Genomic DNA, 288358 nt, shown 5'->3' with positions numbered 1-288358 from the left:
TGACTTCACAGGTGAATTCTACCAAACATTTAGAGAAGAGCTAACACCCATCCTTCTCAAACTCTTCCAAAAAATTACAGAGGAAGGGACACTGCCAAACTCATTCTACGAGGCCACCATCACCCTGATACCAAAACTAGACAAAGATACTACAAAAAAGAAAGTTACAGACCAATATCACTGATGAATATAGATGCAAAAATCCTCAACAAAATACTAGCAAACAGAATCCAACAACACATTAAAAGGATCATACACTGAGATCAAGTGAGATTTATTCCAGGGATGCAAGGATTCTTCAATATACACAAATCAATCAATGTGATACACCATATTAACAAACTGAGGGATAAAACCATACGATCATCTCAATAGATGCAGAAAAAGCTTTTGACAAAATTCAACACCTATTCATGATAAAAAACTCTCCAGAAAGTGGGCACAAAGGGAACCTACCTCAACATAATAAATGCCATATATGACAAACCCACAGCCAACATCATTCTCAATGGTGAAAAACTGAAACCATTTCCTCTAAGATCAGGAACAAGACAAGGATGTCCACTCTCACGACTATTATTCAACATGGTTTTGGAAGTCCTAGCCATGGCAATCAGAGAAGAAAAAGAAATAAAAGGAATACAAATTGGAAAAGAAGAAGTAAAACTGTCACTGTTTGCAGATGACATGATACTCTACCTAGAGAATCTTAAAGATGCCACCAGAAAACTACTAGAGCTAATCAATGAATTTGGGAAAGATGCAGGATACAAAATTAATGCACAGAAATCTCTTGCATTCCTATACACTAACAATGAAAGACCAGAAAGAGAAATTAAGGAAACAATCCCATTCACCATTGAGACAAAAAGAATAAAATACCTATGAATAAACCTACCTAAGAATGTAAAGGACCTGTTTGCAGAAAACTCTGAGACACTGATGAAAGAAATGAAAGATGACACAAACAGATGGAGAGATATAACATGTTCTTAGACTGGAAGAATCAATATTGTGATAATGACCATACTGCCCAAAACAATCTACAGATTCAATGCAATCCTTATCAAATTACAAATGGCATTTTTCACAGAATTAGAACAAACAATTTTACAATTTGTATGGAAACACAAAAGGTCATGAATAGCCAAAGCAATCTTGAGAAAGAAAAACAGAGCTGGAAGAATCAGGTTCCCTGACTTCAGACTATAATACAAAGCTACAGCCATCAAGACAGTATGCTACTGGTGCAAAAACAGAAATATGGAACAGGATAAAAGCCCAGACATAAACCCATGCACATATGGTCATCTTATCTTTGACAAAGGAGGCAACAAGCATATACAATGGAGAACAGACAGTCTCTTCAATAAGTGGTGCTGGGAAAACTGGACAGCTTCATGTAAAAGAATGAAATTAGAACACTCCCTAACACCATACACAAAAATAAACTCAAAATGGATTAAAGACCTAAATATAAGGCCAGACAATATAAAACTCTTAGAGGAAAACATAGGAAGAACACTCTTTGACATAAATCACAGCAAGATCTTTTATAACCCACCTCCTAGAGTAATGGAAATAAAAACGAAAATAAACAAATGGGACCTAATGAAACTTAAAAGCTTTTGCAAAGCAAAGGAAACCATAAACAAGACAAAAAGACAACCCTCAGAATGGGAGAAAATCTTTGCAAACAAATCAATGGACAAAAGATTAATCTCCAAAATATATAAATAGCTCATGCAACTCAATATTAAAAAAAAAAATCAACAAATGGGCAGAGACCTAAATAGACATTTCTCCAAAGAAGACATACAGATGGCCAAGAAGTACATGAAAAGCTGCTTAACATCACTAATCATTAGAGAGATGCAAATCAGAACTACAATGAGGTATCACCTCACACTGGTTAGAATGGGCATCATCAGAAAGTGATCAGCATCATCTACAAACAACAACTGAAGGAGAGGTTGTGAATAGGGGACCCTCTTGCCCTGTTGGTGGGAATGTAAATTGATACAGCCTCTACAGAGAACAGTATGGAGGTTCCTTGCAAAACTAAAAATAGAATTACCATATGACCCAGCAATCCCACTAGTGGGCAAGTACCCAGAGAAAACCATAATTCCAAAAGACACATGCACCCCAATGTTCCTTGCAGCTTTATTTACAATAGCTAGGTCATGGAAGCAACCTAAATGCCCATCAACAGACAAATGGATAAAGAAGATATGGTACATATATACAATGGAATATTACTCAGCTATAAAAAGGAATGATATTGGATCATTTGTAGAGACGTGAGTGGACCTAGAGACTGTCATACAGAGTGAGGTAAGTCAGAAAGAGAAAAACAAATACCATATATTAATGCTTATATGTGGAATCTAGAAAAATGGTACAGATGAACCAGTTTGCAGGGCAGAAATTGAGACACAGATGTAGAGAACAAACGCATGGACACCAAGGGGGGAAGCGGGGGTAGTGCGATGAGTTGGGAGATTGGGATTGACATATATACACTAATATGAATAAAATAGATAATTAATAAGAACCTGCTGTATAAAAATTAATTAATTAATTAATTAAAATTTTAAAAAAGAAAATTAAAAAATAAGAAAAAAACAAAGACTGAATTGAGATCATCTCATTATCCATAGGATACCAAAAATGCAAAGAGCTTCAAATTTCTATCACTATGAATAATAACCATATTTTAAATGGTTAAATCTGCTAGAGATTGAAATAATTGTTCTCTGTTGATACTATTTTGGAGATATTTTTACAAATCAAAAATAAAGTCTTGCATTACTTTACCATAAGATATATGTATAAGTTTCACATTTATCAGATTATAAAATGCACGTGTTTTTCTGTGGAATTTGGGATGCGATGCCTTTGACTCTAGATCTTATATTCCAGCTGGGACTCTCTAATCCCTGGTTCGTACTTTAAAGAGTAACGTGAAAGAGAAGAGCAGTGAGTTTATAAAAACCTAAGTCAGAAACAACATTCTGTTTCAAAAGATACCTTTTTTCAGTCTCTTCCCCAATATTGGTTTTATGAATATCTGTTTGCAAGACAGCTTGCCTTTAAAGTGAATTAGAAAGATGGGATTTATAAAGTGGATCTGAAATAATAAAATTAGATGTTAAATGCTAATTTTTAACTTTAGTACATGCATAAATGTCTACTGCAGGCTTTAGAGACTGAATAATAACTTTAACAAGGCATAACTGTAGCCAAGCATTTCCCAAAAATGTAACTGTAAAAAAAAGTTCTGAAAAATAGCCCAGACAAATGTACCCCTTTAACATAAATTATCCAAAAATGCTTTTTTAATCTTAAGAAAGTATAGATAGTATCATTAAAGTGTGAAATAAAATCAGGGTGAAAGAAACTATTTTCCAGAACTTTGCTCTACCCGGCTTTTCACGCAGGATCATTTTAATTGCATTAGACCGAGGAACTGCGGTCATAACATCATCTTTAAGCACTGTTGCCTCTCCCTTCTGTTTACTGAGAATTGCTGTCCATGTGCCCAGCGAGCATTAATTACACCACTAGGTCTCGAAGCCAGAGAAAAAGAGAGGACCAAACAGAGCCTCCACCCTCCAGAAGCTCACCTTCCAGTGGTAGAAAGGAGCCCAGCTTTCCATAAACCAGCTATGACATCGGAGGTGAGAAGACACCTGTAAAGCTCTGAGCAGCCCCGTGTGCAGTGAGCTCTGAGGACTTGGACTCCACAGAAGTCTTAAAACAGTGCCTCTGGACCCTCCTGCACTGGTGGTGGGACTGTAAATTGGTGCAGCCACTATGGAGAACAGTAAAAGAAAATAGAGCTGCCATATGATCCAGCAATCACACTCCTGGGCATATATCCAGAGAAAACTCTAATTTGAAAAGATACGTGCACCCCAATGTTCATTGCAGCACCATTGACAATAGCCAGGTCATGGAAGCAACCTAAATGTCCATCGACAGAAGAACGGATAAAGAAGATGTGGTACATATGTATATATGTATAATGGAATATTATGCAGTGATAAAAAAGAATGAAATAATGCCATTTGCAGCAACATAGCTGGACCTAGAGATTATTGTACTAAGGGAAGTAAGTCAGACAGAGAAAGACAAATATCATATGATATCCCTTATAAGTGGAATCTAAAATATGACCCAAATGAACTTATCTACAAAGCAGAAACAGACTCACAGACATAGAGAACAGACTTGTGGTTGCCAAGGGGGAGGGGCAGTGGGGGAGGGAGGGAGTGGGAGTTTGGGGTCAGAAGATGCCAAATATTACTTAGAGAATGGATAAACAACAAGGTCCTACTGTAGAGCACAGGGAACTACATTCAATATCCTGTGATAAACAATAATGGAAAAGAACATGAAGAATATTAAAAAAGTTTTCAAATTTTATACTTCATAGTCACTGGGAAAAAGATGTTTTCCTGTAATCTTGAAAAGTGGTAAAAAGTCATCTTCAGAAAGAATCTTCTTTTTCTCTGAGTCAGTTTGCCAGGGCTACCTTCACATAGGACCAAAAACTTGGGCTTAAATAACAGAAGCTTATCGTCACCTTTCTGGAGAACAGGAATCCCAGATCAAGGTGTGGGGAGGGTGATTCCTTCTGAGGCTGTGAGGGGAAGTCTGCTCCCAGCCTCTGCTCCAGCTTCTGGGGCTTTGCTGGCCCTCCTGGGGTCCTTGGCTGGTGTACCCCTGTCTTCATCTTCAGGCAGCACCCTCCGTGTAGGTACATCTGTGTCCGCACTTCTGCTCTTCATAAGGATGGAGCCATAGCAGATTGGGGACCACCTGCCCCAGTATGACCTCACCCTCACTAAATGCATCTCCGATGACCCTATTTCCTAACAAGGTCATATTCCAAGGTACTGGGCATTAGTCCTTCAACGTGTGAATTTGGGGGGCATGGAATTCATCCCACAACAACATTCAAAGTACAGTAAGTGTTCACAGAAATTAAATCTAATATAAACAGATCTGCCTAAAATTTAGCGCCGTGCTATACCCGGCACTCATCATGGCCCTTCTCTCAGTTTAATTCAGTGAACCACGGGCTGCAAACTCAAGGACATGAAGGCGGGTGGAGACAGGCATGGAGCAGGGGCTATAAGTGGATGATACAGGTTGTGTGAGCGGTGTGGACATGGCAGGCAGGGGAGTACACGCCGCAACCTCTAACCAGCTGAGGCCACAGAGAATTCTTCAAGACTGTGTGGACATAGCATGTTTAGGTGTCATCACCCATACTAATTATAGGTTTATACTGGACACACACACACACACACACACACACAATGTGTGAGTACCCGTCGGCAGAGTCCAGCCCACAGCTCTGAAATTCCAGGCCATGAACCCATCTCCACCCCAGAGCTTCCCCTCAGTCCCCTGGGCTGAGATGCCCCAGGATCCCTCCCCTCTGCACACTCTCTCTTGGCAATCTCACAGTTTCAATAGCAACTCTTGAAAATTCACTTTTTAAAAAAAGTTTTATATTGGAGTGTAGTTGATTTACAAAGTTCTGTTAGTTTCAGGTGTACAGCAAAGAGATTCAGTTACACATATACCTGTACCTATTCTTTTTCAAATTATTTTCCCATTTAGGTTATTACAGAATATTGAGCAGAGTTCCTGTGCTATACAGTAGGCCTTTATTGGTTATCTGTTTTATACATAGTAGTGTATATGTGTTAATCCCAAACTCCCAAGTTATCCCTCCCCCCGTTTCCCCCATGGTAACCATAAATTCATTCTCTAAGTCTGAGAGTCTGTTTCTGTTTTGTAAATAAGTTCATTTGTATCATTTTTTCAAGATTCCGCATATGTGTTATCACATGACATATGTCTTTCTCTGTCTGATCTACTTCACTTAGTATGATCATCTCTAAGTCCATCCATGTTGCTACAAATGGCATTACTTCGTTCTTTTTTATGGCTGAGTAATATTCCATTGTATATATGCGCCACATCTTCTTTACCCATTCATCTGTCGACGGACACTTAGGTTGCTTCCATGTCCTGGCTGTTGTAAACAGCGCTGCAGTGAGCACTGGGGTGCAGGTATCCTTTTGGACCATGGTTTTCCCCAGATATGTTTGAATCTTCCTCTCTTACCCTGGCTTTTGGCCTGTGCTTCCATCCTTCGTTTCCAGCCCCTACTGGTTGGAATTTCAGACTCAGTGGCCCCCTTGACCTCCCCTCCACTCCCTCAGCATTTCCTGTCCCTATTAGAGACGTCACTACTCCCCACCTCACTCAGGTTGGAAAATTACGGGAATGCTCTGACTCTTGTCTTGTAAAACTTCTACGTCCAACAATTGGATCAATTTGCACCACTGCCCTTTTAAAGAGTCAGGAAGTATAATAATGCTCCCCCGGGTAATCCTTTATGGACCTGCCAAGGAGTGTAAATTCATCCTCATCTCCCAAACAGCCAGCCACCTGGAGAGAAAATTAAAATGCCAACCAATCTTCACCTAGTGTTTTTGCAACATGCATCTGCTACTGTCCCTGGCAGCCAAGGGACACTCTGGAATCCAATAACCCATTCGCTAGGGTCCCAGAAGCTGGTGCTTTAAATGTTTAATCTCAACTTTAAAACCTTTACAATGCTTCCGAGAAGTTGGCTTGAAAATAGCACACGTGTGCACAAAAATACCAACCAACTGATAAACAAACAAACTGAAGGACACACAGAAATAGGAAACGTTTGGGGAAAAAAAAAGAGTGATATCGTGAAGCCCGCCTTCTCCAGTAGGAATGGATCGATGGCTATGTATTCACGCCTACAGTTTCTCTGAATGGAAAATTGGTTCCTTCCCAATTCCACTAAATATTGAGTAAATATGCAGTGTTTGAATCGGAATCAAAGGATTCCCATTTCAGAGAGGGGAGGACTCTCCCCTCAATCACCCGGCACCATCTCCCCACCCTGCTGTCATCGCTTTCATCATTGCCTCTTATCCTGAAATGGTCACGCTGCCCTTTAAGCCATCAACAGGAGCATTTTTGGTGCTTTTAGGATAACCTTTTGTATATAGCACTGATAGGCAGAAATTATTTTGTACTCCTAATCAATATTTAATTTATGAAAATTACAAAGTCAAGAGTGAAGTTCCCCTGGAAGTTGAAAGTTCAGCTTGTAAATATTGTCACATTTTATAGGACTGTTAACCTTTTATCAATTAAAACCTCTGAGTTACTTCAACATGTATTTATAAAATTACTATATTCCATTTCCTTACAAATATTGCACTTGTCTGCCATAATCAACGAAAACTTTCCACGCACTTAAAAAGATCTTAAATATCTAGTAAATGAATGTATAAATGTGGTAATTCTTAAGTTCTCTTAAATGTTTTGCTATTAGTTGTAATTTATTTTTAACTTGAATGTAAATTAACTTCTCAATTACGTATTTTAAAGCTTCATAAAGGATACCCAAACATGAATCACAGTACTTATAATATTCAAAATATTGCTAAACAACACAAAATATAAATATCACAGTGTTGCTTCGTTGTGTTTCAATACCGAATCCCAAATCTCTCCTGGTTAAAAGTATTTAATTACTGTCTTCACACACTAGGTTGTCCCCCAATGTTGGGGTCACTTGCTCAGCATGCAGAAATGGCAGCAGCCCAAAAGCCCTGCCTTTCAGACACCCGAGAATTTCTGCTGACTGCCTAGGGCAGACCTGTACTGCTTTCAAAACAAACTTGTTAACTGTTCTTGTAGCTTTCTTTTCCTTATAAATAAGAAAAATCAAGTGACTTTCTAATGGGCCATTTGGTCAAAATTATATTGAAAACAGGGAGGGAAGGGCTTTGGGGTTTCCTCTGAGCATTTGAATACAGAGCAGGATAAGTGGTCACCTGGCAGCTGCCACCCAGGAAATAGATGGATATGGGCAGGTGGGTTTGTTAGGAGGAAGGACCTTGACCATCCCAAGAAAATGTTCACATCTAGTCTGTGGACAGCAGGGAAACATAAACGGTCAAATAGTTGTTAAAGGAGAGCCATCATTTCCGATGAATTTGTTAAAAGTGCTTTCAGGCCAACATTTATTGAAAAATATCATAGTTTATTCAATTAACATTTTTAAAGTCCTGCAATACACTTACGTCAGAAAGTAAAGATTAAAATGCCATTTCTTCATACTCCCAGTTGTGTAAAATTCTGAGTGTGTTTGATTAATAAAGTAGAAATGTTCAGTGTCTTTCTTTCAAGATTTTTATGAAAGTAAAGTTTGCTTCGAAAACATGTAAAATTTAAAAAAGAAAAAATATTCAAAGAGAATTTTGTTAAGATAAATTTCAAAGAAGTTATGGGTGGCCAGAATAAGATATTCCATAGTTTCAGACTTTTTTTCTTTTTAAAAACAATTTCCTAATTTATAGAGATCCTATGCTTATCATATATGCCACTTTGAACTTTCATATATTATTTACATTTATTTATAAAATTTTAAAAAATGAAATTAGCATAAAAAGTCAAATGTTAAATCAATCATCGGAATTTTGCCTATTCTTTCCAGAGAAATTTCTAAACAAAGTTACCGTATGAGTGTTGTCCAGCTGTCTTTCACAATATGTTCACATGCCCTAATGGAACTCTTTTGGAATCAGACAACAATAGGGGAAAAAAAAAAGGAAATCAATTGCTTTACAGACTACTGGTCGTTTTCTTGGTTCACAGTTTCAGAATCGAGATGGAGCCAGAAGTTATGTGGCCGGAGCCATTTGTCAGGCCCTAAGTATTATTTATCTAATGGCATATAACTACGAATTGTCCGGCAATAAAGGAGACCGCGAATTAATAGAGTCATTAAGTGTTTGGAAAGCAGGAAAGTACCATACGAGTGGGCTCCGTCAATCACCCTGGTATGTGGAGTATTCACGTCTTAACTTCCATTAAAACCTCAGACTAAAAGGCCTGGGAGTGTGCAAAATTTCAAAAATGCATTCCCTCTAGCTTTTCAGACAGCACTTTTCAAGATCTATGTATATGCTTATATATATATATATATATATATATATATATATATATATATTACATGTTCATTATACCACATTTAAATCAAATGTAAATAAGGGACAAGAAGAGATACAATTTAAACATTTAAAAGCCTATATGTATATTTATAACTGATTCACTTTGCTCCACACCTGAAGTGAACACAACGTTGTAAATCAGCAATACTCCAATAAAAATTTTTTAAATAAAATAAAAATTTTAAATCCTATATAGATAAAATTTCCACTAGAGATGGAACATTAATACCAGAATGCACACAGTAAATTAAAAGTACCAAATACACACACTCACACGCACGCACACACACACACACACACACACACACACAGAACTGACATATTTCTCCCAAAGGGGACCCCCGTGGTTATGACTGATCCACTGGGGCATAATTTCAGGAGAAAGAATAAGAAGAGCGGCTCAGCTCCCAACCGACGGCAGCTTGAACCCTGCATCGTGTTTATGAACACTGGCAACAGATATCACATGCCCTTTCATTCGAAACATCCTGCTAAATGTGTAAAATTATTACAGTGTGGCCCCATGCTCTGTCCCACCCTGCTGACACCTTTGATCTGGGTCCACAGGGAGCATTTATTCATGGGGGCACAGCAACAGCTATAAGCACGGCGCTAATGCTATCAGGGTATTGAATTTCCCTTTCTTTTCCAACTGAAATCAGGGTTTCTCTGCACTCCATTTCCCACTGGTTATTCTTCTAAGTTTCTGAAGTTTCAAGATAATCTACCAAAGGTAGTTGCTTAAAAACTGTGACCATCAGTTTCCATTAGGACAACAACAGAAACAATATTCTTTCTCTTTGGTAAAGAGAACCGACTGCTGCTGATAAATCCCAACCCTCATATTTCTGGTCTTCTGTCCCTGCCCCAGTAGCTGTCGTTCCTAGCTGTTTATTGTTCACAATTAATGAGGCATGAAGTGGGGGAAAAGGTGAGCCTGGCCCCAAGCATGCCACATCCATACCCACTGGACCATAAAATAGAGATAAAGAGAATGGACATACAGAGATAAAGAGAAATGACCATAAAACAGAAAATGGATGAATGTGCCCACATACAGTAGGAGGACCTTTTCCATAAGACCAGTGTCCGTGGTTCTACACTGTACTTTCTATTAAATTCCCTTTCACACCCTAATTGTTCTTTCCCCTCTGCCATCTTCCACTTTCAAAGTCAAACTTCATCAACTTCATCCCGTACCTTCCACCGGCCACCCCCTCTGCTCTGCACTTAGAGCCTCCAAACTGATTGTATGAGTGGCAGGTTACCTGCCTTCCTTCTTTCCTTCCTGCCGTCCAACCATCATGTGATTGAAGATGGATTTTTGTGCCATTCTACTGTTCAAAACGTTTCATTGAATGAGTACCACTTCCCTCGAAACACAGATCAAACAGCTTAAAATTGACTTTACGACCGACCTGGGGAAAGCAAAGAAGGATTTTAAGGTCCTGATTTGAATTTCCATCCAATAATCCCAGAAGGAAACTATACTTCTTGCCCTCGTCCATCTAGAGAGACCTCCTCAGCCTTTGGACAGCCTTGATCTCAAACAGCCTTCATGACCAGCAGTTGCAGGTTACCTGGGAGCTTCTCAGATGAGAAGGCTCTTGGGGCTGAATCAGGATCTCCATCTTTGACACGATCCACCTATGCACCGGAGAGTTTGAGAAGCCCAGTGTTAGGGAAAAGATTCCTCATTTCCTGGCTAATCTTGGGCCACTGCTCTGCTGGCTCCTGGACTGCTTTGCCGTCCTCTGGCCTGATGGTCTGCATTTTGTGAATCGGTCTTCCAGAATCACCCACTTGGTGACTTTCACCAAATTTACTTTTCACCTCCATCCTTGGCCAGAAACCACCAATTTCACATCTCGCATGTGGCTGATGCGAGTGAAAACTGTTTATGTGAGGTACTTAATAGCATAAGAATAGGAGGGATTGTTTTCAAATAAAAGTAAACGAAATTTGTTTAAGACAGAAAGAGAGCGAGAAGAGCCTTGTGGAGAGGGTTTGCGCAAACAGAAAGAGAGCGAGAAGAGCCTTGTGGAGAGGGTTTGCGCAAACGAACCCTCCTCAGTGGGACAGAGAAAAGGATGGATGGGTGTCCCTAATCTCGCTAAGGCAACATTGAGCCCTGTCCTCCACAGGACTCTAGTACCACTGTTTCTGCTCTTACTTTTTTCCTTGACAGACATGCCTGGAGGAAGGGGCTTATTTCCATCTTCCTGCACCCAGTAGTGTTCCAAGCCTTCCTGACATGTTACCTAAGGCAACCTGCCAGCACGGACTCCCAACCCCTAGAGCTGATACAGTCCCAACTTGTTGCGACACCCAAAAGGCACTAAAATCAGGCTCCATCCTCTACTCTTGGCCACGAATACCACGAGCTTCCCAATTCCAGACTCCTTGGATGTGACTGAAATTCCATTTCTGAGCTTTTTATCTAAGTCCCTCACATTGTTTAAAGCCCAAAGCCAGAAACACTCTATAATCAACTGTCAGAGAAAAATCTTTCAATTTTAGTCCTGGAGTACTACTTGTATATGATTTGGGATGTTTATCACATTTGCCTTGAATAGTAGACAAGTCCATTCTAGACCCTAGTTTTTTTGTTTGTGTGTATCTATTAGCTTTTGTTTGTTTGTTTTTTGCCTAGAGACCATGTCTTATACCAATTTTGAATCCCTCAAACAGATGGTACTGAGTCTTGACTTCAATTATGTTCAAAAACTAATAGTTATATGAGCCAATAATCTGAACTCTAATTCCTAAATCCCTAACGTATTCTTCCCTTTTCCAATTGAACCAAAGCATTGTGTTGGAAAGACCGTGCCCTCTATTGCAGGAACATCATTCATTATATTTCTGAAAATATCCTCTAGGAATTGTATATTCCTTGTGGAGAAAATATACACACGAACTTCCTTTTCATAAAAATTCTGACTTTAAATTTCCTAGCTTTACAATTGTGAGATGAGCAATATCCTAGTAACTTGGAGTTTAGAATTTTTTTGTCATTTAACAAGTTCTACAAGACAATTTTATATCCTGCCCCAACTATCTTTATGACCAGAGTAATTCTCAGCCTTAGTGGACAACCAGGAAGTAGGTCAAGGGCTCGGGGGTGTTATTCACCCAGCAGAGAAACATATTCTTCCTCTTCTCCCACCAAGATCACTGGCTTCTTCTGCAGCCTCAGAAATCACCAAGCTGTGCTGATATTAGTGATGTCAAATGTGCACTTCAAAGTTAGTGAAGACACACCAAGGACTGATTTTCATATAACAATTTTAGACATTGTAATATGCTAGCAAGAATTATACTAACAGTCTTTATAGACTTTTCTATTAACAAGAAATCTTAAAAAAGAAAACAGAAATCAACCGCATCAATAAAATCTTAAAAGGGAGCATTTGGTGCATTAATTGTTTCTACCCCCCAAAAAATGTGTGCATGAATTTAAAAGCCAAATACCTCAAGGCACACGAAAAGATCTCAGGTCCTATTATGAGAGAAATAAAATAAGAGGAAGATGAATATACCCTCATTTCATGAAAATTATATAATGTAGAAACTGCAAAACATGAATTATGAGGCGAGCTTCCTTCATTCTATTTCTACAGATAATTAATGTTGAACCACAAAGAAAGGGGGCGGCGACTTCCCCCTATTCTCTCCCTCAACCCTAAATCCCTTTCATATTTCCATGTTCACTGGCGTAATTATCCTTTAATATCATGAAATTAATTTTTTCTATTTCAGATAATTTACTCACAATAAATTTTCTGAATGATACTATTTTGAGAAAGAAACTGTCCTTACTGACTTGTTGACATGATCAAACTCTCATTTGCCAACAGACTTGTAAAAATTATCATTTAACTTCTAAGGAAAAAGGAGAATCTCATAGTAGACAACCCACAGAAAATGTCCTAAAGGTAGTGCTTAAATACAGTACTGGAAATCAAAGTGGAATCCTCCAAGTAATCTTACGTATCATAAAATGAGAGTCTTTCTGAATGAGACTTCATTATAGATGCTAGATTTTTGTAGGAGCAAAAATGAAGGTAAATTTTATCCAATTCATCCTCTTTTTAGGGAAAACGCTCCCTCATCCTCACTAAGAAAAGAACACCAAGGCACTAACACAACATTACAAATCAACTATACTTCAATAAAAAATTAACTAATTAATTAAAAAACTAGAACACCCAGGCAAAGGTAGAAATATCTTGTGAGCCCAAAGAATGGTCCCTCTTCTGCAACAAATTAAGAAGAAATGGCACATTTACGTCTTCAGTTTTTTCTAAAACTTTTGATTAAGTTTTCATTTTCTTCCAAACAATCCATTATGTAAAATTTAGAAAACAGGAAATGAATACATTTACCACCTCAATTTTCTCTGCTTCAAGAAGTGATGAGTTTCCAGATATGAGAGAATGGATGTTAAATAATCTGAAAAGTTGAGTTACCACCTCCCCAACCTCTACACCCTCCTGCAAAGCTTAGCTCTTTATTTTTATAATTTTCTCATTGTTGCTGATGGGGAAGGTATGTCTTTGTCTTTTATGAACTAAACAACTTAGACAAGTAGTTCGACAAGAGGCCCTCAGGATCATTCTCTACTCATCAAATAAGGAAATTATGAAATAGGGAAGTGAAATGATTTTGTTTAGATTGCTGAGCTCAATGGTAGAGAGTGGCAACTAAACTTTTAAATTTGTTCTCAAAAAAATTCCTAGAAGGAAGAAATTCTTGCAGTGAGAATGTCAGTATGAATATGAGGGTGTAACTGATTTAAAGTTGACCTACATGACAAGAGACACCATTTGTGAATGCACTGGGTCACAGAATTAGGTGTTGGTGATATTTTCACTATTGTAAAAAACTGTTATAGAGACATAGTCTGGGAAACCCCAAATATTGTACCAAATTGTTCATCGGGCATTTCATTTTGACAAAAGTGAACAATATCCTAATATGGATCATCTCAGAACATTGGTTTGATCACCAAAGTAATTTTTAATACAGATAGATAGATAGATAACAGTATTTACATTACCAGAAATGGACATTAAATTCCTCATGTACAATTTGTATATAAAAAATTAACAGCTAGTTTATGTCATCTAACTCTGTTTTTATTTCATTTGTGCCTAAAATTGGTGTTACCTTAGAATCACCCAGAGTTTGGGGAAAAAATCCATATACCCAAGCCTCACCTCAACCCAACTGGGTCAGGATCTCCAGAACATAAAAATCAAATGATTCTGAATCTATCCAAAGTTGAGGAACTACAGCAGTTGTGCAAATTATTGACTAATATGGTATAACTTGTGTGTGTTGAGGGAGTTGGAAAAGAAATGTGCATTTTAGGTTTTTTGTTTTTTGTTTTAGAAAATAAGCAAAACTTCCTTTCACTTTTTTTCCAGTATCATTTTAATATACAGTGTTTTGGAAGTTGGATGTCAAACATCTTGGTGTTTTAAAATGTAGAAAGTGGTAGTCAATGTAAAAGAATGCCTTTTATTTCAATTTGAGTAGGGCATACTCAGAATTTAAACCTAAAACTTCCCATTCACCATTAAAGTAAAAAAAAAAAAAATGAACAGTAAGACATAAAGTCGATTTAGTCAGACAAAACAGGAACTCTAGCTGTTATGTGAGTAGCTAAGAGGATGTGGGCCTCACATACCAGTTCGGGATCCCCATGCAAAAGCACGTTTATAGCACATAATTATCATTGCAGCACTGTATTACTTGGTGACACATATGACATTACCAGAAAGAATTTACTAAAATTCTGAGTCAGAAATTTAAGCCACAGATATGTACTTGACAATAATATTTTGGTTTTGTATGGGGGGCTATTAAAAGCATGGATTACACTCTAAATTTTGGAGAAGTTGAATTACATGAATTTGTGTCAAAAAAAAGTTTTGAAATTTGGATTGAATACAAAAAAATATTCCCTAGTGGAGAAAGAAAATTCATGCTTTAATTTTATGAAAACTGAGTTGATGACAGAAAATGATTTTACATGCTAAATAACACGGTATGCCCACCTCTAAGAGCACAGGAGTGGGGAAAGTAGTCTTTGAAATTGCTAATATAGAAGCTATTTTTTAATCACATTAATTCACTTTAAGATAATAGTCAGATCATGCCTTGTACGAATTATCCACAGAGTTGTTAATGGATAGGTAGGAGAGGACTCTCTTGCCACTCTTTAAAATATGTGGGTCTTAATTTAATGCTGAAAACATTCCCCAAGTTACTCTGGTTTATAAATGACCTGAATGTTATCTCTACCTGTCTCAGATTGCGTTCCATGGAAATGGTCTGTGAGATCCAGAGGGGCGTGCGGAAATTTACTAGGGAAGCTTTCAGAAAAAGGGAGGAGGGCAGGCTTGGCAGAAGGAGACACTGAGGACACCGTGGCTTTCATTGACACCTTGGACAATCCTTCCAGGAGCTGTGTAGCTTCAGTGGTCCTTCTGAGTGTCCCAAATTGAGGTAAGGGGGTCTGGCTTTGTATGCCCACCACTCACCAGTAGTGCCCCCAACCTGTCACAAGGAGAGAGTGTAACTGGAGGTGAGGCAGCTCCTTGGGGCTGAGCGGAGAGACTGGGTTGTGAGAAACCAGCAGCTGATACACCAAGGAGCACATTAGCCCTAAAGATGGGTCTGAGCCAATGATATCTCAATAACACTGAAGAAAGAAATAGGGAAGGAAAGAAAGTGTGAGAGAGAGAAAGAAAGAAAGGAAGGAAGGAGGGAAGGAAGGATGGGAAAGAGAAGAAGGGAAGGAAGGAGGGAGGGAGGGAGGGAGGGAGGGAAGGAAGGAGGGATGGAAGGAAGGAAGGAAGGAGGGATAGATGGAGGGAAGGAAGGAAGGAGGGATGGAAGGAAGGAAGGAGGGATGGAGGGAGGGAAGGAAGGAAGGAAGGAAGGAAGGAAGGAAGGAAGGAAGGAAGGAAGGAAGGAAGGAAGGAAGGAAGGAGGGAAGGAGGGAAGGAAGGAAGGAGGGAAGGAAGGGAGGGATCTGGGCAGAGCACGACTGTACAGCTGGACTCCCTGCAACCCACCCTGGCACTACTTCTTCTTGGAGGGAGTCAGAGTATGTCTGCCTCCCGGGAAAAGCCCCTGGGCACTTAGATGAAGGGGTCCAGCCCAGGCACAGCAGCTGATTTCCGGGTCTACCCCTCAGCACCCTCCTCCACCACTCGCTCTGAACGTTCCTCATGCTGGGCTGGCAATGCAGGTTGTCTTGTATCAGTGAATCTGAGCCCCTCCTCAGGCCATGGAGGCTCTGTTGTCCATTTACTCCTAAAGTGGACATGAAACACCACTGGAGGCCCCAGGCAGCAAGCATCCTCCACACACCGCTGTGTCACGGTGGCCCAACTTTCTCCTGATAACCTAGTTCGGTAGCCGACACCAGTAGGATCATCCATTTCCTTGCCTGCTGGTCCTTTGGCACAAGGAGCCTAGAGATCAGGCAACATATTTTGCTTAAAGTTGAATGAGACTCTTCCTGTGTAGGCAGGATCTGTATACACACAGAGCCTCAGGAGTACAGGAAGCGGATAATGGGTCACGAAAAGTAATGATACCATTCGCGCTTCCACTCTTGTTTCCTGGATCCACGTGCTCTACTTCTGGGGGCACAGCATCGTGTAAATGTCCATCTTCTCCGAGTCTCACCTCACACCTGGTGACAGGTGCCCCCTCAACAGACTGTCCTGTTTCTCCACCAGGACAGTAACTTACGGGCAGTGAAGGATGTGGTAGGTTTCTGTTTCTGCTGTACGTCCTTTGCCCTAAAGTCGGTTCCTTGGTATAATGCGATGTTTTGGGGGATCTTCTGTTGGCAGATCAAAGATTCTACAAGCCCTCCAATACTTCCATTGGCTGAGCCCCTGTGTGCAAAACAAGCAAACTCATACTCAGGAGAGGTGCCAATCCAATCAAGATGCTTACGGCCTCTCCAGGTGGGACGGTCCAGTGCTGTTTGCACCAGTGGCTGGTTGGTCTCAGGAGGTTCTGTCCAGGGGCTAAGTGCTGGTCCCTACAGCTGGCAGCTTGAATGCTGAGCAGCATCAATGGACAGATTAGACTCGGCGAGTGGAGTCCAGGCTCTCAGGCTCCATTTCCACCTCCCTGACGCCTCTCCAGCCCTATGCCAGCACTGGAGTGGTCACTGACACAGGCTAACTGGCCAGGTCATTCAGTCTACTTGTGCGTTTAATGTCTTTTCAATGGTGGGCGCTTTCCAGTGGGCGTTTAGTCTGATCCCAGCACAGGCGTCAGGACAAGAACTTCTGGCTGCCTAAGCATCCCTAAAGATCCATCCCCATGCCTCTTCCCCAGACCTCCTGGACCAGGTCTTCCAATCTTCCCCATTCAGGCCCCTGTCTGATCAGCACCAACACCCATGAGTCTGTGCATATTCTTACGTTGTTCAGCTTGTCTGTTCACATGCAGTCGAAGGCTAAGGGGCGCCTCTCAGAACCCCACCCAGTGGGAGGGTTTCCCCTCACCATGCTTTTAAGGGCCATCCCGGATGAGACTGCGGTAAGCGGCAGTTCCTGCTGGGCTGTCACCGACACGCTGAGCACATTGATGAATGAAACGAGCCAGCCTCTCCCTCTGCATCACACGGTCATAAGGGACCTCGGTTGCCACAGGAAGCCAGAGGGGAGAGGTGGCTGATGGGACGGGAAGAGGGTTGTACCACCTGCTTGCACAGCTCACTTGCACCATCTGGTCCCACCTGTGCCTGGGGCTTGTGACATCACTTCCTTCTTACACTGGATCCCTGCTGGGCTTGCCCGATCCTGGGGGTTCAGCATAATCTTGCTCAAGATGAAGGTCTTTTTTTAATTTTCTTTTATTGTTTTTGCGGTACGCGGGCCTCTCACTGCCGCGGCCTCTCCCGTTGCGGAGCGCAGGCGCCGGACGCGCAGGCCCAGCGGCCATGGCTCATGGGCCCAGCCGCTCCGCGGCATGTGGGATCTTCCCGGACTGGGGCACGAACCCGCGTCCCCTGCATCGGCAGGCAGACTCCCAACCACTGCGCCACCAGGGAAGCCCCAAGATGAAGGTCTTTGAGCACACGAGGCTGGTCACTTGATGTTCCGTGGTCAGGTCTCTACAAAGGACCAATGACATTCCAGTTGCCGCTTTCTGAATGACGTATCGTTTGTCGCTGCTGCCTAGGTCTGCTGCAGACCCCTTTCCTGCCTGGGGCCCTGAGGAGAGCTGGCAGCTTTTCACATAACCGGTAGAGCTGTTAGAAGACGATTTCCAAAAGTAGACTATGTCGTATCCAGAACCTGAAAGAAATTGGCCTAGAGTTGTATTTCTTCGTGGTGGGAGGTGAGCTATGCCGGAGTTTGTCTTTCACTTTGGAAAGGATGTCCTGAACTCCCCGGGCCACTAAGCTCCCTACACACTCGGTTGATGTGGTATAGCCCCTGAACCTTCATGGGGTTTGTCTCCCACCCGGTGGGGTTCATGCGTCTCAACACAATGCACACACTTTGTGCTCATCTGGTCCTGTTAGCTTGTGGTCTTTCATACAGCAGACCAATGTGACACCACAGTATGCCAAGCCCAGGTCCCCTTTGACTGCACTGGCGCAGACAGTAGAAGATGTAACATAGACCTAGCACAATGCACACACTTTGTGCTCATCTGGTCCTGTTAGCTTGTGGTCTTTCATACAGCAGACCAATGTGACACCACAGTACGCCAAGCCCAGGTCCCAAGCAACACAGTAAACGTCTGTCCTAAGTAAGGTGCAAACAATTCCTATCCTCTTTTGCAATATGGATGGAAAGGAAGGCATTCATCAGATCAACGGCAGCCTAGCAGAGGGCAGAATGTTTGTTAATCTGTACCAGCAAAGGTACCACATCCAGCATAACAACTGCAATGAAGGCTCCTATTTGATTCCGTTTGTGGAATTCCACTGTCATCCATCATATTTCTGTAAAGACAAGACTGGTTAACTTCATGGGAATATAATGGAGACCCCCTTGCATTCTGTGAGCAGGACACTTATCCCTGCTGTTCACTCCTAAGACACAGGATGAATTTGCTGTCTTGGGAAGAAGGGGGCTGTTTCAGGGCTTCTACTTCCCACTACGGTAGCCCTTACATCAAAGATCAAGAACCAGCTGAGGCTTCTGTCAACTACCAAGGTCACCCATTGTGAGTACAACCTGGGCCAAGATTCCGCTTATTCCCTGGCCTCCACCTGCCTCAATGCTCCCAGGGTGGTCTCGCTGGCACTGGAGATCTCTAGCTAATGACATTAATCTAGACCCTTGGGGAAGGGTCTCTGAACGTCTGAGCATTTCTGTCTTCCCAGTGCACCCTTACGTGAGTTAATGTTCATAGTTGACTTCAGGGAAGGACTGGAGAATTACCACCGAATACCCTGGGTGCAGCGATGCAGGGTCCGTCCTCCTGGGAATCTGGCTTCTCCTTCAGAGAGTGGCTCCAGATGTGAGGACTGGCTCAGGTCCAGGAACTTGGGGAGGAATCATGACTTTCTACTGGGGCACCACCTTCAGTCTCCTGCTGTTCCATCCTTTATTTGGCGAAGAAATAGAGTTTATTACATTTTCAGAAAAGACAACCATTTGACAAAAATTAGTAACCCATTATTTGTTTAGACATCAAATTGTACCAGTTTGCAAGACTTAATCTTTCAATCTCACATTTTTCATTAAGAATAAGAACAATTTTTTTCATCAAGTAGAGTTCCCTGTACCTATACAGTAGGCTCTCATTTGTTATCTATTTTATACATAGTAGCGTATCCATCCTCGATTTTTTTCATTGTATAAAATCAGAAGTACCCTTGTTGACTGTCTTTCCCTCTCGCTTCTAGAAGTACCATCCCTATGGCCGGCTGAAGTTTGAGCGCCCTTGACTGCTCCTGCAACTTCGCCACTATTGTGACCAGTGCACACACCTCGCACCATCGTCTGGTCTTTACAATAGTTTGGAATCGTATTATCAGCATCGCTGGAAAGGAGCACGGCTCTGTGACAGCACATCCTGCTATTGGCCCAGCCGAGGACAGACGTCACTGAACTTCCCAGTGATGTTGATGTCACTCTGCCGCAGATGTATTTGTTAAAAAATGTGTCCAAGGATGCCTGGTCCCAGTGATATTTCTAGTTTGAAGCAGAATAATACCCTTTGGAGAAAAAACATATTGCTCAATATCTGAGAGCTCACAGCCAACCTCAATTATGTGAAACGCAGGTATGTTTCCACTGCTGAGGCTGCTACGTAATTTCAGGGGGAATCATTTCCTCCCACTGAAAGTATTTTTTTTTTTTTTTGATGCGGACCATCTCTAAAGCTTTTATTGAATTTGCTACAACGTTGCTTCTGTTTTTTTTTGGGGGGGGGTTGTTTGTTTTTTGGCTGCAAGGCATGTGAGATCTTAGCTCCCTGACCAGTGGTCGAACCGCATCCCCTGCATTGGAAGGTGAAGTCTTAACCACTGGGCCGCCAGGGAAGTCCCACCACCAAATTTTTTTAAGTTCTCAGGTGCACTGGAAAGTTAGTAAAACCTGGTGGAATCTGCATTAAGGCAAGAAATGAGATTTTATGATGAAAGCTGAGATAGTCCTGAAATGAATACACATATGCAAAGGACAATAATGATATCAAGCATCACAGGTTGTGGATGAAATCAAACATGGCATTTTTCTTGGGCAATGCAATTAGGGCATCACGGAAAGTAGAAACTTATGAGGTCATTTAGGTCATTTTTTTTTTTACCATGGAAACCACTATTAGATGATTCCAGGTGGGCTATAATCCCTAGTGTTTTCCCGAATTTCAAGCGCACACCCAGCACTATAGTGGATTGTATGATGAAGGCCACAGAACTCTGAAGTTTCATCTTGGAATGCAGCGGCCTGAAATTAATCAGGTAGCAACAAGCTAAGCCGCTTCTATTACAGAGTTGCTTTATATTAATTCCAAATTACTCTGGTGGAAATATGGGTAGAAAAAAATACTAGAAGCCTCTTTGATAAATATTTTCTTTCAGAATCATATTTGCTTATTTTTCACTCAGAATTTTTAGGAAAGTGAAGAATATTAGAGCTAGGCAGATAATCTAATAAACTTCATCTTACATGTGAAAAATCTGGGGCCCTAAGGTCTGCCTTAAATCAGATGTGTCTCATGCAAAAGATTCATTATTCCCAATGAGATATGCAATTTCAAGCTTTCTTTCTCAAAAAGATGTGAAATTGACATTCTGACAAGTAAGACGGTAAATGACTTTATTACACTATACCACGTTTTAAATGATTTCTCAGACACCCCAAGAAACCATGTCACAATTTTCTTAAAATTTCAGAATTTAATTCAATGTCAGCCTAATTAAGGAGCACTTACGCCTAAGTCAAGAGTGAGGAAAATGGGGTCCTATGTTTTAGGAACTATATTTTTAGAAAATAATGGTTCCCTGATAAAAACATAAGATCAAATATTGAAGGACAAAATATTAGAATTTTACTAAATATATAGCCTCATTACATTTCAGTCTTCTATTCTATTCCCTTATAACTGTGAATAACTTTCAATTATCAAAGAATATAAAGTAAGGTAACTCCTTTCAGTTTTAGAAAAAATAATGTGTTATATTAGCCAATGTTCTGAAATTTGCTTTTAACATATACTTGGTATCAATTTACCTCAAAATTTACTTGTCTGGAATATTTCAGAATACATAGTCCTTGAACTGGTTTTTAAAGTTTCTCAATAACAAAAGAGTATAAGAGCCCACTAACCTAATTTCATGTACTCTGTACTACAGATTTGGAATTCTCCTGTAAATTACACGACAAAAATTCACAATAATACTTTCAAATGAAAGAATATAAACTCTACCAAACAAAAGAAGAGAAAGTAAATCTCCAGTTGTCATCTTCAAGGGATTTAAAACGAGACTGATTTTCTTAATTTTACAGTTCGACCCCACTTTAGATTCACATTTGATCAGAATTCTTTTGATAACTCAGTAGCTACAGAATCCTAGGGCGAGAAACACAAGCTACTCATAGCCCCTGTTTTAGTCAGAAGCATTAGGAACCCAAGCAAGACCATCCTCTTAAAAACATCTGTCAGAGTGTGTGTTTTTGCTGGCTTCTCTAATAAAAGTGATTCCGAAACCAGAGGCCTTAAGTGGTGACATGTTGATAAACAGAAACAATTATCCAAGTACTGATAACTCATTTTTAAATGTGAAAGTAAATACTCACTACATGCTAACAAATTCACGCAGGAATCTAAATCCTAAAGACAAAATCTGGTTCCAAAAACACTCAAACAGGGCTTCCCTGGTGGCGCAGTGGTTAAGAATCCGCCTGCCGATGCAGGGGACACAGGTTCAAGCCCTGGTCCAGGAAGATCCCACATACCATGGAGCAACTAAGCCCATGAGCCACAACAACTGAGCCTGCGCTTTAGAGCCTACGAGCCACAACTACTGAGCCCACATGCCACAACTACTGAAGCCCACACACATAGAGCCCGTGCTATGCAACAAGAGAAGCCACTGCAATGAGAAGCCCGTGCACCGCAAGGAAGAGTAGCCCCCGCTCGCCACAACTACGCAGCAACGAAGACCCAACACAACCAAAAATAAATAAATAAATTTATAAGAAACAAAAACAAACAAACAAACCCCTAAAACTAGTAGATCAGAAAATGGACTCATGGCTTCAAGCATTAGCATCAAACTCATTCTTTGGAAGCGATGATCTGTGAAATGGGAGGCTGAGAACAGGGTGAAAGATAGAAACCACAGCTCCATGTACCATGACAGCTGAAACGGACGTGAGGGAAACATGATTCTCAGGACTGAAAGCTGCATTAACTTCTTTCTTCAACACTCACTTTGCCTCTTTAATAACACTAATTTAAAATTTTCTATCTTATATTGAAATATAATTGATTTACAATGTTGTGTTAGTTTCAGGTGTACAGCACAGTGAATCAGTTATATATACATGTATCTATGTTCCTTTTTAGATTATTTTCCCATATAGGTTATTATAGAGTATTGAGTAGCGTTCCCTGAGCCTTAAGTAGGATAGAGTAGGTGCTTGTTGTTTTTCTGCTTTATATACAGTAGTGTGTATAGGTCAATCCCAATCTCCTAATTTATCCCTCCTCTAATAATATTAATTTTTTAAAGGTGATCTCCTGGGAATCGTTATTCATGAGATAATTGCTCCTGTGCTATTTGCAAAGTCTCCTTTCCCATAAAAAGCCAAGAACGTAAGCAAGGTAGAGAAGAGATTGGCGAGACTGGAGTGTGTCCTGGGACAGTGAGGCCGAGCTCACAGGAAATGATCCCAGGAAGAGCCCGGGCCTCAACTGAGATGCTCCACACCCCAGAGGTCGCAGGGCAAGGGCCAAGGCCACTGTCAGTGACCGCCTTCCTCTGTCACCAACATGAAGACGAGGCAGAGAGGTCACAGGGGATAACTCCAGCGAGCGCTCCTACGGGCTTAGGCTGGCACGTGAGCTTTTCTGTTAAACACATTAATATGTTTGATTTTCTCAACAACCCTCATGAGAGTCAGGGGTGAGGAAACTGCATTGCAGAAAGGTTAAACAATGCATCCAAGTGGCCCAGGTAGTGTGTAGCAGGGTCAGGATTTAAACTCCAGGAGTCTGGCCCCAGGTCTGCACTTTTATCCACTATGGCAATACGTCTCAGGAAAGTGTGGTGTCCTAGAAACAAAGGAACAGGTAGACAAAGAAATAATTGGTGCATCAGTCTGGCAAGGGGTGTGTCTACGTGTGTGTGTGTGAGCGTTCATACACACGCACACATACATACACACATGTACGTATAACGAATACATGTCCACTAGGACGTTGGTTAATTCTCTGTTATATTTCAGTGGGCAGGTACTGGTTGAAGAGAGCGTACAAGTTTCGATTTCATAGTTTCTAACTCTAGTTTGAGAGAATCCTAAATTTAGATCCAATTTAATATCTTCTCTAAATCTGCATTCTTTCTGTTGCATGAAACATTGTTTAATCACCCCTCAGGTAGCTCGGTGAAAGTAGAAAATACTCCACAACTCCAGGTGATAAGTCAGTTAGCTCTGAATTTAAATCTAGAACGGGTTACATAGCACATTGTCCAAGTGGAGCCATCATTGTGTCTGGTCTGTAGACAAGCCTTTTCAGTAGCCCCTGGGTCTGCTGAAAGCATGGCTTCCTCGTGGCTGGTAGGACCCTTTCAACCCTCTCAGCCCCTCTTGTTTGTGATGGGAAACTGTTGAGTTCCTCTTGTGTGATCTCGGGGACCCCAGAGCCCCCCAAGGAGCTCCCCCAGGTCCCCTGCCTTAGACCATCCAGGCTACCATGCTCTGCTCTCTCTGGGAAGAGGGCTGGTAGGGACTTCTTTGGGAGACCAGTACCCCCATCTGCATCCTAGTAGTGAGACCTTGGGTGCCCACCACAATATCTGGGAGAGAATCTCCTCTCCTTTACCACCCGGCAGAGCTGACCAGAGTAGCGCTGTTTTTTCTGAGGCCACACCAACATCTGCCCCTGCAGTGGTTACATTTTCTCTTATCACTCCTCCTCTCCCAAACAGTAAAATTTTATCTCCTTTTGGGAAAAATTTCCCTCTTATATTATGATTTGAATTCTACTCAAATTTGTAGGCTATAGATAAACCATATGTTTTGAGTCCTTCATGCTTTTAATCTTTGAAAACACAAAAATTTGTTTTTCTCTCAAAAGACGGTCTCTTTCCGGGAGAGCAAAACTGCTTTGGCAAATTTAACTCTGAAGCGAGACTGTCTGTCCCTCTCTAGCTGTGAAGTCTTAGGTCAGTTACTTAAATGCTCTGGAACTCAGTTTCCTCATCTTAAAAAGATAATAATTACCTAACTAATAATATTACCTAACTCATAGTCACGTGACAAGGATTCAGTGACTCAGACATGTAAAGCATTTGGAACACAGTAGGTACATAAAAGTATTAACTAATATTATTATTATTACTATTATTTTATCATTATTGTTATTTTTATTAAGCAAAGGGGCAGAATCTCAGACCCAGAAAAATGCAGGGAAGAAAAGGCTGACTCAGTTCTATCCTGACTCTATTAGCTGACTCTAATAATTCTATCCTGGCACAAATTTTTCTCACTTACTCAGAGTAGCTTTGTAAAGAAGAAGAAAGCTTGTTTATTCTCCAGGAAAAAAAGAAGTAGACAAATTTTAAGAGATTTACTGATGTTGTCCATGTCACTAATCTGGAGAAAGACAAATATTCGTTCAATTCCTTGATTTCAAGTCCACTCTTACTGTCAGCTCATCTATGAGTGGGCAAGGGAAAAACTTTCTAGACTCAACTGGATAAAAGGAAGTAGATTTTATAATGCTATACAAACTAAGCCTAGTGAAATATTCGATTTTTGACAAATATTTCCTGAGAGTCTTACTGTGTAGAGCTCTATGCTAGACATGCTGGGACATGTCTAGCATAAAGCTAAACATGGTACATGCTAAAATTAAGATGCATTACACTTTATCCTCTAGGAGTTTACAACATAAAGAGATAAACAGATATATGCACAACTAACTACTCTTTAGCATAAAAAGCACTTCGAAGAGTCCCAGCTTGCTATGGGAAACAGAGGATGCATTTCGTACTGATTTAGGCAAGATCCAAAAAGACTTCATGAAGGATGTAGCATTTGACTGGGGACTTAAAAGAAAGGTATATGCAAAAGAGTGCTGGTAAATTTTTAACAACTAGTTCTCTAGAAAAAAAGAATAAATATACATGTGTGTGTCTGTACATAATTTTATTATAAAAATAAATGATATAGTATAACTGAATCACTTTGCTGTACACCTGAAACTAACACAATGTTGTAAATCAACTACACTCCAATAAAATTTTTTTTAAATGAATGATATAGATATACATAGCCCACAGTTAGCAAAGAATGAATTGAGTAATCCTCTTTATTGTAATTTCCATATAGAATGTTCTCATTTCCATTGATTTTTGCTATACTCCTGTGTCCGTAGACAGCCAATGTTTGCAGTTAATGAATGAGGGTAATTGCAAATGTCCTATGTGGGAACTTCCATAGTTTGTCAATGATGTGAGCAACTTTGTAGGATTAGTAATAGTTTTTATATTTCTTCAATCTTTCATGCTATTCATTATGCAAGAACATGACACACTTTTAAGCTTAATCCACATTCTTGACATTCTCTTCAAACTTTTCTTAAGTCTAGAGACAACCAACAAAATGATCAATCAGACTCTGATTTTTCGTGCCTGCTGATTTCCATGGTATGAACACTTCACCATGTCTGATCTGAAGCTACCGAACTACATGAAGTCAGTGAAAACAGAGAAGATACTTGTGTTTGCACAACGTTACGCTATAGAGTTAAGGGGCAGAGAAACCAGAAAATGTAGTAAAATAATCAGGAAGCGATAAGTTCTGAGTATTGCTTGCCTTTGTTTTTCTATATAATATGATTCTTTTAACAGCTGTGTTAAGAACTGTCCCATAAGACTCTTGCAAATTTGGACTCCACCACCCCAGTTCCACAGGGGCTCCAGCACCCACTGGATGTCTTGTTTAGAGAATACGTATATGCCTGGATCTTAACCCTAATTTATAGATGAAAAAAGAGGGCATCAGTTAAGTAATGTGTCAGGGTCATTCAAGAACTAAGTGGTGGTGCTTAGATTTCATCCAGATCTGTCTGATTTCCCAGGAGTTTTGGTGGTCCAGGAATTCACGGGGTTGTGCCCAAAAGAGTTCTTACTTTGTTTTAGAGTCCTGGCCCCTGCAGGATCACCCCAAGGATATGCTTTTCCCACATCATGCCATGAGCCAGATTGTTTTGATGTCTGTAGTTTACAGAGAATGACATAAAAATGGGGACTTTGGCTGCTCTAGGCAAAACCCCACCTTCCAGGACTGTTCAGCCAGCACTGTGCCAGGAAGGGCAGACTCACAGTCGGCCACCACAAATGCTCCATCATTGCCGTCTTAATCAATACTACACATTTTGCTAAGTACAGTAGTGAATATCAGGAAAGGGTTTGCATCTGGGAAAGCAGTAGTGTATCAGCATATGGATGGAAGGTGTGTGATGTCGTAGCTGGGATGGTGTGGGTTAGCTACCTGTGGGCCCTCCCTGCTCTTGGGTGAACCACGTGTAAGGCCACCACGGTGCCCACGGTGGCTCCTCTACTGTCCTCTGGTCCGATGGATTTCTGGAGCCTTCCTGCTACTCTACACAGAGCAGAGCCTGTGCTGGGACACAGCTGTCCTTGCCTTGAGGGAACTTTTCTTGCAAGATGGCGGTTGGAGCACTGCCCTAGAGACGGAATATGCATGTACTGTTTCATAACTCCTTGCTAGCCAGTGTGTGTGTGTGTGTGTGTGTGTGTGTGTGTGTGTGTGTGTGTGCATGTGTGTTAAGTGTATGTGAGGGACAGCATTTGGTCTGAGACTTGTGTTCTTTAAAGTCTGGACGTGGTGTGGGTGGGTGACATCTGACCGTCTTTCACCTCAAAATTCCCTATGGCTTGTGCTAGCTCTGAAAAAGAACACACAAGTTGGCTTAAATTGGTTCTCAACCATGAGCTTCAGAATTGTGATCAGCAGGGAAAGGAGGAGAATTTCACAAAGAAGAAATCAATTCTGCCAGAGTCCAGAGGTGCCCAGGGGCAGCAAGGAACAAGCCAGCATGCCTCGGAGAGTCTGTGCCCTCCTTGGGCAATCTTTCTTTTGGGAGAACTTTCAGTTTGGTAAATAATGTTGAAATAAATGTATTCTAGTTTTGTGAAGTCTTTGAGGCATCACATATTAATAATGGGGAGAAGTAAAAAGCCAATGACCATGAAAAAATGACTGACAATAAATAGTGATTATTTATTATCAATAGTAGTTGATAATAATTAATTAGTTAATTAGTCAGTTTTGTTTTTTTTTTTTGCTTCAAATGTTGTTTTCTAACAAACCATTAAAAAGTTTATAATTCTGAGTGATAAAGTCGCCAGCCCGCTTGGCAACACCAATTAAACCCCCTACCTGTAGACTCCAGTTTCTTCTTGGACAGGCTACTCTCATCAAAGAAGAGTTTTATTACCAGAAACAGAGGGAAGAATGATTTTTAAGTTAATAAGAAAATACAAAGTTCCTAATGTTGACGTCAATTGTTATTGCTGTGGAGTTTGATTTTCCATGGTTGGAAGAAAAGAAACAAACTCTACCTCCCTCTAAGTGGACTCTATTAAAATTCTCTCACATAATTTTCACCCCATGATTGTTCTCATTTCTTAGAACAAGGAAACAGAGGCTTCAAGATGTTACTGTCCAAGATCAGACAGCTGCTAAGTAGTAAAACTTGTTTTGAACCCTGTTTTAATCCTTAAAAATCTACCTTCAAAGTCCATGTTATTTATTTCCAAACAACTTTACTTCCAAAAACTACTTTGAAAAAAAGAAGCTAGTGGAAGGTGGAGAGAGAATGCAGCTAAAATAATGTCTCCCTGAAGGGTAGGATTTCTGATAACCCCAACATTATAATTTAAGTGATTTCCAGTCATTTATACATTTTTTACACAAACTTTACTAAGTTCATTTTTCTAAGGTGATGATGGAGTCGAGGATCCATTCGGCTGCACATTTTTTAAAGACACTAACTCTTTGTGGGGGGGTACCATCCCACCCCAAGCTGAAGCCAGGTTCCACCCCGTGGCCTCTCCAGAAACTGCCCTCTGCTGAAATGGGCAGGATTACTTCCTGGGGGCGGTCACACCTAATGGCTGTTGGTTCAGTGCAGAAGGATATGAGCCTGGTGCCTACAGGTCTTAATGTAAGTCTGCTCTGAAGAGCCATCTCCCCTCCAGAGCTTCCCGCAAAGTGGGCTGGGGTCTGTGTTGAGCCTGCCCAGCATGCAGCACCCTCTGCCCAGTCCTGCCTCCTTCCCTTTCCCTTAGGTGTTGAGCCCAAGAATTCTCCCCAGTAAACTTCCTGCATGTCTATCTCTCTGGGAATCGGCACTCCAGGAACCAGACCTCCAATATAAGTCAATCTAAAATACCCAATAAATGAATACTTTTGCTGGTAACATTACTCTAGCAAGAAGAGTTAATATCAGTTTCAAAACCATTCACCGAAAAAGAAGTTTAATGAGAAAATTTAGGCTTATTTATCTTAAATTATGTAATAAATAGGGAGATATGTTTGGCAAGTTTAAGAAACTCTGGATCAGAGAGATAGTTAAGACAAGAGTCAAAATTTCAAATGTTCTTTTCCATTATGGCTTCTACCAGGATAGTGAATATAGCTCCCTGCACTACACAGTAGGACTTTTCTGTTTAATCATTCTATATGTAATAGTTTGCATTTTTGCCAACACCAAACCATATATATGCGTATTACTGAGTCCCTTTGCTGTACAGCAGAAAATAACGCAACTATCGTAAATCAGCTATACTTCAATAAAAAAGAATTAAATTCAAATGCACACAAAAGTATCTTAACTTTTATAGTGACCATTATTTTTAGACCAGAATAAATCGGTTGATTATTTTTAAAACAAAACCTGAATATTAAAGTATTCTTTGAAAACAGGATTGTATAAGAGGGAGATGCCAAATCATTCAAAACAAAACAAACAAAACTACACTTTTTGGAGAAGCAAGATGTGAAGAATTGCCACACAAAATGCCAACCTTGTCTCTGTTGGTAACTAACCTGTTATCACCGAGGAATAAAACATGTGCCAGGTTTCAGTTGAAACCTGTTGCATTTGCAGATCGAGAACAGACTTACAGACTTAGAGGACAAACTTATGGTTACCGGGGGGGAAGTGGTGGGAGGGATAGACTGGGAGTTTGGGAACGACATGTACACACTGCTATGTCTAAAATGGATAACCAGCAAGGACCTACTGTATAGCACAGGGAACTCTGTTCAACATTATATAACAACCTAAATGGGAAAAGAATTTGAAAAAGAATAGATACATGTATGTGTATCACTGAATCACTTTGCTGTACACCTGAAACTAACACAACATTGTTAGTCAACTGTACTCCAATATAAAATAAAAATGTCTTAAGACAGAGCAGTCCTGATGGGGGAGCATAGCTGTGGACATGAGCTCACCCATCCCGTCCAGGACATGGTCACGACGTGGATCTTGGCAGTAACTGAGCCAAATCCTTTCTGTTCTCTTCTGTCTCAGCTGCAAACACCGCCCTACGATGCAGAGAAGTCAATTAATTTGTTTCCATGCAACATAATACTTCACAGAATTTCCCATTTCCTAAATTTAACTCCAAAACAAAGAAATTAACCACAAAGATATGCAATTCTATTTCTCAATTCTGATTCAATATTCATCAAACTCTTTACTACGTTCATTGAGATTTCCGAATAATTGTCCTCAGCGAACATGCTATAAGCAGTGACATAAGCAAACTAAGTTATTTGGGTCTCAGAAGAGCCCAACTTTCACTTTATTTTATTTTATTTTTTAAATCCAGTCCAAAATCTTTATTTGATATAACAGAAACACACTTGGAAGTCCCAAAGTATAAAATGGATGCCCTCTGGTATTTGCCATTTTAGCAAAAATACATACATGATTAAAATGTAAATATATATTTATGCCAATGAATTAATGCTGGAAAAAGAACTTAGGCTCAAAACATATTTACCGATTTCTGCAAATGTTTCCTTCTCACAAATAATCTTTGGTGTTGATTTATGCTAATTCAGGACTGAGAAAGTACCAAGTAAATTTATGTCATTTTCTGATTTAATCTTCCACCATGGCCTAGATGCACCCACAGGTCCAGGCTTCTGAAAGCACACTCTTCCTGAGACAGAAACCTGGGTGACAAGGGAAGTGACAGGGGCTCTGCCAGGTGGCCCAACCTTCCAGGAGTTATTTCTCAAACTATAATGACCTTAAGAGAATTTAGAAATGACTTAAAGCTAAACATTATTTTAACTAGTTTAGACTAACTAGAAAGTGTTTCAAAAATACTATTACAAACGTGGTACAGAACACGATCGATTTACACAAAGGCAGGCAGAAGTGTCCATTAACTGGTTGTTATTTGAGGAGGAGAAAAGCTCCTTCTCTCTCCTGTCCTCTCCCCCGAGATTTGAAGGGCCTTATTAAAATGCAAATATTCTCTGGGTAGATCATCTTTCTCAGAAAAGCCTTGAGGCCAAAGGAAAACAAGTGGCTGAAAAAGCTAAACTGTCTACCTTCTATTTCAAGCAGGGAATTTCATGAGCCCATTTCCATCCCAAAAGGAAATATCTGAAAAAACTACAACAGCAATAATATCATTTACGTACAGATTGCAGTGTGCCAGAGATCGTGCTAGTGCTTTATGTAATTTATCTCATTTATTCCTAACAGTACCCCACCCGTATAGGTATATAGCTGCAGGTCTGGGAAGCTCTGAAATGTAGAAAGGTGAGTATTTTGCCCCCAGTCACAGAAGTAGCAGGAAAGACAGTGAATGAACTCCACTTCTGTGACATCGACCGTGACACAAGCTGCCTGTCAAGACATGTCTTCATCTTCTCTTTGTTCTCTCCTGACTCAGAGGGAAAGGTGCCAACATGTTTCCTCTCCAATGGCCATCGCCACTTCCCATCCCATCCTCTGACCTACAGTGGGATAACCATCCTGTATCTCTTGAATTTCCCCTCCTCACTCCATCGTACTAATTCAGTACCTTCAACTGATCCTGTGAACACCTCCCTCCTCTGCTTTATGGACCAGCAAACATACACACTCACCTCCACTGTCTCTCTCCTTTTTTGTGAATTTTATTGAAGTATAGTTGACTTAAAACGTTGTGTTAATTTCTGCTGTACAACCAAGTGATTCAGTTGCACATATATATATTCTTTTTCGTATTTTTTTCATTATGGTTTATAACAGGATATTGAATAGAGTTCCCTGTGCTATACAGTAGGACCTTGTTTATCCATCCTGTATATAATAGTTTGCATCTGCTAATCCCAAACTCCTTTTTTTAATTAATTTTTATTGGAGTACAGTTGCTTTACAATGCTGTGTTAGTTTCTGCTGTACAGCAAAGTGAATCAGAGCTATAGGTATACATATATCCCCTCTTTTTTGGATTTCCTTCCTATTTAGGTCACCAAGCTAATCCCAAACTCCTAATTTATCCCTTCCCCACCCCTCCCCCTTTGGCAACCACCAGTCTGTTCTCTATGTCTGTGAGTCTGTTTTTGTTTCCTAGATAAGTTACTTTGTGTCATATTTTAGATTCCACATATAAGTGATATCATATGGTATTTATCTTTCTCTGTCTGACTTACTTCACTCTGTATGACAATCTCTAGGTCCATCCATGTTGCTGCAAATGGCCTTACTTCGTTCTTTTTTGTGGCTGAGTAATATTCCATTGTGTATATGTACCACATCTTCTTTATCCATTCATCTGTTGATGGACACTTAGGTTGCTTCCATGTCCTGGCTGTTGTCTTTTACAACCACCTTCCTATTTCTGTACTTATTTCCTTTGACGATTTCTCAGATAAGTATTCTAAAAATGTAATCTCCATTTCTCATGGAAGTTTAAATGGTTTACAGAGTGATTTCCAGTGACGGCAGAAAGCGAGGCTGAGCCCTTGCTGATGATTCCTAACTCCTAGTGAGCAGGCTGCAGACGATCGGGAACCATGGTCTCTGTCATTTCCTTCATAAGCACCACTTCCCTTTATTTCCGCTGTGGTTCCTGGCCTTAATGTGTTGCAGCTGAGTTTCCATCTCAGCCTTTAATGGTGCTTCTGCATCTTGTCTTTTCCTCTTCCAACACATATATATATAACACCTCTGCAGAATGTGACCCCCTAGAATAGCACTTTGCTCACCTATCTGCCTTGTATCTGAACTTGCCATGTGCTCGTGTGGCCTCAGGACAACGTAGAAGCTCTTCCACCAAACCCCCAAAGCTGTCAAAGTGTGAAATCCGGCTCCAAGTTGCTTTTCCTTTCCTTCCTCCCTTCTACTAAGCTCCTCTTCTCAAAGTGTTCCTTCTCTCCTGGTTTCTTCCACCCAGCAGGACACCTCCACCCTTCCTGGTCTCGTGCTCAGACCCCTGCGTGCTCCACACGGTGTCACTTCCTCAGCATTGTTCACGTCCCTTCTGCCACCTCACCTCCCCTCTGCCACCTCACCTCCCATGCAACTTGGTTTCCTCTGAGGAGTGTTGCCTCAGTATTTCATCCAGTAGGCTTTCCAACATCAGGCTTTCACAATTCATTCAACATTTTTTAAGTTTCCTGTTATCACGTGGTCATGAGTGTATATCTTGCCTCTTGAACCAGACTTAGCATTTTCTTGAGAGCACTGTAGGATGTGGGCCATTTCCTTTATGTCTCTGTCTCTACCCCATAGTGTAGAATACAATGTTTTGCCCAAAACTATGTATTTGGTGAACAAATGGTAGGCAATATTTAGTCAGGATTTTATACTAACTCACTAAAGAAATGGCAACCATCTATCAATGGAATTCTGTAACAAGAAAAATCAACTTCTTATTAAAATACTTTTCAGGTTACAAATGGTTGGATTTGCTCCACCTTCCTCACCCCCACCAAATATGGTGTGTTTCTTTCTTTTCCCACATGTGCACTTTATCAGGAGACCTTCTGAGAGCTTGGTCTCTGGTAAACAGCTTACTGCAATATTAATAAAAGGAAACAGATTCAGATTGCTAGAAAATTAAAAGTCTCAGTTACCTCAAAGATGACTCCACTTTGGTAGTAAAAATAAAATAAAATGCAAACCTATAAACTTGTTCCGTGAAGGCTTATATGAATACAAGAAACAATGGTCTAAAAGTGAAGCATGAAGCCAATTTCTCCAAAGATAGGTTAATACTATTACAAATGTTTCCACTTGTTCCTTAAATAGTTCTCTATTTCATGAACTGAGGTGTCCAAGTGCTAACATCATGCCATCCTAACAGTGCCAACTTACTCTTGGCATGGTTAGAGCTTAATTTTTGAAAGACTGCATTTTATATGCTCCCTTTGTAAGGAGAATTTAGACAAAATTAGGACATGAAAATTAGCACAATGAAGAAGAATATGAAGAATAAGAGATCCGTGCGTTCAAAGAGCTGCAATAGATCCACAGGTATTACTTCTCAAAATGAGTTAAACTGGACCAAAGAGTAGAATTCTGGATGGAACTCTGGATGAAAAGTTAGGGGCTATTTTCTAGATTTTCAGCTCACCGTGAGCTCACGAGGAGATTTACTCCTTGTAAATCACTCTTAGGAGAGTGTTAGAGAACTTGAAATAGAATCAAACATTACCACAAATAGGGGTGTGTCCAACGAGACCATCAATTCTTTTCAGGCAAAAGTACATTAAAATTAAGTCTTACAGAGTAGTGGGGACCACCGGCTCCTTTGACTGAACGATCTACATTGATTCTGCGAATTATAACAAATATATTAGATAACTATTCAAACTTTACTAGTAACTGGCATAAAATAGAAAGAAATATTAAAGTACTCATGATTAAATTATTAAGATCATCATTTTTATTGAAGAAGTTTTTTCTGACTTCTACTTCTGGAAAGATGGAGTACATATAATTTCTCAATTCCTCCCAGTAAGTACAAGTAATAATCCTGGATATTGTATATAAACAAATATAAGAGTACTCTGAAAGGTGGAGAGAAGAAAGCAAAGTAGATCAGGACCTCGGAGTCTGAAGAATGACACAGTGGTGAGTGCCCTGGATTCTCTTTTTGCCTAGAATCCCTTAGACGGGGTCTATGAGGTACTGGAGAAGCAGACAACATGGAAATGCCAACAGGGACAGATCAGAAAAGCCCAAGCGAAGCCTGCTCTCTCAGCAAAGGAGTAGTAAAGGGACATCCCAGAAAGATGGAGATCTTCTATAACATAACCACTCTGCTCCAGGCAAAACCAGAGAAAAAACTGTGGCCCTTCCCCATCCCTGTCATCACAGTCCACATGGAGAGGGTAGACTTCACCCTCACCAGGCTCTAACAAGACTCCTTCCCCCCAACCCCCAGTGTGGTGTCAGAGAAGCAGGGAGCCTGGAATCCCACCCACCAGTACTAATGAGTTGCCCCCTCATCCTCACCAGGTGAGTACAGGAGGCCCAGTGGAGAGTCAGGACCTCAACCACAACCCAGTGGTGAGGTGATGGAACCTCCCTCCACAGTGTAGGGGACCATGTGAAAAGGGTCATGAGGTGGCCCCTCCTTCCCAGCCAGGGTGTTACAAATGGAAGTCCCTGGAAAATGTGATTGCCCACCTCCTTCCAGCAGTAGAAGGAGCCCCCTTATCCAGGTGTCAGTGGAAGCAAGTGGAGGACCTAGATGTCCACTCCAACCTGGCAGTCATGAAGCAGCACCCTCTTCCTTGCTGAAGAGGAGTCCGGAGAGGTCTGCTAAAACACATGATTTAAATAAGACCCAGACACTCATTACATTATACCAAAATTGTCCAGATTCTAATCGAATGACTCATCTTACCAGGAACCAGGAAGATCTCCACTTGAATGAGGTAAAGTAATCAATAGATACTAACACTCAAGTGACACAGGTGTTAGAATCATTTGTCAAGGATTCCCAACAGCCATCATAAAAACACTTCCAGAACTACTTATGAACATGCTTGAAACAAATTTAAAAAACAGAGAGTTTTAACAAAGAATTAGAGGATATAAGGAAGAACAAAATTGAAATTTTAGAATTGAAAAATACAAAACTAAAATAAAAAACTCTCAAAAGAACAATGGAAATTACCCAATCTGAGAAACAAACATCAAATCAACTGAAAAAAAAAATGAACAGGGGCATGGGAGACTATAACAAAAATTCTAACTTTTATGTCATCTGCATCCCTGAAGTAAAGAATATAGAGGATAGGGTTGAAAAAGTATTCAAGTAAAAAGTGGCTGAAAACTTCCCAGGTTTGGCAAAAGACATAAGACTACAGATTCAAGAAGCTAAACAAACACTAAAGAAGATAAACCCAAAGAAACCCACACCAAGATGTATCATAGGCAAACTTCCAAAAACTAAAGACAAAGAAAAAATCTTAAAAATAGAAAGAAATTACTCATTAACCCATAAGGCAAAAACAATCTGAAGGATATCAGATTTCTCTTGTGAAAGCATGAAACCAGAGGAAATAGTATAGCCTTTTCCAAGAACTGAAAGAAAAGAACTGTCCACAGGAATTCTACATCCTGTGAGGAAGTCCTTCAGAAATGAAGGATAAATCAAGACAGTCTTAGATGAAAGAAAACTAGGAACTAAAACTAAAACCATCAACAGCAGACCTACCCTAAAAGAATGCCTAAAGGAAACTCTCTAACCAGGAATAAAATGATAAAGGAGGAATCTTGGAAAACCAAGAAGAAAAACAGAACAACAGAAGGAGTGAAAATATTTCATTCTCATGAGTTTTCTAAATTGTATTTGATGGTTGAAGCAAAACGTATAACACTGTCTATTGTCTCAATGTATGTGGAAGGAATACTTAAGACAATTATATTATAAATGGGGGAAGTAAAGGGATGTAAAGACAAGTAGATTTCTACCCTTCTCTTGAACTGAAAAATGTTGACACCAATAAGCCATGATAAGGTATATATATATATATATATATATATATATATATATATAATAACGTACAGTAACCTAGAGCAAAAAATAAATGCTTAGAGCAACAGCTATATAGAGAAATACTATAGATTTTCTATAGTAGAAATACTCGAAAACACTATAGATCTCCAAATGTCAAAATCATATGGATGGAGAACAGATTAGTTGTTGCCAGGAGCAGGGAGCTGATGGAGAGGGGTGGTGGGGTGACCATGAAAGGGGAGCAGGAGAGAGGGCTCAAGGTCATGGAGTAGTTCTCTACCTTGACTGCAGTAGTGTTCGTGTGGATCACCACGTGTAATACAGTGATATCAAACTAAGCGCACACATTGTGTCAATGCGTTTTCTGGGTTTATACCGAACTCTAATTATGAAAGGTGTAGCCATTGGGAGACCCTGGGACAGTGTATATGGGACCTCTCTCTAATTTTGCTACTTCCTGTGTGTGTATAATTATTTCAAAATAAAAAGGGTTTTGTAAAGTGCAAAGTTATACAAGACAAGCTAAATCAGAACTAACTGGCTACAAAAAATAATAATAATAATAATAAAAGAGGTTAAAGCCAAAAAAATGAACAAAAATTTGTGGCAACTGTTTAATTCGTACGGCAGCACACATGTGTAAAACTTCATAATAATAGCTTGAATGTTAATGACACTGGCAAATGTACCTAGAAAACCATAATTTTTTATTCTGTAAGACCACCATTAATTAGAAAGTGCCTTTGCGAATAAGCTTTTGATTCCTGTTCCTCTGTAATACCTTGTATCTGTCAAGATAGGCTAGGTTATGTTGCTGTTATAAGCAGACCCCAAATTTCACAGCCCCAAAGCTACAAATATTTCTCCTCTTTCATGTTACCATAGACGCTGGGTTGCCTGGCGTCATCCTCCCGACACATCTTGCTGATGGAGAAGAAAGGTTCTCTAGTGCTGCTGGTCATTGTGACAGAGGGAACCAGAGGGGAAGGTCACCAGTGTCTGAGGCCCAGGCAAAGCTTTGGCTTGAAGCCGTTTGTAAGCACTATCACCAATGCCCATCACTAAGCCCTGTGTTAATTTCATCCTCTGTTTGTTTCTATGCCGACTACTGTCGCTGGGGAAATAGAATAATCAGGGCCCATCCTTGGAGATGTGATTGATATCACTTCCAACCAAACCCTAAAATGTAGATGAGGAAGGCCCGTCCCCCAGCATAAATCCAAGGTACTCTTGCCATAAAGAAGGGGGGATTAATTCTAGAGAGTAAGTAACAGACGTTCACTGCATTGAAGAACTATGGTGAATATTACATGCAGAGGGATATGTCTTCCAATAGAATAGGAGGCCCTCTACACCTGTAACAGTGAGGTGTTTACTTACGTTTCCCAGGATAGATCTCAAGTCTGTACATAGTAGGTAACCAAGAAGTCTTTGTTGAATGGTTGACTGAGTGAAGTAAGGAATGGAAGAAGGGAAGGAAGGGAGGGAGGGAGGAAGGAAGGAAGGAAGGAGGGAAGGAGGGAAGGAAGGAGGGAAGGAGGGAAGGAACGAATGCAGGGAGGGGACTTCCCTGGTGGCGCAGTGGTTAAGAATCCTCCTGCCAGTGCAGGGGACATGGGTTCGAGCCCTGGTCCAAGAAGATCCCACATGCTGTGGAGGAGCTAAGCCCGTGCGCCACAACTACTGAGCCTGCGTGCCGCAACTACTGAGCCCACGCTTTAGAGCCCGTGCTCCACAACAAGAAAAGCCACCACAACGAGAAGGCCGCATGCCGCAATGGAGACCAACACAGCCCAAAATAAATAAATAAATAAACCTATTTTTTAAAAAAAAGGATGGTGGGGAGAAGAAGTATAAAAGGGGGGGGAAACTTATAATAATTCACAACTGAATTAGAATTGCATTTTTATTTTTCTATTTTTTCATCTTTTATGTCTAATTTTATAAAACAAAAAATATTAAAACAATGTTAGTAGAAAACAGAAAACGTAACAAGAAATACATGTTAAAAATTAATTGCATTTGAAATTAATCCACTAAAACATATAATTTGTGTGTTACATCATATGTTTAAGGTAATAATTATCAGGATACTATTCATTTAAAAGATGAGGCTTAAATAAGCAAATAAATAAAGCATCACGTTTGCAGGACGGAATACTTGGAATCCTTTAACCCTTGGATTTTGCATGCAACAATGCTCTAATATCACAAATACAATTAAAATAAGTATGAAAGTTAATAACTCAAATACACTTTTTTTAAAAAAATTGGTACCACCCAGTAGAGGCTACCTGCAGAGGAAAATGTAAGAGTGAGACAAGCAGAGAAGAAAAGAACATGAATCTTTGGCCCTTGAAGAGGGTTCGTGAACAACCTAATATCCTTTGATTCGATCCTTTTCTGCCTACACCAGTCAAAAAGGATTCTGTGGTTTGTAAGGAAGAATCTTGTGGGACACAGAGCCTCCGTGAGCTCTGAGAACACCGTGGCCAGGCCACTCCCAGTGCGCCTGGACCACCTTGGTCGTGCACATGGTTGTGGTAGTGTTTTACATCCTTGCTTCTCTTTTTTCCCTCCTGAGAAGGAGAATGAAGGAGTCAAATACATGGAAAGTATACCTTCCAGGCATCATCTGTAAACCCTTCTGTGTTTACAATCATTTAAACCTCAGCTACCACACTGAAGACAGTTTCCAAGCTCCGGCCCCATGATGGAGTGTTGTTTTTATAGCTGTGACATGTCAATGCTGGTGCCACGGAGCAAAATATTTATGCAGTGAGTCTTGTTCGTGGCTTTTGTGTGGAAGGAACGCTGCCCTTACTTCTTTAAGGGCCATCTCAAAATGCCCGGGAAGGGAATTATGCCGTACTTTAAACAAACATCGTGCTTTACATTTTCAGAGGGGGCAAACATGCATTCGTATGTTTTAAAGGGCAAGCACCAAAGGGACTGTTTTAAATTAAAGAGCCTTTTTATCTCAGATCAGTAAAGCATGCTTTGACTTATGTGGATTTAACTCAAGTGTGCGATTATAGGGTGATTAGTGTAGAAGCCGACTTTGCACCTCTTTCCATGCCCTAAATGTGCAGAACTCCAGGCAGGTCTCACTCTGTTGTATACATATAATGACTCCCAAAGCGTCTTGCAACAATTATTTGTCCTTCCTAAACTATTTTCTGACTTTCCATCAGACCTCTCAAGAACCTTATTGGCCACCGTTTCTTTCCTTCCCCACCTGGAGAGATCTCGAGAGACTGGTCTTCCAAGAGACCTCTCCAGTCTCCCTGCTCAGGGACTGAGATGTGTAACCCCCTGAGTGCCGACAGGCAGAGGTCCCGGGTCCGCCCCGTGCAGGTTGGGCCACCGGCGGGGCATCTGGTCTGGACCTGCGTCGGTGGGCGCTGTGGTGAAGCACCACATCCACAGCCTCAGGACTGAGGCTCGGCTGGGTCCTCACCCTGTGCTTGTTGGGAGCTAGAGAGCCATCCCCAAGAGCACCCCTCCCTGCCCTGCACCCCTGAGATATGGGGCGTGAAGGCTCAGGCCCCTGGTCCCAACTCAGAACAGCTGGGAGGGCACCCCAGGTCTAGGGCTCCCGGAAGGGTGGCTGAGGCTTTGACCGTGACCGTCTCACAGCCTGACCCTCCCCTCTGCCCAGCGCTCCTGCCTCTTGACCCTCAGAGCTGTTGATCCACCTGCCAATGAGCCACTTTTTATGAATCTCTGTCTCCCAGTTTGCTTCCTGGAACATGATTGAATGAATCGCTGACTTGGGTGGTCTGATTTCACACAGAATCTAACCTTATTGGGATGTTTGTGTCTTGGGAATTTAAAACAAGAAACAAAGCAGGAAATAAGGAATCTGTGATGGACCAGAGAGTTTATGAATATAGAAAGAGGCATGGGGACAGCTGCATTGAACCACGTTTTAGAAAAATAAGCTGAAGAAGTCATCTGAGAAAAAAGAAAAAGGATGAACTGGATCCACCAAGAGAGACAGTGACGGGAGAAGTCACGTGTCCCCGAGACATAGAAAGTATCTTCCCCTTTACGTCCCTGGGATTCCAGGATAATATTACATATTTTTTCAACAAATACCTATGAGATCCTATAACTACATAATTCCTTCTGTTCACTTGAGCTAGCTTGAATCCTTTTTTTTAAGAAACTTTCAACCAAAGTAACTTTGAGTAAAATACTATCCATACGTAAATATTGAGTTTAAAATTTTTGCAAAGCTCAGGGCAAAGAAAAGATTCCATGCTCTCTTCTGGGGTCAAAAATTAACTGAAACAATGATTCTGGTGCAGGTAATTTATGAAGGACCATCTCTCAGGAGAACCAGTCCAGGAGGGAAGGAAGAGGATGCAGAAGAGGAAAAAGCCACGTAAAGGGGCGATTTTAGATGAAGCCCTGGCTGTAGCCTGAGCTCAAAGGGTAGAAATAGACCCTAAAGTTTATTTTGCCACTGGCCACAGATTGCATGTGTGTGTGTGCGTGTTGGTGTGCGTGTGTGCTTGTCACATGGAGGGACTTCCCCTGGCACCCTGGCTTTCTGTATGTGTGAGTTCAGTGACCAAACATGGCAAGTGCAAGCCTTCAGCAGCAAAATGGGAGATGGGAATGAGGCACAAAGCTAGGAAAAGGGTCTGAGGGGTTCTGGGTGGAGCTTCAAGAGTGGAGCTGTTTTGCTAGTGAAACAAGACACCAGACACAATTCTCAGAACTGGAGGGACCTCTCTGTCGGTTTTTTAAAAATATGTCCACAGTTGTTGCTATTCCTTCCTTCAAGAAGTGAAGTCTGGTGTTGCCATGTATATGGAGAAAGGGACATTCTGTTCCACAAACATCTTCATAGTCAAGCCAGAAAGTATTGGTTTGGCCAAACAGTTCATTCAGGTTAAAGAAAATAAAATACACATTTTTCATTTTTACCAAGAACTTCATACGTAGTCATGAACCGAAAGAACTTTTTGGCCGACACAATATATTCTCCAAAGCCACCCGGTCCTGGTCTGACCTAACCAGACACCAATCTGGGTGAAGTCACCAAGATGGCAGCCATGTTTCACCTCGTAAACCAGCTGTAATTCATTGGTATGGGTGTCTGAGCCATTCTGGGAAGCTGTGCTGAGGAGGATCTTGAGGCCAGATTTGGTGGGGTGGGAGGAGTGTTGTGATCTCTTAGCAGTGCTTCCAAGGGGATTGAGCATGGCAGGTGTGCCCAGTTACTTGCACTCCCTGGGGACAATGGGAGGGATGCTGTGGAGGAAGTGTTGTCCCTGAGTAAGGAAAGAAGGGCAGACACAGAAGCCTGGGAAAGGGTCGAGTTCAGATGACCTGTCTTCAAACCACCCACGTGTTCTTCGGTGGCTCCCAATATGACACCCAGTCTTATTCTTTCTGCTATTGGCTTCTCTATAAAAGCTCTCTTTCCCTTCTGAACTTTCTCCTAACCAAGGCATTCGTTCGCATGCAAATCATCTTGTTATCGTTACCATTAAACCTGGCAGTCTTAAAATTCAAAAAAAAAAAAAAAAAGGGAAGCTTCATTCTCTTTTCTGAGTCTGAGTATGGCTGGAACTGGCCACTCTGTTCTAGAAAATACAACAAGGCAGGAGAGATGGTCTGTGATTTGGGGTTGAGGCCACAAAAGGCAAAAATGACTTCCTGTGGTCATTCTCTCTCTCTCCCTGTCTCCCTCTCTCTCTCTCGGATTATTTGCTCTGGGGAAGCCAGCTATCATGGCACCGTCAAGAGAGGCTCCGTGGTGAGGTGCTGATGACTCCATGAGGATGAGCTGGGAAGTGAACTCTCCGGGCCCTTCACACTCAGACCCGGCCTGTGTCCTGACCGAAAACTTGCAGACACCGGAAGTCAGAGCCTCCCAGCTAAGACACTCCGGAATTCCTGAGCCCCAGAGACTTTTTGAAACCACAAATGTTCATTGTTTTCAGATGCTACGTTTTGGGGGAATTTCTTCTACAGGAAGAGCTAATACAACCTCTTAGCATCTTCTTGGTAGGTCTGGTTTTCTTTAGGTCAAGGCAATGGCTAGGTCATTTATTTTCAAATAAAATGCAGCAGAGCTGTAAGAATAGGCTGAATATTCAAAAATGCAAATAACTCCAGCTCTTCTCATACCTGACAGTCAAGAACTACCTCCTGCACCTAAACATCCCGAGTAGCTAACGTCAGGCATTAAGCGCTGTCAGGAAGAGGAGAGAAAGGGCAAGGCCACAGAGTTACCTCCAGGCACATGGAAATGAGAGAGAAGAAGTAAGATTCGACACCTGTCAGTGTCGCCTCTCTGGTGACAAGACAGCTGGACTTGAGGTTGAAAGGTCTGTGTTGGGAGGAGTCCTGCCTGCCGTGCGGCTCAGTAGCATCTTTTGATAACTTTCTCTGTTCCTCAGTTATCTCCCATGCCAAATGGGACTCAGAAGACCAGGCTGCTAGGCAGCTGTGAGGGTTAGAAGGGTCGATGGTTCGCACGGGAATCTGAGGGCATTCGGCCAAGGTGTGGTGGCGGTTTTTGTCGACAACACGACTAGGGGAGCCCTGCCGACTTTTAGTGGAAAGAGCCACGGGTGGTGGCCCTTCAGCAGGGGCAGGAGAGGGCCCTGCAGGGCAGGTGGCAGGCTTGGTCAAGGTCCACAGGGATCCAGCCTCCTGCTGCCCATTCACGTGGAGAGAAAGTCACCGTATAATTATCTGACCTTAGAACAACTTCCACTTTACATACACTTGCAAAGTCTTAACAGATTCATGAAATACTAAATTGGTCAGGAAAACAGCTATTATAAAAATTATACATAAAAATACTTTTTAAAGGAATTTTACCAAGGGTTGTTTGGTATTTTGGAAATCGTGCCCCCTTGGGAACGTCGTTCTAGGTGTGTCTATAGCCAATAAAACATCTTTTTTCTGTCTACAGTTGCAGCTGGCACAAACACAGTGATTCTAACCATTTGGGCAGGTATCGGGTTGCTCACTGCATTTTGTGGTGGGTAGAGTCTAAACATTTACACGTTGTTACATATATTCGTCTATTATGCATTTATTTCCTTTTATTTCTGCCTTATACGTTTGGCCATTGCATTGATTTTTAAAAAATATTCCTGCAGAGAGATGTATTACCCATGCTTTATTTCAGGCGTGTAAGGAGAATATTATAAAGTAATCATATTAGAAAAGAGTCACTATCTACTAAAACTGAGACACAGTGCTTCTGGGGGGAAAAAGATTTTAAAACAAGAAAAAGCTATGCGAAGAACCTATTATAAGAAAAAAATCTGAAACCCAGAGGACTTTTTAAATTCATTAAATTCCCAAAACCTGACTTGAACATAGCTTAATGGGTAGACACACATAACCTGAGCTGACATTTGGTTATTTAGAGAATTTATTTATTTATTATGTACTTTTTCATACATTTTGCTGCAGAAATTTCAGCACAGGCTCCGGACGCGCAGGCTCAGCGGCCATGGCTCACGGGCCCAGCCGCTCCGCGGCATGTGGGATCTTCCCGGACCGGGGCACGAACCCGTGTCCCCTGCATCGGCAGGTGGACTCTCAAACACTGCGCCACCAGGGAAGCCCTGCTACAGAAATTTTAAAGTACTTGAGTCTGATCCGGAATATGTCTCACCAATTTGCCTTCCAAAAACCTAAAATATTCTGAATTTCAAAACATGATGGGCTCCTCGTATTTCAGAAAAGAGATTGTACAAGTTGCTAAGGTGCTGCCCGGCTTTCTTGTGTAGGTTTTTACCGACAAGATGTAATGCTGAATTTAATTCTAACTTGATGATGTAATTAGAGAATATCTAGAGTACCTGACATCTTGAACAAAGCTCCTCAACAGCTTGCAGGAATGGAACATATTCAAAAGATAATAATAGATGTAGCTAAACTGTTGGTATCTTAAGATCGTAAATCAGAAAGGTACATTTTCCGTAATTTAATGAGTAAATAAAGCACACAGTGTGATTTCAGAGTTTTTCTTTCTGTTTTGTTTTCCCAACCAACTCTCTGTTATGTGTCAGGCCCTGGGGACAAGGCCCTGAGAATAAGACCTAGAAATCATTTCGAGAAGCTTTTAATCTAATAAGGGATGCACCACGAAAACAAATGCCTGCCCTTGGATATGCTCAATGAAAACACAGGTCAGGTAGGTCACGAGCTGGTGCATCCTGGAAAAACGAAGGGCCAGGTAACTTAAAACACGATTCCCATCCAGAAAAAAATGTAGACTGCTTTTCTTCAGTTTGAATCCTTAATTTTGGAAATAAGCCTTTTTGACATTTTAATACATCCTAAAGATTTCTTTTATGCATCCTAGTTAAAGAAATTCCCTGTTCCAGAAACCATCTATAGTTCAATATTAGAAAAGTAATAAGATGTAAGGTTAAAAGTGGGGATTTTTCAAACTGGCTTTGAGAACGTAAAGGTTCTCAGGGAAACCTACCGTGGTGTGCTTGGTAACGCGACCGACCCCTGTGCTTTGTACATCTCCGCCTGGCTTTCTCGGAGGCCACAGCCAGATCCCTCCTCATGCAGTGGTCCTGAAACAATTCCCCAGGGCTCTCGAGGACGCGACTGCCCTTGGCCTTCCTTTTCCCTCCCAACAGATGTGCTTGTACCCGTATCTTGTGAGCATCAGGCCTCATTCCTCCATTCAAATTACCCCATGGCTTGTCTCCCTCCAACATGACTTAGAGCTCTATGGCCACTTGGAACAGAGTTGACTATAAACCAAGATTAGAGGAAGGCGTCTAAAACCCTAGAATGAAGGCTCAGGTGTGTTGAACTTTCACCTTCCTATCGACCATAGAGAGCTGAGATGTGGGTACACAGGTCATCATCCGTGGTCAGAAGAAGCCCCTCCAGGGATGCGTGGACAGGAAAGCACCTGCATTATACGCGTCAGACCCCCAGGGTTGAAGGAGGAGATCTGCGGTTGACCGGGAGGAGAGCAATTATGAGAACCTGCAAACCTATAATCGTATAATTGTTGTAGTAAATACATGCATTTGCATAATTATATGCTAATTATGAGAAGAATAATCGCTCGTGTTTACTGTCTGCGTAATAGCGCTCCAGGCACTAAGTGTTTCTCATGAGTGCTCTCATTTAACCCTTAACTGAATTGGAAAGGTAGGTATCGTTGCTGTTCCTCTCCTCTTCTTAGTTGAGGACTCCGAGATGAAAGAGGTGAGGTGAGCTTCCCGAGGTAACCTGGCTGGTAAGTGGTGTAGCTCGCTCTAAACCAATTCTCTTTGGTCCTTGAGCCCTAACTATAAGCTTCTATGCCTGTGGCCTTTCACGATAAGTCGCTGGAAATAGCTGCTTGGGATGCAGAAATGACCACAGGAAACATATTTTCAGAAACACAACAACGAGATAGTCGTGCGTAGACAGATGCCAGAAGTCACTGCACAGAAATCAGACAGAAGTGAGGAAGACGGTGAATGCAATTCCACCCTGAAAGTGCCTTAAGAAGGTAACTTCGTATATGAAACGCAGATTTCAGAGCTCAAAACTGTTTTAACAGAGGCTCTTTCTTGCTTCCAGACTTTTCTTAAGGGAAATGAAGCAATCCTATTTCTCATTTAGGTACAAAGGAGCAAAGGAAATTCTCTTAGAAATACAATATTAGCAGTGTGACTCCCTATGGTAATATGTAGTAATGAACTGCTATAATGGAAAAAATGTATCCATTTTTTTCTAGTTAGAAAGAGTCCCTCCCCAAACTAGAGCACTGAGAATCGGGAGTAAAAGGAGTTAAGTGGGTCCAAAACTTGAAAAATGTCTCTCTTAGGTCTTAGAATGCGCCAGCAGGATTTAAGATAGGATATAAACACATTACAGGAAAGAATGTGAGATCTAGTGGGAGACGACAATATGAAAAATGCAAAAGAGATAAATCTTGGATGCAAAGTGAATCTCAAACACTTGATCTAATCTGTGCGTTTGATCCAGGGCAAAATTTAGTTACTTAAGATAAAACACAGATTCTAGAGGGTTTTGTCAAGGAAACATAAAATATGAATGTTTTACAGCATTAAATTTATTTACTTTGGGTATTTGCATTGTTTTATTTTGTTAACAGTTTTTCGAGGTGTAATTGATGTACGAGAAAATTGCACAGGGTTAATATATACAATCTGATGGGATTGAACAGATGTATAGGTGGAGGAAACCATCACCACGATTAAAGTGATAAACATATACATGAGCTCCAGAGGTTTACTCCTGCCTTCCCGTTTTTTTTAAAGGTGAATACTTTAGAGCATTAAACTTATTTACCTTGGGTATTTAAATATTTAAACTTTTATAATATTCTTGGTTTACGTTCATATTTTAATTTACTTCTTCGATTATTTATTCAATGACACATACTCATTAAGTGTCAGACACAGTTCCAAGATGTATTCAGCACTTTTAGAAAACAATGTTCCATATTGAATCCCTTCTTTCTAAACTTCACAGTATGTACCTTTTGCTATCGTGTACACGTATATGCAGTGTGTATATGTGAGCATGTATGCGCACACGTGTGTGTCTGGTCAGGTTCTATGCATGGAATGTTAATAAATTCACAAGGTCATGATGCCGTTCTTATTCCTCACTGCTGCTTCTTCAAAATACTGAGATTTCCTTGGCATGAAAAACATAACAATGTGTGAGTGCAAAGTTGCCAAGAATTTTGAAGGGAGTTTTTCACAGCCAGTGCCTGTTTCTCATTGTGGTTGAAACCCTCTTTCCCCTCACTCTCTTTGAGGTTTTACAGTTCTCTGTTAAGCTATGATAGACCTTTTAAGTGTAAGTTGTGGGTCTTTAGTATAACTGGCTAGATTAGGTCTATCCATTGCTACAAAAGCTACACAAATACAGAATTAATTCCTTGCATGACACAGAAGGCGAAGAAAGCATCTTCAATAAACTAGGGAGAATACAGGTAGTTTTACTCCTGTATTAATGGAACAATGTCATGAAAAGGTCATATTGCCAGATAATTTAATTTACCCAATTTTATTAAAATAAGAGTAAAACGACATAAAGGAACACACAACAGAAATAGACCCACAGACATAGAGAACAAACTTATGGTTACCAAAGGGGAAAGGAGGGGAGGGATAAATTAAGACTTTGAGATTAACATACACACTATATAAAATAGATAACTAACAAGGACCTACTGTATGGCACAGGGAACTATACTCAGTATTTTGTAATAACCTGTAAGGGAAAGGAATCTGAAAAGAATATACATGTGTGTGTGTGTGTGTGTGTGTGTGTGTCTGTGTGTGTGTGTGTGTGTGTCTGTATATATATACACACATATATATATATATAACTGAATACTGTACCGTACACCTGAAGCCAACACGTTGTAAATCAACTATACTTCAATTTTAAAAGAAGAATGAAGATGTGAACCCTAAAAAATTATTTTCACCCTAAAAAATGTAATAATAAAAATCGTCGAGCTGAACAGACAGCAAAATCAACCTAAAGCTCATTTTCTAAGAGATAATAAGAGGAAATCATGTATCTGGGTTAACACTCTGCATACAAGAAACATGCAGATTATTAAAAATTTAAAATTATAATAATAATAATAATTTTTAATAATCTTATTAAAATGTATTTTAAAAATTAACTTCCAATATAGAGGGAATCTTTGTGCAAAAAAGATCCTCAAAAGAGATCAGACAGGGCTTCCCTGGTGGCGCAGTGGTTGAGAGTCCACCTGCCGATGCAGGGGACGCGGGTTCGTGCCCCGGTCGGGGAGGATCCCACGTGCCGCCGAGCGGCTGGGCCCGTGAGCCATGGCCGCTGAGCCTGCGCGTCCGGAGCCTGTGCTCCGCAGCGGGAGAGGCCAGAGCGGTGGGAGGCCCGCGTACAGCAAAAGAAAAAAGAAGAGATTAGACATATATACACTAATAAGTATAAAATGGATGACTAATAAGAACCTGCTGTATAAAAAAATAAATAAAATTAAATTCAAAAATTAAAAAAAAGAGGTCAGACAACTTAATTTTGTTGCCTCCTTGATAGTGTGCTGACACTGCACAGTTCAGGCTGTAGAAAAAGGGGCTCTGCCCATGAGTAGCTTGACTCGCACAGCAGTCAGTAAAAGGTACCCTCCGCTCCAAAAGCTACCTGGATTATCGTTTCATTATTGCTACCAATAGATCACACACGTAAGTTTTGCTATAATTTATCTATAATGGATTTAAAAGCCAACCACTGTCATATTTTTCATAGGAATAAATTCACCAGCAGACTCAAAGATGCTTACCTAACAACAAAAAGTTATAAATAAAATTTTAACGGAGGAGAAGATATACCTAAATTTTGGTACATCCCTGCACTGGAATAGGATGAAACCATTCCCTTAAATTATGAAACTTTGATGACACGGGGAAAACGTTCATCATACAATATTACCAGCGAAAAGTAGGGGGGATGTGTATCAACATTATGAGACTGAATTTATAAGACGTGAAAAGAATTACGCCCAAAGATACCATTAGGAAAAATAGTTTGTTAATAAAATCTAGCCAACACTTCTGAAATTTTATCAAGGGAAATGCTTCTTGCCGTTGTCGTGTTCGCTTCACATGTTGCGAAATGAAATATCACCTGTAAATTTTATGATTGAATGGTTTTGAAGGACGTGTGTGTAATTCTTGAAACAAATATGGAACCAAATTCTAACTGGGAAAACATCACATCAAGGACGCAGCTTACTTAGGAGTGAGAACCCTGCTGGGGTCATGCTCCAGGCAGGAATTCTTTTCCTATATTACCCTATTGTAAATCAGGGCTATGTTGCTTGGGCCGTATGCTTTTGCTCTGAGCACCTGGTGAGGGTTACTTTCTCAGGGTTTTGGAGGCTGGGAGGGGAGGGTCTCGACATCTGAACATGTGCGCGTTAGGTGGTCGCAGTGCTGGAGGTGAGTCCAAAATCGACCAGAGGTTAATGTGCTTAAGCTTTTGGTGTCCCCTGTGTCATCTTTCCCATAATTTCCCCCAAGAAGGTTCTGTTTCCTTTCTGAGTAATTATCACTGACATACATCTGGCAACTTAATCCATGAGAGTCTTTCTGTAGTTGTGTAAGTCAAATTCACCTTGCATTGAAGCATCCTTGAACTTTAAATGTTAGACGTAGTCAGGCTGTGAGCCTGGTTCCCACGGGCTCTGATTTGTAGGACAGCTTTCACGGGTGCTAAATACAAGTTAACAACTGCAGTGCTGATAAAAGAGACAATCTCTAAGTAAAACATCCCACCTCCCCCTGTGTGGCCTTTTCCAACAGATCAAGTTTACCGCATGCTTTACCCACAGATTCCGGCTTAGTCCTGCCAGCCACTCTTCTGCAGAAACTTAGCAGTGTAAAAATCATCACCACATTGTCTTCCAGCTCCCTCGGTGATGTCACTGATTCTTAACCTTTTCTGGATCAAGTCCTCTGACAGAGTACGTGTGTTTACAAACTGTCCACATACAGCTCCATGAAGTTCACAGGGAATTTTAAGTGCATTCATGGACCTCAGTCTAAGAGCTTTCGCTCTAAGCGCTAAAATATATAACCAGATTTCTGTAGTAGACACTTGGAATAGGGACTCTTTCCAGTGGAGAACTCTGTTGATTTTCTGAGAAAATTCTATTACTGAATTCTATTTTCCCACTGATTTACACTGTTATTTCAGAGATGCATATCTAAATATATATATATATACGGAAATATATAATAAAGTGAACTCAGACACAAGCATCCCTGAGAAACAGGGGCTTTCCAATATCACGTGATTAATAAACAGCAAATTCTGAAATTAAAAATAACCGTTGAGATGCAGGATGAGGAAATGTATCTTAATGGAGAAATTCTCCATGGATTCTTTTTCACAAAAATCAAATTTGTTCACTCTTCGCCTTCATACTTCCTAGAAGATCCACCTCAAAACACATCTGGATATACACCTCTCACAAGGACTGGAAGGAACTCTGGCCGGTGATGTGGCCACACCGTTAGAATAGCTTGCAGCCTGAGACAGCGGCAGATTGAATAGAATCCTTTGACAAGTTCCGGTAAAGGGACACGTATGCCTTAGAGGGAATGTCAGTGGAGCAAGTGCCGGGGAACAGAGGTCAGAGTATCTTTTTGACTGAAATACCTGTACATGAATACAGAGAATATGGCCAATAGGCAAAATGAGGATTGAAATCATAAAGGACTGGGAAGCACAGCCTTATGACTATGACAAAGCTGAGCACGGTGATGTGGATGAAAGGCACGTGCAAAGGCCAGGGTATACTTTGTTTAAAGGAGCAAAAAGGAGAGTACTTGGGTGAAAAAAAAAGAATGTCAAAAGGAGCGCGTTGCTGGACTATGTTAAGGATGGCTGTGCCGTCTATGGTCTGAGAACGTTCCCTCCTGTAGAGCGGTCAGGGGGCACTGAGGCAAAGTGTAACGTGGAGGGGCTCTCAGTTCAACAAACATTTGCGGACTGTGTCTTCTATGGTGAGATCAGTACAAGCTGCAAATGCTGTCCACTGAGTGATACCAGTGCCTCCCTGAGGTTGGCCCCCGACCTGCTAAGGGAGAGAAACTCAGCTATGATGGTCGCTGGTGCCCAGAAGGGACAAACGACTACTCCACACCTATCGTGTACCAGCCACGTGGCATCACACCTTACTTACCTAATCTAGTTCCCAGCAGTGGTCCTCTGATCTCTGCATCACACAGGAGCAAAGGGGGAAATCAAAAATATTAATAAATGGTCTAAGGTCATGTAGGTAGAGGTGGATTGACCCCAAAGCCCTGGCGGAACAACCCAACCTCCTGCTGGATAAAGCAAGGGGTGAAGCACACATTTTTGGAAGCAGTAAAAATCTGTGAAGGCATTGCAGGGCAAGTGGCATTTGAGCTAGGTCTGGAAGGATGGATAGGATTTTGCAATAAGCGAGAAGGGGAAAGGAGCTGAAAGCAGAACAAAGGCACCTATGAAGGTAAGGAGCTGAGGCAATGCGCGGTGAGAGAAGCAATGGAAGAGCTGGTAGAGTGGACCGTCTGGACCAGGGTCACGAGAAAGCCGTGGGAACTTTATCGCACCAGGTGACAGAGAAGATTTTTGAGGAGGGGATGGACCTGTGTTTTATTTAGTTGCCTCTTTACAGAAATACAACGTTCTTTGTGTTTGGTGGGAGCGGGGGGCTGGAAAAAGAACAGAGGTAGTGCAGAGAGAGAAATCATATTCAAGAGGAAAACTAAATTAAGAAATTGACAGTAAAGCTTGAAAGACAATGGGAATCTAGGCTGGAGCAGTGGGGGTGGGTCCAGAATTAGCTGGTTCAGTGGTGAAACAAGGCTGGGTGGTTGATAAGATGCTGAACGGAGAGGGATACATTCAGCATGCCTCCCAAGGTAAGAACTTGGTAGGTACCACTCACTAATTAACAGAAACAAAAAAAGAGGAGGATTGGGTGAAGTGAATTCCTTCTAAGTGGTACCCACAGAACATTCAGGTAGACGGTTTAGGTGACCAAAGCTCGAACTCAGAAAGAAGAGTGGGGTTGGAGGTGGGGTGGGTGTGAGATGACCAGTCCGTGGGGAACTGAAGTCAGGGAAGTGCAGGGGTTGAATCAGGAAAAGCAGGTAAAGAACCAAGATGAGTGAAGAGAATTCAGCACAGGAGGCTGAAGGAGGTCCTGGAAGAGAACTAAGAGCAAAGGCGTCCTGGGAAACAAGTACAGAAAGAGTGTCAAGAAAGCGAGTGGTTGGTGGCATCACATCCGTTTACTGACGGCTACAGGCATTATAATGATGTACTTTCTTTTGGCACAATATAATAGTATAATATATATTTTTCTTTTTCAGACGTTGGTTCCGTCTGTTGACCACAGCTCAGGGTACACCAACACCTAGAGACCTCTACCATGTCAGTGCTTCTGAAACTTTATGTGGATGTGAATCACTGAGGAGCTCATTAAAATACAGATCCCAACCCAGTAGGTCTTCTGTGGAGACCCATGTCTGCATTTCTACAAACTCCAAGTGATGCTACTCGCGCACGAACCCCACTTGTATTTCAAGGTGCTAGACCAGCTGTTGCAAGCCTAGGCTACTTTAACAAGAATGCCACATCCAGGCCAAAGAAAGTTCTGGTCTCAACAGGCTTTGGGAATCAGGATGCAACTTTAAGACACGTGGTCTACACACAGAACAGAATATGAAGCCGTGACATCTGAGGTTTGGTATGGGCACTGGCAAGCTTCACTTGCAAAAGGCAACTCAGAGAAAAAACTGGCAAGTTGTCTTCCAATATGTGAAGGAGAGAGCCTCAGTTTTTACAAAGGTCAAAACCTGGACTGATGGGTGGAATTTGCTGGCAAATAGATTTGTTTTTTGAACTGTCTGAAGAAATCCTGACCCAGTAAGTACTGTCTACCCTCGCTGAATGTTTTCAAATGAAGTTTTTTCTTTTAAAAATTTTTATTGACGTATAGTTGATTTATACTATTGTGTTAGTTTCAGGTATACAGAAAAGTGAATCAGTTATACATACATATGTATCGATTCTTTTTCAGATTCTTTTCCTTATAGGTTATTACAGAGTATTGAGAAGAGTTATTACAGAGTTGTGAGAAGGTCCTTGTTGGTTATCTATTTTACATATACTAGTGTGTATGTTAATCCCAAACTCCTAGTTTATCCCTCTCCCCAACCTTTCCCCTTTGGTAACCATAAATTTGATTTCTATGTTTGTGAGTCTATTTCTGTTTGGTAAATAAATTCATTTGCATCATTTTTTTATTAGATTCCACATATAAGTGATATCAAATGAAGTTTTCAATGTAAGAGCAGGGAGAAATCTCAGAAGGCATGTAGTTTAAACTATTCACAGATTTAACATATGAGGAAAAGTGGTAGAAGTTTATATGTAACACTCAGGTTATGTTCGAACACTGGTTATTGTATTGAAGCCTTGACTTCAAAGGCCATTTTTAACTGAATGATCGTTTACATTCATAAGCTTGAGCAATTAGGTACAGATCTTCATTCTAGGAACCAATTTTACAGTCAACTTGTTAAGCAAACAAAAAGGAAATTTAGTGGATTTTGTGGGGGGGGGGCGGTTCTGAGAAATATCAGGAATTTGCATCTATAATAAAATCAGGACACTACCTAGGTACTTAACCATGGGTTACACGTGATTAAATGGCTGTGAATCATCTCATGGACCAACTGGAACCATGAGAGGTGATAAGAAGGTAATTTGGATGTTGACTGTTAAATTTATTGCTTCGAAATTCATTGAACAAGTGTCGTATGTGAGATCTTAGGGTGGTCATTGAGGCTACTGATGGATTTACTTCTATGGCAGGACTGTGGGACAGAGGGCTGCCTGTGAAACCTGAGGAGGAGAGGGCTGGGCCGTGCCCTGTCAAAGCGTCTCAGAATCTTTGAGCCCAGAGTGTATCCGCTGTAACTGCAGGGTGACAAGTGGGCACATTAAGGGCTTTAGGCACCATGATCATGTCTGATAGAAATAGCGGTAGTCTACAACAAGGTATCAGCTCACACCAGTCAGAATGGCCATCATCACAAAGTCTACAAACAATAAATGCTGGAGCGGGTGTGGAGAAAAGGGAACCCTCCTACACTGTTGGTGGGAATGTAAATTGGTGCAGCCACTATGGAGAACAGTATGGAGGTTCCTTAAAAACCTAAAAGTAGAGTTACCATACGATCCAATAATCCCACTCCTGGGCATATCTCTGGAGAAAACTCTAATTCGAAAAGATGCATGCACCCCAGTGTTCATTGAGGCACTATTTACAATGGCCAAGACATGGAAGCAACCTAAATGTCCATCGACAGATGAATGGATAAAGAAGATGTGGTACAAATACACAATGGAATATCAGCCATAAAAAGAACAAAACAATGCTATTTGCAGTGACATGGATGGACCTAGAGATTGTCATACTGACTGAATTAAGTCAGACAGAAAATGACAAATATCATATGGTATCGCTTATATATAGAATCTTAAAAACTGGTACAAATAAACTTACTTACAAAACAGAGATACAGTCAAAGACGTAGAAAACATGGGATTGACATATATATACTAATATGTAAATGGATAACTAATAAGAATCTGCTGTATAAAAAAATAAGATAAAATTCAAAAGAAAAAGAAAACAAACTTACGGTCACCAAGGGATAAGGGGTGGGAGGGATAAACTAGGAATTGGGGAATAACAGATACACACTACCATATGTAAAATAGATAAACAACAAGGACCTACTGTGTGGCACAGGGCACTCTACTCAATACCTTCTGATAGCCTTTAATGGAAAAGAATCTAAAAAGAATACGTATACATATGAATCACTTTGCTGTCACCTGAAACTAAGGCAACATTGTAATCAGCTCTACTTCAATAAAAAAAGTGATTCTATAAGAACAGAAATAGCAGCAGTCTGGCGATGGAGGCAAAGGGCTTCATGACCTGTTTTGATTCCAGGATTTTGCTGAGCACCCACGGTCTACGTTTTCCTAAACAGACATCGGGCAACATCTTTGATCAAGTTCAAGAGTAAAAATGAAGCTTGTTTTACAGAGAGAAGAACACAGGTTTTGTTTATTCACAGGCTAATTTTAAAAGCAGACGCAAGTGCAGGCACAACAGTTGCCTTCTCCCAGGAAGAGAAACCAAATATGGACCTCATAATTGTCTTCAAACGTTTTTACATGTCTGTGTGTGATGCCAAGTAATTATTCTGTCATGGCACATTCTCACTTCCTGACTCAGTCTCCAGCTGCAGACATCAAGATGAAAAACTTTCCACAAAGGTAATCATTGCAAAGTAGTGAAGTAGTTTTGGATAAAAGGCAGTTTAGAAACAAATCACTCTGATTTATTACCATGCCAGTTGACGGCGGCAAGACGTACGTCTTGTTAACAACTATTTGTTTGCCTTAATTCCACGATGATGACACAATATATTGTCAAAGCAGATATGCCTTATGCAATACAGGAAAAAGTTGATTTAGCAAATCCCGTACGTTAAGCCATCCAAATATACGATGGCAGTCAAAAATTCATCGGTTGAATTATCACGTCTTCCAGAAGACTTCTAAAGATATTCACCATAGGATTGGTCAATATGAGCCTCTTCGTCTTCTGCTTTTTGCTTCTGGTCAGTTTCTTCTCAAGGTAGTCAAGTCCAGTAGCCCCTCAGGCTCCAGGGTTTCCAGGAGCTAAGCTGGAAGTGATCCCAGCTCCCTCCCTCCTGCTTCTGCTCAAATGCTGGCAAATCATGTTTTCAGATCACAGCTTTAGGACTGAAAACAAGGCACATCAAATCTGGTCAATGAATTATTCATGTATTTCCTGCTCTCCTTTTAATAGATTTTGCTCCGGATACATATGACACATAGTTGCTGATCTCTGAACACTCTGAAATTAAGACTGCCAGTCTGGAAATTTGGAAGATAAGCCCTACCACACATACTATCTTGAAGAAAATAGCACCTGCATTAGGAGATATTAACTTTATTCCTTGTGCAGGTTACTTGGAATGCGTCTTATTTTCTGGATTTTGGAGGGAATTGCTCCTTAAAATTTGTCTATTGCTTATTTTTATTAAATATATACACATTTTAGTTACACCAGAAACTAGGTTATTTCATATAAATGATATTTTATTTACATCTCTCTATCTGGGATGTCATTGAAGCTAGTTGTCTATTGGTAAGTCCATCAGGTACTTCTTTAAATAACTGTACTAAAATTGATAATTTTTTCCCCTAGGATTTCTTTTAACAGGAAACTCATATAGTGTTTAGTGGGTTGTCATGGGTTTGACTTATATTGGAGGTGTCACTTAAGGAGGTAATACTAAGCTCTTTAAACGGAGTTAAATTTTGTGCTTCTTAGTATTTACTGATTAAATGGATTGAAGACCATTACAAAATTTAAAATACTTTGTTTTTTGCCTAAACAGGAGATTAAAAAACACTTGTACGGAATTTCAATTTAGCTTAGAAAATAATTGCATTTTTTTTCTACCTGACTTCTGTGGAAGACCTTGAAATTAGACTAGTGTAATATCTCAGTCTTTCTGAACAGATGGGCAAAACATCCACCACCCACCTAGTACTGAGTAGCATTAATAATTTTAAAAATTAAACCTGCAGCAAGATTTAAAGACAGAGTTCATATTTCATAGAGTCAGATAATATTTAGTTTATACGTATAAAATGGAAATAGCTTATTTCAGTAGCAAAAAATTTTTAAGCAAAAATTAAATGATCATTAGAGTCACAATAATTTATAATATTAAAAGAGTTTCTAACACCAGGATAATAACAGTCAAGGGGAGCTTAATCTCAGAAACAAAATTCCAACAAAAAGTTCAGTTGCTAGTAGCATCCAAGAAAGGGACATATTCCTGCTACATGAATGAGAATTTAAGAGTGAAAGAGGAGTTTATGGTGAGGCTTAGGATAATCTCCATTCCAACCCCTCTTTCCAGATACAGGACTGAGGTAAAATTCTAAGCATCCTCACAAATATGGCTAACTTTAAAGAGAAACAGTCAGAGGAGGTAGCATTATATTTCTCTCTGTTGTGAGTAGAAGGGCAAGGAGCAATGGTTTCTGGGGAGGCAGTTGAAACATGGAAATCGGAGAGTGGGGGCTGATGTCCTCAGGCAAGAGGAGAGACTCAAGGTCTTTGCACAAGGCTTGAATATGATCTGAAACCTTCCTCTCTCCTTTCCCCACTCCATGAAGAGTGGATGCTTCTCCCAGAGTGAATCCCAGCATGAGATATTTTACAAGGGGGCTGAGCAGAATTCTTTCATCAATACCACACTGTTTTGATTACTGTAGCTTTGTAGTATTGTCTGAAGTCTGGGAGCATTATTCCTCCTGCTTTGTTCTTTTCCCTCAGGATTGCTTTGGCAATTCTGGATCTTTTATGGTTCCATATAAATTTTGGGATTATTTATTCTAGTTCTGTGAAAAATGTCATGGGTAATTTGATAGGGATTGCATTAAATCTGTAGATTGCTTTGGGTAGTATGGCCATTTTAACAACATTAATTCTTCCAATCAAAAAGCATGGGAAATCTTTCCATTTCTTTGAATCGTCTTTAATTTCCTTTTTTAATGTTATGTAGTTCTCAGCATAAACATCTTTCACCTCCTTGGTGAGCTTTATTCCTAAGTATTTTATTTTACATTTTGATGCGATTTTAAAAGGGATTGTTTATTTACATCACTTTCTGATGCCATCAAAAAGAATGAAATAATGCCATTTGCAGCAACATGGATGGACCTAGAGGTTATCATCCTAAGCGAAGTAAGTCAGAAAGAGAAATACAAATAACATATGATGTCACTTAAATGTGGAATCGAAAATATGATACAAATCAACATATCTATGAAACAAAAACAAGACTCACAAATATAGAGAACAGATTTGTGGTCACCAAGGGGGAAGGGTGTAGGCGAGGGGTGGACTGGGAGTTTGGGATTAGCATATGCGAACTGTTATATATAGAATTGATAAACACAATGTCCTACTGTATAGCACAGGGAATAATATTCAATATCCTGTGATAAACCATCATGGAAAAGAATGTATATCTGTGTAGAACTGAATCACTTTGCTGTACAGCAGAAATTAACGCACTGTAAATCAACTATACTTACTTAAAAAAAAAAAATCTGCACATTTCTCCAAATGCTCTTGACCTCCTTCCTCCACAAGAAACAGAAAATTAAATAGAATATAGTATCTAATCCTCAAACTGTAGTTCTGGTTGGCAAACAAGTTGTAGAAAAGTAAAAAAGGAGTCAAGAATTTACCCTTCCCACACAGAGTAAACAGTATTCTGGACGTAAACTATACATATGTAACTAATCAGAAAAGAATTAAAGGCATGGAGATTATATAAATAACCTAATGTTTTATAAAGAAAGAGGAAGGAAGGAAGGAAGGAAGGATGGAGAGTGAGAGAGAGAGAAAGTTTGGAGAGAAAAATAACCTAAAGAACAGAAGAAAATTTCCCAAGATGCTTTAAGTTATAAAAGAGCTTATTAAAAATATAAACATTAAACATTATTATTAAATGTTTCAACGTTTTGTATTAGTTAAACGTTTATTAAAACATAACATAGGGCTTCCCTGGTGGCGCAGTGGTTGAGAGTCCGCCTGCCAATGCAGGGGACACGGGTTCGTGCCCCGGTCCGGGAGGATCCCACATGCCGCGGAGCGGCTGGGCCCGTGAGCCATGGCCGCTGAGCCTGCGCGTCCAGAGCCTGTGCTCCGCAACGGGAGAGGCCGCACGGTGAGAGGCCCGCGTACCGCAAAAAACAAACACAAACAAACAAACAAAAAACATAAATAATATACTACAGTGAGAATGGTTACTGAAGAGGTGGACCACACTGTCCAAGAGCTTACTTCCTTTTCTTAACAGCAAAATGACAGATGCTGACTGAACTAGAAGCAAGTGCTTTGCAAGTGGTTTTATGTTTTTAACATTTTCAAGAACATTTTTTCACAATTTTAGTGGGATCGTTTAAGCAGATTATATCTTGTGTTGATGAAACATTTTCCAAAGTACGTATTTTTCTGTCCCATTTCAATTTTCTGTCCGTAAGTTTCAAGTGAAGGTATTCAGGAAAGTTTCACTAAAAAACAGCAAGTATGATATGACCTCCTTTTAAATGAAATACCTATTAGTCACTCTCGCCAAATAATGTTGTGTAACAAACACCCTCAAGACCCCAGCAGCTTACAGCAAGAATTGATCGTTTCTCACCCAAGTGCATGTGGGTTGCCTGGGCTCAGCAGGACTTGACCCCATGGCAGGGACTGGGTTCAGAAAAGCAGCAGGAGTTCTGGTCCAGGGTGCTCTCTGGAGCACACTCTTCTGGTGATGGCAGCAAAGACAGCAAACCATCTGCGCCAGCACATGGCACCTGTCACAGGTACTTTCCTCCTGTAGGTTAGAGCAAGACATGGCAAAGACCAAATTCAAATGGGAACATATAGCCATGGCAAAGGTATAGACATCAGGCACTACTACTGGGGACACAACTGAGTCCAGTAATCCCCTAATACCACCCATTCACTTATCTATACAATGACAGGCATAGATAGAAATGGTGTGGGCTAGGGTGATAGAATTTTAGATTTTTTTTTTACTTTATTCCTTGTTTTTTTTGTTGTTGTTGTTTGTTTTTTTGAAGGGAGCTTTATTTCTTAAATGCTGCAGTATATAATTTAAAAAAATACTGCACTTGTAATTAAAAAAATAATATTGAGATATAATTTGAGCACAAAAATTTCACCCTTTTGAAGTGTGTAACTCAGTGGTTTTTAGTATATTCAAATAACTATCGCCACTATCAAATTTCAGAATATTTTCATCACTCCAAAGAGAAAACCTGTACTCACCAATAGCACCCCCTTCCACTAGCCACTGGCAAAACACTAGTCCCCTTTCTTTCTGTATAGATCTGTCAATACTGAACATTGCATATAGATGGAATCATACATTCTATGGCCTTTTGTGAAGGGCTTCTTCTCCCTAGCATAATGTTTTCAGGGTTCATCCAAGCTGTAGCCTGTATCAGTACTTCTTTGCTTTTTATTGCCTAATAATATTCCATTGCATGGATATACAACATTTGGTTTATCCGTTTATTAGTTGATGGACATTTGGGTGGTTTCTATTTTTTGACTATCATGAAAGATGTTGTTATGAACTGTCACGTGCAAGACTTTCAATTTTCTTGAGTATATACCCAGGAGTGGAGTTACTGAGTCATATATTAGGTTTGGGTTTAAGGTTTTGAAGAATTGCGTCACTGTTTTCCAAACTGGCCACACAATTTTACAACTTTTTTTTTTTTTTTTTTTTTTTGAGGTACGCAGGTCTCTCACTGCTGTGGCCTCTCCCGTTGCGGAGCACAGGCTCCGGATGCGCAGGCTCAGCGGCCATGGCTCACGGGCCCAGCCGCTCCGTGGCATCTGGGATCCTCCCAGACCGGGGCACGAACCCGTGTCCCCTGCATCGGCAGGCGGACTCTCAACCACTGCGCCACCAGGGAAGCCCCCAATTTTACAATTTGACCAGCAATGTATAAAGCTCCAATTTCTCCACATCCTCCCCAACACTTATTACTGTCTGTCTTTTGGATTCTCGCCTTTCCAGGGGGTGTAAAGTGGTTATCTCACGATTTTAATTTGCATTTCCCTAATGACAAATAACGTTAGCTATCTTTCTATGTGCTTCTTGGCCATTTGTGTATATACATATATTTTTTGAGAAATGTGCATTCAGGCCCTTTGCTCATTTTTCTATTGAATTATCTTTTTATTGTTGAGTTGTGAGAGTTCTTTATACATTTTAAATGTAAGACCCTAATCAGATATATGAATTGCAAAAATTTTTTCACATTATGTGGTTTTTCTTTTCATATTCTTTACGATGTCCTTTGAAGAACAAAAGTTTTTAATTTAATAATGCCCAGTTTATTTTTTTGTCACGTGTGTTTTTGGCATCATATCTGAGACATGATCACCTAAATCTAAGGCCCTCAGAATTTTCTCCTATATGTCTTTCTTAAGAGTGTCATATTTCACCTCTTACATTTAGGTCTTTGATTCATTTTGAGTTAATTTCTGTATATGGTGTTAGGTAAGGGTCCAAATTTATTCTTTTGCATGTGGATACCCAGTGGTCCTAGCACCATTTGCTGAAAAAAGAATACCTTTTCACCATTGTATTGTCTTGGCAGCCTGGCTAAAATCAATTGACCGTAAATGTAAGGGTTTACTTCTGGACTCTCAATTTGCTGCACGTCTAAATTTATTAGACTTAACCACACTATTTCTATAGCTTTGTAGTAAGTTTCAAAGTTGGGAAGTGTGAGTGCTCTAAATTTGTAGTTCTTTTTCAAGATTTCTTAGCTATTTGGGTCCCTTGCATCTTCACATGCATTTTAGGACCAGCTTTCCTACTTGTTAAAAAAAAAAAGCTAGCTGGGATTGCATTTATAATCTTTTAAAATAATGAAGTTATTAATGTTAAAAGCTATATTTCCTGCCAAAATACTAAATTTCTTCCTAAAATTTTATATAGATTTAAACTGAATAAAAATTACTATAATGCCTTAGGAGTTACTAAAGAAATTGGATTTGGTGTAGGTGGCTGTTCAAATGCTTTCTGAAGCAGAGTGCAAAAGTATATAATGAACATTTTAATACACATAGGAGGAAATTATTGAAATAGGGCTTCCCTGGTGGTGCAGTGGTTGAGAGTCCGCCTGCCGATGCAGGGGACGCGGGTTCGTGCCCCGGTCCGGGAAGATCCCACATGCCGCGGAGTGGCTGGGCCCGTGAGCCATGGCCGTTGAGCCTGCGTGTCCGGAGCCTGTGCTCCTCAACGGGAGAGGCCACAACAGTGAGAGGCCCGCGTACCGCAAAAAAAAAAAAAAAAAAAAAAAATTATTGAAATAGATGAGTCCGGAACCATTGGTCCATAGAGAGTGCTAGCACACGAAACAGGAAGACTCACAGACATAGAGAACAGACTTGCGGTTGCCCGGGGTGGGGGGGTAGGGGAGGGATGGATCGGGAGTGTGGGGTCAGCAGATGCAAACTATTATATATAAGATGGATAAACAACAAGGTCATACTGTATAGCACAGGGAACTATGTTCAGTATCCTGGGATAAACCATAATGGAAAATAATACGAAAAAGAATGTACTGATACACGTATGTGTAACTGAATCACTCTGCAGTACAGCAGAAACCAACACACCATTGTAAATCAACTATACTTCAATAAAATAAATTAAAAACAAACAGTTGGAAACGCTGGATTGAACACAGTTCCACCGATCACTGCTCTTAGATTTCAGAGCCTCTTGACTGTGCTAAAGAGCGTTGTCAACTGCCCAGAGGCAGAGGCAGCATAGAGCTTCCAGGGGAGCAGCTGGGCTGTATCTAAACAGCCTCCAGGGGGCTGCAACAAAACTATGAAAATAAGTCAATAAGACACAGCACGGATTTTCACTTTTTCTTTGTCTTCCACATGGTTGGGCGCAGGGTAGGACTGCCAGGTGGAAAAGTGCCGGAAAGGGTATTGCCTTGGAAGAAGAGTCTGGGACCTAGATGGCTCCCAGGCAAGTTCAAAGGCAGGGATCAGGTGTTGAAGATACCAGCCTGCATAGAGATCTACCTCTGAAACTGAGGCCGCCACCTGGAGGAGTGCCGTGTAAACTGTGTGGATCCACATGCCACATGGACCTGGGCTCAGCCCCTCTAGTACCAGCCGTTGGAAATGAAGACAAGAGTGGAAAGTTACCGGATCCCCGCCCACTGTCAGTTTCATACTACCATACAAGCTATCATCAAGCATTTCATTAACCACACGCAACTCCAAGCCATCTGCAATTTAATTTACCAGCAATTACTATCAAGATGACTGGGAAAAAGAAAACTACTGCACAAAAGCACTGGAGTCCAGGGGCAGGAAAGTCTCACCAGAAATGGTCACTTTTCTGCCTGTCTTTTGAATTGATACCAGCTTTTGCATAATAAAAATCATGGTAACACAAAATTCTGTCGCTTTTATTTTCTTGGCATTTAAGGGACAAATCTTGCAGACACACACTCAGTTTCTCCCCGAAACAGCTGCATTTTTTTATTTGGTGATTCAACACATTTTTAATTCAAATAGTCACCACTTAACCTAGGCACAATATTAAACATTTTACAAGCAAAGGATCTGACTGATTTTCTTTTTAATTGCCAGAGAGTATAATAAGTGAATCGGTTAAAGGATATACTTCTGTACATAAAAATATTCATGTATTTATACAAGTGCATGGAACAGAGTTTAAAGACAATCCAACCAGAACATCACAATAAATAGGATGTGGTCCTACAGGACAGCCAAGCATGCTTTGTCAGGAGGCTGTCAGGTCTCTTTCTTCAGGGTGCTTTATGTCCTACTGAGCTAGGCTCACATTTCCCAAAATAAGGGTTAGGGGTTAGTAATTCCAGGATGCCTACGGGAATATGCTGCTTCTTGCTGGCGTCTCCAGTGAGGGGAGTGGAAGATGACATATTTACTTATTTTCCAAGAGTCTTTGCCACTTATCAAATTCTATCCATTTCCCATGTCAGTATTTTAAAATGCAGACTGATCTAAGCTCTAGCACCATACAAGAAGGAAATACATGTGTTTTTGTCAGAGCAACAATATTTTATATCATCTTCGTCCCTCTGGCTATAACCATTCTGTTTAGAAAAATTTACCAAGCTAAAAATAGTTGATCTAGGTTGTCATAAAAAAGAATATTAAATACCTTTGGTAAAAATAGATATATTTAACAAGATTAGAAAAGCAAACAGTTATAATGTCAAAAGGAGACTATAAAAATGTACACAATAACACAAATAAACCAACTTATAAAGTGAAGATAAGGCCACTCTTCTTCTCAGGTTTGTCTGTTCCAAACCGTGGATGGAGGTCTGTTCTTCTAAGTGGTAGAAATCTGAGTAAGAAATAGGGAAAATCCAGTCTTTCCTATCAGCGTGACACAAGTTTAATTCACGGCAACACAGTTCTTTTTTTAAACCCACGTTGGTAGAACTTAGAACCCTCTGGCTTATGCATGTGAATGAGAAACAATCCCAGATTTCTGTGACTGTAGGCCCAGAGCAGGGGGCTTTAGAGTTAAGCAAGGCGACAGAACCAGGGGCTTAGGGGCAGTGTTTCCTGTGCTGACATGAACCTAGGCCACATCCAGACAAGAGACACAGATGCAGCCAAGGGCGCACGTGGGGACTTTGCCACTAACTAGGAATCTACAAGGTTCATCCTTTCCCCGGCAAGGACTTTTCTCCTGTCGTGAGGCCTTTTCTCCTGTCCAAAGGGCCGTTGCACAACCCCTACTTCTGCGTGGCATCTCCTCTCTCAGAACACGCTGTAAATCCTGAAGATGAAAGGGCCCTGGAACCAACAGCCAGCCGGGATTGTGGATGGAGATAAGGCACGAGCTCTGTCGCAGTGGCAGCCCTGAGCCACCGCGAGGCGTTATCCCCCGGGGTTCCCCCTGCACACGCAGTCACACTCTTCGTGGTGCTCCAGGGCCACGTCCGTGAGCGACTTATGCAGCCCCCGGACGCCCGTCTTGGGTCGCAACTGAAGGACCTGAAAGGGAACGATGGAAACCACCTTTAAAATCAGGCCACGTCTGCAACTTCTGGTTTCATGGACGAGGTCAATTTCAGACCAGAATCTCGGGGTCCAACAGCGACCTACACGTTTTAATTTTTAACTACTGAAGGCAGGATGAACATACTCCCCCGCTCCTCAGAGGAATCACAAATGATCATCATCACTGTATGAAAGGAAGGACCTTTTAATACCAACGATTTGGAAGGAGGCTGCTCAGAATAAAGGACAATCCTTACACAGAGAACGGACTCGTGGTTGCCAAGGGGGAGGGGGTGGGGGAGGGAGGGAGTGGGAGTCTGGGGTTAGCAGAGGCCAACTATTACATATAGAACGCATAAACACCAAGGTCCTACTGCAGAGCGCAGGGGACTATATTCAGTATCCTGGGATAAACCATCACGGAAAAGAATACGAAAAAGAACGTACATATGTGTATAACTGAATCAATTTGCTGTACAGCAGAAATCAACACAATGTTGTGAATCAACTATACTTTAATAAACTAAACTAAAAAAAAAAAAAACCGTCCTTAAATGGAAAGACCCACCATGCCATGCCCGCTTTCCTTTACACACCTAACTGTATTAGAAAGAATTTCACCTTGGTTAGGTGTCTTGGAACCACTAATGCGCATTTCTGTTTGTTGGCTTCTTTCACTCACTCATTTACTCACACACTTAGCAAATATTTATCCTTGAAGCAAGGCAGGCAAGTACTGCGATGCTGCGAAAAGAAACATGGTCTGCAGGTGAGTCTCAGTCAGTTATTGCCACTCATTAATGCCCTTGGCCAAAGGTCAAGTCCTCCATCAACTTGATGACACGGATTACACGTACTTCGTAGACATCAGCCTCGGTCACAGCTAACTTTCTGCAGCTGGGTCCTAGTGCACTGTAGACGGTTTGGCAATAATGACAAGAATGCCTCTATTAAATGAAGTTATTTGCAGTTTGGATGGTTGAGATTCTTAACCAGAAATATAGCACAACGGACACGGATACCAAACACACCCTTTTCACACTGTGACGGAAGGGCACGGCTATGTACTCTAAGAGACTATCTGACGTGTCTGATAAGAACTCACTACTCAGTGTGTATTATTACGTTTTAGGTCTTATGACAGAAATGGTGAAGTTTTAGAAATTATGTGGCTTCGGCTTACGAACAAAGCCTAGAGCACAGAACAATATGAAGTTGTCCAGTTTCTCTGCTCTCTGGGTCTGACACGGATAACCTCATAGAGCAACTTCTAAAAGATAGCGTTGCTGGAAATATTCATTAATCCAAAAAGGCAAAGGTCAGGTTTTATGACTGTCTTACTTGAAGATTTAAAAAAGCAAAACAGAGAACGGTCCCTCATTTGGAGTATGTGGTCATATCGAAGGTTTTGAATGCTTATGGGTTGCCAGGCGCTCTAATAATGTTTTTACATACTTTAACTCACAAGAATTCTACGAAGTAATTTGCAGTTATTACCCCTATTTTACATGTGAGTGAACAGAAGCTTAGAGAGAATGAGTGGCACAGCCAGTGTCTGTACTTCTGCCAAACAGAAATGATTAGTATCCATAATCTAATGTCATACTAATGTCATCTAATGTCATCAAGACTCAGAATATTACTAGGCATACACTCTATTTATTTAGTAACTTTCTTCCTAGAGAGATAAACTGCAAAATCTTATGACAACGATGAGAAACAGTAAACTTTTAAAGATTCTCTATTACATTTACAATTCCAGAATAAAAATTACTAAGACTATTATGTTAATGAGAAACTGAACCCAATGAGTATTGAATATAGATCACGGGTTGGTACTGATTTCTTGTTTTTGACCAACAGAAGGCGGTGTCAAAGCCAACTTCTCTTAAGATGCTGGCACTATACCTTAGCAGCACACTCGCGCTACAGATGGCTTCTGGAATGAGGTTGGGTGGAGGTACACTGCGATATTGGCATAGACAATGTCTTTAAATCCTATGTCCACTTGTATACATTTTCCCAGTTGGCAGGGGAAAAATAACTATGAAGGCTAATGGTTAGAGAGGCCGCCATATACAGTCCTGACAGTCGATGACACCAGGCTGCAATCCTACAGTCTTTCCTTCCTCCGCGGTGCTTACGCAACACGCGTTCGCCAGATAAACGTCCCCCCCACATGCCCAGTCTTCATCCACTGATACCTGTGGACATTTACAAATAGCAGAAGAATCTCATAATGTTCCAGTGACGTTAAGGTCTTGTGCGTGGTGTGGAGGGGTGGGTGATAATCAGTGTTTTCCCTCTCAATTCCCTTTGAAAGTTTGGACTTTGGGAGACAAAGAGAGACTTGGAAGATGACCAGCTGGTCCCAGATAATGTTAAAGAAGAGAATTTGGTTTTTAGGACACAGCTTATGACACAGAAAAGAAACAAGGTAGAAGCACATCTCACAAAAATGTTGAGGAAGAGGTTCAAACTAAAATTACGAGGCCATGAAAAAATAATCCAGGGAAAAGCTAAAACCAGAGACTGCGGACAGAACAGATCAGGCACAGAAAGACCCATCAAGGAATGATGCCCAAAATTCTGGGCGGCATAGAACCTTGAGTGATGGGGCTCACTTAGAATAAGGCAATTGGGTGGTATATTTATTTCCCCCAAACAAACAGATCTAAGCAAGAAAACACTACGTGTTAAGGAAAGAAGTGACACTAAATATGCGAGGACATAAACAAGGTGAAACTCATCATGCTGATTAAGAAAGGAAGGAAGGAGCGAATCTGTTTCTTCCCTCAGAGTCTCCTATAGGTCTTTTTGCCGGAAAGAGAATACCGTCCTACCTCTGGGCAAATTCATTAAATCTTTACTGATCATTTGCCATACTTTAATGAGGCTAGGAACAGGGAGGAAGTGAAGGTGAGTGAGACAATCGCTGGCATATACTGAGGGCTTGAAATGTGCCAGACCTCGTTCTAAGCCTTATTCATAATAAGGCACGAGGGGTGACAGCTCACTTCACAGATGGAGAAATCGAGGCCCAGGGGACGAAGTAATTTGCTCCAAGTCACACAGCTAACAAATGTCAGATTCAAACCCTGGATGCCCAGCCTTGGAGTCCCCGCTCTTGAGTGCTACACTGTGACGGGATCTTTACTCTGAGTTCTCAATTTGGGAGAAACAAATACAAATAAATAATAATTATGAAATAAAAAAAGTTAGCTTATAGAGATATCTTTAAAGTCCTACACATGCACAGAGGAGGAATGAGTTACGCTGGGATTGGCGGGAAACTCAAAAGTGTTTCAAGGAAGAGGCAACATCTAAGTTTATACGTATGTAAAGCTCCCGTCTTGCTTTTTTGAGAATTCCTATTCGGGAGACGGGGAAATTAAGAAAAAACATTTTTTGTTTTTGGCTAAAATGGCTTGATACAAAGAATCAATCTTAATGATACTATTATGCTATAATATTATACCAAAACACTACTACAGTAATATCATTATATTTTATGAGACTTTTAAGTCTGTAAACTTAGTTTTGATACAGTGGTTGAATGAAACTCAAGGAAAATGCTAAAGGAAAGCAAAAGAGGGAATAACTCAGTTATATTTGTAGTGATACAAACGGACACACATCAGCTTAATATGCAGGGAAGCTGGTATAATAGAACTGGATGGAAGAGAGAAAAATTAAAACGCCTAAGCTCTGTCTTTGCTTTTGCCTTGTCCATGAAGTGGGATAATCTTTAAACTGAAAATTGGAGCAATGATCATCAAAAAGAATTAAAGCCCAAGATGGGCTTAACTTTGAATGAGTTAAATCTCTAGATCCAGATGAATGGTTTTCGATGACTTAAGAACTATTTTGAATTACGTTTTCAAAAAATTTCACTTATTTAGGAGTAGTACTAGTACTAGACTCAGAACTTGCAAAATATAAGACTGAGAAAAATCTAGGCCTCAGAAATCATGAATTACACCAAACAAGTAATCCTTTTTTCATAGGGTAATTTGATGGTTAACGAAATAACTATCACAGAAAAATTTGTAATTCCCACAGAAGAGAACTGAGATGATTGGATTGGAGATATCTATGAGAAATGTGGAATAGGTAACCATGTATATTTCTGCACACACACATTAGAGATATTTGTGGGAAACTTGCACTACAGGGTCGTACAATTAGATAAGCATCCGAAGTTGTAAGTGTGGACATGCAGAGAATACATATAATCAACCCCACCTGAAGACTGGAGAGGCTAAATCAATACCGTTCTGGAAGAAGGTCAGTGAGTGTCCAAGCACTGACCATGGCCTTTCCCTACACAAGAACTTTATCTCAGACTTTAAAACAGATACTGCACGTTCTGGGGCAACTTTCTGGAGAAACCTAAAACTAACGGTATTTGAAAAGAAATTTACAAGTATAGGATGGGGGAGGATACACTTGATCTGAGGACTGATTCAGCTGCCCCAGAAGCATGATACCAACTCAGCATCTGATAAACTTGTTTAGAAAAGCTCTGGGTTTTACAGGTCATAGCAAGGTTGAGTCATAAACCCAAGACTTGTTGGCTAAATCAGGTCCCCAGATACACTTTGCTTAGTAAGTCCCTGCTTTAGAAAGTTCAAAATGAAATGATTTTAGGTGGGGAAGGATCACCCCAGCTTAATTCCTACTCTCACCCTATTCTTTTACATTATGCCAACAAACTCTAAGATCTGCCGACCCTTTAAGGCCTTTTAACTTTCATGTGCTTTAGGGCTGTCACTGAGCAGGACCCTGGGAGGCCTTCCCAGAGCAGACCTCCTCGCCCGCCCGGCCACATGTCCTCTGCCTGTCTTTTGTCTGTGGAAAAACTCTAGTCATTTAATCAGAGAAACGAGAAAACGCAGAAAGAAAGGAAAACAGTACGGCAAGACGAAATAATACCAGTTTAGCCATTAAGCAAAGTCAAGGACCTTTAGTTCCTCCTCACGGGCTACAGATATTCTGAGTCAGGTCCCTTGAGCTGTTCTGCAGATACTGGAACCGCCACCAGATGGGAGAAGTTCACTGCATGCTGCCCACAAGCATGTAGATCCCAGACCGGTTGGAACCAGAAGGTTGATGATGTGGACTCCCGATGACCTCACCACCAACCAGTCGGAAGAGTGTCCACCAGCTGATCACGCACCTCACCCTGTCTTTAAAAACCTGTCCCTGAAAGCCTTTGAGGAGTTGGGCCTTTTAAGCCCTGGCTGCCTGGTCTCCTTGCTTGGCGCCTGCAATGAATGCTGCACTTTCCTCCCCACGACCTGGTTCAGCAGCTTTACTGCCCCAGCAAGCAGACCCGAGTCTGGCTCGGTAACAAAACTACCACGTTAAGGGTTTTTTCTTGACTAGACTTCCAGTTCTTAGAGTAGCAACAAGCCGTCCTCTAGGCAGAGTGGAGCTGGGGCTCCCGCAAGCTCCCGAGGACCTCCTCCTGAACAGGAGTGCACGCCGTTCCCAGCACAAGGATCTTTAGACGTGTGTGGTGTAGAAACGAAAGTGGAATATGAGGACGGCAGTCAACAGTCCTACTTTTATCCCAGACTGCCAGGTTTGGATGTCATCTTCTAAAACTTGCCATCTAACAATTGTCAGAGGATAACGCCTTTAGGAAAAACCTGAGAGATTATCATAGTTTGCACATATTTTACAGAGGTTAAGTGTCCTGTGGATGGTTACAAGTTAATGGTAGATCTAGGAGGGAAACAGGCACCTTGTCTGGAATCCACTGCTTTTCTCCCACTTAATCACCTGCCAACACAATATTGGGGAAGAGCTGGGCAACCACGTCACATGAGCGCAGCTACCTGTTCAGATTACCCAACAGATGAGGGTTTCACCGACGTCTCCACTCACAGGTAAAATCATTTCATTTATTAAGTGGGTATTTAGTTCGTGTTATTCTTTTATTTAGCAGAAAAAAGTGAAAATGAATGAAGCCATATCCAAATGAAGTCAGGAGGCAGATTTTGGTTTGGTTTTGTGAAAATTAAAGTTTGTAAAAGACATTTTGTAAAAATTGAAGGTGAGCCATCAGGAAGGGATTGCTTCCGGATGTACGAAAGCTAGGTGCTTCTGGGGAGGACTGGAGGGGGTTGGGTATCACCGGGGATAATGAAAATTTGAAATGTATAAACTCTAAGGTCCCCAAGGCTCTGAAAAACAATGAATAATTACTGACATTTAATATTGTATTTTCCTTAATTCCATGGAATAAAGGGAAGGATGAAGAATCTATAAAAAGCTTAACATACTATTTGGGGCACCATGAATAAGAGGAAGATATAAATGATGAAATAACAGGAAGTATAATTATGAATATGTCCCTTGGAATTTATGTGCCCAAATGGCCCCAAATGGAAAGATAAATATTAAAGATCTTTATTTTCTCCAAAATAGACCATAATTTACCTCCAAGTCTGTCTTTAAAATATTGTCCCTTCATATTTTGAAGAGGTGAAAAGTTTCACCCATTTTCCTCCCTGGAAAAACAGTTTCTTTTTTGTATGAGACAGAAAACCTCCACTGAGTACCCATGATGTGCTATCAGAGGACAAGCTTTCTAAATCCTTGATGTCTGGTTTCCTGAGTTCAAGGTCCTAATTAAAAAACAGGGATTTCCCTGGTGGCGCAGTGGTTAAGAATCTGCCTGCCAATGCAGGGGACGGGTTTGAGCCCTGGTCCTCGAAGATCCCACATGCCACGGAGCAACGAAGCCCGTGCGCCACAACTACTGAGGCTGCACTCTAGAGCCCGTGAGCCACAACTACTGAGCCTGCGCTCTGGAGCGCACGAGCCACAACTACTGAGCCTGCGCTCTAGAGTCCATGAGCCACAACTACTGAGCCTCCGCTCTAGAGCCCACGAGCCACAACTACTGAGCCCGTGCGCTACAACTACTGAAGCCCACGTGCCTAAAGCCCGTGCTCCACAACAAGAGAAGCCACCGCAATGAGAAGCCCGCGCACCGCAACGAAGAGTAGCCCCCACTCACCGCAACTAGAGAAAGCCCGCACGCAGCAACGAGGACCCAACGCAGCCAAAAAACAATAATAATAAATTTAAAATAATAATAATAATAATAATAAATGAAAACTTGAGCTCTTTGGTAAACCTTGGTTTTGTCTGGTCTGGTTTTCGGGAAGACGACATCTCCCTTCTAAACCAAAATCCACTTCAGAGAGGCTGGTCTGTCATCTTTCGGGAAGGGAAAGGCTGTCCGTACCTCGTGATACTTCTTGGTGACTTTGCTGGGGACACACTGACACTCGCTGCAGGTGTGCAGGCAGCACGCGCAGTTCCCGCCGCAGCGCTTCACCAGGAGACAGCCCGGCCAGAAGACGGTGTCGGTCCTCTTGAGCTCCTCCCGGATGGACACGGAGAAGTTGCGAGGCGTGCAGCTATAGAGCCGCACCTCTTCCTTGAGCAGGTTCAGGCCCAGCACTGCACGGCACACAGGGGAGCAGAGGAAGAGGCGGTCATGCTCTGAGCCTTGCGATTTCACCAAGCGCCCTCGCGCTCTCTCTCTCATACAGAAATCTAGACATCTCCCGAACAATCGCCCCAATAAGAACCCCGATTATTTAACTAGGTCTTAGGGCGATGCAGCTCGCAGGCTGGGCTTTCCGTTTTATGGCAAACAGAGCTTCCTTGTGACCCAGGGACGGATGAAGGGACGGCATTGTGCAGTGTTGAGGATGGAGACTACAGAGGAGTTACCAGCTATAAACAGGAAACTTTCTAGAGAAAAAGGGGGCTACACCTTTTAACCTTTGGAAAAAAGTAAACAAGGGGGGCGTGGGAGGGAAGAATAGAATGTAAAAGGAAAACTTTGATGAAAAAACAGATGCGATTTTTAGAAGGATGACAAGCTCCCGCAATGAATGGAGCACAACGTACAGACACTTGTTGACAGAACCTTCTATAATCTTCCTGGCAACAAGAATCATAGAGCGTGAAAAGGAAATGAAGCAAATGAATTTCTGAAGGCGGCTGAGTGGACCAGGAGTGGGGAAAAGGACACGTTTTAAAGGAGCAGAAGTTGCTGGAAAGCACTGCTTCTGGCGCGTTGAGAAATTTTTGGACTTGGAAATTGAGCTTAACTAGACTCCTTTTCCGATTTCTATTCTCCTGAAGGGCAGAAGAAATGGCTAATTTATAACCACTGTCTCTATTCTTTTAGTAACTTGGTTAACTATGCTGTGTTTTATTCTTTAAGAGAGTGCCTCCATGTGAAGACCAAGCCAAACGTCCTTTCATCAGATTGTTGCAGTATGTTCTAAAGAACCATTGTTATTAACTATAAAATGACACTGCCTCAGTTAAATCATATCAAAATAACACATCATGTTTAACATGAGCTTACATATAACATATGAAGTAGCTGATAATTATTAGGATAAGCAATTCTAATATGATTTTAATTTCTGCTTTATAGCTTTGCCTTTTTTCCCCTAGAAATATTCAAATCAAAGCAATTCCAATAAAATTGAAGTTTTGAATAACATATAATTCATCAGAGCTTTTTTCCTTCAAAAACAAAGTTTTTATTAAAATTTAGGAATACTATCTAAAATATACTAAATCTGGTTAAATACCTTTTCAGTAATATTGGCAACATTATAAATAATATTTTCTGGTTAAAGATAGCTTCAGGTAATAACAATCACTACATAACCCAGTCTTAAAAATTAAATGCCAACATTTTAAAATACTTTTAAAGTGACAAGGTAATTAAGAATCAAATGCTTGTTTTCTTAGCTAGGTTATTCTTGGGTATGTGGTCAAGTTTTTCTAAAATGTCAAAGGAAGCCAATGTAAGTATTTTCAAGAAATATATTACAGCTTATGCAAATGCAATTGTCAATTATAAGCACACGTAAACCATATGGTTGACTAAAACCTTGGTCAAGTAAGGGAAACACGGAGCAAATGCTAATTCAGTAAGTTCATTTCAACATCTTATTCAGCTAGAAATTATTTTTTCCAACTCAAGAGAAAATCACTGTTTTATTTGAGTATCTAAAGATTTCCCTTTCATCTGGAAAATGACCCTGTGACAGTAAAGCTTTTAAATATTTAAGAGGAAAAGAGTTCATTCTTTCGAGGGCCATTAAAGAGAAGCTTATCTCTAATAAAATTAATGAGATAATTAGGTTAAATGATGTCACGTATTTTACCTCATTTCATTTTGCCGAACCCTAACCTATGTCTGTACACGTACTGCTCTTTCACTGTCAAAGCTGTATATGAGCTTCTTTGAATCTTTTCGCTAGAAGTTAACATCTAGGCAAGGAGAGAGAAAACCTAAGACAGGCACACACATACAAAAGCCAGTTGCCAGAGTTTTTAATGCTTCTTTAAGATTTATCCTTCTTTAGAATGTGAATGAAGCTCTCAGCTTTCAAAGGATACTCATCTACCTTAAAGAGTTTTAAACATACTATTTCATGAAACTAGAAAATGAGTCTGTATATGTTAGCTTTAAAATGTTTACTTAACCACAATAAAAGGTTAGATGGATTTCCCAAGTGAACCAAGTTATGATACCTGCTACAATGTGAAAATTTAAACAGGCTTTCAACTTAGCTTCCACTCATCTATCATGTTTGACACAAAAGTCAAAAGCCCTTTTTAAGTACTAGTTAAGCCTGACTTAAAAAATATGGGTTTTTCTTTTCTGTAGTAGTAAGGTATGAATGAACACGCTGAACCAGAGGAAGAAAGGGACAATAAAGAAAAGGAAAGACGTTAACACAGTCCCCTCTGGGCTAAAAATACAAGTAAGGACTTTACATTTAGCACACGTTATTTGAAATTTATGCTTCCTACTTCTAGGGCTTCAAACACATCTAAGCATCGTTAGAATAAGTCACGTGACTACGATCGGTGTCACAAATTCTCCAAACATTGGGTAGAACATCTAGTCAAAAAACAAAGAGAGAGATCATGCACCAACACATGCATTTTAATAGCTTAACTGTAATAATGTGGAAGTCTCCCTCTGCAAAATATCTGTAAAGTAAACGTAGCCTTCAGATGCTTTATTTCCTTTTCGTAACAACCTCCTAAGACAATACATGCATTAGCTTGTCTTTCTAAAGAATGAAGATTTGAAGCCTGTCGCCAATAAAAACTGTTTTTCTAATGCCTGTTTTCTTGTTCAGATTCATAAATATTGCAAGTTTTCCTGAACAGGATAATAGTGATTGAAAAGAATTACGATCACAGTTTACTTTGTCAGTGTTCATTTTTTTCAGACACTCAGCCCAAGGATATTCTATTAACGTAACGCAATCTGAGGGTGGTCTTTCTAAGATGAATGTGGTAACGCTGTGATATGTTTATTCTGTGGAAAATCTATCTCAATCTCTAATTAGAAGCTTTTAAATGTTTTACTCCTCCTTCCTTTGTAGAAAGACTCCCGTGGGGGGGAGTTGGTTTTGTCTATAGAGATGTTATCCCACACCTGCATTTTAGTTTATGTAGAGTTCCAAAAATATACACTGCTTTGCTCACACTTACTGTACACCTAAAAAGTTAACAGCTTTGGCAAACTGCAAAGGGCTTCAATTTGGAAAGTGTTAAATGAATATTTGAGAGATCTGGTTCAGCGCTGGGCCTTTTAAATACACCCTAGCCTCCGGCCAAATCTTCACTGAGCACCACGTGAGAGGTACAGGCATAAAGGCAGGGTTAGAGGGGAGATTTTCAGGCTCGTATCCCAAGATCGGCTGTCAAAAAACTAGATCTGAGCTCAGTCCGGTTGACTCCCTCTGCTTCTTACGGATCCACAGGATAATCTACCTCGAATTTGCTAACAAAGGCTCTATTCAGGGGCGTTTCAGCCAGCCTTGCAAATCTTCATCTTCCCGTTCCTAAGTGGGAGGGAAGGGAAGTGTTGTTGGTGGTGAGTTATTTATCACGATCATGTCCTATAAATATGTAACCGTTTTCAACATCTGGACAAGATGCAGCTGCCTCTGGACGTGAACAGCGATTTCCAATATCGCTGAGAGGAAACCAGGGCTGCTGGTCCAGCAGAACACCGTGCTGGGCAAGTCCGAACATGATCTGCTGAGATGTAAGTCCTGATCAGAAGGGCTGCGACTCTTAGCAGGAGAGGGCAGGAATCGGGTTTCTTTCTGACCAGTCTGATGCAATCTGCCCCTGTGAGTCGCTCAAATTAACTAAACACTGTGCTTTCTACAGACTTTCTGCAGACTGTCCTCCGTTCTCTAAAGGGACCCTGGGTAGATTTCAAAGTTTCTGACAGACTGAAACAGATTGTCTGAGGGCTTTATAACTACCCAGTTACGTTTTCATTTGTGTTTGAGAGGGATGCTTTCCAAGTTTAGGGTGACGAGGAAAGTTACCTGACCTGAGAACAGATTCGGCTAACATTATCTCCAATCTCTTGACCATGTGAAATTAAGTTTAATTATCAACACTTTCACTCTTGAAGGGAGATGTGCTCATAGAATCAAAAGTGATCATTTCAGAAGCATATTCACATAGAAAAAATTATCATGGTGTGAGTTCCTTTAGAGCATTATTTTCTTACAGTGACTTCTATCTTGGAAACTACAGTTCTGTCTTCTGGGGAACCATTGTTATTTTTCGTATTATTTAGAAAAGTTTCTAGGCTTAGGAAATGGAAATTGATATAATCCTGACTCATGGGGTCATGGTGAATACAGATTTTAATAGAGCTTTCCCCTTTTCTAGCCCTAAACCTGGTTTAGCAGCTACGATAATCTCTCTTGAATCTCTGAATCAATATACCCCAAATATTAAGTTTGAATAAGCAATGTTTCTTGTGAAATGTAGCACAGGACTTCATCAAAATGATATTTTTGAATTAAAGAAATAACAGGAATTTTCAGCAAAAGCATCTCTTTTAATCTTCCAAACCCTCCTTTTATATGTATTCTTATTTAATATGTAAATATGCTCAAATGTTAAGAAGGTTGATTATTTAAACTTATCGGGGAAGAATTTTAAACTCTCCTCATTTGAAGGTATGGCAGAAGAATCTGAAACATTAGCTGCTAAGAAACTTAAATGAGGTTCTAACCTGAAGAGAGAGCTTACCTCTGGATTTTCTTCCAAACACAAAAGCCTTGCCCAGCAGTTGCCAAGTGGGCCTGTATAGATCTTCTAAGTCCAGCTGCCATCTATCTGGTTCAAGATACCGAATAAGATCTTCCAAGGTGCTAAAGGCAGTGACAGCATTGTTAAGCAGGTCCAGTGGCAAAGCTGCAGCGGGTAGCACGGAAGGACTCACAGTTTCTGTCAACTGCTGAAAGTAAAACGAATCCAGTGTCAGACGGCAACCGTTTTTAAAAAAACGACGTGTTCCTTCTGGACCCACGCACGAGGTTAGATAGGCAGACTGAGGCCGAAAACACCTGGAAGTGAAATTGTATTCAACCCCAGTGAGCAGTAAACTACTTTGCCAAGACTTCATGCAGATGAACTTGGACGGAGTTTCTGTGGGAAAAGATTTTCAATGGGCAAGACACTCACTTTCGTTACCACAAACCACGGTAGGTGTGGGTATCTGTTGTTTACACAAAACAGAAGATGCCTCCGTGGTTCAGTTATGGACTTAACAACGGAAGCCTTAATAGAGCTTTTACCAAAGTTTTCTTTTGTTTTCAACTTTTTATCCTCCTCATTCTGGAAAATCACCTGGGAACTCCCAGGTGTGTCAGAAGAATTAAAAATGTAATGTAAAGTAATTAACCCATAAAGAATAAGAAAAAAAATATATAAGTGAAAAGCTAAAGCCTTTGACGTTGGAGAAGGAGTTGTTAATCAAGATAGAAAACACCCAAACCATAAAAGAGAACTTTGATAAATTTGCCTAAATTTTTTGTAATAAACAGTTAAAATACAGACGGTGGGAGAACACCTTGGCAAACCATATACCTGTCACAGGACAGAGTACACGGAAAAAAACAAACTCAATACAAAATGGACAAATTCCAGACAAGAATCTTGAATGGCCACTAGACATATGAAAACATGCTTAAAATTCATTAGTTATCAGAGAAATGCAAACCAAAATGAGATATTTCACATACAAAAAAAAGAGATACTATTTCACTTACAGGAGATCGGCGAGCATTGAAAGGAAAGGATTGCCAAGGATGTGGGTAAATTGGAATTTTTCTGGTCTGCCTGCAGAACTGAGTATATATTGGTATCACTGTAGTTGATGTAACTGATGTACACAGGATACTAAAGTTGAAGATGGATATGTCCCATATCCCTGTAGTTCACTTTTGAGGCTATAGCCTTTTATTTGTGCACATGGAAATATGTGCACATGAATATATCAGTTCATCACAGTGTTGAAAGGAGAAAAGCTGAAAACCACCTAAATGCTCATGTATAGAGCAATGGATTAAAGTACACCATTTTAAAAGGCAAGCACCAAAAGGAGGTAATAATTTCAGGAAAAGTCCGTTAAGAAACACCCTCCTCCCTTCCCCAATTTTTAAAGTGGACTAAAAGTGGGGAGTGGTAGCTTAGAACTGAAATCAAAGCAGGCAAAATAAATACAGGAACAAATGTTCCACTTAATTTTTTAAATTTATCTATTTGTTTATCTGCCAAAGAAGAAAAGGGAATAGCATGGAATAAAGCATTTATGTTGACTGATGTGTATTACAGTAATGTTTATAATAACAAAAAGTCGGTCACAATCTAAATTTACAATAGTGGAATAGTTAATGACCCTGCAGTCATAACTGAAATAGTGGGACAGGCATTAAAAACGAGGCCCTCTAGCAAGATGTGGAGCAACCTAAATGTCCATCGAGAGATGAACGAATAGAGAAGACGTGGTACGTATATACGATGGAGTATTACTCAGCCATAAACAAGAAGGAAATAATGCCATTTGCGGCAACATGGATGGACCTAGAGATTGTCATAGTGAGTGAAGTCAGTCAGAAAGAGAAGGACGAATACCATATGACATCACTTATATGTGGAATCTAAAATATGACACAAATGAACTTATCTACAAAAGAGAAAGAGACTCACAGACATAGAGAACAAACGTATGATTACCAAAGTGGAAAGCGGGCTGGAGGGGGAGGATAAATTAGGAGTTCGGGATTAACAGATACAGGATATTAGATATAAAATAGATTAACCAACAAGGACCTGCTGTATAGCACAGGGAATTCTATTCGATACCCTGTATTAAACTATAATAGAAAATAATCTGAAAAAAGAAGATGTACATATATGTATTACTGAATCACTTTGCTGTACAGCAGAAATTAACACAACACTGTAAATCAACTATACTGCAATAAAAAAAAATGAGGTCTTGGGCTTCCCTGGTGGCGTAGTGGTTGAGAGTCTGCCTGCCGATGCAGGGGACGCGGGTTCGTGCCCCGGTCCGGGAAGATCCCACATGCCGCGGAGCGGCTGGGCCCGTGAGCCATGGCCGCTGAGTCTGCGCGTCCAGAGCCTGTGCTCCGCAACGGGAGAGGCCACAACAGTGAGGGGCCCGCGTACCGCAAAAAAGAATAAAAAAAAAAAAAAAAAAATTAGGTCTTCTAGGATTTTTTTATTAAAAAAGAAATGCCTAATATGTAGTAAATGACAAGAAATCCAAGCTATGTAAACATAGCATTATTATACCATGATTTCAACATACATACATTGAAACAAAACAAAGAAAAATCAAAAGCACCTAAAATGTGGAGTGTTCATCTATGGTTTTAATGAGAATGGGTGATTTCCATTTTCTTCCTTATACCTATCCATATTTTCAGCATTTTCTATAATAAGTATGGATTCTTTCTAGAGATCAGGTAAAAATGATAACATTTGCTATAATTAAAAAAACTATCATATCAGCTCTTCCTTTTCATCGTCATTACTCAGATACAGGGCAGACCCTGAAAACAATGGACTATATTTAGCAGTCTCTAACCTTGTCTCCCTGCCTTTACTCTCTTATTCCTTTTATTCTATGCTGCATAACCCTGGGTTAATCTACCTAAAATAAGTTATCGCTGATCATGGGATGGATTTGGACAAATGCCCAGAGTGATTTCTCATCTGGAAGATAAAATCCGAATTCCTTTCCCTGCACTCAGAATCCTCACCACCTGACCTTCACTCACCTTTCGCATCTAACCCTCCACTCATCAAAGACAGGCACATTTTGTCCCAATCAATCTACTCCTCACTGGCTGCAGCGCGTGGCATATTCCTCTGACCTTGACCTTGCGCTTCTACCCATGCTTACGTTGCTGCCCCCCCTCCCCGGGCAAAACTCTCCATCTTGTGATCCACATAATAAATCTTTACCATTTCTAACAGCCTTTCTTGAAACCCAATCCATCCATGAAACCTTCCCGAGTAACAGGGCCATTGCTTCCCCAAACACCTCAATTGAGTCAATTAGGAAAAGACCCTCTCCAGGCTATCCTGTGGACACATGGCTTGAAAAGCAGAGGGTACTTGCTTTTCAGAAAAAAAGGACATCCGTTCTCTGGGGCAGGCACAGCCCCTGCTGGGACTCATGGCTTTGTGGGTCCCGAGCCCCACTTGCCCATGGTGGTTGTGGGGTTTATAGAGGATAATCCGCAGAAATGAATGTGGCAGCTTTGGTCAACACTGATTTCATTCTTATTTTAAAGATCTACTTTCAATAATGTCAAGATTCTGGCTAAAATATTAGCACTAAGATGTTTTTCCATTATTCTATCCAACTTTTAAGAGGAGAAGGCACATTTAATACATTCCTCTTTACTACCAGAATGTTTTTAATTGTCCAAGAAATGCAATATTGCTTTGACAGAGAGTACTATTACGACCAATAAGTACAGTATGGATATAAATAAGCAATTCTCTAATAAAAGTGTTCATTACTAATTTAGCCAATTTGGTTCACATTGATTAAATTTATAATGTGAAAAACTTGATGCAACGGTTTTGCAAATTTTTAAACTATACGCCAAAATGTGTATGTTTATGTAAAGTGAAAAGAGTCAGTATTACTCAAAGGATAACTGAGTTATGACTGTGATGATACAAAACAAATCAAATGTGTCAATCTGCACACAGAGGGTAAGTGTATAGAAAGCCTATACAAAAAGTATACAGTATTCATGAAAGTGTCAGAGTGCAAATGTATATTGTAGGCATGATATAAAATTGTTATTTATGCTCTGGGGTTGGCTTATTTTGCTTCCACGTCTGTTGGAAACGTATAGAGCATTCCTTCAAGAACAATGAAAAGTTCCAACTGAAATGAGGACCCCTGAGATAAAGTTTAAAGTAGAGTTACACAGAAAAAGAAAACACAATAAGTCTGTAATGTTGGACAAACAGAATATGCCCATCTTGGGTTCAGTGAAGTTATCAGAGTATCAGTCCCCTCAAATGACAAAGGGAAAAAAACAACTTGGCAAATGTTACTGCATGCAGTTAACTGGTTGATGTTATAAATCTCCACACTTTTAAATATTTAAAGTAAAATAAGACAATGCTTTAAAAAGATAACCCCATACACACATACACACAGGCGCACACACAGCAGTCCCCACCCAAAAGAAACAGGAGGGGAGAATTAACTCATTTCCTCTGCATTCAAAGATTCAATCCCGGGATAGAACAGAGGAAGCAGCGCTTTTCTTTTTTAAGGGCTTCCTCATGACTGTCACCCACCCACTGGTTCAAGGAACAATCAAGTTGTTCACTTTTGAAGTTCTGCTTTTCTAAGTTGTCTAAAGGGAGTTTTCAGAGAAAAGGGGGACATTGGAAAAAAAAAAAGTTAGAGGGAAAAATACCTTCTACTTTTTTTAAGTTTTAATTTCTCCTCTAAGAACTCCTCTTTCTGGTACAAGCCTAGAGGCTTTGCTCTCATATTTAGTGTCTAGAAAATTCCACCAATATCTTTGCTGTGTAAAAGTACTTACGATTGGGCTAAGTGCCTCGAATTGAATTGGATTTGCCTATTCCCCTCTCCCCAGCTCTCTCAGATGCCATGAAAATAGATGCTTATCACTAAGCTATGGGTTGTGCTATTTAGTGGAAGCCAATGTTCAGAAACAAAAAGCAGTGTTTCTTGGCTTCTGTAATGTACACAGCTAACTAAATCAATACCCCTACTTCAGTAAGCCAGAGAAAAGCTTTTCTGCTATCCTCTTCAGTGCAGCAGCAGTAACCTGGGTGGATAACCTAATCCTAGTCTAGACCCTTTTGGCTATATGACTTTGTAAGGACAGATCCTGAAAGACGAGAAAAGAGCTGTGAAATCTCTATGCCATGAGTTGTCCTGTCAAACCATTTCTAGAATGTCAGGACCGTGTGTAATGATCCTATACAAGATGAGGTCTTTTTAATTCATTTCTAGAATGTCAGAACCGTGTGTAATGATCCTATACAAGATGAGGTCTTTTTAATTCCTTGGTGAGGGTCATTCCGAGTGGCAGCATGACACGAGAGAAGAGCCCTGATCAGGAGTCGGGGAGCCTGCACTTACCCCTGAAGCTACTACATCAGGAGAGGGAATTTCAGCAAATACTGTAACCCATATGAGCCTCAGTTTTCCCCTCTGTGAAGCATGGCTGCTTAAACCCAGTGACCTTTAAGATTCTTTCCAGCTTTTACGTTTAAGAATTCCATGTAACTGTGGGATACAAGAGGGTCCGTTTTCTCCACACCCTCGCCAGCACCTGCTATCTCTTGTCTTCTTGATGACGGCCATCCTAACAGGTGTGAGGAGATACCTCACTGTGGTTTTGAGCTGCATTTCCCTGGTGATGAGTGATGTTGAGCATCTTTTCATGTACTGTTGGCCATTTGTACACCTTCTTTGGAAAAATGTCTGTTAAGTTCCTCTGCCCATTTTATAATTGGATTTTTGTTTTGTTTGGTTGGTTATTGAGTTGTATGAGTTCTTTATACATTTTGGATATCAACCCTTGTCCAGTACTTGGTTTGCATACATTTTGTCCCATTTCACAGGTTGCCTTTTCATGTTGCTGAGTGATTCTTTTGATGTGCAGAAGCTGTTTTAGTTTGATGAAGTCCTACTTGTTTGATTTTTGCTTTGGTCGCTGTGCTTTTGGTGTCGTTTCCAAAAAATCCTTATGAACCGTTAGTGGGAGTGTAACTTTGTTTAGCCACTATGGAAAACAGTATGGAAGGTCAGCAAAAAATGAAAAATAGAGCTACCATCTGATCCAGCAATCCCAGTTCTGGGCTTGTAAGAAGAAGAAATTTGTAAGAAGAGGTCCTTGAAAAAAGAGGAAATTTGGACACAGATACGCACAGAGGAAAGACCACATGAAGACACAGGGAGAAGGTGTTTGCCTACAAGCCAAGGAGAGAGGCCTCAGAAGAAATTAATCCTGCTGACACCTTGCTCTCCAACTTGCAGCCTCCAGAGCTGTGAGAAAATGAATTTTGTTGTGCAAGCCACCCAGCCTGTGGTACTTTGTAACAGCAGCCCTGGCAGACTAAAGCATGCTGTCATGGAATTCCCAACTTCATATCGACCAGAGCAGCAAACGAAGGTTAATATTATACCATGTCCATTAAGTCATTTAACAAACATTTATTAAAAAGTCCATCATGTGGGTGCTGTGAGAAAACCGACAAAAACTCTTGCCCTTGGGAAGCTTAACCTTTACAAACCAAGTATTTTGTTTCACAGAAGAGACCTTTTTCCCTTTGCCAAAACAAAGCCAAACTGAGAATTTGCTATTACGAATCACATAAGCAACTCAGCAAGGATCAAACAAATCCTGGTGAGTGTGGACCATAAAAAGGGAACTTAATGTGAAAGAATAACTGAAAAACAAACATATTTCTACTTTTATTATTGAAACATAATGGGCAGCCCATGTGTTTGGACAAAGTAAGGGCCAGGATGAATCAGTGTTACAAGCTGAAGACAGCAAGTGAGTTCCTCTGTTGGCCTCTCCAGGTTCATTTAAAAGATCAACATCTTAGTGGTTTTGTATCTTCTTATGGCTACTTAGATACCTTATGCATTAATTATCATCTTCTTTTTTAGAAGAAGAATAGCTGACTTCCTATTTGGAATAGTACTATCCGAACTGCTTATAATTCCACGATAAATACCCAGCTTGAGAAAACCGCAGCTTGTCTTTCTATTAGTATTTCTGCGGTGAGTGCAAATTTAAAAATATAACATTGACAATGAACCTTCCCTGGACAAATACACACACACCAATGTTTACCTTGAGTAGCATAGCAACTGCTGCAAAATGTTTAGGGCCTACGGAGATTTATGCTGCAGCTTTCCTAGCCAAGGCATAAAGGACATTTCAAACTGATAAGGGGGCTTCACTTCATTCATACCTAACAGAAGGGTTAGGAATGCGGATTAGGTTTTACTGTTGTAGTTATTAAAAACAAAAGAACAACAAAGTAATCATCCAGGTGTGGGGAGAGAAGAAAAAAGAAAAGTTCAGCCTTGCAGCCTTGCTTTCCATCACTTTGAAAGGTGTCTCCAGTCTCCGTTACACCATGTCAAGCTGATATATTGAACATAGGGCTGCCTTTTAAAGAGCTTAAGAAGCAGACGGGGCCTGCAGACAAACATTTCTGCCAGGAACGACTGACGGGCAGTGCCGTAAAGACACAAGAATGCTCTGGAACAATTCATTTAAACACGCTTCTTCCTCCTTTCCCCCTGCTCTTATCTGAATCTGTCCCAAAAGTTATCTGGGTTATGTTTTTAAATGATTTTAAAGCCAGCAAAGAAAATCAGATGCTTGCATTACTACCAGAACAGATGTTTTAATACTGTGTGGGTGAGGCAGATTATGTATTTAAGCGAGAAATCCTAGGGAAAGTGGCCAAGTGTATTCATGTCGTGTCTTAACACCGAGCGGCGCTTACTCAGAGAGCATGGCAGTGGAATAAACCTTGATTTGTCTACACAGCTGATCCCAGCGACCGTCCAGGCTGAAAAGGGAACTATGTTTACCCTCCAGCACTTAAAAGCTGTCACGTCAAGGCTCAAACCTGAAGCTGACCTTCCCGGAGTTTCAGGGTTTCAGGCAAACCCTGAGTAGCAGCTGTGTTCTGTCTGGGCCCAAATATGGGAAAAGAGATGGCTAGCTTTGTTAAAAATTCCAAAAAAAAAAAAGAAGAATGGTTATGTTATAAGCACAGTTTCTTACTAAATTAGTGGATGAGACTGTTACCGGCCCAGTGTTCCTTTCAGTGCGAAACTTGAGAACCACTGCCGTCTGACTAGACTCACAAATTACAACACCATTACCCCAACTCCTCTCCACCTAAAATTCCTGGTCTGAGGTCACCCCAGTTAAAGGGTGGGAGGCCTCCTGGAAACCAGCGCTTTCCCGGGACAGCTGGCTGCGGGCTGGTGGATCAGAGTCAACACACACAGTTTTCCACTTCCTAGGTAAAACTGTGAATTAGCAGTCATGACCCAGACTGAAAGCTAGGATTCCATGAGACAACTAAATAACACGGCACCAAGGACTCCTTCCCCAATGGCATCTGCGGGCGAAGCCAAAATGAAGGGTTCTTTCCTACTGAGATTGTTAAAAGGATTCCTCTGAATCAAAAAATGTGACAGGCCCTAAAAAGCTGAGACAACATCTACAGCTACTAGCGTTTGACGGCAAAGCACCACACGCCTTTTCCCCTTATCTCGTTATATCGAATGCTTGCGGATTTGCTTTGTTTCAGTGCTCAAGAAGGGACCCACAGGAAGGCACTTCACAGGAAAGAGAAGGTGAGCTAAGAACTGTTAGAAGAAAAACACGTCTTCCCCGAAACACTAGAATTAGTGTGCACCTCAAGCCATTTCTTACAGAAATTTCTCTTGCGGCTCCATATTTATTCAATGCATCATTTAACAGCCATTAAGGGAAATTTTCGGAATGCTTTGTGGGGATCTAGCTGAGAAATGGCGCCTGTATCGGTTGATATTTTCAATTATCTGTTCAGTAGGCTTAAGAGTCAGATAAGACCCTCAACCTCATTCAGATTTTATATGGGTGGAAGACTTTATTTGGGGCAAGAAACAATGGTGTAAGTTATTTATTTTAAAATGGCTCGTGAACATAAAGAGTGTGACCAGGTAGCTGAAACTGGGAGTAATAAAAAAATCCCTCAAAAAGTTACTTTGAGGGGAATAATGAGATAATCTAATGGAAATAATTAGCGTGTACGTAAGGCACGAAGGTCCCCGATGACGCCCCACCCCTCAGGGCTGAATCTCACAGTCCATTTTCTGTCTCCAAGCCGACACCAGGCTCTGCAGACTTGCTTCCCACTTTGACAGATGCTTCTCCTTAGCTGTGCTTGCTGGGTCCACCCCACCTCCAGGCTGTCCACGCTTGGACCTCATCTATCTTCTGTCCGCGTTCCTTCCTTTAGTGACCTCCCTCCAACTTACACGCTACCACCATCCCCCTCTCTGTAACCTTACCCTGTGCTTCCTCAGTAAATGGACCCCGTCGTGTGGGGCTGTTCTTTGCTTCTCTCCTGTGTCTTCACCCCGCATCCCCCCTTATCTCGGCTCTGCCATCAGACTAGGGTTAGAGCCTGTGATCATCTGATTTATGGTAAGGAATATGGATTTGGTCTCCATCCTGTTTCTTCAGAGCTCCTAAAACCCTTGGAATTGCCGAAGGGATGAGAGCAATAAGGGTGTCTTTTGCGGTGTTAAGGAGATGACTCTTGGCCGCACCTAAGGATGGGGGCTGGTTGCCAGGAGAACCAATCAGGTGAGAGGGGTTTGAACTTTCAAGTCTCTGGTCACCCCTCCTGCCCCCATATTCCCCCCCTATGCCCCATCAAGGAGGCAAGAGGACCAGGTGGGTGAATCTAATGCCAATGGCCAATGATTTGACCAGTCAAGCCTATGTAATGAAGCCTCCATGAAAACCCAAAAGGATGGGTTCAGAGAGCTTCTGGGTTGGTGAACACGTGAAGATTTGGGGAGAGTCATGCCTGGATGGGGCACAGAAGCCTGGAGTCCTTTCCCCATATCCCGCCCTGTGCATCCATCTGCCTGCTCTGAGCGATATCCTTTTATAATAAACTGATAATCTAGTAAGTAAAATACTTCTCTGAGTTCTCTGAGCCATTCCAGCAAATTAATGAAATCTGAGGAGGGGGCCGTGGGTCAGAGCACCGGTAGCAACCTGTATTCATGACTGCCAGCCAGAATCGGAGGGGACTGTTGGAACATCCCATGTGTAGCTGGTGGGTCAGAAGCCCAGGTAACAACCGGGGCTTATGCCTGGTCTCTGAGGCCAGGAGGGAAGCAGTCTTGTAGGACTGAGCTCTTAACCTGAGGGCTCTGAGTTGAGCAGAAGGTGGTTCCCCCAGCTGGTGCTGGGACATTGCTGCCAACACTGAACTTGGTCTCGGGACACCCCGAAGGGGATCTGGGCGCTTTTCACCACTTCCACTGCTACCATCCTATCATCCAAGCCACCACCTGCAACAGCCTTCTAGCTGGCCTCCCTGTTTTCTTTTGCCTTTCCCTTTGTTGACTGAATTTACATAATTCTATGCCAGATGGTCCGTAGGGTACAGTAAAAACACTAATTTTTAAGTTTTACTTTCCCAGAAATATATATCAGCTTTTAAACATTATACTTTTACAAAACAGCCTTGTTTGAAAGATGCTATAGATTACTCACAGTGGAGCCCAACGGGAGAGGTCTGTACAGATTCCATAAACCTCTGTACACTCCTTACCCCTCCTGAAATCTGCCCCTCCCTTCCCCTCCCCTGGCATCCTTCCTTCCATCGGGTGGAAGGCACTCCCCAGGCCTCCTGCAGAGAGCAGGTGATGGAAAAGATGGTCTCTTCTTCAAAGTAGGGGAGCCATACCCACCGGCCAAAGAAAATGGAGCATTTGCCTAAGTTACAAATGAACACTTCATTTATGTGTTTCTCTAGGGATCAATGTTTCAAGCAGGGATGATACTACCTACCTCAGAAAAGTTTTAAGAATTAAGTAAAACAGTATCACTAAACATTTTAATAAACAGTTAAGCCTTGTACAGACTTAGGAATTATCATACACATTTTTAACTGTACATTTCATCGTCCCCACTATGTCAGTTTTACTCAAGATAAACAATTATCTTTAAAAGTTTAGTTCCTGGGGACTTCCCTGGTGGCTCAGTGGTTAAGAATCCACCTGCCAATGCAGGGGACACGGGTTCGAGCCCTGGTCCGGGGAGATCTCACATGCCGCAGAACAAAGGCCGTGCGCCACAACTACTGAGCCCACGTGCCACAACTACTGAAGCCCGCACACCTAGAGCCCATGCTCCGCAACAAGAGAAGCCACCGCAGTAAGAAGCCCACGCACCGCAATGAAGAGCAGCCCCCGCTCACCGCAACTAGAGAAAGCCCGCGCGCAGCAACAAAGACCCAGCGCAGCCAAAAATCAATCAATCAGTCAACCAATCAATAAATCAATAAGTAAATTATAAAATTTAGTTCCTTATTTATGTTGTTTTGTGTGTATGGAGTGACATTAGCTATTTAGTTCATGTTCATTGATACCTCGCCCAACATTCTTATAACACTGACACGGCTTGCCCTGCACCACAGGGAAAACCCTTGTTCAAACTTCTTTCTCTCCTAGAACAGATTTATATTCAGTGGCTATTCTGGGGAGTGAAACGGGCATTTTAGAACAACAGGTTCAGTAAAGGCACGTCTAGGTATGTTCGTGGCCATGAAAAACTCTGTGCTGAGAAACTTAAAAAAAAAACAAACGCATAATAATGTTCGTAACTAACATCTCTAGCTTTCAGTTTTCTGAATTCATATTTCTTGCCTAAAAAGTCTTTATATGAAACGAAACAAAGAGAAACCCCACCAAAAGTGCAGGATTTCACTAGTCAGGCACACTGTGTAACTGTATCTTAACTACAGTGTATGGCATTGTATTAACACAAACTTCTATAAAGTAACTAGTCAGCACGCAGTGTGAAGAACGATTATTTTATCGAGTGTGAAGTCATTGTCTTTCACAACTGTAATCGCTCCGTGACATTCCTATTATGCTACGAAGTCTTCAGTGACTGTCCACACATCCCAACATCTCCAAAAAATAAAAGTATAAGCAGTTATATGTTCTTTCATCAAGTTCTTTAGCGCTTGTCACTGCACTAAAATGAAATTGTGTCACGTGGTCAGCATTCTGGGCAGGTCAAAAAAAAAAATCACACAACGTGAAAAAAAGAAAAAAATTGTGAAATGTCGCTACCATCATCCCCAAATACACCTGAGATGTCTTTTCCTTCTGTTGATAGAAGCAAGACATGGCTTTGAAAATAGGGACACATGAAAGTAACATCATTCTGCAAACTGGACTGTACGACTCAGGTGCTTGCAGGAAGTGATGAAGACGAACAGCCACTGAGCTTCTGACGGGCAAACCTACGTCCGTGTGTAAGGACTGCAACAGCGTTTAAAAACTAAGTGCCAGGAGAGCAATTGACTCTGCCCGAAAAAATCAGAGGAGACTACAAAGAAGAGATGAAAGTTAACCTAGAGCTCAGAGAACAAGAAAGCACTTAGATGAGGAGGAGGACACTTTGGATATTTACAAAGAACTTGAACTGGGAAACAGAAAGGTGATGGGTTAAAAGGAAGAGGAAGGGCAGCAGAGGCACTGCCATCGGGTGGGAGAGCAGGTGGTGGTGGGTGGAGAGACAGACCGAGGTCTGATCAGGACGCCTCTGTGTGTGCCAAGCTCCACAAGCAGCAGGAGAGTGAGAGAGATTGTAAGAAAGGTAGGATATGATCACGGTTTTTTTCTTGGTCTTTCTACGTGAGGAGGTGTCCTAGATTGGGGGAAAGGGCGTGTAGACTCTGGCAGAGCCATAAACAAGGCTTCGGGCTTGAAGCCCTGCCCATGCTGCTTCCCCGCGATGGGAATTGCCTTGTTCCCTTCTGCACCTGGCTCCCCACTGCTCATCCATGAAGACTCAGCTCATCCAGGAGGCTGTCACCAGCCAGACTTCTCTCTCCATCCACTATTGCTGGGCTACCTGCCCTTCTCTGATCCCATGTCTCTAGCACCACACTGACTTGAACTTGAAACTTGCACATCTCCTTCAGGGCAGAGGATAAGCCTCATGTCTCCTGGATAATGTTTTGGTTTTATTTTCATTAATTAATTCATTTATTTATTTATTTTTGGCTGCATTGGGTCTTTGTTGCTGCGTGCGGGCTTTCTCTAGTTGCGGCGAACGGGGGCTACTCTTCGTTGCGTTGTGCTGGCTTATCATGGCTTCTCTTGTTGTGGAGCACAGGCTCTAGGCATGCGGGCTTCAGTAGTTGTGGCACACAGGCTCAGTAGTTGTGGCTCGTGGGCTCTAGAGTGCAGGCTCAGTAGTTGTGGCTCGTTGACTCAGTAGTTGTGGTGCACGGGCTTCAGTAGTTGTGGCTCACAGCTTCAGTAGTTGTGGCTCGCGGGCTCTAGAGAGTAGGCTCAGTAGTTGTGGTAAACGGGCTTAGTTGCTCCGTGGCATGTGGAATCTTCCTAGACCAGGGCTCAAACCCATGTCCCCTGCATTGGCAGGCAGATTCTTAACCACTGTGCCCCCAGAGAAGTCCCTCTCCTGGATAATGTTGATCCCTAATGGCTTTTAGGGTCTGGCAGAAATACATCAACGGAATGCTGAAGAAAGAGTATATGCTATGAACTGATACCCACCGTGAGGAAGGGAAAGAAGGGTGTCAAAGCACTTGACTGTGGTTGCATCAACGGGATCTGGTAGCTGATGGAGTAGAGGGAAAGGGGGGAAGGGTCCTGCATGACCTCAAGTACTTCCAGCTTCAGAGAGTGGGCTGCCCATGACATACCTATCCAGGGTACACAAAACAAGTAAGGATGGAAGAAAGAAAACGTTCAGCTTGGGGCATTTGACAGAGAGGAGTGGTGGCCACCCCTCCCTGACATCACATATGCAGGACTGGCCATCGATAGAAACTGAGTCATTCACAGGTATATGTTGGTTACAGCCATGGAGTAAGAGTGCAAGAAAAATGAGACTATCAAGGGGAGGAAATCGGGATTTCCCAGCACGTAGCTGCGATGCTGAGGCAGGGGGGCTGGTATTGGTTCCCAGAACACAGGAGTCAAAGGGGCTGAAGGGGGCCTGAGGCACCAGTGGTCCTGTAGCCAGAGAAGAGAGATCTGACAAGTGAGATGGGCAACATTAAGGTGATGGAAGGCCAAGGAGAGGGATGCTAACAGGCCACTGTAGTCACTAAATAGGTGGCCTTCTGTGTCCTTGGACTTACTGACCTTTCACTGAAGGAGGTGAGGAAGAAAGAGGGCCTTCCCGGGAAAGGAGCATCAGTGCAGGAGTGAGAACTGGGTTCAGTTGGACAGTGAGAAAGAAGAAGAAAGCAGTGGATTTATGGGCAGGTTGACTAGAAGAAGGCCTAATAGAATAAGGGGAGAAATCTGTGTGTATTTCCAATCAGAATACAAGAGGCCTAATGACGAAGGGCAACTTGAAGACAGAAGAATTCATATCCACTGCAGGTAGAGAGAGGGCAAGAATATCCTTCCCATAAACCACAGGGAAACAGAGTAAAATGTCACAACATCTCTGAAGGACAACTTGATGGTATTTTCTAAGATCTTATAAGTTTATATTCAGAAATTTTTCCTAAGGAAATAATCAGAGGTATAATCCAAGGACATTTTTTGTAGCAATATGATGAGGGAAGAGTAAAATTAAAATGAAATAAAAAACTTAAATGTTCACCAAAGGAAGATTGTTAAAAATGGGATTATACTGTATGTATGAACAACGGTCCGTCATACTGCCAATACTTTTCAGTGTACATACAACACTGTAGAAATGAGCTCTAACAGCGTACAGATAAGATTGCCCCTGTGAGCTAAACTATAAAGCAAACAACAATTGACATCACACATAAGCTGAGAGAGAACAGGCAGCCTGAGATCTCCTTCATTGTTCCCTAATTTAAGATTAATAAATATCTAAAAGTAGACTCTCTGGGGACTTCCCGGTGATCCAGTGGTTAAGAATCCACCTTCCAATGCAGGAGGTGCGGGTTCGATCCCTGATCAGGGAACTAAGATCCCACATGCCGCGGGGCAACGAAGCCCGTGTGCTGCAACTACTGAGCTCGCACATTCTGCAGTCCGCACGCCGCAATGAAGAGGCCCGCGCTGCAGTGAAAGATCCCCCATGCCGGAACTACGATCCGACACAGCCAAAGAAAGAAAGAAAGAAAGAAAAAGAATCCTTAAGATAAGCAGGGCACCTCCTGGATGCATGTATCTTCCTGAACGGAAGCAGGAGCACTGAAGGAAGGGGGTTACTGGACAGCTTTGTCTGTAAGTGAGAGGGGTTGACAGTGTGATTCTAAAGAGTGCAACAGTCACAGGTATACAGAAGGTAAAACTCTTCCAACCAGAGTCAACTAACGGGGTTACTAAAACAACCAGCAGATTTCTGCACTAGAATTTCTAGACTACTCAGGAGAAGCTGAGTCACAGCTGGGTTTATTGAAGTTCAAGGTAAATGTACAGATATCCTCCCACATTTTTTTCTTTGCCTTGTCCTTTCCCTGCACCTCTGCTCTGCGGACCTTTGCCCTAAGCATTCTGTGCTCTGGAACCTTCTTTACACCCCTCACCCCTACGCTGCTCCCTAAAAATCCTCATTGTTTCAGCTGACTTCAGAGAGGGGACTGAGGGCCTAAAACATGTAGAAGTGTTAGTAAAAGCTAACACTTTTACTCCATAAAAAGTAGATACAACCACAATTAATAGCATCTTAATTATGCAATCAGGATAATACATACACTCATTCAATTATTTTGATTCGCTAATTTGGGCAGCCCTAGTTGGAGAGTTTCAAGCAAAGGCGTGTTATTATTTGACTATGTTTGAAAAGGGTCATACCGCTGCTGTGCTGAAAGCAGACTTCAGGAAGGCACTTAGCAGGTAATGCCAGTAAAATCCAAATGGAAACATTGAGGAGGCATGTGGATGTTCAAAAAAGGGTTTTAGCTGAGACACAGGGGCTGGATGTATAAATTTCAGAGCCAGTGGCTTCTGGATTGTATGAAAAGGCATGCGATGGGCTGAGCTTGCCGAATGAGTGAGTTTTGGTGAGGAAGAGGCAAGTATCATGGCTTCCAAGCCTGGCTAGAGAGGTCCTGATTAAAAAAGGGCCGTGACCCTAGGGATACTCCCATAATTCCATGTCCAAGGAGGAAGGGGGAAGCAGTACAGGGAACTGAGTTAGGAGGAAACTGGAACGGGTGTAACGATCTAGAAAGCAGGAGAAAAAGTGTTCAGCGGGAAAGGATAAAGGATCAGCTGCGTCCAACACCGAGGACAGGTCTGATCAGAGAATCGGACACTCGATTTAGCAATGCGTGTACGACAGCATTGCACATGGGGCACTCCAGCATCCTCAGATTTTGGTCCCCGAGGGGGTCCTGGAAGAAATCGCCCTGGACCCTGAGGGACGACTGCGTGCACTCTTTGGAGACGTTTCAGGTGTGATTTTGGTAGAGGGAGGGGGTGAAAAGCTTGAGGAGGGTGAGTTGAGGAGAGAATAAAAACAGAGACAGCAAACACAAAGGACAGTTGAGAGGCGCTGCTGACCGCAGAGCCGACGACAGGATTGGTAGTGGGATGGGGACATGGGATCCGGAGCACTTCTTCTTAATATAGGAGAAATAACAGCCTACTCGTATGCTGAGGGACGTGGGCCAATAAAAGGTCAAAAACATTAAGATGGGGCTTCCCTGGTGGCGCAGTGGTTGAGAGTCCGCCTGCCGATGCAGGGGACGCGGGTTCGTGCCCCGGTCCGGGAAGATCCCACATGCCGCGGAGCGGCTGGGCCCGTGAGCCACGGCCACTGAGCCTGCGCGTCCGGAGCCCATGCTCCGCAATGGGAGAGGCCACAACAGTGAGAGGCCCGCGTACCGCAAAAAAAAAATTAAGATGGTGCAAGAGAGAGAGGGGGGTGCTGGAGCCCCCCGAGTAGATGCAGATAAGAGGGAGGGGTCAGGCAGGCAAGGGCTCCCCAAGGTTCCCCCAAGGCTGCAGGAAGGAGGGCCAGGTGGGTGAAGAGCAGGCTGAGAGCTCGTGATCGCTGGTGTTCTCCTTGTGAAGCAGGAAGCAGAAGCATCTTCTGAGAGCGAGGAAAGAGGAAAAGATGCTCAAGGTTTTAAAAGAAGATATTGTCCAGTGGAGTCGTGGAGAGTGGGACGGAGGGCGGGCAGAGAAGGTGTAGAATGACTGCCCAGCAACACAGGAGAATGTGTGAATCTAACCTAAATGCAGAGATTATCATACTGAGCGAAGTCACTCAGAAAGAGAAAGACAAATACCGCATGACATCACTCACACGTGGAAGCTAAAATATGACACAAATGAACCGATCTGCCAAACAGAAACAGACTCACAGACACAGAGAACAGACTCGTGGTTGCCAAGGGGCAGGAGGGTGGGGGAGGCAAGGATTGGAGTTCGGGATTCGCAGATGCAAACTAGCGTGTATAGGATCGATAAACAACAAGGTCCTACTGTACAGCACAGGAAACTATATTCAGTATTCGGTGACAAACCGTCATGGAAAAGAATATGAAAAAGAATATATATGTATAACTGAGTCACTTTGCTGCACAGCAGAAATTAGCACAGCACTGTAAATCAACTCTACTTCAATAGAATATTAAAATAAAATAAAATAAAAGCACCATCAGTCAGAATGACAACAGGGTTTCCCTTCCTGGACTCCATGAAGCGTGTGGGGCATGATCTTGCGGTTGGGTGTTTCCAGAGCTTTCTTACATCAGGTGCATTTGCCGAAAGTCACCAGTAAGGGGTCAAAAGTAGGCACACACTGGGCTGATACGGGTGGAGGCCAGCCCGGAGCCAACGCTGAGCAGAGAGGACACAAAGAAATGGTTAACTCGGGGAAGAACGTCGCGGGTCCAGAATCACTGCACCCTCCCAGGCGCCCTGAACTTCAGCATGCTGTCGCTGCGGCCCTTTAAGAACTCGACCAAGATTCACCAAGAGTCGAAGCTTATCTCTTTTAGAGATTTTTAACGACAAACCGATACAAGAAGTTTTTATGAAAACACTCATTTCAGCATCAGAAACTCAGCCAGGCCCAGCCTCCTTCACTGAACTGAGCACCTGCCTAGTTTAGTCATCACTGTGAATTCAACGCTACCTCTTATTCAACGTGAAAAGACGCTGAAATTCAATTTCTAACTTTCATCATTTTCTAACCAACTCACTTCAAAGAAGGGAATCTGGTTAAAAGTATTAACTTCATGGCGAACTTGAAACTTTGCACATAAGCAGCATAATTTGAGATAAATCCGCTTTAAAGACTTTCACTCAAGTCTGGTCACATGAATATTCATGCCGTGAACACGATGCCACTGGTTTTTTTTCCTGTGTTTCACAAGTGGTTACTTTCAAACGGTTTCTCTTTCTAAATGTCTTTCCTAGTCACTGACGTGGAAATACTTTCCTGCTTCTGATGAGAAGAATATATGGAAATAATTATATAGTGGTCCCAGCAAAACTGTGGTTTAGATGCTCTGATCAGCTGTCATTTCAGCTTTGCTACTGCGACTCACAGTCTAGGAAGTGGTTAGTTTTGTTCTGGGGTTGAAAGTATAGAATTATATATTTGTTGATGCTGGGCTAACCTCTTTCTTTGATATTCAGAGCATGGCATAATCCTGTATCCACTGAGTAAAGCAGTTTCTTAGAGAACTTTGGAAATACTTGGGAGTGCACTACTGCCACCTGAAAGCACTGATTTCCTGTGCTAGCCAGGCTGGATGAAGTTGGTCAGATGTGAGGTTTTCCCTCTAACCCAACACAGAGTGCAGACAGAAAAATGTAGGAATCTTAAACAGCGGTCCAGAAAAGAAGTTTTTCTGATTTCGCTAAAGAGTAACGTACAAAATAAGGGTAAGGCCCATACTTCTTCACTTGAAAACTATGTACTCTGAAATGGTCAATGATGTACACATTGGCTTTTTAAAATATTTATATAAAATTTTACATAAGACAGGAGACTCAGAGAAACCAAAAGTATCTACGTGGGATGGGGGTAAAAAGGTTGGTTATGAGTACGAAATACATTACAACCACCAGAAGGCTGTGGGCTTTTTGCAAGCTCTTCATGGACATAAGTACACACACATGCACACCATCTAGAACCACTGACATTTCTCTCACTGAAAATTAGGTCACTTGAGGCATGGCTAACAAACAGAGAAACTGAAGAAGCTGAGGGTTTATAGCATCTGGAGCAGTGAGTATAGGAGACATCACTTAAGACTGGAAAAGATATTTTGAGGCAACGCAGCATCATGGAAAGAACATGGAATGTTGAATCCAAAAATCTAGGCTTGGACCTGGATCCACCCTGTATTATTTGTGGGTGTGACCATTAGCAAATCATTTATTTTCTCTGTGTTTTAGAGTATTTGTCTATGTGCCGGGGATAATAATAATACATAAGCTACCTAATTTACTGGGTTGTTTTGAAGCTCAAATCAGATAATGTGCATAAACATATTTCATAAGCTAACAGCTGACCATGCATTACTAGTGATGGAGAAAGTCATAAAATTATTGCAGGCAAGGAGAAATTAGGACCAGTAAGAGGGAGTTAAGAGAACAAAGATTTTTGCTTAATATGAAAAAGAAATTTCTAAAAACAATACTGTTTAAAAGCAGAGTGGCCTCAACAGCTTAAAAGACAATGAATTCATAAGTTTTGCATCAAAGTCACAAAGTCATTTTGTTTGGGAAACAAAAGATTTTTGAACCAGATGGAAGTTATGCAAAATTAATAGATAGGGGTCTTCCACGTTTGAAACTCTATGAACTTGGTTAGACTAAAAATATTCAAATATTAATAATACAAAGAATCTTTGCCCTAAGTCGGCCACCAGGAGCCATTGCTTTGTGTCCTGCAAATCCTACCCACCCCAAACTTTCTAAATAAAAATACTAAGTTCAAGAAGTAAGCACAGGAATTTGCACCAATTATTTATTGAGATTTTAAAAATCACAGTTACCTGTGTTAAAATAAACATGTTAATGCATGTAAAAGTATTATGTGACTGGAAACTTGCATGATATTAACCTAGGTATAGATACTATGGTGCTTTACTAAGAAATGAACAATTCAGCTAATAAACAGGGTAGGAACTTGGACATTTTTATATTACTTCATATAGCCTGAATCTCTTTTCCTGTCTCACTTTTAAATTTTAGTTCCTAAGTAAGCATCACTCTCACACCTTGAAAGTGACAGTGATTTCTTGGGCAAACCACCAAGGTTTTTCCCAGGATCATCATTCTGAATGGGCCCAGGGCTATGCCTCCCTGGCTTCATGCTCCAGGACTTGATTTATTTACAACAGAATACAGAGGCTGGCATCTTTCCAGCCAGTGCTACTAATGACGGTGCTACTGGCTATCATGGGAACACCTGCCTGCCACCAGAACACCCATGAAAGATGTTATTTATCACTCGTTCATCTGCTTAAAATTTTGGAGTGCTTTCTATGAGCCAGGTACCCTGCCAGGAAGTGAGACTACAATAGCAACTAAGACAGCTGTGCAGGGCAAGGCATTTAGATGAACTGTAGTGACCTCTGCAAAAAAAAAAAAAGTATAATTATTATGGTTTACATTCAACTTGTGATACCGTAAAAATTAATAAACAGAAACCTCAATTAAAATAGAGTCACAAGGCCAGAAGAAGGAAGTCTCATGCCCTATAACTAGCCTAGCCCAGCAAAAAGAAGAGGACTCCCCTGCTCGCCTGGCAAGAGCTCAGCCAACGAAAAGCCAAGACACTTTGGAACTCTCGGCTCGTCCCGTGGTCTCTGGGCTTACGACAGCCCTCGCAGCTTCCTGTCCCCTCTTTAAAAGAGGTCTACTCTCCTTGCTGTGCAGGGACCTGCGTGTGCCTTGCCAAGGCTGCAGAACCCCAGCTGCAATTCTTTGGTGATCCCAAATACATCCATTTTTGCTGCAGAACTAAGGAAGTCTCATGCTCTACAACTAGCCTAGCCCCACAGGAAGAAAAAGTCTATTTGCTTTAGATCAACAAAACATTTATAAGGAACTCTGAAATTTAAAAATGACCACATTGAGTGTGATGTGCCTTTAAAACATCCAAGCCAAGGGGCCTCGAAAATGAATTTTCTTTTTTATCAAGAGTATAGTGACAACAGCTTTAGCAAAGCAAAAAGCAAAACAGGAAATAATGTGAAAAATGAAACAAAATGACCTAACAAGTAAGGGTTATTTAAAATAAGGCTTGAGTTCTAAAGAATTGACTCACATGTTGACTGGGGGAAAATCTACTAAATACAAAGCAGTGCCAACAAGATTTTATAGCAGTTAAATAAACCTTAAAAACAAAGGTTTACGTATTAATTATTTAGTTTAATTATTAACTATTACATAATGCCCAACAGAATTGTTCTAAAGGTAGTAAAATATGTTAGTAGCAGTAACTTTACGCAGATGCAATACAAAGGCAAGTCTTAAAACAAATTAAAAATGTGCATTCACTACATGGTACATATAGCTACGGTAGCAACAATGTAATACCCTGTCTTGGGCCTGAAAGCCTAATCTCCATTTGGCCATCAACCTTCAAATCTATTCTAGGAAGGCCTGGAAACTTTGTACGCCTAATGAAACCCTCCCGTTTATTATTCATAGAGATCAAAAGGGGTATGTGAAAAGCAGTTTCACCATGGTTAACATCTGTAAATATTTCCTCTCAATCCCAAGGGTCAAAAAAAAGTCTAGCATCTTTGCCCATACTTAAAACAAATGTGACAAGAGACTGAAATTCTTCATGTTCTCAAAAGTAGAGCATTGATAGGAAAATGATTCAGTAAGTATTAATATCTGTATGATTTAGATATGGATAAAAGATTGAAAAAATACAGATTTCATTGGAGCAATAATCCAAATATATGAAGAAAAATACAATTGTTATGAATACAACTTACTCAGAGTAAGAATAAAATGGCAATGCTGTGGGATGCTTGAGACAATTTGGAAATGAATTAAGACCTAAAAGTCACAGTCCATACAAAATATTTTGCTTTAATTATTTACCATTACATAGGACATTGTTCTAAAAGTAATAAAAGATGTTAGTAGCAGTCACCTTACACAGATGCAAGACAAAGGTAAAAACCACAGAGCAGAAGATTTAAAAACAAAAACCAACACTTCAAAATTAGAGAAACTCAGATGAGCAGGGGAACAGGAGAGCACACATGAGCAGAGAAATATTTTGAAACTAAAGCATCTTCCAAGCAAAATGTCTCAACGGAGTGACAAGTTATTTTTACCGAAAGTGCTTTATCTTCAAGCAGAAGTGTCATTAATACACAGAGAGTAAATACCATGAAAGGCCCCATTTCATGTCATGTGCACAGCTCAGGAAGCCCAGAGACCTGTCTAAACCATGAAAAATGGTGCTTTCCAAAACCTTTCATCTGTGTTTCCAGTTGGACCGTGGACGGCACAGAGAACTAATTCAAGCCCCATCTTCATGAGTTGGCCCTGAGACGGCTTCCCATCCCAGCTCCAGCCTCTGCTCTGGTGTCACTGAAAACTCACAGAGAACTGCAGCGTGTGCAAGAAGCCATGTCCTCCCCCCGTGCTGATGGCCGTCGGCACCAAACAGTCATGGGGGACAGGTGGGCCCTGGACTGCTGATTCAGAAACTGCTAAGTGAACCCTAAATTCCTGCACTAGAAGATGGATGAGCTCTTCAAAAGCCAAGCGCGGAAGCAAACTAAGCCAATAGTGCATCGTCGCAAACCAGCTGTGAATTTAAATACCGTAGGCTACGGGGAGGCATTCAATCCATAGTTCCTATCGTCATTCAGGTGTCAGTACAATTCTGAGAAGTCACCATCAAGCACAATCTCCCAAAGGAGTAACTTTTCAACGGGTCAACACTGATGAAAGACCTTAAGTCTCCATTTCCCAAAATCCATGGGACATTTTGCAGGGGATCATGGAAAGCGTTCTTTAACATCAATTTTGGGGATTTTAAGAATGAATTCTTACGTATTTTAGCATAATATGGTACTTTCCCAGGAAGGTGAGTAAAATGGTCCAAAGCCCTACTCTTCCACATACAAATGATGCATCTTTTACAACTGAGGTCAGATTTCTCCAACTCAAGTTGTGATGTGTTTAGTGGGTTGTGAAACTGATCTAGTACATTTAACTAGCATTCTTTAAAAAAAAGAAACGGAAGGCCAAAAAGTCAGGTTAACTTACAGAAGAGTTGAAAAACAAAACAACAACAACAAAATGGCATTTTCCCAAGTGAGGAAAGGGTGAGAAAGTATAGACAAAATTCTGAAATACTAACTTTGAAAATAACAAAAGTCAAGCCGTTGTTTAGGATAAGGAGCATTTAGGAAGAGGAAAGAAAGAGAGAAAGAGAGAGAGAGAGAAAGAGAGAGAGAGAAAGAGAGAGAGAAAGAGAAAGAGAAGGAAAGAAAGAAGGAAAGAAGGAAGGAAAGAAGGAAGGAAAGAAAGAAAGAAAGAAAGAAAAAGGAAGGAAGGAGGGAGGGAGGAAAAGGAAAGCCTGCTCCACCATTACTTTGGTAAATATCTAATATTTTTCATAAGCTATTTTACGTTTTCAGTAAGATAAAAACACCTCTTCCTAAATCTTCGTCGGGAGTTCTTTATAAAGGATATTATAGGAGAACTCTATAAAGTTCTCTATAAAGGATATTCTGAGTGAGTCGGAAACTCACTCCTTCAAACTAAGTAACTTCCAGATGCCATGCTCTTCTCTGCAGCTTGAAAAACAGCAAAGCCAAATCACAGGAAAATTTACGGAAGAGAATAAAAGTGCGTTAAATGTCTAATTTGTGCCAGGCGTGTTGTTCCCACTCTGACAGCCATACGAAGGCACAGTTACCACTACATTTCTACTGGCCACACTCATTTAATTTACAATTTCCCAATGACACACTATCAGGCAGTGTCAATACCAAAACTGAACAACGGATGAGAGTCCTTATCTTAACTGACCTTCACTCGACTGGCCTCCTGGTTTAGGTAGCTTTCCTATCACGCAAAGCACACTGACCGATGACGCCCACAACTAACTGAACGCTATTGGCATCCTTTCTGCTCTTTCCAGTTGGATTCTACACCTACCAAGAGACAGTTGCATTGTTCCCCAAACTACTTCTATCAGTAGTACCTGTTACTGTAATGCTCCTTATTTAAATATTATGTAACCCAATCAAACAGAGCAGTTGTCTCTTTGAAAACTTAGGTAATTGGGAAGGATTCCATCCAAAATGAGTTACTATACAGAGTTGCTATTCAAGCAGGTATGAGAGAAAAAACGAACATTTAGGAGGGAAAACCTCACAACAGCTTAGTGGAATTCTGCACTTCGATTGCATTGAAAGCTACCTTTGACTTCTCATTTTTTACTTAAAGACATACAAACTGAAAGTCAATATTAAGGCATTATAGCTATGATTGTTGAAAGAAATACACAAGTTTCCAAGTAGCATATCCCTACCTAAATAAAAGGTCTTGGCTTAAATAAAAAGTAGTGAAGTTAAAATTAAATGCTTATAGAATAAACAGCAAGGTCCTACTGTATAGCACAGGGAACTATATTCAATGTCCTGTGATAAACCATCATGGAAAAGAATATGAAGAAGTTATACATCTATATCTACATATCTATATGTATAACTGAATTACTTTGCTGTACACCAGAAACTAACAGAACATTGTAAATCCACTATACTTCAATAAAATAAATTTTTCAAAATTTAAAAATTTAGAAAATTAAATGCTTACAGAATATGTGTATCATTGTTAGGACTCTCCTTCTGAGCTCTCTACCAACTAATGGACGAGCTACCAGCCCCCAAGGCATGCAGGAGCTGCATTCCACAGAATTCTAAAACTTAAAAATACCTGGAAAATATCACATGTTACTATATTTTGCTTTTGTAATAGTTTAACTTTTACATATTGTACAGTTACATTTACTATGTAAATACTCCCACATACCATACCTGTTGGAACCGCAATATACAGATTTCGCATGAGAAGAGACCTAGTAGCACTGAAGTCATCAATCTCTTCTGGAGAGATGAAGGGCTTTTAAAGCAATCAGTTCTGAATCTTGACATCAGTTTAAAGCTATAGATTATATCTTGAGCTCTCAGCATCCTAAAACTTCATTAATCTCTGTCTCAGAGGCAGCAGACCCTTATTCATGGATTTATTTATAGTGACTATTTACGTTTCATAGTGCACTCTGAATCCCACATCCAGAGGGGTGATTTGTGATATTACTTTTGATTTTATAAGCTTTAATCTATGATAGATGTTCCACTCTAAAATGCCGCAAAAACGGTTCTGCACCACACAACAGAATTTCAGATGAACATTATAAGATCACCTAGTTCAGGACAGAAATTCTTCTCATGACCGAGGCTGATGTTCTGAAGCCATTTCGTGATACAAAAATATGTGCTCTTTCTTGACTGAGCCATTTTAGAAACTGTCTATTAATCAAATGTCCTTTTAGCTTTTATTTGTAAAAGTCTTTTCATATAGCACTTTCATGTAATACCTACTACGGTGCTGTGTATTTTCAGTCAAAAATTTCTTCTTGAGGTCGGTGGGCTGTAACAGTGTCACTTGCTAAGTTGTGATATTGTTCTATGTACGATCATGCACGAAGCTAACCCTTGAGGAAAACCAGGTGAAGGGTGTACAGGACCTTTCTTACAGATGAATGTCAATTTACCATTATCTCAAAATAAAATGTTAAAAAAGTTCTTATTGAGCAAAAGTTGATTAGGGGATATCATGTACTATGGTTGAAATTCATGGTTTGACTATCATTTTTTCCTGTTTATTTGCTCTGAACCTTAGGCAAGCTGCATTCCTTCTGGGCATGCTTCCTCACAGGTAAAATGGGAATCATTTCCCATAGTTATTATAAAGAATAAATGAGGGAATTCCCTGGTGGTCCAGTGGTTAGGACTCGGTGCTTTCACTGCCGGGGCCTGGCTTCCACCCCTGGTTGGGGAACTAAGACCCCTCAAGCTATGGTGCGCAGCCAAAAAAAAAGAAACGAGATGACATATATCAAGAATCCAATACAGTAGCAGATGTTACAGAAATGGTTTGTACTACGATTATTCATGTTGGTAGACTGGAGTTTTTAAAATCAGCTTGATACGAAATTACAGTTAAACTACAAAATTCCATCTACCTTCAAGTCAAATGACTGAACCCTTTTACTTAAGCTAAATTGCCGCACCTCACAATATAAAGAAGTGAAAACCAGATGCATGAGGGCCCCAACGGAAGGTCCAAGGTGGTGCTTTCAAAGAGTTAAATTTCCTTAAATTGCTCAAGTGTGGAATGATGCCACGCCATTTGTGCCACTTATGGCAAGCCAGGGGCAACAGTGAAGGCTTTTTATGTAACAAGGAATTCTATCGGAAGAGAAAACATCCCCTGAGGATAAACGGAAAGCATGGCCCCAAGATTTGGGGAGACCAATTTAAATACGCAGTATGAACGTACAATTCTCCATCAGTGTCATCACCATTACAGGCTTCAGTCAGACGTACCCTTCTTGACATCGAGTCACAAAATAGGAAACTTATTTGGAGTTCCACGACGTGACTGCGCAACAAGCAAACATTAAACTCAGGGCAAAGTCAGTTCCCTGCAGAAAACCAAGTCTGAAAGGGATCCCCCGACTTTAAACAAAACACTGCAGGCCTGGGTGGATTCGGGAGTTCTTTTTATTACCTTTACCAGTAATGGGATTAGAATACCACAAAGCATCACTCATCATATTCCAAAAAGAAAGGAAAATATTTCTGTCAGAATGTTTGAGATGACTTCTAAAGAATCTCGTCCAAAAGATGTGTCATATATTTTCGCATTGCCTCACTCAAGCACTGGAAGTCAAGCTTTGGCATGCAGCGTCTTTCTGTTTCTGGAACAATTCTGTGTATTTCACATGTCTTCTCCTAAAACGACTAATTATACTTAATGCTATTTCATTAACTTATACCCGGCGGGAAAATGCCTTTTTTTTTTCAAGCTGTATCAGAATGTTATTCTTCTGGAAAAAGGCATTTCCTCTTTAGCGACCGTGTGAAATTTAAAAGCACAATTTCAGAGACAGTATTAAGACACTCGCACAGGCTGACCTGGAGCTATCCACGCTTACTTCCTATTCCTATCTCAGAGTTTATTTTAGAGTCTTAAGATAAGTGCCATTTCAATGCCTTTTCTATTATTCTTCCAAAGGAAAAAAATAAAAGTTTTTAATAGACACCTTAGCTTTCTTAAGCAAACCTGCTTTGGGAGTACCTAAAATCATTCACATAGTATTTTAAGGCAGATGACAGCCTTAATCCAGCTTCTGAGTAACTACCTGCAGTGGGGAAACACAGGCAAAGGTACGAGGCAGGCATTTCCGAAATAGTGGAAGTTTTACTTCCACTAGTAAAGTAAATAGTGTTAGTTTTACTCACAGTAAAACAAAAGCTGACTTACTTTTTTAAAAACTTTTTATGTTATATTGGAGTATAGTTGATTAAAAATGTTGTGTTAGTTTCAGGTGTACAGCAAAGCGATTCAGTCATACATATATATGTATGTATTCTTTTTCAAGTTATTTTCTCATTTAGCTTATCACAGAATATTGAGCAGAGGTCCCCGTGCTTATAGAGTAGGTCCCATTTTAAATGTAGCAGTGTGTACTTCAATTTATCTTATTGAAGTGTAGCTGATTTACAATGCTGTGCTAATTCCTGTCGTACAGCAAAGTGATTCAGTTATGCACATATATTCATTCTTCTTCATATTCTTTTCCATTATCATTTAAAAACGGACTCAGTTCTCTAAAGAGGAAACACCTAGGCAGATGCAGGACCTCTGTTCTGGGGCCAAGACACCAAGACATTTAGGTGCCTGAATTTCCTCTCTGTTCACCGGACCTTTGGTGGCCTCCAAGTAGCCACCCGGCAGACAGCTGCGAAATGGCATGCCCTGTGCATATTCGTGCTTACATGAGCGTTTCCTCTTCCATTCATTTCAAATCTTACCAAATGTCTGCCATATTTCAGACACTGTGCACAAATTGCAAACTTTCAAACTAAAAATGCTCTGGGTCTTTTTTATTTCAGTGGGACTCACTGAGTAGGTGCTTCATAGGAGACTTTCAGTGGAGTCTCGTTCACCCTGTTATGCTTGTTTTCCAACTTTATTTTCCTATTTCTTTGTATCAATTTTAGCCTTCAAAGTTTCCTTCATGATGAAATTCTGAAAAATTCTTTGGAGCTGAAAAGAGTGCTAGGGTACTTACAGGGAACTGTAATTTTTCAATAGCAATTGAATTTGATGGATAAGTGAAATTATTAACTCCATCGGCATTTTTACCTTTTTTTTTTTTTTGTAACATCGCCTTTACTTTGAAAGTGACTTTTAAAGGAGCTTATATGTCTTGTTTGCATTTTAAAGGTAAGCGTGTGGAGAAAGTACAATAACCCTCAATATTGATTACCACTATCATTTTTACAACATTGGCAAATTCTAATTTAGTTCACCAGCTTCTCAAAGTTCCTAAACAAGCCATGACATCGTAATCGGCCGAAATAAAACTTAGGTGTTTTAACAGGAAAACATTTGCTCTTCTGTCCTCAGTGATCTTCCTAATATATTTCTCAAAACAGCGCAGAAGCAGCCTGGCTTTAACTAGAGTGAGCAAAACCCTAATGAACATCCTCATTTCTCCGAGTCATAACCTGTAAAATGGTGGTAATGCCGCAGTATGGGGATTCAATGACCTAAAAGCGCCCATCAAGCCGTCAGCATGTGTTCATTCTCTTCTCTCTTCTGCCTGATTCAACTCCTTCCAAGATGACATCCTTGAGCACCTCCTTTCCAAAATATGTTTAAAATAATACTTGACTTTCAAAAATTAACTTCTGCACAGGGAACTACACTTGATATTTTCTAAGAATAAGGGAAAAGAATCTGAAAAAGGATACACACACACACGTATAACTGAATCACTGCTCTGTACACCTGAAACTAGCACGACACTGTAAATCAACTAGACTTCAATTAAAAAAAAAATCGACCTCTTCAGAAGTACATAACACTAATCACACTGACCCTTTAGTTTTGTTCTAAGACTGTCAGAGGATGTAAAAATTGAAGGTTATATGGTATATAAAATCAGGTTCATGTGGTTTTAAAGTAACCTTCAATAAATAACAATACAAGTATGTCATCTTAGTTAAAGGAATAGGTAAAAATTTTAAAGTTCTGGGTTTAATGTTTGAAACATTCAAATACTTTAATAGCATAACTCAAACAAGTGAATATTTGAAGACTTCTTAACGATAGCATTTTCTCAAATGTATGGATCCTATGAGCTGTTCGGTTAAAACTGACACGTATAAAGAATGAATCACGTCTTCTTATCCATTCGTCTCTCGTTGGACATTTAGGTTGCTTCCATGTCCTGGCTATTGTAAATAGAGCTGCAATGAACATTTTGGTGCATGACTCTTTTTGAATTATGGTTTTCTCAGGGTATATGTCCAGTAGTAGGATTGCTGGGTCGTATGGTAGTTCTATTTTTAGTTTTTTAAGGAACCTCCATACTGTTCTCCATACTGACTGTATCAATTTACATTCCCACCAACTGTACAGGAGGGTTCCCTTTTTTCCACACCCTCTCCAGCATTTATGGTTTGTAGGTTTTTTGATGATGGCCATTCTGACTGGTGTGAGGTGATACCTCATTTCTCTAATGATTAGTGACGTTGAGCATCTTTTCATGCGCCTCTTGGCCATCTGTATGTGTTCTTTGGAGACATGTCTGTTTAGGATGAATTGGGCAATTAGGATGGACGTATATACACTACCATGGGTGAAACAGACAGCTAGTGGGAACCTGCTGTATAGCACAGGAGGCTCAGCTTGGTGCCTACATGGGTGGGATGGTGGGGGGACGGAGGTCCAAGAGGGAGGGGATGTGTATATACATACAGCTGATTCACTTCATTGTACAGCAGAAACTAACACAACATTGTAAAGCAACTATATTCCAATTAAAAAAAGAAAAAGAATGAATCACGGTTGGTGTCCTATGGTTACTACTAGACAGGACACTAATACTGAAACATAGTTCAGGAAAAGTGAAATAGCTGAACAAGTCCTCTCTGCTTGTCCAGCTTTAAAAGGATAAACATAATATTAGCATAACCATGCAAAGTGACTTCTATATGGGCTTATTTTATCTGGCCTGGGAGGATAACCGAGAGTCATTCTGTAATAGGGAAGAAGATATCTGACTCCATATTGGATCTGTTTCTTTTACTTTAATCTTTGTATTTTGTTGCTTTTGCTACAAGTTAAGAATGCCTACAGCCTGAAATATACAGGACAGCCCATTCTCAAGGCTCTGACCTTTAAGGGTATAACACTTTTCATTCATCTGAGACAAAACGTTGCAGAACAGAGAATAACATTCATCTTGTTGGAGGTTTATAGAAACATCATGACCTGACCTACATGGACAGCTGCAAGAACAAAGGATGCTGCTACCAAGAAGTCTGCAACAACCAACCACGCCCCTCCCTGACCTGGCCTTTAAAATGCTTTGCTGAAACCCTTGCGGGAGTTCGGGGACTTTTGGGCACCAGCCACCGTCTCCTTGCATGGCCCTGCAATAAACTTTTCTCTGCTCCAAACACCAATGTTTTGGTTTGTTTTGTCTCACTGTGCATTGGGCCCAAACACTCGTGTTTGGTAACAATTCCTGAAAGCCAATTACAGAGCATGGCACCTGGCACACAGTGTGTCCATAGTGTGCAGAGTTTCTGAATATTTTCTTAAACAAATAACAACTTAGTCTTTAATAAGGACGTTGCTATATAAATAAAAGAAAAAAATGAAAAGATGGTGATTTTAGCTCTGATCTAAAGGTATTTTTTAAATGCATAATCGTTAAGGCCAAAGAAAATTGGAAAGGAGCCTACTGCGGTAACATTCTGAAACCAACACGCAGGTGGATGCGTAATCCTTGCATCGGTGGACCTGCAGGAGACAAAGCCAAGAAGCAACCTGACTGACACAGAACCACGCAAAAGCTCTGGCGGCGGGGCGTCAGGTACCTATGAGCGTGGTAACGACAGGGAGGCTGCATATAGGGGGATGGGATGGAGATCGCAAAGCCGTCAGACACCCCAGAAAGACTTCCCCACTGGGGCAGAGAGGGACATATTCCCTGCCCGGACTTGTACCCTGAACAGGATAAAACTGAGCATTTATGGCCTGGGGAACTCAAGCATAGAAGGGAGCAGTGATGTTATTCTGAATGTGGGGTGAAGAAGCTGAATAAAAACCTTTATACTTAACGCTGTCGACTCTCAGCTCTGAGTCCGTAGAGCTGGTAGCCAGGATTACACCCTCAGCTAAGAGGCGAGGAGAATCTGGGGGTTTTCAAGGAATTGAGCCGCCTTTACTCACAGGACAGTAAACACCTTCATCAGCAAGCCCATCACATGCACAGAATGTCCAGTCAGCTTCAAAGGGGTCAACTCACATTCTAGACTGAGCTAAGAATTCAAGTCTGAGGGTTAAATCAAGGCGTTTTCAGTCATGCGAGGTCACAAAATCTTTCTCTGTGATACTCCTTTTTCTCAGTAAATTCATGGGGGTTTTACTCCCTTCCCAAATAAGGAAGTAAACTAAGAGAGAGGAAGACAAAAGATGGTACAAACAAGGGATCTAATTCAAGACAACCGCAAAGGGGATGCTCAGGGCAGGGGTGGAAGGAGGCCCCAAGGATGATGGCTGTGCAGCAGGTAAAGGGCAACCAGCCCAGAGGGAAGCAGACAGACTGCTTCTGCAGGGATTTCTTCCCAAAGACGAAATGATTAGGAAACCTAATGCATCTGACTGTACTGAGAGGAGATTCACACAATCTGAGGAATGACTGGGGGATGAATCGATGATAAATATACAGAAAGCTCAGCAAACCGCAAAATGACACAACTCTAGGGAGAATAAAACAAAACAGAGGGCAGGAAAGGAAATGTAGTCACAGCATACTTCATGGCTCAGCTGTGAGAAATGGCTGCGTGGCCACCAGGACGCACGGGGTGCATTTGGATCTTGATATAATTAGGATCTAACGGAGGATGGGGGGATGGATGGGAAGGGGTCTGTGAAGGCAGGAGGGTGAAAAAGAGTGAAGGTCTCACCTCCCAGAGCGTGACGTCAACGACGTCCACAGACAATTCTTAAAACCAAAGACGCCAGAAGTAGCGACAAAAGCCTTTTTGACCTGAAGGTCAATTCTAAGAGCATCAGTTAAAAGAACCAGAAGTACCTGCCGCCGAAGGACAACAGTCGGGGCAGGGGAAGTGGGCAGCAGGGGGCAACTGCTATGTCTGTAACTAGCCTAAGAAAAAGAGTCGCCTTTCAAAGCTATGTGCAAGTGTAACTCAGACAAAAATTAAAATTACATGTTAAAAAAACAGAGTGAGGAGAATGAAAGAACACTTCTTGATGGCTGGAAGTGTCTTGTTTTACTGACAGTGGCTCATCACACCCATCACAACCAACAACAAAAGAATACGTTGTCCAGAATGGTGCCTCACTGCTGGACCTTGGCCACCTGTGAATTACCAGATAAGCTAGTGTTGACCAAGAAAAGATGGCGGGTGGTCATGTATCCTAGTTCCACGGGGAACAAACACTGACAATTGACAGAATTGATAGGTTTTAGTCTACAGCTTAGAAAAGTCGGTACAATAAATGCAAGTACTACAAACTGAAATCATAAAAATGTAAAATAAAATTCTCACTGGAATAATTTGAAAAAATATCTGAAATCTATCCATCTGAAAGTAAGTCCCACTCTTTTCTGCAGTCCTGAAAAATAGAGAATGCATGGGCACGTTAGCTATAAAATACACGAGCAGAGTCTCCAATCTGTTCCATAAAATATTCATGCTAGTTTGAATATAAAAAATATTTCCCCAACATCTTCAGTAAAACTCTCTGTATCCTGCTCAGTTTATAGTTTAGAGAAATTTCTTCCCCCTAATTCAATGTGAGAACGTCTTGGAGCATAATATATAAGCACATTTGATGAAAATGCAGATAACTGGGCACCACTCCAGAACTAGAGAATCATAATCTCTGACATCTGAAAACATACATTTTAATAAGCTCTTGAGAGGTATTTATCATGCAGTTGTTATCGAATTTATACTAGGTAACTCCCAGGGTTTTTGTTTGCTTGTTTAGTTTTTTTCTCTTTAATCTAAGAGTTATGACATCCTCTGCTCTCAACAATCGCCTCTCTTCCTTCTCAAAATCTTTCCAAACCACTTATAGGACACACTGACACACTGTATTTGTATAGGTATACAGTACGTATCTCTTGTCCAGAATAAGCGAGGTTCTTAGAAACACAGGGCAATACCATATACACCTCTGAATTTTCCCATATCAAAATACCTCATCACGTATTCAACAAATGTTGAAAGAATTAACAGGAACATGGATGGGGATATTGAAGAAAAAGTATTTCTTTTATCGTTTTAAATTGTAACAAACTTATTTCTAGAGAGCAGTTCTCTCCATTGGGTTTAGGTTGCTGTATTAACCCTAAACTTCCAAAACTTTGTGGCTTTCGATGTACAATATGAATCAAACTTCAAACTTTTAATTCACCTAACTTCTAATTTACAGCCCACTTGCACATCGACTTAAAATGATCTGCGCGCCTTTTACCATTCCCGCAGTTGTAACAACTGCCTATTTCTTTCCAACTACAAATCATTCTATCTGTGAAATTCCTTCTTAGATAGCTAGGAATTAAATGGAACAAAAAGAATCAGCAGAAATGGAAGACAGCCCATGCCCTTCACGTGAAAGGGAGCTCTGTGTCCATGGAGTAGAGGGTGGGTAGAAAAATATATTTAACAGCTCTTAGGCAAGTAAGAGTTTAGTCTCTGCAGCAATTGTATAATTTCTTTGATGCAAGAAAATACTGTCACCTCAAGACTCCTTGCATAAATATACAAGTACATTGTATATTTTAATAAAATTCAAATCATTTCAACGTGTTTCAGACTCCAGCATAGACATACAACACTTGAAATACTTCTTCTATTCTCTGCTACAGAAAAAATTCTAAGAACACATTTTTCTCTTAATTCTCTCTTAAGGTAAATAGAATTTTATTCTGAAAGGTTTAAACCTAATTTTCCCCTTGTTCAAATCGGTTTAATACAATAACAAAGGAATGCAATGCAGTTTGTTATGAAGATTTACGATTTTTAAAAATCCTGAATACATTCTGACATTTTTTTTCCTAAGGCATTTGTGTTAGGGTATTATTCTAAGTATTTTTATTCCAGCCCCGCTGCTGGAATAAAGTGAACCAATGAATTTGATGCCTTGTTTGAGAGTTAGCTGGAATTTTTCCTAACCTGAACATAAAAGCAAATCTGGCCTTCTGGTAAGACATTCCTTGACAAGATAGTAACAGTGATAAACCTACTGGCATATCCAGAAGGGAAGGAAACCCCCAGTCCTTTCTGCCCCGGAGCCAATGTTCACTAAGCTGCTTTGTTCTCTGCATCCTGCATAATTAATAACTCTTTGGCGATCAGTCATGCATTCCTCAATGGCACCTCGGGCTTCCAGTGTCCTCTGAGCCTGCCCCATGGAAGGCCCTGCTGCTGCACGGCCGCCCCTTCACTCCCCACGCGTCCTTCACAAGAAGGCCTTTCAGGAGAACACACGGTGGGGTCACAAAGTGGCTGCCATACTTACCCTCTCTCTCTCTCTCTCTCTCTCATACTTTGCTCTCTGGGTATGATTTTACTAATAAGAATAAAAAAATATGTGATATCCAACAGGTGCCATTGATTATACATATTGAAAAGGCAACACAGGGAACTAGATTCAATATTCCGTGATAAACCATAATGGAAAAGAATATATTAAAATAATATATATATGTGTGTGTAACTGAATCACTTTGCTGTAGAGCAGTGATTAACACAACATTGTAAATCAACTGTATGTCAATTAAAAATGTAAAAATATTGAAAAAAATAATTTTGGATATTTAAAAAAAGAAACATTAAAATCATACAAATAATAGAACAAATGCGGAAGTAGCTTAAGATGAGCGGCACGGGATTGTTGGGTACTAAAGGAGCCTTCAGTTCATTCAGCCCCGCACTCTCCCCTTTTCAGGCAATAAAGTAAAGAAGATCAAAATACACGGCGTCAAGTGGTATGGTAGCGCTAACATCTATTTCTTTTCATCTAAACTGATCCAGTCATTAAACTGAAAATGAGAGCAAATAAACTGTTGAAAATATTGTTACTACTTCTGATCAGAAAGCTTAGATTAAAGCTCTTTAAAAATATTCAATAAAACCATCCTGAAAGAAAGCGGCAGTAGTTTAATCACCCTTCAAAATGTTAACCAGTTTGGAGAAAAAGAAAATCCTCACATCTTATAACCATTTTAAAAAGTATGGATTACAAGTAATATTATACTCAAGAAGAAGAGTTCTCTATATAAAGAAGAAAACCACCAAAAATATCAGATCTGGATTTGTGCAGTTTATTTCAAAAATAGGTATGGTTTTGTGAAGTAACTGACAAAAATACGCGGTATATTTTACATTAAGGCTGAGATTTTTTAAAAAATAAAACACTTTTAACAACGTTTTTTGATATGAGAAAAGATGTTATTTTTCAGCCTTTGTAGGTTTCTTAACGTTTTAAAATAATGGTGCTTATGCTACAGTACCCAGAGTGAAACACACATACTCTATTATAAATTACTCCAAAATTAAACAAGAAATTTTCTTTTCTTTCTAGAGATCTGAAATGTGCGCTGGCGCTCACTGTGTGTGGCCTCCAAACAGAAACAGGCTTGCACTGTTTTATTTCAGTTTTGCTTCATTTCTTCCCAAACAATCTCTCACTGCTAATCTACCAGGCCTTTTTCTTTCCTCTTCTAGCATAAAGGAAACAAAAATCAAAGACATTATTAACTCCTTATGCCCCTTCAGAAAGCTGGATATATATTGTTTGGCATCCATTTGCCTGCATTTCTTTTCCATTATGTATTAATGGAGCATGATTGGGGAATATACATTTCCATAAATAATTCTTGAAAACAGCATGAAAATTCTATAAGTTTTAATTAATGTAGTCAATCTGGTACTATTTTTTTAAAAGCTACAAAGAGCTAGCTCTAATTTCAGGTAAACATCCTACGTCACGTTTTTGTTTCTAAACTAACAGTCTATAATATCAACTTAAAAGAGCAAAATGGAAAGATAAATGTTATTCATGTCTTAGTCTAAGGTACCTGGGAATCAAGAAAATGGTACTGAAAACATAATATTACAAAGGAAAGCATATCTCTATATAAAACACATATGAACTATATTAGATCAGCATCACTTTGTCCGAAATAGTAAGGGATCCCTTGTTTAACTATACGCTGTCTCATTCACTGGTGGAGGGAAAAAGAGTGGGTCAATCATCTTTCAAAGGCGATCCCCATTTTTAATGGCAACACACGTAGCAAAAACTATTTCTGAGAACTTTAACTAATGCATTAAAACCCTCCTGCTAAGATGTATGGTAATCAGAACCACAGAGTCTTAAAGGTTGACTGGAATAAATATTCATTCAAGCTCCCAAAGAGGGCTGCGGAGTTCACTCTCTTATTTGTAAAATATAAAGGATGTTAAAATAAACTTTCTCTATAATCGTCCCAGAAAAAAATGTGATTAAACTCAACATTTTTTTTTCTATGTGTCGACAGATGCAAACTATTCGTTCTGATCATTATAAAAAAGCAGGTAAGGGTGATTAGACCCATCAATGCGTATGACATCATACGTAGGTACTAATTTCTTTACCCCGGGAGTGTGCTCCAGTCCCCAACAACAACAACAACAAAAAGAAAAAGAAGGAAAGAAAAGAAAAGATTCCAGTTCCATTCTTTCCTTAAGGAGGACAAGAATGTATCCTTGGCAATACAGTCTAATGCACCAGGACCAGGAGAGTATGTCGTGTCATTACTGCGATTCTTCAGTTTTCTGGTTTATGAATCATCACTACTCTGTCACATAGAGTAAGTGAGATAGCTCCATGGGGGGTTCACACCCCCCCCCAGGGGTGATGGCAGATGAGGGAACACTGAACAGCTGCACAGCGACAGCTCAAGGCAGGAAGTTCACAGTGCACTCAGGGCCTGTGCTGAATAGCATTGTATCATTACAAAATTAAGAAGCCATCGGGCCGGTGGCCCCTAGTCCTCCTGTGCAGCAGGAAGTTTGCAGTCAGGGAGACCATGGCCTCTGGGGAGCTGGGTGTGTTAATTATGAAGTTCATCTCTGGGAAAAAAGAAAAAAAAGAAAAGTGTGAGCGAGGATCCAGGGGCTTGGAGGGGCACCTGCCCCTGAGCAAATGCCACAGAACTTTAAAGCCTCCTCTCCAAAAGGCAAACTTTCTTCCCTGAGGCTTTCCTTCGCTGGTGCACAGATAAGACTGATGGATGATGCCCTGCTGGCAGGGATGCTGGGGGAGAGGGTCAGGCAGGGAGGGGTGCCCTTGAGCAACGTACACTGATAATTCACAACACTCTGGGAGGCTAGAGTGCAAAATCACTCACCAATTTTCACTCACCAACTTGGGGCAGTTGTTGAGAGCAGAATGAGTGTGGGCTTCATGGAGAGAGCCACGGCTGCATGGGATCAGGGCAAAGGGTAAGTGAGGGAATGGCAGGTAAACCGTCAAAGTAAACTCACACCCTGAAGAGTCAAAGCTTGTGAGACGGTACAATTCATGTATCAGTGATCATTCCAGAAAGCCGTCTGGCAAGATTAAAATCACCAGGTCACACATGTTAAGCAAGGCAGGAACCTACTGTCCTCTTCTCTTGCTTCCTCTGGCCCCAGCCTGATGGTTTCCTAAACATAATGCAAAGTGTTTGCCCAGACAGCCGTCACAGGGCAACTAGTTACCAAGAAGTTAGTTACCAAGAAAGACACGTTCAACAGAGCCCAGGAGAGTGTCAATCCGAAGTCCATATTGACAATTTATCCAACTATTTCAGTAACGATCTAAAAACGTACTGAACTTAATTTTGATGATGCAAACAGAAATACCCTCTTCACCCAAAGTCTCCCAGATGCAGTTTCTGGTCTTAGTCACAGTGAATCCCTGGTAACAGGTCAAACCCAGGGGGCAGGGTCCTTCCCAGTCCAGAGGATGGGTGGTACTTACAGCAGATCCTTATGGGTCTTTATCTCATCTCCAGGCTCAGGAATCTGACACACACATACATATGGAAACACAAGTGTCAGTGAATCCGCTGTTAGTTAAGCTGGGGTGACTGAGTTGTATGGTCAACTCAGTATTCAACTACTTATTGAAAAACTATAATGGGGCCAGAACTAAGCGAGGCACTGTACATTTCCTGTGTTTTTGTCTTTACATATTTTATTTCTTCCACACCACTCCGTGGGTTATACAACCAGGCAACCTATGAGATCATAAAATCAGAGGAAGGCAACACTTGGCGTCAGCATATATATGTTTTTGCTTTCATGTCTTATTCTGTGGGATGACAATAGATTGCTATTAATATAATGTGAAGACACTAGTTCATTTAAAATACTGTACAAATAGCTTCTCAGTTTCAAGTTTATTTTTGTCACAGGTTTGGGATAAATCAAACCTTCGCTATGATACAAGACCTACCATTATGTTTTACAGTAAAATTTGATTGTTTCATATTTAAATATTTAAGAACATTAGATGTGCTAAATCCAAACTGGAAAATATGGACTGTATAACTTTGTGAAAGTGCAGCTTTCTCATGGCTCCCAAGGGCGTTTTAGGCTTAAAACAAATATTAAACTCATAAATTCTGTGAAGCAGCGTACTGTGAAAGGGTGATAAACAGATTCTAGTGGTTTCATTCAAACAAATAGTCACAGTATCAAAAGGTTTTTAAGTAAGTTCATCCTTGTCTAATATTAACACTTTTCTAGGTGAAATTATTAAATTTTATTAAATTTAAATTAAAATGTTAAACAGTTAAATTAAGAAAAATTTTGGAAATTAACAAAGGACATGGTAGAGAATCTATACTGTGCAAAGTATTTCATAATGGAATAGAGGCACAGATATCTCAAATAATCTGTATCAGAAAATTTATCAAGATTCACAATGTAAATTCACAGCATATTTTAGAGGTACCTCCCTTAACTTCAATTGTACACAGTAAATGATTCTGTTAATAAATAAATTATCATTTTTCCAACTTCAGTTTACATTCTGTTGTTTCTTTTCAGCTGTATCTCAAACAATACTTAAATTTCATAATTTAGTCAGTTGCTTAAATACTATTCCACGGAATTGAGTTTGGGCAATCAAAAAAGGGAAATTCCTGCTTAATGTTACAATATGAATAATATATAATTATTAACAATGTTTAAAAATTATTATATAATATAATATTATAATATTATATAATATATGAATAATGTATAATCGTTCACAATATTTATATGTTAATGTATAATTATTCATAATATTTACATATCGATATAATATATAATTATCATAATTATATATATTCTAATTGTAACTATAATAATTATATAATAATATATAAAGTTAAATATTGACCCCATATTTTCTAACTGGCCTCATGAATTGTTAGTGTGCTGGATGCATTATTTTTATACCTGGTTAGAATATACATGTTAATTAACGCATATAGCCCACGCCATTTCATGTTCCCAGTGTGCATACTGATTTGCTAGATCTGTCAAAATCATTAATGATATCAATTTTATAGTCTTTTAAATGGTGATACTCATCATATTTGAAAAGTATACTAGGTGACACCATATTTGTATAAATAGTTCTGAATTACCATTATAAGCAGAATGTGATAAACAGCCAGAAGGTTTTCAATATTTTTGTTGCAGCGCAACAAATAGATATAAATGTTTGAAATAATACATAAAATAAAGGGAATAAACAATTGCAATACAAATAAAAATAGATTTCCTAAATCCCTGTGAGAATTTTGAAACTTCCTCTTTGGGGTACAAAGGCCATAATATTATTAATCAGGACAAATATTAAGTAGGAAAACTGAGATAACTACTTTTTAGAATATATTTTACTAAAACACTGATTTGAAAAGATAATTACTTTTTAAAATATATTTTACTAAAACACTGATTTGAAAAGAGTAGTTAATAAGTTTACCTTTCCCCCCAAAAAAGATAAAATGACACATCTAAACAATCAACTTTTGGCGGGTACAGAAAGGAAAGATGACACCTTAATGGGGGAAAAATTAAAACACATAAAAGCGTGGACTTTTAAGGCAATGGAGACACGAATAATCTGCAGTGAATTAATTATAGTTATAGCGATAACCATAGTGACATTTATGAAAAGAAAAATCAAGCTATGGAAAGGTTTTTGGTTCTTGGTTTTCCTAAATCTCTTGTTTAAAAGGAGAAAAAGAAGTGACCAAACAACTGATCCAGATACATAAGGGCATCTCTAAGTGGTACTTACTGGCATGACAATGTTATAGTGGATGCAGAAGCCGGGTTCCGAAGGAAAATATTCATCAGACACAAACCGTATCCTGATCTGATTGCCTTTAGAAATCTGCTTTCCCGGAACAGTGCCAGACCCACACCAGCGCCCTAATACGGCTCCATCGCTGGGTTCCTCAACCTCTACAAAATCATACCTGCAAGAGACCAAGATAGAAGAGACATCAAACCATGGTCTGTTATTTTAGGAATTCGAAGTCCATGTCCATGGAGACAATGAGTCCCTGCAGACCACAGCTGTGAGTTCATCCCAAATTTAACTGCATAAATAGAATAAAATCTTCCAAAGAAGAGACACAACTGAAAATGCATTCCCAATTAAAGAAATACAAGTCTTCGATTCTAAGCCCTCCAGTTTTACTGGTAACGAACTTCAAATTCATTTAAAGAGCCAGGTCAAAACTTGAATATTTTGTACAGAGCGACCATATCTGACGTTCATGAATTATTCAATTTAATCTCCATTTGGATATGACAGTTTTGCTCCAACTTAATTTCCATGATCACTGCCCATCACTTTCCGGCAGTCACTCCTTCACCCCAGTCAGGCTCCTTGGCCCCCTTTCCTCATCTGTGTTCCAAGCTTTTCTAGAGCCACTTTTTTATAGACACGTCCTCCAAATCTCACTCTGTACTGAGCTGCCTCTGTGAGACCTTTCTGGCTGTTCTCAGCTCACTGCCATCTTTCTCTTCCTGATAAACGCATACTTTAACTACGCCTATGCAAGTGATCCATCTTGTTAGCTAGGCTGTTAAACCCTTGAAGAAAGGAATCAATTCTTACATGCTTCTGGTTTACACTGTGCTACACGCAGTATCTTAAACCTATGGAATGAATGCTTAATACTTTCCTAACCAATGTTAACTTGGGTTTGAAAGTTTCGATCAGTGGCACTCATGGAGAGCAGGGCTGCCCCTTATGAGAATTGTGAGAAATGTGTAGGGCATTTTACATTGTCTCAATGAGGGGCGGGGGTGAAGTGGGCAAGGTCCGTGGACACCCAACAAGGGACAGTCCCAAAAATGGGTGTTTGCTCCATGCCCTCCACGTCTTTCAAACAGTTCGCTGGACACTCACGTAGGCAACATTTCTGCTATCGTCCATCTGAGTCTAGAACGTAATACTGTCACACAGAAGCACAAATATGTTTTGCAGATTTAGTTGAAGCCAAATTTTCTAGAAATAGAACTATCACGTTAAGTCGAAGGAAGTTTCTATACTTTGGAACAACAGCTACTACTTTGGAAAATCAAATCACTAATAGGAACATTGCTTATACTCTTTGCATCACAGTGAAAACCAGAAAACATACCCATTTGGTCTGAGTCTGCTGCTTAAAAGATACAAACATCTGACTACTTCATTTTCCGTTTCTTGTAATGGTGCATGTGTATTTTAATATAAATTACTGTTATTATTTCAGCTTTACAGAGCATGTAGGCCATTACATTTATTTTTTAAACTGCACATATAAATAGATGATGACTGTTATGAATTGTGTTTCACAATAGTAAAGAGGACATTGCCAAACTTTTCTTAAGGGAGGTCTGACATGGATGAAAACAACTGGTTGGTTTTTTAAAAAGTCTAAATTCAGTAGATACCAGACAACTAAAATTAATATACTTTGTACAGTACAGAATTTACAGAAGAAAAAAACTGATGAAAAAGGACAAAGTGCATAATGAACCAATTGTACTTATGCAACTTTGTCCTCAAGCAGTAGCCAGAGCTCTCCTATGGTGTGTAACTTAACCTGTTCCAGCCTCGTTTTTCTTGTCCTTAAAATGAGGAGAATGCTACCTGACTCACGGGGATGTTTTAAGAGAGGGAAGGCGGGGCAGCACACGCGCGGCGGCGCCTAGACGTCGCTGGCACAGAGCTCCTACTCAACAGTTTGCCCTTCCTCTCTACCCAGCACCCCTTCGCTCCCACCCGGCACCTACTTTAATGTGACCCTGCGACTGTGAAAGCAACAAATAAGAAAACTCAGATACCGGAGGAGAGCATAGCTTTTGCTCGATCGCACGACAAGCCTGGGTGGTAAATGATAAATGCACAAGGCAGCCGGTACAACCTTCCCAGGAGTCTTGCTGTGAAGGTGGACCAGGAAGGGGGGCGGGGGGAGGAAGATTTGGGTGAAACAGACTGAGTGGTTATTTCAGACGTGACGCCGTATAAAAGTTGATAACTAGCATTTTAAATCAAAGAGTAACTTTTATACCGAGATCGTTTACAGGTGGAACAAAGTCGCTTTTCACAGAGTATGTCTGTTCTGTGTTTGGGAGGTGACGCTCTCTGATATGGGTTACCATCAGGGCTAGTTTGCAGACAGCTGATTTCAGGCCTGGTCAGTCATTCCACGAGTACCTGTGAAGCACTGTGTTGGCCCAAAGTGCCAGCCCACAAAGTGCTGGGCTAGATTCTCGGGATACAGAGATGAAACCATAGCTTCTATGGGCTCAGGGTCCATTAAACAGCGCTGAGCGCTCTAATGGGAGTGCTTAGGAAAAACGGGCAGTGCGGAACACTTTCAAGGTGAGGGAAACCCTGTACAGTGAGATGAGGGTCAGCCTTCAAAGCAGCATCTGGGCTGTCAGTGAGTCCTGACTGACCAGGGGGGACAGGGAGAATGGAAACGCATTCTAGCAAGAAGCACAATCCCGAGGACGTAACAGAGGAAACCAGGGGCTCGGGGTGGTCCCTTGTGAACAGAGGATGGAGCTCAAGCTGGAAGAACAGGTGTAGGTACGAAGGCCTTGAAATTTCAGAGTCGGATGTTAGAAAAGTAGTTTGGAGACCAATGTTCCAAAGAGGTTAAGCACAGTGTGAAGAGGTTCTACCCTTCATTTTATTTATTTATTTATTTATTTTTTGCGGTACGCGGGCCTCTCACTGCTGTGGCCTCTCCCGTTGCGGAGCACAGGCTCCAGACGCACGGGCCCAGCGGCCATGGCTCACGGGCCCAGCCGCTCCGCGGCATGTGGGATCTTCCCGGACAGGGGCACGAACCCGCGTCCCCTGCATCGGCAGGCGGACTCTCAACCACTGAAGCCCTCTACCCTTCTTTAAAATATTTGTCGACATTTAATGAATCAATTAAGTTTTTAGGTGCTACCTGTATTTTTTAAATTACTTTTTATTGAACTATAGTTAATTTATAATGTTGTCAAGTGCACAGCAACGTGATTCGGTTATACATATACATATATATATTTTTTCAGATTCTTTTCCGTTATAGGTCATTACAAGATACTGAACGTAGTTCCCTGGGCTGTGCAGTAGGTCCTTACTGTCTATGTATTTTTTATATAGTAGTGTGTATATGTATGTTAATTCCAAACTCTTAATTTACCTCCCACCATCCCCCCTTCCCCCCCTTTCCCCTTTGGTAACCGTAAGTTTGTTATGTCTGTGAGTCTATTTCTGTTTTGTAAATATGTTCATTTATATTATTTTTTTCAGATTCCACATATAAGTGATATCATATGATATCTGTCTTTCCCTGTCTGTAAGTCAACATTTTCAAAAGTCAAATTTCACAGAAAAATCTGGATTTCAGGCCCTTTTAAAACAAATTTGAACATCTGGTCATACTAAATATTATTAGCCCTGGTGTGACTCCTTGTGTTACTCAGATCTGCAGAACCGGCGTCAGCTCCAGGAGAGGAGGGCCCTTTGTCCTCTGGCCTCACCCGAGCAGCTGGGTGCCAGGGACGGAGAGCGTTTACCGCACGAGGTCAGTATGGCCTTCACTCCTTCACGGAAACTGAGGCTGGGCCAGGTGGAAAGGGCTTTAGATGAGACATCCTCCTTCCAGTTTTTAAAAAGCCTTGTCTGTTTCCTATGCTGCTTTATTATATTTTTTCTTAATAACCAGATCTTCATTTATTTCCATCACTTGCCCACGTGGGCATCTGAGTTTGCTTCCCTTGAAGACTATGGGGCACCTACAGGAGGTTTCAATGAGGCAGCAGCATAGACACAGGATCACAACACGTCTGAGGATGCGGAAACAACAGCATCTCAAGTGTGGGCAGAAAGGAAGCCCTTGTAACAAAAACATCCTGAAAAGGAGCCCTCAGGGAAGCAGGATGGCACAGGACGAAGGCAAGAGGGAGGGAGAGTGTCCACCCAAGCAGAAGTGGGCCCGCTGTCACTGCCAGAGAAAGACCAAAGGAGATGAAAGCCAAGAAGCATCCCGTGGGCCTGGCAATTATGAAGTCATTTTCAATAAACTGGTTGGGTGAACACATAGTGTCAAAAACTTTCTTCAGATCATTCTAAAATCATTTTATTTTCTAATTTTTAAAAATTGAAGTAAATTTGATTTACAATGTTGTGTTAGTTTCAGGTATACAGCAAAGTGACCCAGTTAAACATATATATGTTCTTTTTCAGATTCTTTTCCCTTATAGGTTATTACAAGATATTGAGTGGAGTTCCCTGTGCTGTACAGCAGGTCCTTGTTGGTTATCTCTTTTATATACAGTAGTGTGTATATGTTAATCCCAAACTCCTAATTTATTCCCTCCTCCAGACCATTTTCAAAACAACTATTATAATCTTTCTAATAGAAACATCCCAAGAGAAAAGAATACCATTTGCAAGGAACCTAAAACTGACAACTCACATAACTATTTTATTATACATATTTCCTTTTGATTTCTGTTAAAAAAAGAAACACCAGGGACTTCCCTGGCTGTCCAGTGGTTAAGACTCTGTGCTTCCACTACAGGGGGCGCAGGTTCAATCCCTGGTCTGGGATCTAAGATCCTACATGCCGCCGGCGTGGCCAAAAATAAAGAAACACCATATTTGTTAATCCGATCTGTAAGCTCCTTATAAGTATTTAAAAGGTGTTTTTAGGGGCTTCTCTGGTGGCGCAGTGGTGAGGAATCCGCCTGCCAATACAGGGGACATGGGTTCGAGCCCTGGTCCGGGAAGACCCCACATGCCACGGAGCAACTAAGCCCGTGAGCCACGGCCGCTGAGCCTGCACTCTAGAGCCCACGAGCCACAACTACTAAGCCCGCGTGCCACAACTACTGAAGCCTGTGTGCTTAGAGCCTGTGCTCCGCAACAAGAGAAGCCACCGCAATGAGAAGCCCGCGCACTGCAACAAAGACCCAACGCAGCCAAAAATATTTTTTTTTAATTTAAATATAAGAATAAAAAGAAAGATCTTACTGGCCTTAATTCAGCAACTCACGACAGCACACAATTTAGAAAAATAAATAAATAAAAACAAAAGGAGTTTTTAAGCACACTCGGAAATATCTAGATTATCAGTGTTAACGTATTAAGGCACAAATAAGTCTTAAACTTTGCCATATCTAACTTGTATCCTGAGACAAAAATCACTGTCCTGCAGAGAAGAGTGACAAGTAGATTATTACTTGTTTCATGAAGAGTTGCTACTGAATTTGACGCCATAAAAAAAAAAAAACCACCCCATAACCCTAATCTTTATAACAATTTTTGGATTTGCAGTTAGATAGCTGGTAATTAATTCTCACAAGCTCATACAAGTCTGGTGCATACAAAAATTTATCATCGTATTTTAAAGACCTATATAGTTTTTCATTCCATGAAGTTAAATGAAACGAACCTCTAAAAAGTGCTCTGTTCTTTGCCTTTCAGAAGAAGAACTTAAGTTATACTACTAATTGTTTCATAGTAAATTTGGCATTTTAGGATTTGTTTTTCAAAAGCAGTGTCATTATGATAATATAATGCTAAGTTTCATCCAATTATTCCACATTAATTTTGTGAATCAAAACAGTAAATCCTCTTGCTAAAAATAGCATTCTTATATTTAAATCATTTTCAAGTCGTCTAAAACAGACCCAGTGACAATCTACTTGAGACATATTACCATGCCTCACGGCTGCTTCCTAACCTTCAAAATAGAAACAAAACAAAACAAAAACCACTGCCACTCAATTCCATATTTTTCTCTAACTTGTTTATAGAGTGTGGTTGGAAAAAGACTAAAGTATTCAATCCAATTATCTTCCCCAATACTTTGAAATGTTTCTTTTTTCTCATAGAATGCCATGTAGAGACTATGGGACTCATTGCATAAGTTGGCTGGCTGACACACTACAACACAGCTCAAAACATCAAGAAGAAAAGGAAGAGAGAAAACAATGATAAAAGATTATCTGCAGGCCTCAGCCAAATGAATGGGAGAAAATAAAATCAAGCAACGTTTGACCCATAAAAGTGAAATTACAAAACAGAATCAGATTCAGAAATCTACACATGCCCAGGTGACTTTTCTGGAGACATGGTAATCCTATAACACACTCTCAGGTATTAATTTCCCCCATGCACAATTGCTCACATCAGTATTTAAGGGATTTACTAAACCTATTTTAGGGGCCAATCAAACATCACTTTCTCATGGAAACATGATACAGTATACACAGCGCTAAGTGGTTTATAACGAGCACTCCCTTTCTCTATCATAGCCCTGGGGGCCCACGGAGGGTTTATGTTCTTTTATGTTTAACAAACAAGTCTGGTATTGTAGACAAAATTTTCGTTCTCACATGGGAATTTAAAAACTGAAGATAGGAGAGCTGCTGAGGACTAAACCAAAGAAATAAATTCACTTGTAAACACAATTGTCCGACACCTAGCTTCCTTCCACGAAAATAAACCAACCCTGCAAAACAGGCTGTTTCTAGTTCACACTAACTAAAACCCTGTCAATTAAATCTACCCTGTGAATGATCGAACCCGAGGGTGGTGTGAAACTCTACCAACAAATAGACATGCATCTTCAGAAGGCCTCATTCTGCATGTGTCAACGGGAGCCTGGGCTTGTTGGGGAAGGTAATAAACTTAACGAGATGACAGCTATGCAGCAGTGCTCGCTGGCTTACACTTTGGTTTAACAGAAGACAACCCAGACACAGAGTAAACGTTTTAAATCCCTATTTAGGCACCAGAATGGTCATCCATACTTTACCTTATAATGAAAATAAATTTTAATAATGATGCGTGTTGGTGGGAATGCAAATTGATACAGCCACTATGGAGAACAGTATGGAGGGTCCTTAAAAAACTAGAAATAGAGCTACCATATGACCCAGCAATCCCACTCCTGGGCTTATACCCAGAGAAAACTGTAATTCGAAAGGATGCATGCATCCCAATGTTCATTGCAGCACTATTTACAACAGCCAGGACATAGAAGCAACCTAAGTGTCCACTGACAGATGAATGGATAAAGAAGATGTGATACATACATCCAATGGAATATTATTCAGCCATAAAAAGGAAAAAAATGATGCCATCTGCATAGACGTGAATGGACCTAGAGACTGTCACACAGTGAAGTAAGTCAGAAAGAAAAAAACAAATATCATGTGATATCTTTTATATGTGGAATATAGAGAAATGGTACAGATTAACTTATTGGCAAAGCAGAAATAGAGACACAGACGTAGAGAACAAATGTATGGATACCAAGGGGGGAAGCGGGGTGGTGGTGGAATGAATTGGGAGATTGGGATTGACATATATACACTATTGATACTATAAATAAAATAGGAGAACCTACTGTATAGCAAAGGGAACTCTACTCAGTGCTCTGTGGTGACCTAAATGGGAAGAAAATCCAAAAAAGGGGATGTATGTACACGTAGAGCTGAGGCACTTTGCTGTACGGCAGAGGCTAAGACAACACTGTGAAGCAACTCTACTCCAATAACAATTGTTTAAAAATTACACACGTAACACATGTTACACATAGTCATTGCTCTTTATACATTCCTTTGATCCTCACAAAAATCATAAAAGGTTAATACTGTTATTTTGCCCATTTTACAGATTATAAAATATGGAAAAGCTAAGTACCCAGCCAAGGTCACATAGCAACTAAGTGTGGAGCGAAGGCTTCGGTTTTGGGAGCTGAACTCCAAAGCCCACGCTCTCAAGAGCAAAGCCGTACTGCCTATTATATTTAAAATCTTCCTACTTAATTATATTTCCTCTATTCTGAGGCTTAACAGTATAGAATTTATGTGTCTTTGTCCAGATTGGCCAAATGAACTTGTTCAGTGGCTGGAGAACCATTAACAGTCATTCAAATAAATTAATCCATCAACTTGATAATTTGGGCATATACATTTACAGGTATTTATTTTAATTGACTCAGGACTGTCTACTTTTAGGCACTCAAAATTCGTTACGGAGAACTTTAAACCTACATAGGAAATGCATAAGTCAAAGCAAAGAGCACGCTGCAGAGGGAGGACAACATATGATGGAGTAATTCTCAGGAAAATATGAGAGTTCTACGTGTCAAAAATGGGGGTGTTGACTGTACATGGTAGGAAGTGAAGAGTTTTAAATTATCTTATTACTAAATAAAAATACTGCAAATATATAAGCCATGAACTCAATCTACAAAGTTAGAAAAATTAAAAAAAAAAAAAAAGAAAACCAAGAGAGTATAAAGTGAAAAAAAATGAAGAATAAAACTCTAAAAGATATATTCAAATACCAAATTAGGATTCAGAATTAAAACCAAGAGCTGGTTCTCAGAAAGGAGTTGGGGGGGGAGAGAGAGAGAGGTCAAGAATTTCCATGCATAGGAGTAAGGAAGAGGTAATCACAGATAAAAATGGATTTCACATCTGTAAGTATGTTTTAGGCAACACTATTGCCAATTAAATCTGAAAAGCTAAATGACATGGATGCCTTACTAGGAAAACGTAAATTACAAAGGTTGACTAAAAAAGTGGAAAAAGTGAACAGACTAATAACTCCAGAAGAAATTGAAAAGACTGTCAAACATCTGTCAATAAAAAAAGATGCAATGGCATAGGATTTATAGAAGAGTTCCGTTTGATATTAAAGGAATGTATAATTTCAATGTTATGTAAGCAATTGTAAAAAAAAAATGGAACATGACCAGATATTCACTCAATTAATAATAATAAAACCTAGCCTAAATCTTACGAATATAGTTAACAATACTGTATCATATACTTGAAAGTCGCTAAGAGAATGGATCTTAAATGTAGAAGTAGAATGACGTGGTATGAAGGGGCTCTTAGCTAATGCCACAGTGGTAATCATACTGCAATATATGTCAATAAAGCTGGAAAAAGTAAGAATTTCTAGTAATTGAAAAAAAAGTACTGTGTCCAAGTTTTTTGAAATGGCAAAATATCAAACATGTAAAATGAAGACCAAGTTCACTCATAAATGGAGGGAAGGGCTTCGCTGGTGGCTCAGTGGTTGAGAGTCCACCTGCTGATTCTGGGGACGTGGGTTCGTGCCCCATTCCGGGAAGATCCCACATGCCGCGGAGCGGCTGGGCCCGTGAGCCATGGCCGCTGAGCCTGCGCATCCGGAGCCTGTGCTCTGCAATGGGAGAGGCCACAACAGTGAGAGGCCCGCGTACCGCAAAAAAACCACAAAAAAACAAAAAACCTTTTTATAAATGGAGGGAAATGCAAACATTCTAAATAAAATTTAATCAAATATCGTTCATTAGTGGGTTAAAAGCATACTTCTTGACAGAATATGGATTTGCATCATGAACTTGAGGATTAATGTAATGATGACCTTTTAGAATATTCAAAGGAGAAAAACTATATGTTCATATTAATAAATGCTGAAAAAAACGTAATAAAGTCAATTATACTTAGATAAAAACGGAGTCAACTGTGAAGAGCAGGAAACTTTCAAATCATGGTAAAATTACACAACAGAAATTAACTGCAAGTATTACATTAAATAAAATCAAAGTCATTCTCATTAAGGTTAGAACAAGGACAGGATTGGCCATTCTCACTACTATTTTCAGCATTTTGGGGGGAAGCTCGAGCTAATTTAATAAGAGAGGAAAGCAAATAAATGTAATAGAAGCAGGAGAAAAACGATCCTTAGTTGATAACAGATCCCTTAAGAACAGACAGTAGTCGGATAAGCACAGAGACTGGAAAAGCTCCGCCATCATCCAGGTGGGTGGCTTGAGCATGGGGGCAGGTAGGGGTAAAGAATGGGCTCCAGGCTGTGAACAGTCTGAAGATCTGATAGGAGGTGGTCTGGGTGTGAGAGAAAAACAGGTATCAAAGACGATTTCAAAGTTTTTGGCTTTTAAAAACCACCTGGAACTAAAACAGAATTTAGTAAAGTGACTAAGTGTGAGATCAATATACAAGCATCAATAGTTTTTCCTTATGACAGTAAAAAAAAAAAGTTAGAAACCGAATAGGGAAACATGTCTTTCAGCGAGCTGTAAAAAGGTGTAGTAATAAAAGTAACAAATAAAATATAAGCACTCTATGAAGAAAGGCAAATAATATTATTGAATGACAAAAGGGCATGCGTTTACGATAACTTTTACCAAAATCCCAAGTCTTCTAGAATATCTGTGCAAAATAATAACCACAATAATAAAGCAAACGATATGGAGTACATGTATGCAGCTACGTTATAAATACTAAGTGATTCAATCTTCAAACACAATCCTATCTGTAGCTCCCATTATTATATCCATATTAGAGATGGGAAACTGAGGTATAAAGAGGTAACAAAGCAAGTTATACAACGAAGAGTAATGGGGAGGCAGGTCCTTGCTCTGGGCTTCAGAGCCCATGTTCTTAGCCATCACATGATACTGTCTCTAGCAAAACAGGACACGATGGAGCCTCCCTAGATCGTCTTCTTTCCAATGAGGATAATATTCATTAACTCTCAAGGCTGTCGTGAATGGTCAATGAGAGAATGTATGTACATGAAGCAATTAGAACAATGCCTAAGGAGTAAACTGCTCAATAAGTGGTTTTTTTTAGTAGCTGCTATCGTCACAACCCCACATGTAATACTCTGGCTCTGAGAAACAGCGGGCCCCCGAGCTCCTCACCTGACCACAAGCTGTGGGAATCATTACTTCTGGCTCGAGGCGGACCTCAGAACCAGCCCCCATGGCCCTACTTTCCGAAGCCTACCTGCCTAGAACAACACAAGCACACATGCCTTGCTGTTAATTATTATTACCAGTTGCTCCTTTCACTGTAGTAGAAGACACATTTACGAATGCAGTGGGCAAATAACGAATTCTTAAATTTTGTGTCTGTATTTTACGTCCTACAAAACAGGCACAGGAACAGGGTCAACTTGACGGCTGTTGTGGGAATGAAATGAGTTAATGTAAAAACAGCACCCACCTACCTGCTCAGCATCCTTTCCAGGACTCGCCAGCCCTTGAAACATATTACCCCTACCCTGAGGCAACTACTACGTGGGTGATGGATGCACTGTTACAGAAGCATCACCTTGTACCATTGTGCAATTCCTGAAACTATGCCGAGATTCAGGCAGCTCCGGTTACCAGGTCAACTCAGAGCCCCCTCGCGAAACAAGGTTCCTCTCTGCTCCGAGGGCCACTCTTAACCATCATTACTATCAGGTAATTATTCTCACAATAAAACCTCACTAACACTGAGGGCTGCCTAGTGATGCTTTGTGGTGTGTGGCTGTTTATTAACCATATATTGACTGAGTCACTATTAAACCAGTAACAATTAAGTAACAATTATATAAATGATAGACAGTATACCTTTGCTACATGTGCCAACTACCAAACCACTGTAGTACGGACAGAAACTGGAGGGACTAAATTGAAGCAATGAAATTAACATTCTCCTTAGACTTAAGCAAAGTTTTTCTCTCATGGGTTATCATCTTGTTTGTTTTTCCTTCTACTTTCAATACACAGGGTAAGGGTAGAGGAGAATTTGCCTGTAGAAGTAGGTGGATATAGGAAAAAAGGACTTCCTGTAATGCATTCCAACTCTTGAGTTTAGGATACTAGGAATATTGAAATGGGAACGCACGTGTCAAGGCTTACTTAAAGGGCCTCAAAATTTAAAAGAAAGAAGGCCTATGGATATACTCTTGTCTACCCAATATCAACACCATTCCAGGCATAGGAAAGCCACAATGAACCATCACCCAAAGGCACCCTACGGACTGCTCCTTCTGTATGCTGTTTACCTACCAACCAAATAGATTCTTTGAATAGCTGAATTCCATTGCCTAAACATATTAACAAAAGGCCATAACATCATTAATCAAGACATTTGCAAAGGATTGCTGTTGGTTAGGTTGGTTCATTTTTTACCTATGCTGTATTGTCCCTACACTTGCACAGACAGACCAAGGTGCACTGGATATGGGTTTATCTAAAGCTGAGAGAATTATTTAAGTAGTGTGATAATAAAATTTGGACCAGATTCCTGCAATGCTTATCAAAGCATTATCATGACGTCAGGCCTGGTTTTAAAAGAAAATATTTAAATGGCTGATCAGGAGCATAAGGGATTTTAAAAGGCTCATCTGTTTAGATACACAGATTTATCTTTTGGTGATAAAGTCTGTGCAAATGGCAAAATAAGTTTGTTTTAAAATACACCAAAGTGAAATCAAAATATTCTTCCTCTTGGGATACTAGAGAATTTCAGGCATAGTCCTGAATATGAGTGTTTTTTTTTAAGCTCAGGGTACTTATTTTGAGCATTTATATTTATTAAAATTTATTTCATGATGGAATGATTTCTGAGAAAAAATACTCTGAAAAAAATACTCTCAGAGTTTAAAACAAATTTCAGGCCATCCAGCGTAATTCATTATTCAAAGTTTTAAAATCACTAAGAACAGACCCATAGCCTAGTACTTTAACGAACACAAACAGATGTGCAGAGCACTTCAGTCTTGAGTCATGAACTCCTAATTTTAAGGAAATAGCTGTTCAGTTTTAACCGGCTCTAGACATCATGCCCCTCTTGGCAAAATAAGCACCAAACTAGACAGTCCAGAAGGTATTTTTAAAAATCTTAGCTTCTTTTTTTTTTTTTTTTCTGGTTTAACATCCAAATCACATTTCCGTCGATGAGTATAGTCGTGTCAAAAAGAAAGCAGCTTAAACACAGAGCATATGACTAGAAAACACCCACTACTACATTTTTCTAGAATATTTTATTATTTCCCAAGGTCTGTGTGGCACTGCTATCACCGGATATCATCATTTTCTACAGACAATATCCATGGAAACAACTTGTAAATATCAGTGTATTATGAAGCCAGAGAGAAACATACAGTCCTGGAGGGGCTGAGGCACTGAGCAAATGTGCCAACAAGGAGCCCCGTGCTGTGCACGGCCCACTCCCTAACCAGGCAGCCCGGGGTTAGGGGCTCCAAGCCCCCCAGGAGTGAAGGCCCCTCCCCTCCTCCTAACCAAGGCACCTTCACAAAACTCTTCCAAGTGCCGACTGGTCCGCTTGGAAACCTAGGGCTCCAAGACTGCAGAGTGTCTCGCAGCACAAAATCCTTTTTCTTACATGCCGTGCAGCACAAATCACACCTTAAAAGGTCCTCCTTATGGGGAAAGAATCTAAAACAAGAGCGGATATAGGTATATTTATAACTGATTCACTTTGCTTTACAGTAGAAACTAACACGACATTGTAAATCAACTATACGCCAATAAAAATTAAAAAAAAAAAAAAAGAAAGGTCATCCTTTGGAACACAAAAGCAGATTTTGGAATTCATGTGACATAGTCTCCATCTGACTCTTCTGAAAAGAAATGATCCCTCATCCCTCCTCAGATACACCAAAGAGTGATTCCAAGAGGTTCCCATAGGATGGGATCCGGCATGAAGAAGATGCTTAATTAATGGAAGTTTTTATTATAGAATGAAAATTCTATTAGTTTCCGAGACCTTCTCGTTTCTCATTCACCTGTGTTGTCCAAGTCATAAAAATGGAATTTTACAGCTACTTTGTTTGCTTTTTCTACTTTGTCTTCAGTGGTCACTCTACAGAATACAGGTATATATTTGTGTGTGTATATACACCCATGCATATGTAAATATACCCACACATATACACACATATATGCATGTGTGTCTTTAGGGTATAAATATGTAGCGTATAAGTAGAACAGGTAAAATTCTACTCATATCACTTTGATTTTTGTATCACCCCCTGAGTACATATGTATTTACTTTAAGCATGTTCATTATCAAGCTATTCATATATATATTTCATACATATATGAAATCCAGAAACTGAATTAGGTAAGTTGGAATAATTTTTTATTAAAGTTTACTGAGCAATTTTGAAAAGAATCAATCTTCACTTTGAGTTTTTCTAAGATCATCACTTTTATTTCTAATGCCAAAAGGTTTATGGGATATACGGGATTATATTTTCCTCGGAACCTGACTACAGAATGAGGCAGAAGAAGAGAAAAAAAAAGAAAAAGAAAAAGGACTGTCATTTCTCAAGAAACTAAAGAGAACAAAAATCTTCATATTAAAAAAACATTGCACTTTGCTAGGTGATCTGACCACTCTGGTAAGTCCAGCTAAGGCGATTACTTCATATTTTGTGGCATGAAAAGGGAAATAAGAAATGCTAGGCTTCGTGTGCACCTGGCTCAACCCACCTTCCTGGGCAGTATCCCTGGGCCGGGTTTGTTTTGGCCCTAGGGTTGTTTTATTTTCCTCTTCTCACTTTAAAATTTTTCCTCTTGCTCTACTTCTTTCCTCATCCTGTTAAAATTACCCCTTCAAGGGGCTTTGATATCCAGGACTCTTACCATAGCCTTTAATAGGTTCCCGGGCTACCAGAAAATTCAGCTTCTTTTAACAGTTTTCTTAGGCTCTTCACCCCTTGACAGAGGGGTAGAATAGCTTTTTTTTCTTTCTTTTTTTTTTGCGGTACGCGGGCCTCTCACTGCTGTGGTCTCTCCCGTTGCAGAGCACAGGCTCAGCGGCCATGGCTCACGGGCCCAGCCACTCCGCAGCACGTGGGATCTTCCCGGACCGGGGCACGAACCCGCGTCCCCTGAATCGGCAGGCGGACTCTCAACCACTGTGCCACCAGGGAAGCCCTGCTTTTTTTCTAGTTTTGATTATCTCCTGACTTCTATTCATATATTCAGAAATTTTTATCTACCTACTTATTCTACTAAGCCTCAATGTCCTCTCTGAAAATGACAGGAATCAATGACGCATGTCACTTCTTGATTTTATTAATCTCATAGGGAAACAAGAAAACGATATAAATAGAGTAGAAGAGTACCAGACCATGTGCCATACAGGCAGAACCGAAGTCTAACAGGAGTCACTGGCGGCAACTATTATACTCTGGTTTCAATTGCAAAGCTGTTCATATTTTCATTTAAACTAGAGTTTAAAATATGAAAAAAAATACACATGTAAATGTCTTTCTAATACTGTATTAGCACAGGATATAAGTTTAGAATACAAGCTCTTATTAGGCAGGGGCTGCATTTCTTTTCTTTTCTTTTCTTTACTTTTTTCACCTCCATGTCCCCAGCCTCTAGCTGCTATCTGACACCAAGGCACAAACACTGACCCATTCGTTCCATTTGGCTGACAGGCGAACGGAAGTGCTTCAAACCACACAGGAAAGTGAAAGATAAGGCAACATGCATCCTCTCCCTGCCCCCGCCCTCTGCAAACTCCAGTTCAGGGATCAGATGAGACACAGACAACTTTCCCGTCTACTTGTGGGCTTTTGGGCAACTGAGTAATTGTGGGCTACTCAGGGCTTTAGTCATCTTGAACCTCAACCTGGGCGAGACAGCACAGCTCACCAGATGGCGAACATGATCCCAGTTTTCAATACAGCAACTCCAGCGATAATATTCCTGTCATAGGTCAAGAACGCACTATATCACCAATTATGACTCATGGGTTCCAAGCACACACGGCAGGGCATTTCCCTGGATCTACTTAGAAGGTGCCTAATGGCAACTTTTAAAATACTGAGCATGGAATTCTTTAGAACAATGGATACCACGCTCACACTTTAAAAGTTGACCGATTAAGTCCTGCACGACTAATAGTATTAGCTCTATCATTTCACTCGGCACAGTTACGTGTACCCTTCACATTTCAGCTGAATGTCATCTTCTCAGAGACGTCGCCTGTGAATCCCACAGGCACAGAGGTTGCCACCTTCCCCAGCAAAGTCCACACTACACACATTACTATTTTCTTACTATTCAATGCTTTCTAGAGGCCAGGGGCCCATCTAATAATCTTTTTATTCCCAATGTTTAGCATGGTCTTTGGTCCATACATAGCAAGGACTAAATGACTGGTGAGTGGGATAGATGGATGGATGGATGGATGGATGGACGGACAGATGGATGAGTTTACACATGAATATATGTTAACATACATATTTATATACAAACATAAGTAGAGTAGGCAACCAAATAGTCATGATTACACATGTGGTCTTGAAATATTCCTATATAACTAACATCTATACTCTTGAACATTTTTTTCTTCTTTCTCTAATTCTGCCTATTCACGTTAAATACAAGCATAACTTTCTCAAAAATAATTGCAGGTGGCTTTTAAAACATGAGGACTCTAGACTTTATTCAGAGTAATAAATTAACACCTATTTTTTTGGCCATGCCGTGGCTTGTGGGATCTTAGCTCCCCGACCAGGGATTGAACCCGTGCCCTCAGCAGTGAGAGCGCAAAGTCCTAACCACTGGACTGCCAGGGAAGTCCCAAATTAGACACTATTTTTTAGAAATTTATTATAAAGTTATTCCTCCTTCATTTCCTCACATGCTAATCATTACCACGGCGAGCTCTCTGATTTGCTGTATACACCTTGGCACGCTAGCTGAATACTAGTTACACAACTTGCTGTCTTTGAATTCTATGGTCTAGGTATCCGGCTGTTTCTTTTTCAAATCGTCTCCAAGTAGGGACCCAAGCTTATACATCTCAACCTCACCAGTGTTTCTATACTGAATAAAGGCTTGTAAAAGCAGTATTAATTACATATTCTCAAACCTCAAGGCTTGTTATCATCAATCATTCTCTTTTTAAAATTTTTATTGAAATATAGTCGATTTAAATAAAATGTTGTTAGTTTCAGGTTGACAGCAAAGTGATTCAGTTATACATATATGTATACATATATATATATTTTTTTACATTCTCTTCCATTATAGGTTATTACGAGATAACTGCGTGTACTTCCCTGTGCTCTACAGTAGGTCCCTGTTGGTATTTTATATATAATAGCGTGCGTACTTCAATCATTCTCTTTGACTAAACGTTTTACCTCTTTCAAGGAAGTAACAAGCAGGACTGTAGCTAAGTTTTTCTAACTCTCCCCACCTGCTTTGTTAAACAGGAGATTAATGAATTATGAAGTGCTTTATGACTAATGCTTCCTTATCACACACAACCCAGCCCATGAATTGTTAGTGCAAATATTTTTGTTCATTTCAAAATATTTTTGCCTATTTCCTCTCTCTGTACTGAAATCCCATGATTTCAAGCCCTGGTTAACATAATCCAGATGATGCTAGTAGCCGACCCTAAGCCATACTTTCTTGCCCTCCTTCTACACGCTGTGAGGCTTACCCACCTTCAGGACTGGCCTCGTCCCTACAACACACACTGGAGCACATGCCGCAAGCACCACATACAAAACCACGAGTGGTCATTTATCTGCTTCTTTGTCAAATCAGAACCTCGGACATTATATTTTTCATTTAAACTGAATACATTTAATTCTGGTTTACAGGTTGATATTTTGAGAGCTTGCTTCACCTAAGCCTGGCCTTCAGAAGCTGGTTCAATGTGCTATTCAAGCCAAATTTTGGATCATCTCAGGTAAAGGCCACCTTCCGGTGGTGAGTTCATGACAGTAAGTACCAACTTCTGACATCTCCTGGCAGCCACCCTGCTTGTGACCTTCTCAGGCTGTTCACTTCCGTTCAGACTTCTCCACTTCGAGAATCTTATTCTATTCTTCACAATTCAGCGTTCAATTTCACATTATCTTGTGTCTTTCAAGCGCTGGTGCTTCTGGCTAGTTTAGCTGTTCCCTGAGGGCAGGGATTATGCTAATGCTCCTAGTCTGTCCCTTGCACTAGTGGGCCTTCACTAAGCACATAATTAAACTCTGGTCCTAGGAGGGAAAGCTCACATCACCTTACTGCAGCAGGGTAAACCAGAGCACCAGCGAACCTGAACTTTGCACCGATTGTAAACATTTGATGAACATAAATTCCTATTATTAGCAAACAGTCTGGGGATGCAATTATGAGTTGTAATTACCAAAATCTTCGGATAGGAAGTACATTGTCGATGTGATCGTGACTATTACTTAATGATTTAAGCTACCAGGTGTTATTTGTATTTAGTTTTATGATGAACAAGAAAGATACATAATGATGTTTTTCTTGCCTAGCAAATGATACAACAGTTAGTACAGACAGGGATAATTCTACTCTTAGATAATGCTTCAACTTGGAGCAAAGGTATGAATACAATCTTTACCATTTTCCAGCTCTGTCTATTTGGACAGTTTTTACATCCTCTTTCACCTGTATCCTCTTTTGTAAAATAAGGATAATCCCTCCTGTGAAGGACTGCTGAAAGATTAGCGCTCACGTGAGTATCTAACCTAGTTTGTTTTGCAAACCTAGTTTGCTTTGCAAACAGTAGGCGCTCCGTAAGTGGTGCTATTTGTCACGTAGCTCTCCCATCTGCTAGGGTTCTCTGCCCAGGCCCTCGGAGACCTGACAGCATCAGAAAAGAAGTGTAGTCTGCAAATAGCCGGCAGCAAACACAGTATCTTCCTCTCTCCCTCTCTCTCTTCTTTTTTTCTTCCCTTCCCTTTTTCTTTCTTTCCTTTCTTTGCAGGCTGCGTGGAAAACTTTGTTTTTTTAAACGTTCCTTTTTATCTCCTAAGAAATTCCTCATATTCAAGTTCTTGAGAGATATGAATAAGAATCTGAAGTTTGCTAAGCATAAAAGAGCAGTGTCACACTTTGGAGAATGATGTTGAACTATTACCGTCATGCTTTTGGACATCCTTAACCTAGATAAATAGTAGGGAAACTACGATTAGAGAGTTTCGGGGGGCAAAATGCTCTCAGATAACATAAGTGCTGGCCTCATTTGTGCCGAGATTAACCCCGATGCCCCAGCAAAACAATGCCTACCACAATCCCATGAAATAATTTTAGAAGCAATGAATTAGGACTGGTTCCATTTACACAAATATTTTGATACCATGAACTGGCTCGCTTACTCAGACAGACGGGCAGAGTTGGAGACCCACAGATAGGAATGTCGAGAAGTGGGTGACTGAAGTCAGTGCATGGGGTTTTTGCTGAGAAAGAGTCGGGGGTTAAGTCAGCTGCCATATGGGGAAACGATCTGGGATTCTTGGCAGACAGGGAGCACGGTCTACTTGACTGTTGACAGTGTATATTCAGACATGTGTCCAAGTGCTGGAAACAGCTACTGAGGAATCACTTTAGGGGAGAAATCTTTGAGCAATGGGGTTTCGACATGTACTGTATGCAATGCATAAGTCCTTTACTACCGCCTGACTGTCAGCAGTGTGTTCACCAGAGCTGTTGGTTCCATTACATTTAGGGATTTGTCATGGGCTTGGGTCATATGGTTAAGAGTTTGAAAATGACAACAGAAACAACTAAGCCCCTGAGAGATTTCTGGGCAGTGAAATTTCTGTCCCATTAAATTAAATGTAAAGGAATCTAAAATATGATACAAATGAACTTATTTACGAAACAGAAACAGACTCACACAGAGAACAGATTTACAGTTACCAGAGGGGAGGGTGGGAGAGGGACAAATTAGGAGTTTGGGATTAGCGGATGCAAACTATTGTATATAGGATGGATAAACAACAAGGTCCTACTGTACAGCACAGGGAACTATATTCAATACCTTGTGATAAGCCATAATGGAAAAGAATATGAAAAAGAATATATATTTTTTATATATATTTATAAAAGAATATATATGTGTATATAAATCAAGTATATTTTTAAAAAATCAATATTACTGCAAAGGTTCATATATAAAACTACAGTTTAAGAAATATGAAGTGGGGCTTCCCTGGTGGTGCAGTGGTTCAGAATCTGCCTGCCAATGCAGGGGACACGGGTTCGAGCCCTAGTCCAGGAGGATCCCACATGCTGTGGAGCAACTAAGCCCTTGCGCCACTACTACTGAGCCCGCGCTCTAGAGGCCACGAGTCACAACTACTGAAGCCTGCACGCTCTAGGGCCTGTGCTCCGCAACAAGAGAAGCCACCGCAATGAGAAGCCTGCGCACCGCAAGGAAGAGTAGCCCCTGCTCGCCGCAACTAGAGAAAGCCTGCGTGCAGCAGCGAAGACCCAATGCAGTCAAAAATAAAATGAATAAATAAATTTATTAAAAAAAAGAAATATGAAGGGATTTTGTTCCCACAGGAACAGAAAAGTTATAATATTATCCTATACTTTAATATTTTCAAAGAACTTTTATAAAACATTACTTTATAAAGGCAAAACAAATGTGTGTGGACAGTCCAAGGAAACACAGATCTTTCAGTGGTGGAAGAGACTTGAATCTTCGTTTGGGACCCAATCCCCTTACTTTATTTTATTTAAAGAATATAATGATAAAACAGGCTCAGTATTTTAACCAAAACCATGTAGCTAATAGTAAAGGACAGAGCTGAATCTGAAACACGTCAGGCATTCCAAGCCATTGTTCTTCCATGTACATAACGGTACCCTCATCATAATTCTCTCATGTCCATAAGTGGCCAATTCATCCTACTGAAAATTCTAAGTCATCAGTATGGTACCTGGAACAAAGTACAAATGGAATTTCTCCATTTCCCAAACTAGTAGCCCTAATACTGTGTGTACTGAAAAATGCATTCAGAATCTCACCTAGATGCGTGCGGAAGAACCTACTCTACTCACGGTCTCCTGTGGGATTTTATTTATTTATTTATTTATCTGTGTTGGGTCTTCGTTTCTGTGCGAGGGCTTTCTCTAGTTGTGGCAAGCGGGGGCCACTCTTCATCATGGTGCGCGGGCCTCTCACTATCACGGCCTCTCTTGTTGCGGAGCACAGGCTCCAGATGCACAGGCTCAGTAGTTGTGGCTCACGGGCCCAGCTGCTCCGCGGCACGTGGTATCTTCCCAGACTAGGGCTTGAACCCGTGTCCCCTGCACTGGCAGGCAGATTCTCAACCACTGCGCCACCAGGGAAGCCCTCCTGTGGGATTTTAAAAAGAAGGTAGGAACATACAGCCCTGTGCACCAGTAACCTGACGGTTTGTATGGACAGAAATTAAAGAAGGTGTACATTACTGTGGACAAGAGCATCTTTCTATATCTACATAAGAAGAAGCATCTCCCTAAGATTACTAACACTGCGTGTGCTCTGAGCCAGAGTCCCCAGAGTCTACTCCCTGGGGCAGGACTCCTTCCACACGGCCCTCCTCTAAGTGGGCATCTATGAACACACAGGTCTCCCCAATTGTTCTTAAGCCAGGTGACAGCTTATACAACATGCAACGTCGCCAATATTCAATTGCATCTCATCTGAAGGCAAGTCAGAAGGCAAGTCACAACTACCACAAACCCTACCTCTAGAGGGTGAGGCTCCCTTGATTTCACTGAATGAAATGTTAAAGTGAGGTCCACTCCACAGCATTTTCCTTTAAATATTGTAATCCAGTAGAAGAACTTTCTCCTTGATTTTATGATAACCTCTGTATACCAACAGAAAATCCCTTTTCCCCCGTTCTTTTTGTGAGTTTCAGTGAATGATCAAAGTTGGGTCTGCCTGCACAGAAGCAGTCCACCGGGCTCACAGCGAGTCTGCCTCACCTGCACGGTGATAACATTCATACACGTATACTGTTCATATCCTTATAATATTCATATCATAATACCCATATTCTATTCATATCCTTATATTCATATACATACACTATTCGTATCATAATATTCATATACTATTCGTATCATTATAAAATTCATATACATACAATATTCATATCATTATGATATTCATATCCATATACTGGGTTGGCCACAAAGTTCGTTTAGGTTTTTCAAAAACCCGAAAGAACTTTTTGGCCAACCCAATACTATTCATATCATCATTAATGTTCATATCCATGTACTATTCGTATCATGTTCATGGTCCAGGAGATAATATTCACATCATTCCTTCCGCTGAAAACAGAGATGTAAGCAGAACCAACATGGGCAAGGAAGCTGGGAAGGGGCTCCTTAACGTCTACCTTCTACCTTCAAGTGTGAATTAGGTGCAATGAAATCTTTTCAGCTTAACTTCAGAGGGTTTTGTGAAATATCTTAATTTAACCTCTGTTAACTGCATAGCAAAACAATAATCCTTTTGTGAAAGTTATATGTTTTGATTCATTCTGTCAAAAACCTTAGAGGGGAAATCAAATAATACTTAGAAATAATTCCATGAATGAATTAGAAATAAAACCTCAGTCAGCATCTCCCTGTCCTGTGAAAGCCAAAGGAGGTGGCCTATTTAAAGATTGTTTCTTTAGAAAGTAGTCTGTACCCTAAAGAGAGCTGAGCACAGCCTAGCTCCCCGAGAGTCATGGCCAGGGGAACTGAGGAAAGTGTGCCATTTGAAAGCTCAAACAGCAAAAAGATACTAATACTTTAATACTGGAGATACAACTACATAAAATATCGAATAAGCTGAGAAAAGAAAGGCCTGTGCAGTATATTTAAGACTTGTATACGTAGAAGTCTTTTATTCTTAATGATTGGTGCTGTATTGCTCTTGCTTGGTTTTTCTTTGGGGGTAAAATTATATAAATGGATAACTAGCTAGCTAGCTGGTAATACGGGCGTTTCGTTGGTTGCAGAAGTTGTCCAAGTGTAAGTCGCTGTGCCAGTTGGACAAACAGGAGGTGGCATCATCACCCCAAGGGAAGACATGGCAGGAACTGAAAGTAAAGGCTTGCCACGGAGAAGGGCACTAAGATATGCCCCGAATCCTCATGGAGTGCAAACGGTCAGAATCTTCCTGAGTAACAGAGGGAAAGTGATAACTGGGCAATAAACGGGGAAGATGGGGGAAGGAAAGCCAAGGAGAGAGGGAGGTGTTGGGGGTAAATGGAGGGATATGATGGGGACATAGGTACAGACAGGGCTGGAGACAGACAAGCATGGAGAGACCGACACGGGTTCTGGGAGTTACGGGATTCATTCTTTCTCTGCTGGAATGTTGATTTTGAACATTTCAAAACATAAAACCAAAACATCTCATTAGCCAAGGGCACAGTCCCTTGATCTCAGACTTGGTCAGGTCCCTACCCTTCATTTTAAGCCCTCTTGGGAACGATTTTTTTTTTTTTTTAAGTTACAAAAGTAATTGCTACAGAGGTCAAAGGATAACAAAACTATAAATTATGCCATCAAGCTCACTATACTCAAGAGCGGCTGGAAAGGGCTCTGGTAAAACCTTCACTCTAAAGAGAACTTTATTCTGGCCAGAAGTGGAGGAGGGGAAAGCAACGAGTGTACATTTGAAAGCTGCCCGTAACTCCTTTTGGGTCTTAACACCACGAGTGAAGATGGTTATTTCTGCACCATTGGCATTTCTTCCTCTTTCTGATGGAAAGGGAAAGTTTTGTTTTCAGGAACCATTTCTCCAGCAATACAAACCATCACTTAACTTCAGGATGGGCAAGGAGCCCAAATCTTGCCAAGCACGGTAACAGCTGCTCCTAGCTCCCCCTATAGTAACTGGTCCAGGGATGGATACCTGGCTCAAAGCAGGCCAATCAAAACTCTTCCGAACAGACGTGTGGTTGCCAAGGGGGAGGGGGAGTTTGGGGTTAGCAGATGCGAACCATTATACATAGAGGATGGATAAACAACAAGGTCCTGCTGTAGAGCACAGGGAACTACATTCAATACCCTGTGATAAACCATCATGGGAAAGAACCTGAAAAGAATATATATATATATATATATATATATATATATATATATATATATATATATATATATATAAAACTGAGTCACTTTGCTGTACAGCAGAACTAACACAACATTGTAAACCAGCTATACTTCAATGAAATTACAAAACAAAAAGAAACTCTTCCAAAAATTTTTGCAGGAAGAGTTCCTGTCTCCTTCGAAGATTGCAAGTTCTAAAATCTTGGCACCTGCCTGGTTTCCTCTGCGATTTTATGAAGACAAACTGATTGAGAGTGAAGCCCACCACAAGAAAGCAATCTATGGAAGCAGAGGAAGAGGCAGAGTCGGGGGCATCATTCAAAACCTGGATGAAGCCCATCCCTGAAACGTTCAGGGACGGATCCAAACATTATCTTTTTCAGTTGGTTACTTGAAGCTAAAAGGATCTTAAAGTTACTCTTTCTTGCATGAATCCCACTATCTTTCAACCGAAGCCATTACCTATTAGGGACATCTCTTCTGTCCTGGCACACCTGTAGCAGAACTGCAGTAGTATCCCCAGACTCTATGCAGTACTGCTTCATATTGCGGCTCTTCTCAGGGCCCACGGAGGCCTGGCTTAACCCATGGAGAAGTGAGGGAGGCCATCTCTTCTCTATAACAGAGGGGTCACTTAACATTCTAAGCAATTCCCTGGTTTGTCTTTAATATAAATATTTCTATTGTCGGCAATGTTGAAATTGGTCGTTTTGTTCCTCCCCAAACTTGTGCCCTGGGGCAAAGGGGAACGTAGCTTTGAAATACAAAGCATTGATCCCACTGTAGAGGTTCTTTCTTTTTTTAAAAAAAAATTTATTGGAGTACAATTGATTTACAATGTCGTGTTAGTTTCAGAGGTACAGCGAAGTGAATCAATTATAGATGTACACATACCTATTCCTTTTTAGATTCTCTTCCCATATACGTTCTTGCAGAGTATTGAGTCGAGTTCCCTGTGCTCACTAGTTGTCTTTTTTATATATAGCAGTGTGTATCTGTCAATCCCAATCTCCCAATTTATCCCTCCCCCGCTTCCCCCCGGCAACTATACGTCTGTTCTCTGTGTCTGTGAGTCTGTTTCTGTTCTGTAGATAAGGTCATCTGCGCCATTTGTTTAAAATTCCACACATAAGTGACATCATATGGTATCTGTCCTTCTTTGCGCTCACGTGCATGGGCACACCGCCGCTCACCGGCCCCTCCACTCACACGGAGCTTTAACAAGGAAGGAGGAGAATGGAAGAGAGGAAGAGGCTTTCTGTTATTAGATCAGGCAGAAAATAATTGGCCAAGGGTAGGTCTGAAGAAATCTCTAATGGAAGAGTTTTGTGTCTGAAAATAACACAATTCCTTCAACTAAGTACCTTTAAATTCTTCTCCAATCCATTTTGCATGGCTTCCGGCAGTATTTTCTTGGTAAACTATAGACTGGTCCATGTTCTCTTCTGCAAGAAAACCCTCAGCTTCTGAGAGCAGAGGAAGGGAGACCAAATCCATCACTGGGCGTTCACAGTTGGACCCTGCCCACCGGGACAGCCTCACCTCGACGGCATCACGTGCTCCAGGGGAAATCATCGTTCACACATTCTTCCCCTCTAACCCACCTATCCTTTTATGTTAGCTAGCTCTTACTGAGTACCTGATAGGTGCTGGTCAGTACTGACGTCTCACCTATTCTTCGAGGCAGAACACGCATTGTGTCTCCATCCTTCTGGATCATCACTCCTCGCTTCCTAGTCGTGACAGGTGCTGGAGGAGACCCTACCTTTGCCCTCACAGCCTCCTCCTGTGCTCCCTTCTCTTCTGCCCTAAAACACCTGTGACCTGTGTAGGCAACCAGCCTGCATATGCCTGGCACAGACAGGCCCTTCAGGAAGGTCTCAGGGATGGATAATAAATGCCCCAAGCCCACCTGGGCCCCCTACCCCTTGCCAGTGGTGGAGGTGGACGCTAAGCAAGTGGCCATGCTATCACCTGTAACACCAGGCACGACTCCTCTGGTCTCACAGCAAGGTTCCCACAGGGCACCTTAAAAACGCACTGAGCTTTCTGTCTCACCTAAGCTTTTCTTGCCGTCCTGAACAGGACTGGAATGCTGAGTGAGAGGCCCACACCCAGCTACATGTTCTAAGCCCCAGTTCTGCAGACTCAGGCTGGGGCTCCACGGGATGCCTTTGGACCTTCCAGGGATAAAATTTAAGATCATTTATGCCAAATAGTGTCTAATGCCGCCTTGCCCTTCCCTTCACTATTTTAAGGGGCTCACGAAAACATTTTGCTTGAAAAATAAATTCTTAGGATGAACTTATGGGTCTCCAACGTCATTAGCAGCTCAATAATACTGTCTTTTTTTCAGTTGTATGGCAATAGAACTAAGAAATATCTTTATTCCTTTCCACAAAATAACTTTTTCCTTAAAATTTTGTCTCCTAGAGCTTGCACTGTCGTTGTAAACTTGATATAAGAAATCTATCCTAGGCTTAAAAGTTACATCTACTAGAGGGAAACACAGAAAAGGAGTATTTGAGCTTCTGAGGTCTGTGTGGGAGGGTTAATTCGTGCCCCCCATTTCTCCACAATAAATTAATAACAATTATTTATAGGCTGTTGCTGGTAAGATACGCAGTTACAGTCTGAATTAGAAAATGGTCAACAAAGCAGTCTAAACACAGTCAGCTACAGTCATAACTGTACTCTCTACTGACCGTCTTCTGGGACGTGTGGCCTTTCTATTTTAATTGTCTGTTTACTTGTCTGCTTCTGACCAGACTCTTGAGTTACTTGAGGGCAGAGACGACTCCCCTTCACCACTGTCTCCCCGCACCCCCATGGGGCTCAGCAAGTGCCCACTGGACTTACAGTAAATACATGAGCAAAAACTAAGGCCACATTAATTCTGTGATAAACAGCAGGAAGGGAGGACAATGTCCAAAAGATTTTCTTCATTTGGAAGAAAAACTAACAGCTCTGATCACCTTCAATTCCAAGTATTAGAAAATGTGTTTCTTTCGCCTAGCAGATTTACCATTTCTATCATTCAACGTTTTCCACGCTGGACCAAAGACAACATTTCCTCCGAAAGAAACTCAGCTGTTTTGGTGAAAAAGAGGCACTATTTTGTTTTTTTTAATTGAAGTAGAGTTGATTTACAATGTTGTGTTAATTTCTGCTATACAGCAAAGTGATTCAGTTATACAGAAGCACCACTGAACAGCCCATTCTTTTCCACACACTGTCATTTACGGTCTTTCTCTTTGTAAAATATAATATATAATAAGTAAATTTATTTATGTCAGAGAGGAGCAAACAAACAAAAAAAAAATTGACTTTTCCACTAAAAAGTGCCCTCTTAAGGACACCATATGTCACACACATAAGAGCCACATGTGCACAGAGAACGTTGAAAAACAAGACATATTTCGGCCCTTTTTACACCAATGTGTGTACACACACACACACCCCATCCTTCCATTCCTGTTCCACACCAATACCCTCCACCACATTGCCTGCACATCTTCTCAGGCTGGAAAAGCAACAAAACCAAACTTGCCTCTGACTTGTTTTGCTCTTTGTAATAATGTCAACCTCACAGCATAAAAACACAACTCCCTCTGTCTGCTTCTTTATAAAAGATGATTTGAGAAGCCAGCAAGGCCACGGGGGTAAAAGTCAAACATCTCACTCGAGTCTGCCCTCTTTTGAAGATGCCGCTAAAACAGTGAATCACATTTTCTAGACTCTTCTACGTTTCAGACTTGAGAAAATATTGACACTGGGGCAGCTTAAATTCCGAAGATGCATTTTTTCGGGGACACATCTGTATTTAAGTTCTCCAGCCTTGTCATGGAAAAGAGTCCATCTGGCCATTTTTAAAAATCAACTTTAAACTTGAACTTGAGAACACTAAGTCTTATTAGGAGGAACCTGGTTTTGCTTGAAACAGTGTCTCTTCCAGCCACATGGTAGACAAAGTTAGGCAGAGACACTCCTCTTGGGGCGTTACAACAAAAATTGCTGAATAAATGAGTAAAAGAAAACCTTTGTTTCTCATGCAATACTGAACTGTCAGGAAAACAGGAGAATTCTCTGGAGGACAGACAAGAAAAGGAACCAATATTCCAGTGAGGTGACTGTGCTCTGGGCCCTGCGGGCATCTGCTGAGCCTCTACGTGCAAGGGCAGGGTGGGGATGGACGGTTAATGGGCCACAGGTGGTCCAGGAGCTGCGTGGGGCAACATCCTAGCTCCAACCTTCCCTCTCTACCCTGCGGCCCACACACGTCACTCGTAAAATGTACCCCTCGATGGGAGGCTACAGGGATACATCAGCAATTAACCAGACGACTAGATGGGAGGCTACAGGGATACATCAGCAATTAACCAGACGACTAACTTCTCAACAGCCGTAGACAGTGGATGGCGTCTTCACAGAATTGAGAAAAACATAAACACACAACTGAAAATCCTATATCCCGTCTGAACAACTTCCAAGAATGAAGGTGAACTAGAGAAATGTTCAAATAAATAAGACCTGAGTATTTACTATCCACGGGCTTTCATTTAAGAGGCTTTTAAAGACTATATTGAAAGAAGTAAAATGATGCTACCCTCAAAATTCTGAAGTGCAAGAAGAAATCGTTAGCATCAAAAGTAAGCCCGTAGGGATGGCTAAAGAAACACCGATCATACAAAACAATAACGACACATGTTTTACTTGTGAAGGTAAAGAATACAAAACTAAAATCCTCAGAATCCAACACCTATCAGGAATGAGAGTAACTGTGGTGAGAACCAAGCCGGCTCGGACAAGAAGGATGAAACCACCCGGTTATGTGGTTATAGTAACAGAACATGACTATTTTACTGTCTTCATTATTTTCCCAGGCAAATACCTTTACTGTTAATTATAGGAACTTCCTCCAAAGAACCATTAACTCCTTCAACAAGGCATCAGCAGTTTACTCTCTAGCACTGCGGAGCCCATGCCTGAAAATCCCTGCCTCGTTTCCACGAGTTCCGAACTATTATGTCCTAATTCTTACCCAACCCTTAGTCCAGTCTCAGACTGAAGATCCATTTTAAACCAAACTTCAAACCCTCAACGGAGTCTGGTTTTGCCTTTCCTCCCCAGACGCTGCTCGAGCTGCCAAAGTGGGCGTCCCTGTCACCATGGTGAGCAATAAACTCAGCTCTGTCTTATCAGCTCTGTGAGCTGAGAGCTGGGATTCAGCATTCCAGGGTAGTTCAAAGGTTCTCAGGTAATTTTCTATTTGGGGAAGGCGGGTAAACGTGAATGAGCTTTCTATATGGAGTCCCATATGCATTTCTAAGGGAGCCATTTAAACACAGAACTTGATGTACACTTTCTGAATTAGTAGAAAAGAAAACTAGGATGAGAAGACAAACTGAATGAATGCAAAAAAGGAAAGAAAGAAACAGAAAAATGAGTAGAAATGGAATGTACAAAAGAAATAGTAGCAGGCTTCCCTGGTGGCGCAGTGGTTAAGAATCCGCCTGCCAATGCAGGGGACACGGGTTCGAGCCCTGGTCCGGGAAGATCCCACATGCTGTGGAGCAACTAAGCCCGTGCGCCACAACTACTGAGCCTGCGCTCTAGAGCCCACGAGCCACAACTACTGAGCCCACGTGCCACAACTACTGAAGCCCGTGTACCTAGAGCCCGTGCTCCACAACAAAAGAAGCCACGGCAATGAGAAGCCTGCGCGCCGCAATGAAGAGTAGCCCCCGCTCGCCGCAACTAGAGAAAGCCCGCACGCAGCAATGAAGACCCAGTGCAGCCAAAAATAAATTAATTAATTAAAAAAAAATAATAATAGTAGCACTGAATCTAAAAAAGGTATAATCAGAACCAATGTGCTAAATTAAGTTCCTAAGTGTAACATGAAGATTTTTAACTGAATTTTTCTTTTTAATCTTACTCATGTTCCTCTCACAAGGGATAACACACACACACACACACACACACACACACACCCCTAAGGACACAGGAAAGCTCAAAGTAAAAAAATGGAAAGAATGCCAGGCAAATAACCAGCCCAATTCCTGGCACATCTATATCAATATTAGGCACAATATACTTTGAAGTCAAAACAAAACATTAATAAAGATTAAACAAGATCAGGTCTCTGAGCCTGCCTGCACCAACCAGCACAATTTAGACACATATAAAAAACAAAAGTGGACAGTCCTACAAGATGAAACTGATACATATATGTATTCTCTATTACGAGTATTTGACACATATCTCTCAGGAATTGTTACATCAGGAAGAAAACAAAATCAGGGAAGACCCTGACGTCGTGACCAGCACGGCTACAAAACTTGCCATGATGTACATACATGCAGTGCTGCACCCATAACGGAAGGAGAGCACATTTGGAAACTTAAAAAACTTGAAGCAAGTGAAGCCAAGTATTAAATTTTGAACAATCACAGACAAATGGGCCACATTCTTTTTTTTTTTTTGGTACGCGGGCCTCTCACTGCTGTGGCCTCTCCCGGTGCGGAGCACAGGCTCCGGACGCGCAGGCTCAGCGGCCATGGCTCACGGGCCCAGCCGCTCCGCGGCACGTGGGATCTTCCCGGACCGGGGCACGAACCCGCGTCCCCTGCATCGGCAGGTGGACTCTCAACCACTGCGCCACCAGGGAAGCCCAAACGGGCCGTATTCTTTATCCAAAATACAATTAATTTAGAAATCTATAATAAAAAATGCATTTAAAAAACCTTATGCATTTAACGTAGAAAATGAACAATATGCTTCTATATGACCCGTGCGGCTTAAAAGAAGAAAACAATCGATGTTATAAAAATCCCCAAATGGACAAAAATAAAAATACCACATTATCAAAATTGGCAAGATGCACTGAACACTGGATTGAGAAAGCAAGTTCATGTCGTGGAAATGCAATAAATGAGCAGGGAGCTTCCCTGGTGGCACAGTGGTTAAGCATCCGCCTGCCAATGCAGGGGACACAGGTACGAGCCCTGGTCCGGGAAAATCCCACATGCCATGGAGCAACTAAGCCCGCGCGCCACAACTACTGAGCATGCTCTCTAGAGCCCATGAGCCACAACTGCTGAGCCCATGTGCCACAACTGCTGAGCCTGTGGTATAGAGCCCGTGGGCCACAGATGCTGGGCCTGTGGCGGGAGAGGCCACTGCGGTGAGGGGCCCTCGTGCTGAGGTGGGGAGTGGCCCCCCGCTCGCTGCGGCTGGGAAGCACCTACATGCAGCGGCGAAGGCCCAATGCAGCCATAAATAAATATATAAATAAATAAATTTTATTAATAAATAAATTGATCTTCAAATAAATTAAAAAATGAGGAGTCTGAGGTACCCATCGCCTAGAGAACATTCTGGCCAGAATCTTTCAGCAGGACTTAATTATGAAGACACACTCAGAAATGAAATTGAGAGAGATTCCACAGAACAACGGGGCTGGATAGCTCACAAATATCAGTGTCATGAAAGTGAAGAAAAGGCAAGAAAAGAGTTACAATAACCAACTTCAATCAATGACTGATTACCGAATCAAAGCATAATAAGAAAAAAAGCTAATAATGGAAGTGATAACATATTGGGATCATGAGAAACATTGGAAAATCAGCTATATACCAGGTAATAGATTCATGTTAATGTTACATTTCTTGCAGGTGATACTGGTTTTCAAAAGACAAAGGAAATATCCTAGCTCTTAGGTGATACATGGTGAGGTATAAAGTGTCATTATCTCTGTAACTTCCTTTTAAAAGCCAAATTAAATGAATAAAAAAATGTCTCCCAAAGGGAAAATAGGTCCCTTGGAAAAGTAAAACAAAACAAAACAAAAACAAAGTACTTCAAATAATATAAGAAAATCTTCATCAATCATCATATTCAATATCGATGTGTTAACAAATCTTTTACTTCCAGTGGCCAAAGATGAAACGATTTCAACAACAAAGTAAACAACAATAGCACTGCGTTATAACACAGGGCATAAAATAAATCTCCGTGAGTCTATACTGATACAAATGATTGAAGAAATAACGGAAGGAAGGAAGGAGGGAAGAAAAGGAAGAGGCACAAATTTTCTTTACTGAAGAATTCCCAATAATATATGTATATATTCCCCCCTCTAGGAGGTGTAACTTAATCACTGTCTCCTAGAACGTGGACCGGACTTAGTCACGTACCTCCAAATAATAGCATATGAAAGGGAAATGTATTTCCTCACCAGAGGAGAAGCCCACCTGACCTGAGTGATTATTGTTAACACCGTCAGTGATGACTGCGGCTGGTAGTACGTACCCTCTGCCACCATATGAGGAGAAGAGCAGCTCACCTATTTGGAACCCTTCCCCCAAATCAATAACCTCAGTGTAATCACCAGGAAACATCTAAAGAACCTAAACTGAGGCCTCTTCTACGAATTACCTGACCACTACTCTTCAAAACTGTCAAGGCCATGAAAGACCAAAAAGAGAAGCTCACAGATCGGAGGAGACTAAGGAGGCTTGAGGACAGAATGCAAGGCTCATCCTGGAAAGGATCCTGAACCAGAAGAAGCACACGGAGTGACCGCACTGCTGACATCTGTGTAAAGCGTGTAGCTCAGTGAGTGGCATTGTATGAATGCTGGCGTCTTAGTTACGCAAACATGTGGTGCTGACGGAAGGCATAACATGGGGGGAACCTGGGAATATGGAAACTGTACCATCTCTGCAACATTCTGTAAATCTAAAATTATTCCAAAGTTTAAACTTTATTTTTTTTTAAAGAAGCAAACTCTAAAATCAGGAAGTCAGAGACACCTCCTCATGCAATCAACAACTTAATAAGAAATAGAAAAGAGTAAAAAGAACTGACTGGAAGAAAGACATCTTTCTCATGAACCATATCTTCTTTTGCACAAATCCAAAATAATTGCCAGAAGAATTATTAAAATAAAGAGCTTAGCGAGTTTGCGAGATACAAGATTGATACTAAAAAACTATACAATTAGAAATGCTAGATACAAGATCGCTATTAAAAAACTGACTGCCTTTCTATATACCAGCAATGTACAATTAGAAATGCTAGATACAAGATCGCTACTAAAAACTGATTGCTTTTCTATATACCAGCAATATACAATTAGAAATGCTAGATACAAGACTGATACTAAAAATTGACTGCCTTTCTATATACCAGCAATGTACAATTAGAAATGCTAGATACAAGATCGCTACTAAAAAACTGATTGCCTTTCTATATAGCAGCAATATACAATTAGAAATGCTAGATACAAGACTGATGCTAAAAATTGACTGCCTTTCTATATACCAGCAATGTACAATTAGAAATGCTAGATACAAGATCGCTACTAAAAAATTGATTGCCTTTCTATATACCAGCAATATACAATTAGAAATGCTAGATACAAGATCGCTGCTAAAAACTGATTGCCTTTCTATATACCAGCAATATACAATTAGAAATGCTAGACACAAGACTGATACTAAAAACTGACTGCCTTTCTATATACCAGCAATATACAATTAGAAATGCTAGATACAAGATTGATACTAAAAAACTGACTGCCTTTCTATATACCAGCAATGTACAATTAGAAATGCTAGATACTAGATCGCTACTAAAAAACTGATTGCCTTTCTATATACCAGCAATATACAATTAGAAATGCTAGATACAAGATTGCTACTAAAAAATTGACTGCCTTTCTATATACCAGCAATATACAATTAGAACTGTAATTTTCAAAAAGGGATTTTAGTAAGAGACCATAGAAAGAAATCTAAATAATGATGCATCACATCTTTATAAAGAATAGTTTAAAACTGTACAGACAATAAAGAAGACCCAAATAATCGGAGAAGCATAAAGTTCTCAAGGACAGAAAGGTCGTTACAATAAGGATGTCAATTCTTCTCAGAATGATCTATATGTGCAAGGCTATTTCAATAAAAATCACAGCAGGAGTTTTCAAGGAACTTGGTAACCTATTTCTGAAAACATACATTGAAAAGTAAAATGGTGAGGATGCTCGAAAAGGAGAGGAAAACAAGACGACTTCCCTACCACACAGCTTCTGTAATGCTACAGTAATTGAAACAGGGTCAGTTTGGTACACAGGGGGGCACAGTAAACCCAAGGAACAGAACAGAGAACCGAGAAACAGGCCAGATCAGATACAAAAATCTGACCTGTAAGTTGGCTTTGCACATCATTGGAAGAAAGTGTGACTATTCAATAAATGATGTCAGGGGCTTCCCTGGTGGCGCAGTGGTTGAGAGTCCGCCTGCCGATGCAGGGGACACGGGATCGTGCCCCGGTCCGGGAAGATCCCACATGGCGTGGAGCGGCTGGGCCCGTGAGCCATGGCCGCTGAGCCTGCGCGTCCGGAGCCTGTGCTCCGCAACGGGAGAGGCCGCAACAGTGAGAGGCCCGCGTACCATAAAAAATAAAAAATAAATAAATAAATAAATAAATGATGTCAGGACTCTATGTGATACCCTAGTGAAGAACCTCACATCGATAAGATGAATTACAGATGAATCAAGGACTTAAATGTGGAAACCAAAGTTTAAATAGCCAAAGATCCCAGTAAAAACTGGGCAAAAGACATAAGCAGGCATTTCACAGCAAAGGGTATCTGAGTAGCCAATAACAATATGAAAATTTTCAAGCTCACTGCTAATAAGAAGAAACAAATAGGAATTAACATTAAGGTACAATTCTACACTTACCCTAATACCCAGAATTAAAAGAATGCCAAATCAAAAGGTTGGGGAGAATGCAGAAAAACGAAATTTTGTATATTGTTGGTAGAACTGTAAATTGGTCACTTTTAAGAATAATTTAACTCTACCTCATGAAGTTGAAAATATTAATTTCTTAAGACAGCAGTATCATTCTCAGCTATAGGTTCGAAGAAGTTTTCTTGCACTTTGGACAAGGAGAGTTGGAAATAAGCCAGACATTCATCAAAGCGGACAAGACAAGAAAGGTTGCCTATTTATACAATGGAGTACAGTTCGTCACAGAAAGCAAAGGATCCAAGCTCTCTGCATCCACATGAACTGGAAAAACATCACACTGCATCAAGTCACAGGAGTAAGCAAGTAGTATTACCCCACTGATATATACTTCAAAAGAGGCAAAACATAATGTTTACAGTCTAGTTCACAGGGAGATGTGTACATGTGGTTAAAATTCCAGAGAAAATTGGGAGGTCGAGGAAAAACAGAAAAACTTTAAACAATGATTACATGTGCAGGAATAATAGGAAGGTAAATCAAGGAAGCACAAAAAGAAGGGATTTCAGAACTATTGGAAGAGTCACTTTTCTCGAGTCTCATATGGTGCGTGACGTTGAGCCACAAAATGCTACGGTAGGCGTCCTGGACGATAGTTTATCTTCTGCGATCTAACCACTCACATGCATCACACACACACGCGTGCACACACGCACGCACACAGGACGCTGCCTGTCCCATCACACGTCCAGCCAGGCGTGCAGGTGTCACGCGGCCCTCCCGGCACTGACCTGTGGGAACAGAACTCCTGTCACTGCCACTGCTGTCACGGATCCTTTGTCTCGGACCCGGGAGCCTCCTGTCTGCAATCAGCATCCATGAAACTGTGGTAGGTTAACTTGCTACTTTGCAAGGAGGGCCAAACCTTAAACCCTCTGCAGTTTTTACAACATTATGTAATCCTCCACATGAAAAGAAGGCAAGAGGTGCAGAACGGCATGGTGAAAAAACATCTCTACGAGGGTTAGAAAAATGGATTTTAGTACGTGTTGAGTTATAAAACATGAATGAGATCTAGGGCAGCTACTTTACTTCTCTGGCTTGTTTGCTTATCTATAAAATGAAGGGTTGAATAACACCATCTCCAAAAATAGCTAGAATAACTTATCCTTCTCAAAGCCTAAAATTAGAGATGTAAGGGAAAAAATAACCTGAAACGCATAGCCACAGAAAGAACTTGAAAGAAAAAATGTAACTATATATAAATGTTAAAGATACAAATTGTGATGACAGCAAGTATAAAGTTTATCTTATCTGTATTGAAATATTTATCTGTAATATACCATAAAGAGAAAATTCTCTTTTAACTTGTATATCAAAGGGAAAATAAAGAACCCCACAAAGAAGCTCAAGTGAAATATTTTCATGATATACAAATGCCATTGAAGTGAAAAATCTTCCCTGAGACCACCCAACCTTGACAAGTATATTCACATAGGATTTAAAGACTAATATTTGTATGACATACGGTAGGTGGTCTTTTGCGTGGGTGAAATACTCCAGCTGACTCTGGTTCATGAAAGCTTCTAGGAGAATTATGATAAATTTCTACCTGGCCAACTATAATGTTAGCCTAAATGTTTAATTCTGCTCTCAGAACTGTACTTCTTCCTTGTAATGAAATATTCAAATTTCTTAGTTCTGGGTGTATGTATGTATGTATGTATCTATTTGTGTACCTATGGATACTGGATAGTATGGATAAAATGTATGCATGGACACTGCTCTTTCTTTTTATAGCTTACTATTTATCTTATTGATTTGGCTATAAGGAAGCTCAAATGTAAAAGTTTTGGCACTAGTGTGACTCTGGCACAACCTTCATTCCTTTACTTGGCTTTTGATTCTCTATTCCTTATTTTATAAATTGCTTTACTCTGTATGTAATTTTTTTACCATATATTACCTCAAATTACTGTCAGATGTAGATAGAAACAGAGCTTAAATAAGGTTGTAAATTTCTTGGATCATCAGAAAAACATAAGAGAACAAAAGATGCCATTTAAAATCACAGCCTCAAAATGAAGCAACTTGAAAGACTGTAACAGTTGTTACACTGTTGGAATTTCAAGTATGATCACTTACTTGCATATGTCATCTTCTGGGTCTTCAAGCCCAAATCTCTCATCAAATGTGAGCTGTATCCATACATTTTCCTCTACTGCTACTAATCTCCATACCAAGACCATATTTCTTGGATAAGTATGAGGAAACCTCGGGCTGTGAATACTTCCATTAGTAGACACAGTAATAATTCTCTCATGCTGGGGATCTTGTACTCCTGAAAGTAAAAACATAAGCATAGACACACACTTAGAACAGACATTTCAAAAATTATAGGTTTCAAAATAACTTCTGAAAAAAGGTAACCAATACAAGCCCAAAGTTTCCCATGAACTGTAAGTACTAAATGATTTCAACCCTTAAATGACCTCGAAAAACGAAATGAGGTCAAAGCAATGGTATCAATTTCTCGTTGTAAGGGAACTAACAGCGGTCTATGAAGATATGGAATTATAAGAAATGTTGCAGGACTTCTCAGTGACTTTAAAAGGCTAACATGAATTTTAAATTTCTAAGAGGAGAATACAGTATAAAATTGCTTCCAAGTTTATTAGGCATGGCAACCTTTTACACGGTGAAACGCCAAAATACATTGTTATTAATATCTTTTTCTTTTGCTTAGATTGTTGGGGGAGACATGAGGGGACCGGCAAATTGAAACAATTTGTTGAGACAAAAGTGTTTTTTTTTTTATTGAAGCATAGTTGACTTACAGTGTTTCAGGTGTACAGCAACATGATTCATTTATATATAGATATTTTTTTCAGATTCTTTTCCATTATAGGTCATTACAAGACATTGAATATAGTTTCCTGTGCTATACAGTAGGTCCCAGTTGTTTATCTATTTTACACACAGTAGCGTAGAGACAAAAGTGTTCTTATATCCACCCAACTGAGAGTTCATAATGAGAGGAAACAAATAATTGGTATTTGGAAAAGCAGCTGTTTACCTACACAAAGAAAAGCAGCTGTTTACCTACGCAAAGAAAATCTAAGAAGTAAGACAGTTACACTTTTTCAGGCCATGAAAATCCAATCCATTGTTTGCTAAATCCCAGTAAAAAAAAAAAAAAAAAAACCTTTTAAAGACTCTTTTATTCAATTTCTAAAACAATTTAAAAGTCCTAAACTGCACCTTGAACACATGAAGTAATGTGCATGGCACAACACCTGACACGTTTTTTGTTCAACTTTGATATACTCATAACATCAGGACAAAAATATTATACTGTACCAATACCTCATTAGTTTTCATGATTTAGAGATATGCTTCATAGACTGAACTTTGTATTTGCAGTATTATACAGAGAGAAGAATATCATTACTTTATAAGCACCATTTTTCCTTTATTTCCCAACATCCAATCTCAATATATGCATAGTTACTTTCAGAAATATGAAAAAAATGTCATTTTACTGACTCCTTTTAGGTACATCCCATCAAACTGTGCAATACAGAGTTGTCTAAGGCCTATTAAATCATTGACATTTTATACTAAACTACATTTTTCTTCTCTCTCTTTTTTTCTTCTATTATGGTTTTCTGCCTTTTCCTCTTCGATTCTTTCACTCCCATACCCTACTTCCCTTTTTTTAATTGAAACATACTTGATTTACAGTATTGTGTTAGTTTCAGGTGTACAGCAAAGTGATTCAGCGATACGTATGTATCTACTTTTTTCAGATTCTTTTCCATTATAGGTCATTACAAGACACTGAGTACAGTTCCCTGTGCTCTACAGGGAATTTATTTGTTTTATAGACAGCAGTATGGATCTGTGAATCCTAATTCCTTTTTGACCAATGGACTCCTCCATGCCAAGTTTGCCTCCTAAGTATTTCAGCTCCACGTGCTCTCTCCATGATTTTACACCAATGACCCTGCTTCCCGCTCTGGAAGGCAGGCTCTGAGGCGACCCCCAATGTCCCTCACGCGTCAGGAGCCTCTGCCTTCAGTGGGTGGAAGCTGTGACACGGATGGGGTATTACTCCCATAATCAGGTCAGTTAACTCTGAGTTAACCAAAAGTTAGGTTATAGGAGAAGCCTAACCTAATAGGGTGAGCCCTTAACAGAAGCTGGCCCTTCTTGATCTTAGAAATTCCAAGTGTGAAAGACACTCAATGGGGAAAATTCCGTGTGGTGGCCTTGGAAAGGGAGCAGGTTGTGTTCCCAGGATGTGGGCGGCAGAGAGGTACCGAGAAAGAGGGGGCTTTATCCTGAAACCTCAAGAGACCTCGATGAATCGGAGGCAGACTCTTCACCAGTCTCCAGAAAAGAATCGAATCTCACTCATACCTTGATTTTAGTCTTGTAAAAACTTGGAGCAAAAGCCCAGTCTCCCAGGCCTGGATTTCTGAGCTCCAGAGCTGAGAGCAAACAGGGTGTATAAAACCGCGGGTTCGTGGTGATTTCTTACCTAACAGTAGACAATTAATATACCTTCTGTTGTGCACAAAGCTATTTGATTTGCAAGTATGTCTTTTTGCCCTTTGTTCTTCAACGGCACTTAAAGTAATTGGAGCAACTTTTCATTTACTATTTATGTGACTCAAAATACATATTTCACACTGATAAAATGCAACTTAAGAATATGCTCTATGAAACTTCTTGAATTCAAAAGACGTCAAGGGTTAAGGGTTATTTATTAGTGAGAATATGATTCGGGTTAAAGAATACCTGTTTTATTGTTAAAACACCCCAAATAATTTTAACAAGGTGTAGTTACGGTTCTTAAAGCAGCTTTTTCATTCTCTTAAACTCAGCTGTTTCAACAATGAGCCTGCTAAGTATGATTTTATATTGTCTAAGACAAGATAAAGACAAACATAATTTCCTTTGAATATATACAGTGCATATAATGGGGAATATCATCATATTAGTAAATATGCCTTAAGTGCCATAGGATGTTTAAATTAAATAATTATTATTTATAATTATCACTTGTGCAAAAGCATGTTCCCTCTCATTGGGGGCTAATGTTCGATATGGCCATAGGTTATATTAACATATATCAAATAATCAATACCTCTCCTGTGCACATAATTTAGCACCAGTATATCTCATAAGGACACAGAAGGATCTATCAAGTTAGATGAATTCTCCTCTATACTGACAATTTTTTAAAGAAAATGATTATAATCTACTATTAAAATTAAGTTAATACGCTGTCTGTTTTCAAAGATTTCTTTTAAAAATGAGATTATTTCCCCACTATCTAAATTTTAATACAATAGCCTACATATTTCAGAGGTATTTTAGAGCAGTAGCTTATATCTAGTCCTTCTCATTTTAGCAGCTAATATTTTTTTAATGAATTAATTTTTTCGAATCAAATTTATTAAAATATATTATCTGCCCCATTCTGTCTCAAAAAAGAAAAAGAAACAAGAGTGCCTTATATCATCCACAGCACTGTTTACAAATATAACAGTGTTTACGCTTTCATATGCGTAAACTACATGGCTACTAAAAGATCTGAATTCTATTTTTGTATCTTCAGTCAAAAGAGCACATGGCTAAAAAAAAAAAAAAAAAAAAAAAAAAAACAAAAAAGCACAGGGCTAAAATGTATATACTTAGATTGTGTTTACATCTTTATTTTCTCCTTTATAGTCCACAATTCCATTAAACTATAATTAAGCATAATTTAAAGGCTGAAAATCTAGGCCTTATTTGTGGTAAAAGAATTGTAAATTTCCTTTTAAGTTAAATTGCTGCTCCCCCAAAATCATCTCAGAACGCAGTGAGGTTTGCCACCAAATGCATATGATTTGCCCATGGCTGTCAACGTTACATGTAAATCTCAAACAACGAGGCCTATAATCGAAAAGGAAAAAAAAGAAGCAACAAAGAGTAGGATCTACCAAAATAAGACTTTGCATTTGTAGCTCAGTTGCTTAAAAAATCGTCTTTCCAAACACGGAACTTTACTAGGATTTTAGGGATGAGACAAGTACCTATTTTGTGACTACTTTATTGAACGTTTGCTTTTCCTAAACAATGGACAGTACACTCAAAGAAAGTACCAAAGAAATGAAACAAATGTTTGTCAGCAATCATTGACGTGTTTACAACATGCTCCTTGCAATGCATCCTCAACAAGAATAAGTCTTGTTCATCCAGATAAGACAGCATGAAAAGTGAAAATATAAACACTAAATTTTAAAAATTAAAATTAACATCATTTCATATTATCCTACCCAACCCTCCTTGAGGTCAGAGTATTGAAAACTAACATGAAATAACAATAGAAAAGGAAAAGAAGGGAGATTAATAATGTGAAGACTCTAAAATTGTTGACTAAATATGTTCACATACAATTCAGTTATGAAGAATCATTACACATCTGTATGTACTCAATAAGTTAACAGTAAAACCAAAGCAATTTCATAATATTTGCCATGCATTTCAGACTGTTAGCCCCTTTAAAAGTATATTTATTGCGCTTCCCTGGTGGCACAGTTGTTGGGAGTCCGCCTGCCTATGCAGGGGACACGGGTTCGTACCCCGGTCCGGGAAGATCCCACATGTCGCAGAGCGGCTGGGCCCGTGAGCCATGGCCACTGAGCCTGCACGTCCAGAGCCTGTGCTCCACAGTGGGAGAGGCCACAACAGTGAGAGGCCCGCGTACCGCAAAAAAAAAAAAAAAAAAGTATATTTATTAAGAACAAAAGAGGGAAGGAGTAAGAGAATCATGAAAAGCAAAAAAAAATTTAATGCTTGAAAATCTGTATTATTTTAAAAGATAACATCAAAAAAGAAGTTCTGTAGGGAGTCCCCTGGTGGACCAGTGGGCAAGACTCCACGCTCCCAATGCAGGGGGCCTAGGTTCCATCCCTGGTCAGGGAACCAGATCCCACATGCATGCCGCAACCAAGACCCAGAGCACCAAAATAAATACATAAATAAACATTAAAAAAAGAAGTCTGTGGACAAGATATAATTCCTAAAGAAAGAGAAACCATCCGTCCTTCTCCATGCTAATGCTTTAAGTTGGCAATAGCAGAAAACACCTGGAGGATTAAGAATGAGGTAAAAAGAAAGGCCTCCAGTTTTGGTTTAGCTTTAAGTTCTGAAGAATTCTGGTTCCTGTTCACATAGGGAGGGCGTAGGGATGTGTCCCCATAAACTGGTAGATTTCACAGGTGTCTTGTGAGATTTTTGATGCGTTTACTTCCAAATATATGTTATCTTCAAATTGCGTTAGAAAAGGTATTTCTGTAATAGTCAGGTGCACCTATTTCCAAATCCTTCCTTGATGCATACACATACGCACTGGTCTTATTTGTGCTTTGGTCTGCTCACTATTTTTTTTTTTTTTGCCTGTGATAATCTTTCTTTATCTTAATCTTGCTAGTTTTTTACATGGCTATTTCCATTTTCAATCTCATTAACTCTTAATTAGCAAATTTCACTTTTAACAAAAGTTAGTTAAAATCATTTAACATATATATACATGCACACATACAAACATATATATATGTGTTTGTTGCTAGTTTCACTGGCTCCATAAATTGACACTTTTTGCCTAGAAAATCCAGAGTAATCTCACCTAATCTTACTTGATTCTGTAGAGAGAACGTATACTTGAACTCCACAGCGCAAACAAATCTCTCTCCATAAATTCCAAACTATATAGAAGTACCTTGCTTTCATGCTTAATATTTTAAATTCTGACTATTGTACAAAAGTACAATAATACTTAATACAATAACACAAAAAAACTGAGGCTCAAGTTTTTGTTTTCTTATTGGCTCCATCTACTGTTTCCCATACTTTAAAACAACAGCAAAATAAAACAGACAATCAAAAAAAGTTAGTGTCGTCTACCTCAAACTGTTTACAAATTGCGAAAAAAATGTTCACTAAGGAAAAATAAAAGATTGCTATATTAAGTAAGCCATAAAAACAAATGCAATTATTTAAAATATGCCCAATTGAAGTTCTTGAATTTATTCCAGGAGATAATCATTTTATGCCTCAAGGGAATGAATAGTCAAAAATCATGTATTGAGAACCTATTATGTTTCATGCACTGTACCAAGGGCTTGGGACATCAGAACAAGACAAAGCCTTGTCCTCTTAATGTGACAACTTCTAGGACTGTAATTTAGTATCATTCCTAGACTAGGTATTCTAGTAAATACATATTCAATTATCAAAACCCACTTCAGATGTCACCTTTTATGGAATGTGATCCTCAATTCCCTTTGTACATTCCTTTAGGGCTGCATTTTTAAAAATTTATTTTATTGAAGTATAGTTGATTTGCAACGTTGTGTTAATTTCTGCTGTGCAGCAAAGTGATTCAGTTATACAGATATATACATTCTTTCTTATATTCTTTTCCATTATGGTTTAACTCCAGGAGATTGGATAGAGTTCCCTGTGCTATACAGTAGGACCTTGTGGTTTATCCTTCCTATATAACAGTTTTCATCTGCTAATCCCAAACTCCCAATCCATCCCTCTCCCACCCCCTCTCCCCTGGCAACCACAAGTCTGTTCTCTAGGTAGGACGGCATACTTTAATCATCACGTGTAGGCTGACGTTTCTTTCTTTTCTGCCACACTCTGCACTGCCAGTGAGGTAGAAAATCTTCTAGGCAGAGCTGATTTTGGAGTCTGTAACCAGTATCTAGCTCTGTGCCTGGCACATGGCACTACATAGTACATATTGTTAGTATAAAGACACTTGATATCTTGGAACTTGGCAATAATACAGTTTCAACGTTCCATCCTTCATTCATAAGTTTCCAGAGACAATACATATGAGAATAAGAAGCTTTTACAATGTATATTCCTCCCCAATTAAAGTCCCTTAATTCATATTTACTCCAAGTTCATCTATTATAACCTACATATATATTTCAGCTGAAGGTGACAGATTACTCATTACTGAGATTTGCCATTTTCTTAACATACTAACTCATTTTAAAATAAAACGTGTTTTATAATTTTACCACACTGAGAATGCCACAATTATTGTCATTATTTTATCTTAACTCTGAACTATGAATCAGTTGACAATAAAAATCTGTTATTTTGTGACTTCCCTGGTGGCGCAGTGGTTAAGAATCTGCCTGCCAATGCAGGGGACGCGGTTTCGAGCCCTGGTCTGGGAAGGTCCCACGTGCCGCGGAGCAACTAAGCCCGTGCACCACAACTACTGAGCCTGCGCTCTAGAGCCCGCGAGCCACACCGAAGACCCAACGCAGCCAAAAATAGAGTAATGAATTAATTTTTAAAAATCTGTTATTTTAGGCAAGACACTTGATATCAGGGTTTATTTTTTTTTATAAACTAGAGATAATCAGAGACTGTTTTAAAGTTCATATGAAACGATGCTCGTATAAACTAACCACCTTGATAATTACAAATCAGTATGTACGTGAAGGAGAAACTTTGTCCATCATACTCGGCCTAATTCAAACACAGTGAGAAAGAAAATTTATTATCAGGTATCCAGTTTTTCTGATGTTAGTAAATAGAAGATTGCTATGGAAGGTAATGCAAAGTTGGTCAATATGTATACGGAATCCAATTTCACAAAGATCAAACTGATGACGCCAGAAGCAGTAATTTTTCGGCAGTGATGCAAATTTCTGATTCCCTTCTACAGGCTGATCGCAGAAGGAGGAAAGAGGATAACTTTGTAGAAATTATGCCATTTCTTTGACTTGGCACTATCTTTAAAAAGAGGTTTGAATTCTTCTGTATCTAAAAAGAAGTAAAAGAATTCAGCCACAAGCCTCCTACCTACCTATGAGCAATGGTAAGAAATGAGCGCCCATGTTCAGAAGTTCATAGCAAATCTTCCAAATGCAATGAGGGAAAGTTTATACACGAGCGTCCGCATAGCATCCCTCCCCCTGCCCACCAGCACTGTGAAGCAGCCCTGGTTGACTCTACCCAGAAATATGTCTGGAAAATCAACACTGGTCCATTTCCCTCATTGCATGGATGGCTCTAAGGGGCCAGAGTGAATCCAATGGCTTTTTTTTTTTTTTCCCCCTCAACAGTTGGGGATTAGACCATGTTGGGCGCAGAAGTAAGGTCCAGAGCTGCTGTAGCCAATAAGCTGTCATACTAGAATCCAGTCTGATGGAAAAGTCAACGCACAGAAGTAGACAGACACACAGCAGTACAGCAAAGTGGAGCCAGATCCCAGCTCAAACCACACAGTAAATTCAGCCCATCTCTGGGCTTCTCGGGTACATGACTAAACAAATCACTTTTACCATTATTCGAGTTAGAGTTAAGATTTTTACGCATGCGACCAAAATCAAAATGGGCCGTGGTTCAGGCCCATTATCCTGGCGTGATTATTACTGGTGTTCCCTGTTCATGCTTGAAAATATCTGGATTAATGTTACAAAGGACACGGCAAGTAAGATCTATAAAGTTCTTCTGCTGTTGAGGCACGAGATATAGAAATGGTAATGATTTGACAGCATGGTATTTTAGCCTTAAGGTAGTGGTAAAAATAACCTATTTGGGTTTTATACAATGGGGTATGACATAACATTTTCAGTGAAGGCTCAATTATGGGAGACACACTGGCAATAATCTTCTTACCTCTTAACGCTGCAGGATAAATCGCCAAGAATATAAACACAGAATCTCCTTAAAGCCTTTACTGCACACCAATTAGTAACGAATATAATTGTATACACACACCATTACACACACCATTACACAGAAACATGTTTGAGCAATGCTATTAGTTTTTATTCTGCATTAAATTGTGCACTATTTTACATACCACAAGGCAGCTAAAACCAGAATATAGAACAGAGACAAATGAGGAATAAAAGAAACGTTCACTTTAAAGATTCACTATTGATTTCATTTTTTCAATATTTAATTGACTCTCCTGTTGAATTAAAACTATTATTCAGTGTAGAAAGTTTACATTAAATACCAGGAGCTCTGAAATATTTTAAGCAGCGAAATGTATTTACGTGAAATATTATGACACATGATTAAGCGCAAATTCATATTACTTAACCTCTAAACAAACAAATATGCTTATTTAAGAAAAGATATGTCCAATAAAGAACCTAATCCATATGGAGACTCAGGATCTGTCAGTGTATCGTATCTGCACTGGACGTATAATTTACACCATTCAGATGGAATTTACCAGCAATTTCAAATGTGGAAAGCAGTGACCTATTTCTTTGTGAACACACAATGTCTAGTACAGTAGTGACATTTTGATGGGAAGATGTTTAAAATGCATCAAGGAGGGCTTCGCTGGTGGCGCAGTGGTTAAGAGTCCGCCTGTCGATGCAGGGGACACGGGTTCGTGCCCCAGTCCGGGAAGATCCCACATCCGCGCAGCGGCTGGGCCCGTGAGCCATGGCCGCTGGGCCTGCGCGTCTGGAGCCTGTGCTCCGCAACGGGAGAGGCCACAACAGTGAGGGGCCTGCGTAACACACACACACACACACACACACACAAAAATGCATCAAGGAAAATAATCATGAAACAGTAATCAGTACAAATTTACTCATTAAATAAGGCCATTCATATATGACTTAAGTGAATTTTTAAAGTATGTTTAAAATTCTCTCTTATGTTAAACTCTGAATTAGGCAAAATAAATGATTTCTAAGAAACAATAAAATAGGAACCTGTTTCAGCCTTAATATATTCAACCATCATCAGTGTTGACGAATGAGACTTTTCTGCTTCTAGTTATATTTATCATTAAAGATGAATGCATATAATTTATAGGTATTGAGCCTATGAGTTTCTTATGAGTAACATCCAAAGATAGGAAAAATAATAAATTTGGTCACTTCTATGCAAATCGTGTCCTCCCATCTTCTGTTTTAAATGTTATTAATTAAACACTCTCAATAATGGAGAGCGTTTGGGTTTGCATCTCTTTCCGTAAGCAACGTATGAGATTTACAAGTTACATCTACAGCAGGATCTTTGGTTTCAGTGGTAATTCCACATCAAGATAGCAGGAATAAGAGAAGAGCAGTTACACTGGACGTGACTGCCCTTCACAGGCCACGTTCAAGCAGACTTATGCTCATGAATATTCGAACCATTCTGCCCTCCTAGAAAACATCACCTCCCTACCCCACCCTCCAAAACCAACAACCGTCCTCAATCGTAAAGTGATGTTAGAATGTGTATAAAACACAACTGTGAGGCTTTTAAAAGAAGTGGAAGTCGCAAATGAATAATACCAATAAAACACATAATTTTGGTGGGGGAATAGATTACTTAAATTTTATTTCTCAAAGCAAAGGCATTTTTTAATAATGACCAGGAGATACCAAATCATGCCAAGCTATTTCGTCTCAGCGTATGTTATTTTATCATCTAGTTGGGCTATTATAAGGGAGAAAATAAGCACAAACACGAAGATGTCGAATAATTGGCCTGAATATAACCGTTAGCAGAGTTCTTCAGCAACAGCTAGTTTTATGACAATAGTTTTAAAATCAAACCAAAGATCCAGAGACGAGCGGTCTAAAAAGAGGAGCTGAAACACAGGATGGGACGGAGTCACGGAGATACATATTTTGAATTTTGAACACAATTTCAAAGCAGGAACTGAACTTAACTTTACAGAGTCCACTGGAAGTTTCGTTTGTGAGGAGGGATGATTCTCTGACACTCCTTATCACTGGTTCCTTCAACATTATTCAAAAATACCTACTCCCCTAGCTTCTGATCTCAGGGAAGATTCTGAGGATACGTCTGTCAGACTGGACGGTGTCAGATGCCACAAGAAGATTAAGAATCCTTCTGCGTGGTATCTGCACTGTTTACGTGAGTGTAATCTCCAGCCAGCAAATGGACCAGCTGCATTCGTGACCTCCCAGCAAGGGAACAGACCTGTCTCAACAGAGCATTTCCTTGAAAATTCTTGCCCATGAAATCTGATTTTGATGCTGAAAACTCTCCACCCATGTTTCCTATAAATCCATCCATCCCTCTTCTGAAAGAAATCGAACATTGTCCAAAGAAATGGAACAAAGTTATGGAAACACATGCCCAGGGAGTGAGGGGAAGCAGGAGAAAACTGGCGGGAGAAAAAGTACCAATTGTACTTAATTTAATTACAGCAACTGTAGTAATACTAATTACCTTGACACGTGGCTATCTATCACTCTTATTTTCCAGTAGAGATCAGGCTTTTTAAAGAAAGATATTCATAACAGAAGCCTCAAGGACAACTATACTAATCGCTTAAAACACATGATTTAAATTTACAGAGATCTATTCCTGCACAGCCACACAAACCGTCAAAATATTTATTTTATAGCAGCCATCATACTTTCAAATTTGATCGCAATGTTGTAATCCTGTTAAAAGTCATCCGGAAAAAAAGATTTATGATGGGGAAGCAACATACCAAGAAAAAGCCCCTGATATTAAAAAATGTATTAAGACTTTTACTCAGGAATTAACAAGAACCTTTTTTATTCAGTAAGTTCTGCCAAAGAAAGTTAAGTATCAATGAAGGATGAAAAAGAGCTCTAAGAAACACCAGAATAATCAATTACACTTTGAGAAGCATCCTGCTACTCTCTCTACACCGTAACAGCCGAAACAATATGCCAGGGGACGTTACCTTGAACACATCAGAGAATACACGATTGAGAACAGAGATGTTTCAGGAGGCATGCTGCAGTCTGCAGATCATTAGGAATATGAAAAGAGCCCTGAAGCACCGGCACAACTGGCCAGACGTTTAGAAGCACAAGGATGTGAGGACTCCCACTATGAAAGGAAAACAGTCAAGTCTACACTTGCTCACGTCGAAGAATCAGGTAACAATGTGATCCCACCTAAAGAAATTCTCTGCTTTAGCAGGGTTCATTGTGTAAACCTTAATCACGTGAGATGATGTCAAGCGTGTATAAGAAACGTTTAAAATGCAGAGTAAATAAAATATATGTTCCGCTTACCTTTCAAATGTTCTCTCTCCTCTTTTCTATGCCAGTCCAGATGCTTGGGGATAGTTCCTCCCTGCCAGTAGATGGAGATAGTAAAATTGAGTCTTTTGATGACCTCAAATCCTAATCTAGGGGGTTCAGAATCTTCAGTTTCAGATTTTGGAAGTAAAAATAGTTTGAATGATTGAGAAGACGCACAAAGTTTGTAATAAGTGTTATCTGAGTCAGTCAAATGAACTCGTATTCATGGTCATTCGTAACAATCTATAAGGGAGAGGTCTTGGCTGGCATAGAAAAAAATTAAAGAAAGAGCATTATTTTGTAGGATATATTCCCTTGACGCTTCATTCTTCCCAGATCTTGCGCGTTTACTCAACTAGCGTTTATTAAGCAGGTACTCAAAATTACAGGTTACGGACCCGATGTTTCCGTACACATTATCTCTTTAATATTTTTAACAACCCTGTGAAGTAGTAATAACTATCCCCTAGTATCTCGTCCCAGAAACCGTATTTTTAAAAGTCCCAAAGGGTGAGCTGACTCTTGCTTGCCAAGGTTCTGTGGTCCACACGATGCTTAGTTAATGGCTTCTCAGATTTAGGCAGAATTAAGTTTCTCCTTCCTACTGATAAAGGGACCTTGAATCTACCCCTTATCCTCTTCACAAGTAAAATCTAGGTTTCAATACTCTTCGTTGTCTGGTTTTGCCTCGATTTCAACATAACATATTCCGGGAAACTAGGGCATTATACAGCCACTTAAACAAGAGTAATACCAAATTTGTTCGAGAATGACCGACTAAAATAAAACCACTCTCTGTATACAAGTCACTGTAGTCTTTCTGCCCAAATGAATACACTAATATTTATATACCTCTTTCTAGTTCTTATAAATGATGTTCAGATTACAAAATGTTTTCTTATACACAGGTTTCTTCCGGCTACCTCAACAGCCTGAAAGACCAAATGTATTACGCAAACTTTATTAGCGTAAAAATAGAGTTGGTCGTCACAGTAAGTTGGCCATACAATTTCTGGTCCAAACCAACACATTTTTAAGCCTGAAAGAGGGCAGTATTATTAACTGTGTCAGGACCACAGATATAAACCAGGACGGTCCCCAGACAACCTGGGCACATGGTTACCCTAATGACAAATGACAGCATTAACCTTCAGTCCAGGTCTTTTGTGTTTAAATCGGGAAATCTTTCACCCTGAACATCTGTGTGATGAATTCTTAAGTGTATGTTTTCCTCTGAGCATCTTTAGTCAACTCAGTACACCGAGTAGAACTTTTTGTTTTCATAAACTTGGTAATATCTATTGCTTTCACAGTACTTTATTTCAAGGTAAGTTAAAACAACAAAACAGCAAAAATCACAATCCTAATAACTTTCTCTGTTTAACCACTTTTTTTTTTTTTTTTTTTTTTTTGCGGTACGCGGGCCTCTCACTGCTGTGGCCTCTCCCGTTGCGGAGCACAGGCTCCGGACGTGCAGGCTCAGCGGCCATGGCTCACGGGCCCAGCTGCTCCGCGGCATGTGGGATCTTCCCGGACCGGGGCACGAACCCGTGTCCCCTGCATCGGCAGGCGGATTCCCAACCACTGCGCCACCAGGGAAGCCCTGTTTAACCACTTTTTAACGAGTTATTTGTGAGGTCTTTCTAATACTACCAAGGAATCGGGAGACATTTTTACCAATTATTGCTGACTTGCTGGATTCTGGCTCCATTCCAGTGCTTGGACCAATAAGTTTGACATTAATTCTACCTCTAACTATAAACAGCTTCCAGAGTTTGGTACTCCTTAACAAATGACAAATTCCTTATTAATTGGGAGAAGATAAAAGATCATTTAAAAGGTACTTTAGTCCATCGACCGATGAATGGATAAAGAAGATGTGGCACATATATACAATGGAATATTACTCAGCCATAAAAAGAAATGACGTTGAGTTATTTGTAGTGAGGTGGATGAAGCTAGAATCTGTCATACAGAGTGAAGTAAGTCAGAAAGAGAAAAACAAATACCGTATGCTAACACGTATATATGGAATCTAAAAAAGAAAAAAAAATGGTCATGAAGAACCTAGGGGCAAGATGGGAATAAAGATGCAGACTTACTAGAGAACGGACTTGAGGACACGGGGAGGGGGAAGAGTAAGCTGGGACGAAGTGAGAGAGTGGCATGGACATATATACACTACCAAACGTAAAACAGATAGCTAGTGGGAAGCAGCCGCATAGCACGGGGAGATCAGCTCGGTGCTTTGTGACCACCTAGAGGGGTGGGATAGGGAGGGTGGGAGGGAGGGAGACGCAAGAGGGAGGGGATATGGGGATATATGTATACATATAGCTGATTCACTTTGTTATACAGCAGAAACTAACACACCATTGTAAAGCAATTATACTCCAATAAAGCTGTTAAAAAAAAAAAAGATAGTGCTCGAACTGGTTTTAAAAGTTTAGCTCTTAATTCTCTTAATTTTCCACGCAGGGAAATGGATAGTGTAGTTTACTATGGACCCAAAAATAAAATAAAATTTAAGTCAAAACATAAAAATAAATAAATGACAAATGACAGCATTAACTTTCAATCCAGGTCTTTTGTGTCTAAATCAGGAAATCTTTCACCCTGAACATCTGTGTGATGAATTCTTAAGTGTATGTTTTCCTTTAATTAGGGTTAAAAACTATAGAAAAATGAAGCTGTACTAAAAACTGCTTACCTTTCACAGTGAGTGCTGTCTCACATATATAATCATTTACTTACTTGATTATTCAATTTTTAAAGTATCTGTGTGTAATTTCATTAACAAACTCCAAAAGATCATGGATTTTGCTTAGGTTTTTGTTTTGCTTTGTTTTCATTGTTTGTTTTCTTCCTAAGGTATCCTCCCACCAAAATAACATAACACCTCACCCAAAACAGACACTTAATAAACATGTGTTGACAGGAAAGGCCCATGTTGCAGCTGCAAACACATTGACAAAGGAAGTTCGGCAGATAAAAAGGATGGCATGTGGGTAGGCTCCTGGCATATTGCTGCTCTCTGAAGATCTCTGGCCTTTAGAAGAATCAACCAAAATCCCTCACATTATATGCAAGGACGCCAGCAATCTACTGCCACACCATCAAAGCTGTTTCTATGGAATTGAGTTATACTCAATTCATATTTGGAATTACTTCACTGTATCTCTGAGATCTCTAAAAGAAACCTTCAAGCAACTGTAAGATTTCATCCACAGAGCATCATATTCAGGGAAGGAACTCTTTTTCCCTTTCTGAGATCAAAAGTCAAGTACCTATTTTAAAAAATAAAATCCCCATTCTCTCTTGGTCAGACTTTAGAAACACGTATATACGAAACACGGACAAAGTTGAGATTTTCACTTCACAATTCCCTTTCCTACACGATTCCAAGATCAAAACGTGTTTTAGTTAGCTTTATGCTTTTATTTTTCTGCGTCAGATGAGAGGTAGAAAAGGTAACGTTAAGAACTGATTGTGAGCATCATGGGATGGTGGGATAATACAATAGCACCATTATGGCGAAGAGCATGATACAGGCTGGTCTATACAGAATATAATAATGTAGGAAGTTGTTGAGACAGAAAACAAGCCTTGATATAATTTGCTAAATAATGCCTATAATCCTCTGTTCCTTTATAATTGCTCCAATTATAAAACTAGGATTCCTCAAGAATGTTGAACTGATGAACCAAGTATAACAAGAGATATTTTTTGATCCTTTTAAACTGTGGCTTGAGAAAGTCTTGAGAATCTGATGAAAGATATGAATGTTCAAGCCAGAAAATTACATATCTAAATACAGAATCTCATAATTTTCACAAAATAGCATATAATTTCAGAGTATCCATCCAGCCCCTAGAAACTATCCATGCACCTTTTAGCTATGAAATCAAGGCTAAGAAGGCTTTGCTCAAAAATAACTTGTCCATTATACAGCAAAACGAACACAGAACCATTTTGGTAAAACAGCATCAGTGCAAAAAAGTAAACAACCTAGCAATCAGGGATTAAAAAAGAAAATTATTCTGAAAGACTAACTTGAGTTTTGAGTAAATAAAATATATACGTATGTATATACACACATACACACACATATATACATATATACACACACACATACACATATAGTAGGTGTAACATGTCTTTTACATAAAAATAATGACAATATTTCAGACTTCCAGTGCAACTGTATAAAAGTGTTTAAAATATCTCCTGGAAAAATGTATCTAAAATGTGTAATTTAGAACAATCTAAGAATTCTTTACATTCACTTTTCAGTGATATTCTTCAAATATTCTCTTTTCAGGAAAAATTTTAAAGATTTGTTATCAAGAAATGTATACAAAAAACAGAAATAGACTCACAGACATAGAAAACACATTATGGTTACCAGAGGGGATAGTGAAGGAGTGGGGGAGATAATTAGGAGTTTGGGAGGAACACACACACACTATGTATAAAATAGATAAACAAGGTTCCACTGTATAGCACAGGGAGCTCTACTCAATATCTTATAATAACTTCTAATGGAAAAGAATTGGGAAAAGAACACATATATGTAAAAGAAATGTATACATAAAAGAATATAAGATAGTTTTTTAACAAGAAGGATTGTTTACTATAATAGTTTATAAGTGCAAAGGACAGAGCAATTACCAACGTTTGAGCACTAATTGTGGACAAGTAACTGTCGGGCACTCACGTGAACTGTCCTACAGCAATACTGTTAGGGAGTTAGTAGAAGGAAAGAAATCATAAAGATCAGAGCAGAAATAAATGACATAGATACAAAGAAAACAATAGCAAAGATCAATGAAACCCAAAGCTGGTTCTCTGAGAAGATAAACAAAATTGATAAACTTTTAGCCAGACCCATCAAGAAAAAAAGGAGAGGACTCAAATCAATCAAATTAGAAATGAAAACGGAGAAGTTACAGCTGACACCACAGAAATACAAAGGATCATAAGAGACTACTACAAGCAACTATACACCAAAATGGACAACCTGGAAGAAATGGACAAATCCTTAGAAAGATACAACCTTCCTAGACTGAACCAGGAAGAAATACTGTTAGGGAGACTCTGGTATCACTGCTCCACCAAGGAGAACACTTCTAACTTCTAACAACACATCATAAGCGCAGAGAATAAAAAAATGGTATTTATCAATGTGCCCCCCCTGGCCCCAGGGAAGATGCTCCCACCTGCAGGCATGGATTGATAACAAAGCTGCCTTCTTCTGGGGCAGCTGTAACTGTACCCTTAGGGTGGGTAGTAACAGGAGTTCACGTACTTTGAAATGGGCTGTGGTTCTCCTGAGCCATGCAGGGGGTCAGATAGCATGAAGCAGATCTAATTCAATCCTAGTTCTTTGGGGACCGAATTGATAGTGATTCATTTTCAGAAGATACTTAAGACAGCATTAGAAATTTTCATCTACTTTTGGTTTTAACAACCCAAAAGCCCGTTCAGTCAGGCTGAAAAGCAGTTATCACAAAGATTGCATATGCTGTTATTTTTTGCTTCTTAAAGAAGTGTTATAATGCAATTAAAATCTTTCACCAGACTTTCTATTTTATAAGGGAGATTAGAAAAAGTTTAGAAACACAACAGTACTGTATATATTTAAGTCCTCTGTAGGTAGTTGAATATTTTACTCAATAATGTTAACTAAAACAGTTTTTTCTTGACAAATGTACAGTAGGTAGGTTCTTTCTTTAGTGAGCATGGTACAGAAAATGTATGGGCAAACAGTGCACAGCGAGTACAAATGCAACCAGCATTGGATTCAGGCTCATGCAAGGCTCCGGAACCATCATCATTCTCTACTTGTCCCCGTCGAGTGTAAGCGAGGGGAGAAGAGACCTCAGTAACTGTGACCTCCTTCGTATCTTTCATATTCTCCTACTCCGTAAGAAGTCTAGCACACGGTAGGGTATAAACAGTCCAATATAATAAAAGTCCTAAAAAGAAGTTCAATTATAATTTCAAAAATGTCTTCACCCCCAAATTTCATGTTTTAGTCAAGAATAAAATACCTTAGCATGCGTATGAAGCTGACATGTTTAGTAAATCATGGACAGAACATACTCTTAAGTAGAATTAGACTTCAGAGCTATGCCTACATGTTGCGGTCAACAAATATTCATTGACCGTCCACTGAGTCCAGGGCGTAAGACAGGAGCCGGGCTGCTGCAGCCTGGTGGGCCTGGGCTCACTGCTCCACACTCGGGTGTCACTTACTTGAAGCACAAAGCGCTAAGCAACAATGCTAGGTGACCTTTCTACCTCTTGAACTAAGTGACTTTGAAAGGCATATCCTAAGTCTCCATAGTCACTTAAGGTCTCCGTTTGCTTCAGGAGACAGTGGTGGCTGGTGAAGGTCCAGGTGGAAGTTGGCAGAAGCGCTACGTGGACATCACGGCCAAGGCCAAGTGTACGTGCCAATCAGTTCAAGCGAACCTAGCCACCAAGCGTCCCACAGCCGGCTCGGACCTTAAGAAAAGCAGTAAATCAGCTAGAGAAGGCTTAGAGAATTGACAAATGCCCACTATAACCTCAGGGGGTTCCTGTTTTAAGCGATATGTCTCTCTTGCTGTTCACAAGCATGTGATTATAGCTAGTTTTAATATTTTAAACAGAGTTCTTAACGTTAAAACCATAAACCCTCAATATGAAAGAACTGATGCAGTGCTAAGAATCTATGCAAGTGTCAAAGAAAAATGTGAAAGTTAAATTCAAGCCCAAAAGACCAAATCATGGGATCCGCTGACAAAGTAATGTCATGTGAAGAAATTGCATGAATAAGTATTTTGTGGCAATAAAGGCAGGATATTAAATACTATGAATGTCATGCAACTACCAGCCATGCCTGTCATGAAAAAGCAAAAGGAGCATTTTGAAAGTTCAGACGGAATATCTTTAGCTAACGTAAAACTAATTCTTGAGCTGGGAACTTAATTATTTCATAGGTCATTTTAAAGTCAAATAAAATTTTATTACTACAAAAACAATTTTTTCTCAAAATGATTCCTATGGAAACACTGCGATTTAAAGGATTATCTGTCACCAGCTTTGAAAATGTAAGTGCATCTGTTAAAGAATTCATTTAATAATGTTTTACAATGAACAAAAATCACCCAAGGAAACAACGGATATATAAAAATAACTCTCCAAAATCATAAGCCTCCTATTGTTTCATACATTTTCAGAGGCTGATTTTATAATAGTTTGCTACCGTCCACCAGTGGGACGATATGACAGTTACCGACTGCTCTTCCAACTGCTTCATTTTATCGTGCTATCTGGTACCACTTTCTACTTCCTTTCCTACTTTAGATATCTGAGATGCTGCAGAACTGCATCCTCTTCTACCTAGAGTTCCTTCTTCTGCAAGAATCTGTCCTCAGTATTCTATGTTCTCAAATCCTTGGCCACCTTACTTCTTGGACTGAAGTCCGTATCTTCCACAAGCATATGCTCTTTGAATCTAGAGCAGTAGCTCAGAACTCTCTCCCAAGTCACAATCACATTCCCAGGTGTCTGACTAGTCCTGTAAATCAATATATCCTGCTCCAAACTTATGTATAAGGTCTAGATCCTCTTCTACTTGTTTTTTTTTTCTAATTTCTATAAACGGAATCACCATCTCACCAGTCAGTTAGCCTCCAAATCTCCTTATTTTTTACTTTAACTTTGTTTATGACACTACATGGCCAATTTAATATGATTGAGATGATTTTAAAATAAAACGTGGCCTAGGACACGCTTAGTGCTCAATACATACTGGTTACTGTTGTGTCTGCAACTGTCTTCAGTATGGATTACTCAGTATGATCAGACAGCAACCTTGCTCTTCCTGTTCTGTGACCAGAGTTTTGCCACCTGCGAGTAACAGCATATTCGTGTACTACTTGGACATACCTATAAGTGAAACAAATCTTCTATATCAAAATCAATACTGATAACCCCATACCTCCTTAAGGAACAAACTTAGGAAGTAAACACATTTCGCCAAATATGCCTATTCATGTCTGGTTTTATCAGAGTGAATTTTTAAGTGAACACAATTAACAGGGAAGCTGTTTCTGATTTTTTTTAAAACGTTGGTATGGTTTTTTCACACACGTGTACACGAAAGTTTAATATTAGTAGTCAATTTTGAGTGTTTCACGTCTTACTTAAGGAACTATATCTTATAAGGTCAAAGGGATATTCTTTTACATTTCACCCCTGAATGTTTCTTAAAAAAGGTTTTTGTGTATGGTATGAATCATGTTTAATTTCATTTATTTTCCCATATGGATGGCCAATATTCTAAACATTTCTGTATTCTCTGTCTCGCAAATCAAATTGCTGTACGTATATAAATCAATTTCTGGTTTTTTTGTTCTTTTTCATTGTACTATGTGCCTATTCTTATACAAAAAAACACCATATGGTGATTATGTCTTTATAATACGCTTTCATGCCTTGGTTACTTACTCATGGCCCTTTACATTTTTACGTCAGTTTTCAGATTAGCTAATCAAGTTCCATGAAATTCTACAAGTATTTCATTGAAATTATGCTGAATTTATAAAATTATGGGAGGATACGTTACATAACTGCAATGTTAAATTCGCCCACCAGTAAGCATGGTATTTCTCTCTTCATTTATTTACAGTTTATGTATTCCTTTCTTTTTAAGACGATTTGAACAACTCCAAAGACAGCTACTGAAAATGGAAGGAACAAGTATAAAACTGTTGATGAGTGCTCCTGTCAGCTAGGAAATGCCAACGTCAGATTTGTGACAACATCCCAAAGCCAAGTCCAAGGGTGGGGAATAAAAACAAATGCACAGCGGAGAAAGCAACCACTGCATATAGCCCTCAAAACTGTCAGCTGTCAAAGTGTTCTAAAGCTTGGCTGGCTCCCATCGCCAGAAGAGAGACACTGTCTCACTTAATCCACCTGCACAGCATTAACAGCTCTCCAGCTACTATTTCAATACAATTTCAATTATCTTCACAAAGGTCTCACACACCTTCTTTCACACGAACTGAAAGGCAGTAGTTGTGTAGTTGTCATGAATAGGAGTTCTTCACGCTATTTATAATGGGTTCTTCATCACGCTGCTTTCAGGTTTTTCCTCAGTACTTATCTGAAATCATCTTATGTAACATGCATTTGCTTCACTGCCCTTCTCTCCCTACCAGAAGGTGGGTCCCTCGAAAGCTGGCATCCTGTCTGGACTGTTTATTGCTACATTCCCAGCAACTAGAGTAATACATTGTCCACAGGAAGTGCACAATACATATCTGTTGAATTCATAAATTCATATTCATCTAACAATATGCCTTAAATGTAACTATACAATAGTCAGACTGTTTGTCTTAACAGTTTTATAGCTTTGTGATCCTGTTATCCATTAAGAGGATACCAAAAGGACTGGAGTCAGAGCCACACCAGGAGAGTCTACTAAACAAAAATGATTGACTTACTTCCCCAGTTCAGGCCTCCTCCTATTTCTTCTTCCCTTCACTTTTTTCTACCCATTTATTACACTTTAAAGAGTCTTTTTTTTCTCTCTCTCTCATTTTACCTTAATAGGATTTTCTTTTTCCTCTCCCCATTTATCTCACCCAAAGGAATTTCATTAGGACAAAAGTTTACAGTGTTTCAGACAAATTTCATAGTGTTACAAAGCCACAAGGCTGAAGTGAACTTAAAGAAATGTTTTTGTCTTAAATATGGAGTAGAAAGATGAGCACAACACATAATTATCTCCTGCTTCTAAGAACTTTCCTCTCCAGTACGCTGTCTCTGTGAAACTCACTCTTCCCCATAATCTTCTTGAAGGAGATGTTATCCCTGCCTTATTTAAATGGCTTTTATTCTCTTCACCTATAAATAGATATTACAAAGTTGTTTCCACAAGGCTTATTACAAACTTATTTTTTTAAAAGAGAAATATGGAATGAGTGCTTCAAAAGAATGCTCAGTCCCGATGCCGCTGATAGGTAAACACCATGAAGATTAAGAAATCCTTAATACAGAACCACTTCTTATGGGGAACTAAATGACTTCCTCACCCGTCCATGTTCACACAGTATTCCAAAGTCTAGCCCAATTTTAATGCCATTGATTTGTATATTCTATCTTGCTGTAGTTATATGACAACAAAAGCTATGCTTTATAAAATGGTTGCAAAGTTTCTTTGAAGAAACTGGACAAAGGAAACAGTAAAGGGGAAAAGATCATAGGAAACACTGAATGCTGAGTGATTCAAAATACTAAAAGTCAACGTGGAGGAAAATCCTGTAGGTCAACAGAATAACGCTTCACAGGCAGAAGCTTTTTTGTGTCAGGAGTACGGTGCAAAGAGAGCCAACGTGGGGCGGAAAAGGCCATAATGCTCAGTATTCCTTCCAATAAACCGCTCAGTCTGTAGGAGCAGCTGCAAATTCTCTCAGGGAGATGCCAACGCGAGAGTTTTAATCAGCTGAGGATGCGAAGTGTGTAAGAAATTCCTTGCAAACAGGAGCACGAAGAAAAGAGACAAACGGAAGGGACTGGAACAAATCTAGGCAATTTATAGACGAAAAGGCCTAAAACGGATTAGATTTAAAACTATTTTCCTGGTAAAGACTGTAAATCATGGAAATGAACAAGCAATCACAAGCACCCAGTAAGGCTACACAAGAAGTTACTGTGTCATTCTTTTTGTTTTACACTTTTGGTTGAAGGTAAGAAATGGTGCAGGTATAATAATTTTTAAAAAGCGAATGAAGAAATTGACTCTTTTAATGGGCCACGCATAAGAGAACTCATCTGTTACAGCTGTCTTCTATTTTAAAACTTTCCATCATTTTTGCTCAATACCTATATATTTAGGTGTTTGTTTATGGATTAATATAAAGCACGTTTAAATATTTAATTCAAGTGAAAATGAGTTAAGACACACTCCAGGAAAATTTATTAAAGAGAATATACTGCTTAAGTACTTTAGCCACAAGCTTAAATAAAAGTTACTTTTTAAAAAGTTATAGGCTAGGCAATAACACTTCAGTATTATTGTAAGTGAACATGGGAATCCTGATCGTGTGTGTCCACAGAAAGATAAAGGTGTCACCAAAGATGTATCAACTGCAGGCTTTTAACTTACGCACCCGTACCTGTCCTATAACGCTGGGGTCTAGTTGTCAAATAGTTTTTCTGAGAAATCTACACTTTTTTTGGTTCTCAATAATCAAATGGCATATTTTAAAGGAATAAAACTAATTACAGAATAAATAACAACAAAAAAAACTAACAAGATTATAAAAATAAACCTCTTTAAAAAACCACACATAAGATCACTAAACCTCTATTTACCACTTAGATTAAAAATAATAGTTTTGCCCACTCTGGTTATACCTGGGGACCCCTTTAACACAATAGTCACAGCTGCTGTCCTTAACCATGTTTGTCATAAATATGATAACATACTGAAATTTATCTGTACATATACAATACGTATACACACACGCACCCACATCACTAAACCCAAATGTAAACAACGTGCCACAGGTGTGGATTTCTGGGAAAGCAGAGCAATGAGGCCGTGGCCTGAAAAAAGTGCAAACAAGGCTAGGTCTTCAAATCCCAAAACCTGATTAAGGGTTTGTTTTTTCAAGCACACACGTTAGCAGACATTGCTGGTGGCACGGCTTTGATGCGCTCCAACTGGAATAACGCTGTTGACTCAGAGCTTCAAAGGGCCAGCGGCAGAGTCGGACAGCGCTGGACCCATCACGCACAATGACCTCATCCCCTCTGAGCGCCCGGGGCACATCAGTCAGACTCACTCATTCTGAAGTTTAAGCTTGGAGGCCTTCACTCTTCTTTACTTGGAGGATATGTTGAAGTTTTATCTCCTTAACTAGGCTGGTGATTACTTCAGGCCACAAAATATACTCTAGTGTGTTTTCCTTTTCAACATGCCACGTTAATGCGCCTGAGTACAGAATTGCAGATGATTCCATCTTTGACAAGGACCGTTCAGCACACAGTAAGCAATTAAACATGCATTTTAGGATGGCTGTGAATGGCAACATTCACTTGGACTGTTAGCCTTTTGTTAAAAAAAAACCTCTTACACTGAAAGTATATACAATGCTAAATGCACCATGATATTGACAAAATACACAAAACATTTGCTATTTATTATAACTGCCTCCTGCCAAGACTAGGTTTATCCAACTGCTTTTCACCCATCGATATCAGCAGCTCACTAGGCATGGACTGAGGAAAAATAGTTTGACCACAGCTCTCACCTCTTCACCCCCAACTCCCAGAATGAGCGTGACAGTGAGCTTCCTTCCTGGCGATCCAGTTCGGAACCCTTGCTCTAGACCACTGTCTCTGAAAGCGTGGTAACTGTACCACTAGCAGTTCTCGGTATGATTTTCGTTAGTACATTAAAAAGGCATGTTCTTTATTTAACAGTTGGTAATTCACTTTAATAGATATTAACTATACATAAATTATATTTTGTTCCCATGGATATTTCCTACTGCTTCTTTTAAAGATCTATTCAATTAAGAGAAAAGGTGCTCATGGGACTTCCCTGGCCGTCCAGTGGTTAAGATTTTGCCTTCCAGTCAGGGAGTGAGGGTTCGATCCCTGGTCAGGGAGCTAAGATCCCACATGCCTCAGGGCCAAAAAAACCAAAACATAAAACAGAAGCAATATTGTAGCAAATTCAATAAAGACTTTAAAAATGGTCCACATCAAAAAATCTTAAAAAAAAAAAAAAGAGAAAAGTTGCTCAATGTAAGAAAAAATATTTAGGGAATATTTGAGTGAACAATTTAGTGAGTAACAGGTGAGTAAAACCTTGGTAAAAACTGTGAACGGGTGTAATGCAGTGTCAAGTCTGGAATAAAGGCTGTAAGGTCATGAGGATGGAACCAAAGCTGATGTGTTCATTGTTTTATACGAAGGGCCTAGCACATTCTTTGGACTTATTATGCTCTTAATAAACATTTGTGGAAAGCATATAATGCATAGGTAGGTCTTGTCGCTTGATAAAAAAAAAGAAAAATGTCAGGTTTGAGCAAAAGACAGCAAAATTAAATATGCAAAGTAATTCAATGAATACTAAAGTCCGAGTGCTGCAAAGACCTTTTCTTACTTTTACTAAACTGTTTGAAACTATCACAAGTCATTCCTGGTCAGAAATATGAAAGTCCACGCTCGTCCATGGATTACAACGATATAACAGATTAGGTGTTTACTGTTATATATGCATATATTGTCACTTGCAGAAGTAGTGATCAGGAGATTTTTAAGGCTGAAGAGGGTGTGGCATGACCAAATTCCAGACACGAAGTATCTTCTGTATTAAAATCGAAATCAACAGCCTAACGGCCCTTTGGGCATTAGCTCTAATATGAGACATTAAATTACAAGATGTTCAAATAATGTTGTAAGAATTGTGTAACTGCCCAGTTGTATAACTGTAAACATGTACAGCTATGTATTATATAGTTAATAAACTGTCATAAACGTGGAAAGAAAATTTAATATATACTGTAAAGATGACCATTTTCAAAGAATCAAAAAAGTAAAATTATAGATCATAGACCGTATATCAGTTTTTTTTTAAATATTTGAAACATTTATTAAACATCCAGTTTGAAGACTGAAACATAAGAACAACTTTAGTTTAAGGTGGTTTCTAAGACAGACCCTGTAGAACAATGAAGACTCAAATACAACAAAAACTATGACTAGAGGAACAGATCTCACACGATGTGGGGCGAATTTACACGTACGATACAGTGAAGGCAGCTGACATAAAATATAAATCAGTAGTTTGCCTATGATTCGGCTCAAGAAATTGAAAAAGCCGGCCCACCTGAATAAAAAAAGAAGGAAGATACTGCATCTTCCCTCCAGCTGCCTCTTGGTCAAAAACACTGGATACATGCCAGACAAAATAAACATTTCTCTATTTGATAACTTATTTTTGAAATGGCCAGCATCATTTTAGGTGTATGTGCTGCTTTTTATGTGCATGACCATGTAGGTATTGCAATTATCAGAACACAAAGCAAAACTAATTGATGAATGTGAGCAGAATTAAGACCGATGTCAGGGGTTAAAACTGCCAACCAGAAGTTCATTTGTATCTTTTTTTTTAGATTTCACATGTTAGCGATGTCATATGGTATTTGTCTTTCTCTGTCTGACTTACTCCACTTAGTATGAGAATCTCTAGGTCCATCCACGTTGCTGCAGATGGCATTATTCCATTTCTTTTTATGGCCGAGTGATATTCCATGGTATATATGTGTCACATCTTCTTTATCCATTCCTCTGTTGGTGGACACTCAGGCTGCTCCCATGTCCTGGCTGTTGTAAACAGCGCTGCTGTGGTCACCGGGGTGCACGTGTCTTTTCAGAATGCTATGCTGTTCCGAGCAGAGAACACGGCTGGTAAGTGCACACAGTGGAACTTACAATGTCAGTAATGTCCTCCTTCCGATCAGAATAACAGAAACGAAGGCAATCATGCTTAAGGGTAGCCCAGCTCACTGGGAATTGGGCTGGATCTAACGCTTATTGACCTTCCTTCTATTTACAGAGTTGAAGAGGGAATGTGACCATCATTCAGGTGGACGCTGAGCCCTTAAAAATCCACACACCCTGACCTCCAGCAAAACCCAGGTCTACCAGATGTCCCTTCACTCAGTCAAGCTAAGTGGTAAAATAAATCTATGGAGACTATGATAAAATCACTGCAGCCCAGGCAAAAGGTAATATTAGCCCGACAGATTAGAGGAAAAGGCATCTCAAAAGCGACTGAGCACAGAAACGTGACGAAAGAATTTTAAAACTGTTTTACATGTTTGTAAAATGAAAAATGGAATTCTGAGGAACCATTACCCCTGAGCTGTGGGAGAAGTTAGTAGACAGAGAACACAAAGGATGGAGAATCAACCTAAGAATGACAGAGGCTCCTGAGGAAGAAAACATAAAGTGGGAACAGAAACAGAATCGAACACGAATGCCTGGCTGTGCAGGGAAAAAGAAAACAAAGCAATGACATGAGTGAGCAGATAACAAGTCTCCCCGTGCGTGCCCTTTACAAACTTAATGAGAGACGATCTATTCCTAATCATTTCCCCACAATATTTTAAATTATAAAAATATAGGGAAAAATCCTAAACTTCAGATTACTTATTCTGTCTACTCTTCCCAACACACCTTTGAAATAACTACTGTATAGTCTCCCATTTAATAGCTGAGCAAACTGAATCACAGAGAATTACACATGACCCTGGCAGGGTTTACAGATGGCACTAAGAGAAGAAAAACTGAGGCGGCCTCCAAAACGGGAGTCACGGTTCACACTGCTGAGGGTCTTGGCTGCCATGATTTCTCCTGATTTCACTGCATAACTCTTTTAAATATGAGACCGTAACTGAGATTATGATCCCTTCTTCATAATATAGAATTTCTGGTGAGAACTTTGGAATATGCTAAAAATATATGTTATTTATCATACTATGCTAGGATAAGAGTAGCTTTATTAAAATTATATAAAATTATAAAACTTTGAATTTTTCTCACCATTAACAGCATATCTTCATTTGCTGAAACACCATCAATGCAAAAAATGCCAGTATAATACCGAAGCACAATACCCTGTCCTCTTGTAAGAGTATAAGTTAAGACATATATCTTCAATTCACAGATCAAATATATCTCTATTGTGCTTTTCAACAGTCAAAAACAATACCTAATCTAAAAGAGACTGGCCCACTTATTTAAATGTCTCAAGTTAATCATTTCAATATCACCTAACAATGATATAGCATCTACATACTTTTCTAGGTATGAAAGAAATAGTTTCATTTTTTAATATTGCTCTCTTTTAATCTAAAAATTACTTATGACAGGGACTTTCCTGGTGGCACAGTGGTTAAGACTCCACACTCCCAATCCAGGGGGCCCGGGTGTGATCCCTGGTCAGGGAATTAGATCCCACATGCATGCTGCAACTAAGAGTTCACATGCCATAACTAAGGAGCCAGTGAGCCACAGCTGAGGAGCCGGTGAGCCGCAGCTAAGGAGCCCTTGAGCCGCAACTGAGCAGCCCGTGAGCCGCAGCTGAGGAGCCCATGAGCCGCAATTGAGAAGCCCGTGAGCCGCAGCTGAGGAGCCCGTGAGCCGCAACTGAGAAGCCCGTGAGCCACAACTGAGAAGCCCGTGAGCCGCAGCTGAGGAGCCCGTGAGCCGCAGCTGAGGAGCCCGTGAGCCGCAGCTGAGGAGCCCGTGAGCTGCAGCTGAGGAGCCCGTGAACCGCAACTGAGAAGCCCGTGAGCCGCAGCTGAGGAGCCCGTGAGCCGCAGCTGAGGAGCCCGTGAGCCACAGCTGAGGAGCCCATGAACCGCAACTGAGAAGCCCGTGAGCCGCAGCTGAGGAGCCCGTGAGCCACAGCTGAGAAGCCCATGAGCCGCAGCTGAGGAGCCCGTGAGCCGCAGCTGAGGTGCCCGTGAACCGCAACTGAGAAACCCGTGAGCCGCAGCTGAGGTGCCCGTGAACCGCAACTGAGAAACCCGTGAGCCACAGCTAAGGAGCCCGTGAGCCGCAGCTGAGAAGCCCATGAGCCGCAGCTGAGGAGCCCGTGAGCCGCAGCTGAGAAACCCGTGAGCCGCAGCTAAGGAGCCCGTGAGCCGCAGCTGAGGAGCCCATGAGCCACAACTGAGGAGCCCATGAGCCACAGCTGAGGAGCCCGTGAGCTGCAGCTAAGGAGTCGGCGTAACCAAATAAATATAAATAAATATAATAAAACTTTTTCAAAAATTACTTATGACAAACTTTACATGGCACATTCAAATGACCATAACTTAATCATTCTAAGTAAATGATAAGGTTATAATAGGGTTAGTGATGCATGGTGTAGGTTATTTTTATAAAAGTTCTTTCTTCCTTCTGGACTCCATTCCACATCTTGCCAAAACTGTATATTGTAATCAAGTGTCTGCTGAGCAAACACTATAAGGCAAACATTGTTGGGGGGTAAAAACAGAAATCCCGGTGCTGTACGGGTGCACAGTCAGGAAGGGCGGCAAAGCAGAACACCCTATTTCACACTTGTATTCAGTGCAGCCTAGCGCTGGTTACAAACCCTGAGTGCTAAGAAATTCAGAAGGAGCAAAAGCAGAATAAGTGCACTATGCTGTTTCCTCCCCGACACCATCCCTTCGGGGGTCCTCAAGCCACCCTAGCCCTCCATCCACATCCACGTCTCTTGCTCAGTTAATTCTATTCACCCTTCAGCTCTCCTCTGCCCATGGAGACTGTCCCTGGTTCTCCAGGGTGGGACAGAACACCTCTCGGAGCACGCGATACTGAGCGCGTCTTTCTTTCACAACACACACGGGAAGCGCACGTGGACGCATGAGCTCTTTGCCGCCCACCCACCCAACCAGGAGGTAAGTTCCTCTGGCACAGAACGGCGCTGGCCCTACCACAGCTCACTCCAAGACGTGCCCCTGGGCCCGTGCGGGGAAAGCACTTAAATATTTGTGTACAAGCGAAGGGGTGGGATGGATAGACAGTTACCTGGGATTCAGATCGGGGAAAGGAGAGGAGATGAAACGGCCTTTGGTTGGAGCGGGTGAGATGGGGTAGTGGGTACTTTGATCCAGTCATCACGGATTGGCTGGGAAAAGTAGGATGCAACCAAAACACGGCAGAATGGATTCTACCAGCCATGAAATGCACCACAAAAATGATTTAAAATTAGAGTTCACAAATCTGTTTAAATAACATCATTTTTAGAAAACTAAAGTAGAGTTGATTTACAGTGTTGTGTTAATTTCTGCTGTACAGCAAAGTGACTTAGTTATACATATATACATTCTTTTTCATATTCTTTTCCATGGTGGTTTATTACAGGGTATTGAATACAGTTCCCTGTGCTGTACAGTGGGACCTTGGGGTTTATCCATCCCGTATGTAATAGTTGGCATCTGCTAACCCCAAACTCCCAATCCATCCCTCCTCCACCCCTCCCCCTTGGCAACCACAAGTCTGTTCTCTATGTCTGTGAGTCTGTTTCTGTTTTGTAGATAAGTTCATTTGGGTCATATTTTAGATTCCACATATAAGGGATATCACATGATATTTGTCTTTCTCTGTCTGACTTCCTTCCCTTAGTACAATAATCTCTAGGTCCAGCTATGTTGCTGCAAACGGCATTATTTCATTCTTTTTTATGGCTAATATTCCAATCAATAATATCATTCTACGGCTCAAAGATATTTGTGGCTTCCTAGTGCAGACTAAAGCAGTACAAAATCACTGGTCTAGTATTCCAAAGCTTTCTGACTTCCATTCCCTCTAACTGGGATAGAATCTTTGCACAGCCTATAAGTTCCATCTCCAATACTATTCTGTAATAAGTGAATAGAGCGGGAACTTCAGAATTAAAGAATAATGACTCACCACCAGAAGGAATTCCTACAAAGCATTTCTATGTTTCCTTTCCCTTTGCATTTCCTAACATAGTGCTTGGCATCTTATAGATCCTAAACACTTGAGATGTGTCTGACTTTGAACCTCCTCAAACACTGGCTTAACGATGCGATCATGACTAATTTATATAACATCTCTGTGCCCCAGATAATTTGTCTGTAAATGTAGATAACATCAGTTGCCTTATAGAGTGTTTTCTACATAATATCCGTTCAAAACTGAGTTCCCTCTTTTCCCATTTTTCTTCCTTCTGGAGGTTTCCTTACTGCTCTTCACTGAAAAGCCTTGATAAACCTTAGAAGTTTAGTCTGAAAAACATTCAACCCTTAAATCACTCTCTCTTCAGATGTCACAATAAGGAAAGCTTTGTCCCTGCTAGTTGATGAGAGTAACTAATTTTTATTATCTTCACAAAGTATTTGAAAGACTCACTTTCACACTTACAGATAACAAAAATCTACCAAAATATGGCATCAACCATCTAGCAAAGGCAGAGGCGAGGGGAGAAAGTAAAGCATTTTAGATTTTAATTCCTTGTTTCCTCTTTTAAGTTGCTTACTTTCTTAAAGCCCTCCCCTTAGAGAAAAGCCCAACAGTGACATAGATAACAAAAAATGAATTCTCTAAAGGCACAAGAAAACCAAACTGCTCAGTGTAACTAAAAATACAGTACATTAATAATAAAGAACAAAGCTGCTGGTCAGTCTTTAAGCCGTTACACAAACATGGGGCATTTATTCCAAATTCCAGTATTCTTAACCATGATTTATGGACATTTTTTAGCTACTGAGTAGAACATGCAGATTTTCATTGTTTTGATTTTAAACAATAACACACTATTTTCCTCTCCTGAAGTGTAGTTCTTTCAAAGCCTCCAGTAATCTCCAAAGTAAAATTATCAATTAGTTTTATGACCCTATATTACCAGGCAGACTTTCCAAACTAGATATTTATATCTCAAATAGTAATAAGTCTTCCAAGTCTTATGTATCCAACTGTTTCATTATTCCACAACTGAAAAATCTATTTTGTATTTACTTTGACAATTGAGTCTTCAATCTTTGCCATTCACTGCCTGTCTTTTAATCCCTTTTTAAATTGTAATCAAGGAATTTTCTGACAAAAATATTTTAGGTAAAACAAACTGCATCAAGACTCAAAAACCTATTTCCAAGAAGTCATAATAATACAAAAATATAACACTGTATAATTCACTTAATGTGAAGAACTATTAAGGCACTTATCCTTAAATGAGCATTTAATGCCCCAAATATAAGACAACCTAAAAAGACTCCAGAACCATATTGTAAGATATTTAAAATTACCATCTTAAATATATAAACGCACAGGGTTCAGAGGCTAAAAGATGCCACACATAATGTTTACAATTATAGAAAGTTGTGTGTTGATAAAGATTATTCTTCTCTCTTCTTAAAAAGCTAAGATTTGACTCAGTGGAGATCTTTTCACTAAAAGTAATCAGCCGTAGATTTGAAATAGATTTCCGTAAAGCCGTTTTAAGCACAAATTTGAATGAACTGCTACGGTGTTGTTAAGACACCTACAGCTTTCAGGACCACAATACAACAGAGGAAATGTCACTCAGTAATTCTGGCTTGACATCATCGTTCTTCTAATATTCCTATGCACTTTTCTTGTCTTTGTCTACATCAAACAAGACGGCATGCTTTTATATACTGCTGTATTTCCCTATTATTTCAGAATATTGTACAGTTGGAAAAGACCTAAGAGGACCTCAGGTCCAACTCTTTAATTTACGGATGAGAACTATATAACTAAGCACCATGATATGATAGGATCAAAATCACTGGATGAAAGCCATTTGGGTTTTTCAGAGGCTGGAACTGAAAACACACCCAGGTGATCTTCAGACCCTTGGTCTTCGTCTCATCCTAGCCTGCCGCATTACCCTCTTTCACAGGCTTCCAATTAGCCTACCCCAAGAACGAGCAATTTCAGGGGCAGGGGCTATGTTAACTCTTTTTGTGACATGCTTTTAAAATGCAAACTTTCAGGGACTTCCCTGGTGGCGCAGTGGTTAAGAATCCGCCTGCCAATGCAGGGGACACGGGTACGAGCCCTGGTTCCGGAAGATCCCACGCGCCGCAGAGCAACAAAGCCCGTGCGCCACAACTACTGAGCCTGCACTTAGAGCCCTCGAGCCACAACTACTGAGCCCACAGACCGCAACTACTGAAGCCCATGCGCCTAGAGCCCGTGCTCCGCAACAAGAGAAGCCACTGCAATGAGAAGCCCGCGCACCACAACGAAGAGTAGCCCCCGCTCGCCACAACTAGAGAAAGCCCGTGTGCAGCAACAAAGACCCAACGCAACCAAAAAATAAATTAAAAGAAAAAAAATGCAAACATTCAAATATAATTGCCTTGATTGATTACACTGCCCATTTACCTTATGCAGAAGAAAACAAATTAGCTAGAATAATTCCAGTGACCCTCAATTATAGCGGTCTTATGTGTATTCTGAACTTTCTTCTTGATGAGGATAAGGGCATCTGTAATGATCCGGGACTTTCTTTTCTCCCTCTCAGTATCTTAAAGAAAACTCAAGTAGCTGCTTATCTAAATTGCTATTTTCTAAATTGTTATTTCTATTCACTGGAAACTTAATTAACAATATCATCAGAGCTGATAGGGGCCCTTTATTTAGGCTTTCACTTTTACTGAGTATCTACCTAAATCCAAGCACACCCACAAGATACCTTGGGTCTTTTGGCAAACACCACTCATGCACCAGTTTTGAGGGGAAGTTAAGGATGTCCACCTCTTACAGACCACTTAGAATTAATCCACCCTGACTTTCAGCAGAAGAATTAAAGGCGAGTATTCTACTGTGGATCCCTAAGCACCCCTTCCCCTCCTTTAAGTCATGTCCTGCTTGGAGATTGCCTCCAAGAAAAAATATGAAGCAAGATTAGAGGAAACCCATGGGAAAGCAAACCCGGCAGCTAGTTTTTACATTCAAATACGTTTAGATTCCATGACAGCGTCACATTTACACGATGCCATAGTAATGCTTTATATTGGTTAGATAAAATCAGCTGACATAATGTATATTTAACATTTGTGAGGTTTGAAAGATTGTTCATCCTTACTTTCCCCCTTTTCCTTGTAATAGAAATAGCTCATGAAACCACAGACTGTCATAATTATTTAAAATGCATATACTTTGAGGAAAATATAAATACACTAGGCTATATTTTTATTGGGCTTAAGCACTGGTTTCTGGAGCTGATTTAAATATATACATATATCTTTATGGATATAATTGTTAATATCAGAAATCTGTCATCTACAGAGAGTCTGTGTTTGTATTGAGAGAACGACGATTGCAGATGGCTTTGTTCTGTTTTGTACAAGCTCTGTAAGCTACACAATGTCTATTTCAGATCAATTTAAAAGTTCCAGTTTTCTCAGAAATGACGCTAAACAATCATGCTGAGTTAACAAGTACATTCAAGTAGCTGTTAGCAGGTAAAGAGACTCTTATCTGACCCAAACCTCAAATGCAGAGAAGCCGAGGCTTAGCAGACAGGGACCTCAGATTCTCCGCAGCAAATATCTTACGTGAAAGTGATTTTACACACGTACCAAAGGATCACCTTGCTGTCACGCTCCCCTAATGAATTCTACAAAAGTAGAATCTTACCAATGTTTTCTTAGAAAAGAACGACGCGATCTGTAGGCTTCAAGTTGCTGGGAGTTCAGGTTGGCTTAGACAAACCTCTCCCCAAAAGAATCTTTGCAGTCCCTACATGTGAATTATAAACCTTTAGATGAAAGACATTTTCATATTATTACTGGCACTGTTGCTTCAGGACTGCATATTTGGAGAGGCCATAATAATAATATTTCTTCTGTTAGACATTTCAGAACAAATGTCCTAACCTAACCAGAAATAGAATATGAGAAAAAAAGGACTCAGGCCTACACATGTGCATATGTGTCTGTGTGTGTGTGGACACACAGAAACACACACATATACCCATCCTTACATAAACATTTAATATCTAAATATTTTACCAACAGTTCTATTCCACAAACAGAAGGTTTATGTGGGCTTATTGTATCTTACTTCTTCCGTGTTAACAGCATCCAGTGAAATCTTGCGTTACATATATGTCCTAATACAAGTGATGAGCATTACATTCAATAAAGAGATCAGTGAAAATGTAAGTTTCAAAATTTTCTAGGCTGCAAAAATTAAATTAATTAAGATGCATTTAATAAGGCTTAGAGTACCTGTGAACCCTTTCAAAGCCACATGTGTGGCTTTAAGACTTTACGTGTTTAAATATGAATGTCATATAAAAATGGAAATTTCAACTGATAATTTGAAGTAAGCACTCATTAGCTGTCAAATTGCCACCATTTCATTTTGTGTCATAAGATGTAGGCAGCTACGTTCCTTATCTTTCAGCTTCCAGCATAACAAAGTAATGTTGGCAATTCTTTTAGTATTCTAGCACACTTAGAGAAATATTTAGAAGTACACTACATTTTGTCTCCCGGGTTGATCATTATCACCTAGAATTCTGTTCAATTATTAAAATGTTGCACTGCAAAGCCGATTTAGCAGGAAACAAGACTTGGGGGAGGGTGGAAATGAAATCTCGACTCAGATGGGGATAAGAATTGGGGGAGGTTATAAACAAAACAAGAGTAACTCATAGCCAAGTCTCTTACATACAATCATAACCATTGATCTAAGTATATTTGGGGGGGGCATTTTTTAGAGGCTTCACTTAGGTGTCAATAAAATGCCAATGTATTACAAACAATCCATAGATGACCAAGAGGTTAACTGCTTCTTCATCCTTGATGATCGTTCCCACAAGACTTGCAACTCTAGTTGGGACTTTTTTAAAACTCTGTGCTAAAAATAAAATTAAAGTAGTTTTATATTGTGAATTCGTATCTGGTAGACACAGTTTTGCGAATGCTCCAATTGTCATCCCATGCTCACTATACTCTGTTAACAGAATCTTGATTTTTCTCTCTCTTCTCCAAGGGGTCCGGGTCCTTCACGGGAAGCGGATCACCTCCCCAGCCCAGCAGGGACTCAGAAATGACCTAATACAATGAACTGTGGTCTCCTTGCCCTGTGGCCAGTGACTTCTAGACAGAGGCCTGAGACCCAGTTCTGGCCAATGAAGGAAAAGCTGCAGTTCAAAACGAGGTAGCTGTGTTGAAGCTTCCTTTGCTGCGTCTGGACACAGCTGCGTGCGGAGGTGACACTGGGAAGAGCCTAAGGTCTGACGTCTACAGGCTGAGGATGATGGAGAAACAAGTTTAATGCGCCTGGTGACGATGACACGGAGCCCCGGAACTAAGTAAGCCCGAGCCTGCCCGAACCCCAGACGTCTTGTTATAAGAGACAATAAACCTAACATGTAAACTATGAGTGGAGAGTTTTGTTACAGGCAGTCATTAGCATCCTATACGATGACCCTATATTAGAAATCATGTGTGTATATACACAAATATGCATCCAAAAATAAAGCCGTACGACCTACTATTACGAAACTTATTTCTGCATTCAAACACTTTAGGTCATACACTCATTAGAATATGAGGAAGAAGAGATCACCATGGATGCTTCACAGCATCCCAGTTTAGTGGAGGTGTGAAAATCTGATTTAGGAATGCATTTATACCAATTGCTAATTTAAAAGTCTGATGTCAATTTGTTAGAAGGACTCCCTCCAGGTCATCTGTTTAGTCACTTGACTAAACACGGAACACAAAGAACTCATTTCAGTGCAAGTGTCCATTCTCCACTCTTGACCCTCTCATTTCTCTTTCAGGAATAAGGACAGATTACGTGCATTACCATCAAACAGAAGCATTATAATCGTGACTGAGGTCACAAAGTTTACCTGAACTCTTTCTTATTATATGGGTTAACTGACAACATCACAGAAGGAATAACTTCTTTAAAAAAAAAAAAAAAAGAAAGCAATCAGTTTTGAAAGAAAATCTGGGAGTCCACGTTGGTCTCGGGCCAAGGAGACCAGAAAAGTCCACGTTCAAGGTTACCACTAGCATAGGAAAAGCAAAAAGTGATACCCTAGTCCTATAACAGTTCAAAGAGTTTTCTATTAGGAATCTCCCTTAAAATAATAGACTTCTTTTACTCTCCTCTTGATGAATACCCACAGAAAATTAAAGCGTGTTTACGAGTGTGTAAGCAGTCTCCAGGTCAAGCAGTCCTAAGACGTTGCTCGTCCTGGTATCTGGATAACATAAGGAGGAGAAAAGCTGACCACTGTGACGTGTCATTTAAGGTTGCAGTTAGTGACCTCGTCACCTCGCAAGCATCGTCTCACAGTTCAACTTTGTGCACGTTTATACCATCTACATATTGATCACCTAATTTAGTTCAAGAAATCCCTTAAAGAGACAAGGGCTTTACTGACCATAATTTCAGGTATAGAATTAGGTGTGAGATGAAAATATTCTCCAAAGAGCGCCTCCACTTGGGTCACATGACGCTGCTTCTTCCTGTGGCTCATCACCCAGAAATCCGTCCCCAGAAGGCCCTTTCCTGCGTATTCTGCCTAACTTTTTTGATTTTTTTACTTGTTGCGTTGGTTGCTTCTCACGTGACTCAGTCGTGCTCCATCTTTTACTTGCATTTCACATCATTCTTTGTGTTTCACCCCTTTTTCTTCCAACAATAGTGTATATTTATCGTCTGTCCATTTTGCATCCTTTACCAAACGGTGTTGGAGGTTCAGTAGCTGCTGTGCGAAGTGTTCACAACACACGGGAAGAAAAGGGCACACACAGCTCTCACACAATTAGAGGCGGGAACCGCTTATCCAAGAACTACAGCCTTGAGAAAAAAACTGTTTCTTCAAAGTCAATCCGTTACATGCCTCGAGGAGTTACTCTTTAGGGCTAATGTACTGTTGCACCGCATGGCGCGTAATGGTCCCTCTGTGAACCGCCCTCAGAACTCCGAGAGAACGAACACATTGTGTGTCTACCACGGGGATGAAGAATCCAGACACTCACTATTCTGTGTGATTACAACCTCCCATTTTTCATTCAAAGTTATTATCTTCAGAAATCTCATTTTCGTGCCCAGACACAGGCCTATTCTCCCCTCGGCCATAATTTCTTAACTCTATTCACCGTTATTACTTTTTTCCTCCTGTTTTCATGTACTCAAATACCCAGTTGTGTCTGCAAAGTCTCACATACAGATCTGGTAGTTTCTCTAAACATCACACCTTCCTATTAAACATCCAGCCTACCGTGCATCGCATTTCATACTTTCCCAGACACATACACACGGTTGGCCCTTGGTATCCATGGGCCATTGGTTCCAGGACCCTCCAAAATCTACAGATGCTCCAGTCCCTTATATATATAAAATAATATAGCATTTGCATACAACCTACACACATCCTCCTGTATACTTTAAATCATCTTTAGATAACTCACAATCCACAATACAATGTAAACGCCATGTAAATTGTCGAGGTGTACAGCAAATTCAAGTTTTGCTTTCGGGAAAGTTCTGGAAATTTTTTCTCTGAATTTTTTTTTAAATTTAATTTTCATTTTTGGCTGCGTTGGGTCTTCGTTGCCGCACACGGGCTTTCTCTAGTTGCGGCGAGCAGGGGCTACTCTTCGTTGCGGCGCGCAGGCTTCTCATTGCAGTGGCTTCTCTTGTTGGGAGCACGGGCTCTAGGCGCGTGGGCTTCAGCAGTTGTGGCACGCGGGCTCAGCAGTTGTGGCACGTGGACTCAGTAGTTGTGGCGCACGGGCTTAGTTGCTCTGCAGCATGTGGGATCTTCCCGGACCAGGGCTCAAACCCGTGTCCCCTGCATTGGCAGGCGGATTCCTAACCACTGCGCCACCGGGGAAGCTCTCTCTGAATACTTTTGGTCTACAGTTGGTTGAGTCCGTGGGTGTGGAGGCCTGCCTATATTTAAGATGTCATGTGATCCACAGAGCGTCCCGGGGTTATGGAGAAGGAACAGACAGACACTGTTGCCACAGTCCGTGCGAGGATACTCAGCCCTAATAGATTTAAGTCACCTGCCCAAGTGTTAGAACTGGGATTTCAACATGCACAACTTTCAAGGCCAAAGCTCTTAACTGCCAGACACCTGTCCAGGTGTCTACAACGCCGATTCTGTAACGTGGAGTTCACATGTAACACCTGAGCCTTTTCTTCACAAACAGGAGCTCGTGGGCCCACAGAACTCCCTCCACACAACCCCACAGGGTGTACACGGACCGGCTTAATACGGCAGACCTCAAAACCAATCGGAGACCTGAAGCTCACAGAAAGTGTCTTGCTTTCCTCTGATCTCGGCATTTGCCCAATTCTCCAGCAGCCAACTGGCTTTCTCTGTGAATAGAACGTAGTTCACGTGTATGTCTAAGCAGCAGCCTTGCAACCTTCACGCATAAAGGTTTAGCAAGCTGTGTACATGCAGCTGTTTTTTCAATGTTGAACAGTCCAAGCGTTGGTTTATCTGGGGAAAAGGTATATGGTACCTAGAAGTAGGGATGGGGGTTTTCTTGCTTATTTAATCAATTCACTCCTTATTTTTGTTTGTGTTTAACTTTACCTAAGCAGGTGTTCTGAGTTCATACATGCTGACGGTCTGCGTTTTGTTAGCTCCTGGGTTTACAAGGAGGGTGGGCACTGGCTGAAAGTGACATGTGTCCAGTGAGGGGACGAAAACACATAGGAAGGGGGTCAGTTAGAAGCAGTGACTCTCGGACCAGACTGCAGAGGAAAAGGAAGCACCCGAGCATGCATCCAGAGACCGGGGGACCAGGAAAGCGAGGTGACCACTGCAAGGACCAGATGTTCCCCCGGTTCTGCCAGTCTGAGAGTGACGTGCCCCCCGCCCCCTGAATTCCAGCTGAGCCTTGCATCCCTGGCTTCTCTCCTTCAGCATCTGGCACAGCTGCTGCTCTGACTGGGACGCCTTCCTCCGCCCAAGTCCTCCCTCCTCAGCCTCCAGACCCAGGAAAAGTCTCAGCCTCTCAGAAGAATCCACTGCACAGCCCCCCTGACCCAGCACTGCCTGCATTCTTTTTTGTTTCTTTAATTGAAGCAGAGTTGAATTACAAAATTATGTCATCTTCAGGTGTATAGTAGAGTGACTCAGTATCTTTACAGATTATCCTCCATCAACAGCTATTACAAGATCATGTAATAAGTCTCCCCTCTGGTACCAACCAGCTTGTTCTCTATACCTGTGAGTCTGCTTCATTCATTAGTTTTAGTTTTTAGATTAGGTTATCATATGGTATTTGTCTTTCTCTGCCTGACTTGCTTCACTCTGTATGACAATCTCTAGGTCCATCCATGTTGCTGCAAATGGCATTATTTTGTTCTTTTTTATGGCTGTGAAGTATTCCGATGTATATATACACCACATCTTCTTTATCCATTCATCCGTTGATGGGTATTTAAGTTGCTTCCATATCTTGGCTATTGTAAATAGTGCCATATGAACTTTGGGGTATGTGTATCTTTACACATTAGCGTAAGGAATTAGTGTTTTAATTTTTTTAATTTTTTCCAGATATATGTGGGATTGCTGGATCATACAGCAGTTCTATCTTTACTTTTTTTGAGGAACCTCCATACTGTTCTCCATAGTGGCTGTATCAATTTACATTCCCACCAGCAGTGCAGGAGGGCTCCCTTTTCTCCACACCCTCTCCAGCATTTGTTGTTTGTAGACTTTGTGATGACGGCCATTCTGACCAGTGTGAGGTGATACCTCACTGTGGTTTGATTTGCATGTCCCTGATGATGAGCGATGTTGAGCATCTTTTCATGTACCTGTCGGCCATGTGCATGTCTTCTCTGGGAAAATGTTCAGGTCTCTGCCCCTTTTTAATTAGGTGTTTGGGTATTTTTTGGTGTCGAGCTGCTGAAAGGTTGGGTTCCCTCTTCCCCACGCTACCAAAGCACATGCACCCCTCTTGTTTACTTGTCTTTGTCACTAAACTGAAATCTCCCTGAAGCAGGAGCAAAGATCTCTGGCCTCTCTTTACTCGCTTTAAAACACAGAGTAAAACAGACACTCAATGAATGTGTTGAATAAAAGGCTAAGGAAAAACAAAACAAAACCTTAATAAACTGTACAATGTTTCATGTAAATCTTGCTATGGCAACACAGTGGCAAATATAAATGTAAATACCCTTTACAAACCGAATACTCCCTAAATGTATCATTTCAATGTTTAAATTTTTCTGTTCCCTGTGACATACATCAAGTTGGTAACACATATGCATATATATTACATTTTCACCACAGACAGAGTCTTATGACATCAAGCCTCAGAGAGGAATAGTGATCTCCACCTGGGCAGTGGCCAAAGACAAACTGAAATGACCTCGGGTTAACCTTTCTGCAAACTTCTCGCGTGTTCAGTTAAATAAGTTAAGTGCAGACTCGAGCAAACAATACCAAACCTTTCCCCCTTCCTTACCACGTGTGCTAAGACACCGTGGTGAGTACAGGCACTGGCTTTACGGCTGAATAATTCACCAATCATTTCTACCAAAGGGAGAGCTTCCATTAAAATCTGATCATTTCCCACGAGAAATACAGTTCCTGTCAGCATCAATGCACAGCTAAGATTTTTATCATTGAAAACCTTGAACACAGGCACACACTAGTCCTGTAACTCTGAACGACATTACTGTGCTGAGTAGGCTGTTCTAGTTTACCTAGATGTGGAGTCCCTGCTTCCTGTCGCCCAGACGGCAACTTCTGAGCCCTGTGATGTTTAGTCTCGCACAAGCTCTCAGCACAGTCAAGACTGGCTCCGTCCTAGCTTCGCCAGCTATGTAACCTGGAACAATTAAAATCCCTGACCTTGGAGGTCCTTATCTATAAAATAGGAGAAAAGAACCTCTACCTAGTAAGACAGATGACAAAACAAAATAGGTAAGGCACCAGAAATGCCAGAAACCACTGAGACATCAGTAGCAGCAGATACTGTACAATAATGAATATAGTGACTCTCTTTATGCAGACTACACCTACGGGAGGCATAATTAACAAGCGACATGTTTCTCAACTCAGCTTTGAGGTCCTAGGAGCTACTAAAATGCAACACATTTAAAACAGAATGAACGCTCTCCTCCCCAGAATCAGTTCTTAGACACGGTATACTTATTTTTTTATTTTTGTTGTTCTGATTTCTTTTATTACTTTTTAGTTTTCTGATGGCACCATCATTTGTCTTACCATAAGTCTCAAACAAAAATGAAATATAATCATAACAGAATGCTGCCCTAATCTTTGATGAATGGTCAACTGGGAATCCAAAAAAGGATTTACAAGTCCTGAGAGATTATTATGAAGAAAGTTGGAGAAAAGTATAAATATATAGTCCATTATAATACGGGTGGGCCTTTAAATATGCTTTCGTTACATAAACTACGCAGCCGAAGGATTTCAGCTGAATTTATAATTTCTCAGCAAATGACACTGATTATGGAAAATGACCTGCACAATCACACCGGACCACGATATTGTTTGCTAAGTGTTGGGACACACAGTGTTTATGACCCCAGCTATTTACTGACTGAGTCAGTCCCCTACGGCAGGGGTCCCCGCTCCGTGGCCTGTTAGGAGCCGGGCCGCAGAGCCGGAGGTGAGCGGCGGGGGAGCGAGCGAAGCTTCATCTGTATTTACAGCCACCCCCCATTGCTCACATTACCGCCTGAGCTCCGCCTCCTGTCAGCATTATGGCGAGTTGTATAAATATGTCATTATTTATTACAGTGTGATAATAATAGAAATAAAGTGCACAACACATGTAATGCGCTTGAATCATCCCCAAAACATCCCCTCCCCCTCCCCCGTCCGTGGAAAACCTGTCTTCCCCGAGACAGGTGCCTGGTGCCAAAAAGGCTGGGGACCGCTGCCCCAAGGCAGGCAGGGCCCTGGGCTCGCACAGCTGTGTACCTGCTGCCATGTTTGGAGGACCTGACTTCCTACTAAGTGCTCTGGAGTCAACTATGCAGATACCTGGCACATGCTGGGCTAAGTCCTCACCACCCCTACACCACACAGATTTATTTTTTTAATTTTTATGTTATATTGGAGCATAGTTGCATAACAGTGTTGTGTTAGTTTCAGGTGTAAGCAAAGTAACATCAGGTGAATATTACAAAGACCTATAACATCCTTTCTCAATATTTTGTATTGCAATACTGTTCATTTGGAAACAGGATAACAGCATTTGTCACAATCCTTTTAAAATACGTTGCAAGTCAACAAAAGAACTGCAGTGGGAAAAAAAGGTTAAGATGAGAGTCTAGTTTTCTTTTTTATGCATTTTTATTGAAGTATAGCTGATTTTAGTTGATTTACAATGTTGTGTTAGTTTCAAGTGTACAGCAAAGTGATTCAGTTATGTGTGTGTGTGTGTGTGTGTGTGTGTATATATCAATTCTTTTTCAGATTCTTTTCCATTATAGGTTATTATAAGATATTGAGTGGAGTTCCCTGTGCTATACAGCAGGTCCTTGTTGGTTATCTATTTTATATATAGTAGTGTGTACATGTTAATCCCTAACTCCTAATTTATCCCTTCCCCCCCTTTCCCCTTTGGTAAGCAGAAGTTTGTCTTCCATGTCTGTGAGTCTATTTTTGTTTTTAAATAAGTTCAGGTGTATCACGTTTTTAGATTCCACATATAAGTGACATCATATTTGTCTGAGAGCCTGTCTTTCTTAATGTGAAAAGAGCTATTCTGTTCACCCTATGCAAAAGTAGCAATACACGATTTCAACGTCAGTCCTGTCATTTATGGTGAGAAGGCACCCAGGGACACAACAGGTAAAAAGAGCTCTGCTGGATCTATTTATGAACTCATTCATCACCATTAAAAAAACTTCATGATGAAGTAACAGTGGGGACAATTACTGCACGCATTGGTCTGCTGGTTTCCATGCTTGGTTAACCAGCAGTGAGGTACACTAACTAGTTCAAGGGGCAAAAGCAAAACAAATATAATTTAGAAACTCAATGTTTCAACGTCTTAAGGTGGAAAATATATATAACTATTATATTTCAAAGTCCTCCATGAAAATCATGCCAGAGGTTAATTTTTTTTCTCTTTAGTAATTTTTTTCTCTCACAGACTAGACCTAGAGGCCTCCCTTTAGATGTGTTTCCTGAAGGTGATACACAACTAAGGTATCATTCACCTTTTACTCCTAACATCTTCCAAGGTGCCAGATATACAATAGGTGCTCAAAAACAATTGTTTAATTAATTATGTATTTACATCTTTTATTCCATGGTTAAAAGAACATTCATGCCCCAACTTATTACTTTATCATCACAAATATATTAGCAAAAATTCTGCTGTATTAACTCCCTTTTTACAATTTTGATGAACTATATTTTACTTTACTAAACTTGACTTTTTTATTAGAGGCTATTTAAAAATCTTTGGAGAAATAAGAAGCCTAATTATAGTCTAAACATATAATGTAAAATTTCGTAACTTACATTATCACTCTAAGTTCCTAACTGGGCAGCTTAATTATCCAGTTCTCCCCCAAATTCATGCTAAAGCCAGGGATTTGAGTCTCTCCATAAAGGAGTTATGGATCCCTTTAGAAGTATGCTATAGTTCTGCTTTTTATGAACAATTTGCTCCAGCAGGGTCGGTCTCATCACTACTGTAATGAACACAATAGGTATTTAAACATATATTTAAAAAATTCAGCCACTAATCAATTAATATGAGCAAATATATGGCAATAATTCAACCTCCAAAATCTTGTATTCAAAACGAATTCATTCTCTCGGTCAGAGGCAGGTTGTAAACAGGAAATACGTTACACAGGAGATAAATTATAGCATCAACAAGGACCTACTCTACAGCACAGGGAACTCTGCTCCATATTCTATAATAACCTATGAGGGAAAAGAATTCGAAAAAGAATATATGTATATGTATAACTGAATCACTTTGCTGTACACCTGAAACTAACACAACATTGTAAACCGACTATACTCCAATATAAAATTAAATTTTTTAAAAAAACAGTTAATTATACCTTCAAAAACTGGTATAGAATAATTGGGATTCCACCAAATAGGAAATGAAAGGACTCAGTGGTTAATAAGCCAGAAGACAGATATCCTGTCTGAGAAGTTAACAGATAAATGAACAAAAACCAAGCCATAGGCTCTTCACTCATTTAGTCCCTTTTCTAGATTTTGACCCACCCCTGTATTTTTCAGTCAACCGTCTCTTGTTATGACCACGCTTGGGGACCTTCACAGCCACTGGACGGGCCAACTCACCAGTGCTGCACGCAACCCAGTGTGCAATTACATCCAATTATGAACTGTCCACTTTTCATGTGTTCATCTTGCCTCTGCAGGTACAGTCCTGTGAATTCAGATGACATGTTATATTTCTTTGTCACCTCACAGGCCCTGCCACTAAGAGTGCCATGTAGGGACCACTCCACAGGAGGACCACAGAATAACTGTCCAACAGAGAACTCTTCTTAGTGAATGGGGGCCCTAGTCTTGATGAGACTACAGACCCAACCAGCATGAGGGTCCACTCAGTTCTCTAAATCTTCTATTTCTACAAAACAGTGTTAACACAAAAGTGCTGTAAGTTATACAAAACTTTAAATGCTTTGATACCTAATTTGGGGTTAACAATCTATAGAAAAAACACAGGTTTCATAAAAGTGATAAATTCTACCTTATTTCCTCAAAGAGACATAAACTCTATGGATACATCTATATGTCTGTGTATTTATAGTACAATATATATGCAAAACTCTTAAGTGGGTTTTTGTTTTGTTTTGTTTTGTTTTAATTTTTTTAGTTATTTATTTTTGGCTGCATTGGTCTTCATTGCTGCGCGCGGGCTTTCTCTAGTTGCGGCGAGCGGGGGTTGCTCTTCGTTGTGGTGTGTGGGCTTCTCATTGCGGTGGCTTCTCTTGTTGCGGAGCACTGGCTCTAGGCACATGGGATTCAGTAGTTGTGGCACGCAGGCTCAGTAGTTGTGGCACTTTGGCTCAGTAGTTGTGGCACACGAGCTTAGTTTCTCCACAGCACGTGGGATCTTCCCGGACCAGGGCTCGGACCCGTGTTCCCTGAATTGGCAGGCAGATTCTTAACCACTGCACCACCAGGGAAGCCCACTTCAGTGGTTTTAAACAAAAGCATGAGGCTAAAGTTAATGGCACAGAAAGGCAGAAGACAGTAAGTAAACAGGGAAGGATGAAATGGAGACAGAAAAGTTAGCAAAGTAACAGAAGACCTGAAAAGGTTGATTTACTAGGAAAACAAACATGACTAATACATTAAACATTAGCATTGCTACAATAATAATTAATCCACTTCCACTGAGTGAATCAAAAGAAGACAACTTAGTCAAATCTCGATAAAAATTAAGTAAGATTAGAAATGATTATAGCATTTCAACTACAGATTACAAAGAAAATGAATAATAACGGAGACCTGATATCAGGATTAAGAAAATCTGATTAATTACATATTAAAGCAATTAATGTACCAAACATGATGAACCTTTTTACCTAATACACAATTCAGAAATATATAGGGAATAATTTGCAGCAACACAGATGCATCTAGACATGAGCTACTAAGTGAAGTCCGCCAGACAGAGAGACAAATATCGTATGATATCACTTACATGCGGAATCTAAAAAAATGATACAAGTGAACTTATCTACAGAACAGAAACAGACTCAAAGACATAGAAAACACACTAACAGTAACCAAAGGGGAAAAGCAGGGGGAGGGATAAACTGGAAGATTGGGATTAACATATACACACTACTATATATAAAATAGATAACCAACAAGGGCCTACTGTAGAGCACAGGGAATTCTACTCAATATCTTGTAATAACCTATAAGGGAAAAGAATCTGAAAAAGAACACACACACATATGTATGTGTGTAACTGAATCACTCTGCTGTATACCTGAAACTAACACAACATTGCAAATCAACTATACTTCAGTAATTTTTTTTTAATTTAAAGAAAATGGGAATAATAATTTTAAATAAAAGGAATATAGAAGGCATAATTTAATCTTTCTTAGCACAATTCAAAAATACCTCATAACCTTACAGTGTGTAAAGATTAGCTATAAAAATCCTTGTAGTCTTGAAGAAGTTTCTGAGGTTCAACAACTGTCTACCAATGTCTCTGAGTATTGATCGATGACTGGGAAAGTGCTAGCTGCTCTCATGCTCTCATTCACTCCCCACAACGACCCTGAGAGGTAAGTGACACCCTCATTCTACTGGTTAGAAATGTGAGAAGCAAGTAGTTTACAAGCCCCTAAGCACACAGGTCTATAGGCTGGACTAAGAAATCCAACCTATAGATCCCTCCAGCTACTGCTTTCCAACTTTCATCACAGTTTTAAACTGACGCAGATTAATTAACAGATTGATATCACATAGAATATCAACAAATCAAAATGTGAGTTATATATTTGGAAAAGTCATGCACGTAACACATTAAATGTGCACTAAGAGGTGAAAATACAGAGAAAACTATGCAGGTCCCACTGTGCAATCTGACCAGCAAGTTACTATAGCAACCCAAGTATTCAGAAGGTAGAAAGTTATTCAACCATCCAGGTACAGGAAGCTCAGAAACAAGCCACTGAAAGATGCTTTACAGAAAACTGTAAGCTTTAAGGACCACCAAGTACCATATCTGGAAATAGATTTTTTATTTTTATTTTTTGAAGAAGGAAATCTTCTATTAAGATTTGAAATTGCCCCAAGAAGAGACTGACTCTGCGTCTCTGGACCATCTGCTAAAACAATGGCATCGCTTTGGGCAGAAAAGATCTCACTCACTTTATGAGGAGTATAATTTAATATGTACAATGAAGAAGCCCAGTCAATACCCCTCTGCAGCAATAAAGAAATCTTTAGATGTGCAGGCCTCCACGCATAATAGGAAAGACAACAGAAACTTATGTGGGGATTTAAAGCAGTGAGATTAATTGGTAAGGTTTTATTGAGGTAAATAGGAAGGCACTGGACTCAAAAGTAAAGGGACGAGATCTCACTTTTTTTAGTTATCTGAAAGCTACATTTTCTTTGATAATTCCACACAGGAAATTGTTCAAGGTAACAGTATTATAGCCAAAATCATTCTTTCAAACTCAACACACGTTAGGTCAGCCTTCTTATACTTTTTATTCTGTTCTCTCTGTTCCCTGCACATACACACATTTTCTGGCCCCCAAATTACGCGACTCTTTGCCCACAGGAAAAGGACTGAATGAGCTCTACCTGACCTATCTGGAGAGAGCCTAGCCAGGATGCAGAATCATTTCTATTTCTACATTAAATATGAATTGAAAATGTGAGAACAAATATGAGACAATTACAGCTCCATGATCTACATAGATTTCCAGAAATCTCACTATCAATATTCACATTCATGAACATTCATGTCTGGGTGGACACACGTTACTTACAATGAGGTTATTTCCACTTTTCGAGCCATGTATGAGCAAACTCAATCACCAAGCAGAAGAGACTGGCTCATGCATAAGACTCGTGAAACTCACTTTCCAAAGAGATGTGCTTTAACCCCTCATCGCGATTGAGACTTCAAGTAATAAATGCTGGCTTTACAATAAAACAAAATTGGAGCTTCACACCACAGAAACGTTACTCTGCTCGAGATGGATGAGATGAAGCTCTACGGTGTCTTAACTAACAAGCTATGTGCACTAGTAAAAGTTATCAGCACCCACCATGGAGGATCACATGATGAGTTTGGTGTGCACAAACCTTCCAGATCTCTCGCCTCTGCATAAGCACGTCTCCAAACGGAGCCTGCATTTCCTCTTTCCTCTTCGCTCCCCAGGAAGAGGCATGTGTCCCTCTACTCAAGTTAGAGTTCCTCTACTTCTGCTCAGAATAACCCACATTCTTGATACCAACAGTATCCAATCCTTCTTGATTCTAAGGCACTTTTCTTTTTCTAGGAATTCTATCTCTTGGGCAATTCCACATGCTCAAGTTACACCCATCGTAACTAAAACCAACAAAACAAAACCAGTCAAATGCATGATTGCCTTGCTGCCCTACTGCTCTTGTCTAAAGCTTCTTGAACACGGAGTTGATTCTCATCAATACATCTCCACTGGCCATTCACTTACTAACCCAAGGGCTTCCACTCCCACTGCCCCCATTAAAATGGCTTTTCTTATGGTGCCTATTGATGTCCTAATTGCAAAATCCAAAAGATAACTTTCAATCCCCTCAATTCACTGGACCTTTCTGCAGCATTTGTCATGGCTGACCACTGCTGCTCTCCATAAAATCTCCACTCTGCTGCTAGGCCTACTATGTGGTTACTCCTTCTCTGAAGCCCTGATTCCCAGTTTCTCTTTAGTATTGGTATTCTCTATCGTTTATATCCTATGCTTTCTATTCCTTCCTCTAAATGATAATCTAATCACTTCACTTCAACTACCCCAGCTTGGCTGATGTCTTCCAAATAATTCATTCCTAGACTTAAGATCATGAGTCTGTATCCCTAGATAAACATCAGTCATCTTTATTAAATAAATAAACAGAAAACTTGAACCAAATATGTGCAACACAGAAAGCCTCATCCTTTCCACCCACCTGGCTACAGCCTTGAGATGTTAGTCATCTCTACCTTCATCAAATGCAAATCTCCAATCTTGATCTCCTCTGTAATCTAATTTTATAAATTCCTGCTAGAATTCAACGTGGCCAGTTTTGTTCTCTTTTTCATAAATCTCTTTAAGTGATCTACCGAAAATGCAGGCTCAAAAGGCATAGCTGATTCCCTGTCACCTTTAAAGCAGTGCTATTGATTTAACAATCGTTTTAGAAGGCCCCTCTTAGGCCAGATCCCTTGCTGTGTGTTATATAAACAAGACTCCCCCAGCCTCAGGACCATTACCCCTTAAAGGAAGAGAAGGTTTGAGAAACTAGGATAAGTAGCTTGAGAGAGAGAAACTTGTGGAGTCGAGGGAGGGAAACAGGCAAGACTTTGAGACGCTAGCGTATTGAATCTTAAAGGATGAGCAAGCCTGAAGGAACTAAAGGACAGCACAGGGAAGTGAGTGTGGAAGCACAGATGAAACAGAGGATGCTGATGGGTGAGGAATGAGCTTTCCACACCCAGCTCCAGAGCTGGTACAGGCTCCGGACGCGCAGGCTCAGCGGCCATGGCTCACGGGCCCAGCCGCTCCGCGGCATGTGGGATCTTCCCGGACCGGGGCACGAACCCGCGTCCCCTGCATCGGCAGGCAGACTCTCAACCCCTGCGCCACCAGGGAAGCCCCAGAGCTGGTCTTTTATCTAATAGGGTGATGATTCTCAGATTGTATGATGCATATAAAACATCTGGGCTGTTTCTTATAAATACTCGTCTGAGACCCACCCCTAGAGACTCTTAGTCATCAGGTCAGAGTCTGTGCCAGGGAACCTGCCTTTTGAACAAGGACCACAGGTGGCTTTGATTCCAGGGCCTCCATGGATCACACAAATGACCTTAGAGAGCCTGTAGGGTCCTGAAGGGGTTCTCAGCAAGCACAGGGAATGGTCAGACTGGCTTGGAGTGGGTCTCCCTAGAAAGTAGGTGAAAGGTTGGTAAGCAGAGTGAGCCCAAAGGGCCACAAGCAAGGACACCACAGAAAACCAGGACAGAGGGACCGGGGGCCAGACTCAGTTGATGACGGAAGAGAAGAAAGAGAATCATAAGACAAATCCATGGCAGATGAGACAGGTAGAAGCAGGTGAACCATTATATCATGGTGGTGAGTGAGAGATGAGAATAATGGCGAGGTATCTAGAATAAAGTAGAAGATGTCTAGTCTGGGGCATGTTATATCCACAGCGCTACCAGGACAAGGGCGGTGGGACACAGAAATCCGACATGCAGAGGAGGGGGCTGGGTTGGGTTGAGCTCAAGGATTTCAGAGTCATCAACCAAAAGATGAGTAACAAAAACCATAATAGTGGATACATTCACGGCAAATCCACAACTTAGCAGGACACATCAAACACCTTCCAATCTAACTCCTGGCTACTCCTTCACTCTTCTTATTCTTTAACTGCTGTCTACTACCGTATCTTGTTACAAAATATGTTTGTGATTTCTGTCATAAAATATTTCAAAAACGTTCAGAAAATCTTACAATGAAAACTTAGTATCTACTCCCCAACTTTAACAAGTCTGAATATTTTGCCAAAATTGCTTCAGAATTTTCAAAAGAAATTCATTATCGAGGGCACAGTTGAAGACTCCATGTTCCCTTTCATAACCCCATTTTCCTCCTTGCCTCCCTGGAGAAAACTTTTGTGCTAAATTTGGTTTTAATTATTTCTTGTATGTTTTTATACTATCCCTAATATGTGTATATTCGATTGCTTTGCATGTTTCCACACTTTACATAAGTTCTATCAAACTATAAGGACCATCTATAATTTACTTTTCTTAATTCAATGCTATATCTCTGAATGCATTCAGGTAAAACAGGCTCTAAACTATTTTAATCACTGTATAGTATGTTGTATAAATTCACCACAGTTTATTCGTGAAATTACATCTTGATGGGCTTGTAGGTAGTTAACAATACATCTGCAGCCTATACTCCAGGCAAACAACAACCTGTGGTCCTGAACATCTGGCCTTGGTTCATTTCATATCCACCTGAAATATCCTTCCCAGAATCAGTATATTAGCAAACAGTATTTTTTTCCTTTCTGGCTTCCTTCAAACTTCTCATTCTTCAACTATACAGAGCAAAAAACAGGCACTCAGTAATTGTTTACTAGGTGGATCAAGTATCTAGTTGCTGAAGATTTATTTACAGAGTTCCTACTATGTTTCACTTGTTAGAATAACATACAGTGGTCTCAAATACTTCCTATTCTCCTGGCTCTGATGGTGAAGAAAGAAAGCAACAACAAAGCAACGATGACAAGAAGTGTTTGTGTGTGTGTGTGTGTGTGTGTGTGTGTGTAATACAGTGTGAGAGGGCAGTTACTTAAAGAAATCTTAATTTTCTAATGAGATGAAATCTTCAAGCTACAAACCAGTAAGGGGGATATGTTTATGAAATAAAATGATTTATGGAACAAATTAAACAGCAACATGGGCTTCCCTGGTGGCTCAAGTGGTCGGGAGTCCGCCTGCCGATGCAGGGGACACGTGTTCGTGCCCCGGTCCGGGAAGATCCCACATGCTGCGGAGCGGCTGCGCCCGTGAGCCATGGCCGCTGAGCCTGCGCGTCCGGAGCCTCTTGCTCCGCAACGGGAGAGGCCACAACAGTGAGAGACCCACGTACCACAAAAGAAAAAAAAAAAAAAAAAAAATTAAACAGCAACTTTCTATGATAAAATGATGCACTGATGAGCTACATCATTTATGTGTATGTGTCCATTTAAGTCTTCATAGGGGAGCACAGACTCAATAAAAACAACAATTAGGAGACTACACCAAAGTAAGCAAAGGTGATAAAAGAGATTATCAGAAGAATTTATAGTGTTCCCGGACAATAAAATTAAGTACCACGTCTCCATGTATACTTATTTTTATGCACTAACAACAGACATGACAGTTTTCACCTATGAACAGTGAAAACTACACCCAAAATATAAAACTAAAACATAACACACAGCAAGTTCAGAAACAGATATTTTTGCTTTATAAATTTATTTATTTATTTTATATTTTATTTTTGGCTGCATTGGGTCTTTGTTGCTGCACACAGGCTTTCTCTATTTCTGGCGAGCGGGGGCTAGTCTTTGTCGTTGCGGTGTACGGGCTTAATGCGGTGGCTTCTCTTGTTGCAGAGCATGGGCTCTAGGCACGCGGGCTTCAGTTGTTGTGGCACGCAGGCTCAGTAATTGTGGCTCGTGGGCTCAGGAGTTGTGGCTCACAGGCTCTAGAGTGCAGGCTCAGCAGTTGCTCCGCAGCATGTGGGATGTTCCTGGACCAGGGCTTGAACCCATGTCCTCTGCATTGGCAGGTGGATTCTTAACCACCGCGCCACCAGGGAAGTTCCAGAAACAGATATTAAAAATAAAAGTGACTCCAAAATGAAAGATTGAATGTTGACTGATAAGACTGAATGTTGACTGGAAAGACATGGCAATTCAAGACAACACCCTTGTCAAGTTATCAGAAATAGAGATAAATCCATATGTGCAAATAGCGTGACTTACGAAACACCAGCACACAGACCACACAATCCATTTTTGTAGGACAAACAATTGTTTGGATCTCGTCATAATTTCAAGATTAAATTTATAATATAGCAAAGTATACGCAGATAAATAAACAAATACACAGATTTGACCGGAAGAGGAAGGAAAGGGAGACTCCGAACTCAAAGAAGGTTTTGAAAGGTGAAAAACTCTGAAAGGTTTTTCTCTTAACAACCAATTTTAACCTCACTAGTCTGATCTAACGTTCAGAGTGACACCTGCCTTTAAGCTGGTAAATCATACCTCATTAGAAATCCAAGTTAATCCAGGTTAATCCATTAATCCAGGTTAACTATAAACTTCAAATAACTACACGAAATGTAATAATCGACTTTGTCAATGAAAATGAATTTAGGGGCTTCCCTGGTGGCACAGTGGTTAAGAATCCGCTTGCCGATGCAGGGGACACGGGTTCAAGCCCTGGTCCGGGAAGACCCCACATGCCATGGAGCAACTAAGCCTGTGTGCCACAACTACTGAGCCCGCAAGCCACAACTACGGAGCCTGTGCGCCACAACTACTGAGCCCGTGAGCCTAGAGCCTGTGCTCCGCAACAAGAGAAGTCACTGCAATGAGAAGCCCGTGCACCGCAACGAAGGGTAGCCCCCGCTCGCCGCAACTAGAGAAAGCCCACACGCAGCAACAAAGACCCAATGCAGCCAAAACTAAATAAATAAAATAAAATAAATTTTAAAAAAAAGAAAATGAATTTACCTGTCATACTGTTGCAATGAAATCACAACATACCAGTTACAGGCAAAATTAGATTAAATCTGGATTAAAATGGAACGGTGGAGCTGAGGGAGGATCATTAGTCTTTATTTGAACAGAGAACTGAGAACCTTATCACCTGACTTAGATGTTCAGTCTTTCACGGCTCCTAATTTATCACGTGAAGTAATGGATGAAAGCTCACACAGGAAAGAGATCATGACTGAAATCCTTTTTCCATCAGCCATTAATAGTGTGTGACTTCAGGCAAATTACTTAATTTTATTGAGCCTCTATCACCTCTAAAACAGGGCTAATTATACCTTCTTTAACCATTGTGAACATTAAGTAAAATAACACACAGAAAGTGTCCTGCATTTGTTAGTTCCCTTACCGATAAAGAGTCAGCATTTCCTTCGTAAAAAACCACACCCTTTATCCACCTCTCGAAACACCAGTTCCATCCTTTATAAGATCCAAAGAAGAACTAATTACCTCTTAAGATGTTTGTGTGACGTAAACTTCAGGAGATATAAGCAAGCTTTAAGAAACTTTCACTCGTGTGCACATGTGTGTTACAGTTATTCCAACCATCTACTCTACCCTGAAGCTAAAAGCACCTCCTCTGTGGGGTCTTCCCTGGTTACTAAAATAGCACCTGCCGACAGGCACACCTGTCTCTCTAGTCCCCTAGACTAGTCTCCTGTTTCGTTTTCCTTCTTAGCACTCCTCACCGCCTGACATATCTTATAAGTTTACTGGTTGTCTATCCTCACTGGTTTGAAAGCTCCATGGGAACAGACACTTCCTCTGTATTTTTACTGCATAATTGCTGGCATAATAGGTGCCCAATAAGTATGTGATGAATAAAAACCTGAGTTAAAAAGAAAACTACCTTCAGAGCAGATTCAACATCGGAAGAGGAAAATCAACCTGGCTTTAACGCGTGTATCTTAGCAGCAGGAGTATCTGGGCACTGCCGGCGGTTCTGGGTTCCGCACATCCCTTACACAGAAGTGAAGTGAGTATCAGACAAAGACAAATGTCATGTGACACCACTTACATGTGGAATCTAAAATATGACACAAAGGAACTTATTTACAAATCAGAAATAGAGTTGCAGACATAGAGAACAAACTTATGGTTACCGAAGGGGAAAGAGGGGGAGGGAGGGATACATTGGGAGATTGGGATAGACATATACACACTACTGTATATAAAATAGACAGTCAACAAGGACCTGCTGTACAGCACAGGGAACTCTACTCAGTACTCTGTAATGATGTAAATGGAAAAAGAATCTGAAAAAGAATAAATACGTGTATGTGTATAACTGAGTCACTTTGCTGGACACCTGAAACTAACACAACATTGTAAATCAACTCTCCTCCAATAAAAATTTTTAAAAAGACAAAAAGAATAAAGAAAGAAAGAATGGCGATGCTGCCGCTGTTAATGTCTGGGGACAGGCCTAGACCCGGAAATAGACACTGAGCCCAAAAGTAACCCCCAAAGTCCACTGAATGAATTCATCACCATTTCTGAGAGTAAGAGTACAGCACTCTGGGAGCACTGCTGCAGAATGAGGACCCGTCTACCAGAAGCCAGGCGTTGTTGTAGATACGTTACGTTCATGATTTCATTGAATGCCCACTACACCCCTGCATGGCTTCAGTGTCATTCCTGAACTCTGACTACATGCCAGACACGTTGCAAAGGTATTTCACACAATCGTTTATGTTCACTTTGTTTCTCAAAGATAAGACAGCTGCCCATAATGTGCAGATGTGTAAACTGAAATGTGACTCAAAGAGATTAGTAAAATCCACCCAAATAACACAGAGATTTAGGTACCAGGACCTGGATTCACACTCCAGCCTAAGACTTCAAAGCTTCTTATTCTGTCTAAAATACTACATGATCACTCAAATTTTTATAAAACAGATCTTCTAAACTGTCAAGTGGTTCAACTTGGAATAGAAAATATGTACTACTTCTCCCCTCTCAGTCAACCATTTAGAAATCCTGGCATCCAATCTCTGATTCATTCCCAAAGAAAGACTATTTCCCCAGATACCAAAGTAAATCTATTTAGAGTTTAAAGAGCTCAGATTTATTTTAATTCCATTAGAAAAGCCTTTCTGTATTACCCACGGGGCACTCAAAGCATGCATTCTATCTCCGAAATGGAATAAAGGAACATAATTGTCCTATACTGTCTCACATTTAATGTACTGCAGATACAACATCTCAAGCATACATATGAGCTCTGCTTACATGTCCCTTATGCAAATGTGTCAGGGACCAGAAGTAGAATATGAAACCCAGTATTATCGGGAGAAAGATGATCCCCCGCTTTGTCAGCTCGTGTTGTGGTGTGTGTATACGTGTGTGTGTAAATATACAGAGAGACATACATTTATAATCTACACATATGCATTTAATGTTTCTGTTTGTATGTACACATGTAATATATATATGAAATACATTTTACACGCTGCCTCTTCTGGAGTTATAAGGTCGGAAATTTTTAAAAGATTCAAGAGAGGATTTCATATGATCATTGCACCCAAACAGATACAAACCACTTAAAAATATTGCTGACTTAGATTTCTTAATATCCTAACTTTTATTTTGGTGGGGGGGGGCAGGTAAAGACTGAGTTTATTAGCACAGTAATATCCTAACTTGTGAAAATGGAAATTTTAAGCTTTTTCTGCTCTTCCTTTTCATTAAAATTATATCCATTGTTAAAGATAGCAAATGAAATTCAATTTCTTTCTTTTTTTTTATGATTTTTATTGAGGTGTAGTTATTTACAACGTCGTGTTAGTTTCAGGTGTACAGCATAGTGATTCAGTTATATATACATATTATTTTTCATATCATTTTCCATTACAGTTTATTACAGGATATTGAATATAGTTCCCTGTGCTCTACGGTCAGACCTTGTTGTTTATCTCTTCAATTTCTATTTCCTTGCTTAAATTCTAGAATGTTTGCGGTTCCTGGTGAGAGGTGGTTTGGCCTCCTCTTTTGTAGGAATAATCACTTTCTCACTTTGATTTACTATATTTTTATCATCACCTGTAAAACATGTGATACAGTGGAATGTAAAACTATATTCTTGAGAGTAGACAGATGTGTAATGGGAGCTGACTTCCTGCTTCTTCCCTGTGGTGTAATTAGGAATTCTTGGAAGGTAGCTTAGGGGGACAGTTTCCAAAAAAAAAAAAAAAAAAGATTTATGATGTACTTTGAAGAAATCCTGGGCACGGACAAAGGTTTCTCTTTGAAGTTTGGGGATATAATTAAAGTGGAAATAGACTTGGGATTCATAAAGCTCTTATAATTTCCTCTTTGCAGACTCGGTTTCTGGCTACCCCTCAGCGTTGTCTCAGGGCGTCTCAAGGTGAGGAAAGGGACGTACACAATGGACTTTTTTTGTAGCTCAGTGGCATTTGGCAACTGGGACTTTTTCCCCTCAATTACATGTAATGACATGTAGTTTTTAAATAAACTTTTTATTTTAGAAAAGTTTGGGATTTACAGAAAAATTGTGAAGATAGTACAGAGTATCCATTAACCCTAAACCTTGTTCTCCATCATTAACATTTTAACGTTCCTATGGTACCTTTGTCCTACTTAACAACCAATATTGATACACTGCCATTGACAAAGGTCAAAAATGTATTCACACTTCGTTTTTGCCTACAGTCCCTTTTCTGTTCCAGGACATCACATTTACATGTAGTTATTGAATTACCTTAGGGTTCCCTTTACTTTGACACCTTCTCAGACATTCCTTTCTTTTGCTGACCTTAAACAGCTTTGAGGCATAGCAGTCAGGCATTTCGTCGAATGGCCCTTAACTGAGATCTGACTGATGCTTTCCTCATGATTAGACTCAGGTTATGGATTATTAGGAGTGAGACCACAGAGGAAAAAGTCATCCCTATCACATCCTATCAAAGTGTATACTATCAGCATGACGTATCGCTGCTGCTATTAATTTGATCACCTGGCTGACATAGTATCTGTCAAGTTTCTCCACTATAAAATTACTCTTTCCCCCCGTTTTACTGTATTCTTTGGAAGGAAATCATGATGCACAGCTCACGCTTAAGCGGTGGGGAGTTATGTTCTACCTCTTTGAGGGCAAAGTAGCTACGTAAGTTTTTTGGTTTCATCTGCATGGGGAAATTTGTCTACACTCCTCATTTATTTATTCAATAATTTGTTTACATCAGTATAGACATGTGGAGATTAGTTAAAACATAGGTTATTTTTTAAAGTCATTTCTACTTCAGGCAATTCTAATCTATTGGAGACTATGCTTTTTAATTAAAAACAAAAACGGTGAATACCCAAACCTTCAATATTGTCCACTATTTAACCTATACCCAAAAGCCTGGTAGAAAGCTTCATTCTAAAAGAAGAAACAACTTGCATTAAAAAAAAATGATGGGGCTTCCCTGGTGGCGCAGTGATTGAGAGTCCGCCTGCCGATGCAGGGGACACGGGTTCGTGCCCCGGTCCGGGAAGATCCCACATACCGCGGCGGCTGGGCCTGTGAGCCATGGCCGCTGAGCCTGTGCGTCTGGAGCCTGTGCTCCGCAATGGGAGAGGCCACAACAGTGAGAAGCCCGTGTACCGCAAAAAAAAAAAAAAAGATGTATCTCATGTAATTTAAATAAATTCCATCCTAAGCTATTCCATAAAGAGAATATTAATAATATAAACAACTACATAAAAATTAATTCAAACTTTTAGCATCAATGACTTTTACTTTAATTAGTGATGATGGTATCTACCAAACAAAAATCAAATATCAAAACGGATACAAATACATTTCCATAAGAACATAGGAAACCTATAAATTTAAAGATCTCACCAAATAAAATACTCAAAAAAGGGGAAATAATATTTAAGATGCTAACGATTAGAGGCATAAAAACCTCTCCAACTTCCTGAAATTTTGCTAACATAAAGCAAAATTTATTAAGGCATACTTATATAACTCTTCCATGATTACTTTTGTGTATACACATAATATGTGCATATAACTTAAGGTAAATTTTTGGAGATATCGGCAATTCAGTGTAACTCAATAATTTAAAAGTTGAAGTACTAAAGGGTACTTTACTGACATTTAAATAATGTATTAATAAAATGTTTCCATTTGTAACGAAGTTCAAGGGAAAAAAAAGCAATGATGATAAAAGTAAAAAGAGTGGTTACAGCAGGGATAAATTCTGACTGACTGGGTACATACATGTAAAAAGTTACCAGGCTGTAGACTTCAGATGAACATTTTCGCACTTTGTTCCATGTATTTATTCTCTTCCTTGAAAATACAGAGGGGTAGCGCATCCCTAAATCCATCACCATAGCTATGCCATGACGCATGTGGACCTTACAAATGGCTCCTGGCATTCTCCAAACATTCATGACAGTCATTGTCTCTGCCATTTATCATAAATTGTCTCAAATTTGTGGGGCAATCTGTGAAGAAGCGTTTTTTCTTCAACCAAGTATAACTGACTGAGGCCCTGGGTTATATATTAAGTTTCCCATATGTCTAGTTTGCTTCTGGCATCTCTGCCAATAATCTCACCAGATTGGCCAAAATATACCGCATTAGAAACTACATTTTATTTGAGGCAGATAGGATTTTTAGGTAAACCAGTGAGGGGAAAGAAAGTAAATGCTCTGACAAAGAAACACAGTCAAACTCACCTGGATTTCCTTAAAAACCATACAGCGATGATCTTACTACAAGGCATTTAATTATTGATGTTTTCTTCATGTTACAAAAGATATCAAAGATATTCCTGAATTTATATATCATTTCAATTTGATAATGTTTATTTTGGGTAGCAGTCATATTACAAAAGAGTTGTATGCAAAACAGGACTTTTAGAAGTTAATCATGCTTTTCCCTTAATTTCTAGGATAACTTCTAACATGCTTTAATTTTATAATCACTTCCAAAGAGACCCGTCTGGAAACAGGAAGCCTGGTTTGAGCTGGTGCTGTGGACTGAATTGTGTCCCCTCCAAAATTCTTGTGTTGAAGACTTGACCCCAATGCAATGGTAACTGGAGGTGGGGCATTCGGGAGGTGATGAGGCTTAGATGACCCCATGATGGGATTGCTGTTCTTAGCGCTTTCTTGGCCACGTGAGGACACAGTGAGAAGGCAGGTGTCTGCAAGCCAGGTAGAGAGCTCTCACCCAGGATTAAATCTACAGGCACCTTGATCTTGGACGTCCAGCCTCCAGAACTATGAGAAACAAACTCCTGTTGTTTAAGCTCCCCCAGTCTGTGGAACTTTGTTGTGGCAGCCTGAGCAGACTAAGAGGGGTATCACTTCTGTCCCATCCGCTACATGTGAGTCAATAAAATGATGCAGATGTAGCCAAATATGTTTCATGATAGAAATTAAATCTTTATTGTCATGAAAAATGCACTTTCGTAACGACAGTTATGTTGTTTATTACTTGCATTTACGTTGCTCAGAGCACATGCGTATTTGGAGCCCAGGATCCATCCTACATTGAGAATTTACTACCACAAAGACTTAAAAATAAAAATGGGCCAAAAAGAGATTAACAATAGTTTTTAAAGAGACTTTTTAAGAGATTAAGAAATGCCTGATTTAAGTTAACACCTGTCTTTAATATTTTGGTAACATGAAAAATAAAACTATTTTATCTTTTTACACATCCTGATTTTTTCACGAGATTTTCTTAACCTAACACCTAATTCTAATCATAAACTATACATTTGCTTGTATTTGAGGGAAGTTATGTAATATAAAATGTAAGCCAAAAACACAAACGAAACAAAATCCAAACACGCCTAACGATGAGTTTTGGAATTCGCACCAAGAAATGGAACATAAAAGTCTAGAGATCTGGTACTCCACGACGGATGAAATGAAGTCTTTCTTCTTCTTCCTTTGCATCTTTTAATTAATCTTAGTGTCTGAAGACTTCATTTCTTGTATCTCTCTTCACAAAATAAAGCTTAGCTTCAAGGGAATAAGAAAATATTGATTGATCAATAATAAAAAAATTAAGAGATTTATAGTGCCCTGTCATGACAACACTATTCTAATTACATAGAATAGTTGGTGAAATATATAACATTTCATTAAAGGCAATTTACTAAACAATTTAACTCTCTTAATACTCTTCATTTATTTAAAAATAATTATTTCAGGGCTTCCCTGGTGGCGCAGTGGTTGAGAGTCCGCCTGCCGTTGCAGGGGACACAGGTTCGTGCCCCGGTCCGGGAAAATCCCACATGCCGCAGAGCGGCTGGGCCCATGAGCCATGGCCACTGAGCCTGCGCGTCCGGAGCCTGTGCTCCGCAACGGGAGAGGCCACAGCAGTGAGAGGCCCATGTACCGCAAAAAAAAAAAAAGATGTGGTGGATAGATGCAATGGAATATTACTCAGCCATAAAAAGAATGTATTAAAGCCATCTGCAGCTACGTGGATGGACCTAGAGATGATCATACTAAGTGAAGTAAGTCAGAAAGAGAAAGACAAATATCATATGGCATCACTTATATGTGGAATCTAAAATATGACACAGATGAACATATCTGCAAAACGTAAACAGACTCACAGACATAGAGAACAGACATGTGGTCTCCAAGGTGGGGTGGGGGAGGGATGGAGTGGGAGTCTGGGATTAGCAGATGCCAACTATTATATAGAGAATGGATAAACAACAAGGTCCTACTGTAGAGCACAGGGAACTATATTCAATGTCCTGTGATAAACCATCATGGAAAAGAACATGAAAAAGAATATATATGCATATGTATAACTGAATCACTTTGCTGTAGAGCAGAAATTAATACAACATTCTAAATCAACTATGCTTCAATAAAATAAATTTTAAAAACAAGAACTCAGTCCCTGTGCCATGGTAGATATCCAAAGCTCACATGTCTGTTGATCATGGCCTCTAATGATTCAGAAGTCCTTACTGCACTCAAGGCAAATGTCCTTAGAAAATTCCTCTCTCCCTCCCTCTGCCCCTTTCTCTCTCCCTCCTTCCCTCCTTCCTTCTTCTGGCAGGTGAGGAAATAATACAGAAGGCAAAGCCAAAATCTACCCCTAAATTCTGATCATCAACAGCACTGGCCTCGTTTGTCAACTTTAATGAGATTTCACAATTTTAATGAAATGAATCGATCTTAATCTTAAGGAGAAAAAAAGAGGCAAACTCAAGAAGTATGTAAGTACACTGTCAATATTATATACATATTTATATTTTTGTCTGCTTTGGAGGTAAGTCAGTAGGATGTCACATAGTCCACACACATATATACGTTTTAATCTTTTTTTTTTAATTACTTTACTTTTTGGCCACATTGGGTCTTCGTTGCTGCACACAGGCTTTCTCTAGTTGTGGTGAGCGGGGGCTGCCCATCATTGCAGTGCACGGGCTTCTCATTGCGGTGGCTTCTCTTTTGCAGAGCAAGGGCTCTAGGCGTGCGGGCTTCAGTAGTTGTGGCACCTGGGCTCAGTAGTTGTTGCTCACAGGCTCTAGAGTTCAGGTTCAGTAATTGTGGAGCATGGGCTCTAGGCGTGTGGGATCAGTAGTTGTGGCTCGTGGGCTCAGTAGTTGTGGCACACGGGCTTACTTGCTCCGCAGTATGTGGGATCTTCCTAGACCAGGGCTCGAACCCGTGTCCCCTGCACTGGCAGGCAGATTCTTAACCACTGCGTCACCAGGAAAGTCCCACACATATATATATATATTTTAAATTACAGGCTATAAAATAAAAAGAATGCTCCTCAAAAAGCTGGAGGGATTTAAAATTTTAACAGGTGTTTTCCCCTTTGTTTCTCCAATTACAGTCTTTTGAGACACAGTCCACACCCATCCTCACGTTCTAGACAGAGGCTTCCAGCTGGGAAGTTGATGCCCACGACCCATTAACAGAAAGACTCAAATGCAAAGTTCAGGTTAAAAAAAGTCTGCCTTTCAACAGCCCCTGTGTCGCCTTTCTCTTCGAAGAGTAGAGATCCTGGAAGATTTCTTACACACCCTGGGCATTACTGGCACATAGTTATACAGGCAAACATTTCCATCCTTCAGCTAAGAACCGGGCCACCTAGATCCCGTGGGTCAATCGTTTACTTTATTGAGATATAATTCACAACCACATAATTCACCCATACGAAGTGTATAATTCCATAGTAAAACACAAGCACTGTAGTAAAGGTTCCTGTAACCATAATTGGAAGAGCACTTTTCAATCACTTTAGTGCTGTCACACTTGTATACCAGCTATGCTAAAATGTCAATGTAAGTAACTATACTGATAAAAATTTTTAAAAATTAAAAAATTTTTTTAAATTTAAAAAGAAATGTAAGGTGAAAAGTTCTACTTAAGCCTTGAGTCTGATTTTCACTTACATATTAAAATAACAGATATTTAAAAAGAGAGAATTTCCTGAATGGGGTTGTAAAATAGAAGCTCTAAAATGCTTATTTTGCAAAATCTTTAACAAATTAAGCTAATCCAACTGTAACTTATCTAATTTACATGAGTTATATTCAATGGAATATTTTGCCTATATGGGGTTTTTAGCTTTCAAGCTTTCAGAATGTTAAAAAATAATTCTGCATGAACGGTAAATAATGCTTTATTTTGTTTTCATTCCTTTCTCAAGTAGATCCATACTTCAAACCACTCCTCTCTTCCAATGTTCAAAAGAGTTTTGTTTCAAATCTAATTAAATTCCATTAGTGAGAAAAAACGCTTTTTAAGTTTTAAATGTATGCTTTAGTGCATTTAGTTTTCGATAGTGATCTCTTTACAAACTTGACATTGCACAGTAAATCACTTCTACCACATCATCTTTAACTCATAATTGAAGACATTTCATTGTTTTTTTGTCTTACGGGCATTTTTTTCTTTCTTTTATTTTTTTTTAACGGGCACTTTTAAAATTTGCTTATTCTTAAACTATTGTTTTTCCTTAGAAATAAGTATTCTTGGGGAATTTACTCTAAGAAATCATAATGATTTAAATACTGAAGATAAGCTACATATATGGAGTTAAACAGAGTATATATACTCCATTTAGGAAAAATAAAGGAGAAAAAACAGGCATTGAAAAGGTTGTATCTATAAGACCACGTCCCTTAGATAGGTACGGAGTATTTTTACTAATTGTTATACCGAACATCCTTGAGAAGTGAAATTCATGAAGCTATCAAAACAGATATTACCAAATTTCCTAAAAGGACTTTCTTTGAATGTATAGCTTGTAATGGTTTCTAGTATTGTATTAGGTTGTAGGATAATAAAGATTCTGCCAAAGAAGTAAAGTGATTCTACAATATGACTTACTAAATATGGACATATTTCCAGTGCTATTTACTAAGTACCCTCTTTTCAGGCCTAGAAAGACATTCACTTGTTTCCAAATGTGCTTTCAATCTGATTTATACGAGTATGTAAATGCAGAAATATAAAGTACACCATTCAAAAATTGTTCATATCAGGATATCTGAGAAAAGTTAAGCAAAGCATTATCTTTTAAGGCAGGCTGACTTCACAAATTGTATTTTCTCACTAATCTCCTTACAAACTAAAAAAGGAAAACTAAAAATTCATTACTGAAAAGTACATGTACCTTTTTCTACATGCAGGTAATCCCTAACCTTCCTAAATGGCCCCCAAATTTCATAATCTTCATCTGGGTGGAAAATTTACTGGGATAGAAAGTGGAGCAGACCAAAGAACTTATGGAAAGTTGTCTGAAACTCCCGACTGAAAACGGAAAGATTCCAGAGAAGGAAACCATTCAGCCCAGAGGACAGCCTGGGCCCATGACCTCACGAGCATCCTGGTCTATTCCTCTGCATCTGCCTGTCCCTCAGGTTCCACGGATCAGACCATGAATGACCCTCAGGCGGCTGCCCACCTGGGCTCTGTCCTCTGGTGGAAGCAAAGAGGGTGGAAACGAAGCTGAGGACCAAGGAGAAGGCGCCCAGGATGTGCCCCAGACCTCGGGTGACGGGTACACAGATGCCGCCGGCACCTGAGGCCGGCTGTCAGCCATGATCTCCACGATCATTTGAATAACAACAGGACAGTATTAATTTGGACAGAGTTACCGGCATGAACCTTTTTATGCATTTTTTAATTAATTTTTATTGGAGTGTGGTTGCTTTACGATTTTGTGTTAGCCTCCACTGCACACCAAAATGAATCAGCCATACACAGACATTTATCTCCTCCCTTTTGGGCTTCCCTCCCGTTTAGATTACCACCGTGCATTAGGTACAGTTCCCTGTGCTATACAGTGTGTTCCCATCGGTTGTCTATTTTATGCATAGTATCAATAACGTATATGGGTCAGTCCTAGTCTCCCAGTTCCTCCCACCCACCCCTTCCCCCCTTGGTGTCCATACATTTGTTGTCTACGCCTGTGTCTCTATTCCTGCCCTGGAAATAAGATCATCTGTACCATTTTTCTATGTTCCACATATATGCATTACTATACGATAGTTGCTTTTCTCTTTCTGACTTATTTCACCCTGTATAACAGTCTCTAAGTTCATCCACGTCTCTAAAACCGGCATGAAACTTAATTGGAATTTCAAAATATCTTAGCTCTCTAAAAGCAGAACTATTCTTATTAACGTATATAAGCCTGTGGTCAACTTCCCCATCTTGAATTTTTAATACAGCTAAGAGGTACCTCACGTGGGCAGCCAGGCCACTGCCTAAACCTTGTCTCATTTAGTCCCTTTAACAATTCTGTGAGGTGGACATTGCCATCATCTCTACAGATGGAAACCACTGAGGCCACAGACTGAAGAACTGAAAGTGGTAGATGAGGTTTTGAATGCAGAAGAGTTGGCTCCAAATTCTATACTCTCCCTAAACTTCTGCCCTACCTCAAGAAAAATGTCCTCAATCTGGGCTTCCCTGGTGGCGCAGTGGTTGAGAGTCCGCCTGCCGATGTAGGGGACACGGGTTCGTGCCCCGGTCCGGGAAGATCCCACATGCCGCGGAGCGGCTGGGCCCGTGAGCCGTGGCCGCTGAGCCTGCACGTCCAGAGCCTGTGCTCCGCAACGGGGGAGGCCACAACAGTGAGAGGCCCGCGTACAGCAAAAAAGAAAAAAGAAAAAAGAAGGAAAAATGTCCTCAGTCTCAAAATAATTTAGAAGTTAGCTTAAATCAGCAGACTTCTCCAGTGAAAAGAAAAATCACATGATCTGAGGAAGTGTTTGTATTTTGAGAGTATATAAATTCTGCTGTTGAAAACCTTAAAAGGAAGGGAAAACTCACAGTCTTACACACACACACACACACACACACACACAGCCCTGTAGTTCGTCCTATGGGTGAAGAAAAGGTCTGCCTAAGAATTTTCTCTGGCCCAACTTAAATGAAAACTGTAATTGTAAACCTTTTTCTACTGTTTTTCTGCTCCTAAAGGCGTATGGCCTGGTAGATGGTTCTTCTGTTTTGGGGGAAAGTACAATGAATCCTGTCTTTTGTGCCAAGGATGTTGGAGCCCAGGGCCTGGAAATTAAAAGTTAAATTTCTCTACACAAGATGGCTGGAGCGAAGGAGTGAGGACCAGAAATCCAGTCACCCACGACCAGATATTCAGAGCAACAGATAATCGGAGAATAAGGACTCAAACCCTAACCTCCAAAACACTGAGAACCGTGGTGAACTTCCCACAATAAACAGGATGGGGCATGTTTGGGTGTTAAGAGAATGTGGTCCCAGATGTCTGGAGAATTTGGTGGGTAGGTAGGAACTTCCTGACAGAAGCAGGGGAGGGAAGGAGGAATGAAGAAAAGAAAAAGACACACACTGATCTAGGGGGTTTTTCCCTTGGTGACCAAGTTAAGGGACAGAAAGGTTTCTGGGGTGATGCCTGAATTTTTGAATTTAAAGTGACCTTCTGAACTGAGTAATCTTATGTCTCCGATCAAAGACCGTGCAATATTAGAACCCATGTAGTTCCACCCTCCATTCTATAAAAGAGGAGTGATTTCCAAAGAAGTAAACACCTGCCAACATCTTACAGCTTTTCACCAACAGTTCTCCTGCACCCTAGTCCAAGGTGCTTCTCTTTTCATGACTCATTTCTGGAAGCTTCTCATAAAAAAATTTAACTTAGGAAAAACATTCTCAACCTACTTATAAGTGTATATATAAGTGTATATATATATATATATATATATATATATATATATATATATATGTATATAACTTGTAAGCCTGTTAGGAAACTCTTTTTATTAAAGGAAATACAGATAACTATTTCTACTGATTTGAGTTTCCATCGTTAATATTTCTAATTTTTCTCTGATATGTAAGTTGTCACCTCAAAATTCTTCCCTCCTGAGCAACTCTCTTCACACACACACACACACACACACACACACACGTCTTCGTAGTCTTGGCACAGTGATGATTACAACTGCCGATCAATGGAACAAGCTGCTAACTGTGCTAATAACAGGTGTGCAGACAACAGCAATGAACGCGGCCCAGACCCAGCCCTCAAGGGGCTTCAGCTTAGTGGAAAACCAAAAAATGAAAATCAGCTCAATGAGGGCTACTTAAAAATATACAGTAAGGAGTCCACAGGGTTGTACCCATGTCACAAGGATTCATCCTTTCAAGGGGGGATGGCACACATGTGTGTGCTTCTGGTTCCTGGTTCAGTTCTTATGTAAGGTATGTACTCGGTTAAACACTGTTCACTTGTGCTGAATTTTGAAAAGGACTCTTCTGTTTCACCTCCAATCTGGAAAATGCATTCATTTATCCATTCAATACCTAACTCATCCAAATAATATTGTAGGCGCTTAGACTACAACACTGAAGAAAATGTACCCAGGTCTGTTCTTCTGGAAATGTCAGTGTACTAGAAATATTAAAAAGTAGCATATGACAACACATGGTGTGGGGAGCGTCACTGTGACAGCAAGTGGAAGGGCAGAGGCTGGCATGAGGAAACGGCATGAACCTCAAAAGGTTGTCCATAAAGTAGGGCACCGACGACCAGGGCTCATGTTCACATGCAGAGGTCTGGGGGCTGAGCCAGGTCACACGCAAAGGTGGAGGGAATATCCCCAGGAGAAGATGATGGGGGAGAGGGTTTGAGCATCCTCGTGGACTGATGTTGGGGAAAAGATGCTGGAGAAAGGGGAGCCATGGGAAGAGAGAGAGGACAAGCCGGACGGATGGGTGAGACAACATCACCGCCACTGTGGTGGTGAGGGGACCCCAGGCCACTGCATCCACCCTGACCATGTTCAAGTCCACGCCTTCCCCCGCTCGTCACTCGGCGGCTTCCTAGGTGCCCTGCACACCCACTGTCTCTTCTCCACACGGAAGTGGGCAATTCTTTTAAACACAAATCAGATCATTTTATTCCCCTGAAAACCCGCAGGTGGTTTCTCACCGCTATTAGGAGATCATCCAAACTCCTTATCCTCGCCCACGAAGCTGTCCTCCACGACGGGACCCCTGTGCAACCTCCCAGCTGGGTCTCCTGGTCCCTCACCGGGTCCCCTGCAGCCACAAAGGCTGCCCTGCGGCCCCTCCGTTAAAGGCCGGGTGGGTCCTGACTCAGGCGCTTCACGCTTCCCGCTCTCCCTGCCTGGCAACGCTCACCTGTGGTTTTGGTACTGCTTCCTTTTCATCACTCCAGGGAAGCCCCGAGGCAGTATTTTTGTTTATCGTCTTTCTCTCGCACCAGAAGGAACCTCTAGAAGGGATTCTGCCCGTGTTACTCACCTTTCCATCCCAAAGGCCAAGAACAATGCCTGGCACATCGTAGACACTCAAAGGACACTTGTTTAAGAGTTAAAGATATTAAAGATTGAGTGATAGGAGCTAAGACAGGAATAAGCCCACCAGAGGACAACCTAAAAGGAAGGGTCAGGCAGATGGAAAAGCGTGCTAAAGCAATGACATATAAGATGAAACCTAAAGGTGTGGGAGGATAAATTAGGAGTTTGGGATGAACGTATACACACTACTCTATATAAAATAGATGAACAGGGCTTCCCTGGTGGCGCAGTGGTTGAGAGTCCGCCTGCCGATGCAGGGGACGCGGGTTCGTGCCCCGGTCCGGGAAGATCCCACATGCCGCAGAGCGGCTGGGCCCGTGAGCCATGGCCGCTGAGCCTGCGCGTCCGGAGCCTGTGCTCCGCAACGGGAGAGGCCGCGGCAATGAGAGGCCCGCGTACCAGCAAAAAAAAAAAAAAAAAAAAGATGAACAACAAGGACCTACTGTAGAGCACAGAGAACTCTACTCAATACTCTGTAATAGCCTATATGGGAAATGAATCAGAAAAAGAGTGGATATATGTATATGTATATCTAAATCACTTTGCTGCACTCTTGAAACTAACACAACATTTCAGTCAACTATACTCCAATCTAAAATAAGAATTTTTTTTAGAAAAGATGAAACGTAAAACACAAATACAACATAACATACTGAGTGAAAGCTCAAAGGGTGAGTGGAGTATTCAAATACAAGAGAATAAAAACTTTAAAGCCTCAGATTGAAATTAAAGTCCGTGCGGAAGCAAGTACAGTACGGATGGTCCCAAGAAACGAGGAAGAAACCCTGACTGCAAAAGGAGCCGAGACTGTGAAAACAAGGACAGTGAGATCAGCCCCAAGAATGTTCAGATCAACTGAGCAGCTGAAAATTGCTTGTCCTGCCTACACTGAGTATAGGAGTGTTTCTAGGAAGGTCCAGCATATAATGGAAGTTCACTAAACTGCTATTAAAGGGGCTAAGAGACCAATGCATCGTTATTGTAAGAGATATGGCTTAGTTACAGAATCATACAGCACCAACGTTAAAGGAGTCTTCTTAAGCCATCTATTCATTCTTCAATCCCTGGTCATCCTCAGACATCTACTGAGCACCTACTATGTACCAAGCAGGAAACTGATGATACAGTTAACACTGTGTTGATACGTTATTCTCCTCGGAAATTGCTACAGATGGTTACCTCCACTTTCCACTCTGAGAATAAATGTTACAAGCAGCCTTCTGGAAACAGTGCCCTTGGATTTCTAATGTAATGACGGGTCCTGAGGTGAGGAATGTCAGGCCCTTCAGGAGGGGAAAGTGGAGCACGTGGAACCTGCGCGAAGGAGATTCTGGGGCAGGTAGAGGCTTGCAGGCCCCTCCAGTCCTGCCACGGAGGCAAATACCACCAGCTGAAATTAAACAGGTACATAAATAAGACACTGGAGAGAATGTTCTCTAACACCATACACGGAAATAAACTCAAAATGGATTAAAGACCTAAATGTAAGGCTGGATACTCTAAAACTCTCAGAGGAAAACAAGGAAGAACGCTCTTTGACATAAATCATAGCAAGATCTTTTTGGATCCGCCTCCGAGTGTAATGAAAATAAAAAGAAAAGAAAAGAAAACAAAACAAACAAAAAACCCCAAGACAATGAAAATGTCTCGTAATTGAAACAACCTCCTGCCAATGGAGAATCCACTCTAATGACCCCCAGCCCCTAGCTGTCAAAAAGAGTTTAGGAGATATGCGGATATATGTATTCGTAGAGCTGATTCCCTTTGTTATAAAGCAAAAACTAACACACCATTGTAACGCAATTATACTCCAATAAAGATGCTAAAAAGAAAAGTTTACTACCAAAGTTGGAATTAATACACAAAGACAAGTTTCCCAGGGTGTGGATAGAGATTTGTTCACATTATGTCTTAATAAGAACCTCTCTTGTAGGTGGATTTTAGGCTTTCAAGGTGATCGCCTGAAGGTATCCCTGTCCTTTTCCATTGGAACTTCCTGGGATGATAGGAATGTTTTCACAGCCCAGTACCACTAGCCATACGTGGTGACCGACTTCCAAGGGACTACAGCAACTGAGAAGGTGAATTTTTAATTTAAGCTTAGCTAGCTTTAACTCATTTAAATGTACACAGTTACATGTGGCTAGTGGCTACCGTGCTTATCACCACCATCAGGCCACAGCTGTGGCCCTAACACTGGGTAACAGAGGCTGATGTGTGAGAAATGGTATCACTGCCTTCGCTTCCACCAGCACTGAAAGGAGAATTTCCCCCAACCCAGAATGACTATTAAATGAATACATATATATATATATCTTTTTTCAGATTCTTTTCCCATATAGGTTATTACAAGATATCGAGTAGAGTGCCCTGTGCTCTACAGCAGGTCCTCGTTATCTATTTTATACATAGTTGTGTGCATATGTTACTCCCAAATTCTTCTTTCTAAAGGGTTAGGAAATCAACACTATTCCTGAAGTCCCCTTATTCTACTCGTAAATGTATTAGCTGTTTGTCCATAACTCTTATCATTTCTCTGGACCTCAGCTGCCTTACGAGTAAAATAAATGACTGGAACCAGGAAGCCATTTGCTACCTGACGGGTTTTTCCATATCAAATATATATGACTTAAATCAGTCTACTTCACACTTTGAAAGAGCTATTCTTTGTAGGTAATGAATATGCCTAAAACGTCATCGGCCTGAAGATGCATCATTGATTTAATAAACAGCTCTGAAGAAAAAAGAGAACAGTATATGTATTCCAAGGTCTCCTACAAATTCAGCAATAGAAATTTGTAAAAAATGTGCATCTTGGGGTCGGGTCAAGGACCTACAAATATTCAATACAGATATAATAAATTATTATAACACATCAGCAGTTTTCATTTTCTTAACTTAATCAGATAGTACTTTTTTTTAACATCTTTATTTGAGTATGATCACTTTACAATGGTGTGTTACTTTCTGCTTTATAACAAAGTGAATCAGCTATATGTATACATATATCCCCATATCCCCTCCCTCTTGCGTCTACCTCCCTCCCACCCTCCCTATCCCACCCCTCTAGGTGGTCACAAAGCACCGAGCTGATCTCCCTATGTGGCTGCTTCCCACTAGCTATCTATTTTACGTTTGGTAGTGTATATATGTCCATGCCACTCTCTCATTTCGTCCCAGCTTACACTTCCCCTTCCCCATGTCCTCAACTCCATTCTCTCATAGGTCTGCGTCTTTATTACCGTCCGGCCCCTAGGTTCTTCATAACATTTTTTTTTTTTTTTAGATTCCACATATATGTGTTAGCATACAGTATTTGTTTTTCTCTTTCTGACTTACTTCACTCTGTATGACAGAGTCTAGGTCCATCCACCTCACTACAAATAACTCAATTTCATTTCTTTTTATGGCTGAATAATATTCCATTGTATATACGTGCTGCATCTCCTTTATCCATTCATCGGTCGATGGACACTTAGCTCGCTTCCATGTCCTGGTTATTGTAAATAGTGCTGCAATGAACATTGGGGTGCGTGTGTCTTTTTGAATTATGGTTTTCTCAGGGTATATGCCCAGTAGTGGGACTGCCGGGTCATATGGTACTTCTATTTTTAGTTTTTTAAGGAACCTCTATACTGTTTTCCAAATTGATACAGATAGTACTATTATAATTTAAAAAAGTACAGAAATACCATATTAAACCCAGGCCAATAACATCCAGCAAAAGCAACAAATAACATACACAATGAATATATAAAAAGAGTAACTGGAAATTCCCTGGCTGTCCAGTGGTTAGGACTCTAAGCTTCCACTGCAGGGGGCCCCGGGTTCGATCCTTGGTCCGGGAACTAAGATCCTGCAAGCCTCAAGGCACAGCCAAAAAACTAAAAATAAAAATAAAGTAAAAAGAGTAATATCTCCCATAGCATGGTCTACCCATTTTATTTTTCTTAATCATGGCTTAAGTTAAAATTAGTCCACAAGAGTGGCATCTGTCAGCGATGACGTGTCAAACTGAGCTTTGAATTTCCTAGCTTTTTACATATAAAAGCCTCTAAGAATGGCTTAAGGATGGTAGTAATATTGTACATTAGACATGAATTCCAGGCCATTGTTACCTGCTTTCAGGTTGTAAAACTTGTGTTTAAAGCATCCCAAAATATATTTATTCTGTTGGTCTTTGAAGTAATTATTTTGGCTGAAAGAATTCCAGAGTAATTAATTTCTTCCTTATATAAAATTTAAATTTATGAGAAAAATGAACATATATTCATAGTCAGATATAATTATTAATTCATCATGTCTGCATCTCACATTCTCCTACAATTATAGTAAACTATTAAAATGTTTTTTAATAGTTTACTATAATTATATATCAGCTGGTTATATACCAGCTAGACGTAAATGAAGATTATTTCAAATCTAGGGATCAAACTCAATGCTCTGTAAGCCTTAAAAAAAAAAAGCTAAAAAAACTATCTCAGAAACAATAAAGAGAAAATAAGCAAGCTATTCAATTTTATTCAATGAATAGACTTGGAAAATCAGGACTGGAAGTGGTTACTAATTATTTTTAAATACTTTTAATTACTAGCACTAAAGGGAAATGCCACGGAAAGCAATTTGTAAATAAACAAAGAAGGAGTTTCAAAGAAAACTCAGAAGCCATTTTCTTCAAGCCACCTTTTTAAATGAACTATCAAAACAAAGACTCCTTTTTCGAATTCCATTCAATGACATTAGAAGGACCAATGATTGCTAGTAGTGTCTTTTAAAATAACCTGTAAAATTCTCAAAGAGGGGCCATAGGACACATAAACCCACCTTCCAAGAGACACAGCATCTAATCGGTCGGCAAATACTTGTTCATCATTTACTAATACATGCAAGGAACAGGGGGCAAAGAGATTAGAAAAAAATCAGTTCCTGCAATTCTGCAGCTCATGGTCTGGAGAACATACAAGACAGAAGGGCAGCAAACACGGATGGAGGTGCGGATAGAGAGGCCAACGGGAAGACAGGTGGCTGTGTGGTGAGGTCGAGGGAAAATGAAAGATGGACAGTGTGGAGCTTCTGATGCCTATTCCTAGAAGGAAATGTCGCCCCCCTGCCCGTACCCCCTGCCCCACTACATCAGTGGAAATATTATTCTTTCAAGGCTCTGCTTAACGAGCAGCCCCAGCCAAGCATCCTGGTCTAAAAGGCACAGAGGAGGCACTCCATAAACGTGGGCCAAATGAATAGCCCTTTTTTGGTCTCTGCAAAGCTGGGTCATGTAAAAGTTTAAAACTTCATTACGTGCAGTCAAGTCCATTCAGGGGCAGCTGAACGGCCCTACCCTACAATCTGCATGCTTGAAATCGGGCCCTCTTTTTCTGCGTAAACTCATTACCTCGTCCATCCATCATTTACAGAGTGCTTGGGGTACACAGAGCATCCTTTAGTTGCTGGTGTACTGGCACGAGAAAAACACCTGCTCTTAAGTCCCAGCGGGAGTAAAAACTTTTTAAAATAAATGTTGTCTAAAATAACAACAGAAATATCAGACAGTGATGTGTGCTACACAGAGAATTAAAATGGTGTGATGTGACAGAGACAGGGTGGGTCCTCTGGTGGCCTCAGGTGTCTTAGTCCTGACATCCCCAGAAGTAGACCTTGGGACAAGGATTCAGGTGCAAAACGTTTATTCGAAATGTGGAAGAAACATCGGTGGGGGACTGAGACCAGGAGATCGAGTAGCCAGTAGAAGCTTCTTTATCAGGACAGTCACCGCCATGAGCAGCATCACTTAATCCCTGGTGTTAATTTTCTGGGCAAACCCTGGGGCCCTATGGACATACACATGCTTCCGAGTTTCCCAGTTCTGAGGGGTGGGGAGCTGGGGTATTTATACACCAAGTCCTATCAGTCATTGGTTGAGAGCTGATGGGGAGAGAGTATCAATTCCCTGGCACTTCTGTCCTTCTGGGCCATAAGGGAAGCTCAAGTGAGGTGTAGATGCCACAGGTCTGCCGGGATGTAGCAGGTAAGGTGCAGGGCTGTGCCTGCAGGGGGCCTCCTGGACCAGGAGACAGGTGCGCTGGGGTCTAGATGGAGGGAAGGATCCAGGGTAAAAGACTCCCAGACGGAAGGAACTGCTAGTATAGGATCAAGCTTGGAATGCTCATCCAAGGTCACCCAGAGAGAATGTCTGGAGCAAAGTGGATGACAATATCACATCAGACCACAGAGGGCTCTGGACGCCAGATTAAAGTGCCTGGGCAACACCAGTGCGAAATACGAGCTCGACAGGATCTTACATGCATTTTCTTCGTTTTTTTACTTATATGTGTGTGTGTGCATATATATATATTATATATATATGTTATATATATATAATATATATAACATATATATAATATATATATTATTTTTCAGATTCTTTTCCATTATAGGCTATTATAAAATATTGAGTAGAGTTCCCTGTGCTATACAGTAGGACCTTTTTGGTTATCTATTTCATATACAGTAGTGTGTATATGTCGATCCCAAACTCCTAATTTACCCCCCTCGCCCCACCTTCCCCTTTGGTCACCATAAGTTTGTTCTCTAAGTCTGTGAGTCTATTCTTTTTTTTGTAAATAAGTTCATTTGTATCATGATTTTAGATTCCACGTATAAGTGATATCATACGGTATTTGTCTTTGTCTGACTTACTTCACTTAGTATGATAATCTCAAGGTCCATCGATGTTGCTGCAAATGGCATTATTTCATTCCTTTTTACTGGCTGAGTAACATTCCACCCTGTGTGTGTGTGTGTGTGTGTGTGCGCGCGCGCGCACGCGTGCACATCTTCTTTATACATTCCTCTATAATTTCAATTTTCAAAAGATGACTGGTGCAAATGAGTAGCGGAGTCCTGAGTGGAAGCAGGAAAGTCAGGACGCTGCTACAGAGGCGGACTCATGGCGGGGGGGAAGGCAGGAGCGGCCAGACAAAAACCCTGAGTGCGTTCTTCTTTAGGGATTCTGTGTCTGGTAGTGTCAGTGCGGCCTTTTACTAAGAAGGAAGAAGACTAGAGGCGGAGTATATTTGAGGAAAGAAATGAAGTGGCTGTTTCAGTCAAGTTAAAGTTAAGATGCCTACGAGATATTTGCAGATGGAGAAAAAAGACAAGTTTGAAATCAGAGAAGCATCAGAACTAGAGATCAATATTAGAGTCATCTACACGCATACTGCATTTGAAGTCAAGAGATTAGATAAAGAAGAAACGGGTTCCAAAGACAGACTGTTATCTTGCAAATAATAGTTTCGTGTCAGTAATCTTACTGTATCTGTAAAACGTACCTCAGTAGTCACAGGTGAGTCATTCATTATTTATTGAATATACAATTCCCCTGAAACTATCACAACACTGTAAATCAACTATATACCTCAATAAAAATTACTTATTGAATATAAAAGAGGCGTGTGGCATTACGCTGAGAACTGTAGGAAATTAAAAATATATCATATATTAATCCTCATTTTTAAGATCTAAGGTCTACAAACCCCTCAAGGTTAAAGATTGACCACAGTAATTGTCCCAAGAGATAGAGAAAAAGGACCATGGAAACTCAAGAGAGAGAGATTACTTCCACCTGGCAAAATCATAAAAGGTTTTGAGTGGAAAGTAGCATTTAAGCTGGGGCTTAAAGCCTTTTCAAATTTGTAGAACTTGCCCTGTAAACACTTAAAAGTGGATGCATTTCAAGAGTTAGAGATTTAAAGAACAAATTCACAGAGACGGGACATTGGAGTGAGCATAATTCTGGAGTTCATTAAGTAGCTCAATTTGCAAGATGATGAAATATATGAATGGGATATAGGTGGTGAATATTTCTAGAATACAGAGTTATTAAATTCATTTCTCAAATATTCCATGTGAGTAAATAATTCACTTTCCACGGTGTTAAATATATATCTGGTCGGGTTTAAGAAAAAATTTTAAAAGACATAATTTCATTTCACCTCCATTTTATAGAACATTATTTTCCACTATACGCAGCTACTATGAACAATCATTATGCACTTAGGAATTTGGTTCTCACTTTCATTGCCCATGTCGGTTATACTGTTCCCACATTGTAGACAATTTCCCATCTATCTGTCTATCTGATTTTATGTTTAAAGACTGAAAATTTGTGCATTAAAACTGGATCTGTAAGGTGGGATTACTAATTACTGGTCAGTAGAAAGGGAAAGGAAAAGACCTGGGCTGGGTAAAAAGATGGAAAAGGTGCAGAACAAGTGAAGTACAGGGGACATGCCCCAGTGACCGATCGAGGGGACAGGATGTGTGGACCACAGAGAGGGTGTCACCAGTTCCACACCCTGCACGTGTCTCTAGACGGCCTTCATTTTAGACCCACCAGTCCAGCTCCTTTTTGCCATTCTTTAGGAGACCATGAGAAACATCCTTTTATGGTGGCATTTGAAGACTTCTTAGTTCACAGTTCCCCCAAAACAAAAACATAGCCATAAAGGACTTTCTGAAAAACACTGCACATGAGAGATTGCACATTTTCTCATACTGTTTGTTGTAAGAATAAAGTTTATAATCACTGAAGGACCAAGTGTTTATCTCTATGGTGGGGCTCAAGAAGACTGTCATGCTAACAATACATGACTGCACGTACAGGAAAGTGAAACCAAGTTACAAATTGGAAAACGCAACAGGCAAAGAAGTGATAAACTTAAAGAATATGGCTGACCTCTTTCCAAAACAAAGGTGAGTAGAAACAATGCAATAAGTGAATCAGTGAGGGGCACCTCAGGAGGATGGGCTGGAAGCAAGTGACAAAGGAGCAGTGACCCCCCTGCCTGGACTGGGCCTTAAGACTCAATAACTTAGAAACCCTTAGTTAAAAAAATGTGCAAAATGACAACTACCAAGAAGACACCACATACAAATCAGTCAATGCTTATAGAAAATGACTGAATAATACTATTACTATGTAAATAGCGTGTTCATCCAACATTTAAATACCTGTGTACTTTCAAAGAAAATTTAACATCGTCTGCTCGACCCAGAAATTATGAAAATATAATATATTCTATGTCCTGAGCCATCTAGGTTAAGATACCAGTTGGGGAGGGAAGAGGAAAAAAAGGAAAGAAAGAGGAGAAAAAGTAAATCTATCTTATAAAAATAATTTTTATAGTTCATAAAATCAATTTTTCAAAGTAAAAAAGGGCAATAAAATATAGAACTACTCTCCAGTTAAAAAACAGAACTAATTTTGCCCCCCAGCAGGTGCACATGTAATTTCTATTCTTCCGGCCTTCCGGAAAGCATCAAAATACAACAGAATGACCCAAAGGGACAAAATCTCTCTTCCTCCCCCTCCTCCTTCAGTGAATGATTTATTGTTCAACAAGGGTTAACTCAGGTCAGCTTAAGGAAAAAAAGAAAGAAAGAAAGAAAAAAGAGGGAGCTGGTGCTCACAGACTTTACAGAATGAAAAATACTCCCTGGTTATTTACCCTTCAGTGGGATACGAGGCACAGTTGATAACATTTTTAAATACTTGGGTTCACATCAAGTTACCTCTCCTACTTTCAAATGGTCCTTTCAAGATATCTGTGTTGACAGGCCCGAACTTGCAGTGCCCTGCCCAGAAGGCCCACCCAAGTAGAATGTTGAAAAACTCCTCTGCTCACAGATGGTAATATACCAGATGCTGGAAAACACCAAGTGGGTTGCCATTTGAGTTTGGGTTACTAACTGGGTTAATTTGTCATTAGACTCACCTTCCTAACCTCCAAAGAGCACATTTTCATTGTGACCTCGCCTGCATGCCTTTGTGGGAGTAACAGGTAACTCACATACACTGTGTGCAAGTATCTCTTAAAACGACAAGCAATAATCTTGCTTAACAGCAGATTTAAGGGAAAAAATTCTCTATAGTTCACCCTTATTGTTATACGACTTTTCCAGGTAGCCTCATGGAAAAAGAATTTCGGGCACTGGGAAAAGCGAGTGCAAAATCGTGCAAAAATCAAACTGTGGGGAATCGTAAGGACTGCACATCAGAGGTGGATGGCTGAGGGCAATAAGGAGTTTGAGCTGGATCCATGGAGGATTTGTAAAATAGGAAATCCTGTTTCTAGATTTTTGAAAGGCAATAACGTACAGAACAATTTGTTTACATGATCTGAAAAGACACTTTCTTCAAATAAGGCATTACCACAAGAGTCATATAATTGTAAACAAAAATGAAATCCCATTATAAAGCTGAGACTACTTGTAATAAAGGCCAAAATGAAGAATCTAGGTTTACGTGTTTATTACACGCGAAATTCAGCCTGGCTTCTTTCCCTTTCCCTCATCGGTGCTAACTTCCCTGCCCTGTAATCCCACAATGTATTTTAACTTTCTTTCCCTGCTACCTACCAACTGGGGAGAGAGAGAGCCTGCAAAGTGTGGAATGCAGCCAAGTCGATCTGAAGAGACAAAACTGACATGAACTGTGAAAGCAAAGGATGTGACAGCCTCAGAATTCTGACCTTTAGAACAGGAAACCCAAGGTACGACTCAGCTCCCCAACCTGCATGCTTTCTTTTGTATCTGGGTAACACGGGACAGATTTCCTGTTATTAAAGCATTTGTGGATTACCTTCCCAAGGGTCACGAGCGCTTCTGAACAGATAAGTGCAGGGAGACAATGAGATGACCGTTAACAGGGCCCGTCAGCTAGGGGACAGGAGTATCATATTTCTACTGAGAAGAGCACTTAAATCACAGGCAAAGGTCCAGGAAGGCTTGAGTTGCCGGGGATCACGTTCACCTCTGTGGTCAGTGCATGTGCTCAGGGACACGTGATGATCGCAGGGTTGGCTTGCTCGGGGAAGGACAGGAGGGATCACCTTTCCTTACTATCCAGGAAAAACCGCCCAAGGTAATCTGGAAGCACCTCACACCTCGCGTGTGGATCGCAGCTGGGACAGGAAGGCCAGGGCAGTGGACAGAGGCAAGCTGTCGGCACTGGCCCCGACTCCCCAGAAGACTCACGTCCCAGGAGACTCCAGACCACCCAGACGTGCGCTATGCTAACCATCATCTTAAACTGGAGATATTTATTCAGAAATATGGTTTATACTTATCTTTGTGTAGATTTTAAACATCACATTTATAGGAGGTTTTTTTTTTTTTTAATTTACGTCTGTTGAACAGAAAAGTCTCAGGTAGCACCGTCTGCTTTACTTTTATTTTAGAATCTTCTTTCCTTTGAAAATTGTTCCATACATTCTTCCTAAAAAGTATATTACGGCAACACTGAGAAGGCACACAGTACCCGGCCAGGACATTTATAGGATATGAGTTGGCTTTAAAATAGCTCCAAGTTTTAGAAAACTTATAAATAAAAGGAGTGAGGGGGGCTTTTTCCTTACCAATGTAAGGTTAATTTAATCTATTATTAGGAACTTTTAATACGCCAAAGACTCTGTTTTGATCAGGAGTCTGACTGTGTCCGTTTCCTCCTCAGGTTTCCTGCAGTTTACATTTCTAAGGGCAACACTGCAAAAACTTTTAAGAACGAAGGCACTTAGGTTTAGCTTTCAGAAATCCAGGAAGGTATAATATTTACTCTTTCTGGTTAAAGGAAGTAAACCCAGAAATGCCACCCTGTATTTGTGCTCAAAGAGGGAACAAAAAAAAGTGCGGAGAGAGAGTTAATATTTAATCACGAGCATCACGGTGGGGCCAGACAGGCCTGTTGAGAATCCGACCGAAAGCCCTCAGGTTCCAGAACTTCTCAGAGTCTGAGCTGCCTCACCTCAACCAGCAAAGTCAGCTAACGCACAGGTTTGCTTAAAGACCCACAGGAAAGAAAGCTAAGGAACTCCTGGCCACAGCAGACATTAGTCGGCTTTCGCTGCACATCCTTCCCATAAAGGAAATGCTGCTCACCTGTTTCATGCACATTCAAACTCCCTACAGCAGGTTCTCACTACTTGTGGACTCCACGTTTGCGAAGTCCAAGCAGGCGAAACGGTCCTGCTGATTTCAGTCCCTTCCTGCGAACGAGTTTCCTTTCCACAGCGTATTTAGCACTACGCGTTCCTCGTTTTTGTGTTTCTGGGGAGAGTTCACTGTTTTCAACGGCCCCAAGCTGGTACTGATGCGCCGACTTGCATTCCCTGCGATGCCCTTTATGGGTGTGAGATCAGCTTTGTTCAGACACGAGTTATATGCCACTGGCCGTGAGTTCAGTCGTCCTGAATCAACAATACAGATCAAATAAGGTGTCTTTAAACAGAAACACACATAAAACCGGGTATATGAGGTGATGGGCTGAAGGAAATGTGACCAGGGGCTCATGCGAACCTGATCCTACGTTTCCTGTAGGGGCGATGGTTTGGTATTCGCTAATGCACGTTTGCAATGACTTCACACAACATAACTACCACGGATGACGAGAACTGACGGTATGTATACACTAGATCTCATGTTAAGCAACAGCAGTGCACAATTAAAGAACACAGCCCCTCGCTCTCAAGGAAATTAAAATGTCAAGTACACACTTCGTAAAACATTAAAATACAAACAAAATTTGCGTCATTCCTTTTCAAATTATGTAAAATACACAAACATCCTGTCACTGGAGGTTAATATTAAAATATAAGTTACCAGTCTCTGGCTGGAATCAGGCAACACTCGTTTGCTTGCTATACGATTCCTTAGCACAGCCTGATGCGTCTAGTAGTTAAATCCATCATGTGGCCCATCACCTCCGTAGGCTGAGTTTCAAAAAGTATCTTTGTTTTGTTCAGGATGTGAACTGTTTCCCTTGAGGGCATTTCAACTTTGAGCCTTGACTGTGTCTCAAGAATTAAGTCAGAATGTGGCCAGTGGAGCCCTTCGAAGACGATTTCCACCCCACTTCAGGTCTTGATACCGAGCAGGACCCCGTGGGGCTCCTGGGCACAAAAGCCTCTCCGTGTCCCCTGTTTTCTTGATGACAGGAAAGAGGCTTCATCCAGCCTCCAGGACCTTCCCTGAGTTCCAGCGGGCAGGTTCAGAAAGTCGCTAATCAGGGAAGGGAGGGGATGCAGAGACCCTGGGGCCAGGGTCCCGGTTCCCCCTCCAGGGATGCACAGAACAATATTTTGAGCTGTTCTGCAGATACGGAGACGCCCACCAGGTGGGAGAAGTTAACAGGTAACACAGCATGCTGCCCCGCAAGCACGCAGACCCCAGACCAGCTGGAACCAGAAGATTGATGAGGCCGACTCCCACTTACCTCACCACCAACCAATCAGAAGGACGGCCACGAGCTGACCACGCCCTCTTTGAACCGCGATGATAAACCTCCGCACTACCGCTGCAGGTCCTGACACGGTTTTGAGGGCAGGAGCCCGCTGCGGCCCCCTCTGCCTGGCAAAGCAATAAAGCTGTTCTTCTTCTCTACTTCACCCAAAACTCTGTCTCCGAGATTTAGTTTGGGTACAGAGGCCGGATTCGGCATAGGCCTTTCTCTTCCCCACCCGCCCCTTCGACTCATTCCCCTTGGGGAAGGGAAGGCATTAATAGCCTTAAGGGAGACACTAAGCCACTAAGGGAGGGGAAGGCACTAATACTATGAATTTCCCTCGTAAGTGTCTTACTGTGTCTTTAAAACAAAACCAACAAACAGCTTCCGGCCTCTCTCTGTGACCTACGAAGGCCAGCCCTGAGCCCTTTTGCTTTTTTCTCATTTTATCCTCCGGTGCAGCAAGCAAAGAGAGGCAGGGGATGCACTGGCTCTCCTCCCTCACGACGCACCCTTCCCGCCCTGTCCTGTGCCCTCCCTCGGGTGCTGACCTGCAGAGGCCACCAGGCCAGGCGCCCCTGCCCTCCAGCATCTGGCCGGGTTTGGTCAACTAGGCACTGGCCCAAGTTCAGAGGGCAGAAGAAGAAAAGGCTGAGCCCTTGATTTCCTCTCGTCCCTGCCTGGAAGTCCAAGTCCTGGCTGCGCATTTGTTCTCTGAGGCGCCAAACCCCTGCCCTCAAATTAGAGGCTCACTACATGTGGTCCAGGCACCCCTCCGTGTCCCCAAGGGCCTTTCAGGGGTCCATGAGCTCAAGATTATTTTCATAATCATATTAACATACATTCTGCCTTTTTCTCACTCACTCTGTCACACGTGTGCAATGAACTCTGCCAACGGCAACGGGACCTGATACCACAACCTACTGAGTGCAGACGCGGATATGAACGCCCAGCTGTCTTCCAACAGGCCAGACGTTAAAGAAATCGGCAAAAACGTGACAGAATTCTAGCACTATCAATAAAATTTTTCTTTGGAAAATGCAATTTTATGATTCGTGAAATTACGTTATTTAGGTTAACATAGAATGGGTTTGTTGTTATATTTAAAGTTTCCATCTGTTTCCTGCCAGGATCCTTCCAGCCACAGGGGCATCTCCTTCCAAACCCCTTCCACAAAGGCCCACCACCCTGACTTGGTAGGTTAAACAGGTCAGGCTGTTTAAGGACCCAGTGATGGATGCAAAAACTCTATTTCGGTCTCAAGTGCAAATCCCGTTCTCCAACACAATTTGTCTGAACCCCTGCACTTGGCAAAGTTATTGGATGGGTGCCCAGTCTTCACCAAAGCTGTTATTTGGCCACCACTAGGCTGTCCGCTCTTGGCGCGCAAGTTCTGTCAATCAGGGACGATGACGGGGGTGGGGGGGGATGTCTTAGGTCCAAAAGCACTTATGAGAGAAGGTTTCGGGAGTTGCTGTCTCAAAGCAGGCGATGAAGCCAGAAGCCCCCCTGAACTTCATTTATCCCTTCAGCAAAGTAGTCTGGCTCAATTATAGTAGTTTTATATACAGTCATAGCCATTTTACTTACAAATGCTTGTAACTAAAAATAAAACCTTTCAAACGCAGAAAGCCTCCGTTCTCGCCTTCAGGAACAGTAAAGGAAGAAAAATTGGGGGGTTAAATTCCAACATGTCATTCAATGCAGCCAGTCTGGTGGAGCAACAAACCCCAAAGACCAAGTGGCCAATGGTCTCCCCAAGAATAGACAGAAAAGCAGAGTCTTCAGCCAAAAAGAAACGCGGGTACGGAGCCTGACATGGATTTAGTACAATCAGCACCGGCAGCTCTGATTCCTGAATAAAAGGAACCCAGTGTTTTATTCATATTTCCAACACAGAAAAAAAGATCAACGCCATTGTTAAAAAGATCTCTTCAATTACCTGTTCTTTATCTTCTGCGCTCAAATTGAAAAGCAAACTGTAAGCTAGAGAACATATTCACTAGAGAGGTGTCAATGCATTAAACTCTTCATTGTAAACATATTCTTATGCATAATGAGAAAAAGAAATTGACCAACACAAAAACAGACCGGGGGTATGAAGATGTAGTCACCAAGAGAGAAATGCAGATGACCACAAATTAAACTTAAAAGAAAGAAAAAAACGTTCAACTTTACCAGTACTAAAATTACGCTACGCAAAATGAGAAACTGCTTTTAAGTGTTTTAAAAGAAGATGGAGCTAAAAAGGATAATCATCCCATCACTGCTTACAGAGACACCAAAAATTGGGTCAAAATTTTTCAACAGAAAACTGGCTAAAGGAATTATAAAACATGAATTGAAAGGGCCAGTGTATCGTGAACAAAATAATGCTGTCAACTAGTATTTTCTATCCATGGTATTTTATTACTGTGTAAAAAAATACTATAAAGCAGCTGGATCCTAAGAGTCCATTTTTGTGAAAACAGATCTGTAAATACGCACAATAAAAAAAATGGAAGGTGACACACCAAAATTAACTTTAGTAACCAGGTGGCCAATATTCATGAAAGCAAGGAGAAGCAGGTAACATAGGTAAAACGTTCCGGGGAGGCTTCCTGGACCAGGCAACGCAGAACTGCGGGCTATCGTGAAAGCATCTCAGGGAAGAGGGCGGAGCTTGGGAGGAGATAGGACTGCTTCCTCTCCGCAGTGTCATTCCTGGGTAGGACCAACAGCTAAATGCCAGGTGGGGAGCGAAAGAGAAAAGACGACATTGAAAGATTTGAAATCCGGGCTAAGGAATGTGGATTTTCTCCAAAAGGCAAAAGGGAGACGTGTTAGTAGGCAGATGGACTAGATACATCGGTGGGAGGAGAACGGCAGGTCAGAGGTCACTGCCCTCACCCAGGATGCTGTGACCTTGTCTGCGACTCAGCCTCAGAAGACGCTGGCTTCTCTCTCAGCCTCTGGATCAATAAAGTCTAGGCCTGCTTTATGAATTAACTGAAGATCTTTTTATATTTAATTTACATGTCTTTATTCTTTAGGCTCAAAGTGTGCCAGCCACACACCACAGTCCACACACCTATATCACCACTTGAAAGCTATGTTTTTTCTGGTCCAAATAGTATCTTAAATTATATTCTACAACATGTGTGTAAACTTGTAATGCTGACATCATGAACAAAGTGAATTCAGTAGAAAAATAACTCAGTGAGTCAGACGTAGAAACAAGAAATAACAAGCAAGTTCATCTCTACATGAAAGAAAACCCTATCACCGGCAAGGCCTACTCTCACTCCTGGAATTTCTCTCATAAACCTGAAAAATAAAATTTGGCTCATAAAAAGAGGGCTTGAAAAGATGAGTCTATATAAATCTCCAAGATAAGAAAACACATTTTTCATTTACATGGGAATGAGGAATTCACTTCAGAATTATGAACCAAAGAGAATATACAGAGAAAATTTCTTATTGTGGCATAGTTAGATCATGGCTTGTTTAAATAATATACCTTACAAAAACATAAGATGCTCAACGTTGCTAATTATTAGAGAAATGCAAATCAAAACTACAATGAGGTATCACCTCACACCGGTCAGAATGGCCATCATCAAAAAGTCTACAAACAATAAATGCTGGAGAGGGTGTGGAGAAAAGGGAACCCTCCTACACCGTTGGTGGAAATGTAAACTGGTGAAGCCACTGTGGAACACAGTATGGAGTATTCTAAAAATAGAATTTCCATATGATCCAGCAATCCCACTCCTGGGCATATATCCACATATCCGAAGAAAACCATAATCCGAAAGGATACACGCACCTCAGTGCTCACTGCAGCACTGTTTATAACAGCCAGGACGTGGAAGCACCTAAGTGTCCATCAGCAGAGGAACGGGTACAGAAGATGTGGGGGGTGTGTGTGTGTGCATTACTCAGGCATAAAAAACAACGAAATAAAGCCACTTGCAGCAACAAGGATGGAACTAAAGATTATCACAGTAAGTGCAGTAAGTCAGAGAAAAAGGAATATATGATATCACTTATATGTGAAATCTAAAAAAATCATAGAAATGAACTTATTTACAAAACAGGAACAGACTCACAGACACAGGAAACAAACATGGTTACCAAAGGGGAAAGGGTGGGGAGGGATAAATTGGGAGATTGGGATTGACATATACACACTACTATATATAAAATAGATAACCAACAAGGACCTTCTGTATAGCACAGGGAACTCTACTCAATATTCTGTAATAACCTATACGGGAAAAGAATCTGAAAAAGAATATATACTTGTATCTGTATAACTGAATCACTTTGCTGTACACATGAAAGTAACACAACATTGTAAATCAACTGTATGCCAATAAAAATTAAATTTAATTAAAAAATTAAATTAAAAGAATAAATTAAATTAAACACAACATTGTAAATCAACTGTACGCCAATTAAATTAAACGTTAAAAAAAATTATGACGCTGATGTGTCATCAGAAGAAATCAAATTAACATATTCTTCTAAGACATATTACTTCTAAGCACGTCTCATATAATAATTTTGATTCGTAACTTTGATCCTTCCCCTACAAACTACTTCTTAGATATTGCCCTTGTGATAGAAAACTGTCAACCCGATACGAGTTTCACGTTCACTGGACACAGAATAAAGATGGAACTATACCAAGAGGGTTTACAATATATGAAACTGTCAGTGACTTACTGGAAAGAAAGTCTTGGAAACTGGTAAACAGTTGTACCCGTGTCACTGCACCACACTGTACAGCTTTTTACTGATAATCACATGAAAAAAAAAAAAAAAAAGGAAGAGCTGAGTTTCTAATTTCCTCATGATATCCGAACCAAGTAACAATAATTCAGAAATATATATTTAAAGAATCAACTACTGGTTGTAGTCAAGGAACTCTAAAGGAAACCATCTTATTATTACATAAAATCTATTATTTTCAAACGTGAAAGGAGCACTTCCTTCCTAAGTACTTTAGTACAGTTGAATCTTGAACACAGCGGGGGTTAGGGACCCCAACCCTCTGTGAAGTTGAAAACCCACGGATAACTTGCGGTCAGCCCTCCGAATCCACAGTTCTTTCATAGCCTAGGTTGTTCCGTATCCTCCAATTCAACCAACCTTGGATTGTGTAGTACTGTCTATTTACTATGGAAAAAAATCCATGTATAAGTGGACCTGTGCAGTACAAACCTGTGTCGTTCAAGGGTCAACCAACTCTATCTATTTCCAAGTATCCTGAAAAAGTTTAAAAAGTATAGCACTTCATCCAGGGAGATTTAAGCCAGCCTGCTCTAAGATCTGGGGTCATGTCTATACTAGTAGAACACATGCCCTCAATATGGGGTTAGAAAGTGTACATTCAACACCATAAACAGTTGATGTTATCCATTCACCCCAGAAATGTTTAATAATAAAATAAACCCATAAGTAAGAATCAAAAACAAGAAGTCTTTTTGGAGACTTCACTGTAGTGGGAGAATGAAAAATAATAATTAAAAAGAAAAATTGCACCTACTATGAGAATAAACTGTACTTAGGTCCACAAAAGCCAAGACTAGAGGCTCTTTTTGTGTACCAGTCTATACCTGCGGCTGACACAGAGGTCCTCAAAGTGTGCTCTAGGAACCTTTGAGGGGTCTGTGAGATCAAAGTTATTTTCCCACAAACGTGCAGTCATATTTTCCTGAGGTTATTTCCTGAGCCATGTTTTCCTTATGCACAATATCTCAGCGGATTGAGTACAGAAGCAGATACGAGAATTCACCCGTCTCCCTGCAAGCCAGACACTAGATTTTTTAAAAATGTAAAACCACCACACACTTCCTACCCATTGTGTTTGCTTTGGAAAAACAATGATTTTTTTTCATAAAATATGTTCACGTTAATATTTATCACTGTTACTTCTAAATGAATAAATATGTTGAAGCTTCCTCAGTTTAATTTCGAATATGATCAACATCAATAGATGTAACCCCTTCAAACAAAAGCTCTTTGGCATCTTCAATAGTTTTCACATGGATACGAGGATCTTAAGACCAAGAACTCAGAGAACCAATGGTTCAGCATCCAGTTGGCGCTCGGTAAGTACTGAATCGTGAACTAAGGGGGAAGGCCAAGCAGACACGGGGAGGGCTGAACTGGGATCTGAAGGGTGGCACAGATCTATGAGGTGAGCGCAAGACAAGAGGGGGTAGAACTCTTCTATAACAACGTACACAGTTTATAAGTCGTGCTATTTAAAATGTTTTCCAAGCCGTTGAGCAACTTGTAGACAATGATTGAAAATGAAGTGGTCCCTTACAAATGAGAAACTGGACAGGATGAAGCAGCCACAGCCATGGATGCTTACTGCCTCTCCACAGACTCTATGCTCTAATTCTAGAGAACATCTTGAATTTAAAGCTGGACACGCAACCATCTTTCCAAGGACAACTGTGCTGAGGGAAGGAGTGTGGTTTCTTGTTGGTTCTATCATTTTCGAGGATGCATCAGTTTTTAAATAATGTTATTATGATCTATGTTGATATTATTTCCCTTTAAAAAATAATGTCAAATCCAAAGAAAATATCAAATATGTGTTTGCGCAATAGCGTTTCCTAAAATCACTCACCCTTTGTCCCTTCAGGCCGGTTAGTAATCTCCTTGGGTGTAGAATACACGAGATTCCTCCTCAAAGATAAGTGTGGACGTTACTTAAGGGACAAAGTAATACCATCTATTCCTGGAAGGAACACTAGCCATTCTGAACAGAACAAGTTACGATTAAAATAATAAGGTGACACTGCCTATTTTGTAAGCAGAACCTATTAACAAAGCTAAAAATTGAACAGGAAGAGAGGTGAGCTTGAAAAAAACAAAAACAAAAAACGTTGTCCTTCTGCATAAATCCCTTCTGCATAAATCCCTTCATTCGTTCCAGATCACCTATCAGCTAACAGAGGCAAGCATCACAAAGCCATTTCTAAGATTTTATAAAAGGGGACCAGCTTGTGAAACCGTTCCTACGGGTGGTATCAGAAATACACTCCAGCTCCTAGCCCCACTGTCTGCCTGAAGACCAGAGGGAAAACCCCTGGTTGACCATAAAAGGGCCGCCTGCATGTGCCCAGGGCAGAGTATACAGGATCTTATTTACACGAGTATAAATACATGCCATTCCCGTGTGCTCACTGGTCCTCCTGAGGCCTGGCCAGAAGAGGTGGGTCCCGGGTGCAATGCAAACAGGATTCAAAAAGTCTGTGACGTTTTCCCAACGTCTTATGTACTTTATTTTTCTAGCTTATCTTCTCTCCTGAGAAAAATATCTACAAAGCGTAAGATCACTATCATTTAACAGGTGACAGCTCCAGAAATACTTGAAAATAAGATTCTGCAGGAGGAGAGAAAACACACTTCCCATAAATAGGCACTTTTTTCTAGTAACAGTACAGCTGTGTGAAAACTGAGGAATGAAGAAGGTATTTCTGTTCCATCACAATGGGCTATCCATTTATATTTCTAGAAGGCTAAAGTCTGAAAACTTCTGAGAATCATTAAGTGCACACATTACCATGATGTAAACCTGGCAAGAAATACTGGTAACAATAAATTAAAGGTACAGCAGGCACATGAGACTTGGGTGGGGGGTGGGGGATGTAACTACAACACTGATCACAGAGCAAACATGTGGATATGACTATGAATAGTTTCCACTTAAAACTCTTAGGAAACTCTGAGATTTCAGTTTAGTAACTTGTGTTAAAGAGACACGGTACAGATCTCAGAGTACCGCTTTCAGCTGGAATTAGTATCTGATTTAAAGACCCATCACAAGGCTACAGCAAATATTAACAGTACCTCATCTGATCATCTTCACAGAGAGTGAATTCCCGCTAAAACGTCTGGGCTTGCTGGTCTCACCGTCCGGAGAGACTCAAGCTATCTCCGCCAACAACGCTTAAAGGCTCCACGGCTTCTAGGCGAGGTTACCCCGTACCAGTGGGTCAGGTGAGGTGTGAGTCTGGCTCAACCCCCAGAGCATCAGCAGTGACTGGAAAGGGTCCCCTGGGATACAGCTCACCTCACCTCTGAGATGCTCCTGGAGAATGCTTTCCTGATATTGACCTGAAGATCAACCAATATCACTCCCCATGTACTTCATAAACCTATTTTGATAAGTCCTTGCTAGCCATGAAACTGAGCAGGACCCTGCGGGGCCCTCCTGGGTACAAACCCCCTCCATGTCCCCTGTTTCTTGTTTGTAGAAAAAGGCTTTAGTCTCCTAGACCTTCCTTGAGTTCCAAAGAGCAGGCTCAAGCAGTTACTAATTAGGGAAGGGAGGGCATGCAGAAACAAAAGAAAAGCAGTGAAACAAGAAAAGTAATGTTAGCTTAAACAACAGCTGAGTGATCAAACAGAGTCCGAGTTGCTCCCCAAGGGATATACAGAACAATCTGACACGTATCTTTGAGTTGTGCTGCGGAAACTAAGACCCCTGCCCAGGTGGTGGACGGTGAGTACATGCTGACAGCAAGCACTAGACCCCAGACTGGCTGGAGCCAGAAGGCTGATGATGAAGATTCCAGAAACACAACCCTGTGACCCCACCACCAGCCAATCAGAGGAAAGGCATGCACCCCGCAGCCCTCACCCCAAATGCTGCCTTTAAAAACCCTTCCCATTGGGGAGTTCAGGTCTTTTGAGCATGAGCTGCCCACTCTCCTTGCTTGGTGCCCTGCAATAAACGCTGTACTTTCCTTGGCCACAACTGGGTGTCAGTAGCTTGGCTTTGCAGTGAGGTGAGCAAGGGGACCCAGGTTTGGTTTGGTAACGGGCAGAGTGCAGTCCCCGGACCGCCAGCACCAGCATCCCTTCAGCTTTTTAGAAACGCAGAATCTCAGGCCCCACCCCAAGCCTGCTGAAACAGAATTTGTATTTTATCAAGATCCCAGAGGGTTCAAAGGAGCATTCCAGTCTGAGGAGCACTGAGTTGAGCAAATGCATGCATTATTTCTTTACAGTCCTGCTGTGGGGCTGCACTGCACTGTCCCGCTAGCCTCCTGCATCAGGGTCTTTTTCTCCATTCTATCCAACTTGTTTTTGGAAACCCCTATGTTCGTTTTCAGCCTCTCTAGCCTGGAAGACGGGCAGAGGGAGTCAAACGTGCTAAATGGACCAGACATTTTGCTACTTTTCATTACTCTACTCTGTAAGGTAGTTCTTAATTTTAAAATTTTACAAACAGGAGACCTGGGCACTCAGAAAGGTGAGGCAACAAACGGAAGAAGTAACAAGTGGGTAAACCGGGATTCGAGCTCAGTTCCAGGCTCCACTGAGTCATACTTCCACCCTTTCCTTCCTCCATGGGCTCTTCTCACCCCAGATGTCCAGGCTTTCCCAAAAACAAGAATGTGATGATGGAGAGAAAAACCTCCAGGGTATTCAGGGCCCCCGGTGCCTTCTAGACATTGAAGAAGTGGGACCACATTATTGCTCCTTTTTACGGCTGCGTAATATTCCACTGTATACAAGTGCCACGTGTTCTTTATCCGCGCCTCTGTCCATGGGCATTTGGTTGCTTCCACGTCCTAGCTGTCGTAGACAGTGCTGCAGTGAACACTGACATACACACACTGCTACGTATAACACAGAATAACTAATAAGGACCTACTGTACAGCACAAGGACTCTGCAACGGCCTATATGGGAAAAGAATCTAAAAAAGAGTGGATCTATGTATACGTACAACTGAATCGCTTTGCTGTGCACCTGAAACTAACACAACATTGTAAATCACCGACACTCCAATAAAATTTTTTTAAAAAGTGGAACCACATGTGAGCAAGTCTACTCAGCTCTTAACCAGATTCGAGCTCTCGTTCCAACACAGCAGGGTGGCGATTAGGGGCCGGGTGATGCAATGGTTAAGGGCAGGCACCCTGGGACCAGGCTGCCTTGCTTGGAGCGCGACCCTGGGCAAGTGGGTTACACCCTCCTCAAATTGGGAATAATCCTAGCCATCGCCCCCAGAGGTTTTTGTAAAGATTAAAGGAGTCAAAGTATGTAAATCATGCATTAACACATGGTGTGTAGTAAGCACTCGGTAACGGTTAAGTATATTTATTATTAGATGGAATTTATTACAGTACAACCCGCCTCTGGTTACAATAAAAAGGTCCAGTCTTCCACCTAGTAAGCAGCTGGTAATATTCTTCCAAATCAATATGACGCTGCTTTCTTCTCTTCTGTTGCTCTTAAACACACACACATTGATCGCTTATCATTATTAAACATGAACAATGAAACCCATCACCAACTTGTATCTTTTACATCCTTTCACGGTCACAATCAAGCCACGTGTCCGGGGTACCCAGAAGAGCAACTGACAAGTCGCCTGAAGCCTTGAAGACATAAACACAGGCCGCAGACCTACATGCCAGTCTGGCCCATGGGCCAGAGCTTCAAGCTTCCTCCTTAGAACTGACTCCCAGCTCCAGACAATTCTAACAGCCCCAATTTCAGAACAGAGCCAGATCTGAGCCCCGACCCCCTTCACTGTGGTCTAAGTCACCCTTTTCTACCCCCCTGCCCTACAGAAGTAACGAGCCCTGCAGAAAGCACCACCACTCAGCTCAGCCCTCTCCAGCCAGCCCCCAACCCCCGCTGTCCCCAGGCATCCGGCACAGGCACACTCCCCGCGTCTGCCAGGCCTTCTCGCCATGCCCTCAGATCCATGCTCAACGCCACCCTGCGGAGGCCCCCGCGACCTGTTCTCAACTGCGGGAACGTGCCCTGGCCACTCTGCCCATCCTCCAGTACCAACCGCGATCCAGCCCCGGAGCGCCAGCAGCTTCCTTCTGTGTGTGCGTGTCACCTTCTCTCCGCACCAGACTGCGAAGTCCACCAGGTCAGAGTGTTACCGACCGGGGTCCTTGGGCTCTTTGTAATCAATAGAAATTGACCAGAGGCCAGACGAGGGATCCATGCAGGGCTTTATTGGGGCCCCCGGCTGCAGCAGGCGGGAATGAAAACAAGTAACAAGTGCCCTTGCTCGCTCCCCACGGGGTGGGCTGGGGGAGCAGGCTGGTCCCTTATCTGGGATGAGGGTGGAGGCAGATCCGACGGTCTGCCCGCCCCCTGGGTGGTGCTGTGTGCAGGGACCCTGCTCAGGACCTGCTTTTGCTCCTGGGGACCTCAGGAGCGGCAGTTGGCTTGTGCCCTTTCTGTATCTTGTTCATACTCTGCCCCTCTGCTCAGGCCTGCAGTTATTTTTAATCCCTTATAGTTTCTTAGTATCTGTTGCTCCAGGAGATGTCTGTCCAGGTGCCAGCACTGCAGCAAAGGGTCCCAGGTCCCAGCCTGTCTCAAGAGGATTTGGACATTCTGTTCATCACTGTATCACCTGCGTCTAGTATCTTGCTGTCTATGTAATAAATGCTCAGGAAATATGCATTGAAAGAATAAATGAATGGGGGTATCCTTTTCCCATCCCATTCACCCCTAGACTCATGAATAGTCTAGAGATCTCCTAATATTTCAAAACAGAAATATATGTATATATCAATATATATATAATCTTAGTAGCAAAAACTTAAGACAGCAATACGCCTTCTCCTGCACAAAAATCTAAATCAAAACCCAAAGATTTAAAAGAAAACATGAAAGAAAAAAACCTAAACTCTATTTTTTTAATTGATCGGTTTTATTACATAAAAATTTTTTTTAAACTTTTGCATGGCAAAAAAGCACTATAAGAAAAAGGACAAAAGTAGAAAAAAATATTTGCAAGTTATTTGTAAACAAAGAGTTAACATCCTTAACTCTTTAATATAGAGAGACTTTCCCTCATCAACTTCCCTTCATCATAAACTCTAATTTTTAGAAGCTAAGCAACCACTGTCCCATTTCCCAAAGCAGGGGGAAAAAAACAATAAATGTATAAGTCTGTGAATTAAAGAACTTGCCCCCTCTCAGTTAAAGAGGCCACTCTCCCTGAATGTGATGGTTTTGCTTAGGAGGTGGAGGCAATGACCTTGCACGAATGAAACTGCAGGACCGAATGACAGAGCCACTCATGTGGCTCATGTGGCCAAGATGCTGGCTAACAACTCATAATCTTGGGAAAAGCGCCTTGGGGACTGTAATGACCATCCAGATTCAGCAGTTTAGTTTCCATTCTAATCTGAAAAGTATCCAGTTCTGTATCCATCCCTCTATTGTGGTACCTCCTCATGGGTTCAGTATGGCTCCTGCATCACCTGGCCGGTCGTCAGGAGGACTCCGGCCCTCTGCTCCCACACACAGTAAACCCCACCTTCTCCAAACCAGCTGCTAAGAATGAAGGAATTAGAGAATCAGAACTCGTATGCTGTCTTCTTCTCGTATTTGGTTTGGTCATATTTATCATCCCAACAGCAGGATGCTTTAGCCTTGATATGTCTTCTTGTAAACTGCAGTGTGTATTATTTATGAAAAATGGATAAAGGTAGGTCGTGTCCTGCCTATTAAAGCAACCTACAGAATATGAAAAGAGAAGAAGAGTAAGCCCTGTAGAAAGTACTACTTATTAATATCATTCACATGGACAGAGGAGATACAAAGAAAATAATTTTAAAAGTCAAGGAATTTAAGGTGAAATGCTGCAATGTCTCCTTAATCTGCCACCTAGAATATGGAGTATGTACCCAGGTCAAGGCAGAAATAACAGCTCTGGTTTCAAAGGATACAGTGACAACGTAACCAGAGACACAAAATGTACAAATCAGAAAAAGAGACCAACCCATTTAAAAATACAATATTTCACACGAGATGATTTCATTTATCTATCCATGAAAATTATAAACAAATATGTCAGAGCAAGGTTTTGACCTGTTCTGAAAAACGGCCTTGGTATCATTTCTTCATTTAATGAGCATGGCATTTTTTTAAAGCCCCTTTTCTGAGGCAACAGTGACCTCAGATGAGCCCAGGTCACTGGAAGGCAGAGCCCTGGTCTTTTCTCGGGAGGTCACCTACTGTCATCAGGACACCCTGAACCGAGGGCAGGTCAGGATGCGGCCCACCAGCCAGGGCGACGGCCAGCCTCTGCTCCGGTCCTTCCCTCAAGGCCTCCATGACTCAGGACATGACTTCACCTCCCAGACAAGGAGGGGGCCCTGACAGCATCTCACCCACTCCCAGGGCCTGCCCCTGGATCCTATCATCCGGGATATATCCAGAACAGAAGCATTAAAAAGACATCCTCAAGTCTATTTCAGAATGTTGAAATCATATTCTGAGCTACTCTGGCGGAGAAGGCTGAGGCCCAGAGAGCTCTCCGGGTTTCAAGGCTGGGAGCACGGCCATCACCATGGCTCAGACAGCCCAGCCCCTCGGCGGGGATGAGTCACCATACACGTCTCCAGCCACAGAAGGCAAGGAGGTCCGCAGTATGCACAGACTCATCGCTCTCTGATCTCCTACGACTCTCGCCACGAGGAAGTCAACTGGATGGAAGACCAAAGGGGGAAACAGCTGCAGCGCACACAGGGCCCTCCCTGGCAACCGGCAGCTCAGACCCTGTGTACACACGGCTGCACCCACCCTGCACCCCGGACGCCCCGACCCTTCACTGCTTACAGAGCGTCCCTGAGGCACTTCTTCCCCATGCAGAAGCCCGAATCTACTTCCCCACTCGAAACTCCCTTTTCATTGAGGATTCTCCCCTGAGCTGGCGAGTCGCAGCGCTCAGTGCACTTGGAGGGGCTCCAGCCTCTGCAGACAGAATCTTTCACTGGCATCACAGAACCATAAGAATTCAACCTCAAAATGAAGGTGCGGCCATGAAGTATGAGGGCAGCAGGAAAAAGTGAGAACCAAACAAACCAATCATTTGTGTAATGTCTTTGTTATTTTGGGGTTTTGTTTCTTTGCGTTCTTTTATTGATTACCAGTGTCACTGTTTACGTGATAGATGAACCTCTGAGCGGGGATATCCCAAAATAAGCACCTTAGCTGAGGCGTAACTTCACCCACGGGCACCAAAAACCAAGTCATCACTAGGAGTCCTTTTTTTCCTCATTCCCTAAACTCAACCTGCAGTGTCCTAAGTGCAAACTGTAGGGCTTCTTCCAAAAAAGTATTCCCCAGAGCAGAGTTTTCTTTGTGCTTTACACCTGGAGTTTGAAATAATTTTGAGTCTTGAATTTCTAAAAAGGCAGTCACAGATTATCATATGACATCACTTATATGTGGAATCCAAAATACAACACATATGAACAAAACAGAAACAGACTCACACAGAGAGCAGTCTTGCAGTTGCCAAGGGGGAGGGGGTGGAGCGGGAGGTCGGGATTAGCAGATGCAAGCGATTATACAGAGAAAGGATAAACAGCAAGGTCCTGCTGTAGAGCACAGGGAGCTGTATTCAATATCCTGGGATAAACCATCACGGAAAAGAGGATGAAAGAGAATGTAGATACACGTGTAACTGAGTCACTCTGCTGTACAGCAGAGATTAACACAACACTGTAAATCAACTATACTTCAATAACATAAATTTTTTAGAAAATGAGAAAAAGAAAACTGAAGTGTGAGAGCCTGTGGCCTTGGGGCAGCACAGCCCTGATGGAAGCTGCCTGACCCCAGTAGGGGTCCAGGGCCTGGTCCATCGGAAGGACCTGCTGTGCTTAGAAGGGCGAGTCCCATGTGTTTCTCAGTCTACCAGTCTGGGAGAATGGGACGGCTGGGATTCTGCGGTCCATACAGACCTGGGATCACACAAGCCGTAGGATGCAGCTGTAGGAGGTCTTTTTTTTTTTTTTCTTCTTTTTTAATGATGGTTTATCTCACACACTTGTTTGTAAATAAAGCCCATGGTATGCAATCTAGTGGCACGTTCCAGATGTTTCCAACAAGTGTGCAAAACGCCCCACCATACTATTTTGCTCTTTAAGGCTTAAGAGCAGGGTGTGCAGACTACACACTATAAGCTCGGGGAAAAAAAAAGAAAAGGAGAAAGCAGAAATCCCCGTATGGTACCAGATGATCTCTCCTCTCTTCCTGGACAAAACTCTTAGGTCTTGTGAAAACAACATTTCTTGTAAAGGGCCAAAAACAACACAGATCATCGTGGTGATGCCTTGCCCTTGCCGACTGCCGCAGCCATGTCCAGCCTCCGGGGTAAAACTAAGAGCCTAGTTCAGCTCTCAACCCTGCTGGCCCAGTTCGAGATGACGCCTCCTCCTGGCTTCTAAAACAAGGCTTGCATTTTAGGTGCCTTCCTTCAGAAGAGGAGAAAATGCTATTGTTTGAATCTGCCTCCCTTTCATTTAAATTTGGTTTCCACAATTAGTACAGCGTGGCTTCAACTCTAATAGTAATACAAGCGTGTTACAGGAAATTTTAGAACTATTCAGTGTATTGCAGGAAGGAAGATATCAGCAGCCCCACTGCTTCGCTGGAGCCCTTGTTGATAAAATACTAAGAACATGTGAGCATGCTTCATTCTACCCTTCCGCACCATGGAAGCATGTATGTGGGCATATGTACAAGTACCTTGAAATCCGGCCTTCACCCTGCCTTTCCTGTTAACACGATAGTGTGAGCATTTTCCCAGGGTCAGACAGCATTTTGATCCCCACCCCTTATTCCCTGAGTAATGACAGCTCTGGGTAATTCACAGCACTTTGTGCAGCTGGAACCGGAGAAAGGTGAGCACGTGCTATAGTGCATGCGATGGGAGCCCACCTCGGAACACACGCAGCTCTGGGGGGTGGGGGGTCTCTTCAAGAGACTACAAAGATACGATATATAAGAGAGATTAACCAACAAGGACTTGCTGTACAGCACAGGGAACTCTACTCGATAGTCTAGGATGACCTATATGGGAAAAGAATCTGCAAAAGAATAGATACATGTATATGTGTAGCTGATTCACTTTGCTGTACACCTGAAACTAACACAACATTGTAAATCAACTACACTCCCATAAAATTAAAAAACAGGTAAACAAATAAAACCTTTCCAACAACCCCTGCCAAAAAAAAGAAACTAGAAAGAACCTCTTTTTCTTAAGAACCCAGAAGAGACAAACGTATTCTGTGGTGTCCTAACATTACAAAGCCTTTGAGAGATTCACGATCTTTCCTTTAAATACTCAAGCCATTGAGATGTGTGTACAATATAGAAAATGAGGCACTTAATTTGAATCATGGAGAGAAGTTAAGAAGCATTCATTACCTTCTGCCTGAGGCTATGATCTCCGTAATTAACATGCAAACTAAAGGCGGAAGTATCTAATGCTCACTTGTTTTTTTGATACAGAGTATTAATATCATTTGAGTTGGTCATTAAGGAGTCATCACACACACACACACACACACGCAACTCACACACACACTGTCTGTGCTGCAATGTTTCTTTATAACAAACCAGCCTCAGGAAATTATTAATGAGGGGTTAGGAGGTTACACAGCAGCTAAGCCCAGAAGAATGTCTGAGCAAAGAGAAAACTACCTATTCAGAGGGAAGAGAACAGCTCACAGCTCTGGAAGATGGGCAGCTGGAAAGGAATTCCTTCCCAGCCAAGGAAGTTTCTATACTGCGCAAAGCCAACACGCAATGAGTCAGAACACTTCACATTTCCTAGCTGTGTATTGCTAGAACAACCTCTGAATTTCTACAGAAATCCAGGATGGCACAAATGAGGCTGGAGAATTGCTTCTCCTTCACTCACCCTCCTGCCTACGCATTGCAAAGAATATTTGAGGTCATATGGACCTAGTCCTGGCAGAAGCTAAACTAAGAACTAGATGCCATATTATTTGTAACTTACGGCTTTTACAAGAAAAGTAAGGAGTGTACCAGAAAATAACAGTGGCTTTACACAGAGGTACACATGTACCAGCATCGCCAGCCGCCAGCAGCCCACTTATGACCCGTTTTCTAGGCTACTATTTGCTAATAGTACAGCAAAAGCCAAATGGTGTAACCAATAGTTAGGGATCCAGAATATGCCACCCCCAAGATATGCCACTTTGGCACAAGGACTGTTTTGAGCAGAAGGCAGTGAAGCATCAACAGATGCAGGAAAAGTTCTCTGCTCTTTCCTTATCTGCCTAAAAACACAGCATAAATTTCCCTTTGGGAAGGTGGCATAAATTTCGCCCCCTACCCCAGTACCTGGGTAAGAAGAGCTACCCATATCCCTGGAGACAGAGAGCCAGCACAGAGATGAATATGCATAAACAGACCCCGCTAAAATGAAAATAACCCTTATCTTCCATTAATTTCCTCCATATATTTCCTAGTCACTTTCACACAATTTATAGCCCTTTGTTAGAATGGTATATAAGCCCCCCTGAGTCTAACTGCTTCTTTGGATTTTTCATCCCTTTCTGTGAAGACTCTGTGCACATAAAATTTAAAATATTAACAAAATTTGTATGCCTTTCTCCTGTTAATGTGTCTTTTGTCAGTTTAATTTACACACAGCAAGGACTGAATCTAAGAGTGTAGAGAAAATGTCCCCCTCCTTCTATAATTCAATAGGCAGTTTGAAAAGCAGTGTTGAGTTGGAAAAATCCTACAAACACTTACAAATACATAGATCTCCAAAATGTCTATAATTGTTGAAGTGCTAAGTGACTATAAATTTGTGAAGTGCAAAAAATTATACATTGATAAAAATTGGCCAAAATGGCAAAATAAAAATGCCAATTGATATGTCTTTGTAACAAATAAAATCAGCAGTTCACATCTGTGTAGTTTCTGAAATTCACTTATTCATTCTTTGAGTTTTTGAGTGCCCACCACAATCAGTGTAGGCAAACAGTTTAAAGAGGATGCACAGTAGACACATTTCTGTATTTCTATATGCTTGCTTGTGAGGACGCCAACGTCAGACCATTTGTCTTCAATTTTGAAATCACTATTAACCTTGCACGTTTTGATTAGTGAGTTGTGATTAGGTTCTCTATGTTTTGGTTTCTTGCTGAACGATCTGTTGAAAGGGCAGTTTCTCCTATGAGACTGTCTCACGGGGCAAAAGTTAACCAGGACTCCTGAGTGCCTCCGTGTTCAAGGTCATGATACCAACCCATCAAAGACAATTCGAATGGCAAATGACAATGAAAAGAAGGCAACCGCTGCTTCTGTGCCAGAGCCAGCCTTAGTCTTGTCATACTAATCTAGCCAAAGAATCTAGTCTTTCTCAAGTTAGCCAAAATCTGAGCCTGGAGATCCACATTCCATGTGGCTGGAAAGATGAAAATCCTTGTTTTCTAACGCAGACCAACCGCACAAAAGGTCAACGTTAGTCATCCCGAAACCCACAATGTACTCAGGTCCCCAAAATGTTCCACATTTAAAATTTCTAAACCATTTCAAGAATAAATTTTAGTGGCAAAGAAACTGATAGTGAAATGTCTAAACTGATAGAAAAGAAACCAAATCCTTCCTCTAGGAATATTCTTCTGCTTCAGACTTCCTTCCCCCAAAACAGTAAAAATGACAACTGTTGGTCACATTATCTTATTTGTGGCATAACCTCTTTCATATGTACGATGAAATGAAACATGTCCTGTTTACAATCTATGACAATATATTTAACCAAAAGGATGAGTCTGCTGGATTTTTAAATATTGGGTGTTTCAAATAAGCAAAACTTCTTTCTAGAGCTTTTACTAAGTATCTGATTTTACCAACATCCTCTGTCCACTTAAATAAATAAGGTATTTTCCATAAAATTTAAAAGGACTCAAGAAACAGGCAGAAGCAAAGAATTTCAAGTCACAAAATAACGATGGAGGGCTTCCCTGGTGGCGCAGTGGTTGACAGTCCGCCTGCCGATGCAGGAGACGCGGGTTCGTGCCCCGGTCCGGGAAGATCCCACGTGCCGCGGAGCGGCTGGGCCTGTGAGCCATGGCCGCTGAGCCTGCGGGGAAAGGCCACAACAGTGAGAGGCCTGTGTACCGCAAAAAAATAAAATAAAAAAAATATAATGATGGAGTTAACCTAACTTATGGGTTACTTACTACACAGAGACATACAATGATACAATCAAGTTTCTTAGGAAATGGAATACTTACTTATTGTCAGTTACCACTGAGGTAGATATCAATACTTATTACCATGTAGAAAATCAAATAGAAATCTTCAATTCTTTAATTCTTCAATTCTCTAAATCTATGTTTTAAATAGACACACAAAAGAATGTGTTTGTATTAGTCACTAAAATCGCTGACAGCACTGGAACTTAATCTATTAATGTTTTAAGATATGAGCCATTCTTTAACCTGCCATCTATTCCAGTACAAAGACCTAAGCTGCAGACGAAATGGGGAAAATCAATGTTAGCAGCGGGACAAGAATGTAAACAGCAGAGGCCAAGTATCCCCAGGCCCACGACACTGCCTGTAAATGACACACCTAACACTAAACATTCAATAAACTGAAGTAGTAAAGGACTGCGAAAGTGATCTTCCTCAACCTTCTAATATACAACCACGGAAAGTTCCTTGGTAATTTTTATTAGTATGCACAAGATTCAAACACCCACAGTAATCGGTTTGTTTTGTTTTGTTTTTTTTCAGCACCAAAATAAGATTTTAAAGATCAGTAAAAAATCTGTGATCATTTTAAAATTCTTGGGCATAAAAACAATTGAATATTTCATCTGAAAAAAAAATGGTAAAGGAAAGTTTGTTTTCTGTCTTGTCCATTACTAAGACAATTATTTACAATGAAAACATACTGAATTTTGTCTTTTTAAGGAAACACCAAGGGAAATCTCAAGGATCAATGTCTGGACTACCAAAAAAGATCCTAAGCACAATGTTTAAATTACTGAACTCAAAAAAAACCCAAAATAGCTTCTTAAATATCTTGGATCCTATTCCATCGTAAAAGAAGGATTTACATAGTCAAGCTTCATTTGCTCCCAGGGAAGTTACTCTTTAAAAACTTCTTTTATCCTACAAATGAGGAAGCCTCCCCCTTGCAGAATAGATGGCCACTTGTGGTCACCAACTATTGTGAAAAACTTTCGCTTGACACTGACTTATAGGACCATCTCCCCAAGAGTCAAAGAGCTAAAGAGGTGTACTAATCTGGTTCCTGTCCAGATAGTTTTCTCGACTGGAGTCTCAGCTAACGCTAGAATCTGAAGGAATCTGGCAAGAGCCTAGGACTTTCAAAAAGACCATTAGGGATGCATTCATATGCAAATGGCACATCCACGAGCAAAGGTGATAGCCTGTTTTCTACAAAACCTCATTCCACTCATACCCCTGCAGTTTTGTACTACCTTTGTCACTTCGAATGCTGTACAGGAGCCTAGCAGTGTGATTATAACTTAAATTACCAGATTTCCTGGTCTTGTAAAAATAGAAAAGATGGAGTCCCAACAAGCCTTCTGACATTTTACTGTTCTTAAAAATTTACCAGATGGTAATGCTTTCAAAATTGCCGTAAAAAGACAGAAACTATGTCTTCTTACCAAAAATATGCTTGGAATTTTTCTTTTTCCAAACTGGTGTAATCCAGGTCCTCTACTAGCAGAAATAAGACACTATATAGTAAAGATGGGGACCTACCCATCTAATCTAAGAAGCCATCCATAGACAACCAACAAGGACCTACTGTACGGCACAGGGAACTCTGTTCAATACTCTGTAATCACCTAAACAGGAAAAGAATTTGAAAAAGAACAGATACTAGTATATGTATAACTGAATCACTTTGCTGTACACCTGAAACTAACACACCATTGTTAATCAACTATGCTCCAATATAAAATAAAAATTGAAAAAAAGAAAAGAAGTAAATTTTAAAAATAAATAAATAAAAAGAGGTTCTATTCCATACCAGGACATGTCTATACAGGTAGATAAGCTTTCTTTTATATCCATCAAAGCTCTAAAGTCTTTTCTGTATATTTCTTGTTAAATTTATTTCTAATTGTTATATACCTCTGTTGCAATTTTAAATGAGATCTTCATTATATCTTATTATTTTTTCCTCACTATAGAGATAGCTTTAAAAAATTATTTTAAAACATACGGCCATTTCAAACAAAATTTTTGGAACAATAAAGCAAAAATCACTCGAAATCTTAAGAAAAACAAATATGAAGCTGTCCATGTTCATGATAAGTAAGCAGTACATCTAACTCCTCCCAGCCCGCAAGTGAGCAGACCAGGGTGTAACTACCTGAATGCATGGGAAAGCACAAAGCCAGTTTTCACCTCTGCTAAATGCAAGCCCTTCAGAAAGAACACAAGTGAAGACAATTCACTCTGCCTTACAGAGCAAAATCAAAAGGATGTGAAGATAAAGAGTCTGGTCCCTAAGAGCCCTGAGCATCTGTACTGCCTTAGATTTACTCAGCAACACGGGCACAAACTTGTCTAGTCTGGGGGCTGCACTTCTGAGGGTATGGTTTTAATTTGGATGTGACACCATATACACTGGCACACGGAGCATGTGCTCCCTGCCATGGATTCTGAACTTCCCTCTCCAGGGTCTGCTTCTGTTTTGTCCACATGCCAGAATGAAAGACTACTTGCCCATAATCTCATACGATCAGGGCTGAGAAATTCCACTTTATTTCCAAGAAAAAAACTACATTCTTTGAGTGACTTTCTAAAATAAGGATTTTTTCAAGATTTCTGCCTTCCAGGGAATAAATCACAGTTGTCAATCTCAAAGAAAAAAAGAAAGCCACACTAAAAATAAGAAAGTACACATTTTATGTTAACTAGAAAACAGAAGGGGGGGGATAATCCCAAGTGAAATCTCTTAAAAACGGATTTTTGATAGTCATGTTTTTCTTAGAATAAACTGATTGCAATAAACGTTATCACAAAGTTCCCTGTCTAAAAATAAGTTTCCTGGAAATGATATGTTTCTTTTTCTCGTGAAGGGAATCACATTGTAAGCAGTCATCATTATAATGTTGCCAGTGAGGTTCTTTGCACATTCGTTTTGCTCAGTCTAAGCAGAAAGATTAAGATGCCCTCCAGTGCATCCCCTTTTAGTTCCTCAAAATGAAGCCAGACGTTAGCTGCATCCTTAGTTGTGAAATAAGGCAGATGGCTTCTTAGAGCCATCAGCCATGACCCATGAGACCAGAGGTCCACGCTGACAGGACGGGCTGCCCTGGGTCAAGGGGGCTGCTTTCACTTCACTTCAAAGATCTGCCATCCAATGGGGCTCCAAGCTCAACACTCTTCCACATCTTACTCTTGACACTTGACAATTATGGGAGATAAGGCACATGTATAATTACAATCTGAGGTAGAAAAGTGGCGGATTCTGCAATATTCTGGGAGTTTGGAGAAGGTAGACATGCCAGCCTGAGAAACAGGAAGGCCGGGCCTTGAATACCTGCAGGCTGTGGACAAGCAGAGTAACGGAGAAGCGGTGTGGACCTGCCCCTGTCCCGGGCAGGGGATATCCGACATCCGAACTGTTACCAATGCCTTCAGACCGGGGTCTAGCTTCTGCTTCTAGCTTCTCTGCCCTTTACAGTCATCCTGATGTACAATTTTTTTGAAAGCAAAAAACAAAACCAAATAAAAGCAAAACAAACAAAAAACCAATCTGACCATTCAGTGGACAGTTACTTATCTGTTACAGTGTAAGAATATGAAAACGGAGGGAGAGACAGGCCTTAACGATTAGGAACTACAGCCTCCCCCTGCATCGTCCAATAGGTCCAAACATGTCAGACAGAGCTCTTTACATTTAATGAATCACTTTTTCAGTCATATTTCCCACCAAACAGAGCTGACTTTTAAAGAGACTGTGGTCTCTCCCAAGTCTACGCCATCTGCTTAGAACCCTCCTCCTTTTCTAGTGAATTCTCTTCATCCTTCGAGACCCAAATGGTACGGCAGCCTCCTGTGGAGTCTTTCATGACTGGGAAATGGAGCTTCCTTGGTTTCTTGTGGGTTCTGAGGACACCTCTGGTGTGTCACAAGCCACGTGACTGCTAACATCAAGGACCCTAAGAACCACACTTTGTTTATCCGTCTTCAGGATGTGATATGGTACCTTGGACACAAGGTGCCTGATGTTCACTGGACGGACCTGGATTACTTGGTTAGAAGAGTTGCAAAAGCAGTGGTACAGGGTCCTCTCTGTGCTGAACAGAGATGGGCTTTGTGTAACCGTTTTATTAGAAATATAATAAAAATACGATGAGATCACAGCAGACCTCGGAACACGGGGAGAGCCCTCGTGACTCAAAGTTTGGTCCTCATACCGGCATCACCGGTGCACGCACTGCACCCCCATCCAACCCACAACATCAGAGTACGTTTTACTAAGATTTCCCAAGTGATGTGTACATACACCAGAGTGTGAGAAGGACTGACCCAAGCGACACAGGAGTAACAGCCAGAATTCTACTACAGGAAGACTGTCTGCTATCAGTCTCCTACGTAAGATCAGTTGCTTGCAGGACGGTATGAGGAAAGCCCGGATGCAGAAGGAAGAGAAAGGATCCTCCTGCCACCGTTGAGGTACCCAGCACCTGACCTGGAGTGATGACAGCGAGAAAGCAGAAACTACAAACATACTGGCTTTACCTAAAAATAGGAATGTTACTATTCACCCATTAGCTTAACAATAACTCTGTACTTGATTAATGTACTGTATTGTAAACAATAATTCTATGCTTGTTTGATCTACTACATTACGCATTTTGAATTTTTGTTTAGGAATGGTATTTTTTTTTTCATTTATTTTTGGCTGCATTGGGTCTTCGTTGCTGCGCGCAGGCTTTCTCTAGGGGTGGTGAGTGGGACTGCTCTTCGTTGCGGTACGCAGGTTTCTCATCACGGTGGCTTCTCTTGCTGTGGAGCACGGGCTCTAGGTGCGCGCGCTTCAGTAGATGTGGCTCGCGGGCTCTAGAGCACAGGCTCAGTAGTCGTGGCGCACGGGCTTAGTTGCTCCGCGGCATGTGGGATCTTCCCGGACCAGGGCTCGAACCCGTGTCCCCTGCGTCGGCAGGTGGATTCCGAACCACTGTGCCTCCAGGCAGCAAGCCCCAAGGAATGATATTTAAACAGAACAAAAGCTCTTAGCTTTAGGTTGCACTCTCAGACTCGCAGTTGTAAGCGCAAGCCCAATAGGAGGGATAGGAAATCCTGTAATCATGTGTGTAACTGGAGGCTCTAATGGGGCTCAGGTGCAGACGGACAGGTACCAGATACCAAAGCGACAGTAAGACAGATGCCGCCATAGGCAGGGTTTCAAGGAAAATGTCCAGAAGCCTTCCCTAACTCTGTAATCCCCTTGCTCCTCCATCCCACCTCCTTTTCCTAACAGGGTCCCACTCAGAAGCAGGCCTAGGAAGGGGGTGAAGAGATCCAGAGGTCTCACATTTAGAGTTTTATTTATTCCAAAGGACTGGGCAATCTCATTGGTAAATCGTATGGGTGTTTACATTCGAAGTCACTCTAGAACTCTGTACCTCTTAGGAGTGAGCTGATAAAAACACCATCTTGCAGAAATATCTATCCTTGGACAGGGGAAGATTGCCCTGCGCAGTAGAGGTCAGAAGCAACACACATAACATCATATCTTCATCAAGACCCAAGAATCACGATCATAAACAAACCAATTCCCAACAGCATGTTGCCAATGACCGTAAAGAAGGATACCCAGGACAGGAGCACAGGGGATCCCTGCAGAAAATGTACTCTGCAGATGTACACAGAAGGCAGCCCTCTTTGCAGGGCGTGGGAAACACATACCAAGATACATTCTTCTCTTGAGCAAACAACTGCCATAAGTTGAGCCCACACCCAATACGTTTCTATGTGGCTTCAGTAACCGTTAAACACAAATCAGGGCTTCCCTGGTGGCGCAGCGGTTGAGAGTCCGCCTGCCGATGCAGGGGATGCGGGTTCGTGCCCCGGTCCGGGAAGATCCCCCATGCCGCGAAGCGGCTGCGCCCGTGAGCCATGGCCGCTGAGCCTGCGCGTCCGGAGCCTGTGCTCCGCAACGGGAGAGGCCACAGCAGTGAGAGGCCCGCGCACCGCAAAAAAAAAAAAAAAAAATCAGAACAAATCTGTGTAGTGCTTACAACAGATGCTAAAGATGCCACAGCAGAGAACCCAGAAGGCTTGCCCTGGTGTTCTACCTTTTATGACTTAAGGGCATATTTTGAAGAGCATCAGAACCAGAAAAATCAAGTAAAGATCATTAAAGAGGTCACTGACTTAGAGATCTTCATACTAAGTGAAGAAAGTAAGACAGAGAAAGACAAATACCATATAATATAGCTCATATGTGGAATCTAAAAAACACGGTACAAATGAACTTATTTACAAAACAGAAACAGACTCACAGACTTTGAGAACGAACTATGGTTACCAGGGAGGAATGCTGGGGAGGAGGGATAGACTGGGAGTCTGGGATTGACATGTACACACTGCTGTATTTAAAATAGATAACCAACAAGGACCTACTGTATAGCACAAGGAACTCTGCTCAGTATTCTCTAATAACCTAAATGGGAAAAGAATGTGAAAGGGAATAGATACATGTGAGCAGAAGCAAGAAGAACTACAATCCTGCAGCCTGTGGAACAAAAACCACATTCACAGAAAGACAGACAAAATGAAAAGGCAGAGGGCTATGTACCAGATGAAGGAACAAGATAAAACCCCAGAAAAACAAGTAAATGAAGTGGAGATAGGCAACCTTCCAGAAAAAGAATTCAGAATGATAGTGAACATGAGCCAGGAACTCGGAAAAAGAAAGGAGGCAAGGATCAAGAAGACGCAAGTAATGCTTAACAAAGACCTAGAAGAATTAAAGAACAAATAACTAGAAAAATTAAAGAACAAACAAAAAAAAGATGAACATACAATAACTGAAATGAGAAACATATTAGAAGGAATCAATAGCAGAATAACTGAGGCAGAAGAAAAGATAAGTAACGTGGAACACAGAATGGTGGAATTCACTGCCACGGAACAGAATAAAGAAAAAAGAATGAAAAGAAATGAATACAACCTGAGTGACCACTGGGACAACATTAAATTCACCAACATTCGCATTATAGGGGTCCCAGAAGGAGAAGAGAGAAAGAAAATATTTGAAGAGATTATAGTCAAAAACGTCCCTAACGTGGGAAAGGAAATAGCCACCCAAGTCCAGGAAGCACAGAGAGTCCCAGGCAGGATAAACCCAAGGAGAATCACGGCGAGACACACAGTAATCAAACTGACAAAAATTAAAGACAAAGAAAAATTATTAAAAGCAACAAGGAAAAAACGACAAATAACATACAAGGGAACTCCCATAAGGTTAACAGCTGATCTCTCAGCAGAAACTCCATGAGCCAGAAGGGAGTGGCATGATATATTTAAAGTGATGAAAGGGAAGAACCTACAACCAAGATTATTCTACTCGGCAAGGATCTCATTCAGATTTGACAGAGAAATCAAAAGCTTTACAGAGAAGCAAAAGCTAACAGAATTCAGCATCACCAAACCAGCACTACAACAAATGCTAAAGGAACTTCTCTAAGTGGGAAACATAAGAGAAGAAAAGTACCTAGAAAAACAAATCCGTAACAATTAAGAAAATGGTAATAGGAACATACATATCGATAATTACCTTAAATGTGAATGGATTAAATGCTCAAACCAAGACACAGGCTTGCTGAATGTATACAAAAACAAGAATCATATATATGCTGTTTACAAGAGACCCACTTCAGACCTAGGGACACATACACACTGAAAGTGAAGGGATGGAAAAATATATTCCATGCAAATGGAAATCAAAAGAAAGCTGGAGTAGCAATACTCATTTCAGACGACATAGACTTTAAAATAAGGACTTTTAGAAGAGACAAGGACACTACATAATGATCAAGGGATTAATGCAAGAAGAAGATGTAACAATTATAAATATTTACGCACCCAACATCTGAGCACCTCAATACATAAGGCAAATGCTAACAGCTAAAAAAGAGGAAATCGACAGTAACACAATAACAGTGGGGGACCTTAACACCTCACTTACACCAATGGACAGATCATCCAGACAGAATATTAATAAGGAAACACAAGCTTTAAATGACACACTAGACCAGATAGATTTAATTGATATTTATAGGACATTCCATCCAAAAACAGCAGATTCCACTTTCTGCTCAAGTGCACACAGTACATTCTCCAGGATAGATCACATCCTGGGTCACAAATCAAACCTCAGGAAATTTAAGAAAACTGAGATCATAACAAGCGTCGTTTCTGACCAGAGATTCGAAATCAATTACAGGGAAAGAAACGTAAAAAACACAAACACATGGAGGCTAAACAATATGTTACTAAATAACCAAGAGATCACTGAAGAAATCAAAGAGGAAATCAAAAAATACCTAGAAACAAATGACAAGGAAAACACGACGACCCAAAACCTATGGGATGCAGCAAAAGCAGTTCTAAGAGGGAAGTTTATAGCTATACAAGCCTGCCTCAAGAAACAAGAAAAATCTCAAATAAACAATCTAAACTTACACCTAAAGGAACTAGAGAAAGAAGAACAAACAAAACCCAAAGTTAGTAGAAGGAAAAAAATTATAAAGATCAGAGCAGAAATAAATGAAATAGAGACAAGGAAAACAATAGCAAAGATCAATAAAACTAAAAGCTGGTTCTTTGAGAAGATAAACAAAATTGACAAACCTTTAGTCAGACTCATCAAGAATAAGAGGGAGAGGACTCAAATCAATAGAATTAGAAATAAAAAAGGAGAAGTGACAACTGACACCGCAGAAATACAAAGCATCATAAGAGACTACTAACAAGCAACTCCAGGCCAATAAAATGGACAACCTGGAAGAAATGGGCAAATTCTTAGAAAGGTATAACCTTCCATGACTGAACCAGGAAGAAACAGAAAATATGAACAAACCAATCATAAGTAATGAAATTGAAAGTGTGATTAAAAATCTTCCAACAAACAAAAGTCCAGGACCAGATGCCTTCACAGGTGAATTCTATCAAACATTCAGAGAAGAGCTAACACCCATCCTTCTCAAAGTCTTCCAAAAAATTGCAGAGGAAAGGACACTGCCAAACTCATTCTATGAGGCCACCATCACGGTGATAGCAAAACCAGACAAAGATATTACAAAAAAAGAAAATTACAGACCAATATCACTGATGAATATAGATGCAAAAATCCTCAACGAAATACTAGCAAACAGAATCCAACAGCACATTAAAAATATCATACACCATGATCAAGTGGGATTTACCCCAGGGATGCAAGGATTCTTCAATATACGCAAATCAATCAGTGTTATACACCATATTAACAAACTGAAGGATAAAAGCCATTTGATCATCTCAACAGATGCAGAAAAGGCTTTTGACAAAATTCAACACCTATTTGTGATAAAAATTCTCCAGAAAGTGGGCCTAGAGGGAGCCTACCTGAACATAATACAGACCATATACAACAAACCCACAGCAAACATCATTCTCAATGGAGAAAAACTGAAAGCATTTCCTCTAAGAGCTGGAACAAGACAAGGATGGCCACTCTTGCCACTATTATTCAACACAGTTTTGGAAGTCCTAACCATGGTAATCAGAGAAGAAAAAGAAATAAAAGGAATACAAATTAGAAAAGAAGTAAAACTGTCACTGTTTGCAGATGACATGATACTCTACATAGAGAATCCTAAAGATGCCACCAGAAAACTACTAGAGCTAATCAATGAATCTGGTAAAATTTCAGGATACAAAATTAATGCACAGAAATCTCTTGTATTCCTATACACTAACAACGAAAGATCAGAAAATTAAGGAAACAGCCCCTTTCTCTATTGCAACAAAAAGAATAAAATACCTAGGACTAAACCTACCTAAGGAGGTAAAAGACCTGTATGCAGAAAACTATAAGACACTGATGAAAGAAATTAAAGATGATACCAACAGATGGAGAGATATACCATGTTTTTGGATTGGAAGAATAACTATTGTGAAAATGACTGTACTACCCAAAGCAGTCTACATATTCAAGGCAATCCCTATCAAATTACAAATGGCATTTTTCACATAACTAGAACAAAAAAATCTTAAAATTTGTATGGAGAGACAAAAGACTCCAAAGAGCCAAAGCAATCTTGAGGGAAAAAAATGGAGCTGGAGGAATCAGACTCCCTGACTTCAGACTATACTACAAAGCTACAGTAATCAAAACAATATGGTACTGGCAGAAAAACAGAAATATAGATCAATGGAACAGGATAGAAAGCCCAGAGATAAACCCACACACCTATGGTCAAGTAATTAATCTATGACAAAAGAGGTAAGGATATACAATGGCGAGAAGACAGCCTCTTCAATAAGTGGTGCTCAGATAACTGGACAGTTACATGTAAAAGAATGAAATTAGAACACTCCCTAACACCATGCACAAAAATAAACTCAAAATGGATTAGAGACCTAAATGTAAGGCCAGACACTATAAAACTCTTAGAGGAAAACATAGGAACAACACTCTTTGACATAAATTACAGGAAGATCTTTTATAACCCACCTCCTAGAGTAATGGAAATAAAAACGAAAATAAACAAATGGGACCTAATGAAACTTAAACGGTTTTGCACAGCAAAGGAAACCATAAACAAGACAAAAAGACAACCCTCAGAATGGGAGAAGATCTTTGCAAACCAATCAATGGACAAAGGATTATCTCCAAAGTATATAAACAGCTCATGCAGCTCAATATTAAAAAAACAAACAACCCAATCAACAAATGGGCAGAGACCTAAATAGACATTTCTCCAAAGAAGACATACAGATGGCCAAGAAGCACATGAAAAGCTGCTCAACATCACTATATTAGAGAAATGCAAATCAAAACTGCAATGAGGTACCACCTCACACCAGTTAGAATGGGTATCATCAGAAAACCTACAAAGAACAAATGCAGGAGAGGGTGTGGAGAAAAGGGAACCCTCTTGCACTGTTGGTGGGAATGTAAATTGGTACAGCCACTATGGAGAACAATATGGAGGTTCCTTAAAAAACTAAAAATAGAACTACCATTCGACCCAGCCACTACTGGGCATATAACCCGAGAAAACCATAATTCAAAAGGACACATGTACCACAATGTTCACTGCAGCTCTATTTACAATAGCCAGGACATGGAAGCAACCTAAGTGTCCATCGACAGACGAAGACAATGGAATATTACTCAACCATAAAAAGAAACGAAATTGGGTCATTTGTAGAGACGTGGATGGACCTAGAGACAGAGTGAAGTCAGAAAGAGAAGAACAAATATCGTATACTAAGGCATATATGTGGAATCTAGACAAACGGTACAGATGAACCGGTTTGCAAGGCAGAAATAGAGACACAGATGTAGAGAACAAATGTATGGACACCAAGGGGGGAAAGGGGGCAGTGGGATGAACTGGGAGATTGGCATTGACATGTATACAGTGATATGTATAAAATGGATGACTAATAAGAACCTGCTGTATAAAAAAAAAAGTAAAATTCAAAACAAACAAAAGAGAAAAATACCGTACGCTAACACATATATATGGAATCTGAAAAAAAACGGCTCTGAAGAACCTAGGGGCAGGACAGGAATAAAGACACAGACGTAGAGAATGGACTCGAGGACACAGGGAAGGGGAAGGGGAAGCTGGGACGAAGTGAGAGAGTGGCATGGACATATATACACTACCAAACGTAAAATAGATAGCTAGTGGGAAGCAGCCAGCACAGGGACATCAGCTCGGTGCTCTGTGACCACCTAGAGGGGTGGGATAGGGAGGGTGGGAGGGAGACGCAAGAGGGAGGAGATATGGGGACATATGTATACGTATAGCTGATTCACTTTGTTATACAGCAGAAACTAACACACCATTGTAAAGCAATTATACTCCAATAAAGGTGTTTAAAAAAAAAAAAGATACATGTATATGTATAACTGAATCACTTTGCTGTACACCTGAAACTAACACAACATTGTATATCAACTCTCCTCCAATATAAAATAAAAATTAAAGTAACAAAGTGGTCATTGAATTTGAATTTCCATGGTTCTTTTTTAAATCTCTGCGGCTTTTTCTAGGTTAACAGTCTTCCCCATTAGTATTTTCACTGCTACACATGACCATATCTCCCACCACAGCCTTCACGCATCTTCCGTCCATGTCCACCCTCCAAGCCTGTCACCTCATTCTCCCTGTAGATGGACGAACCATGAGAAAACACCCACTCTCCTTAACTTTTCTCTCCTGTTATTTAGGAGACATTTGGCTGGACCCAAACCCCACTGCGGGGCTCTCTCCAGCCCACCAAAGAAGGAAACAAACATCTTCTGTCCTCCTTCCCCTCTGGGAGCACTCTCAGATCGCCCCCCCTTGATCCCTAAAACTCTCCCCAAAGTCTTACAGACTTTATGTCTCACTTCTCCACTTGAGCCCATAAACATTCTTCCTTCCACTTCTGCACCCCCTCATCACACTGAAGCGTTTTGGCTTTTGTTCCGTCTTCTGTCAGCATTGAAACATCACAAGCTGTTTATTCGCTGGTCCTCGTTTTCCTAAACTCTACTGTATTTTGTACTATCGGCCAGTTTCCTTGACTCCTCCTTCCCGTCCTTGGCGTCCTCATCCTCTACCTGCCTTAAGCCTCCTCCTTTCTTTCTCTCTCCCTCCCTCCCTCTCATTTCTCTCTGCTTCTTTTTCTCCTCTTCTCCCCGCTTTGTTTCCTTCCCTGTTTCCCTGCATGGACTCGTCTTCCTGGTTCCGGACCACAAAGGTGGGACTGCCTTTTCCTTCCACTTTGGGGTTCCCTGTCCAGCAGCTCCACTCCTGTCCCTATCTGCCACACACCACGAGGGCTCAGATGTACGTCCGGGCCAAGAATCCGATTTAAAAGCAGATCCTGGATTTTTCACAGACGTAAGACCATCTAGCCCTAAGTTATTCATTAAAAGGAGGGTGGGGAAAAGGAAATAGCAAGTCACACATTACACAGAAACTATAATATCCACCATTGTCCCTTGTTTTTCAGGCCCACGGAGCCGGAGCAGTTCTTTCCGCTGCGAAAGCTCCAGCAACAACACGTGAAAGCTACCAGTACGGTGTGATGCAACCAATTTTCAGAACTTAGAAAGGCTCATTGATTTTTACTGCAGTTTCTTACACAATCCACTTCCTCTCAGGCCAAGCAAGCCACCCCTGAGAGAAGTTACAGGATGAATAAATGTTATGGTATCGACATAGAAATTATTTACTTTCCTTTCCTCACTTCAATTTCCAAATTTATTTCTGCCTTCCTCCCGCTAGCTATCACCAGCAACGTGCAGGACCACGCACCCCCTGCCCATCCCCCCCTTTACTGGACAATTGTGGCACAGCCCTCATGCCAATGTTAGGGGAGGTCAATTAATATTCTAATGCAATAAAGCAACTCTCTAAAGTAAGACAACTTGGGAAAGGATTTTTTACCTACACCTCAAGCAAGAGGAATGAATGTCACAGCAGGTTGATATAATAGCGGTTTTACTACATTAGCGGCAGAGTTACAGTAACCGTAAATCAGAACTTTGGTTGGCTTTCTACTTTACATACTTATAATTATGAGTCCACTCTTGCTATCCAGAACAATTATTTTACAATTAGTTGGGCCATGTCTGAGCCCAGAAGGAAAACTTCAATTTCAGTCATCTTATTTTCCTTGAATAGAACCCAGTGCTACCAAAACTCAGGTCAATTCAACTTTTCACACAAGGGTTTCTCACCGTTGTCTGAAGCTGAACCAACATAAATGTAAATGCTCAGAATTTTAAGTACTTTTTCAAGCTGCCATATAAAATAGCAATAATGGGTCTCCACGCACCAAAGAAAAACAAACACACAAACAAACCAAAAAACTAAGCTTGTAACTTCATTTTCAAGGTGGAACATGGTCAGAGCCTATAAAACCTAATACCTAACCCTGAATTTGGACTGCAAATCTATCACTGAAACATCTAGTAAATGACTCAATTTGTTTACACAGCTCTGTACCTTTTTACGGCCTTGCCATAAAGAAGTCATTACATCCTTTCCCTTTATTTTGTTTAAGAGTGTTTGAATGAACCTCCGAACCACAAGCCAGTTAAACGAGCTCTCCTTAGATGGATGTGGTCTCATATAATTCACCACTACCGGGGAAATTTTCAAAACAATGTTTGTAGTTTGGAAACACCACCCACTCCCACACTCTCGAAGTACTTCCTGCGCTTTATGCAGTTTTAAACGTCCAGCAGATATATTAAATAACTCCTCCTTTTCCATTTTTCCAAGTAAAAAGTGTGGCATTTGCACTTCTTCCAGAAGATGTGCACCTCTGAGTGTTTTGCTATAGGGTAGTTTGGCTGTTTGGAAATGACTGCAAAGGAAGATCGCAAGGAAATGTGGGATCCAGACACCTTAATTGATTTCCAAGGACGTAAATGTTAGTTCTCAAAGGAAACCATCCTAAAGCAGTTAGCTTAATGGGTTGCCCAACAGGTGCCCAGCAAAAGTTATCAGTACGGGACTTCCCTGGTGGCGCAGTGGTTAAGAATCCGCCTGCCAATGCAGGGGACACGGGTTCGAGCCCTGGTCCGGGAAGATCCCACATGCCGCGGAGCAATTAAACCCGTGCACCACAACTACTGAGCCTCTGCTCTAGAGCCCGCGAGCCACAACTACTGAGCCCACGCACCACAACTACTGAAGCCTGCACTCTAGAGCCCGTGCTCCGCAACAAGAGAAGCCACCACGATGAGAAGCCCGCGCACCACAACGAAGAGTAGCCCCCGCTCGCCGCAACCAGAGAAAGCCGGCGTGCAGCAATGAAGACCCAACACAGCCAATCAAAAGTTACCAGTACAGATTAAAGATAAATTTTCTACCATGACAAAACAGGTGCTTTCTTAAAACAAACACACAGATTATTTAATTCTTAATTTTACATTCTTAATCGTGCCTGTAAACACCAAGCCTGTTAATTTTCTCAAGAAAACAGAGGTTAGAACCACTTTTTCAAGGGTTACCATTTATCAATGAGGTATCTAGAGTCAACATCCTGGCCAGATTTTGACCAGGAACACCTGCTAGTTTTTGATTGTGGATTTTTCTACAGCCAGACAGTTTTGCGACTAACACAAAATACAGATACAGCCGAGGCCATACACATCTCTAATATACAGGAAACTGCATCTGAAACTGTAAAAACATCGTACGCTATGAGATCTAGTCACCTGTATCACAAAGGCTGTCCACTGTCATGTGGACCTCCAGAAACAGAGTGTAGTTTAGTTTAGAGGTAAAAGTAAAGCAAGTCACGAAACATACGCATTGAGACATCGCTGCTTATCTAACAGGAAGCCTCCCCAATACCTTTTATTACCCACAACATAACCCTATTACCATCAGGGGAGACCCGCCTCCAGGACACCCCATCTCTGGCCCTCGATGTGCACTAGCTAATTCGGTTTCTCGTTTTTATGGTGTTCAGTCTCCTTTGAATGGCTAAGCAGATGGCAAGTCACACTCTAGTAAGAAGGAGTCTAGTCTATTTCCAAAGAAAAACATGAAAATGCTGGAAGCTACTGTGTTCTTCCTGTGTTCTTAAACCATTTGCACCCTACCACCACCATGCCTCAGGTTTAAAGTCAGATACATCAGAAATGAACCCTGCAGGTTCCCCTTTTTTCCAAACCCAGGAAGACATTTCCAGTAAGGAACTGAATACTTTTTTGTTCTCATCTCATCTCATCACATTTTAAGCAAACATTCCTTCTTCATACATGGATTTTAAACATCACCTGTTGCCACAGAAAAAGACATTATAACGCTTTAATGACTCCCAATTTGCATTTCTCATCACCTCAGCCTATGACTGTGTGTGGCAAATACAGGAAACAAGCTGTGATTCATTCCTCAGTTGGAAAAATAAAAAGATAAATAGTAGGACTCTTTAAAAGACAGATGTCCTTATAAACACCCAGCAAAAACAACTGCTAGAAACAACACAAGGTGAGCCCCTCGCAAGCCCAGCTTCTGTTGTTCATGGTTCCTGATCTCTGCAGTGACTCTCAAGGCAGGTGCAGGAGCCAGCTGGGCAGTGGAGCACAGAAGCCCATCCCCATCTGGCAAACGCTGAGAAGCTTAAAATAGTACGCACTCACGAACAAGGCTTCCCTGGAACGCAAATGGCCTGCCTTCAAACAAAATAGCATGGCATCCACATCACATCGAATGCATTCATTTCAGATCCTTAAATACCTCAAAATATTTCTAGCATTGGGTCCAGGGAACCAGGACAAACCTCCCCAGAGGTTACTCAATGCAAACTAACCTCACAGGAATTAATTTTCCAGGAAATTCAACATCCTTTCCCTTAAAAGTATAAAGGCCGTTTTCCTCGCTCCTTGCAAGGGAATACAGCTTCATCACACTGATTCTACGTGTGCTGCCCCTTTATCACATCCTGTCCCACACCCGGCCTCCTTCTGCATGCCATCCGTTTTGTGAATGAAGTGTGAAATTAGCACTTTGTTTACATAAAGCAGGCAGCAGAGATGGCATGGACACAGGCTTAGCTTATCTGAGTGTCACTGAGGCTGTGCAGCCTGCACTCGGACCCGTTCAGAACCTCCCAAGAAAACCCCAATAAGCCCTTAGCCGCTCACACCGAAGTGGAACTGCTACCTGCCTGCCTAGAAAGCAACTGGAAAGAAAAGGTTTGACTCAACCTTAAGCATGAAGACAGCCTTTCCTTTTTTTAAATTAAAGCTGATTTACAATGTTGTGTTAGTTTCAAGTGTACAGCAAAGTGATGCAGTTACACACACACACACATATGTATCTCTATCTATGATTTTTCACATTCTTTTCCCTTCTAGGTTATTACAAAATACTGAGTGGAGCTCCCTGTGCTCTACAGTCGGTCCTTGTTGGTTATCCATTTTATATACAGTAGTGTGTATCTGCTAATCGCAACCTCCTAATTTACCCCTCCTCCACTTTCCCCCTTGGTAACCTTCAGCTGTTTTTCTATGTCTGTGAGTCTGAGTCTGTTTTGTAAGTAAGTTCACCTCTATCATGTTTTATATGGAATCAATAGATTCCACATCTAACTGATATCACATGATATTTGCCTTTCTGTGTCTGACTTCACTCTGTATGACAGACTCTAGCTCCATCCATGTCACTGCAAATGGCATTATTTCATTCTTTTTTATGGCTTGGTAATATTCCATTGTATATATGCACCACATCTTCTTTAGCCATTCACCTGTCGATGGACGTTTAGGTTGCTTCCATGTCCTGGCTATTGTAAATAGAGCTGCAATGAACATTGTGAATTATGTTTTAAATTAAGTAATTTTATTATAAAAATTACTCTTTTTGAATTATGGTTTTCTCAGGGTATATGCCCAGGAGTGGGATTGCTGGGTCACATGGTAGCTCTATTTTTAGTTGTTTAAGGAACCTCCATACTGTTCTCCATAGTGGCTGCATCAATTTACATTCCTACCAGCAGTGCAAGAGGGTTCCCTTTTCTCCACACCCTCTCCAGCATTTCTTGTTTGCAGAGTAAAGACAACCTTCTCCTGGATTCTGCTTCTGAGCTGCCCTGCACACAGCACCAGGGCCTTACATCTCCCCTGCCTCTGTTCATCCTCAACCCCAGACTTGCTTCTATCCTGGGCTGCAGGCTGTCCCCTTGGCCTAGAACACTTTCCTCTTCTCCCTTCTCAAGCCCACTTCAAAGTATGCCATCTCCCCCGTGGGAGCTTTTCTCCATGCGCTTCTTTTCCGCGTGGAATCCACCACCTGGTCAATCACCAGAGGAACCGGGGGGTCACGGTAAAGCCCTCTGCGTTCCCACAGCTCCTGGAGCCCAGAACCAACAGACCTGGAGATAAACTCCAGAGCTGCCATCCTCCTCGGACAGTGCTTCGCAAGGGCAAGGGCTGCATCTCCTTCTCTGTGTACCCGGCACCTCGGGCAGAGCTTAGCACAGAGCACAAGCTCATAAACTGCTGTTTAAAAACAATGTTCTAATAAAACGTTAGACCATTAACTCATGACGGGGGAGGCGCGTGGCTGAGTCCTGGCTTGTAGTCAGAGCCAGGTCCAAACGTTCACCAGCTGTGCGACCTTGGCTACTTGGCCAGCCTGGCCTCGGTGTTCCTCCCAATAGCGCACGGTGGGGGGGGGGGGGTCACAGAGATGAACTGTGGACTGTCTGCAAACACTGAGCACCAGCGCCGCACCCAGCGGGCTCTCGGGGAGTCATCATCAACATCACAAGACCAGAGACCCACCAGGGACCCTTTGGTCCCACTGAATCGCCCCCCGTGGCGGCATCCAAATACTGCCCTTCCCGGGAGCGCGTCCCGGTTTCTCATCAGCGCGCAGCGTATACAGGTGCAACGCAAAGCCGCGTCCTTGCGCTGGCTACCATCGACGGGCCTCGTGCTGTCTGGGGATGGTGTTTTCTCTCAAAGAGCCAGACACCCGCTTTGCCTGCCGCCCCCAGACACTGCAACAACCCGACACACCATCCCTTAATTGAGAGATGGTTCAACTACCCTTCAATGGGGAAAATGCCAAATCCGAAAAAAACAAAAATCACAGTTTGAAAATAAAAAGGAATTAAGCCTAACACCACGAAAGCTAAATTAGTGAAGCTAGCCTGGCAAAGACGGTTTGGCTTTGCAACAAGGCAGATGTCCAAGGGGGGCGGCTGCCCCATCACCGCGGGACTGGGAATAACCACTTGAAGGTGGGGCAGAGAGCCCGACGTGAAGGCAGATGGCAGATAAGAGGGGCTGAACTCCATCTGAAATGTATCCTCCCGACCTAAACCACAGAATGAGCTCATGCTACCAAAAACATCACGCTTACGAACTTGGCTTTAAGGATAAACGTAATTAACATAACTCCTCTTTATAACTGTAGCTCATTTGTTCTCAGATTCTGAACTCTGTAAACAAAATTTTTTACAAAGGTAAATGAATTCTGTTTTAGGCAAGCTGATCCAGTTCACAGCTACGAATTTATCTCCTTGATGCTCTTGATTTAAGAGCAGTCTGAACCTCTGAATAGAATGCCCTGTATAATATAGGGTAAATAAAGGCTAAAGTCACTCATTACATCCATTGCAAAAGAATAACAGGCTGTGTGTTCTAGAGCTCACTAAACCATGCTTATTTACTCACTTCTACGGTACTTCACCACTGAGACATCCTGCTAACTAAAATGTTCAAAATTGTTAAAAAAAAAAAAAAAAAAAGAAAGAAACAAAGAAAAGAAAACCTCCCAGTGGAACCAAGATTTCCCATGTCAACCTTCCCCCTCAGCATCAAGAAATATGGCAAAATATGCCAATCAACATTGTTCATCCACGGACCCGCTGAAAATTCGATCCCAGCCCATCACAGTAACAATTCTAAAGGAAGTATTTCAAGTCATTTGCCAAACTGGCAGATTTCTACCCCAACAGAGGTGTTACCGTAGACCTTGGCCAGAGTATCTGCTCTGCATCGTTAATAGGATTATTCCGAGATTGTTGTCCTTAGCGTGCCCGTAAAGAATGTTTCAGGATCAAGGGAGCCCAAGCTGCCCTTACAACCCCCAAAGCACAAAACCTCCCAGAACAGTAAAGAAATGCATTTATGCCAAGTGTTGGAATTTTGAAACTAGAACGCCATTTGCCTCACTGGTTCCCATGGAAGGAAAACGTATCAGCCCACAAGCCGTTGAACCCGGCTACCCTCCAGCGCGACCTTGACAAAGTCACCTCGGTGGTCTAGGCCTCACGGTACACATCACTGTGGACGGACTCCTGGGACCCTTCCGGCCCTGACGGTCCACCTGCCAGAATTACTGCGGCTTTCTATCCTGTGCACGTTCTCCGTGAGCCACAAGCAGAAGGTGGGAAGCACACTGATGCTGGAGTGTGTCAGCCATTCAACCTCACCATCTGCGCAGTCCTGGGTCCAGATCACATGCGTGCGACCCAGCTGCAGCGCTACAGAGGTGCACAGCCCCGTGGCACTTTTAAGACAGTAACTAGCACCGCTTCTAGAAAACCTACCCACCGGCTTGGTACACACGCTCCTGGTCACGTGGTACATTTACCAAGATGATAAAGTAGAACCCTCACTGGTGGCTCCCATCCCAACCAATAAGCAAGCGCATCTTGCTTTGCAAAAAGTCAAGCAACGGTGAAAGTTCCAGTATCAGAAAGCCACCTTCCAAGACGGGCTGCTGTTCCAGGCAATACCAGAGTCCTGCTTAAGCAAGGCACCGCATCCAGAACCGTCTAACAAATATTTACTCTATGCCACCCTTCGTTCCAGGCGCTGGCGCACCCATAAAGGGCAAGTCTGACAGGGCCACGCTCTCAGGGGCCTTACATTCTACAGGGGTGGCAGGGAGACAATAAATAAACCAATAAACAAGCAGAATATCACAGTGGTAAGTGCTATGCAGTGAATTACCCTTGACGTGATAAACAGGGGTGGTTAATGAAAGTGGTTAGAAAAAAGACCTCGCAGAGAAGGTGGTCTCTTTAACCCAGATGGCAGGAATGTGGTACCCAGGCCAAAGCAGCTGCCCGGTGTTGCCTGGGGAACCAGGAACAGGCACCTGAGGGCTGCAATCCCACGTCACACGTGCCACGTCCCCTGCCGCGTCTCACCCCCAGGCCTCCACCCTTGACAGGCTCGAAGCAAAGAAGCTGCAGGAAGGAGGCTTGAAGGAGGCTGTACCCTTTCTTCTCTCTGGGTCCTTCAAGCTGCAAGTGGGTCGGGCCCGAGTGCCCAGCAATGGGGAGAAGAGACAGGAGTTTTAACTCCCCTGTGAACTAAACTGTCCATAGCTGAAAGTGTCAAAAGGCTTAAGCATCAGTGTGGCAGGCGCAGGAGGGATCCATCAGGAAGGAGGCCAGCAGGGTTGGAGCAGTGTCCCCAATGTCCCCAGCTGTGCCGGGCATTAACGCTGTGGCTTCTGCTCAAAGATGCTCCATCTGTCCTCGAGGAGTGGCCAGGCTCCTTCTCAACCCACTGGCGATGTTTCAGTATTTCCACAATGGGTGTGGTCGTACCCCGTGCTTACCAGCCAAAAATCGACCACTAGGCGTATCCTCAGGAGACAGAGAAGGGGGATGCGAGGGAAAAAAATCACAGGTGGAGGCAGTGGTAGAGAAAAATAATTCACAGAGACTGTTTAACCAACGAGCGTTCAGAAATTATATGGCGTCATACAGAGATATTCTGGCTACAGATAACACTTGCAAATAGAACCATCAGAGGCATCAAAAGCAGGCCAAGTAAATGAAGGGACTTTTATTACGACTTCTACCATGTTGGTTGATACAAACAGAAACCTCCCCTCTGCTCAGTGCTCTGGAATAACCTAAATGGGAAAAGAATTTGAGAAAGAATAGATGTATGTATACATACGACTGAATCACTTTGCTGTACACCTGAAACTAACACAACATCGTTAATCAACTATACTCTGATATAAAATAAAATAAAATTTCTTTAAAAAGAAAAAAAAGAAGCATCAAGGGAAATGTTTAGCAGTCTTGGGAACATTTCGGGGGGAAGGTGGACATTACAAATGCACTGATTCAATTATTTTTTATTTAACACACATCACATTATCATTAGATTTCTATTTCTACAAAAAGTGTGCAAGTTTATAGATAAAACAATTTTTTGCACCAAAATGTTGAAAAAAACATGTAGTAGAAGAGAATGTCAAGAAGATATGTAAGGAATAAGTTTCAGGAAGGATGAACTAAGAATAAACCAAGCTAAGACGTTGGTGCCCGACACAGGGCACTACAAAATACACCAAGGAGGAAAGTGTAGAGTCGGCCCCCAGCATCTATTTACAACTATCCAACAAATGATATATAGTCCCTGAGGCTTCGTACAGACCTTTTTACTTTCTAATCACCTTTCAGAGGTAAACACCAAGTTTATAAGATTAAGGGTAGAAGGTAACAGCTGGGAGAAGAGGAAATGTCACCATAAAATAGAAGGGGGATTTTTTGTCACCTATGGTGAAAAGCAATATTCATCATTACATAATGGTGCTTCACTTCTCCAACTTCCTCAACTACCCCAAACAGAGCAGAGAACCAGGAGGAAGTTAAAAAACAAAAAAAAACCCCTCTAGATAACAAAAATAAATGTCACAAAGGTCATGCACGACAACTTATAGACTAACAGGAAAGTCCCCTGGGTCCTCGGGCAGAGCTATGTACTCTTGGACACTATTCTAAAGGTTGTGACGATCTGCCTTGCAGTAAATACAGCTTTGAAGCTGCTACCTAGGGCAGAGGGGAGGGGAGTGGATATGGGCACACTGGCAATGGGAGGAGGGGTGAGCTGGCACTGAAAGAGACGCACTGAAAAGCCGTAAACACAAGACACACGTACTGAGCGAGGCACCAGGGGACCATCTGTCCCCAAAGTAAATGGCCGCACAGGCCACAGAAGCCCTTGAGGACAAGTGCGCAAACAATAAACGATGCTCAGTGGGGAAAGGGAAGGGGGAGGGGCAATCTGGGGTAGGGGATTAGAAGGTACGCTATTATTATGTTGAAAATAAGCTACGAGGATATATTACACCACACAGGAATGTAGCCGATATTTTACAGTAACTATAAACGGAGGATAACCTTTAACAATCATGAATCACTATACTGTACACCTGTAACTTACCTAACATTATACATCAACTGCACTTAAATTTTTTAAAATAACGTTCGTAAGGAAAACCCTAATCAACAGAGACATATCCCAAATCTACACTCACAACAGTTAATAGAACAGTCAGAAGCATGTTTCAGGGCTATGGGTAAATTAAAATCCCTCCCCAGTGACACAAGGTGGGTGAGGCCTCATCCCACCGACAACCCTGTGATTGGCATCTACTGGGGCTAAACACACGCGGTAAACAAAGTAAGCTGTGTTCCGTTTCGCTTGAGACGCGCCTGATTCCCTCTGCTACAGCCCGGAAGCAGCATCCCAGAACGCGCCCATTTCCTGGGAGGAGTCCTCTCCTAAAAGGAGTGCATGCAGACCACACTCATTTCCCCATGGCCGTACAGCGCGTCCAGGCCAGAAACCCTACCTGCGTCAGCGCTCTCATCTTTCATCTCCCTCTCTACGTTAAATCTGGGGGCAGATCCTTGGTGGATATGTGAGACTTCATTGTCAGCAGTCAGATTAAGAATGAAAGACACAAAGGCGGGAGTTCCCTGTGGTCCAGCGGTTAGTTAGGGCTCCGCGCTTTCACTCATGGAGCCCAGGTTCAATGCTTGGTCTGGGAACTAAGCTCCCACAAGCTGCGCAGCGAGACCAAAAAAAAAAAAAAAAAAAAAAGACACAAAGGCACCTCATAGTACTGGAGGATAAAATTATTTTTCCAGTAAAGTGGCAAGAACTGCAACAGAGTTTTGAGGAGAGAAACAACTAACTAAAACAGGGTAAGTGACACTGACCCCTCACACCTAATTTTGAAGTGCCTCCCTTGCCCCAGTCTAAATCCAAGTGCCCAGCATCGGTTAGAGCAATCAATTTCCATGTTTGACAGGGCTCAGGACACCCAGTTGATTTTGAAACTGAGCAGGCCTGGGGATCTGATGGAGTCAACCCCACAGGAGACTCTGGAATTCTCCAGGGAAGAGAGTAACCATCCATCGGGGAGGGGGGTGGTCAATGGTGGACAGAATGACCTCCGACTGTCACAACAGATCAATTTGGACATCTCACATTTAGCACTTCTTCGAAGACCTTTCTGAATATGACACAGTGCACAGACTGCGTGAATGGCGTTTTCTATGTGGTACCCTCAGGTGGGTCTGTACTGGGGGAATTAGACTCTCATCTACATTGAGAAGCAACAGGGCAATCAGAAACCAATCATAATTCAGTAAGAGGGAAAAAAAAATGCCCACATGACGGAATGGAAAAGTTGAAAGCCACAAAAAGAGGAGAAAGTTCCAACAAAGCCGCTCACTTTCCTGGGGGATCTTCCTTAGCACCCACCTGTTACCCTCGCATCCTGGAACCTTCCATGCGCGGGAAGATAGCTCTACACCGCCCCCTAGCGCTGGCCGCCCCGCTTCTCAGGCTGAGCACCGCAAGGTGAGCGGTTCCTCCACCTCCACTTACTTCCGGCTGCCAACCCTCCCAAAGGCTAAACATAGACCAGTCCTCTGCACACAGATTAGGAAACCACCCGGCTATTTTTAGCATCATGCATCTTAGGAATGGAAATGGCCCAGCCTCTGACGGCAACACAATGTGTGTGGCCTGGCTTCACGCACCCACTTCTCAGGAGGGGGGTGAATCGACCCCGGAAAGTGGCCAAAGACCCCGGTGAAAGTTCTGGGCCTCGTTACAAAGCGACGATGGCACGTGGACCACAAGAAAGAATGGCAAGGAGAGGACAATGACAAGTACAAGTCGCGAAGGGACTCGGGAAGATGAGAGATGCCAGGACAGGCCTGATAAGTAAGTCAGAGCATTAGGAGAAAGGATCTGGGATGGAAAAAATAAAAAAAACAGAAGCCAGGAGCCAGGGATACGGTGCATGGTCATTTGGGGAAACTTGGTCCAGTCAGAAGCGATATTTTGAACTGGGCATTTATTTTACGTGATAAAGAACAGAGGTTGGTCTGATCCGTCTCCTGCCAGGGTACAAGTGGCGCTGTGGCTTCTTTGATCCCCCCCCTCGCCCCCCCCCCCCGCCCTGTCCCCGCGCCCCCGGCCCTCTGCAGTCCCCGTGATTGGACGTGGATCCCTTTGATCAGCAGCTCAAGCAGCCTGCAGGTGCCCCGTCCCATCACATCACCAAGTCGTAAGAAGCAACCACAGTACCATCAGCTGATAAATGGTGATGCCTTGTCTTGCTGCCCAAACAGCGAGTACAGATAATGGCTACAAAGGTCCCAGGAATCCTTATTTTCTCTCTTTTTGGACTCTAGAACTTTCTGTGCTTTCTTAAAGGTGAACACTCTGGAGAGTTTCAATCCAAACTTGAAGCTCTGAGACACCCCCCACAAAACCTACAGAAAAAGTTGCTTGTGACTTAAAAACACAGTTCAGGGCATTCTGATCTCCTAGGCACATGCTGCTCACGTTCGTTTCGCACGGTTCATGAAGTGACAGCCTTCTTGCATTCTGAACAGATGGCATATAAAGCAGTAAAAACATGTACATTTCTTTTCAAATAACACCGAGAGCCGCCACTTGTAAACAGGGTGTTTAATATTCTAATTTTAGACAGCCTGCATTGACATTGTGGTTTCGTGTGCAGTATAAAATTTCTATTTACAAAGTAGTCTCAAAAATGACTTCATAATGTTAGATCAAGAGCAAAAGGGTTTAGAAATTGAATGATGTAAATCATATGGGGTTCAGAGGCTAAGCAAATTACACACCCTGAAGCAGCCCTGGCTTTATGAAAGGAGCCTTTCTCCAGCTCTGTGCGATCCCAGCCCAAGGGAACTTGCATCTGAGAGTTTTCTAAACATTTCAGGTACACTTGAAAGGTGAAAGTAATTCTCATTTCCTATGCAGGATTAAGTCGTTTCCAGCACACACAAACTAGCAGTCACTCACCATCGCATAGAAAAACACACCACCAGAAAGGTAAGGGCTTCAGGAGTACAAAGGCACATTAAAAAAAAAAAAAAAAGAGCACAAGAGAAATACACCTTTTTAATTCCCCCCTGCACATGTCCACGGGGCCCTCGACCTCTTGGCTTGCTATCTACTTACTGATTAATTGATGCCTTTCCACCGCGAGCGCTTCAATTAATGCGGCTGACACACGTCCTGGGACACCCCTCCCCAGGGCAAAAAGCTCGGAGGAGAGTCAAACATGCCAGGACGCGTTCGTGTCGGACTCGGGTCTAGAGGCAGTTCTCGAACTTAGGACTCCGGCGACGAGAGGTCTTGCAAGCGCGCTGGCCCTGACGCCCCCCAGGGCTCCCAGCATGTCCGCGCTGCGGCGGCGCCTGCGGGGACACTCAGGCTGCCCCGCTGGAGCCCGGCGGCCGCTGCCCCAGCCGCAGGCTGCGAGGAAGCTCCGCGAACGCGGCGCGCGGGCCGGGGTGCGTCCCGCCCGGGCGCGCCGGGCGGCGCGGGCGGCGCGGCAGGGGACGGAGCGGGGGCACTCACCGTTCTGCTCCTTGGTGCTGGCGAGCTGGAGCTTGCTGCTCAGGCTGGACTCAGCCCGGGTCCCGGGTCTCTGGCCGGCCAGGGCGGATGTCAGCAGCAGGAGCCCGAAGAGGAGCATTGGGCTGAGCGGGCGGGCGCGCGGGCGGCGGGCACTGGGGCGGCGGGGCTGCGGGCCGGGCTCAGCGCCGCCGAGCCCCGCGGGCTCCTTCCCACATCCTCCCATCCAAGGCTTTCTCCGAGGGCCCTCTTCGGCGTCTCCAGTTTGCGCCGAGGATCAAAGCAGAACCTGGACCTGAACCAGTTCCCCGAGGTCTGAACAGATCCTGCGCCGCGCCGCGGCGGCGTGGGGGGGGGGGGATGGGGGCGAAGGCGAGGGGGAGGGGGGGACGCGGGGGCCGCGCGCGCCGCCGAGGAGTCCCCGGCCAGGGCCCCGAGCACCTGTCAGCCGGCCGACGGCCCGGCGGCGGGTCGGGGGTCGCGCGGGGCCGGCCTGCAGCCCGCGGGGCGGCCGGCACCTTCCAATCGATCACAGAGCTGCCGGTCGGGGCGCTCTCCGGGCGCCGCGGCCGCCCCGCCCCCAGCTCGAGGGGGAGGGGAGGCCCAGGCGCGGGCGCGGCGCCGGGGCCGGGGGGTGTACCGAGCGGGGCCGGGGTCCCGGCCAAGGCCGCCCAGGGCCGGGCGCACGGAGGCCGCGGGACGCGCTGCCCGCCCGGCGCGCGGCGCGGATCGAGCACCTGGAGGCGGTCCCGCGCGCCCGCCCCGCGCAGCGCCGGAGGTCGGGCAGGGGTCGCGCGGGGGCCGCTCGGGCGTCCCCTCCCCAGCGCTCGGGCGGCGCGGCGAGCGGGCCCCGGGCGCGGTGCAGGCCGGCGCGGACCTCGCGTGTCCCCTCCCCTTCCCCACCTTCCCGGCGCCGGGGGGGGGTGGCCGGGGTCCCATGCGCCCGGGCGGTCCGGCAGGTGCCGGCGCGCGCGCGCGGGGTGCCGCGGGGCCCCGGCGGGGGGATGCGGCCCGGGCTCCCCGGGCGCCACGCGACGAGCCGGCTGGGCGCGGCGGGCGCTGCCCGAGCCGGGGGACGAGGGGAGAACTTCCTGCGCCTCCCCGCCTCCGCGCGGCCCTCCCCCCCGGGCCGGGGCTCCTCGTTCCTTCCCGAGGGCATCCCCGTCCCCAGAGGGCCGGGCTGCGACCCTCGGCCAGGCTTTCTGCGCCCGAGGAAGAAGGGAAGCCGGAACGCAGGGAGGTCTTTGCCTCCAGCTTCCAGCCCTCTGAAGCAGGGAGTGGAAAAAAGTAAAAGTAAAGACAAATGGCCGGGATAGAACACCATTTATTCCTTTAACAAACACTGTAGGGACCGAATGCCTCCTGAGTCGGGCACTGTTGTAAAACTGCAGACATGCAACCAGGCAAAAGTCTCTGCCCTCGTGAAGCCTGCCTCAAATTAGTTGTCAAGCAAGTGCCAGGGCAGGCAAAGCACAAAGAGCGCCCACCTCCTGTCAAAGAGCCGAGGCGAACGACAGGACCAGGTAAGGCCGGGGGAAGGATGGAGCCCCAGGGGCGAGCTGAAATACGGGCGGACTTTCAGGACTCCTGCCGAGGGAGCCAGCTGCCCTTCCCGGCCCGGCTAGGCCCTCGGTGAGTACGGAGGGGAGCCGCCCTGGGAAAGGTCCAGGGACGCCTGGGCGGGGACACCCCCACCGTGGACCCAACTAGGGGCGGAGCCTTCCCGCTGAACGTGGTAAGCCCCCTTCCTCTGCTCGGATGCCCACCGAGCCCAGCCAACTTCACCTCTCTGCTTGTAACATCTTAGTTCTCTTCTCTTTTTTCCCCTCTTAAAATTCTTCGAGGCTCAACTCCCCTTTGAGGCCTTTGCTCACCTCTCCCATGGGTTCATTCTTGCTGCTTCACCACTTCTGTCTTCAGAGGGCAGGATGTTAAGGCCGATAAGGAAAGCCCAGTCTCTGACCGTGAAGACGCCGCAGTTTAGCAGACACAGGCCTTGGTAGTGTCTTCACTTGAGCAGCCCCTCAAGGCCAGTGTGAATCCATATTTGCGCAGTAAATATGTTCTAAACGTGGTCTGTAGATCTGGGGGAGAGTTCCCAGTTTTAATAGCTTAAGGAGATTCGGTATGTAAAAGACATGCTTTATGAACACACTCTAATCTATTTGTCTTGAAACCAATCGCTTCCCGGTTTTTCGAATTCGGTACTTTTAATTTCCTTATCAGCATTTTTCTAAATGACGCTGTTATATGTCTATATCGTTGAGTTTGATGACCACCCACATAGAGTGTGTGTATGTGTGTGTGTACAGATTTAATCCATTTGCTCTCACGAGATTTATAAGGGTGATGACTACCCTTTCTTTTGTATCGTTTCATATTGGCTAGAAGAGTGCCTGGCCCAGGGAGCTCATAAAGAAACACTCGTGACTGACTGACAGGTTTCTTGATTGGAGTCACTTACGTTCGCCCTGGAATTTCAGCATGGAGGTTGTATTTGAAAAGTTACACACGATCTAGAATAATCCTCCATCTCTGCGTTTCACCTCATCCATAGTCTACAGATTGCTTTGGCACTGGCCTTATAAATAAAGCCAGCCGGGTGCCCCTGCAGGACTCCAGACCAAATCCGCCACATCTCCATTGCCTGGGTTCCCTTCCGTGCCCTTGCACTAGTGTCTCTTGAACTGCCCTTGGCCTTGGCAAGGTTGGTTGTTTTAACACTGTATCATCCTCTGCTCCATTCTGCTTATAAACCCTTCCTAGGAAAGTGGGATCCTTGCATCGAAAGTAAATTTTATATAACCCGGAGTCTGCACAGTTACTAAACAATAGATTCTGAATGAATATGGCTTTGTTTTGGCCTAAAGCATTTTCCTTGAGGAAAGGCATCTGTTCCGCCCACCAGGAGAAAATAATTGGGAACATTCTTTGTGGTTTTCGTGTTTTCTTAAACCTTCGGCAGGCGTGCCCACTCCGGCTGAATATATGTGGAGTGCCACCTACAAATTCCTGATGAGGAACATGCCGGAAGGTACTCGGTTATTAGCAATGATCATTTTTGGAGGGAGGGAGGGTGGGTGTCGCTATTAACTTTTTTTTTTTGGAACGAAATAAGATTTAAAGCCAACTATCCATTCAACTAATCACTTAACACTCAGGAGGGCAGGAACCATGGGGCCGTATATTTTGCCCAGAAAATCAAATATTACAAGTTTTCTTGCTCTTCTTCTGATCCAGTCCTGACACACACACGCGCGCACACACATGCGCGCACACACACGCGCACACACACACACACAGGGACACGTGCAAAACGATTTTGACTTTTCCCAGAACTTTTCAGTATTTTAGTGGCAGATGAGTGAGTAGGAGTTTCTGAAGTTCAGAGTGCTATGAACTGAAGCGTCCACTACTTTCTAGAATGACTAGCAATACTTCTTTTTTCTTTTTTTTAATAAATTTATTTATTTATTTTTGGCCACATTGGGTTTTCGTTGCTGCACGCAGGCTTCTCGTTGCGGTGGCTTCTCTTGTTGTGGAGCATGGGCTCTAGGTGCACGGGCTTCAGTACCTGTGGCTCGCGGGCTCGGTAGTTGTGGCTCGTGGGCTCTAGAGCACAGGCTCAGTAGTTGTGGTGCATGGGCTTAGTTGCTCCGTGGCATGTGGGATCTTCCCGGACCAGGGCTCAAACCCATGTCCCCTGCATTGTCAGGTGGATTCTTAACCACTGCGCCACCAGGGAAGCCCAGCAACACTTCTATACACATTTAAATGAGGCTGGGAGCTGGGGCTGTCGTTAGTAAGCAAAGTGAATGCCCACAGATCACAGCAGGAATAAAGACTGTTCTGGGGGAAAGAAGAAGTGCAGTAAAATCTCTCTCAGAATCATGCTTTTCTTTCTCCAGTCTCTCCAGTTACCCCAAGAAACACATGACCTCGCTCTCTTCAGACATCTCAGGATATATTAATACTCTGTTTTTCCACCCTAAAAACAGAAAATACACTTTTCCTTATATTTTGTTTATCTAGATCAGTCACCCCTTACCTCCCCATGTGCATCTGGAATCAGAAAGCCTTGCCTGCCGAGGCAAACGGTAGAGGCTTGTGTAGGGGCCCGCTCTCAGAGGAGCAGATGTACTTTCTCATTGTGGCCTTTTGAGGGAGGGGAGTCCAGAGGTGGGAAGCTAAAGGTGTGTGGCCCAGAGAAATGGGAGATAAGGACAGGCCTTGAGGTGGCTTTGCCCATTGAACTCAAGCTGCTCTTTCCTTCCGGAAATCACGGTTGAGTGTGCAAAGGTTTTTTGTCAAAATCTCAGAAGTGTTTGTCTGACTCAGAACCCAGAGCGTGTAAGGAGCCAGAAACAGCCCCAAAGAAAGAGGAGCCCTGGCCAACTCAGAGCCACCACAACGAAAGATTGTTTCACCGGGAGACGGGAGACCCCGGACTTAGGCTGGCTTCACTGCTAACAAACAGCACAACCTTGGTCTAGAATCCTCTCTGCCCCTTTTCCTTACAGGAGACGTTTACACTGGAGTCTGTCTCCAGTGTATATGGAGAATTGAGAATTCTTAGAATTCTTCCATTCTCTAAGCTAGTGATGCCAATTCTTTTTCAACTTATTGTGCTTCTGTGATGATACAGGACTAGGACCAATTTCCTGGCCTCAACTCAGAGGTGCCTGGAGGCTGGCAACAGGGGATGAGTAGGTGCTCCTCCCCAAGTCCATCCAGTCACGGTAGTTCTCTTTCACCTGTTACGATCCTGGTTGGGAAAGAGAAATTCTACTGATAACCAAAAAGAAAGGGGGAAAAAAGAGTTTGGAAACCACTGACTAAGGCAAGTGTCAGGAATTGTATTGAATTCAGGAAAACAATAAATTACGTGTGGGTAGCCACCTTTTCATGTTTAATACCTGTTTGGTATCATCAAAAGATGCCAAGTGTGGTTCCGAGGTAAAGAAAAATAGTACAGTACATAAGTGAGCTGTAAATCGTAAGGAAATTCTGTCGTCATTAGCGAAGCACGGACATCCGATCTGCTATTCCACAGAGTCCCACGGGTGGCATCCGGAACAATCCTGAGATCGGGACGCCCCCTGAAAATTCGGACAACCACCAAACACTGTGTTTGATCATATCCCGTGGTCAATAAATGTCCTTTTTCTCTCCCCTGAAATCATGTGTAGGCTCTGAAGGCTTCTGTCCACGTGGTGACAAATCGTAGTAAAGAGCTCAAGACACGGCCACGGATCTTCCTTTCTCAGACAGTGAGCCCCTTCTTTCAGAGGTCATGAGAGAAGGACCCTCTCACTTTGTCATCATTGTTTCAAGGGCAGTCTTTCCTTGGCTGTCAGCCTTTGTATAAGGGGCCCAGAGCCTCAGTATGCAGCTTCACGAATGTGAAAAGAGTGCTGCTTGTTAGCAGGCAGGGACAGAGAGCTTAACTCATCTTACATCAAGGATCCCTCGATTGCTTTTGAAGTTCAGGATAGTTCAAAGAGCAGTCAGAACCCTTTTCTACTGTGATTACTACTCTCAGCCGTCTGTCATCTTTATGGTCAGAAAAGTGCCTGCTCTCGTCTATCCTAAAACAGCCTTGCGACATCCTAAGGCATCGTTTTATTTTCCCAAATTTTATTTCTAGGGGCACAGTTGGCTTTGATGCTTTCCCCATCTTCCCGGACCACAGTCTGTCCTTGCTCATTGTCTGGATTATCTTTTACTGGTCCTTCGTGAAATTAGGAGGGTAAAAAGCTGGCCTTTCTCTGCAGATTGCTAGTTAAACAGAAAGGCAACCAGGGAAAGTAAAAGTGAGGGGAGAATCATTCAGATTCAGATTTACTTTGTGAAGCACCTGTCATGTCCCAGGAACTGTTAGATACCTTGAAATATATTTTCTCATTTCATCTTCCCAGCAGTCCTTTGAGGAAAGCCGGAGTTTCCCCCATGTTACTGCAGAGAGATGGAGAATTAATGGAGAATTTGCCTGGGGTGACACTACCGGTGACAGGTACAGGTCACCTTTGTCTCCTGACTCCCCTTAGACACCAGTGCGTTTCATTCGACACTCTGAGGCCCTGGATTTTGGACCAAAGCGCTCCCACGTGAAGCTTTTGCATGTTTCCCAAAGTTTTCTTCATGAGGACTGGCCTCCCCATCTTTGATCTGGGGTAGACCTTGGCGTACGTAGACAAACTCTCGCACGTGTTCAAGAGCACAGTGCCGAGACAGCTAGCATCTTTCTGGAACAGCCTAAGTAAAAGATGTGAGCCAGACTGAATCTGGGTCACTGGAGGTAGGGTGGTGACTAAGGCTGGCCTGGGGTCGAAGCCCACCCAAGGCGTGGGCATCCTGTTTATCCTGGCCAAGTTAGTCATCCAGGGAATGCCTCAGTCTGCACCATCTGTGGGCAGTTATGTCAAAGAATCTATCTCCTTGTCTTTGAGGACAAAGGGGAAGGAGTTCTCATTCCTCTCTTGCTGTTCATGATTGCTACCGAATTACAGCATCAGGGCTGGGAAGAAATACACTCTTTTCCCAGTTGTTCCCTTGGAAGAATGAATTTGTGATGAACTCTAGGTGTCAGAGCCTAGGCTTCTTTCACGCCTACCATTCCTATGTGTATCCCTCCACGTGTTTCTAATTCAAAATTCCTGGTCTACGGTGTTTTCTTAAAGCCCTATGGCAAGGCAAATTTGCATCTGCATTAATAAT

At 41.2% G+C, this 288358-nt stretch overlaps 1 protein-coding gene across 1 annotated transcript; it reads right to left on the bottom strand.

The window, feature by feature from the left end:
* Positions 1-63509: 63509 nt before the first annotated feature.
* Positions 63510-281875, bottom strand: PDGFC (platelet derived growth factor C). Its single transcript, XM_022582211.2, has 6 exons — positions 281645-281875; positions 154773-154968; positions 117951-118131; positions 77246-77453; positions 72378-72595; positions 63510-65110 (listed from the first exon to the last, which is right to left on the bottom strand). Exons 1-6 carry the CDS (start codon positions 281865-281867, stop codon positions 64994-64996), a joined length of 1143 nt encoding a protein of 380 aa, XP_022437919.1. The 5' UTR covers positions 281868-281875; the 3' UTR covers positions 63510-64993.
* Positions 281876-288358: the final 6483 nt, after the last annotated feature.

This window comes from Delphinapterus leucas, chromosome 5 (assembly GCF_059928025.1).
Source record: "Delphinapterus leucas isolate spDelLeu-1000000601 "Yukka" chromosome 5, BTC_Dleu_Yukka2, whole genome shotgun sequence".
Lineage (NCBI taxonomy): Eukaryota > Metazoa > Chordata > Mammalia > Artiodactyla > Monodontidae > Delphinapterus > Delphinapterus leucas.
This window is presented reverse-complemented; position numbering and strand designations above follow the sequence as displayed.

Excerpts from the sequence above, each read along its gene's own strand:
- PDGFC (XM_022582211.2), bottom strand. The coding sequence starts at position 281,867 with ATGGGAGGATGTGGGAAGGAGCCCGCGGGGCTCGGCGGCGCTGAGCCC. Across the intron at positions 154,969-281,644 it reads CAGCACCAAGGAGCAGAACG|GAGTACAAGATCCCCAGCAT; the intron begins GTGAGTGCCCCC and ends TTTTACTTTCAG. Across the intron at positions 118,132-154,772 it reads CCAGAAGATGACATATGCAA|GTATGATTTTGTAGAGGTTG; the intron begins GTAAGTGATCAT and ends GGTCTCTTGCAG.